This window comes from Pleurodeles waltl, chromosome 4_1, assembly GCF_031143425.1.
Source record: "Pleurodeles waltl isolate 20211129_DDA chromosome 4_1, aPleWal1.hap1.20221129, whole genome shotgun sequence".
In the NCBI taxonomy this organism is placed as follows: domain Eukaryota; kingdom Metazoa; phylum Chordata; class Amphibia; order Caudata; family Salamandridae; genus Pleurodeles; species Pleurodeles waltl.
In genome coordinates this window covers 166945911-167188578 of record NC_090442.1, presented here as the reverse complement: position 1 = coordinate 167188578, position 242668 = coordinate 166945911, and the positions used below count along the sequence as shown (strand labels likewise).

The following is a 242668-nucleotide window of genomic DNA, read 5'->3' as shown; positions in this document are numbered from 1 at the left end:
AAGATCTAGTGTTGATAGACCACCAAACACACATATCACTTCAGTGGTGGAATTCCACAAATCTAAACAAGCCCCTGTGCCTCAGACCATACTTACAACAGATGCATCAATGATTGGGTGGGGAGCACACCTCAACAATCACAACATTCAAGGACAATTGGACACCAAACACAAACAACTCCACATAAATCACCTAGAATTGCTAGCCGTATTCCTAGCACTCGGAGCCTTTCAGGCTCTTCTCATTCGCAAACACATTCTTATCAAAACAGACAACATGACTACAATGTACTACCTAAACAAACGAGGAGGGACCCACTCATCGCAACTGCCCCTTCTAGCACAAAAGATTTGACATTAGGCAATACACAACAACATTCACCTGGTAGCACAATACATTCCAGGGATACACAGCCAATTGGCAGATGTTCTCAGCCAAGATCATGAACAAACACACAAGTGGGAAATTCATCCCAAGTGCTTCAGACATACTTTCATCACTGGGGAACCCCAGACATAGACCTATTCTCCACCAGCGAAAACGCAAAATGCCGAAACTTTGCATCCAGGTTCCCACACCCTCTATCCAAGGGCACTGTTCTATAGATCAACTGGTCAGGGATATTTGCTTACGCTTTTCCCCCTCACCCACTCATTCCATTGCTAGTCAACAAAACTGCGTCAAAACAAACTCAAACTCATACTTATAGCAACAACGTGGGCACGTCAGCTGTGGTACACGACACTGTTAGATCGGTCAGTGGTACCACACATCAAACTCCCCAACAGACCAGATCTGTTAACGCAAAACAAGCAACTGATCAGGCCTCCAGATCCCAAAATACTCAATCTAGCGATTTGGCTCCTGAAGTCTTAGAGTTTGGATATCTACATCTTCCAACAGAATATATGGAAGTAATTAAAAAGCAAGAAAACCCACTACCAGGCAGTGTTATGCGAACAAATGGAAAAGGTTTGTGTTTTACTATCAATCTAAACAGATTGCCCCGCTTTCAGCGTCAATACAAGACATTGTAGGTTACTTGCTTCATCTGCAAAAAGCAAATTTAGCCTTCTCATCCATCAAAATACATCTCACTGCTATTTCAGCGTATTTGCAAAAAATACAACACACCTCTCTATTTAGGGTCCCTGTTATCAAAGCCTTCACGGAAGGACTAAAACGCATCATACCACCAAGAACACCCCCAGTGCCTTTGTGGATTCTAAATATTGTACTCACACAACTTATGGGTCCACCATTTGAACCTATGCATTCATGTCAGATTCAATACCTAACATGGAAAGTTGCATTCCTAGTTGCAATTACTTCATTAAGAAGAGTTAGTAAAATCCAAACTTTCACTATTCAAGAACCGTTCTTACAAGTACACAAACATAAAGTGGTACTTCAAACAAACCCAAAATTTCTACCAAAGGTGATATTCCAGTTTCATATCAATCAAACAGTGGAACTCTCAGTCTTCTTCCCACAGCCAGACTCTGTAGCAGAAAGAGCGCTTCATACATTGGACATTAAAAGATCTATAACGTATTACATTGATAGAACTAAATCATTTAGGAAAACCAAACAGTTATTCGTGGCATTCTAAAAACCACATACTGGTAACCCCATCTCAAAGCAAGGACTAGCTAGATAGATAGTAAAATGCATCCAAACATGTTACCTAAAAGCCAAAAGACAGCTATTAGTAACACCAAAAGCACGTTCCACCAGGAAAAAAGGGCCAACAAGGGCTTTTTTTTTTTTGTTGTTTTTTTTTTTTAAGGAAATATACCAATGACAGAAACCTGTAAAGCAGCCACTTGGTCAACACCCCATACATTTACCAAGCATTACTGTGTAGATTTGTTAGCAACACAACAGGCCACAGTAGGACAGTCTGTACTAAGAACACTATTTCAAACAACTTCAACTCCTACAGGCTGACCACCGCTTATGGGAGGCAAAACTGCTTTGTGATCTATGCATAGCATGTGTATCTGCAGCTACACATGCCATTGAACGGAAAATGTCATTTACCCAGTGTACATCTGTTTGTGGCATGTTCTGCTGCAGATTCACATGCGCCCTCCCACCTCCCTGGGAGCCTGTAGCCGTTTAAGTTAAAACATTCATTTGTACATATGTATATATATCTTTATTCCATTTGCATGGACATCTCTTTTCTTGATACTCTTATCACTCCTATCTTACCCTCTGCGGGAAAACAATCTAACATGGAGTCGATGCCCATGCGCAATGGAGCCAAAGAGGAGGAGTCACTCGATCCTGTGACTCGAAAACACTTCTTCAAAGAAAAACAACTTGTAACACTCCGAGCTCAACACTAGATGGCAGGACTATGCATAGCATGTGTATCTGCAGTGGAACATGCCACGAACAGATGAACACTGAGTAAGTAACATTTTCTCTCTCTCTCTATATATATATATATATATATATATATATATAAAATATCCATCCATCCATTCTACTAGTGGTCGCTAGTAAGTAGTTATAATTAGGACCTAGTTTCCAAAATAAAAGCATTTTTTGTATTGCTAATAAGTTTGGCGCCGTTTGAGTAATGAAAATTTCAAAATTAGTGTGCCAGTCACTTCAGATGCTATCTGGAAAGTTTCGGGGTGATTTGTCAAGTGGGGTGGTGAGAAAAAGGGGGTCCCAAAATGCGTTTTCTCCATGCAGATTTTCCATAGGGATTTTAGACAAAGACTACCTCCTGAACGACTGAATGGAATTATACCAAATTTTGGCAGAAAGCAAGATCTTGGTCCAGAAAGATCTCTTTTTGTAATCTTGTGTAATGTTTGGATTGCCTAATATCTTTTTTTTTTCCTTCAAAAAGAATTTCAAAACTCTCTTCACTTCTGAAGTGTGAAGGGCTATTTGTGATGGGGGTGACGGATTTGGGAATCAAGTTGGGAAAATAAATAGACTGACTTGGAAATCTGGAACCACCATAGGTAGAAAATTCAGAGGAGTTCTGATCACCACTCTGTTCTTATGTAACAGAATGCATGATCCCTGACTGCAGAAGGCCTGAATCTCACTAATTCTAGAAGCTGAAGTTATAGCTACGTCAAAAGTAGCCCTTCAAGTAAAATGCTGTGAAGATGCTTTATGTATAGGCTCAAATGGCAGACCCATGAGTTTAGAAAGGATGATGTTATACTCCAAAGATTGAAACGGAGACCTTATAGGGGAATCCTTCTTTTTTTTTCACCTTCTAAGAAATCTTTCACAACTAGTATGTTTGAAAAAAAAGGTTTCAGAAGGACATTTCCGATTGGTAGTAACTGCTGCAATGTGCATCTTAATCGAAGAACAGTGCAACTCATATCTTGCTAAATGCAGAAAATAGGGAAGTACATTTTATTCCTGACAACCATAACTAACTTTGTTCAGAAGCCACTTATGATTCTTTTGAAACGACCTGCTGAGTGAGTCTGCCTCTATTCTGAAAACCTGGAAGGTGAATATCAGTGAACTGTTCATCCCTTGCTATGAATTATTTCTAGGTCATGATATGCATCCCTCATTGCTTGTTCAGATAGAACATTATTGCTGTTGCATTGTACTTCTGTACAGGTAGAGACTTCATCTTGAAGGATGGAATGAAAGACTTTTGAACTAGATGGACTGGTTATTTTCTTTTCTGACCATGCTTCTTGAATTTAAATGTGATTATTGTGAGCACCCCACCCCAGAAGAGAGGTGCATGTGGAAATTGTCAGTATTTTCTGATGAAAAGGAACGCCTTAGAACATATTATGAGATTGGCACCTTCAAGGGAATGATTGAATTAGAGTGGTAGGGGGTGTCTGTCTTCTCAGCTGCCAGTGAGCTGTCATCATTGGTCCTTCAGGTATTGCTGAAGAGGCTTCATGTGGACCTTGGCACGAGAAATTAGAAAACTGCAAGGGGCTGCGAATCCTAGTAGAGATACCGGGTGTGCCATTGGATGAGGAGTTTGTAGCAGACTGTGATATCTCAAACAGATAGATGAGTTTTTCATCCGGAGGATAAACGCTTGCAGCCTGAGTGTACAGAATTGCACCTAATTAGTTGATTCATTAAACTGGAATGGCAGTTGACTTCTTGAGGTTTACATGCAACCCCAGTTGGCACAAAATCTAAGAAACTATATGGAAATGATTAAGGGCTTCGTCCAACATTACAGATTTTATTAACCAATCGTCTAAATAGGAATAGACTAAGATCTTCCATTTTCTGAGATATGCCAGCAACCTCCGTTCATTTGGATAATGTTCCTGTCTTCAGTTATTGAAACTAGAAATGAACGCTCCCCACTATAAACCTTAACAACTTACAATGTTTCTGTGCAATTGGGAGGTAGGCGTAGGCTCCATGAATATCTACAGCTCACACCTAGTCCCCTTGTTATAACTATGGGTACATTAGTGTAAGGCCAACAGTCTGAATGTTTCTTTCCTTATCAATTTGTTGTTTCTTCTGAGATCAAGAATGGGTCTGAACACCGGGTGTGCTACTTTTTTCAAACAGAAAATAACAATAATGAGGGCCCAATCCTTTTTTAGTGATGAGATACCACGTCCACTGTTTCTGCAGCATGGTGTGGACTTCCTTTCAGAGTTGCACTCAGTGGTAATGAAAGGATTCTCTTTTCTTTTCCAGCCTTAATGTCTCCACCTCAGTCTGTTTATCAGATCATTCACATGAGGCCAAATAGAGAAGTTCCTGAGAAAGTAAGGTTCAGAATGAGTTGTTAAGCCTCTGGTTTCAGTCCATTCAGGCAAAGGTAGGAACTATGCCTGGCATAGAATCCATGGCAATAGTTTGCTGCAAGTTCGGAGGAATCTGCACGTCTGCAATTCACCTGATTTGAGCTGCCTTTTTAGAGCACTTCCTGGAATTCTTGTCTGCCCTCTGCTGTAACTTCTCCAAGAAACATTTGAGAGAATTCGGAGACCTGCCATAGCGCCCTAATAAATTGATAGCGCTAGCCATTTTTATGTCTGTTGCCAATGTCCTGCTCATCTTTCTTCTTATGGAGTCCATATGCTTAGTCTCTTTATCGGGGGCAGTGGATGTTGGTGCTATGGCATGTGACTTTCTTGCTGCTGAGATAATCAATTGAATGTGGTTGAGGGTCGCTTCTATGTAATAAGTAGTCTTGATCAGGTGAGTTGTATTTCTTTTTTTTTAAGTCTAGATGCAGCAGACGTAGCCAGTGCAGGAGTGAGAAAAAGCTGTTCCAAAGGCCTGTAACCAAAAGTACAAGTGGACTGGAGGTTGACCAATGGTGATGGATCTTAAAATAACCATTGAGGTTGCAGGTGGTACAGGCATCATTATATTGAGCTTAACCTCATTAAAGGATGATATGTTGTCCACCGGTGAAATGGGAGGATGTAGCTGTCCTAGAAGAATGAGACTGCAGAAGAGATCAGTATCTTCTCCTACAATGTCTCAAGCGTCTAGATTGAGACAGTTTCTAATTACTTCTTGAATGTGACCTCTGTGTTCTACGAGGACTTCTATATCAGAAATCATAATCTGGAACAATCTGTGTTACTGGAGGCAATAATGAGGAGAATCTGGTGGTGCTGAGAAGAAGCAAGCTGAAACAGACCACCTTGGCGAGGGAATAGAAAATGGCCGGACCAAAGGGGTAACGTCACGTGAGCACCGGAGGTGTTCAGAAGCTTCCACTTCTTCAATAGTTGTGCTCGTTCAGCAGAAATCTACATTGATCTTCAACATTGATTACTTTTCTTGGTTTTTCAGTGTTGATCCTTAAGGGAAAAGGGAAAAGATTATTGATGTTTATGGTGGCCTTGCTGGTGAAATGCCAATGGACCTCTACGTCAAAGGGTGTTCCAATGTTGAAGGTGCTCTTACTGTCAAAATGATTACTTGTCCAAAGGAATTTTCCAGGGATGCTGCTTTTGGCTGAAAAATATAGTTGTGTTTGTTGACATATCTTTAAAAAAAACAACTAAACATAACACAATAAAAAAATACACAAACCAAACTACAACACAATTGAAACATAACCTGGTTTAACAGTAAAAACTGAAAACAACACAAACTGCAGTACAACAAAATAAAATCACATTACAATAATGAAGGACAAAAAGATAGCAGCACACATAATTGGCACAAGAAAATGTCACATAGTAAATGTGCATACACTTTCTTATCACACATTATCACCTCCAGAATCCTGTTTTCATAATAAAGTGGTAACATTTGTTTAAGGCAATCACAACCCTAATAGAACCCATCAAAAATGTTTTCGTGACCCGGACCTAAATCTTAAGTTAGCATTCCGAGTGCTTGCTTTGTGTGATATGACCTCGCAAGCCCAGAGATGTCTATCCTTTCAAATGTACAGTCTGGCTTGCAGGACACAAACCAGAAGTTTTGAGTGCCAGGAAGTACACTTTATTTTCTGAATCGTGGCACGTGTGAGCCTGAATGGCATCTAATATCATTATCAAATGCCTCAAAGTGCATCTAATTGGAATGTACATTTTCTAGTTCACTGAGACTGCAGAGCTAACCCTTAGGTTGTGCTCATTTTATAGCAGATGTGCTGAATGTTCTACATACAGCAGAGCTAGCTCTCAAGTCAGAAATGTTACACGTGTATTCGACACGAGCAGTGGCTAAGGTTGCAGCTGTGTTCATTGGCAGAGAAGCTACTGCCAGATTACAGATAGTGTTCCGAGGAGCTGTTACTGGCGTGGCACAAAAGACACAGGTAGGCACTTCTAGCAGCAAAAATGGCCACCGAATAGAGAGGTTACAGGTATGTACCAGGGACAGTATCCTTCAGGCCACAGCTTTGTTACAGGCGTCAGCATGGAGAGAACCTCCAGGTGGGTGTGCATCTTAAATAGCAGGGCTACACCCTGTTTAAACACAGTTTACATGTGTGCACCCCAAACGTCAGAGATTTCTGGCTGCAGATAGGTTACAGGCCTGAACCTCTGAAAAAAATAGTTTTTACACATTTTGTATGAACGATAAAGGCAGGCAGCTCAGACCTCATAACTAAAGTATCAAGATTCTTGGAATCCCAAAAGTCAATGCATCCTTCAGATCAATCTTGTCTATGGGCAGAACTCAGAATTTTTCGACCCTTCCAATTAAAAATTAGATGCTTTGAGATTTCAATCAAAGGCATTGCTGGTTGGTTCCAATGTGTAGATGGGGACAGTGGTAAAGCACAGTGGATGTTTAGGGCTGTAGGGAATTTCCAACCATTTGTCTATGACTATGTTCATTTAGTCTGTTTCACCCTCGGTCTGGTGCATACATAGAAGGGCTTTGGTTCAGCATTCTTCTTCCATTAGTCTCTTGAATGGTCAATCACATGTTGCTTCTACTGACCACAGCATACATTTGCAATTGGTCAGCCCACTCTACCCACTGGCTCCCTATACTTTGACTGCATAAAGCTTGTGCACATTGTTTACATCCGCTTCACCTAGTTAATTTATTTTCTGTGGTAAAATAATTCAAATTGTTTTGATTGATTTGTGTATATTATCTTTAAAAAAACAACTATTTGTGTTGATTGCACCTCTGGTGCCCAATAAGAGGGTGACATATTTGATGTCTCCTTTTTAGGGTCGAGCCTGCGTTGCATGCCCTCGCGCACGCGTATCGCAGCGAGACGCTTTAGTTATTAGAAAAGGGCTCGGAGCCCTGTCGACGTCACGTCAGTGTGTTTCATTCGTTTGTGGGCTTGCCTAGTAAAATCTGCTTGCTTTCATTAGTGGAAGGCATGCACACGTCATGCCTTTTCCGGTGGTTAGCCCTCCTCGAGCGCAGCGACCAAGTACAGAAAACATGCAAGGCTCGCTGTTTTCTGTCGGATCGTGTACTACTTTTTCTCTATTTTCCTAGCGCGATTTCGCTTGGCAGAAGTCGAGCGCTTTACACAGTTAATTTCACATTTTCGGGTTATGTACATAAAAGCACTTTTGCCGACAGATAAAGTTGGGTTGGGAGTTTACAACGCGATCAGCTCTAACATGAGCAAACGCGAGACCTGTTACATTGCAAATGCTTGTTAAAGTTGCTGTTATAAAACATGTAGGTGACATTGTGACTGCCTGCAGCTTGAGCTTTTTGTTGAATTTTAGTTTTTCTTTGTTTTTCTTCTTATTGTCATACTATTAAAAAAAGCAATGGTAAAATAGATGGCACAACTGAAACGTTTATTTAAAAAAGCTTCACTAGTAAAAGAGCCACAACAGTGAATATTTTTTTAATTTGAATTTAACATTTTTATAACAAGCAAATGGTTTCCTCTTTATGTGAACATCTATTTTCTTTTCTTATTATGACATATGCTTACATTAAGAAATGTTTAAAAAACAATTGCACCTGCATGCCAGGCCTGACCTATTTGCTTTGCAGATGCTTGTTTAAAGTTGAGGTCTGTGTAAATGGGAATATGAGAGTTACCATAGAAGGAAGTATGTAATGGCACAGCCAGTTGGTTTCGTCTGAACTAGATCTATTGGCTTTGCCAGTGTCTTTTTTTCGTGCCATATTGCACAGCAGCGTGGCAGCTGTACCACATGGCTGAAAGTAAAGGAAAAAAAGCACTATATTGCAGCCAACGCTGTCCTCATCATATCACTTTTATTTTCTTTACTTTCTGCCATGTTGCACAGTGGCCAAGCTGCTGTGCAACATGAATAAAAACATTACCAAAGCGGATAGTTCTCATATAGGTGAGACCTATTAACTTTGCCAATACTTGTTTCTAATGCTTGGAACCATGCAGCCAGTGGCCTGCTGTCACCTCCTTCACCTGCCCCTCCACCTCCTCGCCTCCTAGGAGGACTGGAAATGGCAGTATGACCAGAGCTACCAACTTGGGAACGAGGTTAGTGTCTCAGTGTATACTCAACATTTGTGATTCTGGGCAAATCACTTAATCTGCCCTTCCCTCAAAACATTAATGCAGTGATCTTCTGTAATGTGACTTGTGCTCTTGTAAAGCCCCCCAATACCTGTGTGTTGAGTTTGCACTATATAAAACTGCAAACAAAAAAAAAGTAAAATGTTAAATTGAAAATCAACACCTGCATGACAATCCGACTTGAAACCACCATAAATAGAAAGAAAAGTAATGTGTCCAATGCATAATAGAGCAAAAACAATTTACTCTCCCCATAATGAGCCAGCTTCCAAATTGAAAGTTTCTCCCAGTATAATTCACGGAGGACACCTTTCTCCTGTAGGCCGCCTCGACCAGATCATGGAAAATATGCGTAAAATTACACAGCCTGCTGCTTTTGTGCTTTTCGTGGGAGAGACAGCAAGAGCTAAATTGCATAAGTAAATCAGTAATTTCTGAGTATTTTCAAGTTATTAGTTAGGAATTTGAGCAAGCAACACGAAACAAAAAAAAGTACCTCAATCTGCAGGCGAACTTCTGTCTGGTTTGCCAAAGACATCTTGGATGTTCAGAAAGCTTCACAGGGAATACATTCCTCCTGTTTCTTACCATTGGCGTTGTGGTTTGTAGCTCAATCAATCAAGCAGGAATTTGTAAAGCGCACTACTCACCCGTGAGGGTCTCAAGGCGCTGAGGAGGGGGGTGGGATGGTGCTGCTACTGCTTGAACAGCCAGGTCTTGAGAAGTTTCCTGAAGCTCACATTTTCTGGCTTTCTGTTTGCTGGCTTTATTTGTTTTAGGCTGCCTAGTGTGAATTTGTCCCGACGTAGAAGTAAACCTTTTTCACATTACCTCTCCTTGTATTATTCCACAAGTGCTCCTTTCTGTAAACAGGACTGTAAATCTTGTTTTTATCTTATCATGTTTGCTGTGCATTCAGACACAGAGATCAAACGTCAGGCTCTATCTTTGGCGGAAGTGTGATGTTTATTTTTCTTTCTCTGACTTCAAAGTAAGAGTATTTATGTGACAATCTAGCTGGATGCTGGGGGTAGGAAAGGGTTTTTGTAGCACACAATATTTAAATGAACTGCACTCAGCACCACTGCGCCACAATCCGTTCTGCACCACTGCACTCTAGTCCACTCTGCACCACTGTACTCCATGCCACTTCACTCTATGCTTTACCCTGCACCAGTCTACTCTATACTAATGCATTCTATGCCCCTGCAGTCTTCTACACTGCACTCTACACCACTCCAGTCTACTCTGCACAGCTCCACTCATCACCACTATATTCTGCAACACTATGCCAATGCACTCTACACCAGTCCACTTAACTCCACACCACTCTGCACCACTGTACTCATTTCCACTGCACTCTACGCCACTCTAGTCAACACCACTCTACTCTGCACTACTGCATTCTATGCCAATGCACTCTATGCCACTCTACTCTTTAGCACTCAACTCTACACCACTGCACTCCACTATACTCTACACCACTCTCCTCTTCATCCCTCTGCTCTGCACTAGTGCAGTCTCTTCTCTACACTGCACTCTACTCCACTCTAATATGCAACACTCTAATCTACACCACTGCATTTTACGATGATGCATTGTATGCTGCTCAATTCTGTCGCTGCAACCAATGCCCTCTATACAAGTCCACCCTAAGCGACTTTACTGTATGCCACTCCAATACACAACACTTTATGCCACCGCGCTCTATGACACTCCACTCTTCGCCATTACACATCATTCCACTCTGACACTCCACGCTGCTCTCTTCTACACCACTAACTTATAGCCATGCTGAGCAGCAGCCACGCTGTTGTAGAACATGACTAAAGCACATTGGCTAAGACAATAGCTATATAGCTATTGCAAAGGCAAGACCTATTGACTTTGCCAAATGTCACAGCGACAGTGCATGCTCTGTCTCAGAGGAAGCTAAAAAGAGGATTCTAGATGGTAAATGGATGGAAGCACTTTCCAAGAGGGACAAAATCAGCTTGATGTATTTGCTAAATAAGCCTGGGACAGACAGCAGTGAGTATAAGAACTGGTATAATACTCAGTATTAAAGTGGGCAGAAATATAGGGGGTGACTGGACTGTCCTGGCATGCCTTGCCTGGCATTAAATATTTATGTACATAGGGAAATGGGTAGAAAGGCAGACAGGCCCCATGGCGACCATTTAATTCGATCTCTGACCCTTGAACCCATCACACTGTAAACCTCAAGCCAGGCAGCTGTAGCGCCGGGTATGTCTGGGTCCAAGTGGGGTCTCATTGTGTTCACATGTGGCGCCCCTCTACCCAGGCAGCAGGATGTGATTAACCTCGCTGCTGGCAGGGCAAGGACCCCATAGGAAGAGTGACGTAAGTAAATGCGACCCCGCAGTGGCGCCCCGGGGGGGGTTGGAAGCTAAGACATCTGCAAACAGATCCAAGGTGCAGGGCTCCCCGAGAGGAGGCGGGGGATGAATTGGGCATTGTCCTTCCCGGGTGGGAGCGCGGCGAGGAGGGGGCTGCCTACCTGCCCCCGCCGGCCCTCCGGTGTATAATCCCGCTCTGTGTGCGCTGGGCACGTGACCCGGCGGCGCGATCACGTTTTACATTCCTGTGGATTTTGGAGTCCGATGTTGAACACAAAGACTGCTGTTACCCCACTTCACTTCTCCCAGCTGGAAAGTCTTCCGCCCACCGTAAATACTGACTCCTGTCCAGGTGTGAAGCTAGCGCAGGCGGTGCGGGGGCTCGGGGGTCAGAGTATAGGCATAGAGGGAGAACGGCAAACCTCTCAAACTTTACCACAGAGCTGTGAGTCCTCCGGTTAGGTGTCCTTACGTCAGACGAGGAGTACGATCGGGTATGATTTGAGTTGCATTTATAAAGCGCTTACTACCAGTGACGGCTGGCAGAAAAATAATTTGGAAGGGCGCAAAAAATTACAACATACACACATAACATACACACAACGTACATAACATACACACATAACATGCACACCAATATAAATATTTTAAAAAATATACTTACCTTACTCGATGTACTGCGAAGCCCACAGCTAACTCCCTCATCCAATTAAGACACTGTTTTCATGCTGCTTAGCTGCATGAAAACAGTGTCTTGATTGGCTGGAGCGGACTGGCTCCACGCTCCAAAAAGCTCTGTATGCTTGTGCCTTCTCTCCAACCCAGCTGTCCAAGGCAGACATTTTGGAGAGGCTTGAAATGCAGATGTCAGTTTGGCCATAGCAAGGTAGCTGGATAAACCATCATGCGCGCTTCACACAAAGGGGCCACTCCTCACTGATGCCAATCAGTGCCAGCAGTGACCCACTGGCCCGCACTTGCATTTTGTTTGCTGGCAGAAAGTGCCAAAAATAAAAATGGTAATAAAATTATTTTATTACCATTTAATTTTTGACCCGTTCTGCACAGCAGTGCAGGGGTGCGACGCTCCCACGGAGGACCCACCCGTGCCCTCTACCCTTCATGAGGTGATGCATTGCCTTATGCCGGGCAGCATGGTGCTCTGGAACCCAAGATTAGTGGTTAATTCGGTGGTCATTGTTGGTTATTGGCATTAGTGTTATGCTTTCATTGATACTATTCCATGCATTTATTCCTGTGTATTTCTTCATGGATTAAATTAGTGGATTTTAGGTGTGATCATTAATGAGGTGGTGAGTATGTGAGCTCATGTCACAATAGGTGGGATTAGTAGACGATCTTGAGAAGATTAGGTATTGCTATGTTGCACTGTATAACTTTTCAAGAAGGACAGGCTGTGGTCTCTAAGAGGAGATGAGTTGTAGGCAACCTGCAGAAATGGAAAAAGCCCACATTATATGAACTTTATTCATTCAGCGATGCATGCCCCTCTCCCTTGCCTGCACAAACCTCTCAGCGCTGCATGACCAGGGCATGCGCAGGCATTCGCTCACAGGTTCAGAGCCAACCCAAAAGAGGAATGACGCATCCTTGGCTGTTAATATAGAACAGCCCCAAACAAAGAGTCCTCAGTCCTTGCGCTAGATAGTCACCCAAGGTGAGGCATGTGTGAGATTCCATGGATGCACGCATTGCATCTTAATTTTTAACACATTGATAACCTAGCACCAGGTAAACCCTGTAATCAAAATCAAACGATAACCAAGGGAGTGGCTATCAGTGATGCAGCAGATAGAACAATGAACCCTGACACTTGTATCCCAGCTGACCCTGAGTGCTCACTGAAACTGAGGGTCAGTCCATGGGTTGGTGCCTGGTCTGGAGACCCAGTGGTCACAGGCTAGAGTCCTGATGGGTCTACTCGGGCTTCCACCCTTTCGAGGTCAATAAAGTGTATACCATTGAAGTGGGTAACAGAATACATGTTATGGGCGCTCCCAGACATCTAATACGAGGAATGAGCCAGGAACTTTGGGGTACAGTAGGTGCATACCCTGCTAAGACAGAACAATAATCCCCAAGACACGTGGCAGAAATAACTGGAGAAAAAGGAGTCATTTATAGCTTGATGGGGCAGGAGCCCAACTCCCCACCAAAGTCACAGATCTGCTCTCTTCAGAGTCTGGGTAAGCCTTAGGTTTGCGCCAGAGAAGCCTGAAACCCCTGACCTCCGAGCCCATCTGCCATTGATCAGTCTGGTCACAGTGATGCTCACTCGCCCTGTTTAGAGCAGGAAAAATGCACATTTACCTCCGAGTTCAGGGGTAAACTTTCTTCAAGTCAGGCTGTGTTTTGTTTTGTATTTCTGAAAACAATCTTTTGCTTTGTCAATTTGTTTTCAGAAAACCAAAAACTGATGCTGAGTGCATCAAGCATTGCACCACACTCTGCAAGGGATCAGCGCCTCTGCTAACATGACTTGCCGCCTCCCAGGCTCTGCTTGAGCCAAGTCATTGGAACATGTTATATGATGCTAGAAAGACTACAGCTGGTGTATATTATTACAGAAACAACTGTTGTTGGAGAATAGTTTTTGGGACACTCTCCCCATTAGAGTACGCTTGATACATGCAGACCCATCTGTTGGTAACAAGCGGCAAATTTGGGATGGACTCGCACCACCTTCAAGCCTCCTCTCCCACTGCTAGCATTTGACTTCCATTAGGACTGGTGGGTGACCCCTGACCTTCTATCTTTAACAATTAAACTATGAACTCTAACCTCCGAGCACTCCCTGCCTACTGAGGTCTGTTGGTGTAGATCAGGCGACTGCACTGGAATAGCGATGGTCGGACATCTCACCTGTGACTGGGCACCCCACTCCCCAAAATTGCCAGACTTGCCAACTTCTACAAATATAATCTATGACACTACATACACATTTTTATATAGAATTATAGCTGAAGACACTACGTTTCAGATTTAGAGTGCCAAATAAGTTATGCAAAACAGGACACAAGGAACTGTGTGTAGTCAACAAGTTTAGGCATAGAGCAGCTCCTTTATATGGAGCACCCCACAACACTGGTGACACTCTGAATCTGCCCACCTCAAATGTCTGGTTTTTTAACAGTTTTTTTAAGCATAGGGTTAGCACAGTGCCATCCACGCCGAGCTAGAAAGGGGCAAAGGATTTTGTCAATTTTACACCAAGGTCTTTAAGCATAGAATTAGCACAGTACCAGCCACGCCAAACTGATCAAGCATTTGCAATGCAACGTGTCTCGCATTTGCTTGAGCCAGAGCTATTGGTGTTGTAAATTCATAACTGGACTTTTCTTGCCACATAAATTGGTCAACCCTGCCACATAATTTGTAATCACTAAATGCTCATGCAGCCAGTGGGAATAAAAGTTAAGTATGCTGTGGTAGGCTTTCTACAAAGCGCATGGAGAGATAGCGTTGAAGCTCATTCAGTTACTGCCATTTCGGCCCACGCTGTCCAAATGGACTGTCAATACTGAAGTGCACTGAGTGGCTGCTTCAGAGGTCACCGAGCAGCCACGAGACGGTGATGACATTCGAGCACAGACCATCGACCCACATTTGAACAGTCCCCAGGAAGGGAAAATGTTTCCAAAAATCACATGTCATTCTGTTGTCTGGCTTCTAATTTGACCAGACAAAAAATGCTTACTGAAGAATCAGTTAATAGTATACTCGAATTATTTTACCCGCGTGTAACATGCTTCCTATTAGATACATCAAATTAAATAATTGCAAACATATCTACTTCTAACAAAAAAACAAGCATTCATTTCGCCATCTTCCAGCCTAATCGATCCTTCCACGTGCTGTTATTTGTTGTATACATAACGGCACAGTCAAATGCTAAATGAATAGGCAGGAAACATAAAAATAAATTACAAAAAGCAGGTTCACCTGCATATCAAGGGTATATGGCAGTGGTTCCCAACCTTTTGACTTCTGTGGACCCCCACGTTATCATTAATGGAACCCGGGGACCCCCACTAAACCATTATTGGAATCCTGGGATCCCTCCACTGAGTCATTATTGAAATCTGGGGACCTAATCTGTTAATGTTATTTAATTTTCTAAGCAGTCGTGGACCCCCTGAGGAGGCTTCGCGGACCCCCAGGGGTCCCCGGACCACAGGTTGTGAACCACTGGTATATAGCATAAACTCTACCAATAGGTTAACCCATTCTGCCCTTTATGAAGTGTTGCCCACACCCTACATTTAAAGTTACAGGTCCATACAACGCTACACTGAGAAGGTGGCAGACAAAAGAGTCAGTTTCAGGGACTCAACCCGCAAAAAAAAACAGCAAGCACGATATTAATATCTCACAAGCAACGTTTTGCAGTGTAATGCTGTGTGCAACTGCCCTGTTGCCTCCGGGTTGATTCTTATCCAAAAAGAAATCACCTGACACCATGGAAAAAAAAGCATCCCAAAGGATGCAGCCTTAAAATCAAGTATGAAATTACACAGATTTCAGACATCGGTGAAGTAGAGGAGAAGAATATGCCTTTGTGCACTTCATAAAATAAATGGCAATGCCCCGGAATCAACACAAAGAAAGAATGATGCATTGAAGAGTTCTTACACTGATGCAGGGCCTTCTCTTGTCTGTATCAGGTTTCATTCCCTGACGCAAGAAAATGTAAACCATAGAAGTGGTGGTTGACAAAAATCCCATCTTTTCTTGTTAATAGGTTCGACTTTGGCACTGTGTGGCTGGTGTTCAGAAGAGTATTATGTTCTTGGTGAGACCTGCAAACACTGGAATGCAGTTACAGTAATTTATGCAGTTTAAAACACCTTGGATCACCTCCTGATTCTCTTTCTGAAAGATTTCTGCAGCAGAAAATATGTCATAAAAAGATTTTGTATCAAAATAGAACCATACTTCGAAGCGGGATGGCCGCCACATAGTGCGAAGGAGAGTGAGCATGCAAAGTGCTCCAATACCGCTGATCGAGTTTGCGCAGCTTGAAACTTCAAAGTGCTAAAACGGCCATGAACGCAAAGGCCAAAGACAAAAGAAAAAAAGAGTTCGCTCACAGTAAAGCATATCGACAATCATGTTATTATCCATGTAACAGGGTTAGTCCCCAAGGAACTTATAAATGTCAAAGGTCAGTGTATGTTTGGAATATGACCGCACTCACAGGTGTGTGCATGTATATACAGGCTGAGCACTTGTCATGACACTGATGAATTCTGTTATTTGTTTCACAATTTTAATCAGGTTCACAGACACATAAATGGTGAGACACTTACTATTTTATTATTCTGTGTAATATTTTTTTATGGGAGGTAATAATTTATAAACTTATGTTCTTTTTGATAAGGATGTGACTGTCACCTGTAAAACACCGCATGGTCACTGCAACTAGTAATTTGAGTTATTGGCAATACTAATTTGAATTTTGGTGTCATATGTTGTCACAGCCCTGATGAAGTCTAGTGGGAGATTTCCCTGACGAAACACGTGTTGGCTGATGTAACGTAGAGATTATAATTCAATGGACATTTAAGGACTGGTATTTGATTGCAAAACATATACTACAAGGTTCAAGGAGGCTGTTTTATGGATATATGTATGGACTATAGGAAACTACAAAAACAAAATTTACTTGAAAAGAGTTTTGATAGTTGGATAAACAAACGTGCAAGTAGTGATTTAATTATATACACTGTCAGATACAGTACAACAAAGCAAATGAATGTATAATGTAAGTTGTAAATAACAATACTCCTAGCTGGATGAGTGCCTGTAAGTTATTGTTTGTATTCTTTCAGTAACTTGTTTGCTGAGATAAAGGGCTTTTTGGAGGTATTCACCCTGTTCAGTGCACCATTCACTATAGAGAATAGTGAATTAAAGGCAGGAAGCTCCATACTACTCTATGAAAACTTCCCCCAGTTAGTTAACACATTAGTCCCCAAAGTGGTAACAAATCTGCCTCAAGCCGGGACGAACGTAAAGCATTTACCAGTGACATCAAGTGAGTTTTGAAATGCAAGCCCACAAACAAATGTAAGTGATGGGCGTGAGGTGGCTGTGGCTAAAAGCCCACAATACTAACATCAGGTGAAAGCGCTTGCATGCTAGACCTAAAAATGACTAAACTATGACAAGAGCCGCCCTTTACCACTCCACGCACAGTATTACAGCTTTAGATAGCATCCAAGCTAATCTGGAATGAATAAAGTTGAAAGCAGATTTTCCACTTTTAGCAAGCAATCATACTGCTTCGTATTGTAAAGGGCAATTGTTAAGCCCCTTTAAAGCCCCACCCTAAACCAAAGGGTCACCACTTCACACCAATTACATTGCTGTTCTATCTGGCCAAACCAAATGGGAAAACCAAACATTATGTGGAGCATGCATGGTTGTATGTCCGAATATTGAGGTCAGTTATTATAATTGTAGAAATAATAAAACATTACAAAAATATTGTGGCCCAAATTTTGAGAGCCAACCTCTCATGAAGGCAGGTATACAGAGGTAAGCATAGATTGATTCATTCCACATGACGGTATACATATAGAAATGGTACATATGCAGAAATAAGTAAGGTAAAACCAATACTTACCTGTGAATGCATAACTTAATGATATTTTGGAAGTCAATATTTTGGCCACAATGTTTTTGTTGAATGATATTTTGGTGACAGTATTCCAGTTGGATACTGTATTAAATACTCCTCAAACAAGATATTATCTCAGTAAAAGCACCAAATTGGTCATTCTCTCCTTTCTCGCTGATATTTAGCTCCTAACCTTCAGTGGCCTTTAACACCATCGGCCATGGCAACTCTGGGAGACATTGGACAAGGTATGACTGGGTTGGTAGGGCGAGAGGATGACTTAAAGCTTTTTCTCACTGTGCACACTCAACGGGTGATGTATCTACTCAATGGTTGGATTCCAGGAGTTGAAGATTGGTATCACTCATGGGTATATTCTTTGCTGCTTCTCTTTAAGTTGCATATGCAATCTTTTACTGCCTCGTTCTATATGTATGCAGATAAGAATTCACTTTAACCTGACTAACATCAATGTTCCGGACAACCAGTAGCATCGAGATGGGTCTACTGCTTTTACTTTCTGTCTGTCATTGAGCCAATAGTGGAAGTGCGTCTGTTTCCTATAATGAAACACCAACAAAATGGAGGTGGGCTGACTAACGCAGAATCCCCACTTATTGGGCTCTGTCTTATGACGTACATGTATTGCAGCAATACCTACACCAGCAAAAGCAATAAAAGATCTTGGTATCACCATTAGCCATCAGGTCTCTGCGCCTTACAGTTCTTCCAATTTATAATTCTGAGGCACACTTTACTTTTTTTTTTAGAGGCAGACAATTGCATATCTTGGTGGTGAAAATTCTTGTCCAAGCCCTGTTGGTTTACGCAACAAAATTTAGCTCATTTCGTCAGAGAATATTTGAAGCAAACTCCAGTTGTTCCATAGTGCAGTTGTGTGGCTGAAGAAACACAAGCATGGTTAGAGATCACTGCAGTGATTTTCATTGAGGAACTTGGCAAACTTAAGAGCAGTGCCTGTTGTTCAAAATGTTTCAGCTAGAACTGCTCCTGTTTCTCCAGTGTTTAATTTAAGCACCTGTTTCTCTACTGACATCTGGACAGGGTTGTGGTCCATTGTAGGAAAGTACCATCTTGCCTGGCATGTTACCCCCATTTTCACTGTATGTATGGTTGTTTTTGCCTATGTGTCACTGGGACCCTGCCAGGTAGGACCCCAGTGCTCATAGTGTATGCCCTGTATGTGTTCCCTGTGTGGTGCCTAACTGTATCACTGAGGCTCTGCTCACCAGAAGTTCAGTGGTTATGCTCTCTCTGCTTTCTAAATTTGTCACTGCAGGCTAGTGACTAATTTTACCAATTCTCATTGGCATACTGGTACACCCATATAATTCCCTTGTATATGGTACTTAGGTACCCAGGGTATTGGGGTTCCAGGAGATCCCTATGGGCTGCAGCATTTCTTTTGCCACCCATAGGTAGCTCAGACAAATCTTACACAGGCCTGCCACTGCAGACTGAGTGAAATAACATCCACGTTATTTCACAGCCATTTTTCACTGCACATAAGTAACTTATAAGTCACCTATATGTCTAACCTTCACTTTGTGAAGGTTTGGTGCCAAGTTACTTAGTGTGTGGGCACCCTGGCACTAGCCAAGGTGCCCCCACATCGTTCAGGGCAAATTCCCCGAACTTTGTGAGTGCGGGGACACCATTACACGCGTGCACTATACATAGGTCACTACCTATGTATAGCGTCAAAATGGTAACTCTGAACATGGCCATGTAACATGTCTAAGATCATGGAATTGTCACCCCAGTACCATTCTGGTATTGGGGTGACAATTCCTTGATCCCCTGGGTCTCTAGCACAGAACCTGGGTACTGCCAAACTGCCTTTCTGGGGTTTCCACTGCAGCTACTGCTGCCAACCCCTCAGACAGGATTCTGCCCTCCTGGGGTCTGGGCAGCCCCGGCCCAGGAAGGCAGAACAAAGGATTTCCTCTGAGAGAGGGTGTTACACCCTCTCCCTTTGGAAATAGGTGTGAAGGGCTGGGGAGGAGTAGCCTCCCCCAGCTTCTGGAAATGCTTTGATGGGCACTGATGGTGCCCATCTCTGCATAAGCCAGTCTACACCGGTTCAGGGATCGTCCAGCCCTGCTCTGGCGCGAAACTAGACAAAGGAAAGGGGAGTGACCACTCCCCTGACCAGTACCTCCCAGGGGAGGTGCCCAGAGCTCCTCCAGTGTGTCCCAGACCTCTGCCATCTTGGATTCAGAGGTGTTGGGGGCACACTGGACTGCTCTGAGTGGCCAGTGCCAGCAGGTGACATCAGAGACCCCCTCTGATAGGCTCTTACCTCTCTTGTTAGCCAATCCTCCTTTCTTGGTAGCCAAACCTCCTTTTCTGGCTATTTAGAGTCTCTCCTCTGGGGGTATTCTTCAGATAACGAATGCAAGAGCTCACCAGAGTTCCTCTGCACTTCCCTCTTCGACTTCTGCCAAGGATCGACCGCTGACTGTTCCAGGACGCCTGCAAAACCGCCACAAAGTATCAAGACGACTACCAGCAACATTGTAGCGCCTCATCCTGCCGGCTTTCTCGACTGTTTCCTGGTGGTGCATGCTCTGAGGGCTGTCTGCCTTTACCCTGCACTGGAAGCCAAGAAGAAATCTCCTGTGGGTCGACAGAATCTTCCCCCTGCTAACGCAGGCACCAAAAGACTGCATCACCGGTCCTCTGGGTCTCCTCTCATCCTGACGAGCGTGGTCCCTGGAACACAGGAGCTAGATCCAAGTGACCCCCACAGTCCAGTGATCCTTCAGTCCAAGTTTGGTGGAGGTAAGTCCTTGCCTTCCCACACCAGACAGCAAACCTGTGTACTTTGTGATTTGAAGCTGCTCCAGCTTCTGTGCACTTCTCCAAGGATTCCTTTGTGCACAGCCTAGCCTGGGTCCCCAGTGCTCCATCCTGCAGTGCTCAACCCTCTGAGTTGGACTCCGACGTCGTGGGACCCTCCCTTTGTGACTCTGGTTCACAAATCTTCTAAGTGCTTGCTCTGGTACTTCTGCGGGTGCTGCCTGCTTCTGCGGGGGCTCTCTGAGTTGCTGAGCGCCCCCTCTGTCTCCTCCTCCAAGGGGCGACATTCTGGTCCTTCCTGGTCCCCAGCAGCACCCACAAACCTCTACCACGAGCCTTGCAGCTAGCAAGGCTTGTTTGTGGTATTTCTGCATGGAAACACTTCTGCAATATCCAGCACGCCGTGGGACATCTTCCATCCAAAGGAAAGGTCCCTAGCCTTTTTCGTTGTTGCAGAATCTTTGGCTTCTTCCACCCGGAGGCAGCCCTTTTGCACCTTCATCCGGGGTTTCCTGGGGTCCTGCCCCCCCCTGGACACTATTGCGACTCTTGGACTTGGTCCCCTTACCTTGCAGGTCCTTGCATCCAGCGATCCATCTTCAGTGTTTTGCTGGTGCTTGTGGTTCTTGCAGAATCCCCCTATCGTGACTATTGTATCTTTCTGGGGTAGTAGGGTAACTTTACTACTAATTTTCAGGGTCTTGGGGTGGGGTATTTTGGACACCCTTACTGCTTTCTGACAGTCCCAGCGACCCTATGCAAGTTCCCATAGGTTTGGGGTCCATTCGTGATTCGCATTCCACTTTTGGAGTATATGGTTTGTGTTGCCCCTAGACCTATGTTCACCTATTGCATCCTATTGTGATTCTATATTGTTTGCACTACTTTTCTTACTGTTACTTACCTGTTTTTGGTTTGTGTACATATAACTTGTGTATATTACTTACTTCCTAAGTGAGGGTAATCTCTGAGATACATTTGGCATATTGTCATAAAAATAAAGTACCTTTATTTTTAGTAACTCTGTGTATTGTGATTTCTTATGATATTGTGCTATATGATATGAGTGGTATAGTAGGAGCTTTGCGTGTCTCCTAGTTCAGCCTAAGCTGCTTTGCCATAGCTACCTTTTATCAGCCTAAGCTGCTAGAAACACCTCTATTTTACTAATAAGGGATAACTGGGCCTGGCACAGGGTGTAAGTACCACAAGGTACCCACTATAAGCCAGGCAAGCCTCCTACATCCATTGGCCATGATGTTGACTTTGGATCCTGTAGAACCAAGCTCAGACTTTGACCTTGGGATCTAATTGTGTCATTATGGACAAATAATGTAATCTCTCTGTTCCTAAAAAGAAGTGTAAATATGTGATGTCTAATGTTCAGTGACACAAATTCACAACTAATGTAAATCATTTTGCATCGTCTCCCAACACGATCCATTACACACTGCGCTCAATTGCTCTCCAGCCAAGTTGGAGCTATATAAATACCATTAAATATATACACCAAACAACACTGGCTAATTGTATGTGAACCTGATTAATGAAAACCAGAGCCAAGGCCTTGTCAATGGCTTTGGTCAAAGTTTGGAATACACTGCTGTTAACTCAGTAACCTGTTTAGAACCCAACACCTTCATTTTAGGAAGAACCTGAAAACCTGTCTTTTCAATCACTAGCCTGCACCTGGAATCTTTGGCATATGTATGCGGTATAAGTTAAATATAATTTCCATTGGGGCCCCTATTTGAAATTAAAGGCTCCCAGGCTTAACTCAGAATTATTTGGTGGTGGACGCACCCTAGGTAATTTTTGGATTCGTCTCACATACCATTTGAAACAATTTCATTGCCATAGCCCCATCTCATGGATCCTGTCCTGTGAGAGCATAATGAACTCTGGGGACTTACCTAAAGTCATTGTCCCTGTGGAAGTACCATGGATACAAACAAAGGCTTACCCAACTCTCCCAAACTACATTCTAGACCCACATTAATTCAATCTGAACCATGAATACCTAGAGGAGACGAGAATGGGGAACAAGAGAAAACAGATAGCTGGTGGGGGGGAATTCTTCACATTAGACATATTTTCGGTAGGCACAACTTCTGTATTCTTGTCTGCCAAAGAAAATGTAATGTATTGGTTTTTCTTTTGACTGCTATCATAAGTTAGATTCTTATATTTAAAAAATGATGTTTTTTTTATTTCAAGAGTGTTTTAGTGGGATTTCATACAATAGGAAAATTAAATAACATAAATGAAAAGAAACAATACCTTGTAAGGTGCCATCAAATCACGTGGGAACAGTAGTTTAGGATATAGCATGAGGAGTTGGTCCACATTTACAAAAGTAGAGGGGAGAGATAAGTGTATTTGTTTGCAATGGTGAGGTGAGGTTAATCAGTGTACGTATTGTGACAGAGCGGTTTTTGATGTTGTGGTGAATGATTAAGGTACCTCAGTTGTAAATGAATGAGTCAGAGTAAAACAGTGGAGAAGAGAGAAGAAGAAGGTGATGGGATGAAAAGTAGGGAGTACATGGGGAAGGGAGTGGGTAGGAGGAGGCGGGTGGGAGAATGAGTGAGTGAATGCTATGTTTTAAAGAAAACTTATACTGGATTTACAAACACCTCTTTCTCAGCTACTCTCCTTACATTTCTTATAACATGTACGTGTATCTGTACACAACAAATACCACAGTGATTACTTGCTATGCTGACATCCCCCACAAAGACAATAATAAAAATGTGGGATAAAGAACTACTTCTAATACCCTCTAGAAAAAACAAATGAAATGTCACAGTATCTTAGGGGGTGAGTTAACACTACTTTCAACCCAGTAATGCAGAGGATTTAGCATTTGACTTCTTATAAAATGACTCCTAGTTCAGGAATGGTCATTCTACAGGCTGAATAGAGTTAAAAGGAAATCCTTGCAAGAGATCATTAGAGACCAATACAATACAAAGGCATTTGTAGAGCGCGTGACTGCTCCCAAGGGAGCATCCCGGCGCGAGCAGCAGACTGCCCTGAAGAACGGAAGGGAGCTAAGCATTAAGCAGGTGGGTCTTCCAGCCTTTCCTGAAGAACGTTTCTGAGGGTGCAAGGTGAAAACTGGATGGAAGCTTATTTCAAAGCTTCTATGGATCCTCTGGATACACAGGAGCCTCTGGGAGTTAGACTTGAGGGATCTGCTCTGAAGATATGGCTTTAGTCTGCATCTCAGATACAGAGATTCCTTAATCTCCAAGGCTTTTGTGACAAAAATTAGTGCCATGAATTTGATGCGACTGGTCACAGGGAGCCAGCTAGTGAACATGTGCAGCCACCGATTGCTGAATCGGGATCTTGAGGATAAGTCTTGTGGCAGCATTCTGCATAATCTGCAGCCGTTGCAGAAGGTACGTCGGCAGCCCCAGGTAAAGACTGATGCCATAGTCCAACCTAGTGGTGACGAGTGCATGGACCACTGTCTCACCAGAAGTCACGGGCACCATTCAAAAAAAGGAAAAGAAAAGATCAAGTACACCCTCCTACCATACGCCAAAGACCAGTAGTAATAGCAAGAGAAGCAGTAATCTAACACAACATAAAGAACAAGTAGGGGCTACAAGCACTCCAGGGTTTCCAAGACGCCAGTGGCAAGTTTGGGAAACTATTTAATTCACTTTGCTTTCTCCTTTTACAGTGAAAATACAAGATGACTGCTACCACGAACCATCGTAAGATGAGATTTTGCAAATATTGTACTATTTAGCTTTAGTTTCAGTTTCACTTTGTGGCATCCTTGCCCACGCCATCTTGGATGAGGCATCACTGCAAACTCCTGTAATGGAAGTGTGTGAAGGAATTTTGCAGTTAGATTCCAATTCCCCTTTTTACGGCCTGTGGGCCTAGCTCTGTATTCCTCTTGTGATCGTGGCAGACAGCCAGGCTGGTGCTGCCTGAGATGCAGCATCAAATGTGCACACAAACCGCTTTCCTTCCTCCCAGCGACACTCCAGGGGCTTGTTGGTGACCACCTTAAACTCCTAGACTGTCATAGACTGTCAGAGGAGATCCATTCTGCTGCATCAGCAGCACCAGGGAGCTTCTGGCTTAGCTTCCAGATACTGCCTCAAACCCCAAATGAGGCGTACTGTGAGGTTTTCCTTGCCAGCAATGCACGTCCGCCATTCTGGCCTGTCTTGGATAGAGGGATCCTGAAACCCACAGTCCTTAATCTGTGAAACAGTAAGTGCAAGGTTCTGCTCAGCAGCCCGCGGCCGACAGTATCGAAGTACGGCGTGCTGAACAGCAAGGCTGTGTGTTCCTGCTTCCATCTCATGTCTCTTTAATACACCACCAGATGCTACCTTTAGCTCGTGATTGCAGGTTTGTTCTTCATTGCTGCCTTTTCCCTTTGTAACCATTTTCCTTTTTTGTTGAAAGCAAGCACTGTGTGCGCCCCTCTCCCTCCCAGCACTGTTCATGTTGCACTAGGCTGCTAGCACCTTCCCTTGCACTGTTCTCACCGCATGAAGTCCATGGCACTTTAAAAATGCATTTTGGGTTCATTTTTTTAAAATCGCACATGGTTACAATCGACTTGAAGTCAATGGTAATAGTATTTCCTAAATGCCCATTTCGCATTTAGGATGTGCTTTGCTCACGTGCTTAGGAAATCCCCTTTTGTGATTTCCTGTTTAGGGAATCGCAAAATGTGATTTCTACTGGGTAGAAATCAGACCTTTGTACATGTGGAAGTTCAGTACCGCAGTACCGCATTTCTTAACGGACAGAAATTAAGATTTGGTCCTTTAAGAAATGCAATTTCCTTTCATACATCTGGCCTGATATAACCAGGATTATGTCCTCAAAGAGGGAATAAAAATGTCTGAGTAGATGAAAAAAACCTTGATAATGTGGACCGAGCAAACAAACACCAGTCTTCAGTGTCTGAATGGCTGCCGAAGTAGTAGCTCTTTGATGGATCAGGCTGCCGGTTAGTTTACATCATTGGAGTCAATGGTGTTGGAGGAGCAGAAGAAGTGAGTCTGTAGACATCTCCTGATCTTAAGTATTCTGAATTCTTGCTCGCAGTAAGACCAGGCATCACTGTTATGGCGATGTTGCTTTCTCTGAATTTCTTTGGGGTAGTGGAATTATCTGCAGCTAACAATAGTATATTGCTGTACAGCTTTCTGTTTATCCTGATGTTTCTTCAGCAGCAGGTGGTAGACATTGCTCACAAGAGTTATTGGGGCATTGTCACTAGAAAAGGAAAAGGTGACCTGGATGCCATGCGTTTCGGGATCACAGAAGCATGTCACCTATGTCAGAGCACTGGCAAAGTTGTTTGGCGTGAGAAGTAACTAATGTCTGAAATTCTTGGAGCTGTAGAGTCCACATTGGGAACAAATTTGTATGGACCCTGAACTTGGGCCACTGCCTCAGGGTGGTCATTGATGAGTTGCTTGTTTCCCACTAGCTCAACATTCTCACCAGCTGCAGCTGTGCTACCGTGAATTGATGACGTCTTCTCTGCATAGTGTTCCAGCAACGCTGAAGACTGACAATATATAGTTTGTGACAAAATTATCAGCTGTCTGGATGCAATTTGACAGCTCAGTTTGTAGCAGATAGAACACCTCGGGTTCATGGTAGATAGACTTTTATTGTTGCAGTTCACCTGAGCTTTGCTATTGTTCAAATGATATGTAGATATTGCACCAACTTTATGGGTCTCCCTTGCTGCAGTAGAGATGGCCATATCCACATTTCATGTGAATAGACCAATATCATCAGCATGAACTGATACTTTTATCAAAAATCCTCTAACAGGAGACATTTTAATAGATTTTCCCTCAGACAAGGTCTGAAATATACTCCAAATTACAAAGGTGAGCATATACCTGTGGTCATTATTTTTAATTCAGATTTAGCCATCATCAAGACAATCTGTGTTAACAAATTAATATCCAACATTTGCATGTAGGCCACACACTGTTGTCCAAAACCCATTTATCTCAAGCCTGCCCAGAGACAGTGGTGTGCGACCCTACCTAAAGTCTTCATTACAGCCAGTAAAAGCGTCCAGGCTCTTGCCCTTCTGCTCCTCCCATGTGATAGGTCAGGAGTTTGGTTAACATGAATGGTCGCATCCCTACCTTGGGCAGAACCACGCTGACACAAGGAGCCAATGATATAACACCACTAAGGCGGACTGCAATGATCTTGACATCAGAGTTTATTAGGTAAATCGGTCTGTAAGAGCTAAGGGCCTGATTTAGATTTCGGCAGACGGGTTACTGTGTCACGATGGTGACAGGAGTAATCCATTTGCCGAAATCTAATTCAGGCCCTAAATTCCGTTTCTGGTTCCATTTTTATTCAGGAACATGGCTATATTAGTTCTTTACAATGTATTCAGAATAGCCACATCCCAGGAAGATCAACTCACAAACAAATGTGTAGAATTCAACAGGAATACTGTTGTTTTCAGTCACTTTGCCACACAGCATGCTACGTATTGCTGCAACAACTTCTGCATTAAAGATTAGAGTGTCACAAACAAAAATTGCTAGAGTGGATTATCTATCTAGCAAAACCTAATCTACATATATGCTTCTTTGGAGCATTGGCTTATATCCATATGTACTTTTTGATAAAATTCCTGAAAGGCTGCTTCGATTATCTCAGCCCCAACAACCATTCACACCGCAGTATTCCTACCTGTTAATACATTATTCGTGGTTGTGGCGTTCCATATTGTCCGGGATATCTGCCTCACTTAATCCATAAGATCTTCTTTCTTTGCATTATAGGCATCAGTGACATTCTCAGATAAATCTCTAATACGTAAGCATGGACCATGACTAGTTGTTGGTATAAAATCATTTCTAATGGATTCCTAGTCTGTGCGGACTCATAGGGCAGCTTCTTCAGTCTACTGATGTGTTCTTTGGCAATACAAATGTGCTGTCTGTGTTTTGCATCCTTGACTGTGGAATGTCTAGGTGTGACGCCTCTTATACAAGCCTTGAGGGGATCCCAAATCACTGGCAGAAACTAGATTATAGCCTATACATTATTTCAGTCAAGTTGTCACAATATATTTATATTCCTGATTCTCAAATAGGGATCCACCTAATTCTAGTCCCTAGGAGGCTGCCAATTTTCAATTGCATTGACATAAGATGATGTCGTAATACCTTTCCAAAACAAATTAATGTTTGAGTATTGCTAGGGGGGATTGTAGTAGAATATGCACCCAACCTCGTCCTTCTTCAAGAATGGCCAATAGCTCATTAACTCTAACGCCTGTATCATCCACTCTATTGATCGCTGACTTTTTTCTCAATACTTTGATGAGCTTGTGATGTTGCTGCTTCTATTGAATGAACAACTGAAATCTCCACAAGCAATGACCCTTCTATCCCATGTAGCCACGTCAAGAAATAAGATTTCAGGATCATCACAGTTCAGCTCATACAATGAATAAAACACAAGACAGACTTCCCATATGAGATTTTAATGATTGCTCTAAGCACCAACCAACTCACCAATAACCTGGGCTGACTACGTTTGCAACCTCTAATCAACATTAGTTTAGAGGTGCAAGTTGCCACCTGTTATCTCAAAAGTCAAAATGAGCCACACGTTTTTTTATAAACAAATGTGAGTCTCTTGAAGACAAGCAAAACTTGTTCTAAATTTCTAAGCTCTTTGGTGCCCAACTGCTGTGCTCTAGCATTATTCAAGCCTCCTATATTTCTTTGTTGCTATATGAAGATATGCCGTTCCGTTCGGTAAACACACTTTGCCCTTTAGACTAAACAGGATCAAAAGGAAATGGTATATTCTTCAATAATATTTTCAAAACACAAATCCTTCACTTTCTCATTTTTTTTACAACATACCATTCTTACGTTCCCACTTGCCCTATCCCTCCCACAAGCACCCCTGTGCAACATTTGGCCCACCTCACCTAAGAAAAAGATAAATCCCAAGTTGATGTCATTCAGACAGCTAGTAGAGAGTTCCCAGACCTGAATCATCCACCCATATGGTCCTATCAGAGTAGGAGGTACCTGACTTCCCCTTCCAACCATGCCCCATCTGTACCAATGAAACACCATTAAACCAATAAATAGCAGGAAAGGTTAAGAGTACATATTCCATTCAAATGCCCATCATAGATATATATGTATATCTATAAAACATGTCACATCACTCTTCCTTCTTAAAAAAAAAAAGCCACAGCTAACTGTGTTGCTGAACAGGCAGCTATAAGTAAACCGTATTTATAAATTGAATTTAGATAGCGCTTCCTGCACCTGATGAGGTATTGAAGCACTTTACGGCAAGTAGCATGTTAAGCTGGAACCCAAGGTTAGAGGTAAATAGGTAGTAGATTAGTAGTATGTGCTTTCTTTTCCATGTAGGATTAGTTTTGCTAAATTTGTGCTCTTGAGATATCTTGCATTTACCTGAGTGTTTTGAATATATATATATATATATTCAAAACACTCAGGTAAATGCAAGATATATATATAAAATGGATTAATAAAAGGAAGATGTGAGATGGTATTTGGAGTGATGGACATTTGTATCTGTTAGTGGGATGAATTAGTTAGAAGAGTTTTGAAACCATGTGACGCCATAGTAGTCAGAAAATCTTTGGGATGAATCATAGAGTGGACAGAAAGGAAGAAGTGGAAGCCAATATATATGGATTTTGTGCAAACAAGCAGGCACATTCAGAAGATAGGTTATAACTTCAGTTGCCTCCTTTTTCAATCACGTTATTTCTTCACTACATTCAGTGTATGGTGAATGTTTCTTGCTGTTTCATATAGCGCAAACCTGGCCTGAAGGCATTAGAGTGCACGTTTCATGAGCATCAGAATGTTACATTTATTTGGGCACAAGAAGATAAATCGATTTGCTCAGAATCACAAGATGGCCAGGATTTAAACTCTCTGTGTCTCCAGCCACAAGGCTAAGAGGAAGTTTCCCATATATATCAAATAGCTGTTGGCTTAGTATTTACAGTTTGGCTATTCGCTACTTTTATGTTATTCTGGAATGGAAACTGGCCCAGATTAGGGATATTGAAACCTGATAGATCCGAAAATGCTTTTTAAAACGTTTAGCAATGACCAGCCTGAATCAGAATCCTCAGCCCCCTCTTTTATGCCAAGTCCCTTTAAATAGTTGCGGGGCTGCCAGGCTTCAAAATGTTCTTTCCTCCATTGAATGTCTGCCCGTGCTCGTTCAGTAGCTGCTCTGCCTGTGTAGTGTGATCTAAGTTTTATTATTATACCCCCACGTTTTTTCCACATAAGTGTTCGTGGCTTTTACATTTTTTACATTTTCGAAACGGAGGTCTGTGCTTTATGGCTATTTTGATCACTAGATAGTTGTGCAATGTTTTGGTTACTGATAGCTCACAACACCCACATGCATTTTATTGAGGATTACCTTGCCACTTGAGCCAAGATACCAAAGGCGAGCCAAGGTTACACCTGATTGAACCTTATTGCCTCTGGAAAGTGCTCTATTCGGCTGTAGTCTCTTTATCCCATAGTTTGCCAGTGCAAGTTTTTAGATAAGACAAAAAAGACCACAGATATGGATTTTGTCTAAACTATACGTGTTCAGTCTCTGGTGTGTGAATGATACCCTGGAGATAGTAAGGGTTGGGCTATAGCAAGGGGAATACTATGGATTACACCTAGTTTTTCATCCAGCAGCTTCATGATTACCTTTACAAGGCCTTGTTAAACTGTTGGGATGGAGACAGTTGTTTTAGCCTATGTTGTGAATTCAGGAGTTCCAGGCACACTAGACCTTAATAAATGGCTTTTTTCAGTGTGCGACTATGGGAAAGTACCCTTTTTGGATGGTCACCCCCCACTTTCTTGTTCTAAATGCTGTTGGTTACGGCTCTGAAAGTGCACTCGATCCTGCTAACCAGGCTCCAGGGCCAGTGCTCGCTCACTAAATTGGTAACTGTGAATTTGGATTCCCAAATGGCAAATACTTTAACCCCCTCATATATGGGACCAGTGGTACCCAGGGCATGGGTGTTAAAGGGTCACCAGGGCCTATAGTGCTGATTTGCCACCCTGTGTGACTCAAGCAAACTACTGACAGCTGGCCAGCCATTGCAGACTGCAGGAGCTGTGCAAACTGCTTAAACTTGACTATGCCCACACCATGTGTGGCACAGCCCCAGTACTGCCATTAATATATGTAAGTCACCCCTAAGGTAGGCCCCCAGAGCCCGCAAGGCAAGATGCATTATATTAAAGGTATGGACATATATGTGGCACATTATATTAAAGGTGTGGACATATGTGTGGTGCTTTATATCAAAAGTGTGGGCAAGTCTATATGTTCCTATAGTGGCATTTTTCATTAACCCCTTCACTGCCATGCCTTTTCCCCCTCACGTGCCAAGCCTTTTTGGGCTATTTGGGGTAGTTCGCGCCTAGGCCCTCATAACTTTTTGTCCACCTAAGCTATCCACGCCAAATTTGTGTCCTTTTTTTCCCAACATCCTAGGGATTCTAAATGTACCCAGCGTTTGTGGATTCCCCTGGAGGAGTCTAAGAAATTAGCAAAAATTTTTTTTTTTCAGAACAATGGGAAAAAGGGCTGCAAAAGAAAGCATGTGTTTTTTTCCCCTGAAAATGGCATCAACGTAGGGTTTGTGGTGCTAAAATCACTATCTTCCCAGCTTTCAGGAACAGGCAGACTTGAATCAGAAAACCACATTTTTCAACACAATTTTGGCATTTTACTGGGTCGTATCTGATTTTTACTATTTTTTGTGCTTTTAGCCTCCTTCCAGTTAGTGATGGAAATGGGTGTGAAACCAATGCTGGATCCTAGACAGCTCAACATTTCTGAAAAGTAGACAAACTTCTGAATTCAGCAAGGGGTAATTTGTGTAGATCCGTCAAGGTTTTCCTACAGGAAGTAACAGTTATAATTTTTAAAAAATTGAAATTGAGGTGAAAAAAGAGCCATTTCTGTCCACGTTTTCTCCTATGACTTTTTCTAGCTATGGTCGATTTTTTAAAGCAATATACCGTTATGTCTGCTGGACCCTTCTAGTTGCAGGTATATATAGGGCTTGTAAGGGCTTGTAAGGTCATAAAAATCCCTACGTACCCAGAGCCAATAAATGAGCTGCACCTTGCAGTAGGTTTTCATTGCATACCGGGTATACAGCCTATTCATTTGCTGAAATATAAAGAGTGAAAAATAGGTATCAAGGAAAACTTTGGATTTCCAAAAATTGGCACAAGATAAGGTGTTGAGGAGCAGTGGTTATTTGTACATCTCTGAATTCCGGGGTCCCCATACTAGCATGAATTACAGGGCATTTCTCAAATAGACTTATTTCTTACACACTGTCTAACATTTGAAAGGAAAGAAATGTAGAGAAAGACAAGGGGCAATAACACTTGTTCTTCTATTCTGTGTTCCCCCAAGTCTCCCGATAAAAGTGGTACCTCACTTGTGTGGGTAGGTTTAGTGCCTGCGACAGGAAACGCCCCAAAACATAACATGGGCAAATCACATTTTTACATTGAAGTCTGACGTGTTTTTTGGAAAGTGCTTAGCTGTTGATTTTGGCCACTAACTCAGCCGGCACCTAGGGAAACCTAGCAAACCTGTGCATTTTTAAAAAGTAGACACCTAGGTACATCCAGGATGGGGTGACTTGTGGGGCTCTCACTGAGTTCTGTTACCTAGAATCCTTTGCAAACCTCAAAATTTGGCAAAAAAACACACTTTTGCCTCACATTTCGGTGCTGCAAGCTTTTACAATCTGAGGGGAGCCACAAACTTCCTTCCACCCAGCGTTCTCCCACATCTCCCGAAAAAAATGGTACCTCACTTGTGTGGGTAGGCCCAGTGCCCGCGACAGGAAATGGCCCAAAACACAACGTGGACACATCACATTTTTACATTGATATCTGACATGTTTTTGGAAAGTGCCTAGCTGTGGATTTTGGCCTGTAGCTCAGCTGGCACCTAGGGAAACCTAGCAAACCTCTGCATTTTTAAAAAGTAGACACCTAGGTACATCCAGGATGGGGTGACTTGTGGGGCTCTCACCAGGTTTTGTTACCCAGAATCCTTTGCAAAGCTCAAAATTTGGCACAAAAAAACACTTTTCCTCACATTTCAGTGCGGCAAAGTTCTAGAATCTGAGGGGAACCACAAACTTCCTTCCACCCAGCATTCCCCAACATCTCCCGATAAAAATTGTACCTCGCTTGTGTGGGTAGGCCCGGTGCCCATGACAGGAAATGCACCACAACGTGGACACATGACATTTTCCCAAAGAAAATGGACATGTTTTTTGGAAAGTGCCTAGCTGTGGATTTCGGCTTTTAGCTCAGCCAGCACCTAAGGAAACCTAGCAAACCTGTGCGTTTGTGAAAAGTAGACTCCTAGGGAAATTCAGAATGGGGTGTCTTGTGGGGCTCTCACCAGGTTCTGTTACCCAGAATCATTTGCAAATCTCAAAATTTGGCAAAACAAAAACACTTTTCCTCACATTTCGGTGCTGCAAAGTTCTAGAATCTGAGGGGAACCACAAACTTCCTTCCACCCAGCATTCCCCAACATCTCCCCATAAAAATGGTACCTCACTTGTGTGGGTATGCCCGGTGCCCAGGACAGGAAATACCCCCAAAACACAATGTGGACACATCACATTTTCCCAAAGAAAACGGACATTTTTTTTTGCAAAGTGCCTAGCTGTGGATTTTGGCCTCTAGCTCATCCGGCACCTAAAGAAACCTAGCAAACATATACATTTTTGAAAACTAGACACCTAGGGGAGTTCAGAATGAGGTGACCTGTGGGGCTCTCATTGAGTTCTGTTACCCAGAATCCTTTGCAAACCTCAAAATGTGGCAAACTAAACACTTTTTCCTCACATTCCGGTGCTGCAGAGTTCTGAAATCTGAGGGAAGCCGCAAAGTTCCTTCTTCCCAGTATTTCCCCACATCTCCTGATAAAAATGGTACCTCATTTGTGTGGTTAGGCCCAGTGCCCACGACAGGAAATGCCCCAAAACACAACGTGTACACATCACATTTTTACATTGAAATCTGACGTGTTTTTTGGAAAGTGCCTAGCTGTGGATTTTGGCCCCTAGCTCAGCCGGCACCTAGGGAAACCTAGCAAACCTGTGCATTTTTAAAAAGTAGACACCTAGGTACATCCAGGATGGGGTGACTTGTGGGGCTCTCACTGAGTTCTGTTACCTAGAATCCTTTGCAAACCTCAAAATTTGGCAAAAAAACACACTTTTGCCTCACATTTCGGTGCTGCAAGGTTTTACAATCTGAGGGGAGCCACAAACTTCCTTCCACCCAGCGTTCTCCCACATCTCCCGAAAAAAATGGTACCTCACTTGTGTGGGTAGGCCCAGTGCCCGCGACAGGAAATGGCCCAAAACACAACGTGGACACATCACATTTTTACATTGATATCTGACATGTTTTTGGAAAGTGCCTAGCTGTGGATTTTGGCCTGTAGCTCAGCTGGCACCTAGGGAAACCTAGCAAACCTGTGCATTTTTAAAAAGTAGACACCTAGGTACATCTAGGATGGGGTGACTTGTGGGGCTCTCACCAGGTTTTGTTACCCAGAATCCTTTGCAAAGCTCAAAATTTGGCACAAAAAAACCACTTTTCCTCACATTTCAGTGCGGCAAAGTTCTAGAATCTGAGGGGAACCACAAACTTCCTTCCACCCAGCATTCCCCCACATCTCCCCATAAAAATGGTACCTCACTTGTGTGGGTAGGCCCAGTGCCCATGACAGGAAATGCGCCAAAACACAACGTGGACACATAACATTTTCACAAAGAAAAAGGACATGTTTTTTGGAAAGTGCGTAGCTGTGGATTTTGGCCTTTAGCTCAGCCGGCACCTAAGGAAACCTAGCAAACCTGTGCGTTTGTGAAAAGTAGACTCCTAGGGAAATTCAGAATGGGGTGTCTTGTGGGGCTCTCACCAGGTTCTGTTACCCATAATCATTTGCAAATCTCAAAATTTGGCAAAACAATAACACTTTTCCTCACATTTCGGTGCTGCAAAGTTCTAGAATCTGAGGGGAACCACAAACTTCCTTCCACCCAGCATTCCCCAACATCTCCCCATAAAAATGGTACCTCACTTGTGCAGCTAGGCCAAGGGCCCACGACAGGAAATGCGCCAAAACAAAACGTGGACATATCACATTTTCCCAAAGAAAACGGACATGTTGTTTTGAAAAGTTCCTAGCTGTAGATTGTGGCCTCTAGCTCAGCCGGCACCAAGGGAAACCTAGCAAACCTATACATTTTTTCTATTCTAGACACCTAGGGGAATTCAGAATGGGAGACTGTTGCCCAGAATCCCAGAAATTTGTACTGGCACGGTGATCCTACAAAGAAAAGTGAGGAAAATGTGTTTTTTTAAGCAAATGTTGACGTTTGCAGGGAGTCTGGGTCAGAAAATGTTGGGGGAGCTACACCTTCCTGGACTCCACCAGGTGTCTAGTTCTAAAAAATGTCTGGGTTTGGTAGGTTTCCGTAGATGACCGCTGCACCCGTAACCAAAAATACAGGTGTCCCCCTCCATGCAAAAACTGGTCGTTTTGAAATAGATCATTTTGATGTGTCCACGTCCTCCTGTGATGTTCCAAACATTCAAATTGTGAAAAAAATGCCCTTAAGTTATGCTAAAAAAAGACCCCTCACCCACTAACCTAGTTGGTGGCATGCTTCATCATCGGATTCCCACCGAAGACACCTAGCATGTCATGGGTGTACTTCGACGCCTGATTACAGCAAAGGGTTTTTTCATTTTTCATTTTACCACACATACTGGTTGAATTTGGCACGAGGGTGAATTATGGTTCAATTGATCAAAATTTATTAACAAGAGATTTCACAAAAATGAAATGCACTCTTAATAACTGAAAGGCCCAAAAACTGAACCAATGACTCACAGCTCGTGAGCTGTAAAGCCACGACATTGCACCAACCGCTTTACAGTCCATTCACACACCTTTCATACATGACATGCACAAGACCATTCACGCCGCCAGCCGTGGGCCCAGCACATTACAACACTTGCATCAACAGACTGCGCCATTCAAGGGCCCATCACTTCCATACGCCCATATGCCTGACACAGCACTCACACCCGCTGACGAAGTCTGTGGACCGGCATTTGGCTAGCAGTGTCACTAGTTACACCTCCAGCCAAGCGCCACTCCACACACACTACCATCACTTTTTTTTTTTTAACAAAAAAGAAAACACTAACTAATTATAAGTACAAAACTACAAACACAAAAGCTCTAACTAAATACATGGCAGTAATACCAACTGTGAAACTGAACACAAAATATAAAACAATATAGAACAGGCAGTTTACACTCACTGTATTTCCCAATAAATCTTTTGGGTGTGGTAACTTCTGAAACAGCCGGCCACATACAGCCCAGGCTTAGAAGGATAATCAGGGCAGTACATACAAGTCTCCCTCCAGATACCTCTTAGGGCACAGACTCTACATTTCTTAGCGGGAAAGTCTTTGTTGGGAAGGGGAGGAATCTGATCAGGAAAGTGTCTTTCAATCTAGCCACATCCTCCACCACTGCTACTCTAGGAACTCTTGCCTGTTCCACCACAACAAGGCTCTCCATTACTGACTCCTGAAATTTACCAAATTTCATCCTTGACTCAGGAAAACAATCCTTGAACATAATAAAAGCATTAAAAGTTGCTGAATGGAACAAATGTATAGGCAACATTTTATACCAAACATAAGCAGTGTAAGGTTCCAACCTCTGATCTACTCTATCAACACTACCTATGTGCTCATTGTAGTCCAAAATGCACGCAGGTTTGCGCACTTCGGCAACCTGACCCCAAACAGTCCTGTGCTCTGGCTGCCAGCTCACAGTTGCTGCCGCCAAGGCAGGCTTTGGACCCAAGGCAGAGGTTCAAACACTCCCAAGAGTCAGGACAATGTCCTTGATGGAAAGGAGCAAAAAGAACAGATGATGGACGGAATGCTGCACAATGCAAACGTTCACTCCCTGTCACAGATCTGGGTTTAATCTATAATTTGTTTGCTCACCAAGCCCACTGGCTACTTGCGCTCAGCCATATGCAACTTAGTCTTGACCCTGCTCCCAATGGGAATAGTCCATCCCAAACTGTCAGGCAAGGTCCACCCTGGACTGGAAACAAACATCCTAGGACTGGCTTCGGGGTATCAGGACTCATCATCCAGGCTAGCTTAAATCCAGTGGTACCATGAACACGGACCCTCGTTTGGGCAGACCCTTCCCACTTAGGGGGACAAAAGTAAAAACAACAGATGATGGATGGAATGCTGAACAATGCAAACATTAACCCAGAGGCACAGATCTGGGTTTAGTCCATCATTTAATTGCTCAGCACACCACCCCAGTTTGGCTCCAGCCATATGCAAATCAGTCTTGACCCTGTTCCCGTGGGAAAAGTCCAGCCCAAATGGCCAGGCAAGGTCCTCCCTGGATTGGAAACAAGCATCAAGGGACCGGTTTCAGGGTATCACCTTTCATCAACCAGGCTAGCTTGAATCCATTGGCACAGTGAGAATGGGAACCATATCTGGGCATACCCTTCCCAGTTATGGCGACAGAAGCAAAAAGAACAGATGATGGATGGAATGCTGAACAATGCAAACATTCACCTCATTCATAGATCTGGGTTTAGTCCACCGTTGTTTTGCTCACCACGCCACTCCAGTTTGGAACCAGCCATATATAAATGAGTCTTGACCCTGCCCCCCATGGGAACAGTCCAGCCTGAGCTGCCACTGGATTCAAGGTAGCCTGGCTAACAAGAGGTGATACCCGGAACCAGGTCCCAGGACGCTTGTTTCCAGTCCAGAGAGGACCTGGCTTGCCAGTTCGGGCTGGACTGTTCCCATGGGGAGCAGGGTCAAAACTGATTTGCATGTGGCTGGGTCCAAACTGGGTTGGCGGATTCAATTCAGATCTGTGACTGGAGGTGAATGTTTGCATTGTACAGCATTCCGTCCATCATTTGTTCTTTTTGCTGGATGGGAAGGAAGTCACAACACCCTCCCTCCCAGGAAGGCTAGTGAAGTGGTACATCAAGGTAGTGAGCTTCCAAGGGCACTCCAACTCTGATATGAAAGTAGACTGTCTCCCAGTGGAGGACAAAGCTGTCCCCCCACCCCCAGGCACATTTGCACCCAGGCAGGCATGAAAATTAGTTAGTCAGGAGGTTTATACCCCGAGAAGGCTAGCCACAGCTGAGGAAGACTTCTACAATCTTAGAAAGGGGCAGAATATAGGGTTCTGGGTAGAAAAGGTGCCATAAGATGTGGTCACCTAAGGGGCGGATTAGCTACTAGGGCTAGTAGCCCACTGGCTACTTGCACTGACACCCCTAACACCTCTAAATCTAGTATTTAAGGGGGGCCACATGACCCAGAACCTCACATCTGCAACAACTTGCGACAAGAGGACAAGAGAAGACCTGCGTCGACAATAGAGACCTGCACTAACAAAAGGCGTGATAGCTTGAATTTGTGGCAACTCCCTGGATCTGTTCGACTGCGGCCCATCCTGGACCAAAGACTGCTTCTCCCAGCAAGAGAGAACCCTTTGTGAGCCAAAGGTAAGGACAGACTCACGTGGACTAGTGGCTCCAGTCCCCTGCACTCTGAAAGTTTAAAGTACTCACTGGAACGAAAGAATCGCTGGCCAGCGAGTCCTCTGAGGGATTGCCCAAAGACAGGTGGTCCAGGTAGTCCAGTGCATTGTAGAAGTGTAGTCCAGCTCCCTGCCAAGTTACAGCAGGCTACCGTTTTCCACTGAACCTCCGGAAGGGGAGATAGCTTCTCCTCCAACTTATAATTGCCAAGGCTTGTTGGTGTGCACGCCAGTCATCGCCACCTTTACTTGACGTTGCTACTCAAGAGTACACCGCAACACCTTCAACTGACATCACTTGTGGCTCCGTTGAGATTTGGCATCTATTTCCTCACCGTCTCAGTGGTAAAACCAGCAACCGCTGCTCCTGTTTACCATGGATAGCCAAGCACACCTCTGCACCCGAGATGCCGATGCTAGGTGGAGTTGTTCTGCCTGGGGAATCCTGGTAAATCCTGGTCCCAAAGCCCACCCAAGCTTAACCTCCAGTAGGCTACCACGAACTCGACCTGCAAGTGACAGTGTCACAAGTAACATTTTTCAGCACCCTCGGCTCCCACGTTCAGCACCAAGAACAGCCAGGATACCTCTGAACCAGGGCCCCAGGAGCCAGGTAAAATTGGTCTGACTGTTGCAGCCTGGTCTTGGGGCACGCACAACCTTAACCACGAGTAGGTTCCTCTGAATTCACCCTGCAAGAGACCGAGGGGCATATTTATACTCTGTTTGTGCCGGATTTGCGTTGTTTTTTTTTTACGCAAATCCGATGCAAAACTAACTCCATATTTATACTTTGGCGTTAGACCCATCTAGCGCCAAAGATCTTGGAGTTTGCATCATTTTTTAGCGTGGACACCTTCCTTGCGTTAATGATATGCAAGGTAGGCGTTCCCGTCTAAAAAATTTACTCCGAGGCATGTGCGCCGTATTTACACTCCCGGGCAAAAATGACGCCCGGGAGTGGGCGGGTCAAAAAAAATGATATCCAGACGATTTAGCGTAATTTTTTAACGCCTGGTATGGGCAGGCGTTAAGGGACCTGTGGGCTCGGAAGGAGCCCAGAGGTGCCCTCCCATGCCCCCAGGGACACCCCCTGCCACCCTGGCCCACCCCAGGAGGACACCCAAGGATGGAGGGACCTATCCCAGGGAACTTAAGGTAAGTTCAGGTAAGTAATTTTTTATTTTTTTTTGGGTGGCATTGGGGGGCCTGATTTGTGCCCCCCTACATGCCACTATGCCCAATGACCATGCCCAGGGGACATAAGTCCCCTGGGTATGGCCATTGGGCAAGGGGGCATGACTCCTGTCTTTGCTAAGACAGGAGTCATTTAAATGGGGGTTGGGAGTTAAAAAAAAAAAATGTCGCAAATCGGGTTGAGGCGAATTTTTTGCCTCAGCCTGACTTGCCCCATTTTTTGACGCCCAAGCTCCATTTTCCCCTACGCCGGCGCTGCCTGGTGTAAGTAATTTTTTTTTACGCACACCAGGCAGCTCCGCCGGCTAACGTCATTCCATAAATAAGGCGCCCGCATGGCGCTTTGGAATGGCGTTAGCCGGCGTTAAATTTTTTGACGCACAACTGCGTTGGCGCAGTTGTGCGCCAAAAAGTATAAATACGGCCCTGAGACCCTCATTACGATTGTGGCGGTCTTAAGACCGCCACACTTGCGTTGGCTGTCGGACCACGTCAAAGTGGCAGTCCGACCTCCACGGTCGGACTGCCGGCACCACCACTTTTAGGCCAGCCGACGGCCTGGCGGTCTTAATCTGCTAGCAGCGCTGCCCTGGGGATTACGACCCCATGTCCACCAGCTTCTGCATGGCGGTTCCACCACTGATGCAAAGGCTGGTGGAGACAGGGTGCCGGTGGCCCCATTGGGGCCCCTGCACTACCCCCATTGGGGCCCCTGCACTACCCATGCATTTGGCATGGGCAGTGCTGGGGCCCCCATGGACAGCCCCATCATGCTTTCACTGCCTGAATTACAGGCAGTGAACAGCGCAACGGGTGCTATCACACCCGACGCACCTCAACATTCCTGCCGGCTCAATTACGAGCCGGCGTCAATGTTGTGGTGGGTTTCCCGCTGGCCCAGTGGGAAACTCGTAATAGGGCCAGCGGGCGGAAAACCGGAGTGGCGGTGTTCCAGCCCACAGAGTTTGGCCACCCGCTAAACTCATAATGAGGCCCTGAGTGTCACTAGTGATTTTTACCATTGACCGCATGGTGAGATTTAACAACTTGTAAATGCACTGATTTTATTTCAACTTTGAAATCCATAACTCAGGTTATACGTAACAGATTTGTTTTGTTTTGGTGTCTAAAATTATATAAAAATCTACTTTATTTTTATGGATTGCTGCTGGATTCCTTTTGAGTCGCCTCTTGTAAAGCAAGACTGCTGTTTGACACACTACCAGGACTGATCCAAGGATTTATTATTTTGAATCCAAGAGACCATCCTGGGGGTATTGTGAGAGTATTACATAGTGAGGCTTAACCAGCATCACTGCATAATGCTCCACTTTCCTACAGCGACTAGTGAAGATAATATCAGGAAGATATTGTATTGAATATTAATGTTTTCTGGAGGAGGCTTAGCTAGAACAGCTGTCAAAGCACAATGAACTGAAATACCCATTTCTGAAGTGAAATTAATTCTGGGTTTAATAGGAGGCTTAGCCCGTAGAATAGATAAGGTCTGTGGGCTCTCTGAAGAGTGACTGCATATGTTCTTGAGTTCAAGAACACATTCTCAACCTATGAACAATTGTTTCTCAACACTTACTGTATTACAGTAAAGAAGCTGAAAATGAGGAAGGAATCTCTCAGCAGGTGTGAAAGAAGGGTCCTTTTTTCTGCTGATGAGACCCAGATAAAGTCATAAAATGTTTTTGAGTCTTAAACTATCTTACACATTTTTCCTTTAAAAACTCATTATTGGAATACTCTAAAATGTAACTTATAAATATAAAAATGTGTGTTTTTTCTTGGAATATCACAGAGGTGCAGATGCGTCTAGCAAAACTGGTGTGTCAAGGTCACACAGGTCTCCTGGTTCTAGACAGGCTCTGGATTCAGTTCTCAGTGGAATATGGAGCACCAAAAAGATAGTTGAGTGCAGTTCTCTGGGTACAGACACAACAGCACACACACAGAAGCAGTCATCAGGGGTGCATGGTAATCAGACATTTGTGTGGGTCCACTTCTAAAATCACAGTGGCACAAGACACATTGTTGGGCAATCGTCAAAGATTCGAGACATCACACTGACAAGTGGGCAGAGACAAAAGTCGGGAAAGTGATGAGCATTAGAAAACGTTGTGGTATTCTTGGATATGTGAAACAAGTCCTGGGGGTGGGCATGTGATAACCTGTGTAGTTGCCACTTGGCTCCATGTCATCAGGACATCATGTGTCCATTCCTATGCTTTCTGTTACCAGTCATTGCTCTCAGGAATTCAGTATTCAACTGAACATCTAGGATAAGAAACATGGGGCCATGTGTCATTATTCCAAATTGCGATTACCTAATTGAGATTCTCTCGAATCCCAATTAGCTAAGCACTATTTGAATGTATGAAACTCCATGAGTTTCATTTAGCAATTCCTAATGGATCGGAAGTCGACTTACCTCATTAATATTAATGAGGCAGGTCACAATTTGCTGCCCATTAGGAAACACAAAAATCACAGGGATGGTGGCCTGCTGGACTCAGCAGACCAGTATGTCTGTTATTGCTTTTAATCCTTAAAGGAAAACAGGATGCATTTAAAAAAGAAAATTTTTAAGTTTTCTTTTAATTTTTAAAGAGTAGGCAGTGGTCCCTGGGACCACTGCCTGTTCTTTAAAGAACGTTTTCACTACCATTCACAATCAGGAAGGGGTCCCTTGGGGATCCCTTTCCATTTGCAAATGGGTTGCCAGCTACTTGAAGTAGGTGCTAAAATGTGAATGTTTTGCGACCACATTTCGGTCACAAAACATTCCTACATACTGCTGTGATTCGGTATTAGGGATGCCCTTGACACGTCCCTTCCTAATACCGAATTGGTATGTATTCGCAATTCCAAAATGCAATTCAGTTACGTGTTACCCAATCACAAATTGGAATTCAACATACCAAAATGCATTTTTGTGGTCTCTAACAGCCCGATTGGGCCATTTGCGACCCCAAAAATGCATGATACATATGGCACTTAGTATCCTGATGAGTTGAAGTGAAATTACAACCATAGTGGCCTACAAACTTTATTGTTGCTGTAGTATCCTCGCTCCTTGGATGGCTTCGTACTATACTCCAGAATGTAGTTTGTGAGCAACCACGTTCGATAGTCAACATTTAGCACCTGGCTTGAGTGGATGTAGTCATCCCAGGGGTTTGTGCCAATAAGCTTACCTGTTCTCCAAAGTTGCCCCTGGCTGTTTACTACAGGAGTTGGCAATGAGAATCTGGCACAACCCCGTGTTGCTGAGATCCGCTCTGTCCTCTCAGTTGATAAAAGTACCCTGCATAGCTTCCTCGATGAGAGCCTTATATTCAACAGTGAATCAGTACACTGAAGAGCCATGCACTTTCTCCATTCACCTATGTAGGAAGCATAATTTTCATTTAATTATAACTTCTAAAGGATTCTGCTTCCTGTGCGTGCAAGTGGCTACCCTGCCATCTTTCTCTACGTCAGTGCACTGCTGAATGAGTGCAATCTTGGACCTGGGATTCCTTTTATTTATCTCAATCTTATGCAACTGCGTCACATAGTAAATTACACAGGCGCTATCTTGGATTAACAGTTTGCTGGTACAAATTCAGTGGTACTAGACTAGAACCTTCCCAACCCCAATAAACAAAGAATTTAAGGCAAAGAAAATTTGTGATGCTAAACGTGAAAAAGGAAGGTTACTTGACCACATAGACTGGAAAGGCTATGGACCTGAAGATTAGTCTTGGCAACTTGCAGGCAATGTAAATGTCCCTAAATTAGCTCGTCGTTTTCATGTTAAACCGCCCTAACAAACCCAGACCTGTTATTGGGTCTTTGGGGAGCAGATGTCCTTTTGGGCAGAATATTTCAAATCCTGGCTGTCAAACATTTTTTTAATTTCTGAAGGGAAAGCTGGAAAGTTATCCAGAAGTGAACTGGCATCGGAAACTAAAAACTTGGGCCATGCCAAGACATTCCCAGTACTACTACTCACAATAAAGCCCACCTTGAATCCGTCACTGAGATAAATCGGGGGCCTAAATGTGAAATGGACCTAACAAGTATCATGGGAAATCTTTAGTTTTCTGGAATTTTCATTAAAATATAATTATGCAAAGCCAGCTAAAGGAGGATCTATGGACCTTGTTGTAATACGGCAAGAGATTGATTTTGTAAGGCAATTTTGTGGTCTGGCTTTGAACTTGGAGAGTCACATTATTGACTGCTATCAATAGTTCTAAGACCTGATCCATCTTTAGATTCTGTTGGCGTTACAATGTGTCAAGAGCAGGTCTTACTGGTGTTGGATTATATATTTTATTTGTGCATAGGAACAGCCTACTTGCTCTGGAAACAATGCCAGATTATAACTGGGAATCTAGTATTGCTCCAGAGAATAATATCTATCAGGTAGAGAAAATACTGGAGACCAGAATAACCTTCCTGCTGACCATGCCAAGCCGCAAGACGAAGAGCAAAAGAACAAGCAGGAAGTGGAGGATGCAGAGAATCCATAGAGTCCAGAGTCCAGTGAGCGAGCAGTTTAACAGAAATAACTGCAACGCAATTGTACTTAAATGGACCCCCTCTTTATAGTGTTAAACAGGATATGATGAAGTTTAGTAGAGTGGTTCAGCCATCTTGGATTGGGAAACATTTCAACATAAACTTGATAAGACCTTATTCAAAATATATGAGTACTCACTACATCAATGAACTATAGATCAAATGTGCAAAGAAAATATGAGTAGAGCTCCTTTGTTGGTAAAAGAATTACCTGAGTATAATTGGAATGACTTTGATGAAGCTGTGGTGATGCCTGGTTTGAATGCTATATTTATGGAGGAGTAGAATACTTTGTATGAGTCAGATGAACAACCCCAAGAAGTTAAATAACACATTGTATTTTAAAGGAAAAACTGGCTCGCTGAAGTGAACAGAAAGTATTGGGAAGTGAGAGGTGAGATGTCTTTGGATGATGTAGGTTTAATGCAGAGAGGTTTCAAAACTGTGCCTTCTTGTAAACTGAGGCGCTGCATCATCAATGTTAATCATGAGGATCATCTAGGGTTTGCAAAATCAAAAAGAAAACTAAAATTACAGTACCAGTGGCCTGGGACTGATTCAAATGTTGAGACGTTTTTTTCTCGAATGTGTGCATGTATGGCTGCTGATAAAGCCCAGGTCAGTTTTAGCACCCCTTTGTGCCTAGTTGAAGTTCCTAACTCACATTGGGGGACATTGGCAATCAGTGTTCTTGGTCCTATTTGTGGACCAGGTGAGAGCACGAAATATATTCTTATATTTCCTCATTTATTTTCCAAGTGGACTGAGATTAAAATTATATCGAGAGCTAATGCATCCAATATGGTTTAGTTCCTGGATGAGTTGTTGCAGAGGGAAGGTTTACCTACATCTCTGTTAAGTGACAAATGTCCTCAGTGTTTTTCGAAAGAGGTGGAGTCCTCCTTTCCAGGACGGAAGTAAACATAAATTTACTTCCGTGTATCACCCTGCTGGGATTGGAAGTGTGGAACATTTTAATAAAGTAATCTTAGGTAGTGTACAAATTGCTGCTAGAAAGAGCCTACTTTAGGGAGTTGAAATTCCCAGCTAATGTGGGCATATCACACTACTCTGACTGTGATAGGATTTAACCTTTAAAATTTAGTGTGACAGAGAACCATCTACAAAAGATAATTTATGCTGGATTATTATGGGAGGTGGAGAGATTAGTTTCCCACGAGAGTTAGGATGAACATTAAGAAGGCCCAGTTAGCTTATAAGGAGTATTATGATCATAATCATGGAACCAAGGGAGTCACATTGAAAGTTGGAGAATCATAGTTCATTAAACCTTTATTCGAATGTGCATAAATCCATAAAAGTACAGCATGAATCACAATATCACATTTCTTCAAATGCAAATGCCAACAATACCTAGTTATCAGGATTTCCAAATGGAATAAAGTGCATACATAATCTTCAAGTGCAAAAATATCATAAAACCTTAAATTAATCTGTGTAATTCCATCAACATGGCTTCCTTGTCTCGTCAACCAGACAAATAAAACCTGTCAGATAAAATTGGTTATAATTCCCAAATTTATCCTCCAGTCATTATTTTCATTATTTGATTCTAGACCTGGCCTCCTAACAGTATTAACAGGGGGAGGGCCCATTCATATCTTTTTCTTACAACCAGTGATTTCCTTACACAATTAAGAACTGTCCAGAGAATGCTGAGCAGTCAGAAATGCAAGAAGAACCAAGGGTGCCTCAGGGTTAGACCATGCCTTAACCCATACCAATAATGGGGCCAGCCTTAAGGAGTCTGCCATATACGGAAGGCCTAGTTCTTTGTGGCATATCATGTGAGCTGTGCCCTGGGAGACAATTCGTTTTTGACTCTTTGTAAGGAGTCTGTCTTTGCGTGCCCCCATAGGCCGGCTCCCTATGATCAGACTATAATACATTTCGTTTTATAAAGATGGATCATTTCTCCAACAGGTTTTTGGCCTAGCTTTTGGGCGAACCTAAAAATAGTTTCTATGGTGTGTTTAAAATAATGATCCCTGTCCTAAATAATTAAAATTACATACTTTCTCCAATACCGCGGTTCCCATCACAAATGTTTTAGATTTGGTTTTCGGGGCGCACATGCCATGACAAAAGATTTAGCATGATTCATTTTAAGTTCTAAATTGGTCATGTGATTTTAGAAACCGTTCAGTAGAATTTGCGCTCCGTTTGCCGTTGGGGCAATTAGCACTGCATTGTCCACATAAAGTAAAATAGGGATTTGTTGGCCTCCTACACATGGAATGGCCTTCCCTAATTCAGCCAAATGTTTGGAAAAACCATCATTGTAAAACAAAAATAAAAAGTCAGCAAGGATGCAACCCCCCTGTCAAACTCCCAGAGTGATTTTAAAGGAGGAGTCAATTCGCTCTGAAGGCCGAATCCGACTTTCACAGATAGGACCTGGTGTAAACACTTAAGTATCAATAGAAGACCACCCTCCACCCACATCCCTTCCATCAAGGCCCAGAGTTTTGCAATATTTACTAGATCGAAAGCAGTGGATAAGTCAATAAATACCGAGTGAAGGGAGCCTTTTCTGCATAGACATATTTACCGGCTATTAAATAAAGGTTGAGACACTGGTCAATTGTTACTACCCCCGGCCTAAAACAAAATTGCACATTTGACAATATTTTGTGTTCCGTGGCTCATGATTCCAGGCGCTCTAACAGCACTCTTCCAAGAATCTTCATACTGGAGCCTATTATGTGAATGGGTCTGTAGCATGACTTTACAGCTCACCTCTGTAGAAGGCTTCTTTTCCTTTAGCACCTACATACGAATAAAGGGAAAGTTCAGTGGTTGAATGAAAGGAAGTAAGTCAGTCCGTTTGGTCAAAATGCGAGATAGGCTCAAAACTTTTCGAAGTTGGCATTAAGAGGGAAGAAGGATTTGGCGAATGTGGGGAAAGTCCATCTGGTCTTTAAAAGAAGCCCAAGGGCAGGGCCTCTACCATACTTTAAAAGTGTCTGGGATGTTTTAACCCAATTACAGTTTGCTTTGCCAGTTCTTCACTTCTGAAATTTATGACAACACAAAAGCAGCATCCATTTTTGGTGTTGTGTCCACCCAATCATCTTTTTGCATGTGGATTACATGATTGTGCATTAGTCCCTGGCTACTTAGATTTGTATTTATCCAATACACCACCTTGTTCTCAAGTTGGTCAGGATCTTCATTTTAGCCTCTTCTTAAAGGGGGGGGGGGGCACCTTTAAAACCAATACATATGGAGTGGCTTGCAGAGGTAATTGAAGGGCTTTGCACTTCTCGTACGCCTGTTGGAAGGCCCTGCTTTTGATAGATCTTGCATTCATGCCCGGATTAGTCTGCTGTACTAGAGTATTATCCATACCATTTTGGGTGTTTGATCCTCTAGGGTTTCTGGCCAAGATGTGCTCTATAAACTCCCTTACCTGTTATTTTTTCAACATTTAGTGAGATGGCTGGATCATCTGACTGGCAAAAAGCCCAAGCATGTGCAGCTTCTGATACTGATAAGGCCTGTCCAATTATGGGAGAAGAAAACGGGGACCCCTTTTTGGTAGCATTATACAGGACGAAAAGATGCTCTTCAATTTTGTCCAAGTGGCTCATTATCGGTTTTAAAGCTTCTTTTAAGATACTGAAGAAGCCAGAACAAAGCTCCTCCTCCTTAGGTTCTCCATTTTGCCCACCTGGATTAGCTTGGGATATATAGGGTAGAGGTCTGCAGGTGCTTTGATGGGGCAAGATGCTGCATTTTAGCTTGTAGTCATCCCTCCATCCTTTTTCTCTTACCACCTTTTGATTTGGAGTGATTCTCGTAACCTGAAGCATACTCAGAGTGGTGGAAGGAGTTGAGAAGGATGCTTTTCTCTGCTAGGGGAGGGGAGCCATCCGGCTCCACCTTGATGCAATCCCCCTGTCTCCTCTGGCCCCCTGTCCCCCTGTCCTCCCTATGGGAACTTGTGCCTTCGCGACATGAGTAGTGGCGAGGGCTGGAGGAGAAGAAACTGAAAGCTGTCTCTCTGCCAGTTTGATTTCTTTATTTAAAACACCCACCGCCCACTGCAGGAACCTACCAAGAGTAGAGCTAGTGGAGCCTTTAGCAGGCGCAGTGGAATTTGCTTTCCTTTTCCCCATTTCTATAAAGCTCATGCTTTCAGTCCTGGCCCTCCTGCAACAATAGAATGCTGGGGGACTTAGTCCTACCTCAGCAGGGTTCTGCGTGGAATGTGTGGCAAATACAAGAATGGAAACTGCAGCTATGACTCCCTGCGCTGCGAGAAGCCGCCGGAACTATATAGAGCATGCATTCAGTCCTAGCCCCTCCTGCAAAACTAGAATGCTGAGGGACATAGACCCACCCCAGCAGGGTTTGTCGTGGGTCTGTTTTAGTTAGTTGCTTGGGCAAAGTGGTAGCTTAGCGTATGCTTGGGGGCTGGGCCCTTTTACCCAGTTATTATGCTCTGTTGTTTTTTTTTTCATTTTATTTTCTTAAACCTTTTAGTGATATTGTTTTAATTCCAATATCAGGTGCTATTTTGCAAAAGCGTCCTTATCAGTGCAATAGATGACATAATTTGCGTCTTGTTCATTCCTCGGAATTACAAGCACAGAATGCAAGGCGCACAGACTAATATTTTGTATTGACGGCCCTAAGCCTGCATAAATAGTCTAGCGCTTAGTTACATACCCTCGTCAGGCTTCTATGCATGAACATAAAAATGTCCCCTATAAAAGCATCTTGTAGGACAAAGAGCATTAGAGGGGGTTTCAGACAGAATTTCCATCTATGCTGCATGCTGGTTTTTGGTAGACCTCAGCATTTGTGTGTCTACGGATCCTGATCTGGAGACTGAAGGCTTGACCTTGTTCCAAGGTAACGGGGTTGGGGTGTGCTTCTCATGGACACTGTACAGACAGATTTGGCTTACATCACCATGCTCTCACTTAGGACGCAGAGATTAAGGGCCAGATGTAGCAAACAGTTTGCAATGCACAAAACCCCTTTTGCGATTCGGTAACCTGGTTACCGAATCACAAAACGGGTTTGCGAGTCGCAATTAGGAAGGGGAGTCCCCTTCCTAATTGCGAGTCGCAGTGCAATGTAGGATTGTTTTGTGACCATGAACGCGGGCGCAAACCAATCGCAGTTTGCACCCATTTCAAATGGGTGCTAACCCATTCGCAAAAAGGAAGGGGTCCCAATGGGACCCCTTCCCCTTTGTGAATGGCGTTAAAAACATTTTTCCAGAGCAGGCAGTGGTCCTATGGACCACTGCCTGCTCTGAAAAAATGAAACAAAAACGTTTCATTTTTTAGTTTTGTAATGCATTGCGTTTTCCTTTAAGGAAAACAGGCTGCATTACAAAAAAAAAAACCTGCTTTATTTAAAAGCAGTCACAGACATGGTGGTCTGCTGTCTCCAGCAGGCCACCATCCCTGTTGTGAGTGCTGTGAGTCTCAAGGGGGTTGCAAATTGCGACCCACCTCATGAATATTCATGAGGTGGGCATTTGCGACTCCATTGCGAGTGGCAAACAGTGTCAGGGACCCAACTTACCTGTATCTGGCCCTAGGCTTCTTAGTTAGGAATTGTATATTTTTGTCATAACAATATGTTGGGGTTGTTTATATTCACATCTCTAATTTTCACAATCCTGACTTTGTTATTACACATTATCTTAGCTATTGCAGCTTTTGCATTTTATCAGAGATTGCAATCTTTTCAATAAAGGTATTGAAACCTGTCCTGCATCTCTTTTCTTGCCTATGTGTGTGTAAGAGACTTGCATGTGGAGAGAAAAGGTAGGACTTGTTTCCACCACGATTTCCCTGAGAGGGGTTTTCAGAGTCCATGCAAGGCTTCCACAAATCACTTTTACCGTTTGGGTTTTGATGAGGTGCTGCTAGTGAGCTGGGAGGGTTTGGCTGACAGCTGCTATCTGGTGTAGGAGTGACCCAGTTGCCTACAACACAGAGGTGCTGCCGTCCCAAATCTAGCAGTCTCGGTGGAGTATGAGAGTTTTTATGACAGGTTTCACGTGAAAGATGTGGCAAATGTGAGCAGGGAAACTGCAGCTATGACTCCCCGCATTGTGGGAGACCACCGGCACTATAAAGTGTGTGCTTTCAGTCCTGGCCCCTACTGCAACAGTAGAAAGCTGAGGGACATAGTCCCACCCCAGCAGAGTTCTGAATGGAAGGTATGGCAGATGTGAGCAGGGAAACCGTAGCTATGACTCCCCGTGCTGCAGGAAGCTGCTGGCGCTATATAGCGCATGCTTTGAGGCCAAAGCCCTCCTGCAAAGTAGAATGCTGGGCGATGTAGTCCTACCCCAACAGGTTCCACGTGGAAGGTGTGGCAAATGCAAGCATGGAAACCGCAGCTATGACTGGAGAACAGACCACAAGTTAAAGTCTTGTCATGGTTTATGGAGGAGATTCAAAATTGTCTGATCCTGTGCAAGTAGTAGAAATGTGTACCACTTTTGCAAAGTTAAGTGATATTTTGGCACCTCAGTAGTTTGTCTTGTTATAGTAGCAATATTGTCAGTTCAGGCGATTTGGACAGAGTACAAAAAAACACCAGTAGAGTGATGTACCTATCCCATGGGTTTGTGCCAATAAACGTACTTGTTATCCGAAGCTGCCTCTGGCCCGTCATTACATAAACAGAGCCGAAACAGCACAAAGGCAGTGTGTTTTGCATGCTGTGCCTACACAGGTCACCTCGCTCTAATGGCCTTGATAGGCCTTGTTGAACAGTCCACATGTCCCTAAAGTGAGTACTCTAGGTCAAACAGCTGAGTTATTCTTAATTCAGAAGGGAATAGATGGAGCTCCCCTGCCTGCTCTGAGACCCAAGCCTGTGGGTCCATGGAACCCCTGTAACCTCATGCGATTACTTATGCAACCCTCAGAATAGACATCCAACAGCCCCATTGTGGTTAGAAGTTTCTTTCACTGATGCTGCGCTATATTGCATGAATGTATAAAATATCCCATTCGAACAATTAGGGATTTGTAAGTGGATGGCACAAACATTGTTGGGTGACTGGGCAGGGTCTCACGCAAAGGAAAGAGAGTGTTGGGAAGGTAACTGCTGTCTGTCACATGTGACTGTTTTAGCCAAATCAGATTTTTTGGGCCATGATCACTTTAGGTTGTGGTTCATATAGGTTTTCTTTCTCTATTTTTTAAGATTAACAATCCTTGCATACAAGGTTCTGTTAGGGGTATCAATCCTGGCCTCTCATGAGACTTTGTCGGGATTCCTCAAATGCGATTGCTCAAAATCTAAATTCAGCAGGTTGATCCTTGGCAGGAGGTCAGCTGTTCCAAAGGACTCATTGAACTATACGTCAACACCATATGATAATGTGAAGCACAGTAGACAAAGATTCCCAAATAAAGACAAACACTCTCAGAGGTTCACAGTATCCAGAGCAGGTTTTAATAAGCGTGTCACTGCTGCACATCATGTATCAGAACCCCCTTCAGTGGGCTATGGAGCATACAGGGGCTAGTAGGCTCAACGCGGTGGTTGAGGCTTTTTTACTCCTGATATTCCTTCCAGGGACTTACCTACAATGGGTCCTGAGCAACTAGGTTAAGTACCCATTCTTCACTTGAATCTTGGTGGTAGCGGTGGTTGAGCAGTCAAGGCGCCCTTAGTTGGAGGGTGTAGATACAGGTCATTGAACATTACTCATAACTCAAAGGGCAAACAGTGCAAGAATAAATCAGTGTCCAGTCCAATACCCACTTTTATAGGAAAAAAAGTATTTTATTTATAACTCTACACATGCAATGGTATATGGAATTGAAAAGCAATAACACAATCCCCCTTGAAGTTGTGGCTCTAGCAGTTGTCAGACCAATTCCTGTTCCACCCTCCTTCGTGTAACGTGTTCGGATGTTATTCCCCATTCACTGTTAGCCGCATACAGGGAATGTAAACTATTAGGCCGTACTTAAAAGTTCACCCTTTGAGTTTTTAGGAATTAATCACTGTTAGCAGCAAGTACCCTAGGTCCCCAAGGCCCAGTTCCAGTGTTACCCGCTCTGGTGGTATGGCAGAGTTCAGCAGTGCAGCAAGGGCACTACCCTGGTTGCTGATCTTGTACGACGAAGTCAGGCTGCTCGAGATGTACGTGGCAACACCCAACAGTGCAGTCTTTCGCTGTTGAGCAGTGCTGCCAGTTGTTCCAGTAATCAGAGCTGCTCCGGCTCGGAAGACACAAAGGTAAGTTGCTCTTCCCCCTAACGAGGGATGAGAGGGCTGGTCTGATCCTCTGTCTCCTGATTGAAGCTCGAACAAGTATATGACATCCTCTGCAGCATCTTGGTGATCCTTCAGGTGCAGATCACAGCATGCAGAATAGACCTGCAGGTCACAGCAGTATTCTTTTGGTCCAGGTGATGACCCGAACCATTGGTTGAAGTGGTACCGTCAGTACCTCATGGCATCTGGGGCTGCCGATTTCAGCAGTCACAGGTCCTACGCTCCTAGCCCAAAATCAATTTACTGTTGACCCCTCCAGCATATGGATTCACCACAGCACGGTGATGCGAGTTAGTGCATTCAGCACAGCACTTGCGATACGGCTAAGAACAAGGCGGCCCTTTCCTGGCATAGAGCCGCAGAGCCAGAACTGCACACGGGCATCGGCCCGATCAGTGCACACCCTCACACCTCGCTCACGGAAAGCTCATGCAGGGATCCCCACTGGACCTCTCTTCCTTCAACGCTTTCTTCTCCCTTACAGGGAACACTGTTCTTGGCAAACAGGTAGAAAATAGTGCTCCAGGCTACAGGGCAGGTGATCTTGGTGTCCTGGTTGATGCTCCCTCACTCAGTAGGGAGACTAGCAGGCCTTTGCCCCCAGTCCTGGTCACAGACAGAAGTCTTGCAGAGCTTCCCCTTCACACACAGCCCATCTGGCAGCTTGTCGGATGACAAATTTCTAGGGGCACCCCCCCCCCCCATCTTATAGTCCTTTTCCAGACACCAAATGTGATTTAGGTTCTGAGTCTTTGAAGTTTTATGTTGGGGTTGTGTTTCTTTTGAAGTGGACATTACTGCCTCATAACAGATGTCTGTCACAGCAGGCAAGACTCTGAAGATAATTATCCCACAACACAATTCATGGGAGTGACCAGAGTTCACACCTGAAACAGCTACAGTGATATGTGCATCCAAAGGTTAATCCTAGACCACCAGCCCTACTCTTTAGGATTCCCTTATCAGCCTCATCTGTCTTCCTAAGATGTGTCCAGGCCCCTTCCTTGTGCTCTCTCAATGAATCAAAGAGCAGTATTTTGGAGTGTAAATGAAGTCTCTTCCTTTTCCCTTCAGTGTGTGTTTCTCACACAGCTCACAGAAATGCAGCAATACACAGATCTGTCTTGGGTGGAGAGAGGGGAGATTCGTGTCCTCCTCATTTCTTCACCAGTCAGGCCTGGGCTTCCCAAAACAGAACTCAGGATCCTCCTATGGTTATCCATTTAATGTACTATTCATAGCACATTTACTGCAGAGCACTGGGACCACCATGCTTTGTACCATTACATGTACACATGCATTCAGTACAGACATTCAGTCAGCACGTACTGTTCAGCACTGAAGTGTTCTGTATTCAACCAGGGAGAGTTATTTACAAACACCCACACTGCCAGCACATACACTCAGCATGTGCACTGCACAACAATTCACTCGTCAATTCGCTTGCAAGCACATATACACCCAAAACATGCTTTTTTTGCACATGCCCTGCACAACATCACATCTCATGTTCAAGAGATATTGCTGTCCATTCTACAAGGGGTTTGTGTTCCAACCAACTCTGTGTTCTTGTTAGATTTATGGATTTGGATTGGGGAGGGTGAGTGTATTTACAAACTGACTGAGTTTTGACCAGGCTTAGCTGACAATTGACCTAGTGACATTTGCAGTAACTGGAAAACCAAGGATACATTTGGTGAGCTAGCGCTGGTTGTAGGCATATATTGTGAATTTGTTGTTGCAGCAGGTGACACTCGGAATAGGCATACAAAACTGCAGTGGAAATACAAAAAATTGTGTACTCATGCTGGTGTCTTTTTCTACCTCATCCACAAAGGGTGACGAGGTAATACCTCAGTGGTGACTTGGTCAATCTTCTTTTGATCTTTGGGAGGCCAGAGAAGCCCAGTACTCCCACTTTTCACACTCTGGTGCTTCCTACCATGTAATAATTAATAATCTTTGATTGGTACGTATTAATCTTTCCTGCAGGGTTGGAGCCATTCTTACTAAGTGGTTGTTCTCTACACCAATGGCACCCCATGGGTAGTATCTTTTTAGATTATTCAGAGGCTCTTCCAATTAAATACCCTATGAATTTGTATACACTTGCAGCAATTGGAGGATTTGCTTTATCAGTTACCTGCTTATAAGTGCGTTTTCAGAGTTACAAGGAAAAAAAAAACTTTAAAACTCCAGGAGGTTATGTTCAGATGGTGCTATCTATAAAGCTATCAGTCTGGCATTGTTATGCCATTGCAGAACCTTTTGAATATGAATTTGCCAAAATGGTTCTTACGTTTCATGATAGGCTATGATCTGATTGGGTTTGTAGAGCTGTGTGGTGATCGATTTAAAGACATTGTGGTTCTATGGTGTGAGTGTGTGAGAATGGAGGTTCATGTCAAAGAAACAGGCATAAAAATCCCTCCCGTCCCTCCCATCCCTCCTCCCTCTAACTCATCCCAAACATTTCTGACTACGAAGAACTCTCAAACTTCCTTCTCAAACTTACACCCCTCCTTTTAAGCCATGCAACCCAACTAACAAGGGGACATTACTACTACTTACAAAAACTATGATTACTTCCCTTGTGTAAATCCACTCCTATCATGCTATCCCTTCTCCCCTTTTCAATGTCATTCCTATCAGTCTGTCCTTACTCCACACTACAAAATACACAGGAAATCAAGAGCATATACCTAGCACAACTAATGCAAAAGAGAAAAAAATGTACTAACCTACTAACTACTAATCTTGGCTTCTGGAGTAGCGTGCTCCTCTCCGAAAAGGCGCTTCAATGACTCATCAGGAGTCGTAAGCGCTATATAAATACATTTGCAATTTGCAATAAATAGATACGAATTTGTATGAGAGGCGCCCGAGATTAGTGCTTGTTCCCTTTGACAGGTTCTGTAGACTCTGACTGATGCTGTAATTTGAGCTGTTGCTGTGCGTGAGGATTTCCTCAAATTCCCATAGTATTGTTGGATTCTAGTTTTGCATTAAGGTAAGAACGTATTTGCTGCTTTGAAATCAGTAAGTGAAGTACTGAACGTTTGGAAATCTAATGTAATGTAAATTCTGAGTCATTTGGTTGTGCAATCAAAATTTTAAAAAAGGTATTATAAACTGGTATATTTGGAAAAGTATAATGACTTATGGCTCTCCTATATTGAGTTACATGCTTGATTTGTTTGTAATGTTTTATTTTCCTTTCTTAAGTTTCCATTATTGTGTATTTTACATACAATATAGATTATTTATTAATGTTAGATTTTTTTAGATGATATATTGTAAACTTTTGTTAGATATTGTATCCACTTTGCAAGGAAATAACGTAAGCGAATGTACGTAAACTGATTAAAATTATAAGAGTTGCGCTAACGTCCTCCCTCGAAAATATTTGCAAAGTCACCAAAAAAAATAATTATGATTTCCCTTTCAGTGCCTTCGAGGAAAGAATTCAGAATTGCATAAGCCAAAAAGACACAGAAAGACTTTTGCTCCCAGCATGCCATGCAATATTTTTATTTGTCCTGTCAAAAATGACAGGCGGGCCTGGAGTGTTTTCTTCCTCCATCTGGACTTCTTGTCGCTTTTCTATTGGGCGCCGGGCGTCCCCTGAAAGCCGTTGGCTGTCGTGTACATCACTCAAAGTAAATACAGTTCTGTGCGTTTATTTTGGTGACCTTTCGCACTCATTGGTAGAGCCCGTGCGCCAATCACCCAAAGTTCCGCCTACATTCCTGAGGGCAAGCAGGATAATTCCCTTAGCGACGTTTACGATGACCCGGGGAGGTGGCCGCCCCTGCAGCTGGTTGGCTGTGGTCAGACTTAGGGGCGTGGCCAGGTGAGGTGGGGGCTCTACCACGGCCGGAGAGTGTTCAGTTGCGTGTTGAATGCCGAAGAGATCAGTAGTATCTGCGTTGCCTCAAAGAAGAAGCTACCAACCTGGTACCTGGAGTCGTTGCATTACAGCAGACCTCACTTAAAGTGCCATACACAGCCCCCGTTCCCGAGGGGCACTCTCGGACACCCTTTCTGCTGGAGCCAGAGAGAGAGAAATTCAGAATCGCCCTTTAAGATAGGACAGAGCAGGGTTTTTCATAGTCAAATCAGAAACTTCCCTCGCTTCAAGAAAAGCAGGAACAGTTTGAGAGAACAGGGACACCCCAATGATGGAGGTGTTGGAGAGCGGTGACCCGATGATGCATTGGGATAGAAAGCTGAGCGAGCTGTCTTCCGAACCAGACGCCTTGCTTTACCACACAGTGAGTTTTTTTTCCATGTAGTAACAATAATGCCAACTTGTTCCCTTATGTTGCAGTAAAACCGTGAGATAGACAAATGTTGAAAAACAGGCACTATAACAACGATTGTTTATTATTGCTTATAATGATGGTACTGGTCATGTTCTCAGAAGAATGATTTGGCTGAGTTTGGCATACCAGCCTTCATGCAAAAGTTTAATCAAGCACACCAACCCTCTGAGCTTTTTATTTACCTGTATGTTTTTATTTTTGACCCACAAAACGTCTGGGGTCGTGCCCTGCGTTGCAGGATCCTGTCTGTAATTAATCTGCAGTGCTCCAAAGGTGACTTTAATGTTCCTTAAATGTGGGTTACCCCATTTGTGGTCTTGGTGTGTTCTAGAAGCGATTTGGCATGCACCTGGAGCAGGCCACCCACGTTGTATGTTGTGTTGGAGGCAGATCTTGGGCTTTATAGTGTGAGTGTGGGATACAGTGTATCTGAAGTCAGGGTCATGGATAGTAGGGTTTCCCTGACAAGGGTAAACGTTTTTCCTAGGTATCTGCTCTCCCTGCTAGGTACTGCTTGCCTTATGTGGGCATGGATCCCTTAGTCTGAGGGGATTAAGTTTTCCTGGACTTAATTTATTTGCAGTTCCCTAGTGTTTATTATGTGTATGTTGTTGGGTTTCCATGGTGTGAGGAATTGGTGCTCCTGCCTCACGATATTTGGATCATTGAGCACCCAATGGCATGGGTCATTGGGCGCCTCTGAATGTAGGTCGTTGAGCTGTCTTGGGTTTGATTCTTTAGGCTTCTTTGGGTGTAAATGATTTGCCATCCCTGGCTTGGATCAGCTGCCTTTCTCGCTTCCAGGTCTTCGGGTGTATATGCATTCGAGTTGTTGAGTGTTCCAGATGAGGGATGCTGCTGAAAGGTTTGGTTGTCCTGATTAACAACTGTCCTCTGCTACTATTGTTCATACCAGGATGTACCACAGTGGTTTTGAGGGAGTCATTAATTTCTATAGTGGAGGTAGCTGAAGATATGTTTTTTGGGATTGTACCATATCACAAGCAAATGACACGGGTGTGTGTTGTTACCTTGAGTCACCATTTGCTATTTCTGTTGTAAAGTGCTGCACAATGGTGTAGCAGCCGAAGAGGTACTGGGGATGGCTTTCGTGTAAGGTCGTTTATTCCACTCCTCTTATCTGTAGTCTACAGGGAGAAGATATCTGTACCTGGAGCATTGGTGCCACAATGTCCAGCCATTAACTTCAGTCTCCAAATTATATCCTTATGTTGACTGAACACTTATGACATCACGTGCAGAAACTTCAGTACAACTACACACCCATCCACATATGAGGCCCGAATGTACACATATACCTTCTAAATATGTGGCAGTGGAGTGACAAAGGAGTACTGTTGCTATCACCGTGGAAGTTAGATCATAGTCACAGTTCATGTTGATCTTGCTATGGTTCAAGGCCATTTGTCTTCTGCAGGCCCAGGCTTCTACTATTATCACAGGTCCTTCTATGGCACTGTGGGATCTCAGTCATTGACCCTTGAGTGGCAGTGGGTTCTCTTCCGTACACTTTGGAGGTGGCTCTTGGCTTGTGCTTGGGCATCCCCTCGCATGTGGTGGCTGGTGGCCCGCGTTGTCATTACTTTTTCTGTGGGGACTGGCGAACATTGTCTGGATCCTGGTTTAGTATCATATAGGGCATGGGGGACCGGAAGTGCGTCCTTGCTATGGTTACTCGCACAGGCCCCGTATGTGGGCCCTCAGCTTTGTTGACATGCATGGACCATGGATGGTCTTGCTTGCGTGGGCCTTGGCATGGGCCGATCGCCCGGGCCCCTCTTGGTCTTATCAAACTGGCCCTGGCTTGGGTTCCTGGCTTTGTGTACTCGCACGGGCCCTGAGGGGGCGGGCTGTGGCTGTGCAACCCCCCACTTTCAGTGCACAACCCCCAGCTTCACTTGTCCTGCTTTGAAACGGACATCTGACCTGTTACTAAATATACGTGAGAGTTTCTCAAATGACCTCGGCACAACAAGATACGTTTAATATTCCTATGAGAACCGTGCGCATCGGGCATTACTCTAAAATAAAAGAAATGCCGTGTTTCCTATATTGATTTCATGCTTTTTGCTGTCATGGCTTGGGGAGTGTGTGTGTCTCTGTGTGTCTGTGTGTCTGTGTGTGTGTGTGTAGGGGGTGGGGGGACGGGGTCCCGCGAGCAGGCAGCGTTACTAAGATTCCAAACTAAAAGCATGTCACATCATGCCCCAGCCATCTGTGTGAAATCCAGATTTCCTTGGGAAGGATGGATCCAGGCGGGCCCGGGGGTCCTGCTCCCTGGTAATCTTCGCTTCTGCTGAGCTTGCTTTATTCGCTTTTATCTCCCTTGCTGTGACTCACCCTCCATGTCTGCTTTGCAGATTTTTTTATTGCATACATGGGTCAAAGTGTTTTTTCATGCATGCACTCATTTTTTACTGGATGTCTCCTTATACGAAACAGGCAGAAATGCATATCCTGGACTGGTTGTCACTAAGCCTCTGTCTCTGAAACTATCGGAGGTTTTCGTCAAGTAGTCCTGCAAAACTCCTCTCTTTGGACAATGATTCTGTGCAACCTTCTGTACAGAGGAAAATCTGATGGCTGCTCCATTCCACCAGTTACAGATGGTTCCAGTTAAGGCATATGAGTTTTAGGACCGCTTCCTTTGTGTCCAGTAAGAAGGATTTAAAATCGCGTTGTTCCGGGAGAAAGTAGTATCTTTATAGGGTACGATCACCCGATTACACCAAGTCACCATGGAAGCAATTCTCATGCTCTAGTTTTTCTTTCAACAGCCTAATGTTTTGCGGTATTCATGGCCATTGTTCTCTTTTGTTGACCCTGAGCAGCTAAAGCATTGATTTGTCGGAAAGAACCGTTGGTTGTTGCATTGTTTCTCTGCTTGCGTGATGCCATCTGGTATTCTTCAAGTGGAGAATGCTTTTTTTAGGTGAACAGAAGTATGGGGCACATTTTCACATCAAGGCAAAGTGCTACAGTTGCATTTGGCTTGTTCTGGTTTGGTGCCATTTACCTTGCCGCAGGCAGGGGAAGGTGCACAGCGTCGGCAGCGCTAGTAGTGGGTATAACCATCACTGCGATCCATGCCCATGGACTGGCCTTTGCAAAGTTGGCAGCTGTTGGAAGAAAAACTGAGTAAAAGTTTGCATTCTTTCTGGTTATGGTCCAATTACCATGTCGAACTCTACAAGAAACTACATTTTATCTTATGTGCCCACAAATGCACTTTGGTAGCATCTACCTGGATTATCCCAATAAGTGGGCGTATTATGGCTGGAACACTACTCTGGTCCGTTTTCATTCCACTAATGTGTTCATGGGCATAGTGAAAACTGGTAAAGCAGGTGCAGTAGGACAGGGGCCTCGAGATATGAGTGACCCACCCACCGCATCGCACTTAAGGTCCTCTTTTTGTATCCAGCCTGGAGGTGTGGGATCCATTTTCCTTGCTTGCAAGTGTAGGATCCATTTTCCTTGCATGGTATTTTAGGGCCCTTTTCGTGTGCTAAAGATAAGTTTTGTCCTGTTGTATGCTTTTTTTGTGCCTAGGGTGTGCTGACTCAAGATTGGGGTTCGTTGTCGATTGGCTTGTTCTTGTGTGCGCAGAAGGTGTCAGATCCTGTCCTGAATTTCTGTATGCGTATAAAGTGTTAAGTGTGAGTCACCTTGTTCTGATTAATTGTTTGCATAAGAACCGCAGTGTGTGACTTGATAGGTTTTATGTGAATGCAGTATGCAGGGCCCGTTTTTTAGGTCGAGCGCCCAAGCTCTCTGGCCTGTTGTAATCTATCTGGGCTTTTAACCACACCCACCGCACGACCATCACTATCACTCGTTCATTGGCTTGCCTTTCAAAAATCCTTAGTTATCATTGGTAAATGCTTTACGTTTGTCCCTCCTTGGGGATGTTTTCTTACCACCTTGGCCATCGACCCTGTTACATGGATAATTGAACTTTTACCGATAGGTTTGACTGCGAGCAAACTTCTTTTTCCTTTTGTGTCTCTCCTTCGCGCTTATGCTCATTGTGGCCGTGGCACTTTGAATCGGCTTGCTTAGCTCAACTGTTTTCATTTTATGTGGCAAGAAAAGTCCAGCTAGGAATTTACAATGCTAATAGCTCTTACCCAAGCAAAAGGGAGACCCATAGCATTGCAAATGCTTGTGTTTTGTGTTTTGTGTACATACATGTGAGGCCTTTACACTAGGTTAGAGCAGTCACTGTTTACTGGATTACATTCATGAGCACTCTCATTTGTCAGTGTCATCTTTGGGCCTAGGGTATTGGATAGATGAATTTTGCCTTTCCGTAGCATTAGGGCACTGGGAGGTAAGGTTTGATTTTTGGCAGGGGTAGTTTGTGGTCAATCAAGCAGCTTGAGTAACAATGCCCGATACTTTTCAGCACAATTCTTGGTCCATGTCGATTTCATTTTAACAGTCTAAAGAATTCTGTTTTCAGGAGTTTCTTTAACTTCAATTGGTTGGGGTCATCTCTGAGATTTGGATTGAGTGTTCCAGTCTTCAGTTTTCCCTTCTCTTTCTAGAGTTAATTGCCCATGGTTAGCGAGGGATGACAGTGAAGGCTTACTCTAGGACACAGTAGAGGCTTTGAAACACTGCATGATACACACAGTTAGTTCTAAATGCATTGTCAGTCATAGATGTGTCTTTGAAAATGAACATGTCTTTCAGGGACATGAATAAACATATAAAGCAGTTAACATTCAAAGGTATATACAAAAACAGAGAAAGTGATTCGACGTTATGGAGTCAGAATGCAGCTCCAAACATAATTGTGGGGTTTGGCACAAACCTTAAAAAATAGGGCACTGTGACCATTGTTTTTTTAGAGAAACATTTGTGTGTCCTCTGCAGTTTTCCTAAATTTGTGGGTTTCATCATTGGGCAGAGTTGCTAGATGGGATGGTATAGTCATAGGTGTGGGTCCTGAATATTGAGCAAGGAATATTATTTTCTAAATCTAGTAATAAAATCTAAGAAAAATATTAACAGGTATGTATTTATAGATGGCATATGCTTGAATAAGGAGTTAGGAATAGTAAATCTATACTTCCATGTATGCACTTAAATTTCAATATTTTTGTCTCAGATATTTTGGCTGCAATAATAGGGAACACAGATATTCCCTAATCAAAATTCCAGACTACAACCTAATCATGCTTGGTATTAAATGTCTACCCTCAGCTCTAACTTCTTAGAAGCAAGGTTAGTGAATATAGAGGTTTTGTCCCTAAGTGGCTGAGAACTGGAAAAGTAGTAAATCCCAACTGGCATAAATCTACCACCCAAAGAGAAATAGGACCACACTCAGATCCTCAATGATGATTTAGGTTGCCAAGAGTCAAGACCAAAATCTGACTGAGCATCTGGTAATCAGGTATCCTGGATACTAGACAGAGCTCATTGGAGACAAGCTGACATTCAGACTGTTCTCACAGTTCAGTAGATGAGGACTAACTGTTGTGGAATGGGGATTGCACAGGGGGGCAATGTATATCACTCATGGCCACCAAACCTCAAGATCCTGTATCTGGAAGCTACAGATCAGTCAATTTTTTCACTGGCAGGAACACGTAAGGGAGCTAGGGTCACCTTTTGAATTCAGTTTTGATCGGTTTACATGGTTAACTGAGATTATGTGTTAGGGGGTCTCATTCCCACATGGAATAATTATGTTTTCACTGCCATTAAAGCTTCAGAGATGGATCCTATGGTTTCGGAAGCAGTGTGACCAGCCTCAGCCTGCAGGATGCCAGCTGATGTATGGTCTATAGTGAAGAGTGAATATCTTTGTCTTTTTGGGACATAAATTGTGGCTGATAAAGGCTCCCACATGAAGAAACACATGACAGGCCACATGGACCGTCTTGGGGGTCCCACTTACAGAGAACAACATCAACATTCACCAACATGTCAGTGGCACAGAATGGTATATGATGGCCTTCTCTGCTCCTGACATCCAGTGCTTCAAACACTCTTTGTACTTCATTCAGCTCTGGATGTCTAGCACATAGCTGAAGCTTTAATTTCAACAGTTCACCAAGAACAACAAGCAACAACTAGTCCACCTGGCTCAACAACATAGACCTACATGGTTTCAAACCCCAGCCTTCATGTAATGCCAAGTGTCTCAGTTTTCTTGGTGATATGTTCCTTGAGGGTGAGATCAGTGCCAAGGATGAATCTGAGATGGCCTGGTAACAGCTGTCTCCACTGCAGAAAGTAAAACGTTTTTTTCCCAGAGAGACTTCAGAACTATCATTCAAGCCTGCATACTCTTGCATCTGGATGGTGTAAATGCTTTGCTCCACAGCCTCACATACTCCACACTGCCCCCCAACCCCTTTAAAGGCATCCTAAGCTCTAATCAAGCACTTAGATAAATCTGACCGCTTGAACACCACAGAGAGGGAATTCCACTTTCTGCACTTAACGTATTTTGTAAATTTTAAAACAGGCGGCATCATTTACAAAACCATCATGACTGGCACCTCTGCCTATCTGGTTGACAATCCTGCCATATCTGGTGGCTCTGTGCATTTCCTCAGCCAGGACACCAACAAATTGGAGAGGAGAATGTTCGAAAAGGAAAAAAAATGACAGGTCTTCCTCCTGTATACACCCATGAACTGGAGCAACATCCCCAGATCATCGGGACTGACCAAACCCTCCTCCAATTTAGATCAAGGCACACCTCTTTAAAGAACACTACGTCATGATGCAGCAGCAATCCACTTTCACTCTTAAAACAAGTTTCTCCAGAAGTTGCACACTGACTGCTGTCTTTGCCTTGGACTCTCTACAGCACTCCACTGCCTTTCGACTACATTTCCATTACATAAATATCACATACACAGACGCAAAGTGTCAAAGAAGGGCAGAGTGGTGCATCTTTTGTTGTCATGCGGGACCGACACCAAAGGGTGCGTGGCCTAATTCGCCGCCTGTGCAGTGGATCTGTGTGGTTTGCTTTGAATGCACTTAGTGGGTGAACCTATTTCAGCATTGTGTGCGTAGGTTCCCTGTGACCTCCTTTAGTGTTTTGTGAGGTAGGTTGGGGGCTTTATTGTGGATTTTCTTCTAATATAGGGAACCATTTTTGGTGTGTTTCTACACCAGGCCTGTGGGTGCTGTTTTGGGGGAATGGGGTGTACGTTGCACCCTGATTTATGAGTTGGTGTGGACTGCTGTGCTGGGGTTTTGTGTCTTTAAAGCAGTGTGGAGTTTTAATGGTGTTGGTTGTGTGTAGAGATGGTGAATGACTCGCCGTCCAGTGCTGTTCTTTTGTATATAAAGTGCACAGGGCTCAGTTGTGTATTTATTTATGTAGGGGGGCGGAGGAATGCGATAAACGTGTTTTCTTAGGTGGTGAGAGCCTGCACAGACTGGCATTATTTTTGTAGTTCGTGGTCTACACGCCAAAAGTATCAGCACGGAATGACTGTTTAATGTCAAATTAGGACACGAGGGCTACAGCCAGACTGCGAGGCTGGGACAAAGGGGATAGGGCGGAGGGCTGGGAGGAGGAGGGGGATGGAAATAGCCTTTATGAGGTTAGTAGAGAGCGCTAGGAAAGAGGTCGAGGCGCTTTGTGGATGAGTGGTGGCTGCTCCACGGGAAAAGGCGCGGGGAGTGCGCTGAGGGGGGTTGATGGAGAGTGTACTGCGGGCAAGTGCCCCCCCCCCCCCCTGGTAAGGGTGGGAGTACTGTTGAAAGTAGATCCGTCCTTTGCTTAGCGTCCTGGGCGAAACCACATTTTGCAGTCTCACTCTCTCGTCTTTAATTATATCTGTTAAAAACTTTGGAGAGGGTGTTTAGGGGCTCCACGAGAATTCAAACAAACCAGATGGGGTCACGGGAACGAGCAGCCTTCCTAGAATGTGTTTAAGCACACTTTTCTTTGGCGCTAGGAATAAGGGAGAAATATGGCAGGCGCCTCCTGCGGCCCTCTGAAGGCCAGCGCCCTGGGCATGGGCCCAGCTTGCCAATGCTAAAGGCTGGCTTGCTTCAAAGGAAGGGAAGGTTAATGTCCGGGGGTGGGGGGGTGTTAGAGGAAAGGGATGGACACTTGGTGAGTTAGTGCACAGGGAACGAATGGGCACACCAGGAGGGAGTACACAGGGAAGGAATGAACTCTAGGCGAGTGAGTGAATAGGAAGCTTTAGTGAGGGAAGGAAGGGGTAATCGCGGATTACCTGTACGAGAGAAGCCATGGGTGTTCTCTGAGTGAGGTAGGGAAGACGCAGGGCATTTTAGCGGGAGATAGTGAGCACCTTTCTGGAGAGAAGGTTTGGGCGCTCTGCAAGTAAGTACAAAGGATGATATTTTGGTGAGGGAAGAAGAGGGCGATCCATGAGGGAGAGAGTGGCCGGAGGGTGGTGGGTAAGGGAGCCGCATGGGGGTGAATTTGCCAGCTGAAGTAGACGCCTCTTGTCGAGGGAGGTGTAACTTAAGCCGTCGGAAAGCCTAATGACAGACATGGGATTCTCAAGCGCTGCCGGCTTGGTAAGCTTTAATTCTGCTTAGACCACAGTGCTTTGAAGTCTGCGGGTTGTGTCTGCTGTCTGCAGCGTCTAACCAGACGTCTGACAGGGGCGGGGCCAGGGAGGGCTAACCCCAAAAGCACAGTTTGAAAATGCTGCTTCAAGAACGGGGCCCTCTGCCGTCGCCGGTGCAGCTCCAGATGTGCGCTAGAGATGTACACAATTTATGTTGTGGTCACTCCGCTCCCAGATATGTACCCTAGTCATTTACCGCCAGATTTAAAAAAATCCATTATTCTTAATGGTTGTGACATAGAAGGGTGTGTGTTTCCAGTGGCACTGAGCTTGCCGTGGTCAGCAGTTGTGACCATGGCACAAGTGCTATGGGTAGGCAGCATTTATGTCTGGACGGCCTGTTGTGGGCAGTGTTTGTGGCACTGGACAGAACAGGATTTTTGCAACATTCTCAGATCCAGCCTTTCCCGAGCATCGCTCTTGGCGCTTGGGTAACTTGGCTTGGACAGGCAGCACTTGGAAGTTGGATGAGCCTAGAATGAGCAGCACATTGAGTTTGACGGATCAGGTGTTTGTGGGTTGATGGTCTGGTGTTGGCTACACTTGTGGCACTGGGGGAGCCTGGTAAGGGGAGTACTTGTGTCACAGGCAGAACCGGGTGCAGGCAGTACGTGTGTCACAGGCAGAACCTGTTACAGGCAGCACTGGTGTCACCTTGGTACAAGCAGAACTTGTGACCTAGGGAAGAAACTGGTACAAGCAGCACTTGTCACAGACACACATGGTGCACAAGCATTGCTTATGAAGACAGCCTGGAACGCGCAGATCTGGCTCTGTTGTGGGCACCAGTGTGTGCATGCAAGCAGTGTTGTAGGCCGCACTTATATATATATCACAATATTCACTAGTCACATCACTGTATTCGTACGCTTTTCTCGCCCTATCACTTTCCCCTTTTCCCTCAGCATTCTATGTTCCTGGTTCTCCCATTTCCCTCTCCTGCACATCACTGCCTCTTGTTTCTTCAGCCCACCTTCCGCCCTTATTGGCCATCCCACACGCACCCCTGCCCTCTCCTTGTCCCCTCCCGCGCACACAGCTGTAAAAGCCTGTTGTTTACTGAAAGGACTGTCCACCGGTGCCATGTGGGGTGTTGCTTGCCTGGCATCTGGCAGCGACCCAGTTTTACAGTGAAGACAAACAGGGAGGCCTGTCCGAGGGAGGGAAGACAACGCCGCAGCAGTGCTTTCTCCATCCGCGGCCTCGAGTACCCCCCACCCCGTGAGTACAGCTGCTTCTGTTTACACCCATTGGGGTCCTCAAACGTAACATACAAACAATTCCAGGAGGCTCCCTGACGTTAGCAGTTTGCAGCTGGCGGAAGCTGGACCTACAGGAAGTCAGTGGGGAGTCTGTAGGGGAGGCTTAGACCCATTGCATGATACTTCTCTCTCTCAGGATGCTCTCCCAGGGAGATCTCTTAAAATGGGAGGGGGTTTGGGAGTATTCTTTGCACCCTCAAGAACCCGCATTAGGGGTAAGCCTACACTGACTCAGTCCTCCCCCCCCCCCCCTTTTTGTTACAATGCAACCGAGAAGCCACTCTTGAAAGCGGTTCCGTGCTTAACAGTTTGTGTACAGCCGAAGCCTGCGGGCGTGCAGCGCCTCGTGGGATAGGAGTGTAATCTCTGCCAGATGGGCGCAGGAGGATTTACATATCCCCAGGCAGGCATCGGAGGTGCTGTGTATTTGACAGTGAGGGGTTATGTACTCCCATTCAAAGAACTAGGTGCTTTATAATCAGCAGCAAAGGGGCCACGGCCTCAGTTCACCAGCGGGGGGGCTGTGTGACCAGCAGCAACGGGTGGCTGGCCAGCCATCGCACAATAAATCACATTCCACTCCTTTATTTAATGTAGCAAAAAAAACACTTTATTATGACAGGTAATGTAGCATCAAATTCATCAATACAAGCATTGTAATTAATTCAACCTCGCTAATACATCAAATGTGTATCCATCCCCCCACCATTAAAGTCCCCAATTTGCTCAAACATTGCTTCAAGAAAGAACCCCCATTCTCTTCCACCTTTTCTCATTCTTCCTTCATTCACCGCCTTTTAGTTGCATTCACCAATCTCACAGTCTCCCCCATCAAGCATTCTCAAGTGATCTGCTACAGTGTTGTTCAAAGGCACATCGTTTAGTCTTCCCCTCCTGTGCCCCGCCCACCCCAGACTGTCCACCTCCCCCCCCCCCCCCCCAAAAAAAAAACCTGCCTGCTAAAAAGTGTGACGACAGAGCAAACAAGACTACAACCTGTCTTATTGTGGCATAAATTTGACTATCTCAAGCTTCAGGACAACTTATATACATTGGATCTTCCAAAATAACTACATAAGTTTAATAAAATACCTAGCATATGGGTGGGCCACACGAAAATCTGACCCCTTCTTGGCACCGCCTCACGAGCGTCTTCCTGCTATAATCACCTAACTATATTACCAAGCCCCGCCCCCCTCTACTGCTAACCTGCTCCACCGTGGCCTGTTTCAGTGTGCGAAGCCACCCCCGGGGAAACCGGCTGAGGCCTTGCTCCCTGGGTCCCTCACAGACACTCAGGTCTCTGTAACCAGGAGCGTCATGGGAGGTAGTTACATACTCCACCCAGCCCAGCGGGTGCTCTGCAATCCACCACCTACCCCTCTCATGGGGGGTTTCAGTCAACCCTGGAGCGTCATGCCCCCGCTCGGCCCCTGTGGTGCTCTGTACTGTGCAGTGAGTGTCACCCCCCACCCAAGTGCGCTGCAGGCTCCAGAGCGGAGGTCGCGTGCCCCTCCGGTGCTCGGTCATCGTCGGTCAGGGGTGCACAGTAACCCCCGGGACAGGGGGCCCCCGCGTGCCCCCTCCAGCCCCCGGGGTCTGCCGAGAGCTGTGACATGGGAGGAAGGGGTCACGGCCTCCACGGTCAGCCAATGAGACGCGGTGCACGTGACCGGAAGGAGCCTATCAGACGCTCCAGAGACCCCGCAGCGCTGCGTCCATCCCCCGCCCGCACGGACGGTGCACCTTGCACTGGCAGTGATTGAGGGGAAGGTGGTACTGCACCCCGGGACCGCAGCAGCGCGCGGGAGTGTGCACCCTCAGAGACCTGTAGCGTTCAGGGGAGAGTACCATCTCCCCCCGCTCTGAATGTGACCTGAGTACCCTCACACATGAGCAACCAGGGGAGGACAGCGTAAAACCCTATCCAGGCAATGCTGTGACGGGGCTGTGTACCTCCATGGCTTCCACGAGGATCCGGGGAGCGCTGAGCGCTCCCACGCGGCACCTTACCCTGCAGTGTTGGGGGTGAGGCCGTCCCCGCTCCCGCGAGGAGCTGGGCTGTCATTGTACCTCACGTGCCATGCAACACCTTACCCTGCAGTGATGCGGGATGTGCAGCCAGGGAGTGTTACCGTGCCCCACTCAACCCATCCAGCGATGTTTTTATTTATGCATACTTATATAGCGCGGATGTGACCCCAAGGTGCTATAGTTGCGCTGTACAGTAGAAATATTGCGTTAAAATAAAGTTACAGGTGGTTTAAGATAGATAACACAGCTATACATTATTACAAAGCTTGACATTATAAAAAGGGGTATCGTTGCACGAAACCTTAAACTGAGTAAATCTAATCAGCGCTGAAGGAGGTTGCCTAGCCTCACCGGGATCAGACGAGAGCGCTATGGTCTCCCATCTAGCCGATGCGGCCCCTCAGGGATACATGGCGAGGGGGTTCCATATTCCGAGAGAACTCTTGGTATTTTATTTTCTCGTTAACTGCCTATTGTTAGAGTTGTTTCACCCTCCCTCACCCCGTTCCCACATGTGAAACTCTTTCCTTGGCTCCCATTGCTGCATTCCTGAAGGATGAGGTGTCCCTGTCGAACAGTCTGCTTTACCAGCTGGGAGGAGTGACAGCACGTCGAGCGCTCTTCCTAGAATACCAGGATCTGTCGTGGGCCTCCTCCCCAGCGCTTCCACGCAGCACAGACATTAAAGATGGCGCCTGTGCTTTGTGGTGTGCGCCAGGCCTTGAATTGAGACACACCTGAAATATAAACAATCGAGCTTCTTGCACAGGCTGGCAGAGTGTGCCTTTTCAGTCAGTGCACGGCGTCTTGTTTTTAGAATACCGTGAGATCAGCTCCCCTGCACCTAACAGAGAAAATCTTTGCATAGTCCAAGGGGTTTTCTGTTCCATGCTGAATCATGTCTGCCTTTCAGACCAGACTAACGCTTCGGTGTGCTTCACTGCCAAGCACTGCATCATGTCTGCTGCCCATTTAAGTATGAAAGCGTTGCCTCGGTGCCAGGCTCAACATCGTGGTATCCTGGGCAAATCACTTAATCTCTCTGCCCGAATTGGTGTAAAATGTTTTTTTTTGTAATTCACACTTGATGTACTTGATGGTCTCGCAAATCTTCATGTAATGACGGCACTTCATTGCTTCACAGCAAGGTTCGCGCAACATAAACACGAATATATACAAACATACGCCAGCAAAGACTTTAAGGAGGATCACCCAGTCAAAGTCTGACTCCCTGCGTTTGCCACCCTCCCAGTTTGAGAGACTAAGACTACTCTTCCCAACACTTCATTTCTGACACAACTGTGATATCTGCTTCCCAAACTCCATCATAAAGTCGGTCGTCCATTCTAGGATCACTAGCTAGTAGTCTGTTCTGCCAAATGTGGTTCTGTCTGCTTTTCCTCCAGATTTGGGTGATGTTAGAATTAGCCTGGCCAACATTGCTCTCGTTTGTCATTCTGTCCTTTAGCACAACACAGTGCGCGGCCCATTAAATAGTGTTGGACTACCTCATCTTGTCTGCGCGAACAGGCACACCAGTGAGGCCATTCCATTATTTATTCACACCTGTGAAAGCAGACGAGGCAAACACTGGTACCCACACATGTTTCTAGAAACACATGAATATGGCAAACACTGTACACCAATCAGTGCTCTAATATGGCCAGGCCAGGCCCTGGCATAGTAAAAAATGGACATTGAAGCTGGATCCCTATAGATTCCCCTATTTCTTTCATTCTAGACTGAAGAAAAACAAAACCTCTACCTTCCTGCCTGTTACGTGCTAGTGCTGCAGCATTGTTACCAGAAGTTCCTTGTGTGACACAGGGACAAAGGCACAGGTGGCTGCTGTTGTTTACCGTTGGCGTTTCAGGCCCTAAAGCATTATTTAATTGAAACTTAGTAACTAAAGTATTGACACTTACCCTTAAATGTGCTTTGTCCAGTTTTTAATTGCTTTTGGCCGTGAATAAAGTTGCTTTATAAACTGTTAAATGAATCAACCTGCTGATTTTTATTATGCTCTGTCCAGTGAGGCCCCGTTAATGAATTTGTCATCCACAGGATGCTATTTCATATGTGTTGGTTACATAGATGGCGCCTCGTGTAAAGGCTTCTCAATCCACACCACTTCTAGAGTCCCACCATCCTTTTCATCCCACTGAAAGCACTGACCCCCGACTTTCCTGTGCATTTCAGCAACGCCGTTATCCCTGTGTGAGATTACACCTGCAGCAGGAGTACCTTTGCTTCTGTGATAAGGTTGGAAGTATCATACAGTCATAGCAGGAAACTATAGTCTGGATATTAAACATTGTAAATCCTGGTTAGAAGAAAACTGTTCCATACGTGTGTCAAACATACCTGAGATTTTTAAACCAGCCTCGGGCATCTGGAATCATGTGGCCCCATGCGCCTTGTAAAGAAGCATTTTTGACTGAGCCACGCCGAACTGCATGGCTTATCTTACACTGTTGGTAGCACAGACCACTGCCATTGAGGGTTAAATACTGAGGTTGCACGTTACTAGTTCGAAACAGCTTTTGATCTGTTCAGCTGCACTTAAAATGTATTCACTGGCAGTCTTTCTTTCTCTTTCCTTTCTGTAAAATATTTTTCAAGATCCCTCATCGTTCTCCCCCATTTCTTCAGTGTTCTGCTTCTGTCTTCTACTCATCCACTTTTTGTAACCCTGTCCTTGTAATTTTATGTCTCTCTTGGTTAATTTTGGGTGGACTTGGAAGGGTGATTGAAGAGCGCTGAATTGTGGGTAATGGTACTCGAAAAGTGGTGCTTTGCATAGCCTCTGAGTCAACGATTAGGGACTTCAAAGACTTCTTTTCCTTGGGCTTGATATCGGACCACCTCTCACAGCTGATTGGCTGATCATTGCCCAGTGACTAAGATCAAGGATTGTTCCTCGTGCCACTTCCATCGTATATCAGTAGCGGTGGTTTTGCCAGGTTTGCTTTCTCTTATCTTGCTTTCATGCATTTTGCTCGATGGACTGACGCCGTTCCAGAGATCAGGAAGCAGTGAGAGTGCAGGCGTGAGATTAAACTGAAGGCTCCAAAGTCCAGTTCGCTGTGGAAGAGGACCCTGGACCTTTGTATGTGTGCGTGCTCTGCTTGTGTGTGATGTGCCAGCGGCAGGGGTGGATGCAGTGGACTGCTGGGAGATTGAAGGTGGCCTGGATGTCACTTTCAGAAGGACTTGTTCTGCTGAAACACATGGACATACGTCTATGGTTGGAATCGTTTGGTATTAATACTGCTGTAGGGGTTTATATGTAACCCTCTTATAGCGATTTCGTGTTCTATTGGACTGATGGTGATTGGGCTGTGTTCTCTGTAATAATTCCTTGTGTAGGATGGTTGCCCTTGGAAATATTGGGAGTTTCCTTCTCCATTGGGTACCCATTTTGCGTGACTGCTCCACCAGCCATTGGGTATGAGCACTTTGCCGAAGCTCGATCTATTCACAAGGCGCTGACCTCATTCCCTGGTCTCCCCCCTTTCCTTTCCTTTTCCCAGCACTGTGAGGCGACCTCAAAGCTGCATTAAGCTGTTACAGTGTGTCATAACAAGTTCTTGAAATTGGGCATAGTCCGTTGCTGCATTCCTAGTTCCCTTTCTTTATTGTATGTGATGAGTTGATGAGGGCATCATGCCCTTTTGCGACTGCATATGCTTTTTGCTGTGTTTATTAGTCATATTGTTTGTTTCGGTGTTTTGTATAATGCCTCAGTAAACATTCGGTTACTTCGCAGTGTCAGCCCAATTGTAAGATAGCGTCAGCATGTCAGCGGTGGTGTACACCCCATTCTGTTGAGCCCAAGTAAAGTTTTTGAGGAAACAGTTCGATCTAGCAGAGGGCTTAAGCTGTCTTCCCAGTCCACTACCTGTATAAAGCAGGAGTGCTTGGAAGAAGGTTTAACTGCCAGTCTTGAGTGTTACAAACTGGACCTTTCAGTCTCTCAGAAAGCAGCCGTACCCAGTGTTGGACATCTCCTAGTTACTGTTCTTCCACAAGTTTTTCACAGTTTCCCATGAGCCTCGTGACAGTGACGTGACAGAGCTGCACTGGGCTTCTGCTCCTGCTCAACAGGGCACCTCTTCTTGGTGCCACCATCGGCCATCTGTGGTTATCATAGTGCTCAGCTTCATAGAATGACGCCTGCTTCTAATTGTGTGCAGGCCTCAGTGTTCCAAGCCTAGAAATAGGGTCTTGTCATTTGCAAATACTACTCTAGGGCCTATGAGGGTAGTAGTACTGTGGATACCCCGCATACCATTCTTGTGGACCCCTGTAGTCGACTCAAGCTCATCACTTGGGCATCAATACTTAGCCATCTTTCCTTCAGTAGACTGCAGATGCTGTCTTCAGCCAAAAGAAAGAAGTGGTGGAGCCTTTGCTGCAAAGTATATTATGGGTGAGGGAACGCGTGAGTGTTGTGTGTCTGTACTAGATGCTCTGCGTATACAAGATGACAGAGTAAAATGAGTGGGTGCTGTGTTAAGCTGGTCTAGAGGATCTGTGCATGTTACTGGACAGAGAAAGAATGAGTGTGTTCTTGCGTTGGAGTAGAGGTCTGTGTATACCGGAGGACAGAGAATGAATGAGTGAGTGCTGCGTGCTCCTGGTTTAGAGGATCTGTATATACTAGAGAACATAGATAGAATGAGTGAGTGCTATGTGCTGCGGGACTAGAAGATCTGTGTATACTAGAGGACAGACAAAGGATGAGTGAGTTCCATGTCTCTATGGTGGGCAAGATGATCTATTTATACCAGCGGACAGAGAAATAATGAGTGAGTGCTGTGTGCTTGTCATGGACTAGATGATCTGTGTATACTAGAAGACAGAAAGAATGAGTGAGTGCACTGTGTTTGTTCTGGGATAGATGATCTGTGTATACTAGTGGACAGAGATAGAATGAGTGAGTGCTTGTTCTCGGGTAGAGGATCTGTCTGTGCTGGCTAGATAATCTATGTATACTAGAGGACAGAGAAAGAATGAGCGAGTGCCTTGTGCTTGTTATGGGGTAGGGGATCTGTATATACTGGAGGACAGAGAGAGAATGAGTGAGTGCTGTGTACTTGTGGTGGGCTAGATGATCTCTGACAGAGATAGAAAGCATATGTGCGTTGTACTTTTTCTGGGGTAGAGGATCGGTGAATACTAGAGGACAGAGATAGAATAAGTGAGTGCTATGTGCTTATTATGGGGAGAGGATCTGTGTATACCTGAGGACAGGGATAGACTGCTAGGCGTAAACAAAATAATGAAAGAGTGAGTACAGGGTTCCTGAGCTGGGCATGGAGATGTGGAAATTCTAGGGATTAGTGAAAGTCTTGATATCCGCGCCATGTGTGCCTGCGGGGGCATTTGACAGAGGAACAGCACGGCATGTAGCAGGGAAGAGAAGACAGTAGGGCAAGTCAAAGGCCCACCATCACACTCCCCCGCTCATTGCTGTTGCTCGAGGTTCCGATGCAGTGGACCCTATGGTCTCATGGTCCATGGGTTGCCCTCAGCAATCTATTATTGCCCCTAGAGTCTTCCAGGTTGTGGTTGTGAGGGGGGTCCTCCACTTACTTCACAGGGGCCCCCCTTCATGTTTTGTTACTCCCTGTTTGGGTCTTTGCTTCAGAACATCTGGCCAGACATCTGCTGGTTCAGGCTGTTGATCCTAGAGAACATGTGAGCGCCTGGTTCTGGGATAGATGATCTGTGTATACTAGCGGACAGCGATAGAATGAGTGACTGGACACCACATTTCCAGACCTACAGCTGTCGCGTCCGATATTCCCAACCGTGTGAAATGTAGCTAGATGCCATACTTGTTACGGTTTTATTCAACAAACATTGCACATTCCTTCATATGGATGTTAGTGATTTTGTCACAGATCATCTTTAAGCCAGCTCGTTGCCTAAGACAGTGAAAAGTGGTGGGAACCTCACGGATCTCCTTCCTTCTACACAGTAACCCCTCAAATACGAGATGGGTGTTGCTTTGTGCGTGTTGGTGTTCAATTTCTTCATTGGCCAGGCCTCTTGCATATGTATATTGTGGATATCTCAAAAATGATACTGCGATCTCCTTCAGATCTCCTTCACGACGAGACAGCTGGGGAGCTTTGCCTCCTTGCAAGAGGACGCCTGGTACTTCGTCACAAAGGAGTTAGGCATTTTACGTAGCTGCGTGACGCAGCAGTCTCTGAGGTGGGCGGGATTACTCATTATAATAAAGCGCTGTAAGAATATTTTAGGCAGAAGCATCCTGTCCTCCCACCCGGACCTGCGCCGGAGCTTCAGTGGTTGTCTTCTGTCACTGGTTTTATTTTATAATATTTATAACACGTGCATTCATCTTCAAAGGGATATCAAAATTTGATCAAAGAGAGGAGCAAAACAAGAGGAAAACACAACACCCCGGAAACGAACAGTTATAGAGCAAACAACCAGATTTTGAGTAATTCCCGAAATGCTGCTAAATCAAGGGTTCGGCACTGTTAAAGTGGGCGAACATTCCAGTGGGTCGCGCCGAGTAGGACAAGGAGACACCCCCCATACGAACCCTAGTGGATGCTTGCCTGGGTTGATGATCAAATCTCTCTAGAGGGCTTATAGAAACATATTCTGTTTTTCAGAGCCATAATACCGGTAGAATAAGCAGCCTGATGCACACGACAGAGCCATTTAAAAACAGCTGTCTTGGGCACAAGGAGCCAATGAAGCGAATTCAGGCTGACTGATGCGGTGGACCTATCGGAAAGGTTGCAAATCAAACGTGCAGCCATGTGTGGAGTGCTTTGCAAGCAGGTGAAAAGATAATCAGGCATCTCTACACAAAGAGAAGGGTTTTCCAACTTAGTCAGTCATAACACATATTATTCATCAATAAAAAACATCCTGAGGTACTAATATAATTAATATTTTAATAGTGACCACATCAGACAAGGTTACGTTGGTGGCCACCCTAGGTAAAATTACCCACAGTGATTACTTCATGCAAAATTGACAGCAGTATTAAAAAAAAAAAATGTCAATTTGGAATGCCTTTGCACGGGTAATACACAACAGCCATAACTTAAATGCCCCTGGCACCAAAGTGATAATATTAGTAATAAACTTCCTCAACACCACATAATCCACCACTTAAATACCAGCTTTAAAATTATTTTAGAAATTCAATATCAGTTTATCACTTCTGAAAATACACACATTTTCATCTCCGGGAATTAATCAGGGCTTCCACCTTCGAAGGTCCCGTGTAGAAAGTGTAATTTTTCTATCAAATAAAAATTTCTTACCCTCAGGGCCCCCACCCTAAAATATATCAGGCCTGTGGCCCCCAAAAATCTTAAGAGGAAACCACTTTCTAATTCTGCCATCCATCCCCATATTATACCAAGTGAATGAGCCCACCCTCTTTCATGGGTGAGATGTGCAGGGTGAGAAGTGGTCAAAATTGTTCACTTCAATATTTTTTAACTGTACTATGTGAATTACTTTAAAGCAAGAACATTGAAATGCAATGCCCAATAAAGTTGTTGGTTTTGCAGGAATTTCTGAGAAAATGCTGTTGTGTGCAATAGTGAATCAAGTGTGTGCCGTGCTACGAGAGTATTGTTTGCTGCTCTTTCAGCTCATTGTCCATATCAGCACCCATACGCCCACTGTGGGTATGTCTTGTGCCCCTGGTGGCTACTGTAGCTCTGCTTATTGATCCCAGACCTGCACCTCTTCTCCTGTCACAGACCTGCGTTAGATCTCTGACAAAGTCAGACCCTGGCCTCCTCGGTTAGATCTCCTTTAGACATTGGCTAGATCTTCTCACAGAGTAGTTTGTCGTGAAACTCACTCAAACATGAAACTGGTCTCCTTGACAGGAGGCCCTTTTAAGACAGCGGGTGGCAGTGATGTCCCTCATATGAGCTTGGTTGGCTCTCACAGAGTTGGGTGGTGTTGATCTCTTCCAGCTAGCATGTTTATGTTCTCACACAGACCTCAGCTGCAACTCTTCCTCAGACAGGACCCTAATCTCATTAGTGGATGGTGTTGTAGGTATCTCATAGATAGGAGTTGGGCCACTTTGTAGATCTCTCCTAGTGGATTGTCTCTGTGTTTGGTCTTAGTAGAGGAAGCACTTGTGCTCGGTCTGCTAAGTAGGAGCTGTTGTAAATGCCCCACAGACTGGAGCTGGGTGACAAAGATGTCCCCAAACAGATCGTGTTTAGTCTCCTTGCTGGGGGCTATTTTCCATATCCCACAGACATTACCTGCTCTTCTCACACTGACACAAGTTTTAAACTCACTTACTGGCCTGGCTCGTCTGTGGCATGGAAAAGGAGCAGGGATCTGGGGTGCTTCAGAAGTGAGGAATGCGCTGTGTTCGTAGTCTGACACAGCCTCTTTGTTTCTGGCTTCTCAATGGGACTTCTATTCTCCAATCTTTTAATAACATAATGGTGCTATGTTCCTGCAGTGGCTGCTGGGCGCTGAAAGAGCCTTTCTGTGTGTGTGTTAGAAGAGAAGGTGGAGGGAGGTCAAGAGTACTTTAAGGTGTTGAGTGTTCCAGTGACTTTGAGGATTATGGGATGCTGAAGGAAAGGAGTATCTTTGGTAGAAAAAGGTTGGTATGAGGTGCCCGGGAAAGCTTGAGAATGTGAATGTGTATGCTGAAGAAAGTCTAAAGTGGAGATGTTGAGAGGGTAGCTAATGTTGTGTCACACCTGAAAAGACCACACATTTCTTACAAAGTAACCCTCATGTTTGCTGTGTTGCTCCACTGCATCCCTTTGTGCAACTATCCATGTTTCCTCCTTTCATGAAGCTTGCACCCACCTCCTGAAGGCCTGCGCAGACTGTCAGCGCTTCATTGGCAACAGGCCACCTGGCCCGTTGCATCCTGTAACCAGCTCCAAGCCATATGGAGTCAAAGTAAACCAGTTGTATGGCTGCCAGTAAGGTGCGGCATACTTTTTATAGTGCGCTCTAAGCAGAAGTGAAAGGCGAGGTGAAGCCACATTTCCAGTGGACTTTGCTTTTAGCGTAAGGCACAGTGTGGTATCCTGCAGAGTTGCTGAGAGATTTTAGACCTTTGCACAAGTCACAGGTAGTTCTACTACAACTGTTCTGTTAGGGCAATTCTGTTTGGCAACTGGGAGCCTACCACATGCCCCAATTTTCTGTGGTTGAAACAGTGACTATTCACATTACTTGAAGAATATGTTGTTTGAACCAATAACAATAATTCTGTGTGTTAGAACCAGTGGGATTGCATCTGGGGGCCAATTAGAATAGCTCTTGATAAAAGGCTCGTTGCTCAAAATATTGTCTTGCCTTCTTGAGATGGTCGGAAACCTCTATTCTGAAATCTCTCTTCCCAAAGGCTCTGGCTTCCCTCCTCAATGTTGCCATTATTGCATCCATGCCATATTTACCCATCTCTCTCCTTGTTACTAGAGTGCTCTTTACGGGGGCTACAAAAAGTGATGATCATGTTAGAAATCGAATTTTATTTATGGCCTGGTTCAGCTTTGTATTTGCTAAAAAGATTGAATTTATCAGGTGCCAGAACCCAGTCGTGGATTTTTCTTTCAAATGAACTCCTCACTGATACACGAGACCAGCTTTTTTACTGTAACTCTTTGTTACTCAGAGGAACAATGTGCCAGCTTTTGTTTTGTGATATCCATTTCAAATACTGGAGGCCGGAAGAGCTATTCTTCTCTCCCCACCGCTCGGAGGGTGTGGGTAGGTGTCGCCTGCCAGGGGAACAGTGCTCTGACTGGCCTCGAGAGTATACCACGGGTATCTCTACCCACTTTACCGTAGTCTAACAGTACACAAAAGCTTCCCTGAGAACCGATGTCTTTGCCCTAAATAAATCGTTTTGCATCTTCAACAGTAAGCTTGCTGATCCAAGAATAATAAACGCACCCTCCTTAGATCCTGTCTAGATCCTTGTATAAAGAACACATGCTTGCTGAGTGGCTTTGTTTGCATAAATCTGCCAAGATGCCTTACCCTCCTGTGCAAGTAAAGATTATTCTTTAGCCGCACTGTGTAAAGTACTCCATACCATGCGAGGTAGCGGAAAGGTAGCAGACCCTTTGCGTAGAGAATGATTGTACAGACCAGGGAGGAAGAGGCAGTGTAAAGCTAAGAACCACGCTTATGGTCCAGGGAGACCTACAGAAAAGTCAAGTGTAAAGTGCTTGCGGTAGGAGAGAAGCCCCTGGATCAGCTTTTCTTGAGTATGTGGATTTGAAAAAGAATTCGATGATGGAGAGAGGATCCCCAGTGAAAGAGAACTTTTAGTTTAAGAGGGACAACCCCGTCTCTGTTGCAGAAGAGCATCTAGAACAACCTTGCCTCAGTGCTAATGATGTGAATTTCTTCAGAACCGAAGTGATTAATTTACCTTTTCCGGTCCAGGGGATGAGTATACATGTAGCGCTTTGTCAGGGCTGCAAGGTGGCGGGAGTATGTATAGAACATCTCGCAGTCAGGGTTCCAGCAATGTGCTGTGCTGCCTGCGGTGAAGTTGCAGGCCTGCCTCCCCAGGATTAGTTTTTCAGAGAGACTTTCAGCAGAAAAGAACCAGATCACTTCTTGTGGCTTGGCCAACTAGTATTATGTTGTCATGGGCCACTGAAGTCTAGGTAAGGTGTTTTCAAGCAATAGATCCCTTCTGCCTTCCAAGAGCAGTCTCTGTTTACTCGTATAACGCCTTCCGGAAGGTGATAGCGCCACACCCCACCTAATGTAAGTTGTGTACATTTTCCTGCTTTTTGTGTGCACCGAAATGTTCCCCTGGTGGGATTTGCTCCACTCTTTTCAAAGGCAAGGGATGGCTTTTCCTGGCCTCCAGTGAAATGTCGTTTCCTATTGTGGGTTCTGCGCCTAGGAATGCTTTTCTTAGGTTTACTCTTTTGAATGCTGGGATTTCAACAGTTACGTTTTTGCGCAGAACTTGTTCGTTGGTGACTTAAGTGGGTAGTGAAGTAGTCTTAACACCTGAACACATGTGCAAACACAATTCCACCAGGCACAGCACCTTTATTCACCATAATGCATTGCCTTTATTTATGGTGATTGTAATTGCATTATATAGCATTTATTAATCTTGTTTTGTGATATATCGTGTGTTCAAAATTGAATGATCTCCGGCATCCTAACTTTCGCTCGACATCACCCAGTGTGCAAGAACCGCTTGTTGTCGGTATTCTTAGCAGTTTTAGAACAGCCCAGCAGATGTGGTTTCCCAGGCCGGCCTTGCGGTGACGCCCCTTTCCACTGCCAGCCTGCTGCAGCTGTGTCTGCGTATTACTGTGGCTCGTGTTTGCTTCTCACATATTTGGGGGCAGGGTGCCGCTTACTGTATGCCGGGCTTGTGGGGGGTGCAAACAGATCTCTGCATTCAGAGGAGGCAGCCTTGCTGGGGGAGGTTGGACGATTCCCAGCTGTGAGGGTAGGTAGCTGGGTGGAGGGTCGTACTTGGGAACCGTTCACTGTTCTAAGGTTTCCCCACTGGCGTTCTGTAAACCGCACCGAGCGCTTAACAGAGCAGGCCTGGCTGCCCTGCGCCACTCCCCAAAAGGGTAGTCCTTTCAAGGGCACCGCTTAACCCAACAGCCACGAATGCGACTTTTTGTGTGCTCCAGAAGATAAAATAGTCCCAATTTCTAGGTACACCTAGGAGTGCAAGCGCATTCAGCCAGACATCATCTAAAACAAGCATTTGCAATGCAGTGGGCCTCGCGTTTGCCCAAGTGAGAACTAATAGCGTTGGAAACTCCTAACCGGACTTTTCTTCTCACATAAACTGAAAATGAAAAGATAAACAGTTTCACATAAGCAGGCCACGAAGCAAACACAAAAGGAAACAGATGTTAGGTCGCAGTGCAGCGTATCGGCAAAAGTGCAATTATCCATGTTACCTGTAAAAGTGCAATTATCCATGTTACCTGCAAAAGTGCAATTATCCATGTTACCTGTAAAAGTGCAATTATCCATGTTACCTGTAAAAGTGCAATTATCCAAGTAACAGGATCGATGTCATGCAAAGTGTGTGACTACTGCCCAGCGAGATCGCGCTACCTACGAAACAAAGAGAAGAAGCAGTCCAGAAACCATACGGAAAATATGGAGCCTCGTATGTTTTCAGTAGTTGGCTGGTGCGCTCAAGGAGGGCTGAACACCAGAAAAGGCTTGACGTATGCATGCCTTTCACTAATCAAATCAGGCGAATTTTAAAAGGCAAGCCCACTAACCAACCAAAGTGATAGGCGTGGTTACAAGCCGGTAGAGAGAGAACAACAGAGACAGCGCATAGTGCGCTCAACCCTAAAAACGCAATCAGACTTGTGGATGTCCAATCACCAAATGAAATCACACACTCTTTTACCTTGAAAGACATTAGATGTGGAATAGTTGTTTGAATATGGCACATAAACAGCCTGTTTGCTGCTGCTGAAGGGCATGGAAATAACAAGAATTTATTTATGCAGTTAGTGCAGACATTATCCAAACGGTATTAGAGTGCTTTACAAAAGAAACCGATCATAACATGAGAATTATAAGTCACAAATATTGAGTTAGGTGTGTAAACAGGTATGACAATATGGCCAGAAGATAAGCTTTATCAACTGACTTGACTGACAAGATTTCAACAGCTAGGAGGCAAGTGAAATGTCATTTTAAATTGAGATAGCTAAAGTAACCCTCGCGGCAAGGCTAAGTGCAGACTAGAGTTCTGAGAGGGGATGGGTTAAAGAAGAACAGTGAATTGAACTGCCTTTCAAATAGAATGGCTCTCGGGTTGGATTTGAAGATTGCCAGTGAGGTAGTAGTGTGTAAGGCTGCATGTAAATTATTACAGACTCTGGTAGCACTTCCAGGAAAGGATTGAGCCACAAAGATTTCTTTTTTAAAGACCAGGGGCTCAAGGAGCACAGTTTCCTCATTCTGTGATGGTCTGCTCCCACCAGATTTTTTAAGATCACCATCTAGGTATTGTAGAGTGGAGGTAATAGAGAATACTTGATTTCTTTACTAAAACGCCAAAGAGTTAGATGTGTAAGTTGACAAGGGTAGGGGCTACGATTGAATCCCAGGGGGCCACTTGTGTCAAGGCAATCAGTTTTGAAAAGCTAGAGTCAGTTTCAAACTTGTGTGATCTGTCTTTTAGGTATGATGCAAAACATTTGAGAACCACTCCATTGATTCCTACCTGATTCTAGAGATTATTAAAAAGTGTATAGTGACCTACTATATCGAAAGTCGTTGATAGGTTGAGATGGATTAGAGAACAGGAGCTGCCAGAATCCCAGATTTAGAGCACATTATCGATGTCTTGGAGCAGAGCTATCTGTTTGCTGCAGCCTTAATTGAAGTCTAACTGGTAATATTTTATTAGTTTGTTGTCTTGGGTATGGTTGGTCATTTGCAATTCTACAGAGTTTCAGTGATTTTTAGCAAGAAAGGGGAGGTGATTACTAGGAAAAAGTTGTTAAGATTTTCCAGATCTGCAGTGGGTTTTTTGAGTAGATTGGCTTGGCCACATTTGAGGCAATCGGTAAGCACATGCTGGCTCAGAGGCTCACTAGGTTTGGCCAGCATGAAAGCAGATGTCAAGCAAACACTTCAGCAATATTTCCAGGTACTGGATCCATTGAATTGTTGGATGGTTTAGTCCTCATGACAGTTGTTAGTAACTCCTCCTGTCCTATTTCAGACCTTTGCCATGGGTTCATAGATTTGCAGGCGGTATTCCATATGAGGTGCAGATCTGGATGGATTTCCATCAACCGTTCAACTTATTTTACTTTGGTTTAGTAAAACTGTGCACATTCTTCCGATTTCGCTATTGGATCATAAGATTTTATAGAATTTGGGGGTATTTAGCTGCTCTGACCAGTTTGCAAAGTTTTTTTTTGGTGGGGGGCAGTTATTGCCTGAATTGATGAGAAGATCTAAACTGTGACGTGTTTGCTCTGAAGATTTTTTTCATGTACAGTGATCTTGCAGTTCTGAGGCAAGCAAGGTTAATGGTGGATAGTGATTGTCACTGCAGTAGGGTTGGAGTTGTCTCCATGTGTGAAATAAATGGAGAGAGACTTCTGAGGTGAGAGGAAAGCTGCATTCAGCTGGATAGGAAATGACGGGTGTCCCTGCGTTAGAAATACAGGGATTGATAGCCATCGAGAACAGTCCAGTGCTGGATAGCTGGGTGTATACGGTGTTTTGATGCAGTTCAAATAGAGTTAAGGGGTTGCCATGGGTAGTTGGTCAGTAAGTAAGTTGCTGAGTACTAAAAGGGTGTCTTGGTGGGAATGGGGCTCACAGGCACCGGGTGATGGTTTAGCAATGAGCAGGTAGAAGCAGCAAAAGTGGGGTCCAAAAGAGGGGTCAGTTCAGGAGTTATCATGAAGGGTTAGATCTGAATAGTGTGAGTACTGAGACATGGGTTCTCTGGGGCAAAGGTGTGAGTTTTTGAGTGTGAGAATGTAGTCACCAATGGAGTGAGTATGGGGGCAGACATGTGATCATGGATAGTGATTATTGTGCATTGGGGTCTCTAACTCTGATAGGTGTGTGTGCTCCTAATGCCTATCATTAGGAGGGGATGAAGAGATTAGTGCATAGTGAGCGTGTCCGGACAGTTGCAGGCGAGTCACAGGACTGTTTGTAGATAAGTGTGGTGATGAGGTTTTCAGTATGGTTGAGGGTGTGTTTAAGGAGTGCCTCTTCACTTGACTGGAGAGAGGGGGTGAATAGATAGATGATTGGATAATGTTACATATACATCAGATTGAATCCTAATTCTCACATTGCTGTATATGGCAATAGTGAGTGATCCATTAAAGGACGGAGAAGGAGCAATTTTTAGTTTGGGGCCGTCTGGGATGTTTGAGATGCAGGTGACATTAAGTTCCCTGTGGATAATGTCGAGCCATGATGAGGTGCCATGGGTGAGGAAGATATCCTGTTTTAAGTTTAAGCTTCCCTTAGTGGCTACTGTGTTATTGATCACCAATGAGTATATGTGGAAACTCTTCCATTATTCTGTGTTTGACATTTCTTTCAGATATTTGAACAGAATTGGTCCCCATTTTCTCAAGCTTATGTGACATAGCTAATTAGTAAGTACATATCCAGGGGACTATTGAGGAGAAGCAGGGTTTGGCTGCTGAAAGGGGGTTGGTGGAAAATCCGCTGAGATGACCAGTTGAGAGAAGGTAATTTCACTTTGTCATAAGCAAGAGGAGAGGAAAAGGTTACCCAGTGATAGACGGATTCAAGGTTCAAAGCGAGGAGGGCACGAGGGAATCTGGCATATGAGCATAACACAGTGCCTTTTTTCTGGGTTTAGATTGTTCTGCTGCAGTGATTTGAGTTGAGGTCTTTCGTCAGGTATTATCCGGTCCGACAGAGAAGGTTGTTGCTGTCTTATTACAGTTCACTCGTTTTCTGATCTCTGTTTTGCATGGTTAATGAAATCAGATTCCTTACTCCTGTTTTAGGATTGAGCTCCCCCTTGAGGTCATGCAGGCAGAAAGGGCCATGTTCTTATGTTTATGCCTCAGATGTCTTCGCCCTGTTTGTATGGATTCTACACACCAAAGGGCTTATGCAGTCAGGAAGAATAAATCGTATTTCTCTGTTTGTGTCCCAGAGAGAAAAAGTGTTCTCTCTGCTTATGCCACAGAAAGGCGAAGTCTTCTTTCTTTGTTTATGCCCCCAGATCTTCCTCCACTCGGAATGTAGAAGGGACTTTTCAGAGTTTGAATCATGGAGAGGACCCACTCCTCTGTTTATGTAAAAAATATTTTCTCCTAATCCTGTTTTGATTAACAGACCCATCAATCAATGAGATGGTTGAGTTCCGGAAAATGGCATTAAAGACATCCCATCCATCATATAACAGAGCTGGTTAGCCCACCCGGAACCCGAAACATCCAAGGTTCAGGACACATTTGATCTCACTGGGCCCCGAGCACCGCTAGTGTAAAGCAGTCTGTCAGGGAGGGTGGTGGCATGCCACATGCAGGCTGCCGGCTGAGGCGAGGAGCATGTGTTTGGGCTGGTGGGTCCTACTGCCCCTACAACACAGAGCCCTGAACCTAAGTAGGTGTGGTGGGTTCACGGTGCAGGGATGATTCCACCCACCCTAGTGGAAGCATTGGTCACATGGCCCACGATGTCGCAGTAGGATGCGGTCCCTGTGGTACGAAGGGAAGGTAGACATCTTCTCACTCCATCTCCTTTGGCACAGCCCCCAGAAAGATGGGTCTGAAGGAGGGACCTGCGACCGTGCTCTTTGCCTCATCAAGATATTTGGCGAATCTGGGGCCAGTTACGGACTCTGCAGCACAACAGTAGGTAGATGCAGTGAGTTGCACTGCAGAAATGGCCAAGACAGACATAAGTGGCCGAGGTTGATGCAGGATAAAACAGGATTCAGGACCACCGACCTCCAGAGCTCATTGCAGAGCTTCCGTCTTCATCACCACCATCTTGGAGATCTCGTAGTGCCTAGATTACCTTCTGTTCTGTTGCTTCATGATCTCTGAAGAGGACAGGTAGCAAAAGCAGTGCTGGGGTTAGTAACTGAGAAACCAGAGATAAGAGCAGTTGTCACTGGCTATTCCAAATTGCCTTCTGTGCATTGACCCCATCTTTCCATCGACTGTGCATTTAAGGATCATTTTTCATTTATTTCTCTAACTTCTTGGCTTTTGGCTGTTTGCAAGAGGTTACTTCTTGGTTAAACACATTTTCGACTTTGTCAGATGCTCCTGGATCACCTCTGCTGAGAAGGCTTTCAACTCCCAAGTCCGAGCATGCTGTAAGCCTTTCTTGATAACTTTACTGTACGTAAATTGAGCCAAAATGTCCACCTGATTCTGAATGATAACCTATTTCAGACAGCTTTAGACTCATGGTCCTCTACTAATGCCTAGTTCCATTCTGATCGTGTTTACTCTTTAACACCCCAGATATAAATGTGTAAATGGGCTCTCAAAAGATGTGCAATGTACTAAGAAGTTAACTGCCTTGGCACTCCATTAAATCTTCAAACCCTTTTGAATTCATTTTTAAATGTGAATCTTTAGCTTATATGTGCAAAGATCACATCAGAACTGCTACTGTGCAGCGCTAAGCTGTTGCAGTAGTTTTTTCCTACATAAATGCCCTTCGAACAATCGATAGGTCAGGGTTATCCAATGTTGGTACATGAGGAGCATGACTCGCCAGATTTTTTAGGATAACCACTACTTAGGTAAATGCGTATTTAGCTCCTTGTATGTAATTTATCGGTGTAAGCCTCCTATTTAATAAAGATACAGTTTTGAGTACCATAGCAGTTTATTTGACCCTAAAAACAGGTTTCTCTTTCTCTAATGAACCCTCCTGCAAACAATCTAAATAACTTTTTAGAGCGATGTTTCAGTGCACCACTCTCATTGGATCTCTCCTAGTGATGGGTAGTTCATCAAAGGGCTCCAGTTTAAAAGAAATAAAAATAAGACCTTTATCTCTGGGACTAATAAACAGGTGGCTTGTGAAATATGAATCTAAGCTCATCCTACGAACAACGGTGGCCATGTTGTAACACAATTTAATTTAGTATTTCTGTGGTACCCTTGAGTTCATTATGATTTCATCCCAGCTGGAACCTCACAGTAGGTGTCAGTGATTATCTACCACACTCCATTTTTTTTATTTTTTTATATATTGTTTTAATGAGACCCCACTCTATTCGAGTTTTGTGTTAGCATTTTAAGACATAATGGTTCCTTGCAGCGCTATACGGGGGGCGCTGCTATTAATGTAAACGGGTGGTAATTGAGAGCCTTAAAATTCAGATGCACAATGTGAAGTTTTCCTTCTCACTTCCTATCTCTTTACCCTGTAATATAATTGGTGATTTCTGCAACACTTTGCTTTGTAACTTTTTCTCTTCATTATTTTATTTCCTTTCTTCGTGCTGATCACTTCTTTCCCCTTCTCTTGTCTTCCTTTTCTTTCATGTTATCTGGTCCATCTCGTCGTTTTTCTGTTTAATTATCTCTTCCGGAGTAGCGTGCTACTCATCGAAAAGCGCTTCGACGCCTCGTCAGGGGTAGTAAGCGCTATATAAATACGATTACAATACAATACATTCTGTAATCTCCTCTTTTTATTCCATGCATTAACAGCTCTAGGAGATGCAAAAGCCCATCCACTGAAGGTTGATGAAGTTCCTGATTTGAATGTGTCGTTGTTTGATTTAATGTGGTTGCAAGGACATGTATTGATGCTTTCTTGCATAAGTGTAGATCTCATTCCACAACACTGCACTTCCACTCTCAGAAGACCTTTCTTGCCCTGCCTGACCACCTTATCTGTGCCTGGTCCTACAGCCACACCCGACCCATTCTGATCCCGCTCTGGTCAACTGCATCAGATTGAGGCTCGCTTCCCTAGTTCCCCTCCCTTTCACCACGCACACAACCATTCCTCAGAACACATCACCACGCAAAACGGTCTCCTCACCCTGTCCTGGCCCACATACCTGAACAGACACCTCAGCTTCCACACCCTGACCAGACACCTCCTCTCTGCCAACCTCTTGCTCGACCACATTCCCCACTTCCGAAGAGCTGGGGTGTCGTCTTTCCCTACCTGGCTTCTAAAATCTGGAACGACCTCTTATTACAAATTAGAGCCACAAGCTCTATTCTATAATTTCACAAAAAAACTGAAAACCTGGCTATTCCATTAGGACCCAGTCAAGGCAACTCATCCCCGTCTTATGCGCCAGAATACCCCTCCCCCTCCAAGTGTACGCCGTACAAATCATTATAATATTACATAACATTCAATTTTCAGTGCTGGGTCATTGCGTACATCAAACTTCTCTCACTGATCTAAAGTGGAGAGGGGGTGGTGTGATCTGCTTCCCTTCCGGAAGTAAAATACAAAGCCTGATCTGTTGATCTTTAGGCAACATCCAAAACACACACCTATTTCCGCTTATCATCATTAAGCTGGCTGGCTTTCTGCCAAAAAACGTGGCTCTCTATAAACTACCAGCACTTGTATTAAGGCTGTGCATCACTCATTCCCGGAGGACCTTTCTGACTCTCTAGTTTGAACAACTCTCACAACCTAAGATCGATCATCACAGTCTTCTAAACTCACCCAGACCTCCATGTGCTCCTTCTAGACTCCACTCGTACCACTTTCTCAGACCCAATCACGGAACTTCACTTCCTCTGGTCATCCAAAGGTGCATCTCACTCTAGGACTTCAAAACAGTCTTGAAGAGTCCTCTCGTGCTACTAGAAGGAAGAGACTGATCACTGCCTTATACTACCTTCACTCTTCATTAATAAGTAGATTTCTGCCTGTGTACCATAATAGATTTAGGCATGTCTTCCATTGTCTGTCTTTGCTGTTTGCTTACAAACAACCAGTGCTTAATGTGAGCCAGTGGTTTCCGGTACTCGGCCCGGCACTTAATTGTCAACGCAACTGCTCGTGACAGTCTGCCACAAGGTGGTGCTATCTGACTAAATTAGAGATAACCCCAACAGTTTATTACTTCTTCAGCATACAGTAAAATTTCCTATTAGTTGCTGCCCAAGCCATTCTTATAGCTTTGGGGGTCTGGAATAGTCCGAATTGTCACACTTTAGGAGAGTGATGGTTAGTAGTTGTATTGTTACTGTCATTGGCAGCATAGCAAGGGCAATGTGTGGTGCAAGCTGCAGTGGCCTCTTGGCGAGAGCCCTGGCACTTATTTTTTATTTTTACAAATTAAGCACTATAAACAGCATTTATGATCCCCTTTGATTCTGCTCACTTTTTGATGTATGTCAGTAAATCAAATCTGCCCCAGGAGTGCAGAATATGTGTGCATCAAGGAGGTTCATAATGGTTGATCAAGCAAAAAGAATGCTGAGGATGACAGAGGGCGTTAAAACAATAAGTATGTCTCTAATTCAGTATCATTCTCAGAAGGAAAACTGTTCTATGGCAGTATATTAGTGTAATGTCCACCAGCAACTGATCATTTTGCTGTCAGGAAAGCAGAGGTGGGTGTTCAGATTGCCTCCTAGCCCCTAGTTGCCAGGCCGCCATGTTTACAGCCGTAGACTTTTATTGACATCTGTGTCAGGTCACTTACATTAGCTGTTTTGTCCTGCTGCTTGGTACCTATGTCATCAGGAATCTATGAGATATCATAGGTGTTCTGTACAAGGTCCCAAGTTGGTTGGACTGCGAGCCGCCTGGTGTAGAGTTGGTGGTCCTATGTACTCCTGCATCTTTGTCACATTAAACGTTCTTATAACAGCCGTGCCTCGCCCAGTATTTAGCCGGGAGTGACTTCCACACTCTGAAGCAAGGATCTCCTAACTTATTGGTATGACCTACTCTGAGCTAAACAAGAGACTTTGCCCTGTCACTCCTTATGCTGTTGCTCAAACATCTGCACCCCCACACACTGAAGCACTCAACCAACATCAATAGGTGGTGCCAATCCCCTGCCCAAGAAGCCGTCTGTACAAGAGACTGACTGGATCCACTGAGCATCTTCTTCAGGGACAGATGGCAGACCGCTTGAAAGCATGCAGGTTGAATTTGACCAAATGAGTAAGTAAGAGGTAGGTAGAGGTGTAGGGAGTAAATCAGCCGTGATCACCGGTCCACTAGGGTGCAGCGTAACACCTGCAGGGCTCCTCAAACATAAAGGCTGGCTACATCACTGGTGGTAGGCCTGCTTTGTCCAAGGATTCCTCTTTGTGACAGTCAGTCTGACAAGAGCACATGTAGACCCAGGAATCTAGAAAACGTGCTGGTGTCCTGCAAGGTAAGAGAGAAGAATGGGGGTAGAGGTCTTATCTACACAGGTAATCCTCGGAGGAGCCCCATCTAGTGGGTAAGGCGCGCTGAGCGTCTCCCAGGTATTGCAAGCACAGATCTCAGGACCACGTGCCACCTTGATGGTGTCCTCCCTTGGTGCCTTGAGGGACTACGTGGCTGTTGGTGGCTGCCGGGTATGGGCTTGTAACGAGAGAAGCATGGCTGCCATGTGCCCCAGAGATGCATAAGTTACTCACTCGTTACTCGGTGACAGTTGTAAGCCCCTTAGCCGCCGTGGCATGTTGACACGCAGTACATTTTCAGGCTGAGAGTTTTGGTGCAGTTTAAAAACCCAGGACGCTGTGCGTCAACTGATGCAGCTGGAAAGAATGTACGACGCGGCCTGCACAGACAGCAATGAGGCCGACGGGCGCTGGAACGGGTTAGAAAATGTGTTTTTGGGTAGAGAGAATGATGCAACCGCAGGAAATCTTTCCGACTCTAAGCATCTGGAAAAATGACTCTCCCCCGCAGTGCATGCTGGGATGGCGCTAACGTCCCCCCACTTTGTGCTGCTCCTCTCCCCCTCTAGCATGCCGGTGACTTACCCACATATGTTTACAACGTTTATGACGTTAACAGCATTCACTGCACGATTATCCAGGTATCATATACAATGTATCTGGCCATTGAAAAGCAACTGCAGGATGAAAGCACATACTTGAACTGAAAGTGGAGGTTGCGTTTAGCACAGCTGGCAGAGCAGTGCACCTTCTCAGATCCCACCAGATGTGCAGGAACCAGGGTGAACTGCTGATCCAGAAGCGGAAGGGTGACTGCGTCATGAGCGTGGACCACTGGGAGCCGAGAGTAACTGGGGGGGGGGGGAAGCCAGGCGGTGAAAGCCACTTGTTGCCCTTCGCTCCGCACCAGCCCAGTCAGTTTCTCTGCCTTCAGGACATGTGGGATTAGCTGGGGAGTCCCCGGCGGCCCCGGGCATGGAGCACCCAGCAGAGCCGCAAACGCCCTTTCGGAGCCAAAGAGCAAATCTTTCACAGCTGCACTTGAGGTGGCTCGCGGGGGGAGGGGGGGGTTGCAGCCCGCACATCTTTGGTTCACAGTGAGGAACTGGCTACAGCGTCCTACGAAGCTGTGCATGGAAGATCACGTGACTTTCTTTAGGTACAAGAAGATATGAGCTCCTCCCCTCCAAGGATTCGTGTCCTGGACTGACCCCCCCCCCCCCCAACCCAAGGACAAGACGGAGCCTTCTTTGGGGTAGGGGTGCAAAACAAAATGGAGCAGAAGCAGCTCTGAGGGCGTGGGACCCCCCAGAAGATGTGAAAAGCAAAGACTGAAAAATGGGGAAGAAGGGAACACTGGTAAACATCTTGGCAAATATCAAAACTGGTGTAACCCCCTCTGTGATCATACTGGCCGCTTTTTCCCAGGTTGGTTGCTTTTCCAAATCTGGGAGGTGTGGGCTCACTCTGTGATCTGAAAAGGTCCAATGAAGAACAACGATCTGATTTTGATACTAAGCAATGTCACATCAAGTCTCCGGTGCAATAGTCACTAGAGTTATGGTGTGTGATCCAACTATTGGTTAACCATAGTCAAGATTCATGACTCTAGTATCCTTCGAGTCAGTCTTCTTGTGAGTTTAAATACGAACATAATCTTGCTAAGTTTTATATTTTTGCATAGTGCAGTGTTTGCCAGTTACTGAGCCTCTTGGTGCTGCCATAGTGTCAATTGAAATTGCCCTCTCTAGGCGGCGGCCTTATCTTAATAGAACCGGACTCATCGTGCATTATTCAACCAACTCGTTGGCAGTGCTTTGAGGCCCTATTTTGAATGGGCTCAGAGAATGGGGATGGATTTTTCTGGCGATACTGGGGGTAGGGATCCATGTAAATTTGTCAGTGAGGACCCGCACCAACCATAAATTGTATATTCAGTCATGAATATTTACAGCATGTGGACTTTATTCATCATGTTCCCCGTTACCTTATTTTTAAGTCACACTGGTTATAATGTCATTATTCTACACGCATTTATCAGGTTGAGTCACTTGTTCATGTACGATGGGCAACAGAATAAAAATCATGCATGTGTAACCATGAACAATACAAACATTATCCAACATATGTACACTGTGCTCAATATAAGCAAAGATTAAAATGCCGGTCTCTGACCAAAAGGATTGAAATCTAAATTCAGTATTTGCTGTTGCTGTGTAAAGTGCACCAGTTCAATATATGTGGACCCGAGTGAGGGTTATCACCAAAGTTCCTCAGGTGGGATACACGTGTCCATTAGTGCTTTTGTTTTGTAAACTTAAGAAAGCTCCACGTAATGGCACTTCAGTACTACTCAAGTATGCCTATGTGTTTCGCTCTCCAAGTGGGACAAATTCCATGAGATCTTCCTTGGGAACAGAAGTCAGGGAGACTAAGAAAAGAAAATGTACACAAATAAATACATCTGATTTAACATTCAGTCTCTGGTATGTCAGTAGATATACCATGCATGGGATGTGTCTTCTAGGTGGAGTGGAGAGAAAAGGGGGACAAGATCTGAACTTTTTGAATTTTGCCAACTAAAGATACTAATTGACACTTATGCTCCCATCTGTGGAACTTTAGTGAGACCTTCATTGGGGTCTTCATATATTGAACTGTTGCATCTACATCGAAACAGCAAATACTGGTATTAGATTTCAGTCCTATGAGTCAGACACTGGTATGTTCTTTTTCATCTTTATATGTTGTGCAATATGTGTATTATTCACCGACACATAGCAATGATTTTATGTTTTTTCTATTGTTTATGGTATATTAACAATTGTCTCAACCTGAAATTATGGGCATTGGTTAATGAAATAATAATAAATGTGACTTTAAAACAAAGGAAACATTTTGCATAAAATCTTCATGTCGTATATATTCATTATTGAATGTACAATTTATGGTTATTGTGGATCCTCGCATTTGGACTAGTTGGAATAAGCTCTCCACCAGAAAAACAAGGAAAAAAGATTTTCTGTTAAAAACCCTCACCCACCAGGGTCCCTTGGTGGCATGCTTCATCATTGAGTTCCTCCTGTTCCACTGCACAACGGGGTGTGCTATGACCCACGTGATATGAGGGAGCACGTTTTTGGAATATTTAGTCCATATCACTCCGGTAAAGGTAAGGATAGGATTTGGGGGCTGTGGGGTATTAAAGTGGTTACATAGGTATTTAGGAGGGCAGGCCCAGCTTTTCATCCTCCTCCTCCCTCTTTTTCTTTTTTAGTACTTGGAATGAGCTTCACATGCTGGCCCTTGTTTATTCCGCTGGCCCTTGTTTACTCAGCTGGACAGGATAGGTATCGTGCACATGGGGAAGCCATTTAGGTTTGGGGGTGCACGTGACTCGGATGGAATTCCAGACCCTTGGTGCGCAAGAGGAGAAGACCTGTCGGTGTCTCTTCCCCCTCATGGAATCTCCAGGTTTTTAATCATGCAGAAGCCTGCCTGCTTCCTGTCCCACATCGACAAATCCGGAAATACAAGAATTGCGTCCTGGTCACATGGAGTGAGGAACAGTGGGCACTGGCCTGCACCTAAAAACAAACATAGGAAATTAACTTAGCTCATTCTGTGCAGAGGAATATTTTCCGTGGTACCAAGGAGGTGCTAGACACTGCTGTAGCCTGACCGGGGAAGCTGGAAGGGCAGCAAGGTGTGATTTAAAGAGACACATGAAGAAAGCCACACTGTGGATCTAAGAGATCTGAAACTGCATCTGTCACTATTGGAATGTGTCTATCATTTTATGTACTTTTCTAATTGCAACTTCTTGCCTTGCCAGTGTAGTCCTTATGTTGTTAATGTGTTTAGCAACAATAATATAAATGTGGGGCAGTTGACGTAGCCGGAGAAATAACAGTTTAGGTTTATTCACTGTGCTGATCTGTGACTAGGATGGGCGAAGATAATCACGTGTCTACCTCAGTGCTCTAGGTAAGGGTACATAGAGGTATCAGTGTTCATATTTACAACTGCGTGGGTGTTTTACCTTCCTTCCTTTGCTTTCAGGTGGCAGCAGATGTCTTTCAATTCTCTGTACTCGTGCAGAGAGAGACTGGCAGATGCTCGGTGCTACAGAGATCCAGTATGAGAGACCTAGGAGGTAGAAAGCCTAGCATTGGAGGCAACTTGTATGGGTTAGGGTGTTGCCAGTAAGGTTATGATTAAAGGATTTTACATTCAAAGTCGGTGTGGGATGTTTTAGAGGTGATAATTACTTACTTAAATAGCAGTGTTAGTGGTTCTTATATTGCCCTGTTCAGTGGCAGCTGGTTAATTAAAAGAATAGTGGGACGAGCACACATTCACATGCTAACTTCCATCCATCCATAAGGGCACATGCTCACACCCATCCTTTCACAAGCACACGTGTACAAATACACCCATCCTTTTTTTCACAAGCACACATGCACATACACACATCCATTCACAAGAACCCGAGTGCACACACTTGCACCCATTCATTCAAATGCACACGTGTTGACACATACACCTACCAATTCACAAGCACATACACACACCCATTCACAAGTACACGTTCCCAAATACACGTATATTAATGCATATATACACACCCACAGACATTCAGTAACACACTTACATGGTGGACTGTGGTGGTGAAGGCAGGACCAGCGGATGGTGGAAGGGAGAAGCACAACAATCAAAGAAGGAGCTGGACTGAAGGCTTCAGGAAGGCAGGATTGAAGATCTTGCCACTTTCTCTCATTGGCTTGTCAAGGATCAACCAGTGAGAAGTTCACCATCCGTAATGCTTCACAGAGTTTGGTAGGGTCAGTGAGACTTGCTGATCTCACCACACTATCGAATTGGGAAAGGGTGGTGTGTGGCATCACTGATAGACAGCCCTGAGCACTTAAGGGCTTCAACCTAAACCAGTGGCTCCCAACCATTTGACTTCTGTGGACCCCCACTGTATCATTACTGGAAACAAGGGACCCACAGTGACTCTTTATTGGAATCTAGGGAACCCCACTGAGTCATTACTGAAACCTAATCAGTTAATATTTTTTAACTATCTAAGCAGTCGTGGACCCCCAGGTTCACCGGACCACAGGTTGGGAACCACTGACCTAAAGCAGACCCCCACTTTATCATTACTGGAACTTGGGGATCCCCACTACATCATTAGTGGGATCCGGGGACCCCCCCACTGAGTCATTACTGAAAGATGAGCCTAAACATTCTTGATGGTTTGTACTGCAAAACAATATATATAAAATACAGAAACAAGCATTCTGTCAAACATATACATACATGATAACATGTTCTTTAATTTGCAAACAAATAAAATTGTTAATTTTAATAGGAAATGGGGGGAGCTTTTTTAAATTCAATTGAAACAACACATCGTATATACTATATTCTGTTTGATGCCCCTGCACTGCTCCTACAAATCAATCTGGGGGTGCTAATTTATTTTTTTAGCCTCCAAGTTCAGATTTCTCAACATTTACAGTATGTTTTAAAAATGTCAGTTGTACATTTAGCCACTTTATTAATTTGTTAATATTAGTTCGTTTTCTAAGCCGCCACAGGCCCCCTGAGGAGGCTTTGCAGACCCCCATATGGTCCCCGGACCACAGGTTTGGAACCACTGACCTAAAGTACCATAACACTGACACTGTCTGTGATGCTCCCCTCCGTCATCAGAGGACCCTTTTCTTCTACAATCCTCAAAAGGCTTTCCTGGGTTGGTAATATTCTTGCCCTCAGGGCTGTAAGATTTTCAGCCCGAGAAACCTTGGCTCAGGCTGCTAGGCACCCGCGCATTAGTACACACAATGTGCCTGGCTGCCTGACCCTGACAAAAGTGTCTGTCAGGCTGACCTTTGCTCAGTTTGAGTGTCTTGCCTTTGAAAAGGGAGTACTGTGCCCTGATGGGTCACCAATGGCTCTATTCTTGACATTTATCCATTCATCTTACTGCTGGCATATCTGGATAAGCTGATTGGATAGCAATGGTTAGAGCACGTCTAGTGGTATAAGAGTGGCGGTGTACCAGTACATTATAGCAATAGTCTGCTGAATACTAATGAGTTGATGAGTATTTTGGCTGCGTTAAATAGTGTGAGTCAGCGAATCTTGTGAATACTGAGTGATTGAAAGCATTTTGCAGAGGCTGTGTTAGTAATAAAGGCTTCCATTTTCATAGTTGGAGTGAAGAGAGTTTAAAGCTTTCTGGCTGAAGTGGCGGATTCCAGAGATTCCGAAAGAGGGATGGTGTGCAGTCGAAGAGTGAATGTATGCAGTCTCAATGTTACATGCTTTTCGTAGAAGTTACTGTAGTGCCGCTCAGTATTGGATGGCTGTGTGGTAGTCCTAAATGCGTAGCTGGAGGTAGGTTCTAAAAGTTAAAAACAGGAAGCTAAATGAAGAGAGAACGCCATGGACAGGGATGGTGTAAAGCTGGGCCACTGGAATTGTGTGGCACAATCCGACACATTGTTTGGCAATATCACTTTATCAGGTTCTCATTTTTCAGTGTTCACTGTGGGTTTAACACCTAGAGGCAGAAATCAGAAACTGAAAGTTGACCTGACATTGTACGGCGAGAAGACTGTCACTGCGCTGCAACGCGTGCAGCAGTGGATTAGTAACTTTTGATCAATTTGAGCTAGAAACTATTATTTCTTAAAATCTACAAAATACTACAAACAATGATGAATTTTGGGGAGCGTGGCAGATGCATACTTATGCAGGTTGCAGAATCGCCTATTTTTAATGGCCCTTGTGTGGTGTGAGAAAAGACGAGGGCCAAACACAGGACTTGTCTAAGCTCACTGCATGAAGGGCAATACTGTGTTTGAGACACTGCCGGAGTAACAACAACCAGAGGCTGAGCCATTTGTGGGCTATCCTCGCCGAGAGGAGAGTGCAGTAGGATGATGAAAACTGTGTTGAATTTCAGGTGGTTTGTAGGGTTAAAATATGAGAGTGGAAGAGAGCTGTACGTGACGTGCATTGGTGCCTCGTTTGTGAGTGCTGTGTCTGTGGCAATTGTTTGTTACGTGATTTGCTGACGACGTTTGTGCGTGCTTGTAGGAGGCTGGACTGACTTGTAGTGAGTACCAAGGGGTACTTACACCTTGCACCAGGCCCAGGTATCCCTTATTAGTGTAGAGGGGTGTCTAGCAGCTTAGGCTGATAGAAAAGGTAGCTTAGCAGAGCAGCTTAGGCTGAACTAGGAGACGAGTGAAGCTCCTACAGTACCACTAGTGTCACTTGCACAATATCATAAGAAAACACAATACACAGATATACTAAAAATAAAGGTACTTTATTTTTATGACAATATGCCAAAGTATCTCAGTGAGTACCCTCAGTATGAGGATAGCAAATATACACAAGATATATGTACACAATACCAAAATATGCAGTAATAGCAATAGAAAACAGTGCAAACAATGTATAGTCACAATAGAATGCAATGGGGGCACATAGGGATAGGGGCAACACAAACCATATACTCTAGAAGTGGAATGCGAACCACGAATGGACCCCAAACCTATGTGACCTTGTAGAGGGTCGCTGGGACTGTAAGAAAACAGTGAGGGTTAGAAAAATAGCCCACCCCAAAACCCTGAAAAGTGGGTGCAAAGTGCACCTAAGTTCCCCAAAGAGCACAGAAGTCGTGATAGGGGAATTCTGCAAGAAAGACCAACACCAGCAATGCAACAACAATGGATTTCCAGACGAGAGTACCTGTGGAACAAGGGGACCAAGTCCAAAAGTCACGATCAAGTCGAAAGTGGGCAGATGCCCAGGAAATGCCAGCTGTGGGTGCAAAGAAGCTGCCACTGGATGGTAGAAGCTGAGGATTCTGCAAGAACGACAGGGGCTAGAAACTTCCCTTTTGGAGGATGGATGTCCCACGTCGTGAAGGGTCGTGCAGAAGTGTTTTCCCGCAGAAAGACCGCAAACAAGCCTTGCTAGCTGCAAAGCTCGCGGTTAGGGTTTTTGGATGCTGCTATGGCCCAGGAGGGACCAGGATGTTGCCAATTGCGTGAGGGGACAGAGGGGGCACCCAGCAAGACAAGGAGCCCTCTCAGAATCAAGCAGCACCTGCAGAAGTGCAGGAACAGGCACTACGAAGTGGAGTGAATCGGTGCTCACCCGAAGTTGTACAAGAGAGTCCCACGACGCCGGAGAACAACTCAGGAGGTTGTGCAATGCAGCTTAGAGTGCCGGGGACCCAGGCTTGGCTGTGCACAAAGGAAATCCTCGGTGAGTGCACAGGAGCCGGAGTAGCTGCAAAACACGCGGTTCCCAGCAATGCAGTCTGGCGTGGGGAGGCAAGGACTTACCTCCACTAAACTTGGACTGAAGAGTCACTGGACTGTGGGAGTCACTTGGACAGAGTTGCTGAGTTCAAGGGACCTCGCTCGTCGTGCTGAGAGGAGACCCAGAGGACCGGTGATGCAGTTCTTTGGTGCCTGCGGTTGCAGGGGGAAGATTCTGTCAACCCACGGGAGATTTCTTTGGAGCTTCTAGTGCAGAGAGGAGGCAGACTACCCCCACAGCATGCACCACCAGGAAAACAGTCGAGAAGGCGGCAGGATCAGCGTTACAATGTCGCAGTAGTCGTCTTTGCTACTTTGTTGCAGTTTTGCAGGCTTCCAGCGCGGTCAGCAGTCGATTCCTTGGCAGAAGGTGAAGAGAGAGATGCAGAGGAACTCTGATGAGCTCTTGCATTCGTTATCTAAGGAATTCCCCAAAGCAGAGACCCTAAATAGCCAGAAAAGGAGGTTTGGCTACCTAGGAGAGATGATAGGCTAGCACCACCTGGAGGAACCTATCAGAAGGAGTCTCTGACGTCACCTGCTGGCCCTGGCCACTCAGAGCAGTCCAGTGTGCCAGCAGCACCTCTGTTTCCAAGATGGCAGAGGTCTGGAGCACACTGGAGGAGCTCTGGGCACCTCGCAGGGGAGGTGCAGGTCAGGGGAGTGGTCACTCCCCTTTCCTTTGTCCAGTTTCGCGCCAGAGCAGGGCTGGGGGATTCCTGAACCGGTGTAGACTAGCTTATGCAGAAATGGGCACCATCTGTGCCCATGAAAGCATTTCCAGAGGCTGGGGGAGGCTACTCCTCCCCTGCCTTAACACCTTTTTCCAAAGGGAGAGGGTGTAACACCCTCTCTCTGAGGAAGTCCTTTGTTCTGCTTTCCTGGGCCAAGCCTGGCTGGACCCCAGGAGGGCAGAAACCTGTCCGGGGAATTTGCCCTGAAAAATGTGGGGGCACCTTGGCTAGTGCCAGGGTGCCCACACACTAAGTAACTTAGCACCCAACCTTTACCAAGTAAAGGTTAGACATATAGGTGACTTATAAGTTACTTAAGTGCAGTGGTAAATGGCTGGGAAATAACGTGGATGTTATTTCACTCAGGCTGCAGTGGCAGGCCTGTGTAAGAATTGTCAGAGCTCCCTATGGGTGGCAAAATAAATGCTGCAGCCCATAGGAATCTCCTGGAACCCCAATACCGTGGGTACCTCAGTACCATATACTAGGGAATTATATGGGCGTTCCAGTATGCCAATGTAAATTGGTAAAATTGGTCACTAGCCCGTTAGTGACAATTTGTACAGAGAGAGCATAACCACTGAGGTTCTGGTTAGCAGAGCCTCAGTGAGACAGTTAGGCATCACACAGGGAACACATACATATAGGCCACAAACTTATGAGCACTGGGGTCCTGGCTTAGCAGGGTCCCAGTGACACATAACAAACATACTGAAAACATAGGATTTTCACTATGAGCACTGGGCCCTGGCTAGCAGGATCCCAGTGAGACAGTGAAAACACCCTGACATACACTCACAAACAGGCCAAAAGTGGGTGTAACAAGGCTAGAAAGAGGCACTTTCTCACAGTGCTGTTATTGGAAGCTGTGTGTGGCGTGCACTGGTGACGACGTTTGAGAGTGCTGTGTCTGGGATTTGTATGTGACGTGCATTGCTGATGACGTTTGGAGTTGTACGTGCGAGGTGTATTGGTGCGACGTTCAAGAGTGCTGCGTCTGTGGGAGCTATACGTGACGTACATTGGTGACGTTTGTGCGTGCTGCTTCTGTGGAGTGGAGGGTAAGGAAGCCGGGCTAGAGGGGGCTGAGTGAGTGGGTTAAGAGAGACCGTAGAGCGGGTGAGGATACGGAGTTAAGGGGGTTCTTGCTGATAGCTGAGACGAGGGATCTGTGGGAATGGCTGCATCTATCACGTGCGGAACTCAGTCTGGAAGCGAGGGGACAGATGAACACGGCCCAGTGTGGACCTGCCCTTTCCATTCCCGGATTTGGAGCTGGTCCTGGGGTGCAGTCCCCGGCCTGCGCACTGGCAGCATGTGTAGACATGTGGGCTCACCCCTGCCAGGGTTCTCCGAAGAGAAACCTGGCACCTGGGGGTTGTGTTGGAACAAATGGGTTGCTGTCTGGCTCTGACAGACCAGCTCCCGACCCCGCTTCCACCCTCTCCCCTCCCTTCCCTCTCTGCCAGACAGGGCGGGGTTTGACTCTATCCCACCTGTGGACGGCCAGCCCTCTGCCCGCCCGCCCCTCCCTAGGAATGTCTGATGCCCGAGTCTGGAGCCGGCAGATGCATTCAGCCGTGTTTGGTTCAGATTCGGGCCCAGGGAAAGAGATTGAACTCGTACCCATAAAGTCTATTTTAATTTTACCAACTGCGGCCACGGCATCTTTATTGTAGCTCTCTCGGCCCTCCCCCTTGCACCCTTTGCTCTTCTAGTTGTAATCCTTCTTGTTTTGCACCCCTTCCACCTCTTGTTCACCTCTGCTCTTGTCCCACTGTTCCTCGACCGCTTCTCCCTTGTGTATTCATACCTCTGTTTGCCTCTCTCGCTCTCCGGGTATTTTCTACCTTCGTTCTTGATTTATTTTATTATTTACCTTTACATTCTCTAAAGTGCTGAGTCATCTTGAGAGGTAGTATGATTCTGTTCAGTAAAAAAAAAAAAGCAAAAGAACCGGAAAATTCAGCCATAAACAAAAGTTGAATGAAACTGCAGTTTAAAAAGTAATTAGCCACAAGATTAGAAGCAACAAACACATCAAAGGGACCACTTTCAAACACTTTAGTGGAACCCTTGATGAAAATTGTCGTATGTTTTTAAACATTTACAATAGCCGATGATATTTGAAACTGTCCGGGTGGGAAAGGCCAGCGAATTGCACAGCTTGGGTGTTGCAGTGAAAAACAATTATTCGCAGTATTTTAAGGCCTGTGAAATTCTGATCCAGTATACCATAAACTGTGAGTCATTGTACATCAGACGGTCCAGTGCCGGGTCTGGCGAGCCGGATCCAAGTCAGGATCTCAAGATACCCACTTAAGATACTTTTCTATATAATGAATGTATATGGCCAATGAGTATCATAACATCTTTGGTCTAGATACACACGAGAGTGAGTTTTGAGGCTAAGCGCCCCTCAGTAAGCTCCTTCCATGCAATACACGCAAAAGATAAACTGGAAACAAAGGTAAGAACAAAGCTGATGTGGAAAACTTAAAATGAGGGAGATGTGATGATAGTTCCGAGCATCAGCATGGACAGTGGAACTCAAAAGTGCGAGACCAGGAGTTGGAAGCCGCACAAAACTATTTTACCCTGGAGGACCCTTAGTCAGAGGCAGGAAAGTAAGTCTGTTTATTTCAGAATTAGGCGATCCAAACTTGGACCGGATGGAAGAAGACTATATCAGGAATTCCTTTGAGAAGGCTTGGATTGTTTGAGTGAGTAAGTATCTAAGCCTAACCACAATTGCTTTTTTATCTGTCTTCTCGCACTTTTCTCACTGTAATCTTGATCTCCACTGCCTCTTCTTTCCCTAGAGTTTCAGTGGTTGCTCCTTCCACAGAGGGCATATAGAAGCCAAGCCTGGCAGCTCCTTGTATATCAGTTTGTGATACACTGTGCATTAGTAGCACATGATACTACTTGTCTTTCTGTTGTGTGTCTGTTACCATTGCATTTGCACGCCATCCTCCAAGTTTTCTTTTAATTTCCACCACACATTTTCTGCTACACCCTCCGTTTTTCTCGCTCTGCCCACCCTTCAGTGTTCTGTTCTCCCCCCCCACTTACATTTCTTATCCCCCTTTTTATCTTCACTCAAATTTTTCGCCCATTTCGAGCCCTCATCACCTTTTAAATCTAGTTTTTTTTCAGTTTGTGTGTTCAGAGAAGCACCCTGTGTCTGCCTTGGATCCAGGAACAGATGCATGTGTTGTGCAACCTTCCGCCTGGCATCTGATGCGGAGCAGGTGCACATGTGGGAGGACTGAGGTCACCTCGACCTTGTCAACATGTGCTCTGCTGGGCATTGATAGTCAACAGATGCAGGGCTCGAAGAGATGCAGAGGCCACAGTGTGTGGATTGCCAGGCAACGATGATGGACGTCAGTGGCAAGTTACACAGGTGTGTGAGCAGTGAGTAGGGTTGAGTGCCCGATGAGACCATGAATGCGTGAGGTGGTACTAGAAGGCAAGTTGTACCGGTGTGTGAGCAGTGGTGGTGTGTGCCCGAGGAGACCACGAAGGAGGGAGGTGGTGCTAGAACACAAGTTGTACCGGTGTGTGAGCAGTGGTGGTGTGTGCCCGAGGAGACCATGAATGCGTGAGGTGGTACTAGAAAGCAAGTTGTACCGGTGTGTGAGCAGTGGTGGTGTGTGCCCGAGGAGACCATGAAGGAGTGAGGTGGTGCTAGAACACAAGTTATACCGGTGTGTGAGCAGTGGGGGCGAGCGCCTGATGAGACCATGAAGGCATGAGGTGGTGCTAGAAGGCAAGTTGTGCTGGTGCGTGAGCAGTGGTGGTGAGTGCGTGATGAGACCAATGAGTTGGTGCTACAAGGCAAGTTGTAACTATCTCAGAAGTGCCACCCTTCTCTCTAATATACATTTTGCTCATGAGGTTGGGATGGATGTGAATAGCGTGGTGCTTGTCCACTCCCCCCGTTAGCGAGAGATATCACAACACCGTGTATGAACATTAGCTTGCTCTTAAGAATAAAAACAGCCTCTTTTCTTTGGAAAAGCCGATACTCGTCATTTACATGATATTTCTCTCAGTTTTCGCAGAATGGTGTTAGATTTCTGTATCTATGAAGTTTGCAGCTCTCGCTGACAAAATGATTGTCAATGAATAGTTTGTTCCAGCCTTCGTGGTCCAACACTGTGCTGTTTTTAGCTTGGTGTGGCTTCCTAGCACCTCTGTTTTTGCTGGCTCGTATGAAGTCCGATAAACCAGGTTTTACTGTTGTTGTCGGGTGCAGGCCCTGCAGTGGGGCCTGCACCATGGGCAGGGAGGTGCTGGAGTCAGTAGTGTCGACCTTCGGAGATTCTTTCTGGCCAAGAAATGTCTCACGCTGGAGCCTCTTCTCTATCAGGGATCTCATGGCACATCGCTGCTTTTGCTTGTCTTTCTGCCCTTAGTGTCCCAGATTCGGGTGAGCGTTTGAACTGCAGCATCAAAGGGCTGGTAGAGTAGCGGCTGAACTAAAACCACAGCCCCAGAAATAGCGAATGGTACATGTTGTAAGAGAAGGAGGAAACTTGAGTTCAGATCCAGGCAAGCCCCCTTACAGTGGGCGAGCTTCGTCAAATGAGTTTTATCTCGTTATGCTCTTGTTCTTGTGTATGCTGAGATGATGGTTTACTCCAGTATTCACCATTAAAGTGAAGCAGACATTTAAATCATTGGTCAACACTCTTCATGGGTGATACCAACAGTTGTGATTTATTCGTGCAAGGAAGGCCTCACAGTCACAAAAGGCCTGGTAGCAGTGGAGCACAACCAGAGATCTGCAGATGTTTATGGATCCTGCACTACGAACTGGGATGTAGGCGCGAGGGGTACGTTTAGGGTTGAAGAGTTGGTGGTCTGCACTGGAGCCTGACGCCCTCCACATCTGTGCGAACCTCCTGCGGTGTCTGCATGTTTATCTGTGCATTTATAGCGCTTAACAGGAGGGCTATAGGAGGGCCGCCGTGTAGGATGATCCCCGCACCTGCGACGAGCTCACAGGGTGTGGGGAAAGAGACCCAGCCATGTATGCTCATTCGCTCCTTGGCACGCCTCTCTTCCCTTTCTCCCCCAAGACCGTACCATGTCGGCAAAGAAGTGGGCCTTTCGCATTGCCAGAGGTTGTTGAACGAAAACCCAGGGCTTTTGGAAAATAGTTGTGTACTATCGCAGTTTTGTCTAGCACTGACAGGGCCCCAGAGAATAGGAGACGCTCCGGGGAAAGCGCATTCGCCTTTTTGGGCTGGGCAGAGCTTTGACTGGTCCGGCGTCTCTTGTGTACTTTCAAACAAACCTGAGTTTGCGGATTAGGGGGCGGGGAGGAGTGATTGGGCTGCACGGGGAGCGCTGCCCTGATGGACTCCAGATGTGTTGGTTTTGGAAGAGCCAGTTATGAAGGAGGGAGAGGGAGAGAGCGAGAGTGGACTGGGCGGTGGAGCTGCCTACGGTTTGTTTTTGAACGACAGCCTCTGCCCGCGGCTGCTTTCAGTCCTCTTACTGCCGCTGCCTCCCGGACCGGCCTGTGCACCTCACACCGGGGCCAGCTGTCCCCCGCGCACCTGAAATGTGCTCGCCAGGCCGTGGCGCACTCACCTCCGGTGACGCACTCACCTCATCTCCGCGGGGGTGGGCGGCTGTTACCTAGGAACCAGCCAGAGCGCCCTCATTAGGAGAGCTGACGTCGTGGAATAGAAGGGGAGAGTTGTGTCTTGGAGTGCAGGGGTGGATGAGAAATCCTGACCGGCCCATCTCTCACTGTCAGTGTAGTGTGCCTAGCTGGCTATGCCCATCTCCGACTGCAATGTAGTGAGTGCCTAGCTAGACATGTACATCTCTGTCTGGCCCTGTAATGCCTAGCTGGCCATGCCCATCTCTGACTAGCAGTGTAGTGCCTAGCTGGCCATGCCCATCTCTGACTGGCAGTGTAGTGTCTAGCTGGGCAGGCCCGTCTCCGACTGCATTGTAGTGCCTAGCTAGACATCTCCGTCTGGCCCTATAGTGCCTAGCTAGACATGTCAATCTCTAACTGACCATACGGTGCTAAGATGACCTCCGACTTATCTTGAAATGGCAGGCTGAATAGGCCCGTATCTTAATAGTGAGTATAGTGTCGAGCAGGACAAGCTTATATCTGTCCTTCTAGTTCCAAGATGAACAGGTCCATCTCGGGTGGTCCACATTGTGCCAAACTAGACCTGCCCACCTCGACTTAGACACATCCAGCTCTGGTTACCATATGGTACCTAGTTGAACAGGCCCATCTCTGGCGGTCCCTTATAGTGCCGAAATGGACAGGCCCATCCTGACCTTGTTAGTGCCAAGCTGGGCGGACTCATCTCTGGCTGTCCTTGGGGTGCTGGACGGAGTAAGCGAAATTATGGTTTAGTGAACCTGCCTTCTCTGTTTACCTCACAGTCTCCAGATTAACCTCTGTTACCATACCCTGTGGTTGTATCTGACCTTCCTGAATACACTGTGCAACTGCCACCCTTGCTTGGAGGCTGTTCTGTGCCTTGCCCAGCCTTCCTGCGAAGAAATATTACAAATATTTTAAGTTACTCTTGAGGGCCTTCTCTTGCTTAGAGCCATATGTAAGAGTGCTCGACAGCTGAAAGATGTTTGCACTCTTTCATGGTGTGCCTTCTTTTGTACTCGCCTCTGATTCCATCCTGTGGACTAGTATCCACGTTTACATCCTTCAGCCTCATTCCAAGTGTTTTGAGTTTTGAACCACGTGACATTTTCTTTTTATGTGTGGAGCTTATTTAGTGGTGTACTTGAGGGCACATTCTGTGGCAATGCAGGGTTGATTGCGAGGCATATTGTGTACAGAGTGGATGACGCATTGTACGGCTATGTGTAGGCTAGAGTGACCAGAATGGGAGCCACGGTGCATAGTGGTGCACTGGTCCTGTGGGATGATTGGGTGCATGCTATAAAGAAGTGTGAAGAGCCCATGGAGGAGGGCAGGACCAGATCGTGACATTGTGCGAGGCCTGTTGAGAAGATTGGCCTACGCATAGGAAGGGCTTGTGGGGCTGAGGGAGCGGAAGGGGGTGGAGATGTTTTGAGTAAACCTGCAGAATCCATGTAGTGGACGGTGGATTGACATGTAAGGTGAAGTATTGCCTAGTGGGAAGGATTGCAGATGTGTGCTGTATGGAAGTGTGCGGGCCCATGCAGAGTACTAATGTTGGTGTGCATAGCTAATGGCGATGACCATGGGTGGACATTCAAGGGTAGTATGGAGAGACCAGGGAGAACATCGGGGCACTGCGTAATGTACTGTTGAGGGTTAATAAATAAGATTGTTGTTGAAGTATGTTGTAAGATAAGAGTGAAGGACCAGTGGAGAAAGATGCTATATATGTTAATGTGAGTGGCCCATGCAGAAGAATGAGGTGTTAGTGTGGAGTACTTATTGCCCCCCTTTGCAGTATTGTGGGGTCCAGTGAATACAATTAGCAGTACCTTTTATTAGAGGGTGTAGCCGAGCTGTGTTATCCAAACTGGGACCGCATCGCAATGCGAGACAAGCACACATGCTGTCTTTAGAGATGCGCACAATAAAAGTGACCACAGATTTAAATTGTTGCTGGAGCCCTGCTGCCCTGGTCATATTCCGCTGGAAAACTCATCTACACTTTTCCCATTCAGCCCCTCTCCTGAGTATTTTGTAAATCTCGAATGGCTTGCAGTCCTGTGCACACCTGATGGACAGGCCTGAGTCACGTCTGGACAAGTCTGAGTCACACCTGAACGGGGTCTCTTCAGCACATCATGGGTCTAATGTTCAATGGAATGCGTTTTACATGGCTCCTCACCAGCCCCCAACCCCCCAAGCTCAGAGTCTCATAGAAACCAACACTTTAACATTTAGTTTTTTAGCAGTTAAAAGTGGATTTTGATAATATTCTCTCTGCCGTGGGATATTCTTTGTCGTTCTTAAACAATATGTTTTTTTTCTTATGTGCTGGGACCACAGAACTCTTTTACATTTTAAATGCCCCTTTAAAACATACTTTACGGAGAAAACCTGCTTATTTACATAAAGGCATATATATATATATATATATATATACACATACAGATGAAATCACATTCTGATGCGAAATCACATTTTAGTTGCTTTTAAAAGCAGAAAAAAATAATCAAAAAATGGTACTGTCATAGGAAAGAAGTTTGACACTGCTGCTTGAATGTCCCAAAGAGCGCCACTGCTCCTGAGCACCGAGCAGTGGCAGTTAAGATAGTTTATTGTTTTCACTCTGTACAGTGAAACCCTGAACACTAATCTCCTTGCTGTGGCAGAGAGTAAAGTTTTGTGGATCATTTTAACTTAATTAAAATGTTTTTCTGTCACAAAGAACACCCCACGATAGAGGACATAATATCAAAATCCGCAAACAGATGCGAAAATAATGACTTTTTAAGACTATTTGCCATATGAGACTCAGTAGTTCCTGTGGTGGTGGGTGTGTGGGGGGGGGGGGGGGCATGCACAGGCCATTTCATTGCTTTGATTAACTAACGCCCATGTGCAGAAGAGACTTGAAAGTAAATTTTTTGACAAAGCGCTCAGCAGCACACGGTAAATCTGGCCACAAGGTGATGCAAAAGACCATAATTGAACATCGGCCTCAGAGAGCCTCCAAAGAAAAACACTTCAAGCTCAGAGGGTCTCCCTCCATTTCATAGACTTAGAGTTTCCTACATAGTGGTTTCAGCATTCACTCTTTAAGGCCTCAGGCTAAATGTGCATATGATCAGGGTTCAAGGCCCAGATGGATCCTCATCCGTTTCAGATCTGCTCCTCAGGACTCTGGGAGTAAGTTTTTCAAGAGGTGAGATCTATAAATATATGGCTAGTGCAGGTATGTTCCCCTGTTGTGATCTTTGTAGTTTGAATAGTGTTTGTCGCTACTTCTCCAGGGGATGCCACCCTGACCCCTCATTCAGCACTTTTTTCCTTCCTCACCATGCTCCTACAATATGCAGTGTTATGGGTAATGTCAATAGAATTTCCAGATGTTTTTTCCTACAGACCTTGTCGGTCACATTTTTGTCTTTCTTATTGTCGGCACGTAACTCTACTTAAGAATGGAACATTTACATTTTTTCACTTGTTTATTTTTTTCTTACCAGAGAGATTGAGTCATGCTTTCTCTTTTATCTCAGAGTTTCAACCTTCAGAATCCGCCCTATCGAATTAACTAGCCTGAAAGGTGAGGTCCGTACAACTGGTTCTTCTGCATTTTTGTTATACTTTTGGATGCCTAACTAACTAATAGAGGCAGTAGTGATACTTCCGGGTCAACAGGACACTTTCATAATCAGTGGTTTGTGACGTAGACCAGCCTTCATTTAAACGGGAAGGTTGCCGGGTCTCAAATCGTTTCACCCATCATGCATCCTGGTTCAATCAGCGAACGCAACATTGATGAACTTTCTTGAACAGATAGGGGCACGAAATCCAGACTCAATTTGAGCCACCAAGTTTGGCAGGGGCTTCTGGCACCAGACCTGTATTCAGAACCAGACATGCATATAATATCATTGCTTTTGAAAGACTGAAAAAACCCAAAAGCCTACAAACCAAGTGACCTTTACATGAAAACGCTGCAGTGGGTTCTCAGCTACTGTGTTCTGAAGATCTGTCAGCCAGTGGGGCTTTCCACAACTTTTGTTGAATTTCTTCCTTCACACAACCATTTGAAATGTTCACAGAAATGAGGCTCTTTGTTAATGTCTTCTCTCCTGGATGTATCTTGGCTAGCGCAGAGATCTCTCTGCACACTAGATGGAAAGAGAGCCTTTAGATTTTATCATGATAACAAATATAAAATAAATTACTTGTTGGCTTTGGGACTACTTTGGTTTACATCGTTTTTATTGAGCGAGAACACACCTTACTTACAGTTGTGTAAACATTCCACAAAATGCAAAAACACTCCACACTGAAAGAATTTCCAAACTTAGGCCACAACCCTTTCCATATAGGCTACTACAGCCCAAGACTCCTCATTCAACCCCTTAACAAGCCAGATGGAGAGAGCATTAGGAAGAGGGAGGATGGAGGAGTAAGGGTAACAGGTTAGGGAGGGAGGAAAGCAAAGAGAATGGAGTATGTTGCAACATCAGACAATACAAGACCAAAACTACAGGAATATAACTCTTACTGTATCACCATCACCCATTTCAAAATGAGAAAATCAAACAGTGTAAAATTCTATTTACTCCATGCCCAATCCACACGTCTCATGAAGTCCAGATCAAATATTTGGGCTAAGGCCATCAATAAACAGATGCACAACATCTGTGCTGGAAAAAGATATTCCTTTCTGGAAGAATTTCAGTCTCTATGAGCTCCTCATGGCGCCCTCACATCCAAGCCCAACAACTCCTTCCAGAGGGCCTTCATCTGACTTCTCTTTATGTTACCATCTTTCTAAAATCTGGGGAGAGAAGTATTCTTCTGTCACCCCCCTGTAGGGCCTTCTTCAGTGAGGTTGCTCATTAGGATTAGCTTCAGAGGTCTGAATCACAAAGTACTGCTAGGACAATGTCTCTGCCGGAGGAGCACCTGAGCATGATGCCTTAGCAGGCTGCCTGTATAGATTCCACACTAGATCACTTTTCGTACTCTGGACAGAGGCCTACTGCTTCAGTCACGGAGGTGTCAGGGGCCACCAGGGGCTGACACTGGCGGCACTACACACGTCTTCAAGCATTTCAATCTTAGCAGAATCAGAGCATCCTCCGTGGTTCTAAACTAGCCTTGTTCCTGTGTCAGAGAGTTAAGCGCTTCTGCTTGACTGTCTAGTTGAAGCACTTTTTTGTCCATACGCTGGACGTCTGTCCCTACACCAGGCACCTTGGGTGCAAATTTTTTGAGCCACACCTCCATTGTAGAAAATGATCTTTCCAACTTATCTAGTTCCCCAGGGTGCCACTCCTTTTTCCACCTGCTATCTTGTTCGTCCGGAAAAGGGGGATATAGAGGTGGATGGGAGGGTTAGGCAGGTCCCCTCTTCGATAATACTTTTAACACCTGTGGCTGCACCCAAAAAAATACAAAACCTTCTCAGCAAGTCCCGCTCCTCACCCGTGCTTCTCTTCCAAAGTGCCAGGTACTTTTGTATTGCAACATTTATATAGCTCCTACTTTGTATTGCAACATTTATATAGCTCCTACTACCCCTATGCGGGGTGCTGAAGCACTTGTCTACACGGGTAGACCGATACATCGTGTAGTATGTTTGTTTGGAAGTGTGGTGTCTTTGTTTTATTCCTGTGTTGGAAGTGTTTCCATGCCAAGCATGATGATCACCAGGATGCGGTTATTGTGTTATGGGACGCAGCGCTTAGCAGGGTGATGGATTAAGTAGTGTGAGAAGCAGACGGCTGAGAGGCGGAGCAGGCAATGGTAGATTTCTACCCTGTGAGCAGTGTGTGCATTACTGAGCCATGCCAACTCTTCTCTTGATTATACTGCTTGTGGGGTGGACCCAGCAGCTGCCGGCTGTCAGGATTACACTTCTCATTTGTGCTGAGGTCTAAACCCATAGGCCTAGTTGCTGTACAGTGAGGTCATCTGTGGAAACTGAGGAGGCGTGAACATTGAAGAGTGCTTTTGAGTTCTTGTATTGTGACATCTAAAGGGTGATGTGGGTTGTGAGTGGAATTTTATGTACTTGTTATCTTCAGCTCTCCAAATGGAAGGAATCCCGCAGCCTTTGCATATGGCTATTTTGGGAGACCCAGTACTAAATGGCTTTGTTTGTTTTAAATGAATTTTCCCATCAAGATGTAGGCCTACACTGGTTCTGCAGTCTTGATGGACGCCCCTTTGAGAGTAGCAAGTGTGATCTATTTTAGAGTTGTGACGTCAGAGCTCGCTCAGTATATATGCTGTCTTGTATTGTGATGGTAGAGCCAATCCAATATGCTGTATTTGGAAAATTTCTGGTCTGACTGTATATTTGGTCCCCGCGAATGATATGTTACAGATATATTTTTCTTTGGCTAATAGAGGGGGGCTCAGGGATCTGGCCTCTTAATTGCTTTTACTAAGGTACTGTGACTTGCCCAGAATAATACTGATTACGATAAGAGGGCTATGACATCAACTCTCAGCAGTCCCAAGTCTTTTTCCAGTGCACAACTCAAAGTTATCCTAGTGTTAGGGGGGTGGGGGCTTCAGGGCACTGTGCAGTCGAGCTTTGTTGGGATGGGAATGTCTCCTGCATGGTAAACTGCTCTGAGTGCCCAGATGCATGTGAAACTGGTATCCTGATTTTTTTGTTTGGTCCTGCCATCATGCTAATCTACTGTGTGTACCCAGGCTTAGGCCTGTCGTTTGTAATACGGTGTCCAGCACCGGTTCTGTGGCCTGGAGGGGCACCCAAAATGTCCACGTATAGCAGGTATAGGACTCCTTCCATGCCTTGGATTTATCTACAGACCCCGAGCATGTAAAGATCTGCTTCAATGCGAAGTGTGTGTGTTTGTGTCTGTGTGTGTGTGTCTGTGGCTCTCACAGGATGGAGGATGGATACAGCTTCCCCTGAGAGTGGAAACCTATTGCCTGGCAGGCGAATGCACTGGAGTGAGGTATGGATGAATGTCATTAGAAACTGAGCAAGGACCTGGTTAGCAAATGGCTGTTGATTAGATTTTTCTGACTACTCCATTCGGTAGATGTTAGGAGTGAGGTGTGGACCTGCAATTTCCATTGTTTGGATTTGGAAGTTTCTAGGCATACCCACTTCTTTTGTCTACCCTTGATTCCTTTTGTCTGTCCATGAGTAATGTTTCAGAAAGGATGCAGAAATCTTCCACTTCATTGTGCCCTTGTTTTGAACATTCCTGCTTGGAGTCTGCATCATAACTACCTACTGTGCTAGCTATCACCCTGAAGAGACTGTGTTTGAGTAGCAGCCAGAAAATGACACTTTATAGGGAATCCACCCAAACCCGCCTGAAACCTTGGACAGTGGATCCTCATCCCCAGTCTGGAAATCAGTGTAAAGACGGGATCCAAACCACCCCACTTTTTTTTTGTTCCAGGTTTTTGACCAAATAAGTGGGTGCTTTGCAGAGTACTTAAAGGACCGCTGTGTGACCAGGACTGGTGTCTGCATGATAACCAGGCTCCCAGGGATGAGATGGCATCACCTGGCAGAGAAACTGAATGCCTACCTTCAGTGGAGGCACATGTCTGCCTACTCAGAGAGGGAAGAAGAAAGTCTGGCCCGGCTGGAGGAGGAGCCCAATGTGCTTCCAGTTTGGCAAACACTTGAGGGAGTAAAGCTGCTGTTGGTCCCATTTGTGAAGGGCCTCCCCGTGCAGCTCCAGTTGTGAGCTGTATGAAGAAGGTATGCACTTGACTGAGATCATTGTCTTCGGGCCAGGTCATCTGTTTGGGACTCTAATTGGTGGCCTGAGTTGTGTGGGACACTCCTGGTCCCCTCAGCCACAGTGAAAAACTTTGGAGTTCTTTGTGCCTCTGCCTTAACTTTTGGTTAATAAAATCACAAATTCCTAGATCTGGATCATTAAGATGCTCAAGAAAAGTCTCCCTTTCATACCTCAGGATTTGAGAGTAACAGTAGTACTAGCCCTGATTAGATCGAGACTGGACTACTGTAATGCTCTTTATCTGATCATTAATCAAGCCTCGCTAAATAAGCTACAATTGATCCAGAATCATAGTACGCGTCTGGTTCTGGGTCTAGACAAGTATGCATCGGCCAAAGACAGCCTGCATGAACTCCATTGGCTAGGAAGCGGATCATTTTTAAAGCATTGTGCCTGGTTCACAAGTCCCTTTACTTACAGGCTCCTCCCTCGCCTCTTCCTTTCATTAAGTGGTACATACCTGGGAGGATTCTCCGCTCAGCTGATCGGAAGCTAGCTTATGCCTCCAGGACCAAGAAAGTGAAATGGGGGGATAGAGCTTTTTTCTACAGCGGCGGTTAAATTATGGAATACTTTACCTTTGAAAATTAGAAATATCCCTTCTCTTCAGCTATTTCGTAAACAATTGAAAACCTGGTAATTTCAAGCCTAATTTTAGAAGGATCGTAATATGATGGTCTCATTTCCCCTCATAGCCCTTTAATACCTCTGGTCGAAATGCGCTTTATTAAATACCAGATAAATAAATAAATACCTAAATAAATGTAATCGTGCTGCCTTGCACTTCAGGCGCTGGCCTCCTAACGAATGGTGCTGTTGCTGCCACCGGAGGGGTTTACCTGTGAGGACCTACTACTACGAGTTCAAAATTGCAAAGACGAATGACCGACTCCATTGTTCCAGAAACCACAGCAGCCAAAGATGAGCACCCATATCCATATCTGTGCCTGAGCACCTCTAGGTGTTTGACGCTTCCAGAGAGAGAAAGGACGAGAGACCACCATAGAGGGTAGATCTTGTAGATGAGGTAGCAACCTTGTGACAACCACCTCTGGTCGAGTGTAATATTTTGTTTTCCTGTAAGAGTAAAGTACTTTCTTTTTATCAAACTAGTGTGTACTGAAAATGAGTCAGAGACAAGGGTCAGTATCATAGTGTGACTAGGGCTGAAGGGTCTGCCAGGCATGATATTCGTTCACAGGACTAGTTTTAAACCCTCCGAGTCCTCCATCGAAGCCAGGGTGGGCTGCACATCGGAATATTGACTGGTACTGGGTCTCTGTAGGAAACTGGTCTTAGGGAGAGGTGACAGGGGATCGAGGCCTCTACAGGAAGGCTCCTTGTTTTATACCCTTCTCCCGCCCAACATGCGCAGTTTGGATTGTAACACTAAAGTCTATATTAATTTCAATATTCTTGGCGCTGGTGCAACTCTACTGCGCAGCCGCCGTGATGTGCGCACTTTAAGGTATGAAGACTACCCAGCATGACCACAGTTGTAGCGGTGCATGGCTGCTGATGCAGTGCTTCACTGCACGGTTGTGCTGGCCCGTGCACGGAAGACGTCTCCTGTTTCTTAAGCACATGCAGTCACTTTGAGGTAGATGATATGAAGCCCGCAGTGCGATCACAGAATGTGTCACGTGTGGTTCAGGGTGTTTACAAGGAACGCTATTTTTGTAACCGCCATGCCTGCACCTCGTGACTGTAACCCAAACCCCTGACTGTGGCCCAGAGCGCCGGGGCCTCCTCTTCGGTTATCCTCCAGGATAACATTGTTCAGTCTGTCACTGACCGTGTCGAAAGACTGCTTCTGGGCCTGATGACTGAACTGGGAGATTACCTGTTTTAGTTCCACACATTTGTTTGCCTTCCTTTAAGCAAACGAGCATTGAGTGCTAATAAGTCTATTTTGCATTTTGAGGACCGACAAAAATATTACAAAAGACGGCTGCAGTAGGAAAAATCTATTTAATTACAACGCATCTATGTGATAAAGCATGTAGGGTACTGATTCAGTGTACTGTTGAAGTCACTCCATAGGAGGAGGAGTGATACAACATTCAGAATAGCGTGAGATGAGAAAAAAATGATCTGATCTGAGCCAAAGCTATATATACATACATATATCACACCAAATTAGTAACAGTAGGTCAGGTAGGCTTCTGCGCTGCCGAACCAGACCTAAAAATAACACCATATAATTGATCGATGCAATCACCAGGTGGTCAGAAGGGACTATGACAATAAATCCATATATTAAAGCTGCAGACGCATCTGAAAAGGCGGGGGGGGGGGGGGGGGGGGTTAATAAAGTCCCATACCAGTGTGGCAATGAAGTACTGTATCTAGAGATGGCGCAAACACTGTGCCTGGAAGTACAGCTCACGGCTCCCCCTCTCGTCCTTCACAAATGTGGCAGCAGAGATAGAACTGGCATGCACACTTGGAGAGATGTCAGCCGCACAGGAACCGGACCTGAGGTCGGCGGCTGGTAGCACGGGTGTCTACGAAAGAACGATGCATTAACCCACCGGGCTACCTCACCTACACGCAAGCCTTCCCAGCAGAGTGAAACCGGAAAATCGTGAACCTTGCGTTGAGTGAAATGATCCCTGGTCGCTAATACCTGAGGCTTTACTGTGGCTAACAGGTGTGTTACTGCGTCACCCGGTGGTTCCTGTTCTGTCAGCCTTTGACCTTTGCACGTGCTGCAGGAGTGGTTTTGTTGGCTGCGATCCTTCCCATAGGTAACATCACAGGTCTTTGGAGGGGGCGTATTGTGATTTGCCGGATGCAACAGTGCTCTGTGCTTCGGTGGACCCCTGCTGGAGCTGGGCAGTGGGGCCATCTTCCCGTTCTTCGGGTGATGGGGACATATAGGCCTGTCAGAGATGCCGGGCAGAGGAGCAGAGGAAGCCGCAGCTATATTTTAATTTGGGGCCAGGCCCTTGAAGTCACAGACGGGGGTCAGGAGAGAGAGACGCCCAGGGCACTCTGACAACCGCCAGGCCCCCGGGTGACTCCCACTTGGTGCAGCCCTCGGACTGAGGCGTGTGATGCCCTCTCCTGCGGCCCCGGCCAGTGTTGTAACCACAACACGGGGCTGTGTGTTGGGATTGCGTGTGCATCCCGACCTGCGGCAGTGCTGCTGTGGGGTTTACGGTGATACGAATATTAGCATCACCCTTGTTCTGCAGGACAGTACCTCACTGTATTGCGTTATTACGCGCAGCACTACCAGGGCGCGCGTTCAGGTGCGTGTTGTTACCTCCCGCCAGGGGACAGGCGTACTTTGCTCTGTACACAGCCCTGTTAGAAATCCAGCTGTGGAGCATGGCTGTTTAATGTCCCCCCCAGAGATGAGCAGGCGGTTGACTCACGGCTCAGGCCCGCCACCCACACCCAGTAATGCAGGGGCATTGTTCCTTGTTAGGCCTGGTTAAGCTCTTGAATGAAGGATGTGTGCACTGTAGCCCCCGTCACCCTCCTCTTTCCTCCTCCAGTCCCGGCCCCTCCCCTCGTCCTCCTCTTCCTCTCTCCTCCAGGCAGCCCATGTTTGCAGGACTAGAGGGGGCTTTGTCTGGGACGCGCACCGCGCATGGCTGCGGCCTGTGCCTGCGGGTCCTTTTGGGCCACAGCCAGAAGCTGCTTCCCCCGGTCTGTGTGCGCGCTGTGCCCCCTCTCCTAAGCGCTTCGCTTCCCAGAATGGTTGGTCTCTTTTATTTTTGAAACAGTCTGTGCAGCGGCGGGTTTGGAACATAGGACTTGCTGAAACACAGGTTTTCATGGGCGTGCTTGTGCCAGGAGCAGCGGAAATGACATCACACACCCTTTGACTTTAATTACATCACAAGAAGTGACATCATATGACACTTGAACTTTATTTTTTTTCCCAGAAAGATGCCACATGACTCTAATATCACAACAGTTGACGTCGCTGAAGTTCTATAATAACTGCAAGATTAGTATAACAACTTACCAGACAATTTTCTGTTATTGATATCTCCTATATAACGGTGCTGACTTGTTCGTTGAAGGGTCTGGGGCATAACACCAGCGATGAATTGTAGTGACCGAGCAATGCAAGTAAGTCATACCTCTTCTAGGGGGCTTCTCTCCTGAGAAGAATTTTAAAAGAAAGGAGTGAAATAGTGCATTTTAACCCAAGGATTTCACATATTTTGCTAAAATGCCATAGGTGCGAAATGGACACTCATTAGCCCTAGGATTCCTCTAGAGTGTGCTTGTGGGCAGTTGTAAGAGAAGGGGCAGTCATGGGAGTGTGATAGTGTGTCATTGCAGCGCATTAGTATGCATCTGTGGGCAGTGGTGCAGTAGGGGTCAGTCATTGCAGCAGGATAGTGTGTGTATGGGCAGTGGTGCAGTAGGAGTCAGTCACTGCAGCAGGATAGTGTTTGTGTATGGGCAATGGTGCAGTAGGAGTCAGTCATTGCAGCAGGATAGTGTGTGTATGGGCAGTGGTGCAGTAGGAGTCAGTCATTGCAGCAGGATAGTGTGTGTATGGGCAGTGGTGCAGTAGGAGTCAGTCATTGCAGCAGGATAGTGTGTGTATGGTCAGTGGTGTAGTAGGGGTCAGTCATTGCAGCGGGATAGTGTGTGTATGGGCAGTGTGCAGTAGGGGGGTCAGTCATTGCAGCAGGATAGTGTGTGTGTGGTCGGTGGTGCAGTAGGAGTCAGTCATTGCAGCAGGATAGTGTGTGTATGGGCAATGGTGCAGTAGGAGTCAGTCATTGCAGCAGGATAGTGTGTGTATGGGCAGTGGTGCAGTAGGAGTCAGTCATTGCAGCAGGATAGTGTGTGTATGGGCAGTGGTGCAGTAGGAGTCAGTCATTGCAGCAGGATAGTGTGTGTATGGTCAGTGGTGTAGTAGGGGTCAGTCATTGCAGCGGGATAGTGTGTGTATGGGCAGTGTGCAGTAGGGGGGTCAGTCATTGCAGCAGGATAGTGTGTGTATGGTCAGTGGTGCAGTAGGAGTCAGTCATTGCAGCAGGATAGTGTGTGTGTGGTCAGTGGTGCAGTAGGAGTCAGTCATTGCAGCAGGATAGTGTGTGTGTGTGTGTGGGCAGTGGTGCAGTAGGAGTCAGTCATTGCAGCAGGATAGTGTGTGTGTGGTCAGTGGTGCAGTAGGAGTCAGTCATTGCAGCAGGATAGTGTGTGTGTGGTCAGTGGTGCAGTAGCAGTCAGTCATTGCAGCAGGATAGTGTGTGTATGGGCAGTGGTGCAGTAGGGGTCAGTCATTGCGGCAGGATACTTTGCGTCTGTGGGTAGTTGCCCGATGGGGTGGGTTATTACAGCGGGATAGTGTGCGTCTGTGGGCAGTGGCGCGGTAGGGGATTAGTCATTGCAGTATCATAGTGGGCATCTTTGGGCAGTGGCGCGGTATGGGGGAGTCAGTCATTGCAGCACGATAGTGTGCATCTGTGGTGCGGGAGTGCAGGTCTGAGGGGGCAGTCAGCGCAACGTAGTCATGTCCGTCTGTGGGCAGTGGCGCACTAGAGGGGTCAGTCATTGCAACGCAGTAGTGTGCGTCTGTGGGCAGTAGTGCGGTAGTACTCAGTCATTGCAGTGCGATAGTGTGTGTCTGTGGGCAGTGGCGTGGTAGGGGAGGTCAGTCATTGCAGTGGGATCGAGTGTGTCTGTGGACAGTGCCCCGGTAAGGGGTCAGTCATTACAGTGCAATAGTGTGCGCCTGTGGGCAGTAGAGCAGTAGTGGTCAGTCATTGCAGCTCGATAGTGTGTGTCTGTGGGGAGTAGTCCGTTGGGGGTCAGTTATTACAGCGCAATTATGTGTGTCTGAGAGCAGTGGGGGTCAGTCATTGCAGTGGGATAGTTTGCGCCTGTGCGCAGTGGCATGGTAGGGGTCAGTCACTGCATTGCAGTAGTGTGTATCTGTGGGGGTCAGTGATTGCAACACGATAATGTGTGTCTGTGGCGTGGTAGTGGGTCAGTCATTGCAGTGCGATAGTGGGCATCTGAGGACAGTGGTGGGAAGGGTCAGGGAATTGTAATTAGCGTTTATTCTCTTCTTTGACTCATCCCTAACGTCACTTTACTTGCATGATCTCCTAATCCTTTTCTACAGGCTCTTCCTTCCTCCATCTCTCTTTTTACTCATCCCAAGCCTCTCTTGCTACTATGATCTCCCAATTAACACTTCCTAGATTCTTCCCTCTTCTGTCCCTCCATTATTCAATCCAACTAACAGACTGGCATGTCCACCGCTCACATGAACTCTTATTTCCCTATACTAATCTCTGTCGGGTATGGGGTCATCTGTTAGCCTTCCTGTGGGCCAGGCAGGGCGTCTGTGAGAGGGCCGCACCTCTCCTAGGGCCGCGTCCCTGACTGCTCCGGCGGCCTGGTGATGGTTTCTAAGAGACTGCGCTCCCGTTATGGGGCCGACTGTGCTCATTTCTTTCCCTTTGTTTGGAAAAAATCTTTCTCTGAGTCATGGAAACTGTGGTGGCCGCAGCGTGTGTCGGGCAGCGCCTGCCACTGTGGGCTGTCAGTCTGTGCGTGAGGGATGGAGGCCTCTCTTTGTGCGTCTCTCTCCTCCCGCAGCAGTCTCTCTTCGGCCCTCCCTCCGTGAATCTGCCGTGTTCGGTGTTTGTCCCTCTCTTTCCACACCGTGCGCATCCCTGTGTGGACAGACTCGCCGCCCCCTCGCCTTCGCCTGTCTCTTGTTTGTGCCACACGGTGCCCGCATGCGCCCTCCGTGAGCCGCATGTGCCCTCAGGGCTGTTCGTGTCACCCTCCTTCATAGAAATGCGCGCCGGCTCAAAATAAAGAAAGAGTGCAGGGCTTCGTGTCTTCGCCCCTCCCAGGTGTGAGTCTCTAGGCTGTGCCTGTCTCACAGCGCTGCTCCTAGGCACGGCTGATAACCACGTAATCAGGCAAAGTGCTCTTGGCAACAGTCAAAGTAATGCTGTTACTTACAGCGTGTAATCCCTTGTCTACCAGACTGAGCGTCAGTTGGCGTAAAATCAAATACTAGGCTCTGAGTGACATCCCGGCACCGAGTATAGCCGAGCACCTGGTGCCGCGAGTGACATCCCGGCACCGAGCTATAGCCGAGCACCTGGCGCTCTGAGTAACAGCCCTGCACCGAGCTAGAGGCTTGTGCCTGGCGCTCTGAGTAACATCCTGGCACTGAGCTATAGCTGAGCACCTGGCGCTCTGAGTAACAAACCCTGCACCGAGCTAGAGGCTTGTGCCTGGCGCTCTGAGTAACATCCTGGCACTGAGCTATAGCCGTGCACCTGGGGCTCTGAGTAACATCCTGGCACTGAGCTGTAGCCGTGCACCTGGCGCTCTGAGTAACAACCCTGCACCAAGCTAGAGCCTTGTGCCTGGTGCTCTTCAAAACATCCCAGCCCAGACCTATAGCCGTGCATCTGGCGCTCTGAGTAACATACCAGCACTGAAATATAGATGTGAAGCTGGTTCTCTGAGTAACATCTCGGCATTGACTATAGCCTTGCAACTGGTGCTCTGAGTAACATGCTGGCACCGAGCTATAGCCATGCACCTAGAGCACCGAGTAACATCCCAGCACTGAGTTGTAGCCGTGCACCAGGTGCTCTGAGTAACATCCCAGCACAGAGCGGTAGCCTTGCACCTTGTGCTCTGAGTAACATCCTAGCACTGAGTTGTAGCCGTGCACCAGGTGCTCTGAGTAACATCCCTGCACTGACCTGCGGTAACATCTCGGCACTGAGGTATTGCAGTGCACCTGGTGCTCTGAGTAACACCCTGGCACCGAGCTATAGCAGTGCACCAGGTGCTCTGGGTAACATCTCGGCATCGAAATGAAAATGAAAACAGTTGATCTAAGCAAGCCGATTCAAAGTGCCGCGGTTGCCATGAGCATGTGCGCGAAGGAGAGACACAAAAGGAAAAAGAAGTTCATTCGCAGTCAAACGTATTGGGAATTGTGCAATTATCCATGTAACAGGGTTGATATCAAAGGCGGTAACCAAATCGCCCCAAGGAGGGACAAACGTAAAGCATTTACCACGATAAAGGATTTTTGAAAGGCAAATCACTAACGAGAGCTAGTGATGGGCGTTCGGTGGCCGTGGTTAGAAGTCCAGATGGATTTTAACAGGTCCGAGCGCTTGTGTGCTCGACCTGAAAAGAAACTTCCTAACAGGCCTTCTGATGCTTTTCCCCAAGATTTTGAACTCCATTCCTGGCCACTTCAGATGCAACCCGTAGCTATTAGCTTTCTGAAAAGACCAATATTATGCTCTTGTTTCCCCTGTTGTCACTGTTTTCTCTTTCCATCCCTGGTCACCACCTTTCTCTTTCTCCCCCATTACCTGTTGGTGAGTTCCATGGAATGCTGATGCTGAACTGCTCCTTGTGGCAGGTTTGCCAATTGCTCCTGCAGTTGGTAATGACCTGGATTAAAGGGTCTACTCTAGAAGAATTGCTTATTTTTTTATAACGACATAAAACCTCACCACTTCAATTTATACTTCAAGGACTAAGAGTACCATCTTCTTTTCTAAACTAGCCCTATAGTTGCTCTTACATGATGTCATTTTCCTAATATTGCTCTATGTAAAATGCTAATATCTGTATAACGGCCCAGGTTATTTTATGTAATGTGCTCCACCACTCTGTCCTTTTTCAACCCTAAAACAGTGAGTACCTATCTATAGCCATGCATCTACTGCCCACGGAACCAATCTAAAGGCAGACACCTAGTGCTGTGAGTAACAGCCTGGAATCACCCACCCATAGCCATCGGTACTAATATATGGCCGACCTTTAATCATTGACTCCCTGCCTTCAGCACCAGTCCAGAGACAGACACCTACGCCATATGTACGAAAGCTTTTTCCCATAGACACAGAATGGGTAAAATCCTTTGGTACAGCTAGCCCTTGGTGCTCAGTGCAGCAGATGTTCACCCACCCGCACCCCTCACTAATGACCTGAACCCAGGCCCATCGTGCTGTGAGTAGCAGCTTGTTATTGCTCACACACATTTCTCAGTAAAGACCTACACCCATGTGTCTAGTTCTATAAGAAAGGACTTGTAATCTGGCACCTAATGCGCTTAGTAAATTTATCTAACATCCACAACCCCCAGTCTTGTCCTTAAATCCTGACAATCCAAATAACTGCTTGTAAAAGCCCATCCAACAGAACTGGTGTCCACTGAACTGTGCCACCAGTGAGTGAACAATTTCACCATTGTACATAAATTAAACCACTCGGATCAATCACTCAGAACATGTTTTTGGTTAAGAAACAACTGTGCCTAGACTACCACATTCTGCATCCTGGCTCTGGGGTTCGCCAGATCATTTCTCTGGGCTCTGTACTCCTCTTTAACCCAGAACTGCATACAGCTCTAATGTAAAAGTGTCGCTTAGCCATTCCTATATCTTGTGGCTGAATGCTTCTTGTTTCTGCGATCTCTAGAGAATCCTCTTGTGTTTTGAGATGATGCAGGGTCACTACTGATGTCCCTGTGTACACCCGGAAAACGTGAAGGGTGAGCACTTCATTTTGCTAGATGCAGATATCGCAGTGATCAGGAGTAAACCTTTAGTTTAGAAGGACACAGCACCTCTCGATTCGCTGAATCTTCTAACAGGAGAGCATGTGGCAGAGAGTTATGGTCACAGAAAAGACAAGTTCTGCTGTGAGCTGACAAAAATGTATGTCAATCTCAAGTGATGCTCATCTTTCCCATGGTTGCCTGGTGTTAGAAATGTGAAGCAAAATTATTTTATTGCCTCCTTTACCTCCGGTATGCTCATCCAGAACTTTGTCTGTAGATCTTCTGCAAGTTTTATCGCCAGTTTATGTCTAGCAGGTCCTCATGCTTGTGTTTGCCTATAAGGTCTTTGGTTGTTTTTTTATGGTAGGTTTTGTCATTTAGATCCTAAGTTTCTTTGCTTGTTGACTTGTAATCAAATGATTACTTGTGGCTTTCTATAACTTGTGTTTACTTTGCTTACCATTAATGACATTTCAGTCTGGGCCTTGGTGTGCAGGTATTTGTGCTATATTTTGGCTGATATGTTTTCGGTGTTCTGCAGGGTCATTATATGCCTGATAGGCCCTGAATGTGTTCCACATTGGCTGTGGACTTTTAGATCTTGAATGGGTTACCATGCCATTTTTAGGTCAAGCGCGCAAGCGCTCTGATGTGTTGTAATCTATCTGTGGGCTTTTAACCACACCTATTACTCGTTCACAGGCTTGCCTTTCAAAAATCCTTTGTTATCATTGATAAATGCTTTACATTTGTCCCTCCTTGGGGCAGTTTTGTTACCGCCTTGGCCATCGACCCATTTTACATGGATAATTGTACATTTGCTGATACGTTTGGCTGCCATTAAACTTCTTTTTCCTTTTGTGTCTCTCCTTCGTGCTCATGTTGGTCGTGGCACTTTGCATTGGCTTGCTTATGTCAACTGTTTTACTTTTCATTTTAAATTTATATGGCAAGAAAAGTCCAGTTAGGAATTTACAACGCTGATAGCAGTAACTCGAGCAAACGCGAGACCCATTGCATTGCAAATGCTTGTCTTACCTGTAGATATGGAGACCGTGTCTGTGTGGATTTTTGGCTTGTAGGATTCTTTGTCAGCAGTCTGACTGTAGATCTTAAAAGTGTTTGTGTACTTGAGTTTTCGATCTGTATGTCTTGAATGGTTTCCAGTAATCAGTCCTGCCTTGTATACTGCCATTTTCATGCCTGTTGACCTAGTCTGTGTGCACAAACTCTTGGTTGATTACCCGACAGCCTAAGACTCAGGTTCTTAAGTTATTTTTTCCTTTAGGATTTTGGGTGAGGTACTCTGCCTTTTTGTTGCCTGTAGCCATTGAGTTGGTGTCTGTACAGATTATTGGCCTGTAGGTTTCCATGTCAGCCCTATGACTGGAGATCTTTAAAGGGTGTCTCTGCTTGGTTGTGTGTGATGTTTGTGGCCTTTTTATGCAAAATGATAAAGCGTTAAAAAAGTGTTTCTGCTACATTTTCGTGGGCTGTAACAGGTCTTGGGTGGGTTTCCGTGCTTAGCTGTTGTTTGGTACTTTGCAAGTCAGTGTCCAAGCCACCTAATGATGTGTAGATTTCAAGTTAGCCTCCATGCTGACTCTGGGCGCAAGAGGTTGATTGGATTTCCATGCCATCTTCTGACCATGTGTAGCACTACTTCGGTCTTGCCCTATACATAATCAATGGCTGGTTGCCTAAAAAGTCTCTGTGTGTTTTCCCTGTAGCTCTTTCATTAGTTTTCGTTCATTCACCTAAAACTCATGACTAGACTTTCCGGCTTTTTCTAGACCATTATTTGGTCTGTACTGCTGGTTTCTTTAACAGTTTTTTCAGCTTTACTCTTGCACAAAACTGTTCCTTGGAACCTCATGCAGTTGGTTTACACAATAGTGTACTCTCGTTTTTCAGGCTCAACTGCTAAGACCCGTCTTGTCATGGAATTACTACTGGTATTGGCCCCTCGCACATCTAAGGGTACCTATTAGGTGAAATGATATTCTGAACAGGCCTGATGACATTAAATAGCAAACACAAACAGAACATATGTGCACATAGCCGAGTTTCTGTATCAGCCTAGATCGCGTAGACTACTTCCCTGAAAGTGACCAGCCTTGCAGATCAGAAGCAGCGGGAATAGATCAGTACATGAAGGCAGTCACCGAAGACCTGCTTCCAGAGCTAAGAGATTTACTGAGGGAGTTACCACAGTACATATGCAAGGAAGAATACAAACCCTGCTGTCATTTGTTGGAAGCTTAGTGGGATCCCCAGACACCCGACAGTAGGATCTGGCATTGACTGTCCTGCTAGGGTCTACATTAGAGCTGCTCTGGTATGAAGAGCCGTGTATTCAGTCATGCATCAGGAAATGATGGTTTAGCCTCTAGTTCAGTGAATTACTTTTCCGCTCACCAGTGGGTGTATCTAACTGGCTAAATACACTTTACTTGAATTGCATTTACATTTTCCGAATACGTTTTTAAAATTCATTAAAAAAAAATGTTTTTGCCCTTTTCCCCAAAAAACATACACTGTGGACTCCGTTCACCAAATTCAGTAGCAGGTGTGACTTAATGGTGCTGCGACTGTGGTACTGGGAATGTGCCTCTGTCTCACCTCAGGGGTCTACTCACCCTCCCTTGCAATAGGTCAAGGATGAGCCTCACTGGGGGGGTGAAGGGAGTGAGAAGAGTCGGAGAGAAACACTGCTGCAGGTTGGTATGCAGAAACTGTGCACTAGATAAGGGGCAGAGTGTCTCAAGTCCCAAACAGTAGTTGGTCAGGCGTCCACCTTTAGGTGAGAGAATATAAATGAATAATTTGTGATAATGAAGAAAAGGTGCAACCTCTACCTAGCCCCAGGCGTACTGAGAGTCCCTCTCAGGAACCAACATAAGATGAAATGTCACTGTAGCCTTGGGAAAGGGAGACAGACTGGCAAGATGCTGATATAGCAGGAGGCTACAATGAGGGAAGGTAAATCCAGGGAACCAAAAAGAGAAAAGCTAACAGTGGTGAAGGAACAGAGGAAGCTATAGCGCACAGTGACAAATCACAGCAGCCCATGTATCCATGTAAACAAGTCGGGCCTTAAAAACCTCGTCTACCCTTATTGAGCCAGAAGTCTGCCTGAAAAGGTCAGTGGGACAATGGCTGGGGCTGTGCGTCCGACATGAAACATTCTTGTACCTTCTACTGGTAGAAGTCTGTATCTTCCACTGTCCTGTCTACCTTGTGCCCCGCCTGTCTCCTTGTTCCCAGCTTTCTAGGTGTCTTGTGTCCTACCATGTCCTGTGAGGTGGCACCGCTCAACTCGGATCCTTTATTACAGATCAGTGTATTTTATTTAAACAATATTCATCACAGAATTTTACAAACAATAATTGATAAACAAAATAGTTTGCTACTAAAACTAGGAGAAGGTAAACATCTGCTCACTTTTAATAGATCTATGGCCCAGCTATGCAAATGTCCGGGTTGCAAGCAGGGCGAGTAGACCTGTAGGTCGCTCTGAATTCTGCATTGGATCAAACCTCATTAATTGAACATCACGAGTAGATAAAACATTTAAATCAAAGGCCAGCAACTATAGCTCTGGAGCCTCCGAAGAGGGCTACACCTCTTGGTTAAAGGCCCTGAACCCATAACGAGGGAGAGGGACTTTAACAACCGGTATAGCCTGATGCAGAAGGACCATACGGCTATTAGAGCATCCCACCTTCACGAGGGCAGGGTTTTCTAATTTAAAAAAGGGAAAAAGAGAGACAGGCGTCGGAGTGCTGAGCAGAAGTCACGTACCTGCCATATTAACCCTGAGCCTCTGCATTGACGTCAGTGGAGCTCACAACACTCCATTGTTCTAATTTGTAATAATGCACAGATTCAATGCAAAGCCTTACTCTCCCTCTGGGGAAAATTAATCTTGTCTTCCTTTTCAAAAAGGGTTTCACAATCTACAAACCTAAAATAACAACTAGTTACATAAGACAGTGATTAACCACACACAAAGCAAGAACATTAATCATTCAAATTCTCCATCTCAGATATAATAACTTTCTTCTTAAAATCGTGTGTGCCATGAGCTCTGAACTCGACTGACCATAAATATCTTAAGCCGTGCTAATGCGCGAGAGGGCGGGGCAGAAATAACACGTTGGTATATCATGTGTTTTTTCAAAATGTAATTGAATTACATTTTTTTACAATGTATGGTAGATAATTAAAAAATTGCCACTGAACAGCTCTCGCGAGTTATCAAGTGCGCCTGTAGTATTTATTTATTGGCATCATTGAATAAATACACACGCCAACACATCTTTCTACTTTTCTACAATCAACTAAAATAATAGTTACGATTATATTCAACATTTGTTAAAACTATGTAACGTAAGGAGGCTTTTTTTCTTCTTTTAGCCCTTCATGAGTTCATGTCTTCTTTCCCTGCTCTCACCTTTGTCAACTTGTTCTGCTTACCATCACCTTCCCCGCTGATTCTCACCCGATCTCTGCTTGTCCAATGCTCTCCACTACTGCTCGCCATTTTGAGGTGCAGTTGTCTGGTTTGCTAAAGACATCTTGGGGATTTTCCAAAAGTTGACCTAGGAGTGCAATCTGCCAGGTGATTACCATTGGCTTTATGGTGGGTAACTCACATTTTCTGGCAATTTGCTATCTTTTATTTGCTTTATGCTTTTCAGGTTTATTTCATCCCCCTTCACCCCTGTAGTCTAAGCCGTGTCCACTGGATCCTTCCATGAACTCCCTTTCTGTAAATAGGACTTTAAAATCTCTTCTTATCTTGTCACATTTGCAGTGCATTTAAAGGCTGAGTTCAAATGCCAGGCGCTGTCTTCTGAGGTAGCTTGTTTACTTTTCTTTCTCTGACTTCAGAGTGAGAGGATTTATGTGACAATCTTGCTGTACACTGGGGGTAGGAAAAAGTTTTTTTTCTAGCACACAACAACATTTAAATGAACTGTGCAAGTATTTCAGAATATATCAGAATTAGTAACACAAATGAAGCACCCTTTTTGTTATTTTTGAAGTGTGTTGGAAACAAATACTTTAATATGATAAAAACAAATAATTAGACTAGTTGATGCAAATTCTGTATATTTTGGTTTGTGCAAAGTATAGTTTAATTAGTAAAACTGTATCTGTGCAAATGTAATTGTCATTTCAATTGAAAATGTGTTGCCTGTAATGGCAGTGTGCTAACCATTCCGTGCATACTCCACTCTACTCTGCCCCACTCCACTGTACACCACTCTGCCCCACTCCACTGTACGCCACTGCACTCTGCCACTTCACGCCACTCCTTCCTACTCTACCGTGTACCACTCAACTCTATTCCAATGAACTCTTCTCCACTCTACACCACTGCACTTTACACCACTCCATGCTAAGCCACCCTAATCTATTCTGCACAACTCTACTCTATGCCACTCTGCAACACTGCACTCTACTCCACTGCAGTCTATGCCAATACACTCTACGCCAATGCACTTCACTCTGTAACACTCAACTCTGTGCCCTTGCACTCTACGCCAATCCACTGTATACCACTCTAATCTACTCTGTACCATTGCACTCTATGCCACTCTACACAGCTGCTTTCTACCCTGCACCACTCCACGCCGCTTAACTCTACTCTATGCCACTCCACTCCATGCCACTGCACTTTACGCCACTCTACTCTTTACCACTGCACTGTACGCCAATGCATTCTTCACAATTGCACTGTCACTGCACTGTACTCTGCATCACTGTACTCTACGCCACTGCACTGTGCGCCACTCTGCTCCACTGTGACACTCTACTCTGCAACACTGCATTCTCTGCCACTGCACTTTATGCCACTTCACTTCATGGCACTATACTCTACACCACTCTACCCCACTCAACTCTACTCTCCTGTGCACTCTATGCCACTCGACTCTACTGTGCGCCGCTGCCATCTGCATCACTCAACTCTACTCCACACCACTCTACGCCACTTCACTCTACTATGCTCCACTCTAATCTACGCCACTGCATTCTACGACGCATTGTATGCCACTGAATTCACTGCCACTGCACTGTCACCACTATTGTCTGCCACACTCTACGCAACTCTACACAAGTCCACTCTACCCTATGCCACTATGGGAGTCCACTTCATGCAACTCCAATACACAACACTCTCTGCCTTTCCACTCTACAACACTCTACTCCACTCATCACCATTCTACTCTTCGACACTCCACACAGCTCTCCTCTGCACCACTTACTGTTAACCATGCTGAACAGAAACCATACTGGTGTACAACATGGCTAAAACACATTGGCAAACCCAATAGCTCTTGCATAGGGGAGGCCTAATGGCTTTGCCAATGCCTGTGTTTAATTAAGTTAAATTTCTTGTGACCTCCTGCACTCTCTCTGTCTCTCTGCATCCTTATCCCCGATCGTTTGTTGCTCCTCCAGAAGGGCAGAGGAGCATCCCCCCCCCCCCTCACCAGCAGGGGCAGCTGCAAACCTTTTCCCAAAAAACGATAATAAACTGTGTTATTATCGTTTTTTTGGAAAAGAGGCGGGGTCACGGTCAGCCGGGCAGTGAAGTGTTTGGCTGGCCTTCTTGGGCTGGTCAAACACATAAGCGCACAAGGCTGTATCCAGCCCAGCAACACAGTTGCTGGGCTGGAGAGAGCCTGCACAGGCTCCCAGTCTGCCTTGGAGCGCCCTTTCTGGGCGCTCCCAGCCAATCCTGATGCTGTTCTAAGCAGCTTTAGGATTGGCCGCAGGGCAGGCTGTGGGAGCCTGTACCTGCCTGCAGCGAGGAGACGGAGGAGCGTCGAGCAGCGCGCAGCGGTAAGGTAAGTGTTTTTTTTTTAAAAAACCACATTATTTTCAATTTAATTTCAGCTCTCACCGCTCGTTTCCTCGTCCCTTCTGCTTCACACGAGCTACAACTGAAAACAAGGTTTATTTAAACACTACATTTCCCACGAAACCCCTTTAGTCACATGTCCAAACATTGAGTTGCCACCCTATATATCTCACTGACTGACAAAACACCTCCTCTTTCTTTGCTGCTTTGTAGCCAGTTAAGTACATCTCCATTATTAGCATGTGACTTGACTTCATACTGTGTTATATTCTTTTCAGAGGTGTTATTGGGGCTTTTATTACTACAGGCAGAACGCACTCATATGCATGATTCTGGGTTGATGTGCGCCTCTTTAAAGGTATCCCCAGATTGCCTCCTAACACGCCAGAGTCATATTGCATTGCATTGTAGGCTCAAGGGGTGGTTTTTCCGTCCCAGCAGGGCGCTGCCCTGCCCAGGTTGATAGTGTGTGGAGCGGGAGAAAGGGAGCGGGGATGACGTAGCTTCTCTGCCGCGCCATCCTCTTTCAATTGCCTTCAAAGGAACAGAGCGTGCATGCGCAACCCAACGTTTTGTTTATTGCAGGTCTTTCGAACACCAAGAGAGACACATTCTTTTTCTCTCCTGCAACAGTTCCTTCGGCAGTCAGCTCCAGTCAATGCCCTGTTGCGACTCAGTTCCACAGGGTTGTAAAATTTGCAGAGGCTCTGCCCAGAGTGTTTTTAAGACCCTCCCTCCACTTTTTACTACAATTAGGGCCATATGTATGAACACTTTTTCCCATAGACACAGAATAGGGAAAAACCTTTGCTACATCTGGCCCTTACTTCGTTCAGGTTGGACTGGCTTGTGGTATAAAATATATTGTGTACACCATTGCTCCCACTGATTCCTCACCTGGGGCATATATTATTTGCCCGAGAACTAGTTCCGGCTGGAACATATATTTATCGTCCTGATCTCAGAGAAAACGGCTTGAAAACCAAATTGTGTGAAGAATACCAAGAAGGTGATGAGGATTATTATCATGAGGACCATACTGGGTCCTTGTCGCAAAACCTAGTCCACGCCTTAGACGCAGGAGTTCATCAAACAGTTAATGACACCCTAGTGAGAGGGCCAGTCTACCCCTAAAACGCCATCTATGTGGGTTCGCCCAGCAACAGGGCTGATTGTCATCGTCTGCAGGTCTACTTGAAGAGGGCGAAGGGAGATCAACGACCTCTTCAAATCCTAAACATAATGAAGGGCCCCACATAGATGCTTTTAATAAACTAGCGGTCTCCTTAGCGAATGAGCACACCTATAGCACCCCCTCTGGCCCCCATGGAGACACTGGAATGGACGATTCTGATTCCTCCTCATCTCACAGCTCTGCGCAGGAAGACACCCTTGGCCAGAGCAAACGAAAGAGTAAGACTCATCACACAGCACCATGTAAGCAACCCAGAGTCCTTACTGTTGAACCAGGAGACTTTATCCACCCAGATCTACAACAAGGGTCCCACCACAAGAAGTGGCTGATTATGTGAAGACCCACATTTGTCAAGATTTTGACAAAGAGGTACAAGCTCGTCTGCAGTGACCTACCTAAAGAAGTACTCCAAAGACCCAAAAAAGGGTCTAGACCGAGCATGGAGATCCTGCCAGGATAAACTCTTGCACATGGCAGGTCCGCTAACCAAAATCCTAGAGATGGGTTACCATTTTAAGGAGTCAAATACCCTCATTGATGCAGAGGTTCTAGTGGGTTGGGCCCAACGGGCCACATGTCAGTTTGGTAACGCTAACTGCTATTTCCAGCGAACACTGCAGATCTTGCCTTATGAAATCGGATCCCAAATTGACTGACTTAGCCTCACTGGAGTCTGGTCCGACTGCTCCAGGCCTTCTTTTTTGGAACCCCCTTTTTGAAGAACCTATCTAAATTTTTAGCAACCTATACCAACTTGGACAAGGCCCAGGGATCTCTTAAAAAGGTCTTCCAGCCACTTTTTTGGCAGGGCCGGATGCTTTTGGGGACAAGCGTTCGGCCAGGGATACCACCAAGGCCCACAAAAAGAATACTACCAAAACGGTACAGGTGGGTACCAGAATCAAGCCTCCACCCTCTACCCATCTAGAACACTAAACTTCAGAGGGCTTCCAAGGCTGCTTTCAAGAGTCTAGTGTCGCAAGATCCATGGGTTCTTGAAACTATACAAAGTTATAAACTAGAGTTTAATGAAACCCCAGTACAAATATGTTCCTCACACACAATGCATTTTCTCATTTAGATCAAACCTTCATCGCTTCAAAAATTCAAATGCTGTTGCAGAAAGATGTGATAGAGGCGAACACCTTGCACCCAAATGGTTTCCTTAGCTGCATTTTCCTTGTTGAAAAGAAAGGAGGCGGCTCAAGACTGGTTCTAAATCTTCGAGAATTCAATCGGTGGATACTTTACTGTCATTTCAAAATAGAAGGGATTCACCTTTTAAGGCATCCTTCAGGAAGTAGACTAGATGGTCCACTTGGATCTAAAAGATGCCTATCTGACCTTCCTTGTTTTTCCTCCACGCCGACATTTCCTTCAATTTCTTTGGGACAATGTCTATTAAGAGTTCAAGGTCCTCCCTTTCAGCATTTTCTCCACACTTTGGTGCTTCATGAAGATCATGAAGCCGGTGGAAACATTTCTGAGGTCTCGGGAATTTGCCTTATCATTTAGCTGGACAACATTATCATTATGTCCCAGTGCCCTCAAAGGGCCATAACCCATCTAGAGTGGATGATTGTTCTCCTCCAAGACCTCAGATTCATTATAAATGTTCAGAAGTCGATTCTGAATCCGTCACAACGCCTGGAATTCCTGGGTTTCCAAGTAGACCCTGGATCAACACAACTGGTTTGCCCACCTCAGAAGGTGAAGAATATCAAGAAGGAGTTTAAATCAGTGTTGTTCAGGAAGACTACATCTTTGAGGTCCATAGCACGCCTAGTAGGTTTGCTGGCATCATTAATACAAGCGATATTTCCGGACCCCCTTCATTATTGTGCTCCTCAATGCCTAAAAATCCAACATTTGAACAAAGGCCTTACATACTCGGAACAGGTCTTGCTATCAGAGGAAGTCAAGACAGACATTTCTTGGTGGTTGGACCACATGGAGGCTTGGAATGGCAGAACCATATTTGGCTCAACGCCAGAGATGTTCATAGAATCAGACGCCAGCTGATGAGACTGGGGAGCCCATTGCGGACAGATCTCCACGGGCAGTCATTGGTCCATGCATATTGAATGGTCCTGCATATCAAGTGCCTAGAACTTCTGGAAGGTTCTTTTCAATCCAGAGTTTTTTGTGTGGAAAAGCGAAATGCTGTTTTCTCTTCCACATGGACAACATATCAGCAGTCCGATATGTGAACAAGTTGGGAGGAACCAAGTCCAAACTTCTGATGGAGATAACCAAAGTCTTTTGGCATTTTTGCCTTCAGAATCACATCTCCATGACAGCGAAATATCTTCTGGGCCAGTGAGTGAGGTAGCAGACTGGCACTCTCGCCATCGACGAGACTTCAGTGACTGGAGACTTCAACCTAAAGTTTTCCATGCGCTTGTCTGACATTGGGGTCCCTGCAAAATAGTTGTATCTCTCCTCTGAACCGTCAACTTCTGACATACTTCACCTGCCGTCCTAACCAAGGAGCTCGCGCAACAGATGCGTTTCTCCAGGACTGGCAACCATTCCGTATGTATGCGTTGCCGACATTCATGATGATTCCCAGAGTGTTGGCTCAGCTAAGATGGCAGGAAGTGGAGTTGATCTTAGTGACTCCGCTATAGAGATCACAAGCATGGTTTCCAAATCTGCTGGAATTGGTGTGTGTCCTTCCGGTTCTTCTACCATGGCATTGGAATCCCCTGGTAGACCCGGGAAGTCTCCCTCACTCCTTGATACAAATGAGACAACTGTTGTTGTGGCCAGGAAGGTTTCAGGGAAAGATGGAGTCTCCCTGGCCTTTCCCAGGTCCATGGTCATCAGGTACTCACAAAAGATATGCATCAGTGTGGAGACAGTGTAGATGGTGCAGTGCATGGAGTGCAGATTGCTCTGGAACAGATTACAGCATGATCATAAATTTACTGTCCTCATTGGCGGCTGCAGGGATGGCTTATCGATCAGTGAACAATTTTAGATCAGCTATTTCAGCTGTTCATTCTCTTATAGAAGGGAGACCAGTAGGAGAACATCCCATTGTGTGCAAATTGTTAAGAGGTATTCAGATATTAAACCCTCCTCAACCAAAATATTAAAACTTATGGAATGTGACTTTAGTCTTAAGATTCTTGGCCGGACAATAAATACCTATCTAGGAAATGGTTATCAGACAAGTTGACCATGCTGTTATGCCTCATTCCCTGTAAAAGGGTGTCCGATGTGAGAGCTTTGGATCTTTCAGGACGTCATTTCTCTCCAGAAGATGTTTCATTCTAGAAGGACAAAGTGTAATTCCAGGTCAGTATCCTACCCAGCTTTTCCAGATAATCCTAAACTTTATGTGGTACGGTGCCTCAAGGCATATGAGGTAAGTTCTGCTGAATTCCGTGTGGATATTAAAGGTCAGTTATTAATATCTCAGCAGAAGCCATTTTGTCCTGTGACGTCCACTACCTTAGCAAGACGGATGAGATGGCTCCTGGCAGAAGCAGGTATTGACATCACTAAATTTGGTGCTCACTCAGCTTGGGGAGCAATGGCATCGAAATCTTTTGATTTGGGGTCTCCTTTAGAAGGCATTTTAAAAGTGGCTGACTGGATCTCAGAATCTACTTTGAAAACGTTTTATTACAAACCTATTGTAGACGTTCGTTCTGTGGAGATGGGACAGCTTTAAACAAGAATAATTGAATCCTCCGGTCCTGACATAAAATATAACATTTTCTAGCACTTGCAACAAGAATTTTCAATTCTATCGAGGACATGGAGGCGAGGATTATCCCACCCAGTTATTGAGCAGTTGCTATGCAAAAGTATATGTCAAACGAAAAATGTATAATGGTAATATGTACATGTTTAACCCTCCCTGAAATGTTGCTTGTGAGAGTTAAATTGTTGGAACAATGTTTATGGCTTATTATGTCTCTTTTTATAGGAAACAAAGACAAATAAAGTCTCTCATCTGCATTATCGTTCTTGGATCCACTTTCTGGGGTATCATGGTCAAAACTTGTCTATGTTCAGAGACAAGTTCTTCGATGAGTCTCCCGTCGGAGCTTTTGTTTTTCTCATTTCTCACAATTTAAGGACATATCGCTAAAGGTTTTGAATTATTGACTATGTTAAGGAGCAAAAAAAGAGGTGGTGTTTTGTCAGTCAGTGAAATATACTCAGGGTGACAGCTCTATGGTTGGACATGTGACTAAAGGGGTTTCATGTGAAATGTAGTGTTTAAATAAACCTTGTTTTATTGGCTGCTCAGAAATAGAGTGAAGAAAGAGAAGCATAATCCTGGTGTGAATGCTAGAAAATATTATACTTCTGCCTTTTTAAGGATGCTTAATTGTTCCTTTTCTACCCAAGCGTACGTGGCAGCTGCAAAGTGCCTCCACGCCTTTTGCTTCTCTTTTTTGCGCTACTACACAATTTTTAGATTTTTTTCAGAAAGGCTGTAAGCCATTTTAGAACTGTACAGTGCACAAGTCAAGATATCTGCTGGTGCATCACGTGCATTTGCCATAATGCAGTGGCCATCTTGGAATGGTATTTCTTAAAGAAAAACAAAAAAAAACCAAGACATATACTTTCTGAGGGCATGCATCGTGACGCACTAACCAGCATTTTGTGTTTTTCACTTTTCTCTTTTAGCAGGTCCAACAAACATTTTAGAGCACAAAAGGAAATATGATGCACAGAAGGAACAGTAACAACAAGCATTGGCAAAGACAATAGTTTGGCACTTGCCTTTTAAAGGCAAGACCTATTGGCTTTGCAAGTGCTTGCGTGCCGATTTTTGTTGGGAAAGCAAAAGTATGGAAATAGTTTAGTGGTATGTATTGAAGACTTATACAACAGTGTGTTTTCGATTCCCAAAGAGAAGGAGAGAACCGCAGGTGTAAGAATCATAAAGACGTGTCCTCTGTCTCTGTGGAACAGTGGTGTGCGCTTGGTCCAGGAAGGTGTGTGCATGCATGATTGTGCAGAGGCCTAGTGATGAGTGTCTGTTGTGTTTGTGACAGTGTGGTGTGTTGCTTTCTGTGAATTATGCAAGTGCTCAACGATGCAAATACCATATGAATGTTTACATGTTGTGTCTGATATTGAGGCAGCTAATGCTATTCTGAAGAGGTGTGCAGTCACATCTCAATGTCACACTAATGTTTATGTTGTGTTTTTGGAACTATAATTCGAGTGCTTGGTGTGCTTGGTCTAGTGTTTGAATGGAAAGTGTGGTATTCGGTGAGCGCGTGCCGATGACTATTACCCAACATCCTGCTGATTTGGATCTCATTAAGTTTGCGCATGCTCCAGCAAGGGCAAACACATTTTATGGATATACAGAAGTTATATCTGGGAAGGGTCACAGTGTTCGTCACTGTGGAACGTCCAGCGTGTCAGTTCTGTTGAGTGCACGTCTTAACGTCATACAGATGTTAACTGTGTCCAGATGGCATACAGATTTTGTACTTGGGCGGGATGAGCGTGCACGTCTTGCTGAATGTCCATCCCTCTGAGGGATAGTGTGTTGCATCCGTAGGCATATGCGTAGTTTTTTTAATGGCCATATTCAGACGTTTACAATTATGTGGATATTCACATTGCAGTCGGTTCCTCTGACGCTAGAAATGCTTGTCTTGCGCTCACCAAGCTTCGCATTTCCCATTGCTTGACATATAATAGCTTATACAAAACAAGCATTTGCAATGCAATGGGTCTTGCATTTGCGCGAGTTCGAGCTATTGGCGTTGTAAATGCCTAATTGGACTTTTCTTGCCACATAAATTGGCCAACTGTCCTTCATAATTGGGTCCTTTCCTGCCATGTCATGCCAGTGGCCCTGCATATGACTAGTATGCTCTCTAGATTTAGGTCCTATGTCCATTTGTCAGTTCGGAACTGTGCAAAAATCCTTTTCTTTTCACCTCTGAAGTCAGCAGCATTCCCCTTAATAAGAACCAACAATTACATTTATATTTGCCGTCTGCCTCCAAGTCGGGTGTTAGCAGGGCCTGCTGTGCGTCTGGCGGTTCAGTTTCTGAGGACAACTAACAGAGAAAGATAGTTTCAACGAAAGGGAGCACACTACCTACACTCCAACAACAAAGTGTGACTCCAAAGCATCATGGGAAATGCAGTTGAATTCGTAGTCCATTCAAAAAGTAATAGTCTTTCACCTCTGTAGGTAGAGCAAGTTACAGCAAGTGCTGTATATCCCTGTACACGGGTTTCTGGGTTTACCCCGTCACCAGCAGGGAGCAGCATGGTATAGGGGCTTGCTTGAAATGCCGCCAAATATCTTCTCGGGTTTAAGTACCACTCATGGCACACAGAGAAAGATGCCTAGTCACCTGGATGGGGATACGGTAAACCGTTCCAAGGAGAGGAGCCCCGAGTGCACCTGCGAGGCCGCATGGCAGTCCCAGTCACTCCAATTACAGGAGGAAGTCAGGGCAGATACCCAAATTTCAAATGCTCATGAATACGCTGCACCACCCACTTCTAATTAATTCTGAAGCGCTTACTGTTCTATTTACACAACTATGCAAGCATTAGGTCCACCAGAATAGCATGAAACCTCTGCCCTAGTCCATCTGCTTGTGCAGCTCTGGCTATCTATGGTTCATCTTAGATAGTGGAACATCTGATGGTCTGCCATGCATCCAGCGGGCTTGTGTGTTCTCGTGCAGAATCTTTGGGGAGACCTGAAACACCCGGATACCATGAACCCGCATCATGTACTGTAAGCACGTGCAGGCTGTCGGGTGACGAGGAGAGACTACTTGGCTGGGACGGCCAAGTAAAAGTATGGAATACAGATCTTGATCCTGGCATTTAGAATGAACCCTAGCAGCACCACTGCTCATCAATATAACACAATTTATGGCAAAAATGAATGATACGGATTATAAAATAAAAGCACAGTTTAGCAGCAGGGATGTGGAATTCCTATCGCCCCACGCCCGGGACATCTTGTTTGAGGTCAAGGGCAAGAAGTTTTTATGTTCACTTTGTCCTTGGGACAAGTAGGCCCAACCCTCTGCAGCACAAACCCTGTGGCTGCCTGTTTACAGAGAGTGGAACTCTCTGCAGTTGAGGTAATGTGTTTCCAAAAGACAATGCTGTTCGAACTTGTATTTATGGTTCATTATTTGAAAACCTTCATTATTAGGGTGAGTGCTGTAAATAAATGTTTTAAGGTCACACTTCACTACTGACGTTGGTTCCAGTACAAAAAAAAAAAACGTGTATACACATGTTTGAAAAGTTTAGGCTATGAGGCTAAGTATAATGCTCCCAGAATGCTCTCTGATTAGATGCAAATGAAGTGTCATTTAGTAAAATGTTTTGATGCATGCTAGTATTTCCCAAAAATATTTCGAATGGAAAATCAGTGTAACCATTTTCAACACTATTATGGGAAGCATGAAAATAAACAAACACTGACAAAGCCAACTGATCTGACATATTTTTATAAGTCTTTTAGTTTCATCAATGCGTGTCTTGTTTTGACATGGCTTTTGCAACACTTTATTGTTGTGGGAGCTACCAGGCCCTCAACATTGTAACAAACACTGGCAAAAAAAAAAAAAAAACGTTTTTGAACTCCAAAAGCACACGTTGCCACCAGTGGCATAACAAATACCCCGCAGCCGCCCTCCAGGGGGCCCCTTTAGCACAGCACCTGCCCTGAGTGAGTCTGGAGAGGGGGCTCCTCCATGTTCTTTGCAAAGGGGCACCCTCCAGTTTTGTTACGTCACTGATTGTCACTGTTGTTCCTGACACTGAACAAAACTACTTTGTGTGCCAATATGCTCCTTGTGGAAGAGAAGAATGCGATCACTCACAGTAAAGCCAGCCAAAAGAGAGAGAAATAGAAGTTTAATAAAAACAAAATGTCTTTGTTAACACCAGACCTAATTAGGGACCAAGACCCACATGTAGGTAGCTTTTTGCATGTCGCAAACAGCGACTTTCGCTGTTTGCGACGTGCAAAAAGCACATTGCGATGCACAAACCCAGTTTTGCGATTCGGTAACCTGGTTACCGAATCGCAAAACGGGATTGCGACTCGCAATTAGGAAGGGGTGTTCCCTTCCTAATTGCGACTCGCAGTGCAAGGTAGGATTGCTTTGCGAACGCGGGCGCAAGCCAATCGCAGTTTGCACCCATTTCAAATGGGTGCTAACACTTTCACAAAAGGGAAGGGGTTTTGTGAATGTCACTGTAAACATTTTTTCAGAGCAGGCAGTGGTCCTGCGGACCACTGCCTGCTCTGAAAAAATGAAACTAAAACGTTTCATTTTTCGTTTTTGTAATGCATCTCGTTTTCCTTTAAGGAAAACGGGCTGCATTACAAAAAAAAAAAAAAACTGCTTTATTGAAAAGCAGTCACAGACATGGTGGTCTGCTGTCTCCAGCAGGCCACCATCCCTGTGAGGCCGCCATTCGCAAAGGGGTCGCAAATTGCGACCCACCTCATGATTTTTCATGAGGTGTGCATTCGCGAAGCCCTTGCGAATCACAGATGGTGTCAGGGACACCATCCTACATTCGGATTTGCGACTCGCAATTTACGGGTCGCAAATCTGAACCTACCTACATGTGGCCCCAAATTCTTAAAGAAAGTCACAAAAGTGCACCCATGGTATATGTCGTACCCCTATAAAATATTTGTGAACTGTATTTTAGCATGGGTAAATACGCATGTGTAGATTTTCTCATGTGAAAATCTATTGAGCATTTGCAAGTTCATTTTACCTCCAGCCACTTTCTTCCCAACCCTGGAAGAAGTTCTAATTCTGCCATTGTCAGGAGTAAATGTCCAACCTTTCTTATTATGGGAAAATATTAGAGAGAAGCTGGTGAAAATCTTTAAAACATGCAGGTTAGTAGGTTTGCAGACTCAAAGGCATTCCAGCCCTGGAACTATTGCTTACTGCTTCCTCCAGCCCCAGTATGCAGATCTGCAGAAAGGTGGAAAAATAAGGAAATTGCTACAGTAGGGATTGAAACTGCAAGTATTCAAGCCCTACTATGGTAGTAGCCCTGGCATAATCAGAGAGGCTATTATCAGAGCTCTTACATAATGAGATTGCTGCCATAATTTGGCGCCACACTACATGGCACCAAAGGGACAAGTAGATCTTTTTACAGGACAAGTAGATTTGAGAAGCAGCCTGTCCCGTGGACAAGTAGATATTTTAATAAATTCCACACCCCTGAGCAGCCTTGGCTTGGATCGCTATTGCACACACTTAAACTAAGCAAGAGGAAAGTTCAGGTCTACATACCTATACAAAACCAGCAAGGGCGAAGGTAAAGAGACGGCCTCATCATGACATTAATGACATCTTCGCACATGACGTGTGGCTGCCACCTTAAATCGGGGCAATATAAATTGTAACATATCGATTTTCTCTATGCATCGGCAGTGCATAAGCAAATCAATGTAAACATAGTTGTGGTCCTGGTTGTCTTTGGATGGTGGCAGCAGGGGTCGCAAACAGGTGCCCTCAGAAAACCGCCTCTACCATTCGACCTCGGTCTTTGAATGCACAGCACATGTAATGGGAGAATAACATGGTTTACAGCCCTGTTTACAGAAACAGACTGGAGCCCCTGGAAACACCCAGCGCTCTAGTTAAATGCTCTTAGCCTAAGAAAAAAGTTGCACCTAAGCAGATGCTACAGTAGCAGAAGTGGAAGGGTACAATTAATGGGGCCATACTCCAGGGGAGTGTACAACTGAGGAAAAGGAGGGACAAAGAGGAAGAATTGACCACTAGCGAGCAAGGATTTTTAAGAACACTTAAATAAATAAAGGAAAAAGCAGAGAGAGCCCACAAAGAAGTACATACTAAAGTATATACAAGAGGTCTCAAATGCTTGACCTACTGAGGTGAGCTTTGGTTAAAAATACTACATTATTTATATATATATATATATATATATATATATATATATATATATATATATATATATATATGTATATATATATAAAAATTTGCAGTCTGCTCAAAAGAGTATTATGTGTTGCTTAATTTTGGTATTTATATAGCACCAGCATGGCATGCCACCTTTTGGTCACTTTGGAGCCCCATGCATACAGACTGTGGAGAAGAGGTGATTAACAAGATGTAGATTCCACTCTGTTAAATGTTAGGTGTGTGTAGTCTGGTTACATAGTCTGCCGTACCCAACGCTCTACAGACCATTGACTGTATGTTGAGCCAGTGGTTTGCATGGAGTGTCATACTTACTTTTTGGGGGTAGAAAGCTACTTTTGGGCATTGTGTACACCCGCTTTGTGTTAAGCGCCCACAGCAGGCGTCCACCACCTAACCTATACTAATTACATTTTGTGGGCTTTCCCACCTCAAACCATGTGATTGATTCAACATTTGTTTTTTTAACAGTTTCCTAATGATGCAATAGTTGGGGTGCATGGGCTTAAAGCAGGCCCCTGGAACTCGGCGGTGCACAGGGACACCCTCTATCCCCCAGGCATAAGAATATATGAAAAATGGGAGTCCCTAGGAGCACCTCACCACTCTCTAAAGGACAACCCCCATAATTTTCTGTTATGCTTTGGGGCTCTACTCTTATGGCTGATGGTATCTTTGAATGCTGTGCTCCAAGACATCTGCCCCGTGTTTCTTCCTCATAAACTTTGATAGTCAAGATGTTGACTAAATGGAAGTCCCTGGTTGGGAGGTAATGTATCACAACAGTCAATCAATCAATCAAACACGAATTTGTAAAGCGCACTACTCATCTGTGAGGGTCTCAAGGCGCTCAGGAGGGGGGAGGGGGGAAGGGGAGAAGGTGCTGCTACTGTTCGAGCAGCCAGGTCTTGAGAAGTTTCCTGAAGGTAAGGAGGTTTTTGGTCTGGCGCAGGTGGGTGGGAAGAGTGTTCCACGTTTTGGCGGCGAGGTGCAAGAATGATCTACCACAGGTTGTAGTTCTGCCGAGGTGTGGGACGGTTGCGAGGGCGAGGTCAGCAGAGCGGAGATGCTGGGTCGGGGTGTAGAAGGAGAGTCATCTGTTGAGGTATTCTGGTCCGGTGTTGTGCAGTGCTCTGTGAGCGTGGGTGAGGAGTTTGAAGGTGATTCTCTTGTTGACTGGGAGCCAGTGCAGGTCTCTCAGGTGGTCTGTGATGTGGCAGTGGCGGGGGACACTTGCTCTAGAGTGCTTTGTGCGGGTGCACTGAGTTTTTAATTGGACCCTTGCGTCCACCAGGAGCCATTGCAGTGATTGTAGAATATGTGTGATGTTGTGGCCTTTCGGTTTGCTTCTTGAACACACTGCATCATCACTGGTAGTCTGGTAATTTCCATTTATTGTCCTGTTTGAAGAAGTGGTAGGTAATGTGATGAATGGCAGGGTTGAGTTCATTTCAGGCGTTTTGGGTAGAAATTGGAACTGAATCCAGTGCTAGAAGTCATGTAATTGGGGGATTTTTACTCTTTGTTCTGCTTCGTAGTGAGATGCCCGTATCGAGTTCCACTTTGTGCATGTATATTCATATATTGCAGAGTTAGTGGTGATAGAAGATGTAGTTATAATTGAGATGGTTAGACCATAGGAAAAACATGTTTTGTCTTTTTAATAACTTTGGCCCACTTTAACAAAACTAAAGAATGAAGAAAACGTTTTAAAAATCTGATATTCACATGCGCATTCTTTTTACTTTTTTTGCATACTGGTTGCTCCTCTACCAGGCCTATTGCTTCAGGAATTTCACCACAGAAACTAAGCACATAGTCTTAAAGGCGTTTAGGATATGCAGGTCTTTCTTTGAGGCCTTTTTTAGATCTCACACTGCATATGTGCTGTCAGCGAAAGCTAGTGTTAAAAAAAAAAAAAGGCTTAACAGGGGCTCGGAGTCCGCACATTACTTATATTTACTTTCCATTGGTTGGCTCACTCTTGTTTCCTTGCTTCCTTGATTCCTATTGGTCACTGCCCCCGGTTTCCTCCTGGGCTTCAGTCTTCGGCCCTGCTGTGGAGCATGGGCAAAATACTGCTTCCAGTGGATTGTGTCCTTCCTCTGGCCACAGGCTCCTTCCGGTGCTCTTTTTTTATGTACTTTTGGGCACCTCTTTACCTCCCCACCACATAGTTCTCTTTAATCCACTCACCCCCACTGCCTTTGTTTCCCACCCTCCTTCCTCTCTATGTATATTTTTTTGCAGGTTTGTATAGCGCAATCTTGACCATAAGGTATTGAAGCACTTTACATAAGCGCCAGGTATATTACAAAAGGACACATTCATTTTTGTTAGCATGGCGAGATTAAGTGCTTTATCTGGAAACACAGACAACGCCAAGACTCAACCCAGGTTCCCCAGACTTTTTGTGGACAACATTAACACTTACAGGGGGATTTGGGTCGACCCTTTGCTTACCATTGTTTGTTTTTCTTGTTGATTGCTTCTCATTCAATGGATGCATGTATACATCATCACTATGGGCCGCCATAGCATGATGATGGATAAGTACGCATGCGCATACACATCACACTTTTTTGGCTGATGCAGAGCAGTGTCTGCAAAGATCATTGTCAAAAGCAGTAGGTCTACATTAGGAAAACCAAAAGACAAGACCTATTTGCTTTTCTGATGCTTGTCCGAATAACGTGGTGTGTGTGTGTATGTGACATATACTGATTTCTCCCCCCGCAATACCTCAAGGCTGTTTCTCCAATCAGGGAACGAACAGCCTGCAGCAGATATCCCTTATAATCAAAGCATCACCCAAGAACTGCAGCGGAAGTGACCAGCTTCCTGCCCTGGGAGCCAAGCATGGCTGGCCCCCACTGCGGCCTGGTTGCTCCGGGGCTCCCGGGAGCCAGTTGGCGTCTCTTGCTGGTGCTGAGCAACAAAAAGCCGCTCTGACTGGTGCCTCGTGCAGTAATTGGCTCCTCCTCGCGCTGTGCATCTGAATGCAAACAGCTGATTTCTAAGTGTTTCCAGGGCACCATTTTCTAACCTTCCCCTATCTACTTTTAAGTGACAATGAATTTTACAGGCTGTGACCTCGGCTTTCCTGCCCGAGCTTCTGAAGCAATGGAAAAAAGATGCCGCTATCACACCCTCTTGCACAACTCCAGGCCTTTCCAATCTGTGCTTAAAGGGTGTCAAATTGCCTTCGAGGGCCTTAAGGGCCCCGTTCAGTACATTGAATGTTGTATTCCAAAATAGCGCATTAAGGGCCCCACCTACCACAGGGAATGTTGTCTCTAGGTATCACGTTAAGGGCCCCATCTGTACAAGGAATATTACCTCACCAAAGAGTGCCTCAAAGTCCCCTCTGTCACACGGAACCTTGAGGGCCCCAACCAAGAGCGCCTTCAGGGCCCCCTCCATCACACCGAATGATGTGGACTTGCGCCAGCACTGTCGCCTCTGACAGCAAGGCCCCGCGTGTGCTGTGTCTCGTTGTGTGACATGTAACACCGTGTTCAAAGGGAGATTCCATCTCCAGCTGGTTACCAGCTTCTAAGCTCTGTGAACGCCACAGCTCTTATTTTAAAATATGTAGTATATGTGACCCCACCCGGAATGGCAACAAAGTGTGGTGCAATCACTCCGTGTAACGCATGTGTAATAGTGTAAAAGATGCGATCAGTTCATGTAACGCGAGTGGCGTCTGGGATTGTTAATGAGCACCACTTAGTTGATCGTGATCTCTTGTTGGTATAATAATAATGACGTATATAGACACAGCTACATAACTCACTTCTTGTTTTCAGCGCTCTAAATAACTTGTGAAACTGTTACCCAGTGGATGGTTGCGCTCAGCCTTTGAGTGAAGTAAGCCTGGGTCTGCCTTGCTGGCATTCAAGCTTTGACCTGGAGGTCACTGCTTTGTTTAAACTGCACACGTTCAAGTCAGTGAGGAGTCCCCTCGGCTCAGTGCCAGAACTGTCATGTAACTTGTTGACTTATATGGCTTGTGAGCGATTAGTCATGAAACCGTTGTATTGCCGTAATACATATGGCTTGCTTATGAAAGGCTGTTGTTGTTGCAGACTGGTTCTCCATGCTTAAAGCCTTGTCTAATCTCTCGTGGTGTAAATGGTGTCTGCTGGTGGAAGTTATCTGTAGGTGTAAATGATGGCTACTCATGGTAGTGGTTGGTGGAAGTTGTCTGTAGGTGTAAATGATGGCTGCTCATGCTTGTGGTTGATGGAAGTTGCCTGTAGATGTAAATGATGGTTCTTATTCTTGTAGTTGGTCGAAGTTGCCTGTAGATGTAAATGATGGCTACTCATGGTAGTGGTTGGTGGAAGTTGTCTGTAGGTGTACAGGGAGTGCAGAATTATTAGGCAAATGAGTATTTTGACCACATCATCCTCTTTATGCATGTTGTCTTACTCCAAGCTGTATAGGCTCGAAAGCCTACTACCAATTAAGCATATTAGGTGATGTGCATCTCTGTAATGAGAAGGGGTGTGGTCTAATGACATCAACACCCTATATCAGGTGTGCATAATTATTAGGCAACTTCCTTTCCTTTGGCAAAATGGGTCAAAAGAAGGACTTGACAGGCTCAGAAAAGTCAAAAATAGTGAGATATCTTGCAGAGGGATGCAGCACTCTTAAAATTGCAAAGCTTCTGAAGCGTGATCATCGAACAATCAAGCGTTTCATTCAAAATAGTCAACAGGGTCGCAAGAAGCGTGTGGAAAAACCAAGGCGCAAAATAACTGCCCATGAACTGAGAAAAGTCAAGCGTGCAGCTGCCACGATGCCACTTGCCACCAGTTTGGCCATATTTCAGAGCTGCAATATCACTGGAGTGCCCAAAAGCACAAGGTGTGCAATACTCAGAGACATGGCCAAGGTAAGAAAGGCTGAAAGACGACCACCACTGAACAAGACACACAAGCTGAAACGTCAAGACTGGGCCAAGAAATATCTCAAGACTGATTTTTCTAAGGTTTTATGGACTGATGAAATGAGAGTGAGTCTTGATGGGCCAGATGGATGGGCCCGTGGCTGGATTGGTAAAGGGCAGAGAGCTCCAGTCCGACTCAGACGCCAGCAAGGTGGAGGTGGAGTACTGGTTTGGGCTGGTATCATCAAAGATGAGCTTGTGGGGCCTTTTCGGGTTGAGGATGGAGTCAAGCTCAACTCCCAGTCCTACTGCCAGTTCCTGGAAGACACCTTCTTCAAGCAGTGGTACAAGAAGAAGTCTGCATCCTTCAAGAAAAACATGATTTTCATGCAGGACAATGCTCCATCACACGCGTCCAAGTACTCCACCGCGTGGCTGGCAAGAAAGGGTATAAAAGAAGGAAATCTAATGACATGGCCTCCTTGTTCACCTGATCTGAACCCCATTGAGAACCTGTGGTCCATCATCAAATGTGAGATTTACAAGGAGGGAAAACAGTACACCTCTCTGAACAGTGTCTGGGAGGCTGTGGTTGCTGCTGCACGCAATGTTGATGGTGAACAGATCAAAACACTGACAGAATCCATGGATGGCAGGCTTTTGAGTGTCCTTGCAAAGAAAGCTGGCTATATTGGTCACTGATTTGTTTTTGTTTTGTTTTTGAATGTCAGAAATGTATATTTGTGAATGTTGAGATGTTATATTGGTTTCACTGGTAATAATAAATAATTGAAATGGGTATATATTTTTTTTTGTTAAGTTGCCTAATAATTATGCACAGTGATAGTCACCTGCACACACAGATATCCCCCTAACATAGCTAAAACTAAAAACAAACTAAAAACTACTTCCAAAAATATTCAGCTTTGATATTAATGAGTTTTTTGGGTTCATTGAGAACATGGTTGTTGTTCAATAATAAAATTAATCCTCAAAAATACAACTTGCCTAATAATTCTGCACTCCCTGTAAATGATGGCTACTCATGGTAGTGGTTGGTGGAAGTTGTCTGTAGGTGTAAATGATGGCTGCTCATGCTAGTGGTTGGTGGAAGTTGTCTGTAGGTGTAAATGATGGCTGCTCATGCTAGTGGTTGGTGGAAGTTGTCTGTAGATTTAAATGATGGTTCTTATTCTTGTAGTTGGTCGAAGTTGCCTGTAGATGTAAATGATGGCTACTCATGGTAGTGGTTGGTGGAAGTTGTCTGTAGGTGTAAATGATGGCTACTCATGGTAGTGGTTGGTGGAAGTTGTCTGTAGGTGTAAATGATGGCTGCTCATGCTAGTGGTTGGTGGAAGTTGTCTGTAGGTGTAAATGATGGCTACTCATGGTAGTGGTTGGTGGAAGTTGTCTGTAGGTGTAAATGATGGCTGCTCATGCTTGTGGTTGATGGAAGTTGCCTGTAGGAGTAAATGATGGCTGCTCATGCTAGTGGTTGGTGGAAGTTGTCTGTAGATTTAAATGATGGTTCTTATTCTTGTAGTTGGTCGAAGTTGTCTGTAGATGTAAATGATGGCTGCTCACACTAGCAGCTGTTAGAAGTTGTCTGTAGGTGTAAATTATGGCTGTTCATGCTAGTGGTTGGTGGAAGTTTCCTGTAAATGATGGCTGCTCGTGCTAGTGGTTGGTGGAAGTTTGTCTGTAGATGTAAATGATGGCTGCTCGTGCTAGTGGTTGGTGGAAGTTTGTAGCTGTAAATGATGGCTGTTCATGCTAGTGGTTGGTGGAGGTTGCCTGTAAATGTAAATGATGGCTGCTTGTGCTAGTGGTTTGTGGAAGTTTTTCTGTAGGTGAAAATGATGGCTGCTCATGCTAGAGGTTGGTGGAAGTTGCCTGTAGATGTAAATGATGGCTGCTAGTGGTTGGTGGAAGTTGTCTGTTGGTATAAATGATCGCTGCTCATATTAGTGGTTGGTGAGAGTTGTCTGTAGTTGGGTGGTAGAATGTGCATGTGTCAGTGATTAGTTCTTGTGCTGGTTTTCATTGATAGATCTCTGGATGTCCTTTCATGCTTATTTTTGTCTGGTTTTTGTTGGCATTGTAATGTAGCTGGACATTTCCCCATGATACTTTGAAGTTTTACTTGTTGGGCTGTGGTGGAAGATGCCATCACATGCAGGAGCCTGGCCTCTTACATTCTTAGAGGTTCTCTCTGCTGGCTGTGTCTTGGTTTGGAACCTTCTGGCCTTTTAAAGTGTTCAGGGGACATTTCGCTGTCTTAGCTGCACGGCCCTGGCAGAGATGGCAAAGTGTGCTGGGAGGATGGCTCCGTGACTTGAATGTGCACCCCTGGAAATGCAGTGTGCTAGAGATCATGTACTCATTTAGCATACTGATTATGAGTTTGAATCCTGGTGAGGCAAACTCAGTCTTCCATCCTTTCGAGGTGGGTAAGTTGAGTAACATAAATTGAATTATAGTAACATTTGATAATTACAGCACTAAGGCGCTGCAGGATGGCAGCATTTAGCTCTAAATAAAAATAGGTTATTGCTGTTGTAGCTTCCTGCAGTATCCCGCGTCACACTACTTGGCAGGGTTTAAACATTTTCCTTCTCCTGTGCCCAAAATAGTAAAGAGCTGTGGCATCACTGCTTTGATTTGCCACTTAAATTGCTGCCTAGTCTAGTTGGACAAACCTTTCTACATTGTTATGGTTTTATATGGGTTCATATGTGGTGGCTCCAAGGTGTTCGATGTGAGTAGGCAAAGGAATCCATCAGGAGAGATGAATCCACTGACTACAGAAATTGGGCAGATCTCATGGCCTTTTTGAAATATCTGTTCATCTTCAACTTTTAAAGGCTCTGGAGGTGGGACTTGTCTTAGCGTAAATATACCTTCCAAAGTACCACTTCTAAGACGCCACACAAAGAGTGTTTGTCGCTTGAGATTGGAACTCTCTGATTGAAACATGATTCTACAAGGCGACATGGAACAGAATGAGGGCCTGGTATTCATTCTTTTCTTGACATGGCAATCAGTGCAGTCCTTCAAGTGCCACCCTCATTAAATTGTGTCATTGGTTTCAGTCTAATTTTTAGCTTGCACTATGTTGTTCAGTCATTGGAGGAACTTCCCAACACATTTTTGTGGAGTGGTAGACACATGCGTGCACTCAAATCATACAATGGTCATTCTGTGTTTCGAGGTGCCACCCACCGCGTCTTTCTGGCTCTAACCTCCCTCTCTTGATCTTGCCTCGGATTGCATATTACTCTTTGGACCACGTTGCTTGTCTACTTAAATGTGACATTATTTTCTGCTACTTGAGTAATTTGTTTAAAATGAACGTAAAAGTTCCTTTATTTGTTGTGTCCAGATGCAGAGGTTCTTTGGTTGTTGCTCACAGTTGGCTGACCTCTTCCTTCTCTCCTTGCAGCATTTCAATGAGTTCCTGGATGACTTCTCACAAGATGTCCTGGGCCAGCTCCTGAGTGACCCCTTCCTCTCGGACCGAAGAGACATGATGGACGTGGACCTGTCCCCCTGCTCTCCCGCCCCTCTCATCCAGGCAGAGCACAGCTACTCCCTTTGTGGGGACTCTCGTCCTCAGTCCCCACTCACCCAGGGGGCGTCAGAGGACTTCAGTGACGGTAATCTACTAATCTCGTTTTCATCTCCTTTATATATAGTACGAGCATCCTATCCAGGTTGTGTCGGTGCCCTTTACTGTGCTGTTGCAGATCATGCAGGCCTTAGGGCACAGTGTCTATAGAGAGCTGCTGATCATGCAACTTTACAATGCCTATGGGAAGAGTCTGTGGTAGAAGGCTATGAAAAGTGCTTTTTGAGTTGTGTTTGAAATTTTCAATTGTCTGTATTGTTAAATATTAAACACAACACATTGAGAGACTTAAAAGTTTAACAGGCATGTAACGCAAAAATAGCGAAAGGCGTGTCACAAATAGGGCGACGATTGTCATTTCACCCAACCAGAGCTCTCAATTGAAAAGCCAGCTGGAGCATGTGATGCTAAAGTGCGTGCAAATTTGAAGGATTCTTATACGCTTTTCTCTCAGTACAAAACTATGGAACTTAAACGTGTGACGTGTTACGTGCGAGAAGACGTTAGGTTGAAGCTAAATATACATAACCATACTCCTGATTTCATTATTTTCCTCAAATCAAGTTTTGGTTTGCCAACATTGAACGTGAGGCTACATTTTACTAGAAGATGCAGGAAATGTGCAAATGTACTACCTCAAATAAAATGGCTTCTAGGCCTACAATAATCATGAAACTTACCATGCGTGGTAAGGCTGATGAACTCTTTAGGTTAAAATAAAAGCAATATCAAATTTCGATTATGTAATATTACAGTTCATTTTGTGATACACATGTGCAAGGAAGCATTAATGTTTAAGACTGCAGGAACACCTGCTTATATGTACATAATGCCCCCCCACCTACTCCCAAAAAACCCCACCCTCACCCCACCAGTTCTTGCAGAGGCTGCAAGTGAAATGTTGATGCTCTGCAAAACTTGTAGATAAATAGTTGAATAGTACTGGTTGAGGCCATTCTATTGTATCAGACCTGCTGCAGTGGTAAAGATCTGAGTCTCTTAACGAGCTCATGATATCGAATCTATACGGTTTGTCAGTTGGGATCTGACTGAGTGTCTTTGAGAGTTTGCCTGCAGGTCATTGGGTTTCCTTGAAGTGATTGACTTCGCCAAGTTGTTCTCTAGGAGTCCTCTCCCATGCACTCCTAGTCAAGCGGGCCCTGTGCCTTGTATTGGTTCCTTTGAACAGTGAACGGAGCCAGTGCAAGAGGCAAAGGAAAGTGCCTCCTGGTCATAGCATCTGGCGGTGAGCTTCTGGCTTAGATGAATGAAGACACTGCGCCTCAAGGCGGAAGGTTCATCTCTACACATCAGAGCGCCCTGCGTCCCAGATTGTAGATCTCCCCAGCAGAGGGTACTGCTCCCCAGTTCAGAGGGCACTGGGCAGTCCTCCCTTGGTGAGAGGCACAGCTCCACAGGTCAAGAGGTACCATTACAGGGGTTGGAGGGTATTTGTGCACGGGTTAGAGGGTACTGCTCTCCAGCAATGGTTGTACTTCTTCCCAGGTCAGAGGTTACGCACAGTATGATGGTTCATAGGGCTCTGTACCCCCTGGTCATGGGGCACCGCACTGGTCGGGTGGTGTTTTGAAAAGAGGTTGCTACATAGATCTGTGCGGTGGGAGAGGGCTACAGGTGAGTGGGGGAGCACAGGCTGCGTGGGACATAGGAAACCAGTAACACAGAGTACATGAGATGATCTGAGGTGAGGGGGATCTGCCAGGCAAGTGGATAAGTGTGATGAAAACACAGGCAGGTAGGGCACTTGAAGGAAATAGGAAGATAGGGCGCTCGATAGCTGTTAGAGGTAGAAGTCAGGGCCCCGGTGCTTCCAGCTGTGGAGCAAACAAGGTTTCCCACAGCTGCACGCAGCGCGGCCAGTGCCAGGCAGTGTGGGGAGCAAACTGAGGTTCAGCATCTGAGAGCATTACAGGCGCTGCTGCTCTGTACAGGGGACACACTACTCACAGTTGAAGGGTGAGATTTAGTAGTGAGCGCCTCGAAGATGATGTGGGTGAATATTAGGACTAGGAGCAGTGAGTATTGCTGGCTGGTTTGTGGGTTTGGCGGCCATGCCACTTTACGTGGGGGATTGTGGGCACTACCAGTTTAAGGCACGGATTTGGGGCCTTGGGTGAGCGTTCCCGTTGCCAGTCGTGTGCGGGGGCAGAGGTCTGACATTAATTGTGGGTATTGCTGGTTTATGGGTTGGAATTATTTGTTGGGACGCAGAGGATTGTGGGCACTGCCAGCTTTCAGGGGAGATTCAGGACACGGAGGAGTGTGGACAGTGCCACCTATCATTGGGGAGGAAAGACAGAGTGTGGCTGTGGTGGGAGTTAAAGCTGGTGCCACCTGCTGTGGGGCATTCGGGACTGAGTGCAGTGGGGGCACTGCCAGCTGCTCTGGGCTCTCCCTGTCTCTGGAATGCCATCTACCTCCAAGCACTTTCTATCGTGGAATTCCTAACTTTGAAGCTTTGCATGCCGGGACTGGCTCAGAAAGTGCACAGGCCCTGATAACCCCACGGGTCAGAGGTCATCTCTGTGTCAGGCCGGGTCATGAACTGCAGAACAGTTCTTTGGGGGGGGAGGGGGCGAGGGTCATGGTTTTATCAGATGAAGTGAGGGCGGGAAAGTCTACCTGTTACTAGTGTTACTAAAGCATCCCTGGAAGCTCCCCAATATCACCCTTTCCGGACTCTGAAAGATAGTCCTGGAAAAGGGCCGTCTCTATCTCAGTCTGTATGTCCATAACTGCCGACATTCTGTGATGAAACGGTACGGGGCTTTTTTTAAGTTTTAAAACCACTAGCATAATGATGACCACCGGAACGACCTTTTGGCTCCGTGATGGCGTCACGTGGTGACATGCTGTGGACTCTAGATTAGAGCAAAGTACCGTGTGCCTTCTGACCCAGATGACCCCATTCTCTGTAATATGAATAGCCTCTGTGCACAGTGAGCAGTGTCACTTCCTTTATCATTAAACCAGCCCTCGTGGGCTAGTGAGGCCAGTCTGTTTACCAGCTCCCGCTGGAGAAAGCAGGCATTTCAGATCACTCGCCGCTCTTAGGGGCTTGGTGGTAATATCCTTGCTGCTGCGCCGCTCTTAGGGGCTTGGTGGTAATATCCTTGCTGCTGCGCCGCTCTTAGGGGCTTGGAGGTAATATCCTTGTTGCTGCGCCGCTCTTAGGGGCTTGGTGGTAATATCCTTGCTGCTGAGGGAACTCGGTGTCACTTCTAACTTGGCCAGTCTGCTCCTCTTCCCTCAGCAGTGGGATGACTCTGGGCAATCTGTTAGTTGCCTGTTTGAGAGAGAAAGCCGTACCAAGCGTCTATACGTTTGCAGTCAATTCAGACTGGCCTCTTCTTTCAGCAGGTCACCTGGGGCTCGGCTGCTGAGGGCAGTTTCGATGCTCTGCTGGTGGTTTTAATGAGTGATCTGGGGCTCACTCGCGTATACACACACGGATGGTGCATCGTAGCACTTAGTGAAGATGTGGTGGGTCTGGGACTCACCGGGTGTATTGTGTGGTCGAGGTCTCACTTAATATGGGGAGTTTTCTTGCACTCCCTTGAGTGTATTTCATTTTAGTTTAATTATAAAATGCAGCGATGCCAGAAAAACCAACTTCTAGGAACAGAACAAAACAAGGCAAAATACAATATGAACAGAGCAAAGCAGAATATCATAAACATAACGAAAATCACATTAGATTATTATTTTACTAAGTCTGCTAAATATCCTCGCACATGGTCAACAGACAAGTAAAGTACGTAATGGTCTCTACTGACAGGTTACAGCAGGACCCATGTAGTCGAGAGAGCTGGACTCTAAACCTCAAGGCCGAATACACTAGATGTTGCTTTGATATTTTCTTTTTTTGTATTTACCCCTGTACTGCCCATTCTCAGTCCTGTTAGCAGTGTGGCCCGCTCTTTAGTTGCACCCACTTTCAACATTTTCCTGCTGAATCTGTTTAAGTGCCATCTTGGCACTGATATTTTTTTCTTTTAGTTGGAGCGCTGAAGCTGATCGGCTGGTGGTATGAAAAAGATGAGCGAAATATATTTATTTCCATGATTTACTGCTTTCCAGACTAATTGAAATATGAACATAAGTGATACAGTATACGCTTCAGTGCTTTGATCTGGCCTACATTTTGCCCCTTTTATGCAACGTTGTGACCGTGAATTCTGGTGATAAAGGAGAAAACTCAAATGCAGTGCGCTGATCAGTCGCTTGAGCAAAAAATGCACCTTATTGAATCTGTTGTCCAGCTGTTAGCCATACATGTTCCCTAGTCATTTTTATTTAGGCCGATACACACCGCTCTGAGTTTACCCTTTGCAGTTTGTAGATTTTTTTTTTTTTTTTATGTCTACCCAGGTAGGATGTCCTGCAGTGCAGGCGTGGCTCTTCCACTAGGGCGGAGGTGCGTCACCCCCATCCACACCCCCCCACCCCCACCCGCCAGCAGGCGCGGCTGCAAAACCTTTTACTAAAAACGATAATAAGCTGTTTATTCTCGTTTTTAGTAAAAGGGGCGGGGCCATAGGCTGTTACGAGCACTGAGGGGGAGTGCACAGCACTCCCCCTCACTGTGCATGTATGTTTGGCTGGCCGTCTCAGGCTGGCAAATCGTACATGTGCTGTAGGCTCTGTCCAGTCTAGCAACACAGTTGCCGGGCTGGAGAGAGCCTGCACAGGCTCCCAGTATGCCTGGAAGCACCCTGGCTGGGCGCTCCCAGCAAATCCTAATGCTGCTTTGAGAATTGTGGATTAATGGGTGTTTGGGATTTTTAACTCTTTTTGATGCACTACACTTTTGGAGATTCAAGTTGCACAAGGCTTTACAGGGAATGCTGCGAATGGAGAGCATCTGTGGGCCTTGTGAGCAGCTGCAGCGTCCACTGCACGTGGCGGGGCGTAGCAGCACTATTGGCAATAGTGTGGCGGCTTCATGAGACTATCAGCCAAGGGCCAGTTGTCTGAAGAGAGAAATCTTTTTCCAGAAGACCATTTTCGACATTCTCTGCAGCAGATGCGCACCACGAAGGAGGAAACACTAAGTGGATGTTCTATTGCTTTTATACTGAAATTAACTACATAAGAGAAGATATCTTTTTACCAATGTATGCATATTTTGTGCTTTTCGCGTCTGTCTGAATCATTCTTATTTTGATGGATATCCTTGGGGGACGATAAGCTTACTGCTTACCTCTCGAGCTTATTAAATTCCTAAAGAACCACTATATGTTGTCTATGCTGCTGCCGGGCCATCGCGGTTTTTCCTTTTGGTCGGTGGGGTAAAGCATCTGCAAACAGCATTGGCAGAGCCAGTGGGTCCAAAAGGCAAGACCTACGGGCTTTTTCAATGCCATTTTTAAGTCTTCATTATATTTTTACATGGCCTTTGTTGCAATATTTACATGTCAAATATGTTGATGTTTAGCTTGTGTTGTGGCTCTTAAAGCACAGCCAGAGCCTTGACTCTGCTCTGTCTCAGTTGCTCGCCCACCTCTAGTTGGGAGTGCGCGCACATCTATCTGTTGTGTTGCTCTTGGAGCACGGGGGTGTCTGTGGTGTAAACTGGAGCCGGGATTTCTGGGGTTCCGAGGCCGTTGCTCATGCGCGGACCGGGGGAAGGGCTAATCTGATAGCTCAGCTCGCCAGTGTGTTGCCCCCGGAGGCAGTAATTAGCCAGGGCAGTGTCGGGAGTGTTTTTTTCTTTTGCACGAGGGCGGGCCTCTGGTTCCAGGCAGCGCCTGCCTGCCGACTCCATTCCGTATCCCAGGAATGCGCTGACCTGTGCGGGGACTCCCTCGGGCTAGCTACGGATTGTAGGCCGGGGCCGGGCCAGGAATTCCGCGCTTTGGCTCCTGCCTGCGCCGACTTGTTGGGTCCCCAGAGGGAAGGCCTCTGTATATTACCGCCTGGAAGAAGGCCGTAAACTCCTCGCGAGCTTCCCCCAGCGGATGTGCCTCCCCTGGGAGGGACTGGAGGTGCACAACCACGGGTCCCAGTGGGAGGAGGTGAGCACGGAGCGTACTTGTGCACTACGAGGTGGATAACCACGGACATATACTTGTTCACTACGGGGTGGAATAAGGGGAATAACCATAAGAGGCTTCGCCCCCTCCGGGAGTGTACGGCCCCCGGGGTAGAATAAAGCGGGATAACCACTTGAGTATCGGCTAGGGTGACCAGAGTTTGAAAATGAAATAAAGTTACAGGTTAGACATAAAAGTAGGACTAAAGCCTTTAGTCTCACTGTCATATCTGACCTGTCCTGTAATGCGCGTGTGTGTGTGTGTGTGTGTGTGTGTGTGTCCACACGCGCGCGCAGCCTGAGTATTTAAGACTCTAGAGGTGCATGTGGAAGGAGAGCACACCTTTCACTTCTGATTGACCTGACCCTTGCCCCACAAACCGGGACATTTATGTAAAATGAGCAAAAGCGTCAGGACACGGGGGCTGAAATCCGGGACGTCTGGTCACCGTAGTATAGCCCCCCAGGATGGAGAAGCGGCGAATACCCACGGGGGAGTGCGGCCCCTTGGGAGATGGAGTAGCCATGAAAAACCACCGGAGGTAAACGAAGCGCAGGCGTCGATGTACTTCTTGGGGGAGTTCATGAGCAGGGAAGCAAGGGGGGTGAGGGGAACCCCCACGGAAAGGGTGGGACGTGGGCAGGGAGAGGCAGTGTAAACACCGGACTGCTAGGAGTGAGACAAAGTGAGAAGCAGCGACTGCACCTGCAGCCCCGAGCGGAGCAAGGGAGACGCTCGGGGACCCCGTCTGTTAGCTGAAGGTCACAGTTGCAGAAACTGCAGATACCAATTCGGACTCTCATCCTTCCAGGCTCGGTAAAACAAGTGCCGCGGAGCTGTGTAATAACCACGTTTACAGTACCCCTAGGTTGCCGCGGCAGTTATGTGGTGACCCCTTATTATCCGGCGTTGGTTTTGACTTTTGAGGAAACGGCGGTAAACGTGCAGTTGGGCGCTTCCTGAAGGGCGCTATCGCCTGAGGCAGCGCAGCTGATGGTAATCGGCGGGGGGCGCCCAGAGCTGAGGTACAGTGAGGCCGCGCTCTTGCGCACACGGCTGCAAACTTCCGTGCGCTATATCTGGCCAACTGCCGTGAAATGCAGAGAGATAACCGTGCGCACCGAAGCCGCCGTCGAGGCACGTCACGCGGCAAGGCTCTCGTTTCAAGGCCTTGAGGGGCGCCTGAGCCGCTGATGGGCGGGAGAGCCACGTGGTGTCCGCTCCTCTCCGAAGAAAGATGGGGTCACGGGTGATCTCCTCAACTACTAGTGTCTTGGATTTTCCAAAAGAATCGTCAGACTAGTGCAATGAAGAAAACCTCTAATTGCCTGAGCACATTAACAAAGAAGAAAACACAACCCAGCTAACAAATAACACCTATTACTATTGCCCAAGGTAATGATACTCGATTTACCGACATGAGAAGAATGAAAGGCTCAACTAGCCTTGCCTTGATTGGAATTCATGAGCTGTAGGTCATCACGGATGTCAGTGGCAAATGTTTCTCACTGAGGCATCCAACTGACACTACTTGCACCAAGGCGCTGGCGCTTTGCCAGATATTACTGAAAATCCGGGAAATATCTTTTTACCTTCTGGGCCGTAGCAGATGATGATGATATTATTATTATTGTTTTATTTAGCATTCCACACCGGATTAATGCTTTTTTTAAGAGCAAATTTAACATTGGAGGTGTGTGAGCGAACAAACTAACAAGGAGACCCGAGCCGGAGCTGAGGGTCCAGCCCTTGTGCACAAGCCGAGCTCTGAAAATGTTTGTCAAGTCATCTGCAACAAACACCATATAGAAATATAATAAAGACTCTTTAAAATCCCATAAATGGATTACTTTAACAAGCAGATGTGTGTCAACTTAGTACATCGCATTACATCACTGCAATAAGAGGCATTTATTAAAAGTGTCACTTTTTAAACTTGAACTTAAAAATACTCATGACACTGAAATCAAGTATTGCTCTCAAATGCAATAAAGAGAAAGGAAGCACGGTGAAATTCGATATTTGCTCTGGATTACACAGTTTGGTGAAAAAGGGAAGCCAGGAACATTCTTAATTTTTTTACAAATTGTGTCATTCAGCCAGTAGATGGGTGTCTATTTCCCTCTCCTGTTTCACATCAAAGGTTAATGTTTTTTTATTTAATTATTGCTGCATTAGGCTAGAGCGTGGTGGCAGGCAAAAGCCACATTGAAGCTCGGCTTGATTTTGGATTGATGGTCCAAGAGGACCTCACGCTGAGCCAAAGCCTGGTCCAAGCTTTCAGCATATCGACCACCCCTAGGTAACAGATGTTATGGGCAGATCGTTTAATCCTTTACCTCTGTGTCAATTCCCTCGCCTCAAGCATTGTAAATGCGTAGGAATAGATTTAACACAAAGTGTTTAAAAAACAAGACACATTACAAGATTCTAAACCCCCAAACAAAAGTAACAAATCTCCTATAAATCAACTGATTTTACCCACTATCAAGTAGCCTCTTTCTAGCATGGTTACCCCCATTTTGGCCTGTTTGTCAGTGTGTTTTTACTGTGTCACTGGGATCCTGCTAGTCAGGACCCCAGTGCTCATAGGTTGTGGCCTACTTGTCAGTCTGTTTCACTGTTTTTGTCAGTATGCTCAACTTTGTCACTGGAGTCCTGCTAACCAGAACTCCAGTGTTCATGCTCTCTCTGATTCCAAATTTGTACTTATATACTGGTAACCCAGTATTCCGCTCCAAATTGGAATACTGGACCCCTCTTATAAGTCCCTAGTATATGGTACCTAGGTACCCAGGGCATTGGGGTTCTGGGAGATACTTATGGGCTGCAGAATTTATTTTGCCACTCACGAGGAGCTCATACAAACACTTCTTTAGGATTGCCATTGAAGCCTGAGTGAAATAGTATAAGCACTAGTTCACAGCCATTTTCACTGCACCAGGTCACTTCTAAGTCACAGTATGTCTAACCTTCATACCCTAAAGGCTAGGTGCATAGTACCTGTGTGTGAGGGCCCATTTTCCTGGACTTCGTGAGTGCGGCGTGAGTGCGGAGACGCCATAAGTGTGTACTACATATAGGTCAATACATATATGTAGCTTTACAATGGTAACTCCGAATATGGCCATGTAAGGTGTCTTATAACTGGGAATTGTACCCCAATACATATTCCAGTATTGGTTGCACAATTCCATGCACCCTGGGGGCTCCATCATGGACCCCCAGTACTGCCATACCACTCTTCTGAGGTTTTCAATGATGCCCCTGCTGCTGCCACCTCACGGACAGGCTTCTGCCCTCCTAGGGCTTGAGAAGCTCAATCCCAGGAAGGCAGAACAAAGTATTTCCTTTAGGAGAGGGGTGTTACACCCTCTTCCTTTGGAAATGGGTGTTACAGGCATGGGAGGGGTATCCTCCCAGAGCCTCTGGAAATGCTTTGAAAGGCACAGATGGTGCTCTCCATGCATAATCCAGTCTACACCGGTTCAGGGACCCGCAGTCCCTGTTCTGGCACGAAACTTAACGAAGGAAATGGGAGTGATCACTCCCCTGTCCATCACCACCTCAGGGGTGGTGCCCAGAGCTCTTCCAGAGTGTCCCTGTGTTCTGCCATCTTGTTTTCAGGATGGTCAGGGGACTCTGGGAGCATCTCATTGGCCAGTGCCAGCAGGTGACGTCAGTGACCCATCCTGATAGGTGCTTAACTAGTTAGGTGACCAATCCCCCCTCTCTGGGCTATTTAGGGTCTCTCCTCTGGGTGTTTTTTCAGATTCGGATTGACAGACCCTGGTAGGAATACTCTGCATCTTTTACTTCATCTGCTACCAACGGACCAACCTCTGGCTGCTCCGGGAACTCTGCAAAACTGCAACAAAGAAGCTAAGACGACTTCTGCAACATTGTATCCTCAGCTCCTGCCAGCAACTGCAACAGTTTCCAGGTCGTGCATCCTCCGAGGGCTGCCTGTCTTCAGCATGCACCAGAAGAACAGAAGGAATCACCAGTGGAGTGACAGAGTCACTTCCCTGCTTCAGCAGGCACTTCTCTGCAGCGACGACCGGTGGCTTGGACCCCCTCGCCAGACATCAGGTGTGGATCCAGCAACACAGGTGGTGGACTAAAGTGACTCCGGCAAGACAGTACCCCCGTGCACCGAGTGACTTGCAGTTGCCATGGCTTGTGTGCGACCTTCCAAGAAGTCCTTTGTGCACAGCACAGCTTAGCACCCCAGCACTCCATCCTGCAACACACAGCTTCCTAACTGGTTCACCGGCGGCGTGGGAATCCTTTGTGTTGTGCTGCGTGGACCTCCATTTGCACCTCCTTTGTCCCCATGCTGTGGCATTCCTGTGCGTGCTGCCTGGCCTTCTGAGGGCTCTCTGAGTTGCGGAGAGCCCCCTCTGCCTCCCCTTCCTGGGTAGAGGCCACCAGGTCTCTCCTGGTCTGGGGCAGCGCCATTTTCTGCTAACCACAAGTTTTGCGTGTGCCAAGTCTTGTTGGCAGAATCCAGCGACGCAAACCAGACTGCATTCATCCAACCAGTGTGGAACATCTTCTGCACCAACCAGGAACCTGCATCTGTCTTCTTTGGTGCAATACTGACTTTGTCTTCTCTCAGGTGTTTTTTCTTCTGCACCTTCGTCCGGGTTATCAGGGGCTCCTGTTCTCCCTGGACTCTTCACTGCTTCTTGGACTTGGTCCCCTTCTTCCACAGGTCTTCAGGTCCAGGAATCCATTGTTGGTGTATTGCAGTCTCTTCTGGTTCTTTCATTATCTTCTGTCATGACTTCTAGTGTGTTTTAGGAAACTTGCTGTGTTTTACTCCCGCTTCCCTGGGCTCTGGGGTGGGGGTACATTACTTACCTTTGATGTTGTCTTACACTCCCAGCGCCCCTCTACACACTACACGTGCCTAGGTGGGAAACCGACTTTCGCGTTCCACTATTTTAGTATGTGGTTTGTGTTCCCCCGAGACCCATTGCAACCTATGGTGTTTCTCACTATTTGCACTGTTTTCCTACTGTGTACTTACCTGTTTCTGGTTACTAGTGTATATATTGTGTGTTTTACTTACCTGCTATGGGAGTATAGCCTACAAAGTATTTTTGGCATTGTGTGACTAAAATAAAGTACCTTTATTTTTGTAACACTGAGTATTATCTTTCATGTGTGTGAGTACTGTGTGACTACAGTGGTATTGCAAGAGCTTTGCATGTCTCCTAGTTCAGCCTTGGCTGCTCAACCTACAGCTACCTCTAGACAGCCTAGCTTCTAGACACTGACTACCTTTCACTAATACCAGGTCCAGTTAGCCTTTATAAGGTGTAAGTACCTTTGGTACCCACTACAAACCGGGCCAGCCTCCTACACACAGTGCTAGAAACCAAGGCATTTCTTGGGAACTTGGAAAGGACAAATCAACCTGATGGTTTTTGCGATGGAAAGCCCTGATCAGCCTCTCTGCACGGTTCACGTAACAGCCATATTTGAGGAGCTTTGGTGGGCACAGGGTGGGAAACGCTGGCTGCAATTGGTCCCCTGATCCAGGAAGGAGGTGTAATCCATATATTAAAAGTGAAAATTCAGAACATAGGGCCAGATGTAGGAAATCCCTGAATTGCGACTCGCAAATTGCGAGTCAGTGAGACTCGCAATTCAGGATGCAGAGCGGTGTCTCAGACACCGTCTGCGACTTGCTATGGGGTCGCAAAGACCCACTTCATCAATATTCATGAGGTGGGTCGCTTTTTGCGACCCCATAGTGAGTCCCTGCACTCACAGGGATATGGTGGCCTGCTGAAGTCAGCAGACCTCCATGTCTGTGACTGCTTTTTAAATAAAGCAGTTTTTTTTTTTTTCATTTTGCAGCCCGTTTTTCTTAAAGGAAAACGAGTTGCAAAATGAAAAAAATACCGAAACCATTTGGTTTCGTTTTTTTCAGAGTAGGCAGTGGTGCATAGGACCACTGCCTGCTCTGAAAAACTATTTTTGTCGACATTCACAAAGGGGAAGGGGTCCCGTGGGGACCCCTTCCCTTTTGCGAATGAGTTACCACCAGTGTGACACTGGTGGTAACTGCGAGTTGCTTTGCGACCGCATTCGCGGTCACAAAGCAAGTCTGAATTGCGATGGGAGTCGCCGTTTGCATGGCGCAAACTGCGATTTTCGCAGTTTGCGTCATGCAAACAGCTTGCTACATCTGGCCCATAGAATCATTCTTGGCAGCAAATAAACAGAAATAAAAAAAAATCTCTACACACAGTGGTTAGAAGCTCAGCAGTAATCCTGGTAAAACTGGAGACCAAGAGAAGAGGTTCAGGGGTTGCACCAAGTGATGATATGCACACTGGAGAGGCCTCTCACTGTATGTAAATATCAGTCATGTGGAGCTCACTGGTTTGCCCTGCAGCAGACCCATGGAGAACCGCCCAGGGTACCCCACTTCATGTTCTGTTACAAGGCTTTCAGTGAGGCGCAGTATTTGTCATTTGGACAGGGTCTTGGCACCTTTCAGTCACGATTGTGTGGCCATGTGGGGCGGTCAGGTCATGACCACTTTCTACCAAAGTCACTGCGTGCACCTTGCCCTCCGTGCTTGGAAACGTTTCACGGTTTTGTCTGTTCGTTACCCAATATGTTCCTTCGTGTCTCTCGGGTTGAAAGTCTTTCCCTGTGATTCACCTCCCAGGGCCTGTTGTCCGCAGCTATATGGATTTTCCCAGCAGAAGTAGTTGGACCTTGTCCTCTTCCCAACACTTTGTGTGGCTATGTTGTGAGTCATGAGATTTTAGCTGTGCAGCCACTTCAGGTAATGGGGAAAGTGGGCCAGTCTGTGTGTCATTGTTAACAAGACCCCGAGAGAGAGGCAAGCACCCTTCAGAGAATTTCTAAACGTTGTAACATTTGGGGGAATGAGACACAGTTTTCAGGTTGGTGCGCAAGTCTGCCCAAGACACCGTTGCTGGAGTATGCACCATACTTTGTTGAATGGCCATCATGCCAATCACCCCTTTCTTTGCAGTTTGAGCGTAGCACAGCTGCAGCCTGGGCCCTCCACTGCTGCAGTTTACTTACCCCCCACCACCCACTGCCGGAGTCTGACCATCCTTTTGGAGTCTGGTTGTACCAGTGTTGGACTCTAGGTGCTCTGCGGTACAGTTCCCAGAGTTCTTCCTGGTAAACAGACCTTCCACTGTCCTCGCAATGGGGAAGCCTTCTTGAGTACCCCCCCGAATGTGCTCCCATTAGAAGTAGAAGAGTTTGAAACCTAAGGAGGTTCATTCTTCTGTCTCCGGTATAACACAGGTCACCATCTGATCTGCAGGCGAGCCGGGAGCCTGTGTTCTCAAGTTCTCAGTGAACAACACACCTAAGATCACCATAGGCTTTCGCTCTGTGTATTGCACATTTGGAGGTGGGCCAGACCCCAGGAAGCTTGCGGGAGAGCTTGTCCTAAAGCAAGGTTTTCAGCAGCTCTAAGAATTCAAGACAATATCTGTTGCAGGCTCTCGCTATGCACAGCACTATTAATGGTTCATTCTTGGCAGTGGGAAGATTGCACCATCACCATGTTTGTTTACTTTGTGCCTACATACAGCAGCCACAGGGTTGGCCTGGCACCTAAAGTGAATCACAAACCAACCAGCAACTCCTTCACCTTGATCTGCTTCAATTATGTCATTATTATAGATTGCGGTACCTGCCCAGCTCATCATGCCAATTAAAGGAGATTTCGAGTAAGCGAGGGGCAGGGTAAGGCAGCTAAGAGAGGGAGAGAGAGAAAGGCAGACAGTGCGGGGCAGGAACATGGAGAAACAACAGTGTAGAGTGTAGTAGAATGGGAAAGAGGGCTTAAGAATGAGGAATAACTAAAACCTAGAACGAACGAGCGGGGTAAATAATACAAAAAAGAAAAAAGTGAGACAAAGAGAAGCAAAGGGCAGTGAAAAGAGTAATAGTCAAAATGGAAAGAGAATTAGTTAAAGGAAGATGTAGGAAATGAGATTGAATATAGAAAGAAACCTCAATAAATTGGCAGCCCAAATGGGAAAGAGAGTGAGAGGGAAAAATGGAACACTGAAATAGAACATACTTGGACATAACACAGAAAATTTGAGGACATTTATTGTAGTGCACGAATGAGAACACTAATCAGTAAGATGAAAAGGAACAGAGTGAGGAAGAAAAAGACACACGGGCTGATTACGAGTTTGGTAGGTGGAAAACCTGGGCAGCCAAACTCCTGATGATCAGACCGCCACGCCACAGTGCTGGCGGTCTCCCCACTGGCCCCTTTACAAGTTTTCCACTGGGCTGACCGGCAGGAACCAAGGTTTCCGCCGGTCAGCCCAGTGGAAAACGTGCGGCAGAGTCCAGTGGCGTCGCACAGGGGCGCCCTTAGCACCCTTGGAATGCGCTCTGTCTGCTAAGCAGACAGTGCGCATTCCGACGGTGCTGGGGAGCGGGCCCCGCACTGCCCACAACTATGTCCTGGGCAGTGCAGGGGGCCTCCTGTGGCCCCAGCGCTTGTTCTCCACCAGCCTTTTCACTGCCATGGAAAGGCTGACGGTGGTCATGGTTGTAATCAGCACAGCGTCAATGACTTCAGCGCTGCCCTGGCTGATAACAACCACGACCGCCGTCATCCCATCAGGATCAAAGATGCTGGCTGAGACGGCAGTCTTTTGGCGGTCTGACCGCCAGAGTCGTAATGTGGTGGTCGGACTGGCACAGCCACGGCGTTCCGACCGCCACTGCGATTCTGGCGGTCTTCAGACCACCAGACTCCTCGTGATGGGGCCCAAAATCAAGGATTCAAGGGATTAAGAGGGGAATTTGAAATAGAAACAGCAAGATGAAGAAAGGAATACCACTGATCAAGACGGACCAACAGATTACACTACGCAGAAGAGGTGACTGAGTGAGGAAGGCACAAGATTTGATGGGCAAAATGGGAAAAAGTGTGAGAGAGACTGAAAAATAAAGCTGAACTGAGCGAGAAACAAGAAGACCAAATAGATCAGACTGATAACAAGGGAGCAATATGCAGAAGCAGAGGAAAAAATTACTTGAAATACAGGAAGAGCATGGAGTGAGAGGCAAAGACGCATGAATCAAAAAAGAGTTGGGACAGAGAAAGTAAAGCAACCGGGGCTTCGAGGAGCTAAGGAATATGAAAAGGAAAAGACCGAGCGAGAAACAGAGGACGAGCGAACAGTGTAAAATAGTGTGTGCTTTACAGAGAAATGGCTAAGAAATAACAGGCTAATGACCGGCATATCCCGTCAGACATCCAGGAACAGGTACACGGTGCTCCAGGAAAGGGGAGCGACTCGTGTGCCAGGCCAGGCTTCTGGAGGCTGCCAGGGAATGTCTCTGGTTGTCATGGAGAGCACCAGCCTCCAGTTGCCACTGCCCTCCACGAGAAAGGGTTGTGCTCCTGGAGGAGCTTTAATTAGGATTAATCTGTCCGTGGAAGCAGTTATTAACGAGAAGGACTGAAATGGAGGTTAGTTAAATTAACCTCACCTAGACAGACCAGTATAGGTTTCAGGAAAAAAGTAGTTAATTACCGTTCTTCTGTGTAATGCACAACCTTTGGTGCTAAGGTTGTGCGCCAGCCCTATCACTCCGTTTTGATGGCTGACAATAGCTGCAACCTCAAAATAAATGTGCAGAAAGTGCTTCACTTACATATTTCGATACACAAAAAGGACAATAAACAGTGCAGTATTTTCTTATACTTGCATAACAACACTTTTTGACGTAGATACTTCACTTGAGGCGTAGGAGATGAATTGATCCTATGTATCTATGGCTGCAACATCAGAAAGGGTATGTGCACAGCCTTCTTCGATGCAGTCTGGGAGTGTTCAAGGATGGTTAACCATTGAGTTGATGCGCAAGAAAAAAGTGAAAAAGAGCAACGAACTGGTGTTCAGACAATGGGTAGTATCACTTCTATCTCTTTACGCTGTTTTCAGTGATGTGAGCATCTTCTTTAGCTGTTCTGATTGGGAACGAGCTAGTGGTCCTGTTTGCTGAGATCAGAGTAGACCCTGGTCCCTGATGATGTTCTGCTGCCCTCTCTAATATGCCGAACAAAGAGTTCCTTGAAAGTATCCGGCTGTACCAGCCATGCACTGAGCTGACGGCGTGGTTGATGGATTGCTAGAGAAGCCGCCGAGCATTCGGATTTCGATGGAACTCTTTCCATGGGCTTGTGGTTATTCCCATGTGGGTGCTGCAGGTGAGATTTGAGCCCGCCTCTGTCCAACTGTTGCCTGCCCTTGTCCACAGTATCAGAGTAGATCTTTCCTCCTTTGCCTGATCGTTGGTCCTTCCAACAGACAATTGAAAAAAATATGCATTTCGGATCCTGGCAATAGTTACGCGGTGCCCCGTTGAAGAACTGAGCAGTATGGATTTTTTAAAAGGGGCAAACATGGAAAATTCAAGTACAATGGCCAAAAGTAGGCCTTAGGATCTGAACACCGGCGAAGAGCAGTTGCGGTAAGCCCTCCTGCTTCCGCACTCTGTATCCTACTTGGAGAGCTGAGGGACGCCGCGCCCTTCCGTGCACCCAGTAATGTGTGTTTGGAACGCGGCCAAGAGTACTCCAGGGCGGGATGGGTGAGAGGCGTAGGCGTCGGCCGCGAGATTGAAAGTCCCGGATTTTTTTTTCCGGCTCACCCGCCACAAAACATCCTCCTAGTAGCGGCTGCCGGCTCCACCCACACGCAGAGGCGCTGCGGGTCCAGTGGACCTTGTGTCCTGGACGGCGAGATTCTCCTGAAAATAGCCCAGGAGTACTGCTGCGCCAGGGCGAAGCAGGCTGGGCCACTCAAAGGAGGTCTCCAGGCAGACCCCGTGGCCAGGGGTCCTGGAGAGAGATCCTCGCCCGAGAATAGCCCAGGAGCACTGCTGCATCAGTGCGAAGCAGGCAGGACCACTGAGGATGAAGCTTGACTCATATGAGGGGTCTCCAGGGGTCCTGGACAGAGATCCTCGCCCGAGAATAGCCCAGGAGCACTGCTGCGTCAGTGCGAAGCAGGCAGGGCCACTCAAAGGAGGTCTCCAGGCAGACCCCGTGGCCAGGGGTCCTGGAGAGAGATCCTCGCCCGAGAATAGCCCAGGAGTACTGCTGCGTCAGTGCGAAGCAGGCAGGGCCACTCAAAGGAGGTCTCCAGGCAGACCCCGTGGCCAGGGGTCCTGGAGAGAGATCCTCGCCCGAGAATAGCCCAGGAGCACTGCTGCGTCAGTGCGAAGCAGGCAGGGCCACTCAAAGGAGGTCTCCAGGCAGACCCCGTGGCCAGGGGTCCTGGAGAGAGATCCTCGCCCGAGAATAGCCCAGGAGTACTGCTGCGTCAGTGGGAAGCAGGCAGGGTCACGGAGGGTGAAGCTTGACTCCTATGAGGGGACTCCAGGGGTCCTGGAGAGAGATCCTCGCCCGAGAATAGCCCAGGAGCACTGCTGCGTCAGTGCGAAGCAGGCAGGGCCACTCAAAGGAGGTCTCCAGGCAGACCCCGTGGCCAGGGGTCCTGGAGAGAGATCCTCGCCCGAGAATAGCCCAGGAGAACTGCTGCGTCAGTGCGAAGCAGGCAGGGCCACTCAAAGGAGGTCTCCAGGCAGACCCCGTGGCCAGGGGTCCTGGAGAGAGATCCTCGCCCGAGAATAGCCCAGGAGCACTGCTGCGTCAGGGCGAAGCAGGCTGGGCCACTCAAAGGAGGTCTCCAGGCAGACCCCGTGGCCAGGGGTCCTGGAGAGAGATCCTCGCCCGAGAATAGCCCAGGAGCACTGCTGCGTCAGGGCGAAGCAGGCTGGGCCACTCAAAGGAGGTCTCCAGGCAGACCCCGTGGCCAGGGGTCCTGGAGAGAGATCCTCGCCCGAGAATAGCCCAGGAGCACTGCTGCGTCAGGGCGAAGCAGGCTGGGCCACTCAAAGGAGGTCTCCAGGCAGACCCCGTGGCCAGGGGTCCTGGAGAGAGATCCTCGCCCGAGAATAGCCCAGGAGCACTGCTGCGTCAGGGCGAAGCAGGCTGGGCCACTCAAAGGAGGTCTCCAGGCAGACCCCGTGGCCAGGGGTCCTGGAGAGAGATCCTCGCCCGAGAATAGCCCAGGAGCACTGCTGCGTCAGGGCGAAGCAGGCTGGGCCACTCAAAGGAGGTCTCCAGGCAGACCCCGTGGCCAGGGGTCCTGGAGAGAGATCCTCGCCCGAGAATAGCCCAGGAGTACTGCTGCGTCAGGGCGAAGCAGGCAGGACCACTGAGGATGAAGCTTGACTCATATGAGGGGTCTCCAGGGGTCCTGGACAGAGAGCTTCGCCCGAGAATAGCCCAGGAGTACTGCTGCGTCAGTGCGAAGCAGGCAGGGTCACGGAGGGTGAAGCTTGACTCCTATGAGGGGACTCCAGGGGTCCTGGACAGAGATCTTCGCCCGAGAATAGCCCAGGAGTACTGCTGCATCAGTGCGAAGCAGGCAGGACCACTGAGGATGAAGCTTGACTCATATGAGGGGTCTCCAGGGGTCCTGGACAGAGAGCTTCTCCCGAGAATAGCCCAGGAGCACTGCTGCGTCAGTGCGAAGCAGGCAGGGCCACTGAGGGTTAAGCTTGACTCCTATGGGGGGTCTCCAGGCAGACCCCGTGGCCAGGGGTCCTGGACAGAGATCTTCGCCCGAGAATAGCCCAGGAGCACTGCTGCGTCAGTGCGAAGCAGGCAGGGCTACTGAGAGCGAAGCTTGACTCCTATTTGGGGTCTCCAGGGGTCCAGACAGAGAGCTTCTCCCGAGAATAGCCCAGGAGTGCTGCTGCGTTAGTGCGAAGCAGGCAGGACCACTCAGGGTGAAGCCTGACTCACAGGAGGTCTCCACGGGTCCTGGACAGAGAGCTTCCCCCGAGAATATCCCAGGAGCACTGCTGCGTCAGTGCGAAGCAGGCAGGGCCACTGAGGGTGAAGCTTGACTCCTATGGGGGGTCTCCAGGGGTCCTGGACAGAGATCTTCCCCCGAGAATATCCCAGGAGCACTGCTGCGTCAGTGCGAAGCAGGCAGGGCCACTGAGGGTGAAGCTTGACTCCTATGGGGGGTACCCTGGGGTCCTGGACGCAGATCTTGGCCCGAGAATAGCCCAGGAGCACTGCTGCATCAGTGCGAAGCAGGCAGCGCCACTGAGGGTGAAGCTTGACTCCTATGGGGGGGTACCCTGGGGTCCTGGACAGAGATCTTCGCCCGAGAATAGCCCAGGAGTACTGCTGCGTCAGTGCGAAGCAAGCAGGGCCACTGAGGGTGAAGCTTGATTCCTATGGGGGACTTCAGTCAGACTCCATGGGTCAGGGGGTTTATCATGAAGAGCTGCGCAGCCTCACTACAGAGCCGAGCACCCTTTTGTCTGTTTACAGAGGGAGGTCATCTCGGCTCCCTGTTTCCGACTTGTGTGTGCTGCCTGCATTTCATGCATTAAACTGGGAGAATTTCTGCATATATGTGTAACTGTAGACCACTCCCCATCACAGACTCATGAAGAAAGAGGTGCGCAGTTCTGTGCCCCCATGGTGTTCATGATGCTGCACAGCTTAAGTGCTTGTTGTTTCCGGTGCGGAGCACCAGCACTTATTTTTGAGGGCCGGCTCTTATTTTTATGCCTCAAGCATTTACTGCGAAAAAAAAGACACATGGGGAAGGGAAAAACAAGAAAGTGTCACAAAGGGAGAAAGCAGAAAGCTGGGAGAGTGAGCTGAAGGGGCGGGGAGTGGCTTTAAACAGGTTAAAGGGGCCTGAGATGGCGGTATGCTTATGCTACCCCAGTATTCTGTGCTCGCACATTTAATTGCAGCAGTCCTGAGTTTAAAAGGCGAGCGTTGGGCACCAGTACGTTTTTATTTGCAAATTAAGCACTGGATGCGACCCGTGGGTGGCCTGCATCCAATGCGTTGGATTACCTGGGGGGCATGTCCAAGTATACAGGGATGGGAACACCCATAGTATTTGAAATGCTTCTTGACTGCTGTCAGGGCCGACCTTTAGCATGGGCGAGCTGGGCCCAGGCCGCCAGTATTCTAAGGGGCGCATGGAGCTGTGTGCATTAAGGTTACGCCAGCAGCATCCTTCTCGTGTTACTCCAGCCTTGACTTAGTCCCTGTCTGCTTGTTTCTGCCTGATTTGCCAGTTTAAAATGTTTTTAAGTCCTTCATTGTCATACCGCCGGTGATGTTTTTACTACCCCCTTAGCCCCACTCCCTTGCCCCCTCTTCACCCTCTCAGCGCTGCTGACACATCAACCAAACCATCATCCGTGCAAGGCAGCCAAGCTGTCCGTGGCTTGGGAGCGCTGGGGGAGGTCCGGGGATGTCTGTGTTCAGGGGCAGTCGCCGCTCACCCAGGAACTGACCGGTGACAACAGAGGGGGCCTCCCGCTGCCTCCTTTGACTCACTGCCACCAGGAAGGCCCCCAAATTACTCCCCGCCCAGGGCCGAAGGCCGGCTCTGACTGCTGCACAGTCTCTTTCTGAATCCAGCATTTATTTTTGGATTTCCGGGTGTCTAAATGACACAGAGCTCGCAAGTAGCCAAAACCATATCCGGTCTTATATTAAATGGAACACGTAAACATGTAAGGCCTGATTTGTTCCAGTGAGGGGGGGTTATACTCGTAGGTTTACACATGCTTTGTACACACTTTTCTGTTTTCTAGGAACTCTCAGAGAGTTCCAGAAGTACTCCTAGGAGTATTCGCATCCTTAAATGTGTCCGCATACGGACCTATGGGAAGAGTTCAGTTCCCCATGCGTAAATGTTACGCTTTGTGCGTTTGGTCTAATGAATCCTTGGACACATCTCTTCCACAAGTTATGTATGTGCCAGGTAACAGGGGTCCACTTCCCTTTCACGCCATAAAAGTGGATCCATTCTTGGCATAATTCGGAGTGAGATTGCTTTTCGGGGCGGAAAACTATTTGAACAAATTTTCTGACACGGAAAACTCTGCCATCCTAGTGGATTTTTAAATGAGTCATTGCGTTTAGAAGGGTAAGAGTTAAACATTCTAAAATCACTGAACAGAATTTTCCATTGAAAATGCTGCGGTTTGCTCACTCAAGTGACATTTAGATGCACTACCAGCTTTGTGAATTTAGCACATCCGAGATCTGGCCAGGTGGTAAGAGCTGCCAAACCAGGTTCAAGTCCCGGGCTCGGCTCTACACCCTGTGATTATGGGCAGGTCACTTAATCTCCATGTGCCTAAAAAGGAAACACAATGTCAGTGAGCTGTGGTTCTTTTGTAAAGTGCCCTGATGCCATTGTGGCAGGTTCGCACTATAAAAAAAAACTGAAAATAAATCCACCTAATCAGATCTCTAGGGTCTCCCTTCAAAGCATGAGCTGCAGTTGGCTTTACAACTTATATACTGGGGGTGGCACTTTCAGGAAGGCGCATTTTACAGCCAGTAGTTGGAGTGCTCAGAAATTGAGTTTTCTTGGAATAATTCGTCCTTTGGCCGACGATAATAGGCTTTGCTTCAAGAAATTCGAAACAACAACATTCCACACATCTACCATAAGAAGGGGTGCAGGTGCGGGTGGGTCACTGTAACGAAGGAGGGGGGGTCACAGCTTTGTTATTGCCCACAGTGGCACAGCTCATGTTGTCTTTCCCTGTAATATCATGGGCTGCCTTTTATCCGCCATGGCCCGGATATGCCATGTAGACCCCTAGCATGCTACCCAGCACTGCACGCCACTAAGAAAAAGAAAAAAAAAGCACACATGCATGTTTACCTGAATATGTCTCAGCAATTGACAAAGTCCACTTGGACTTAAACCGTGACATCCACAGCTCAAGGAGTAAGACGTAGCCACCTAATTGGGAATATAACCAGAACACGGTACCCATTATACAGCATCACAAGTTGAAGGGTTTGGCCATGCTACCCCTGAGCTGCATGGAAAGTCTCCAAACTGCAGAGAGCTCTGCAAGAATGGGTGCTTCATAAATGAGGATAGCTAAGCTTCTATCCAGAGGAAAACTGTGAGGTAAAAGGGGAAGGGCAGAATAGAGGTGGGTGTGGAGTAGGGTCTGTGACAGCAGGGGATGCAGAGCTGGGCCTGGGCCTACCTGGCTGCAGGAGGAGGCCTTGAGCCCACGTGGATTTACTGCAGGGAGAAGTCTTGGGATTAAAAGCTCTCGTTCTCTGCAGTGAGGCATACATGACAGTAAATCTGCTCTGCCCTCTTTATGGTGGGCAGTATGTGGTCTCGCTCCAACCTTTAGAGGGAATGGTTTAGTCTTCAGCACACAGGGCCATAATTTGTGGACTTTGACAGCCTATGCCAGTCCAGGGCTTGCACCCTGCACCTTGTCGGGTGATAGGGCAGACTGAGAAGACTCGAGCGACTCAAGATGATGTCCATCAAGTACCCTGAGCTGGATGTCCCTTGAGCGGCCATGTTTGGATGTCCTTCCAGTGGCATGAGCTGGATGCCTCTTTAGTGGCCATGGCTGGATGTCCTTTAAGTGATCTGAGCCAAATGCCCCTTGAGCGACCAGGGCTGGATGTTCAAGTGACCTGAGCCAAATGTCCCTTGAGCAGCCAGGGCTGGATGTTCAAGTGACCTGAGCCAAATGCCCCTTGAGCAGCCAGAGCTCGATGTCCATCGAGTGATCTGAGCCGGAGAGCCATTGAGCCACCAGGGCTGGTTGACCTTCCAGTGATCTGAGATAGATGTCACTTGAGATGCCATGGCTGGACGTCCTTCAAGTAACCTGCTGTGGATGACCCTTGGGTGGCCATGGCTGAATGTTTTTAAGTGGCATGAGATGCATGCTCCTTGAGCGGCCAGGGAAGGAGGTCCTTTGCATGATCTGTGCTGAATGCCCCTTGAGCGGCCAGGGCTTGATGTCCTTCAAATGGCAGCAACTGGATGTCCCTTGGGCGGCCATGGCTAGATGTCCTTCGAGTGACCTGAACCAAATGCCCTTTGAGCGACCAGGGCTGGATGTCCTTCAGATTATGTCACTTGGGTGGCTATGGCTGAATGTCTTTAAGTGGCATGAGCTGGATGCCCTTTGAGTGGCCAGGGCTGAATGTTCTTCAAGCAACCTGAGGTGGATGTCACTTGGGTGGCTATGGCTGAATGTCTTTAAGTGGCATGAGCTGGATGCCGCTTGAGTGGCCAGGGCTGGATGTCCTTAAAGTGACCTGAGCTCAATGCCCCTTGAGTGGCCAGGGCATAATGTCCTTCAAGCGGTCATGGACACGTGAACACGAGCTGTGCACAGGTGCCTGTGAGTGGTCAGCATTTAATTACAAGGTAGGTGGTATAGTGAACCGGGATATAAAGTTGTTAGAAACGCATTTATCTTTAGGGATGCTAATAAGAAATGTGAACTCCTGCAGGGAAGCCCCCCCCCCCTTCAAATCAGCAGATGACTGTTCCCCAAGCTTTGAATGGAGCTCCGCCTGTCCGCGGATTACCAGATTGAGTTAATACCACCACATTTTTCTGTGCCATGTTCTTGCAGTTTTCTTACTCTCGGTATCAGATTGCTGTGAGCATGTGAATTTGTGCAAAACTCATCATTTCAGTGTCCTCTTTCATAAGCTTTCTTTACGTCATATCTGTAATTCTAAATGGTCGTGACACCTACTGAGTTGTGGCAAAGAGTCACAACATAACGAATAAAAGAAAACATTTTTGTAGCCCTTTCTCCATCTTCAACCTTAATGGGTATCTGACGCTTGTGTTTTGCTGCAGATCTAAAGAATGGCGAGTGGTGTCTGAACGCAGAGGGGACCTCCATGAAAATAAAGGAGGAGGAGCCGGCGCTGGGCGACACCCCCGGCTTGGCACCTTCCGTCACTCTGAGCATTGGGATGGTGCCCGCCCCTCTCCAGAGCGTGGAGCCCCAGCTCCCAATGGATACCATGGTAAGATGCCCCAACTGGGATTGTGTGCCACGCTGGAGTACTGTGGCATGGCTCTTTTGTTGGTAGACTGGCAGCTTAGGGCCCACGTTAGGGAAGGGCTTAAAGCTAGTATTGTGACAGGCAACAGGTTTAGGGATAGTGTAAGGGGTAGAGAAAGGGAAATGGAACGAAATGGAGGTATAGTGAGGGATATTGTGAGGTTTAAGCACAGTGTTAGGTGTAGGGTTATGTGAAGGAGAAGTTTGGGGGATTAGAGATTGAACGTGGGGAGATGAAATTAAAAGTGCAAAATAGGAGACCCAAGATGCATCACTAAAGAAGTAATCTTGCAACATTATTCCTAAAGTGAGTATCCCAAAAAATCATATGGAACCTTAATGCCGTGTCAGAAACCTGTCCAGCGTTTCACTCCTGAGACTGGCACCTGCACACCTCACGGGGAGCGGTCACAGGCTGATGTATCAATCTGAAGGCGCGGCAACAAGACTGAGTCAAGTCTGAGAGCACATTGCCAAGATTTGTACAGACACTTATTTATGACAGGTTTCCTAGCCAAGCCTGATCCAGGCATTTATCCTAGGTTTCTTCTTAGGCATCTCTTTCAGGGCGGGTGCAGAAGTGGTAAGAGTGTGGTCTTGGAGGCCACTGGATCAAAGGACTTAAAGACAATGTCTTGAATTCTTTCATACACTGATTTCTTTCCCCAGTACTAAATGCCCTGTTTTGGCAAAAGCCTGCGCAGCATAAGCAACTATTACCCTGTAGTGGATGATCATGCCTGGTCCAGGGGAGTAAAAAGTGGTGGTAGCCACAGGAGCAGTCCGATTCTAGTGGGAGGACGTACGATTGTGTCCAACTTCGCTCCTCCAAATCTCATTACTTCATGTTTTTTTCTTCTTTGCAGATAAAGGTTCTGAGTCCAAACACACTTCCTCAGATTAAGCTGGAACCTCATGAAGTGGATCAGTTCTTGAACCTGTGCCCCAAGGAAGGTCTGTATTAGATCGTCTTTGACTTGCAAACCCTTCACCTCCTCAGATGCCTCCTTACCATGGGACAGGCTGGCATACATGTTCTGCACTTGAGTTTGACATCTAAGGTCCTTTGAAGCACTCCCTTCTACTCTGTTCATGGGCTGTGTCACCACCTTGAGTTGCACACGCAGTCGCTTTCTGAAGATAGCTCACCTCCTTCATTTAGAAGCTGATGCCTTTTGCCTGTCTTATTTGAGGTGCCCGCTTCTTGAAGGAGGAAGCAAGCCACCTCAACGGCCTCTCCTTTCTGCGTCAATGGACTTCCCCATAATGGTACATTGCTATAATTGTCTGTTCTGGGGAGCCGTTCTTCTGCATTGAAGGCTAGATGTTTAGGGCACATCTATTTTGGGTTCCTGTCTGCCTTCTTGGATGAGTAGATGTGTTTGCGTCTACGGCTTCCATTGTTATATGTGGCTACATCTAAATCCTCTCTATTTTGGGTAGCTGACATGTAGCTGACATTTTCTTTCATTGAGGGTTTGCCACCCAGGGCATGAGATGACTGGTACCTTTCTTTCAGGGTTTGCTGTTAAGGAGCTATTCACATTTGGCTTGAAAACCTCTCTCCTTCGGGGCTCACTATCTAGGGCCATTCGCTATCGAAGGAGGCAGGCTTCCACCCTACAAGCTTATCCATGGCCTCCCCTACTCAGAAGAAAGGATAGAAAGAGCCCCATCCAGCTCGCATCCTAGCTGCAGCCTGTTCATGTCCTTGCCACCCTTCTCCTTGTCACTGCTGCTTCCCCGGCCGCTCTCCTTCTCCTTGCTGCTGTCTCATTGTATGCTGCTGTGCTTGCCCAGCCCCCCTTGCCCCCTCTCCTTGCAGTCCCTCTCCTTGAGCCCCCTCTCCTTGCAGTCCCTCTCCTTGAGCCCCTTCTCCTTGCAGCCCCTCTCCTTGCAGCCCCTCTCCTTGCAGCCCCTCTCCTTGCAGCCCCTCTCCTTGAGCTCCCGCTCCTTGCAGTCCCTCTCCTTGAGCCCCCTCTCCTTGCAGTCCCTCTCCTTGAGCCCCCTCTCCTTGAGCCCCCTCTCCTTGCAGCCCCTCTCCTTGCAGTCCCTCTCCTTGCAGTCCCTCTCCTTGAGCCCCCGCTCCTTTCAGTCCCTCTCCTTGAGCCTCCTCTCCTTGCAGGCCCTCTCCTTGCAGTCCATCTCCTTGCAGTCACTCTCCTTGAGCCCCCCTCTCCTTGCAGTCCCTCTCCTTGAGCCCCCTCTCCTTGCAGTCCCTCTCCTTGAGCCCCCACTCCTTGCAGTCCCTCTCCTTGAGCCCCCACTCCTTGCAGTCCCTCTCCTTGCATTCCTCTCCTTGCATTCCTCTCCTTGCAGTCCCTCTCCTTGAGCCCCCACTCCTCGCAGTCCCTCTCTTCGAGCCCCCTCTCCTTGCAGTCCCTCTCCTTGAGCCCCCACTCCTTGCAGTCCCTCTGTTCGAGACCCCGCTCCTTGCAGTCCCTCTCTTCGAGCCCCCGCTCCTTGCAGTCCCTCTCCTTGAGCCCCCTCTCCTTGCAGTCCCTCTCCTTGAGCCCCCACTCCTTGCAGTCCCTCTCTTCGAGCCCCCTCTCCTTGCAGTCCCTCTCCTTGAGCCCCCGCTCCTTGCAGTCCCTCTCCTTGAGCCCCCGCTCCTTGCAGTCCCTCTCCTTGAGCCCCCTCTCCTTGAGCCCCCACTCCTTGCAGTCCCTCTCTTCAAGCCCCCTCTCCTTGCAGTCCCTCTCCTTGAGCCCCCGCTTCTTGCAGTCCCTCTCCTTGAGCCCTCGCTTCTTGCAGCCCCTCTCCTTGAGCCCCTGCTCCTTGCAGTCCCTCTCCTTGAGCCCCCGCTCCTTGCAGTCCCTCTCCTTGAGCTCCCGCTCCTTGCAGTCCCGCTCCTTGCAGTCCCTCTCCTTGAGCCCCCTCTCCTTGCAGTCCATCTCCTTGCAGTCCATCTCCTTGCAGTCACTCTCCTTGAGCCCCCCTCCCTCTCCGTGAGCCCCCGCTCCTTGCAGTCCCTCTCCTTGAGCCCCCACTCCTTGCAGTCCCTCTCCTTGAGTCCCTCTCCTTGCACTCCCTCGCCTTGCAGGCCCTCTCCTTGAGCCCCCTCTCCTCGCAGTCCCTCTCCTTGAGCCCCCACTCCTTGCAGTCCCTCTCCTTGAGCCCCCTCTCCTTGAGCCCCACTCCTAGCAGTCCCTCTCTTCGAGACCCCGCTCCTTGCAGTCCCTCTCTTTGAGACCCCGCTCCTTGCAGTCCCTCTCTTCGAGACCCCGCTCCTTGCAGTCCCTCTCCTTGAGCCTCCGCTCCTTGCAGTCCCTCTCCTTGAGCCCCCTCTCCTTGAGACCCCACTCCTTGCAGTCCCTCTCTTCGAGCCCCCTCTCCTTGCAGTCCCTCTCCTTGAGCCCCCTCTCCTTGAGCCCCCGCTTCTTGCAGTCCCTCTCCTTGAGCCCCTGCTTCTTGCAGTCCCTCTCCTTGAGCCCCTGCTCCTTGCAGTCCCTCTCCTTGAGCCCCCTCTCCTTGCAGTCCCTCTCCTTGCAGTCCCTCTCCTTGCAGTCCCTCTCCTTGCAGTCCCGCTCCTTGCAGTCCCTTTCCTTGAGCCCCCGCTCCTTGCAGTCCCGCTCCTTGAGCCCCCTCTCCTTGCAGTCCATCTCCTTGCAGTCCATCTCCTTTCACTCTCCTTGAGCCCCCCTCCTTGCAGTCCCTCTCCTTGAGCCCCCTCTTCTTGCAGTCTCTCTCCTCGAGCCCCCTCTCCTTGCAGTCCCTCTCCCTGCAGTCCCTCTCCTTGCAGTCCCTCTCCTTGAGCCACCTCTTCTTGCAGTCCCTCTCCTTGCAGTCCATCTCCTTGCAGTCACTCTCCTTGAGCCACCCTCCTTGCAGTCCCTCTCCTTGAGCCCCCTCTTCTTGCAGTCCCTCTCCTCGAGCCCACTCTCCTTGCAGTCCCTCTCCTCGAGCCCCCTCTCCCTGCAGTCCCTCTCCTTGCAGTCCCTCTCCTTGCAGTCCCTCTCCTTGAGCCCCCTCTCCTTGAGCCCCCTCTCCTTGAGCCCCCTCTCCTTGCAGTCCCTCTCCTTGCAGTCCCTCTCCTTGAGCCCCCTCTCCCTGCAGTCCCTCTCTTTGAGCCGCTCTCCTTGCAGTCCCACCCCTTGAGCCCCCTCTCCTTGCAGTCCCTCTCCTCGAGCCTCCTCCCCTTGCAGTCCTTCTCCTCGAGCCCCCACTCCTTGCAGTCCCTCTCCTTGAGCCGCTCTCCTTGCAGTCCCACCACTTGAGCCCCCTCTCCTTGCAGTCCCTCTCCTCGAGCCTCCTCTCCTTGCAGTCCCTCTCCTTGCAGTCCTTCTCCTTGAGCCCCCGCTCCTTGCAGTCCCTCTCTTCGAGACCCCGCTCCTTGCAGTCCCTCTCTTCGAGACACCGCTCCTTGCAGTCCCTCTCTTCGAGACCCCGCTCCTTGCAGTCCCTCTCCTTGAGCCCCCCTCTCCTTGAGCCCCCCTCTCCTTGCAGTCCCTCTCCTTGCAGTCCCTCTCCTTGCAGTCCCTCTCCTTGCAGTCCCTCTCCTTGAGCCCCCACTCCTTGCAGTCCCTCTCCTTGAGCCCCGCTCCTTGCAGTCCCTCTCCTCGAGCCTGCTCTCCTTGAGCCCCCTCTTCTTGCAGTCCCTCTCCTCGAGCCCCCTCTCCTTGCAGTCCTTCTCCTTGAGCCCCCTCTCCCTGCAGTCCCTCTCCTTGAGCCGCTCTCCTTGCAGTCCCACCCCTTGAGCCCCCTCTCCTTGCAGTCCCTCTCCTCAAGCCTCCTCTCCTTGCAGTCCCTCTCCTTGCAGTCCCTCTCCTTGAGCCCCCTCTCCCTGCAGTCCCTCTCCTTGAGCCGCTCTCCTTGCAGTCCCACCCCTTGAGCCCCCTCTCCTTGCAGTCCCTCTCCTCGAGCATCCTCTCCTTGCAGTCCCTCTCCTTGAGCCCCCTCTCCTTGAGCCCCCTCTCCTTGCAGTCCCTCTCCTTGCAGTCCCTCTCCTTGCAGTCCCTCTCCTTGCAGTCCCTCTCCTTGCAGTCCCTTTCCTTGAGCCCCCGCTCCTTGCAGTCCCGCTCCTTGCAGTCCCTTTCCTTGAGCCCCCTCTCCTTGCAGTCCATCTCCTTGCAGTCCATCTCCTTTCACTCTCCTTGAGCCCCCCTCCTTGCAGTCCCTCTCCTTGAGCCCCCTCTTCTTGCAGTCTCTCTCCTCGAGCCCCCTCTCCTTGCAGTCCCTCTCCCTGCAGTCCCTCTCCTTGCAGTCCCTCTCCTCAAGCCTCCTCTCCTTGCAGTCCCTCTCCTTGCAGTCCCTCTCCTTGAGCCCCCTCTCCCTGCAGTCCCTCTCCTTGAGCCGCTCTCCTTGCAGTCCCACCCCTTGAGCCCCCTCTCCTTGCAGTCCCTCTCCTCGAGCATCCTCTCCTTGCAGTCCCTCTCCTTGAGCCCCCTCTCCTTGAGCCCCCTCTCCTTGCAGTCCCTCTCCTTGCAGTCCCTCTCCTTGCAGTCCCTCTCCTTGCAGTCCCTTTCCTTGAGCCCCCGCTCCTTGCAGTCCCTTTCCTTGAGCCCCCTCTCCTTGCAGTCCATCTCCTTGCAGTCCATCTCCTTTCACTCTCCTTGAGCCCCCCTCCTTGCAGTCCCTCTCCTTGAGCCCCCTCTTCTTGCAGTCTCTCTCCTCGAGCCCCCTCTCCTTGCAGTCCCTCTCCCTGCAGTCCCTCTCCTTGCAGTCCCTCTCCTTGAGCCACCTCTTCTTGCAGTCCCTCTCCTTGCAGTCCATCTCCTTGCAGTCACTCTCCTTGAGCCCCCCTCCTTGCAGTCCCTCTCCTTGAGCCCCCTCTTCTTGCAGTCCCTCTCCTCGAGCCCACTCTCCTTGCAGTCCCTCTCCTTGAGCCCCCTCTCCCTGCAGTCCCTCTCCTTGCAGTCCCTCTCCTTGAGCCCCCTCTTCTTGCAGTCCCTCTCCTTGAGCCCCCACTCTTTGCAGTCCCTCTCTTCGAGACCCCGCTCCTTGCAGTCCCTCTCTTCGAGACACCGCTCCTTGCAGTCCCTCTCTTCAAGACCCCGCTCCTTGCAGTCCCTCTCTTCGAGACCCCGCTCCTTGCAGTCCCTCTCCTTGAGCCCCCCTCTCCTTGCAGTCCCTCTCCTTGCAGTCCCTCTCCTTGCAGTCCCTCTCCTTGAGCCCCCTCTCCCTGCAGTCCCTCTCCTTGAGCCGCTCTCCTTGCAGTCCCACCCCTTGAGCCCCCTCTCCTTGCAGTCCCTCTCCTCGAGCCTCCTCCCCTTGCAGTCCTTCTCCTTGAGCCCCCACTCCTTGCAGTCCCTCTCCTTGAGCCGCTCTCCTTGCAGTCCCACCAATTGAGCCCCCTCTCCTTGCAGTCCCTCTCCTCGAGCCTCCTCTCCTTGCAGTCCTTCTCCTTGAGCCCCCACTCTTTGCAGTCCCTCTCTTCGAGACCCCGCTCCTTGCAGTCCCTCTCTTCGAGACACCGCTCCTTGCAGTCCCTCTCTTCGAGACCCCGCTCCTTGCAGTCCCTCTCCTTGAGCCCCCCTCTCCTTGCAGTCCCTCTCCTTGCAGTCCCTTTCCTTGCAGTCCCTTTCCTTGCAGTCCCTCTCCTTGCAGTCCCTCTCCTTGAGCCCCCTCTCCTTGCAGTCCCTCTCCTTGCAGTCCCTCTCCTTGAGCCCCCACTCCTTGCAGTCCCTCTCCTTGAGCCCCCGCTCCTTGCAGTCCCTCTCCTCGAGCCTGCTCTCCTTGAGCCCCCTCTTCTTGCAGTCCCTCTCCTCGAGCCCCCTCTCCTTGCAGTCCTTCTCCTTGAGCCCCCTCTCCCTGCAGTCCCTCTCCTTGAGCCGCTCTCCTTGCAGTCCCACCCCTTGAGCCCCCTCTCCTTGCAGTCCCTCTCCTCGAGCCTCCTCTCCTTGCAGTCCCTCTCCTTGCAGTCCCTCTCCTTGAGCCCCCTCTCCCTGCAGTCCCTCTCCTTGAGCCGCTCTCCTTGCAGTCCCACCCCTTGAGCCCCCTCTCCTTGCAGTCCCTCTCCTCGAGCATCCTCCCCTTGCAGTCCTTCTCCTTGAGCCCCCACTCCTTGCAGTCCCTCTCCTTGAGCCGCTCTCCTTGCAGTCCCACCACTTGAGCCCCCTCTCCTTGCAGTCCCTCTCCTCGAGCCTCCTCTCCTTGCAGTCCCTCTCCTTGCAGTCCTTCTCCTTGAGCCCCCACTCCTTGCAGTCCCTCTCTTCGAGACCCCGCTCCTTGCAGTCCCTCTCTTCGAGACACCGCTCCTTGCAGTCCCTCTCTTCGAGACACCGCTCCTTGCAGTCCCTCTCTTCGAGACCCCGCTCCTTGCAGTCCCTCTCTTCGAGACCCCGCTCCTTGCAGTCCCTCTCCTTGAGCCCCCCTCTCCTTGCAGTCCCTCTCCTTGCAGTCCATCTCCTTGCAGTCCATCTCCTTGCAGTCCATCTCCTTGCAGTCCCTCTCCTTGCAGTCCCTCTCCTTGCAGTCCCTCTCCTTGAGCCCCCTCTCCTTGCAGTCCCTCTCCTTGCAGTCCCTCTCCTTGAGCCCCCACTCCTTGCAGTCCCTCTCCTTGAGCCCCCGCTCCTTGCAGTCCCTCTCCTCGAGCCTGCTCTCCTTGAGCCCCCTCTTCTTGCAGTCCCTCTCCTTGAGCCCCCTCTCCTTGCATTCCGCTCCTTGCAGTCCCTCTCCTCGAGCCTGCTCTCCTTGAGCCCCCTCTTCTTGCAGTCCCTCTCCTCGAGCCCCCTCTCCTTGCATTCCTCTCCTTGCAGTCCCTCTCTTCGAGCCCCCGCTCCTTGCAGTCCCTCTCTTCGAGCCCCCGCTCCTTGCAGTCCCTCTCCTTGAGCCCCCTCTCCTTGCAGTCCCTCTCCTTGAGCCCCCACTCCTTGCAGTCCCTCTCTTCGAGCCCCCTCTCCTTGCAGTCCCTCTCCTTGAGCCCCCGCTCCTTGCAGTCCCTCTCCTTGAGCCCCCTCTCCTTTCAGTCCCTCTCCTCGAGCCTCCTCTCCTTGCAGTCCCTCTCCTTGGAGTCCCCTCTCCTTGGAGTCCCCTCTCCTTGCAGTCCCGCTCCTCGAGCCTCCTCTCCTTGCAGTCCCTCTCCTCGAGCCTCCTCTCCTTGAGCCCCCTATTCTTGCAGTCCCTCTCCTCGAGCCCCCTCTCCTTGCAGTCCCTCTCCTTGAGCCCCCTCTCCCTGCAGTCCCTCTCCTTGAGCCGCTTTCCTTGCAGTCCCACCCCTTGAGCCCCCTCTCCTTGCAGTCCCTCTCCTCGAGCATCCTCTCCTTGCAGTCCCTCTCCTTGAGCCCCCGCTCCTTGCAATCCCTCTCCTTGGGCCCCCGCTCCTTGCAGTCCCTCTCCTTGAGCCCCCGCTCCTTGCAGAACCTCTCCTTGAGCCCCCGCTCCTTGCAGTTCCTCTCCTTGAGCCCCCGCTCCTTGCAGTCCCTCTCCTTGAGCCCCCTCTCCTTGCAGTCCCTCTCTTCGAGCCCCTGCTCCTTGCAGTCCCTCTTCTTGAGCCCCCGCTCCTTGCAGTCCCTCTTCTAGAGCCCCCGCTCCTTGCAGTCCCTCTCCTTGAGCCCCCTCTCCTCGCAGTCCCTCTCCTTGAGCCCCCTCTCCTCGCAGTCCCTCTCCTTGAGCCCCCTCTCCTCGCAGTCCCTCTCCTTGAGCCCCCTCTCCTAGCAGTCCCTCTCCTTGAGCCCCCTCTCCTCGCAGTCCCTCTCCTTGAGCCCCCTCTCCTCGCAGTCCCTCTCCTTGAGCCCCCGCTCCTTGCAGTACCTCTCCTTGAGTCCCTCTCCTTGCACTCCCTCGCCTTGCAGGCCCTCTCCTTGAGCCCCCGCTCATTGCAGGCCCTCTCCTTGAGCCCCCACTCCTTGCAGTCCCTCTCCTTGAGCCCCCACTCCTTGCATTCCTCTCCTTGCATCCCTCTCCTTGCAGTCCCTCTCCTTGCAGTCCCTCTCCTTGAGCCCCCACTCCTTGCAGTCCCTCTCTTCGAGACCCCGCTCCTTGCAGTCCCTCTCTTCGAGACCCCGCTCCTTGCAGTCCCTCTCCTTGAGCCCCCTCTCCTTGCAGTCCCTCTCCTTGAGCCCCCACTCCTTGCAGTCCCTCTCTTCGAGCCCCCTCTCCTTGCAGTCCCTCTCCTTGAGCCCCCGCTTCTTGCAGTCCCTCTCCTTGAGCCCTCGCTTCTTGCAGTCCCTCTCCTTGAGCCCCTGCTCCTTGCAGTCCCTCTCCTTGAGCCCCCGCTCCTTGCAGTCCCTCTCCTTGAGCTCCCGCTCCTTGCAGTCCCGCTCCTTGCAGTCCCTCTCCTTGAGCCCCCTCTCCTTGCAGTCCATCTCCTTGCAGTCCATCTCCTTGCAGTCACTCTCCTTGAGCCCCCCTCCCTCTCCGTGAGCCCCCGCTCCTTGCAGTCCCTCTCCTTGAGCCCCCACTCCTTGCAGTCCCTCTCCTTGTGTCCCTCTCCTTGCACTCCCTCGCCTTGCAGGCCCTCTCCTTGAGCCCCCTCTCCTCGCAGTCCCTCTCCTTGAGCCCCCACTCCTTGCAGTCCCTCTCCTTGAGCCCCCTCTTCTTGCAGTCCCTCTCCTTGAGCCCCCACTCCTAGCAGTCCCTCTCTTCGAGACCCCGCTCCTTGCAGTCCCTCTCTTTGAGACCCCGCTCCTTGCAGTCCCTCTCTTCGAGACCCCGCTCCTTGCAGTCCCTCTCTTCGAGACCCCGCTCCTTGCAGTCCCTCTCCTTGAGCCTCCGCTCCTTGCAGTCCCTCTCCTTGAGCCCCTTCTCCTTGAGCCCCCACTCCTTGCAGTCCCTCTCTTCGAGCCCCCTCTCCTTGCAGTCCCTCTCCTTGAGCCCCCGCTTCTTGCAGTCCCTCTCCTTGAGCCCCCGCTTCTTGCAGTCCCTCTCCTTGAGCCCCTGCTCCTTGCAGTCCCTCTCCTTGAGCCCCCTCTCCTTGCAGTCCCTCTCCTTGCAGTCCCTCTCCTTGCAGTCCCGCTCCTTGCAGTCCCTCTCCTTGCAGTCCCGCTCCTTGCAGTCCCTTTCCTTGAGCCCCCGCTCCTTGCAGTCCCGCTCCTTGCAGTCCCGCTCCTTGAGCCCCCTCTCCTTGCAGTCCATCTCCTTGCAGTCCATCTCCTTTCACTCTCCTTGAGCCCCCCTCCTTGCAGTCCCTCTCCTTGAGCCCCCTCTTCTTGCAGTCTCTCTCCTCGAGCCCCCTCTCCTTGCAGTCCCTCTCCCTGCAGTCCCTCTCCTTGAGCCACCTCTCCTTGCAGTCCATCTCCTTGCAGTCACTCTCCTTGAGCCCCCCTCCTTGCAGTCCCTCTCCTTGAGCCCCCTCTTCTTGCAGTCCCTCTCCTCGAGCCCACTCTCCTTGCAGTCCCTCTCCTTGAGCCCCCTCTCCCTGCAGTCCCTCTCCTTGCAGTCCCTCTCCTTGAGCCCCCTCTCCTTGCAGTCCCTCTCCTTGAGCCCCCTCTCCTTGCAGTCCCTCTCCTTGCAGTCCCTCTCCTTGAGCCCCCTCTCCCTGCAGTCCCTCTCCTTGAGCCGCTCTCCTTGCAGTCCCACCCCTTGAGCCCCCTCTCCTTGCAGTCCCTCTCCTCGAGCCTCCTCCCCTTGCAGTCCTTCTCCTTGAGCCCCCACTCCTTGCAGTCCCTCTCCTTGAGCCGCTCTCCTTGCAGTCCCACCACTTGAGCCCCCTCTCCTTGCAGTCCTTCTCCTTGAGCCCCCATTCTTTGCAGTCCCTCTCTTCGAGACCCCGCTCCTTGCAGTCCCTCTCTTCGAGACACCGCTCCTTGCAGTTCCTCTCTTCGAGACCCCGCTCCTTGCAGTCCCTCTCCTTGAGCCCCCCTCTCCTTGCAGTCCCTCTCCTTGCAGTCCATCACCTTGCAGTCCCTCTCCTTGCAGTCCCTCTCCTTGAGCCCCCTCTCCTTGCAGTCCCTCTCCTTGCAGTCCCTCTCCTTGCAGTCCCTCTCCTTGAGCCCCCACTCCTTGCAGTCCCTCTCCTTGAGCCCCCGCTCCTTGCAGTCCCTCTCCTCGAGCCTGCTCTCCTTGAGCCCCCTCTTCTTGCAGTCCCTCTCCTCGAGCCCCCTCTCCTTGCAGTCCTTCTCCTTGAGCCCCCTCTCCCTGCAGTCCCTCTCCTTGAGCCGCTCTCCTTGCAGTCCCACCCCTTGAGCCCCCTCTCCTTGCAGTCCCTCTCCTCGAGCCTCCTCTCCTTGCAGTCCCTCTCCTTGCAGTCCCTCTCCTTGAGCCCCCTCTCCCTGCAGTCCCTCTCCTTGAGCCGCTCTCCTTGCAGTCCCACCCCTTGAGCCCCCTCTCCTTGCAGTCCCTCTCCTCGAGCCTCCTCCCCTTGCAGTCCTTCTCCTTGAGCCCCCACTCCTTGCAGTCCCTCTCCTTGAGCCGCTCTCCTTGCAGTCCCACCACTTGAGCCCCCTCTCCTTGCAGTCCCTCTCCTCGAGCCTCCTCTCCTTGCAGTCCCTCTCCTTGCAGTCCTTCTCCTTGAGCCCCCACTCCTTGCAGTCCCTGTCTTTGAGACCCCGCTCCTTGCAGTCCCTCTCTTCGAGACACCGCTCCTTGCAGTCCCTCTCTTCGAGACACCGCTCCTTGCAGTCCCTCTCTTCGAGACCCCGCTCCTTGCAGTCCCTCTCCTTGAGCCCCCCTCTCCTTGAGCCCCCCTCTCCTTGCAGTCCCTCTCCTTGCAGTCCATCTCCTTGCAGTCCCTCTCCTTGCAGTCCCTCTCCTTGAGCCCCCTCTCCTTGCAGTCCCTCTCCTTGAGCCCCCACTCCTTGCAGTCCCTCTCCTTGAGCCGCTCTCCTTGCAGTCCCACCACTTGAGCCCCCTCTCCTTGCAGTCCCTCTCCTCGAGCCTCCTCTCCTTGCAGTCCCTCTCCTTGCAGTCCTTCTCCTTGAGCCCCCACTCCTTGCAGTCCCTGTCTTTGAGACCCCGCTCCTTGCAGTCCCTCTCTTCGAGACACCGCTCCTTGCAGTCCCTCTCTTCGAGACACCGCTCCTTGCAGTCCCTCTCTTCGAGACCCCGCTCCTTGCAGTCCCTCTCCTTGAGCCCCCCTCTCCTTGAGCCCCCCTCTCCTTGCAGTCCCTCTCCTTGCAGTCCATCTCCTTGCAGTCCCTCTCCTTGCAGTCCCTCTCCTTGAGCCCCCTCTCCTTGCAGTCCCTCTCCTTGAGCCCCCACTCCTTGCAGTCCCTCTCCTTGAGCCCCCGCTCCTTGCAGTCCCTCTCCTCGAGCCTGCTCTCCTTGAGCCCCCTCTTCTTGCAGTCCCTCTCCTCGAGCCCCCTCTCCTTGCAGTCCTTCTCCTTGAGCCCCCTCTCCTTGCAGTCCCTCTCCTTGAGCCGCTCTCCTTGCAGTCCCACCCCTTGAGCCCCCTCTCCTTGCAGTCCCTCTCCTCGAGCCCCCGCTCCTTGCAGTCCCTCTCCTTGAGCCCCCGCTCCTTGCAGTCCCTCTCCTTGAGCCCCCGCTCCTTGCAGTCCCTCTCCTTGAGCCCCCTCTCCTTGCAGTCCCTCTTCTTGAGCCCCCACTCCTTGCAGTCCCTCTTCTTGAGCCCCCGCTTCTTGCAGTCCCTCTTCTTGAGCCCCCGCTCCTTGCAGTCCCTCTTCTTGAGCCCCCTCTCCCTGCAGTCCCTCTCCTTGAGCCGCTCTCCTTGCAGTCCCACCCCTTGAGCCCCCTCTCCTTGCAGTCCCTCTCCTTGAGCCCCCTCTCCTTGCAGTCCCTCTTCTTGAGCCCCCTCTCCTTGCAGTCCCTCTTCTTGAGCCCCCACTCCTTGCAGTCCCTCTTCTTGAGCCCCCGCTTCTTGCAGTCCCTCTTCTTGAGCCCCCGCTCCTTGCAGTCCCTCTTCTTGAGCCCCCTCTCCTCGCAGTCCCTCTCCTTGAGCCCCCGCTCCTTGCAGTCCCTCTCCTTGAGTCCCTCTCCTTGCACTCCCTCGCCTTGTATGCCCTCTCCTTGAGCCCCCGCTCCTTGCAGTCCCTCTCCTTGAGACCCCTCTCCTTGCAGTCCATCTCCTTGCAGTCACTCTCCTTGAGCCCCCCTCTCCTTGCAGTCCCTCTCCTTGCAGTCCATCTCCTTGCAGTCCCTCTCCTTGCAGTCCCTCTCCTTGCAGTCCCTCTCCTTGAGCCCCCACTCCTTGCAGTCCCTCTCTTCGAGCCCCCGCTCCTTGCAGTCCCTCTCTTCGAGCCCCCGCTCCTTGCAGTCCCTCTCTTCGAGCCCCCGCTCCTTGCAGTCCCTCTCTTCGAGCCCCCGCTCCTTGCAGTCCCTCTCTTCGAGCCCCCGCTCCTTGCAGTCCCTCTCTTCGAGCCCCCGCTCCTTGCAGTCCCTCTCTTTGAGTCCCTCTCCTTGCACTCCCTCGCCTTGCAGGCCCTCTCCTTGAGCCCCCGCTCCTTGCAGTCCCTCTCCTTGAGCCCCCTCTCCATGCATTCCTCTCCTTGCAGTCCCTCTCCTTGAGCCCCCGCTCCTTGCAGTCCCTCTCCTTGCAGTCCCTCTCCTTGAGCCCCCGCTCCTTGCAGTCCCTCTCCTTGAGTCCATCTCCTTGAGTCCCTCTCCTTCCAGTCCCTCTCCTTGAGCACCCTCTCCTTGCAGTCCCTCTCCTTGAGCCCCCGCTCCTTGCAGTCCCTCTCCTTGAGTCCCTCTCCTTGCACTCCCTCGCCTTGCAGGCCCTCTCCTTGAGCCCCCGCTCCTTGCAGTCCCTCTCTTCGAGCCCCCGCTCCTTGCAGTCCCTCTCTTCGAGCCCCCGCTCCTTGCAGTCCCTCTCTTCGAGCCCCCGCTCCTTGCAGTCCCTCTCTTTGAGCCCCCGCTCCTTGCAGTCCCTCTCTTCGAGCCCCCGCTCCTTGCAGTCCCTCTCCTTGAGCCCCCGCTCCTTGCAGTCCCTCTCCTTGCAGTCCCTCTCCTTGAGCCCCCACTCCTTGCAGTCCCTCTCTTCGAGCCCCCCTCTCCTTGCAGTCCCTCTCCTTGCAGTCCCTCTCCTTGCAGTCCCTCTCCTTGAGCCCCCACTCCTTGCAGTCCCTCTCCTTGCATTCCCTCTCCTTGAGCCCCCACTCCTTGCAGTCCCTCTTCGAGACCCCGCTCCTTGCAGTCCCTCTCCTTGAGCCCCCGCTCCTTGCAGTCCCTCTCCTTGCAGTCCCTCTCCTTGCAGTCCCTCTCCTTGAGCCCCCGCTCCTTGCAGTCCCTCTCCTTGAGTCCCTCTCCTTGAGTCCCTCTCCTTGAGTCCCACTCCTTGCAGTCCCTCTCCTTGCAGTCCCTCTCCTCGAGCCTCCTCTCCTTGCAGTCCCTCTCCTCGAGCCTCCTCTCCTTGAGCCCCCTCTTCTTGCAGTCCCTCTCCTCGAGCCCCCTCTCCTTGCAGTCCCTCTCCTTGAGCCCCCTCTCCCTGCAGTCCCTCTCCTTGAGCCCCCGCTCCTTGCAGTCCCTCTCCTTGAGCCCCCTCTCCTTGTAGTCCCTCTCCTTGAGCCCCCACTCCTTGCAGTCCTTCTCTTCGAGCCCCCTCTCCTTGCAGGCCCTCTCCTTGCAGTCCATCTCCTTGCAGTCCCTCTCCTTGAGCCCCCCTCTCCTTTAGTCCCTCTCCTTGAGCCCCCTCTGCTTGCAGTCCCTCTCCTTGAGCCCCCTCTCCTTGAGCCCCCACTCCTTGTAGTCCCTCTCCTTGCAGTCCCTCTCCTTGAGCCCCCACTCCTTGCAGTCCCTCTTCGAGACCCCGCTCCTTGCAGTCCCTCTCTTCGAGCCCCCGCTCCTTGCAGTCCCTCTCCTTGAGCCCCCGCTCCTTGCAGTCCCTCACCTTGCAGTCCCTCTCCTTGCAGTCCCTCTCCTTGAGCCCCCACTCCTTGCAGTCCCTCTCTTCGAGCCCCCGCTCCTTGCAGTCCCTCTCCTTGAGCCCCCGCTCCTTGCAGTCCCTCTCCTTGAGCCCCCTCTCCTTGAGCCCCCTCTCCTTGCAGTCCCTCTCCTTGCAGTCCCTCTCCTTGCAGTCCCTCTCCTTGCAGTCCCTCTCCTTGCAGTCCCTCTCCTTGAGCCCCCGCTCCTTGCAGTCCCTCTCCTTGCAGTCCGTCTCCTCGAGCCTCCTCTCCTTGCAGTCCCTCTCCTTGCAGTCCCTCTCCTTGAGCCCCCACTCCTTGCAGTCCCTCTTCGAGACCCCGCTCCTTGCAGTCCCTCTTCGAGACCTCGCTCCTTGCAGTCCCTCTCCTTGAGCCCCCGCTCCTTGCAGTCCCTCTCCTTGAGCCCCCACTCCTTGCAGTCCCTCTCTTCGAGCCCCCTCTCCTTTCAGTCCCTCTCCTTGAGCCCCCGCTCCTTTCAGTCCCTCTTCTTGAGCCCCCGCTCCTTCCAGTCCCTCTCCTTGAGCCCCTCTCCTTGCAGTCCCTTTCCTTGAGCCCCCTCTCCTTGCAGTCCCTCTCCTTCCAGTCCCTCTCCTTGAGCCCTGCTCCTTGCAGTCCCTCTCCTTGCACTCCCTCGCCTTGCAGGCCCTCTCCTTGAGCCCCCGCTCCTTGAGCCCCCGCTCCTTGAGCCCCCGCTCCTTGCAGGCCCTCTCCTTGCAGGCCCTCTCCTTGCAGTCCATCTCCTTGCAGTCACTCTCCTTGAGCCCCCCTCTCCTTTAGTCCCTCTCCTTGAGCCCCCTCTCCTTGCAGTCTTTCTCCTTGAGCCCCCTCTCCTTGCATTCCTCTCCTTGCAGACCCTCTCCTTGAGCCCCCACTCCTTGCAGTCCCTCTCCTTGAGCCCCCACTCCTTGCAGTCCCTCTCTTCGAGCCCCCGCTCCTTGCAGTCCCTCTCCTTGAGCCCCCGCTCCTTGCAGTCCCTCTCCTTGAGCCCCCACTCCTTGCAGTCCCTCTCTTCGAGCCCCCTCTCCTTGAGCCCCCGCTCCTTGCAGTCCCTCTCCTTGAGCCCCCGCTCCTTGCAGTCCCTCTCCTTGAGCCCCCTCTCCTTGCAGTCCCTCTCCTTGCAGTCCCTCTCCTTGCAGTCCCTCTCCTTGAGCCCCTGCTCCTTGCAGTCCCTCTCCTTGAGTCCCTCTCCTTGAGTCCCACTCCTTGCAGGCCCTCTCCTTGAGCCCCCTTTCCTTGCAGTCCATCTCCTTGCAGTCCATCTCCTTGCAGTCCATCTCCTTGAGCCCCCTCTCCTTGCAGCCCCTCTCCTTGCAGTCCCTCTCCTTGAGCCCCCTCTCCTTGCAGGCCCTCTCCTTGCAGTCACTCTCCTTGAGCCCCCCTCTCCTTGCAGGCCCTCTCCTTGCAGTCCCTCTCCTTGAGCCCCCACTCCTTGCAGTCCCTCTCCTTGAGCCCCCTCTCCTTGCAGTCCCTCTCCTTGAGCCCCCACTCCTTGCAGTCCCTCTCTTCGAGACCCCGCTCCTTGCAGTCCCTCTCCTTGAGCCCCCGCTCCTTGCAGTCCCTCTCCTCCTTGCAGTCCCTCTCTTCGAGCCCCCACTCCTTGCAGTCCCTCTCTTCGAGCCCCCTCTCCTTGAGCCCCCTCTCCTTGCAGTCCCTCTCCTTGAGCCCCGCTCCTTGCAGTCCCTCTCCTTGAGCCCCCTCTCCTTGCAGTCCCTCTCCTTGAGCCCCCGCTCCTTGCAGTCCCTCTCCTTGAGTCCCACTCCTTGCACTCCCTCGCCTTGCAGGCCCTCTCCTTGAGCCCCCGCTCCTTGCAGTCCATCTCCTTGCAGTCATTCTCCTTGAGCCCCCCCTCCTTCAGTTCCCTCTTCTTGCAGTCCCTCTCCTCGAGCCCCCTCTCCTTGAGCACCCTCTCCCTGCAGTCGCTCTCCTTGCAGTCCCTCTCCTCGAGCCCCCTCTCCTTGCAGTCCCTCTCCTCGAGCCTCCTCTCCTTGCAATCCCTCTCCTTGGAGTCCCCTCTCTTTGCAGCCCCTCTCCTCGAGCCTCCTCTCCTTGCAGTCCCTCTCCTCGAGCCCCCTCTCCATGCAGTCCCTCTCCTTGCAGTCCCTCTCCTTGCAGTCCCTCTCCTTGAGCCGCTCTCCTTGCAGTCCCACCCCTTGAGCCCCCTCTCCTTGCAGTCCCACCCCTTGAGCCCCCTCTCCTTGCTGTCCCACCCCTCGAGCCTCCTCTCCTTGCAGTCCCTCTCCTCGAGCCTCCTCTCCTTGCAGTCCCTCTCCTTGAGCCCCATCTCCTTGCAGTCCCTCTCCTCGAGTCTCCTCTCCTTGCGCCTCCTCTCCTTGCAGTCCCTCTCCTCGAGCCTCCTCTCCTTGCAGTCCCTGTCCTTGGAGTCCCCTCTCCTTGCAGTCCCTCTCCTCGAGCCTCCTCTCCTTGCAGTCCCTCTCCTTGAGCCCCCTCTCCTTGAGCCCCCTCTCCCTGCAGGTCCCTGTCCTTGCAGTGCCTCTCCTTGAGCCCCCTCTCCCTGTAGTCCCTCTCCTTGCAGACCCTGTCCTTGAGCCCCCTCTCCCTGCAGTCCCTCTCCTTGCAGTCCCTCTCCTTGGAGTCCCCTCTCTTTGCAGCTCCTCTCCTCGAGCCTCCTCTCCTTGCAGTCCCTCTCCTTGAGCCCCCACTCCTTGCAGTCCCTCTCCTCGAGCCCCCACTCCTTGCAGTCCCTCTCCTCGAGCCCCCGCTCCCTGCAGTCCCTCTCATTGAGCCCCCTCTCCCTGCAGTCCCTCTCATTGAGCCCCCTCTCCCTGCAGTCCCTCTCCTTGAGCCGCTCTCCTTGCAGTCCCGCCCCTTGAGCCCCCTCTTCTTGCAGTCCCTCTCCTTGAGCCCCCTCTCCTTGCACTCCCTCTCCTTGCAGTCCCTCTCCTTGTAGTCCCTCTCCTCGAGCCCCCTCTCCCTGCAGTCCCTCTCATTGAGCCCCCTCTTCCTGCAGTCTCTCTCCTTGAGCCGCTATCCTTGAGCCGCTCTCCTTGCAGTCCCTCTCCTCGAGCCCCATCTCCTTGCAGTCCCTCTCCTTGTAGTCCCTCTCCTCGAGCCCCCTCTCCTTGCAGTCCCTCTCCTTGTAGTCCCTCTCCTCGAGCCCCTCTCCCTGCAGTCCCTCTCATTGAGCCCCCTCTCCCTGCAGTCCCTCTCCTTGAGCCGCTCTCCTTGAGCCGCTCTCCTTGCAGTCCCTCTCCTTGAGCCCCCTCTCCTTGCAGTCCCTCTCCTTGCAGTCCCTCTCCTTGCAGTCCCTCTCCTTGAGCCCCCTCTCCCTGCAGTCCCTCTCCTTGAGCCGCTCTCCTTGCAGTCCCTCTCCTTGAGCCCCCTCTCCTTGCAGTCCCTCTCCTTGCAGTCCCTCTCCTTGCAGTCCCTCTCCTTGAGCTCCCTCTCCCTGCCTTCTCTTTTGAGTCCCTGGACAAATGCAGAAAGGCCTCCTTGTGTAGTCCATTCTCAGGTAGGCGAGGATCTGCGGGACGACGGATGCTGGCGGTGTTTGTTTTAGTCTTGATATTAACTCCATCTTCTCTTTCTCCCCTGAACAGCGATGGACTCTCTGCATTTGCCGCCCACTCCTCCCAGCAGCCACGGCAGTGACTCGGACGGGAGTCAGAGCCCCAGCAGGTCGCTCCCTCCATCGAGTCCCTCCCAGTCCCAGGCTCCTGGCAAGGCTGCTTCCCGCACCCCCTCGGCCCTCTCCAGCTCACCGCTGCTGACCGCGCCGCATGTAAGTGCCTGGGGAGCTAGAGTGGGCGGGGGCTGCCCATCGGCGCCGGCCTGGGCAAGCCTGCGAGTAGCCCTAGGAGGGCATCTCTGTACTGTCCTCAGTCCACACGGGCAGAGTCCGGTCAGAAGGCTTCCTCTCATTATTTAAGTATAATAATAAACGATTCCTTGTGTTTCTCTCCCTTCTGTACGTCCATTCCTTCCCACCTCTTTACATGTGCGCCTGATCTTCATTTACCCACTCTACCCACCTCTGTGCCCTTCCCGGCCGCTGCCTCTGCGCCGCCCCCCCTGTGCCGTCCCCGCGCCACAGAAGCTGCAGGGCACCGGGCCCCTGCTCCTGACGGAGGAGGAGAAGAGGACGCTGGTCGCCGAGGGGTACCCCATCCCCAACAAGCTGCCCCTCACCAAAGCGGAGGAGAAGGCCTTGAAGAAGATCCGCAGGAAGATCAAAAACAAGGTAACGCCGCTTCCCCGCGGGATCTGTCTGTCTGTCTGTCTGTCTGTCTGTCTGCCTGTCTGCCTGCCTGTCTGTCTGTCTGTCTGTCTGTCTGTCTATCTATATATATATATATATATATATAGATAGATATCTATCTGACTATCTGTATATCTATCTGTCTGCCTGTCTGTCTATCTATCTGTATATCTATCTATATATATATATATATATATATATCTGTATATCTACCTATCTACCTATCTGTCTATCTATCTGTATATCTATCTGTCTATCTGTGTATCTATCTATCTATCGGTCTATATATCTATCTATCTGTATATCTATCTGTCTGTATATCTGTCTGTCTGTCTATCTGTATATCTATCTATCTATCGGTCTATCTGTATATCTATCAATCTGTATATCTACCTATCTATCTATCTGTATATCTGTATATGTGTCTGTCTATCTATCTGTCTATCTATCTATCTATCTATCTATCTATCTATCTATCTATCTATGTATCTGTATACCTGTCTATCTGTATATCTGTCTATCTGTATATCTAGCTATCTATCTATTAATCTATGTCTTTCTCTTTATTTCTCGCTATCTCTCTTATTTCTGTTTATCTCGCTCTATCTCTTATCTCTGTCTCTCTTATGTCTCTCTCTCTATCCATCTATCTCTGACTCTATTCGTCTATATCTCTACGACTTTTTATCTGTCTCTGTCTATCTTTGACTTTCTGTTCATTTCTGTCTATTCCGCTTCCCTTTCTGTCCCTCATATAACTAATCAGAGCTTCTTTCCCTTCTCAGATCTCTGCCCAGGAGAGTCGGAGGAAGAAGAAGGAATACATGGACACTCTTGAGAAAAAGTAATTGCGTCACCATGCTGACATTTCAGTCTTCCTGTCTGCTGCATTTATCTCCTCGCCTCTGTCGACTCCACTCTCCCTCCCTCTCTTTCTCTGTTGCTCTCTGTTCTCCTCCCTCACTCTCTCTCTCATCCTCTTCTTCCCTGCCTGTCTCCCTCCTCTGATTGTGCGCCCCATAACCTTTCTCAGCACCTTTTCAACTCCAACTCTGTTTCCACTTTCTAGCTCCAGCCCACCCTCTCGCCTTCTGTGTCCCCTCCTGTTCTCTTTCTTGCGCGCTCTGCTCTTGCTCTGATTTCACTCCGCTCTTGCTCTGATTTCACTCCGATCTTGCTCTGATTTCACTCCTCTCTTGCTCTGATTTTACTCCTCTCTTGCTCTGATTTCACTCTGCTCTTGCTCTGATTTCACTCCTCTCTTGATATGATTTCACTCCTCTCTTGATCTGATTTCACTCCTCTCTTGATCTGATTTCACTCCTCTCTTGATCTGATTTCACTCCTCTCTTGATCTGATTTCACTCCTCTCGCTCTGATTTCACTCCTCTCTCGCTCTGATTTCACTCCTCTCTCGCTCTGATTTCACTCCTCTCTCGCTCTGATTTCACTCCGCTCTTGCTCTGATTTCACTCCGCTCTTGCTCTGATTTCACTCCGCTCTTGCTCTGATTTCACTCCGCTCTTGCTCTGATTTCACTCCTCTCTTGCTCTGATTTCACTCCTCTCGCTCTGATTTCACTCCTCTCTTGCTCTGATTTCACTCCTCTCTTGCTCTGACTTTACTCCTTTCTTGCTCTGATTTCACTCCTCTCTCGCTCTTTCACTCCTCTCTCGCTCTTTCACTCCTCTCTCGCTCTTTCACTCCTCTCTTGCTCTGATTTCACTCCGCTCTCGCTCTGATTTCACTCCGCTCTCGCTCTGATTTCACTCCGCTCTCACTGATTTCACTCCTCTCTTGCTGATTTCACTCCTCTCTTGCTCTGATTTTACTCCTCTCTTGCTCTGATTTTACTCCTCTCTTGCTCTGATATTACTCCTCTCTTGCTCTGATTTCACTCCTCTCTTGCTCTGATTTCACTCCTCTTTCGCTGCTCCCCTCCTTTCCACTTTCTGTCTCCTGGTTTTGCTGTCCCTGCCTGGCCCACCTCCTTCTTAACTCTCGCTCTCTCTCCCTCCCAACTGTAGCCACCGGTCCCTTCTCCTCTCACATACACCCCCCCCCCTTTCAGCTTCACTCACTCCCCTCTCTCCTGGCACTGAACTTCCTCTTCGTACCTCCTCACGCTAGTCTCCGTGCTGCCCCCCGTCCTCAGACGTCTCGCCCTGCTCCCTCCATACTCCTGGTCACTTTTCTGACCACATACATGTTGTCCACTCTGCATTTTCTGTTGTGAAACCACATGTGTCTCCCCCACAGGGTGGAGAACTGTTCGACTGAAAACTGTGAACTGCGCAAGAAGGTGGAGGTCCTGGAGAGCACTAACCGGTGAGAGATTCTTATGTAGGCCCAGGCCTGTTCCCCTGGCTCCCCCGCTGCCTCGCTTCCCATTAAAGTTGCGAATAGTCTGTTTGTGGCTCCTTGTTAAGCATGCATCCTCTTCAAGTTGTCTGCGGCTCCTTGTTAGGCATGCATCCTCTTCAAGTAGTCTGTTTGTGACTCCTTGTTAGGCATGCATCCTCTTCAAATAGTCTGTTTGTGGCTCCTTGTTAAGCATGCATCCTCTTTAAGTAGTCTGTTTGTGGCTCCTTGTTAGGCATGCATCCTCTTCTAATAGTCTGTTTGTGGCTCCTTGTTAGGCATGCATCCTCTTCTAATAGCCTGTTTGTGGCTCCTTGTTAGGCATGCATCCTCTTCAGTGCGACTTTCTGTGGGTGTTCGATTGGGCTTCCGTCATGCTCCCTAGATACAAATGTCCCTGATAGCAAAGCCAAGTGGATTCAGCACATGCATGCCATATCACCTCCAGGATTAACTAAAGATAATAGCAGCCTTTAATGACAGCCTCGCCTAAGATTCGGCACCCCCTCTTCAGTCACCGCCCCATAATTTATTTTTCCGAACATTGTCTGGTGCTTACTAATTTCCTCTTTGTACTCAAGGCCTGAGATTATATTCCAGTTCTCCAGGGGACACATTTCTGTGCCGGAGGAAATCCGAGCTCACTGAGGCATTTTGCAGAGATAACCCCAGTCTGCCCACTGCTGAAAACTGCCCTGAAATGTTTGTATTCATTTAAAAAGATAGACTGCATTCTGAATATAGAAACCTGTGGCTGCAAAGGGAGCTATAAACCCTCATGGTTGAGGTTTGTGGTGAATGCATTGGATGGGAAGAGTAAATTATAATGCACACAGTCTACTCCGCTTGTGCTTCGTGCCTTTGAAACTGTCCGCCACAGCTAAGTGGTGTATATTTTCAAACAGATGTGTCTGGAATTGATGTCATGACAAAGGGGCATTTGTTGGTAGAATGTCTTACAGGAAATCAATGTGTTTTTCCAATGTGGGAAGCAGTGATCCACCGAATGTGGTTTAATCTGAATAAATGACGTGTTATTAAGTCATAAATGTTACAGTGGGCAGTACAGAGGAGATAGGCTGAAAATGGTATCTGTATTTTTAAGCAGATGCAGCTATTTTTAAAAATTCAGTTTAGAAGACACTGCTCTGAAATACAGTACAAATCTCTGAGTATTAGTAAGGACTTGATGGTGCGTAAACCCCTCAGCAGGCATCTCCCGCTGTACGTCCAGCTCCAGGGCACGTGTTCTGGGCAGTAGAAGCTTGAACGTCTGAGATGTTCTTCTATCTCCTCCTCTAGGACACTCCTTCAGCAGCTGCAGCGGCTCCAGGCCATGGTGTCCGACAAAGTCTCCCGGTCCTGCAAGGTGGCCAGCACACAGACTGGCACCTGTTTGATGGTGAGTGACATCGCCGTCTTGTCTCTGCTCTCCCTGCTCCGTTGATTTTGTAGGGCTCTTGCCCTGTTACATGCCGGTATCCTGCAATCTCTCAGCAGTCTGTTCATTTTGTAATCCTCCATTTTGTTTTCTGAGCTCAGGCTATTCACGCCCCATCCCCTTGGTTCAATCACATGAAGCCTGGGCACTGTGAAGGGTATTTTATCTAGCGTGCAGCCTGTATCCGAGCCGGCTGAGCTGTACAGCGTATGCAAGCATCTGATGCATGTGCAGACTGAAGGGGGGCAGCTCCTGTGCAGCTCCATCACGTGGTTCACCTGTAGTGGGCTCGTGGTTGGGCCTGCAGCTCACGGCCACTGTCAGGGGTTTGTCTGGACTGTGCACACAGGGCAGGGGGGCAGCTCCTGTGCAGCTCCATCACGTGGTTCACCTGTAGTGGGCTCGTGGTTGGGCCTGCAGCTCACGGCCACTGTCAGGAGTTTGTCTGGACTGTGCGCACAGGGCAGGGGGACAGCTCCTGTGCAGCTCCATCACGTGGTTCACCTGTAGTGGGCTCGTGGTTGGGCCTGCAGCTCACGGCCACTGGTCAGGGGTTTGTCTGGACTGTGCGCACAGGGCAGGGGGGCAGCTCCTGTGCAGCTCCATCACGTGGTTCACCTGTAGTGGTTGGGCCTGCAGCTCACGGCCACTGGTCAGGGGTTTGTATGGACTGAAATGCAAGGCTTAGTGTTGAAATCTGACCTGCACTGTGTGTACCGGAGAAAAGAGCTGGTTCTGCAGCATGGAAGCAAGAGCGCAGGGCATGGAATCAGAACCTGCAGCTCAGGTCCATACATCAGGCGTGGGCTCTGTTGTTTTTTCACAGATCCGGGTTGTAGACATGCACAGGTCAGGCCTTGGGATCTGCAGCACATGCAGTCGCATGAAGCGGCACGACATTTGAATTTGTGGCTCATAGAAAAGGGGCTTCGTTCTGCTTAATATGCAGATAAGGAATTTAGTCCAGCAACATCTGCCCCACCTCACAGGTCTGGGGAGCCTCTGCAGGTTATATAAAAGTGAAAGTTGGCCTTGGAGACCTTGCCTTATGCAGTAACCTATCTAGAAATACTAGGCCCTACAGGTTGCAACGATCTAAATAACCGTGACCTTTCTGTGCAATCCTTACAGGATATTTTGGGTAGCAGGATTAAGAGAAGATCCTCTTCATCCCTGTAGCCAACACATTGTTGGAATATGTGGGGGGGCTGGAGCCTTGTAACGGAGTGGCGTCTATTCTTATCGTTTGCTGTGGCCACAAGGGATAGTGCAGTGCCTAATGCTTGGATAGTTTTTGCTTCCCTCTGACACAGGCTGGTAATAGTTCAATTTGCAGAAGGTAAAGATTAAAACACGATTTGGGAAATTAATTCTTAACAAGTGCATGGCTTGCCGCTGGGATCACAGTGAACTGTGCTCTCACGCCTACCTACCCCGGGGTACCGGCACCATCACCAGCCTGAAGAAGAGCTTCCCTTTATCCCGTTCTTGTACACTGGCAAGTAGCAAGGGTGAGATATGCTTTCCGGCAGTGATAGTGCTCTTGTAGGAGGTCTGTCACTGGGTAGGGATGGCCAGAAAAACAATTCTTGGGGACCCTTTGACTCTGGCCCTGCTCAGTGCCTCTCTGAGAGGTCACTTTCCCAAGGCCAGTATTGCTTAAGCGGACATCTGAACAATAATTGTGATATTTCGATAATTATGCCCATAACTGTTTCTGAGTTTGTTTTTAAATTGGCAATTTCTCTTCCAGAGTTCTCTGTAAAACAGTCTTACACATGCTCCATGCAAGAAAAAAACCTTTATAATGTAATTTTACCAAGTTATCTTGTAGAATGTCTGTTGTGTGTTAAACAGAGGTTGCATCAGACCAGGATATTAGCAGATGAGTCCTTGATTGTCTAGGACATTATTAGAGAGCCAGCGGGTTCCTTAAGTTTTCTCATGAATCCAAGAGGTAAGGCAGCAGCTGCAACTGCTGCATTCCTCAGCAGTCTTCCTTTTGCTGCTATTTGCAAGGCAGCATCATGGAACACTTGCATGTACCTCATCTAAGTAAGTGATGCAGCCGCCCTCAGCTTCACTTTCAAGCAAAGGCCAAGCACAATCCTCAGGTATTTCTGTGAATACTTGGGCCCATATTTATACTTTTTGACGCTAAACTGCGCTAACGCAGTTTAGCGTCAAAAAATTTAGCGCCGTCTAACGCCATTCTGAAGCGCCATGCGGGCGCCGTATTTATGGAATGGCGTTAGCCGGCGCTAGCAGACCGGCGCTGCCTGGTGTGCGTGGAAAAAAACCACGTAGACCAGGCAGCGCCGGCGTAGGGGGAAAATGGCGTTAGGGCGTCTTAAAATGGGGCAAGTCAGGTTGAGGCAAAAAAATCGCCTCAACCCGATTTGCGCCATTATTTTCGACGCCCAGACGCCATTTAAATGACTCCTGTCTTAGTAAAGACAGGAGTCATGCCCCCTTGCCCAATGGCCATGCCCAGGGGACTTATGTCCCCTGGGCATGGTCATTGGGCATAGTGGCATGTAGGGGGGCACAAATAAGGCCCCCCTATGCCACCCCAAAAAAATTAAAAAATATAAAAAATTATACTTACCTGAACTTACCTGAATGTCCCTGGGGTGGGTCCCTCCATCCTTGGGTGTCCTCCTGGGGTGGGCAGGGGTGGCAGGGGGGGTCCCTGGGGGCAGGGGAGGGCACCTGTGGGCTCATTTTGAGCCCACAGGCCCCTTAACGCCTACCCTGACCCAGGCGTTAAATAGTGGCGCAAATGCGGGGTTTTTTGACCCGCCACCTCCCGGGCGTGATTTTTGCCCGGGAGTATAAATACGACGCATTTGCGTTGCCGTCATTTTTTTAGACGGGAACGCCTTCCTTGCATCTCATTAACGCAAGGAAGGCGTTCACGCAAAAAAATGACGCTATTTGCCCATACTTTGGCGCTAGACGCGTCTAACGCCAAAGTATAAATATGGCGTTAGTTTTGCGCCGAATTTGCGTCGAAAAAAACGACGCTAATTCGGCGCAAACGGAGTATAAATACGGGCCTTGATCTCTTATACTCTATGCACTGTAAGGAGATCACGTGTTGGAGAAGATACATTGACCTCCCTGTAGCAGTGGTGCTCCAATGTCACTGTTGGAGGTTCACACCCGACCTTCCCAAATCCGGTAATCTCACGGTCCAAGTTATCCTATCCTGCGTCCCCAAAACAAATTGACCATTTGGTGTTTAAGATCGAAAAACATTAACTGTGAAGTGTTTCAGTGGATACAATAATTGAATATGCCTAATGTTATATGTAAAACTAATTAAAAATAATTTACAAAAAAACTTAAATGCTTCAGTATCTGGTCTTCTGCGGAAGGGGATGATTCGGAGCATTTGAATCCGTGCAAGATAGCTGTGCGTTTCATTACTCTTAGAATAAATAACTGCATGTTTTCGCTTTGCTCCCTCCTTATCTGCTTGAGATTCGTTTCTCAAACTGCTCTTTGTTTGTTTCCTAGGTGGTGGTGCTTTGCTTTGCAGTTGCCTTTGGAAGTTTCTCACAGAATTATGGGCCTTACCCTTCTGCCACAAAGACAGCGCTGGCAAGCCAGCATTCCGCGTCGGAATCGTACGCAGCCTCTATAGGTAAAAGCGGCAGGGGTTGCGTGTGGGGTAGGAAATGTCACCAAGACGTGATGCATAAGAGAGTCAAACAGGAAGGCAGTTTTTTCATCCTCAAAATAGAAAGTAAGAGGAGACGTGAAAGTGTTTTCTTACTTTTTAAGATTCTTTCTCTTTGTCTTTGCCTATCTACTCCTTAGTTCGGTCCCGCAACCTGTTAATCTATGAGGAGGCGCGACAGCGGGATGAGCAGCACATCCCAAAAGGACCGGCTGACGTCTGGGACGGATATGTAGACCAGCCACTAAATGCACCACTTCTCCAGGAATCCAGGTCAGGAGCCCATGACATGGACGCCTCTTTTCTGATATCCACCGAAACTCAGCTGGAGAAGTCCATTCTCTTGGAGCTCCAGCATCACAGGTAAGAACCGGCACTGATGGGCTGGGACAAAATGCCAAGCTGGATGACTTGTGTGTGGAAGGGATGCTATTTTGTATGAAATTCTCTCAATATATCTACACCGTGTACGCAATGACGTAGATAGGACATTGGCCTTGCCTCCTTTATAAGTTGAAGGCTATCTCATCTCTTCTCTAAGAAGTTCCTTTTCTCCGTCTTATGAAAGTTAAGCTATTTCAGTGGTACTGGGAGTGCCTGGTCTTTGTAAGTTACGCAGGTTGGTTATCATTAAGAGGGTGGCATGCTTCAATTTCTGTTCGAGTAGTGTATGGCTGTCTTCAAAAATCACGTGACAAGCAAAGTGCTTATCGCTCTTGGTGCCTTTCCTTGTGAGGCTCCACAGTTCTTGAGTTTTATAAACATCAGAAATAATTTGATAGGTTACCCACTCTAGTAATGCTGAAGGTCAGTTATACTGGCAGGTTATTTATTGGTGACACTAAATGGCCTTAAGAGTGATCTAAATAGCTGACTGATGGCTTAGCTACACCATTAATGGAGACAGCTGCTCATATTGATGCTCACAGTGATATTTAGGGGTGTGTTCTCTCAGGAGCACTGAATTAGGCAGTGACATTACAAAAATCTAGATTAACAGTCTCACTCCGCCCACATATATCATCGTTAGCCCCTAAATTGCCCCCGTATTCAATCTCTCACCTTTAGGACTTCCACCACTATGTTAATCCTCTCCATTTCCTGATTTCCCTGCTTTCCTGCCGTGCCTGATCTCCAAAGCACCCTTGCCCACATGTTAAAGTCCTCTTCCTTTGTTGGCAATCTCCCTCATCCTCCTTTTGACCCACCACCCATCCATCGTGCCCCCTTCCCTGCGCTGCTGCCACGCAGCTGTGGTCATTCCTTCCTTTCTACTTCCATCCAAGCTGTCAGCCATGTGGCACAATAAACAGAGGCTTTTCTTTTGCACCTCAGAAATGGATTGGGGTGATTTGGGGAAATTAACAAGGGTACCTGTGCATGTCAGGCACACCGCATCACTGAAGCAGTTCAGGAAGGACATCAAGATTTGGCTCTTTGACTGAGCAGCACACCCGCAAACAGTGCCTTGAGAAACTACGGGTGATTAGCCGCGCTTTAGAAATCACTGATTGTTGTTGATGTGTCTGCCTTCCACAATGGCTGGATGTGTTGTTTTCATTTTGTCCAGGGTTTCCATAATGCTTCCTATGATAAGCCACGTCCTGTTTGCATAGCGACAGCTGTTACGTGATGGAAACATCAGCTCATATACTTTACTATCAGGCACGGCACATACAGAAACACGTGGGAAAGGAAGATTAAAGCTCCAAGTTTAAATACATGTAATTAAAAATGTGTAATAATGTTAAAGAGGAGAGATCTGAAACCACATTTCATTATTAGTGAGGGCGACCACGGTCCTGGCACCAATAGCTTAGGATGCACGTAAGATGCAATGGGGGTATGGAGGCACAATCCTAAAAGCAGTAAATTCAATTGGAGAAATCTCAGAAAGAATCACAACAAACCACAAAGAGTGCATTTACTCTTTCGACCAGTTGTAACAGTGGGCTAGCAGCAGTAAGCGGAAACATCGTAACTCGCACTTACACTCCCAGTGCCTCTACTACTGCTGCAAGAGGCACTTGTCTAGCGCAGTAATACCTGGAGAGATCCGCCTGCGCTGAAAACAAAGTACTTCTTTCGAACAAGTACTTGAGTAGGCTTTGATAGGAGTAACAACTCGCACAGGCCCCAAAATGATCAGGGAGCATATTCCAACAAGGAAGATTGAATGGCGCGGCAGTGCTTGAGTTTTGATGTGAAATGAAACTTGGGAGTGCGGATGGGATTGGTTCTGGCCCTCCGCCGAGACTGAGATGGTGTAGGACTCATCTAAGACCAAGCCCCTGAAGCATCGAAATGAGAAGTTACCAACCTTGAGCATGATCCACGTCTGGGTACTAGACCAAGGGCTTTCTAGAATCAGGGAAGTGATCTCTTCTGTGTCGGATAAAGGTAGCAAGGAGGGAGAATCAATATCTCACCTTCTACTACCACCTGGAACTGAGTGGAATGGAATGCGATTGTGTCCTTTCTGTGTGGTACTTTGACCCCTTTGTGGCGGTAATTGCCCACTCTTGGCGAAGGGGATCGTGTACTGGTTCAGTTGGCAATGAACACTCATGGCAGTGTGTAGAATAGGCTAAAAATTAGTTTTATTGTCAGAATATAGGAAAATGGTAACTTTTCTTTGTAGTACATACTCTCGGCAAGTGCAAGGAGGACATTTGAAAAAGACACTAACTGGTCCCTCAAACAGCAGGGGCCTGATTTATACTTGTTTTGCGCCGCATTTGCGCCATTTTTTGACGCAAAAGCGGTGCAAACTTTTAAAATATAATTTAATTTTGTACGTTTGCGCCACTTTTGCCTCAAATAATGACGCAAATGCGGCGCTAAAAAAGTATAATTCAGGACCTAGGTTTTTTGTTACTAGGCACAGATGACGCTCTTTCCTCATCCCCAGGTTCCACTAAAGAAGAAAACCAGAACTAAAATCCCACATTTTCAAATACCCTTGAATTTCTTAGTATCTAAAAACCAGAATGTCCTGCTATGGCTGAAAGGCAACCTCCCAGTGTGACACATAGTATATTCAATGACTGAACTCCTCAAGTGCTTTAGTATTATTTATTTATATATATATATATATATATATATATATATATATATATATATATATATATATATATATATATATATATATTTTTTTTTTTTTTAATTTATTTTACAGGGCCAGATGTACAATTGCAGGGATGGATCATGCAATGTAACCTACCCATTTAATATGTATAGATATATATTTTTTTTAATTTTTTTTTATTTATTTATATTACAGCGCCAATTGCAGGGATGGATCATGCAATGTAACCTACCCATTTTTTTGATGTGCTGGATATAATTTAGCTCTAGCTGCTCCGATTCTGCCCTAGAACATTTTTCCTATCGGAGTTATATGAATGATACGGTGTGAAAAGTGTATTGGTCCTTGGTACTAGTGCAAGGCCTGTGGAACTAGTCCAGTTAGATCATCTGATTCTTTCTCAGTGAAATGCATCTTCTTAGTCTTGTGTTTCAGAGCAAGCTTTTCATTCCATCCCTTAGAGGCTTGTAGGACCCGGTGGGCGGATCTGAAGATTACTCCATCTTGGCAGAGAGGTGTAGAGCTTCTGCTGCACCACGCCTTCCTTGCTTGGCTGGCATTAGTGTCTTGAGATTCTTTTTCTATCCATCTGACTGCAAGATTTGTCCTTACAGTTCTTTTACCTGAACTCCGATTCATTGGGGTAGCGCTTGGCACAGTGCTGGGAATTACTTTGATCAATGGGAGCGCGGTACACAAACTCGCAAAATCAACCAAAGACGCATTAGTTTCTCAAAGGGGATTGGTTTTTGGTGTATGTGTTTTCCTGGGTATGTGGGTGATGCAGAGGGCACAGTGTTGAGGGTTTGGGGTGGTAATGGTGAGTTTTTGGACTGAGAACACAAGTTATTGAGCACCTTCACATCTAGCCCTAAACAAGAAATGTCTTTGTTACAGCTGCAGGTGCAGTTGTGTAATGAAACGAACTGCCTTCTTCTATATTAACCAGTCTCTGTTCTCTCTTTCAGGTTGGGCCCCGACCTTGGCCTAAACGAAACTTTAAAAATAATTGGAATTGACAGAAGTGTGAATGCCACATCTTAGAAAAAGTGCTGTTTTCCCCACCGTCCCTTGCCTCCACCCCAGTCCCCTGGACTTGTGTTCTCTCGGAAGGATGTTAAACCATGCTGTTAATTATAGGGGAAAGGTGATATTGGCTTAACTCTGACACCCCTATGGTCATCACCCCAGATGATTTCCCCTTGTGTTCCCTCTTCTCAATGTCCAGGCTCTTGGCCTCCAGGGATGTGTGCTTTTTGAGGCTGTGCCCCCACTGCTCACACCAGAAAGAAATGGTGGGGTTCATGACGGTGTTTGCTTGCAAATGAGACCACCTTCAACTCCTTGGCGGCCTTCTGAGACCTGGACTCTTCAAAAAGATTTTTGTATAGCCAAGCTGAGACATACAGCCACTCTCCGTTGAGGTTCACTGGAAGGTTGTATGTCTACCCACCACAAAACAAACCAAGCCCCGAATGGAGCCGCTGTGATTGTTGGAAGGAGGCCATTAGTGGACTGGTGATCCATCATCGGCTGTCATACGATTGCAACATGACCCACCAGCAAGCGGCAAACTGCATTTTGGAAGTTGCATGCCTCTAACTAGGTAGAGGTCAGGGCTTTGAGTAACATGAAAGCTAGCCCTTAACAATTTGATTTAAGACTTATGCAGAGAAGACTCGTTGATATGGGAGAGGAGAGTGTCATTCAGAGGGTTCATGAATAGACTGAGGGTTGGAGTGTGAATCTATGTTGCACTCTGTTTACGACATGTGTTAGTATTGGTACACCTTCTTGGTCCTCTAATTTCCCCATACCACCACCTCCTCCGGCGGAATCTCAAGTGTGTGATCTTCACAAGGTCTCCAAATTTCCTTGGAGGTGTGCCTTTTTGCGAAAAAAAAAGTAATATTATTTTGATGCCATTGTAAATATTATTTATTAGCTATCAGCAAGATTCAGTTTTCCTGACACAGCAGCTTCAAAACAGCAAACGTTCCAGCACTGCCGATTTCAGTAGTAAATGTGTTTTCAGGCCTGCCAATGGAATTACCCACCACACTGACACTATTTTCTCTGATTTTTCTTATAAAAATATCCTAGAATCTGAGAGGTGTTTGCAGTAAGTCTGCTGCGCAGTCAGGCCATCCCCCAGACAGGGTATGTCTAACCTCCCAGCTAGAAGCTATCGACCATGTACACATATATTAGTGTATATGGTCGAAAGCTTCTAGTTGGGAGGTCAGACATACCCTGTTTAGGGGATGGCCTGACTGCACAGCAGACTTACTGCAAACACCGCCCAGATCACCATGGAAGACCAAGGGCCTGATTTAAATACAATGGGATTCATATTTTGGTGGACGGGATATCCATCATTGTTGTCGAGATCTAGATCTGGCGCCAAATCTATAATCTCAGCCGCATGATTCTGCACCTATGGATAGTACCGTAGAGGCAGGTTAGGCGGGCTTGCAAATGTCATGCATACATGTAGCATTCTAACTCGTGACTGTCAAGTACCTGACTTTCATAATGAAATCATTTAAAAAAAATAATGCAAAAAATGTAAAAGCAGTATCTTCTTTTTTCCCTTTTGTAAAAAAACAAACAAAAAAAATGTAAATGAAGAAATATTTTAGCTGTTCTTCTGAGGCCTAGGGCCTACTTTATTTTATCCCCTTGGTTTTGTCTGTTAATCCGATTCGCACTGTTTAGTACTTTTAGTGCCCCCATCAGCTCTGTCCTGGGATCCAGTCCCTTCACCAACATTTCCTTCACATTTTCTAATGATCTCTTATGCAAGATGTTAATGGACCGATATAAACTTTAGGAGCTGCCTGTGGTAAAATGTTAGTGGAATAGAACACGTGTACCCCAAAAGGTGCCAGATCAAACATGTCTGTACATCCCAGTGACCACACGCTCGGCTTGATCTTTGCGCTTCTGCCTTTGCAGTGTTACCACTAGCTTTCTGCCAGAAGCAGCCTTAAAAAAGAGTAAATATGACTGTAATGCTCAATGTTGGGTTTTGGAACATTTCTATTTCGAGCTAGTAGTAAGATGGTCCTGAAAATGCATATTACTTTATTTAGAAGGGAGTAGAGTATTGAAATCTCAGATCCACGTTGCAGCCAATCAGAGGAAACTGCAGGCGTAACTGCTGAGTATAGATTAAGTGGTCCATAAAAGTACTGATTAGGTCTATTCATCTCCATCTGCTAATTGTCTTAAAGGTTACCAGTGACAATGACCAGGGTGTGAAAGGCTTGGTCAGTGTAGGGCTTACCTCATGTCTTTCGGAAGGGGCCGTGGCTACTGCACATGTATTTCTGAAAGTGGTAGTCTTGCACTGATGCAGCACATGAAATATTCTTTTTGTTGGATTTCTTGGAAGTAAAAGAATGAGAGGGATAATTGTTAGAGTGCACACTGCTGAACAAACAACGTCTTGGCACTGACCATTGCCACACGAGCTATAAGCTGACAGCTTACTAACAGATGGAAAGCCACAGACTACGGGTAGTGTACAGAGTACTGGTTGGCGCTTCGGGCACCTTCCATAATGTGTCCTTGTAGTGCAGTCCAGTGGTGCGCGTTTCAGCTGGTGGCCCTACCACCTGGACGTGCGCGTAGTGCTGCTTTGATGTAGATGACACTGGTTTTGTTTCTTTGGTTCCTGTCTTTACACAGGCCTGGTTTGCCTTCTGTTTGCAGTGGAGTGTAGACCATAGAGCAGCTAGTGTTTTCACTTTACTCAGTCCTAGGTTTTCAAAATTTCTCCAGCTCTAGGTGAAAGCGTGACATGATTTGCCTTTGTGTCTGGTACCTTGACCTTCTTGTCTGAGGTTATAGTTAAAACTCCCAAATTAAGTCACCATTTACATCTGCAGCTCTGCGTTTTCCTGGAAAAATCATTGAGTCGATGGTGTTGCTTGTGAACAGATGCATCTTTGACTGTGTTTCTATGAGTAGCCTCCTTGCTTGCCTTTAAACACCTATCCACGCAATAGATCTGTCCTTTGGACATTAGTTGAAAGGTGAGACTGGTTGCAAATGCTTTCTCCTCGCTGGAGCCAGTTCCTCATATCTGGGAGATCATATGACATCCCTACTGAATTTCCTCCTGTCTTCTTGGTGAACTGTATGTGTCTTTATGCACAATGGACAGGTGGAACTAGATCCCTCTGCACATGTACCCATGTGTTAGGTGTCACTGTATCTTTTGAACAGGGTCCTTTTGTTTAGATCTGTGTCTGTCCGGACATGCTGTTGTCTATTTGCCGTCACTTTGTATATGTGAACGTGCCCATGCCAAGTTTGGTTGGTGTCACTGTAAGTTATGGGAGTGCACAATGTTGTTCTTGCATACTGTCTTTCAGTGAGTGTTCCCCGTTTGGAAGATCTTGATTATAGCTCGTTGGACAAGCCCCTGCTCGGTAGATGCCTGCTGTGTATGTGTGGACAGCCTTTAAATCTTTATATACATTCCTTTATGTCATGTGTGGCTGAGTCGCTATGGCCACGCTGGTATTGTTGATGTCACTGTTTCTCTCTGGACCTGTTTGTGCTTGGAGTGCATAGGTCCCTTGGACATGCTCCTGTTTGGGTGGTGCATATAAAGACACTGCTTGGTAGATTGTTTCTATGTGTCCAGACACGAGCCTGTCAGATTGATGCCATGGTATCTGTATTGGCAGGTTCCTATCTGGTTAGAGTCATAAAGTCTATCCGAACATTGTCCCAATGCCTTACGAACGCCCATCTCTTGCTAGTGGCAGAGTTTTTCTACGATCATGCACCATTCTGGTTCCTATCGCAGTATCTGTGTGGACATCCCTGCCTTTTTGATGGGATCCCACCCGGATGATTGCCTGTAATGTCTACACGGACATGGCTGTATTTGATTGTTATCAATGTGTCTCTGCAGATGTTTCTACTGGGTCGGTTGACTGTCTTTCCAGCGCGATTATTTTTTTTTTTAATGTTTGCAATAGGTTCATTGCAAAATGTTTTCCAAAATTGGAAAAAATGGTACTGCAAATGTTTTGTACGTTGTTCTTTGTAGTGTGGTAAAACATAAATGTTATTTTTCATGTAATGTAAATAAATATTTTTCCTTAAAAAAAAAATCCAAATGTCCCTATTATTTTTAATGATGTTTCTGCAACATTTTTGGTGCCACATTGATTCCATACTTCAGCCAGTTTGGGATATTTGGGGGGAGGGCGCCCTCACCGCATGGCTGGATCTTTGGGGGTGAGTTAGTTTTGTAGGGGCGTGGAGACTGTTGAAAGGTACTGAAGGCTCCCCTCACACCCTACTTTGAGCTTAACATGTTTGTTAAGAACTGATCCGTTTTGAACAAGAGACATACTCAGTGAATGGAAAGAATACAAGCCTGCTAATGTTCTGCTGTAATGCTTCCTGTCATCTGATCTGAAAAGCGCCAAGCTGACCACAGTTCCCCTCAAGACACCCAGCCAAATGATCCAACTGTGAATTATTACTGTAATGAAGTATCACAAAGTAAGAGATGCGCCCTTCTACTGAGGCCTTATGAGCCTACTTGGAAAAGGAAGGACTCAGACTATTGGTCGGCCTGTGGCGTGATTTGAAGACCGCTTTACACGGGGCCTAGAGTTATCTCTTTGTAACATTTTCAAAGTAATTGCAAGTTGCACACGCTATGCAAAGGGATTCTCTCTTCAGCAAAACGGGGATTTTTCAGTGCTTGCAATAAAGTCAATGTTTGAAGAAATGCGCACAAAATTGTGCACTTTACCATATTCCACAAGTACCTACATTACCACGCTTACCGCAGTGTCCAGGTTTCAATAATGAGCAAGAAGCGTTTGGTGTTCTAGGTCACAGTTGGATTTTGAATAATGCAACCTATTTTCCCACAGTGTTTTGTTTTGGTTTGCAGGAAAATGCAAAGACTTCTTCACTTTTTTCCTTTTTTGAAGTTTTAGCCCTAGGGCTTTTACCAAAGAACCAGATTACATTACACATATTTTTTTGCGCACAAAGAGGTCGTGATTAGCCCAGTATCACAGGATGTTGAGCCGCAGGAGGGATTTGACCTTCGTCCTCCAGTTCCAAGGTCGGCATCTCAGGCTACTCGGCCACGGTCCTTGAAACCCACAACGCATCAGGACACAAACTACACTTTTCGATTTTATTTTTCTGAAATGGAACCCGCAATCCATTAGGGCACAGACTCCTAGAGAAAGAACTTGAAAGATCAGCTTCGGCTCATATGCAGACCAGGGGAAGAGCCACAGTGTAAAGTAATTTTGTTAGACCACTGCCAAGGTTCCAGGTCATACGAGAATGAATTCCTTGGGGATGGGACTGAGAAAACTTTGCTTTTTGACTTCTGGATCCTGTGATACTAAAGTTGCCACTTCCGACTGACATAAGGTCTGTGATGTATGTCAGCTGAAGGATCACATGTTTGACGTGCGAGGTATTTCAGTGCAGAGTCATTTTGGCAGAGTAGGGAGAAACATTAGGCATATTACGCCAAAGTGGTGCAAGGGACTCTTAGAGACATTAAGGAAAGCAGAGACGGGGGAACATGAATAAGATCCATCCACGGATATTGACGAGGATGAGGAGAATCCACGCTGATTGGTGTTCGTCAGAGGCATCCCGTTTGGGAGCAAATGTTACCCCAAAGTCTCCTTCAAAACTTACCAGAGAAGGGACAGACCCTGTACCTGAAAACGTTATCACTACATACAAGTGAAGATCAACCTTATAAAGGGGGTTTTGTACTTAACTGAGTGACGTTGACAAATTCTTTCAACAACAGATCATGATCAGTGTTGAGAAGAGCACAGTTGCCAAGTTTTCAAATTACGTATGTGAGACGTTTCCACAGTTTCAGTGTGCCTACGAGTGACATTTCCTAACCAAATGTGACTCTGACTCACACTAAAGTGACTGAGAGAGGCAGTGACTGTATGTAAAAAGTGTACTCCTAACACACAGGAAGATGTGTTGTCATGTGACACAGAGTTGTGTATGCATCAAGTAGCATATGGAACTTATGTTTCCATAAAACACAGAGAAACATCCTCGTGCAACAGAAAAACGTGTTATCAAGACAAGTGTCATGGAACTGATAGTCCCATTCCAAAGGGGTTTGTAACATTGCATGGCACAGGGAAATGTTACTGCACGAAACAGAAATATAGCATCATACCTGTCAACTCACCCACATTTGGTGGGAATCACCCTCTTTGTACTTCTGTTGACCTGCCTGACAAATAAAAATGCCTCTATAGGCTTCGCTCTCTTTCACCTTAAGAGGATCACCATTTTAAATGGCTAAATTCATCCTAAATTTTGTGTGAAGGGGTGACAGGTGTGTGGCATGGAATATTACCACATTCAACAGGTACATCATGCACTCTTCAAACATTGGGAAACACATCAGGACATTTCAAAACAAAGAACTGGGTCCGGTATCTGACAAAGAAGCACTTAGTAGGACTGTCATTTAGCAGCACCTATGTACAGGGACCAAATGACAGCATGTTCCAGCACAGGACTATAATAATATGAATCCGCAGCAGTGAGTTAGCCACCAACCAAAACACAATTATTAGATTAGCATTCTGATGGATACATGTACCTGTGGAGTCCTCACATTTTGCATATCCTAATGCACCAGCATTCCACGGGAATCTTCTCTTCATAGCTCTCCACATCGACAAGGATGTCATAATGCCATGGCTCTGCAAGCATCCGTTTGACATCATCAGAGCCATAAGTAGCCCTCGATGGCGTGCTGATGTCAGCTCCCTGTTTTCCGCGCATTCGACGCATAATGGTTTTCTCTTCTTTAGGTTTGCTGTGGCAATAGTGTTTCAGGTTGGAAAACAGTAGAGGCTGTTTTTTTTTTGCAACAATGTCTCCTCCAAGAAAGTTCGGATTCAAGCCCTGCCGGGAGTGTGAGGGTCAGATGTCGATCACTGACCCTCATGATGATTGTCTCTGGTGTCTCAGCTCAGATCATGTTGTCAACGCCTATTCTTTGTGTCAGAAGATGAACCCAAGGGCCTGGAAAGAAAGAGATGAAGCTCTTCATGGCCAAGGCAAGGAAGGAGAAAATAAGTCATCGGCAGTCTCGACCTCGTTCGGCATCACCATCTCCTCACTCTTTGAAGACATCCAAGAGGAAGCACAAAAAAAAGAGGCGTCACAGTTCCCAATGTCGATCTTCGAGAGATGTTTCTCTGACGTCGGTGGCTCCACATCCGAGGTTGACTAAAGGCTCTCCAGATCCATCTCCTGTAGCCTGTCTGGCATCACCTTTGAGTCCTGTGAGACCTCTGACTTTGCTTCCTAATCCAGAGCCAGAGGTGGTTTCTCCGCCTCCGGTTCTTCCTCCACCTCCTTGACAGGAGCAAGAGTATCCAGCTTTCCATGCTCCTAAAACAGATCCTTCTAGCTTCCTAAATGCAATACATGGCATTTTTAGCATTGCCATGGCTCCATCTGGTGCGCCTGCGGGCCCCATTGATCCGAAGTCGTATTCGCTGGCAGACTTCCCAGCACAGTATCAGCAGGCGCTGTTCCTGCCATTCAAGGCGATTGCCCAAGTACCCTGGCTTTCTCTGGTGCTGAGGAATATGACTCATTCACTAGTTGAAATTCAACAGGAGTCAACAGTGCCAAATGCACTCTCACGACATTGGAATGCTCCATCCTGGTGTTGCATCTTTTTACTCCAGTTCCTTTAGGTTTGGCTGCTCAGGTGTTGAAGTCTCTGGTGCTGCTACCGATGTCGCCTGCACCAATTCAGTCTTCTCCGGTGCTACGGCTGAAGTTGAGGTATAGATCCCCTAGGGAAACTCAGCGCCTTTTGCATGAGGAACAATATCTGTGTACCCAGCAACATCATGATCTGGAAAGAAGGTGAGATACTTTCACATGATCCAGATTTTGAGGGACTGCATGTTGCAAGTGGATTGGACACTTCCCCAGATTGTAGTTATTGTCACCAAAAGGATTGCCTCCTCCTCAAGTCATGTCATATCATGCATTAATAAGGAAGACTGCATACATGTTGGAGTTGCCCCTTCTTACAGCTGAACCTAAGCCTAATCTATGGGTGGACCGGAAGTGCTGCATCCTGCTTCCTCTGTGTTGGAACCACCATTGCCTTTTAATGAGGCTTTAACTGAGCCTGTGTAGGACATTCGGCAGAAACCTTTGTCAACCCTGGCAGTGTCTCGACCCATTGCCAGAAGGTACAAGACTGCTCCAGGGGATCCTGTGTTTTTGAGTAGTCATCCATCTCCTGAAAGACTGGTGGTACAGGCTTCCTATTCCTCTAAGTTGACTCCAGGGTCCTTTACAACTTCTTCAGTAGACAGCAGATAGGGTGTCTAAGAAAATGGAGCAATCTGTAAAAGAAGGTGTTTTCTTCAGGAAGTGTGACTCTTCAGTTGGCCAGCACTACTTGTCTTTTAGGCCACTATATTTATGCCTTGATGGATTCTACCGGGACAGTGGTTCCAAAGCTGCTGGATGAGGTTCAGGGGAACTTTATAGAACTGTAAAATGACACTTAGGTGGCAGCGAGACAAGTTATTCCGTTGGGCCTGGACATGGCTGATTCAGTGGCTAGAGCAATGGGGACCTGAATTGCTACACAGAGACACACCTGGCAGAGGGGGTCTGGATTCTCACCTGACGTCCAGTCCACTCTGATGGATTTGTCCTTTGATGGTGTGAAACTGTTTGGCGACAAAGCTGATTCTGCCTTGGAGTGATTCAAAGACAGTAAAGCGACAGCTAGATCTTTAGGCCTTCAGTCTCAGCCCAGAGACTATAGGCTGTTTCACAAGTCCTGGGATTTGGCCAGAGCTACTTCTTTTGTCGCAGACAGCAGTTCCAGCAGCAGCAGCCTTCTAGTCCGCTTTACAAGTCTTACAGCGAGCGTGGCAAAGTTAGACAGCAAGCAGCCACCCCTCAGCCTACCCCCGTCTCTTCCTCTTCTCCCCCGGCCAATGTCACAGGAAAGCAGCCACAGCACCACCTTCATGGAGCATGCTTAACCAGTGGGAAGAAGGTTCTACCACAGTGGAGGTCCATAAAATCATAACATCGGACATGTTGGTTCTAAGTGTAATAAAAAACGGGGACGCCCTATCCTTCCAGGAATTTCCCCCACCTTTCTTAAAAGGGGCTTAGAACCATGTGTAATTAGCCAAAGGATTTTCCATTGCTCCATAATGCAATCAATGAGTTTGTCTGCAACGTGGCTTTCAAAAGGTTTGTGATATTGTGCATCTATGGTAGTGTTTTAGATCTCTTTAAATGCTCCCCTAACTCGTTTCACCTTCTAGGACGGTAAGAGACTGGCTCTGTTATGCCACACCGCCACTTTGACATGCCCTTCTTTATTGTCATTTTCATTAAAACAGGTTACTCGTTTCACCTTTTAAGAGATTAACTGCGAAGAGAACGTTGAAATAGAAAACGGGCATTCCCCGACCTTCATCAACATCAGAGTCAGGGGTGGGCCTTTGTGTGTGTGTCGTGGGAGAAAACAAGGGTTACACGGATAGTGTCATTCTCCATGTCCCTCTAAGGCACTCCCTGAACTAATGATTTGAGTTTTTTCTGCTCACGTTATGTAGCTATAATTTCCACTGACTTCTGGTGTTTTCCTTTACTATACAACCTGTCTGCAGAGTCTTCCTTTTCGTACTTTTTGGCAGATTATGGCCCATATTTATACTTTTTTAGTGCTGCATTTGCGTCATTTTTTGACACAAACTTACAAAATACAATTATATTTTGTAAGTTTGCTCTGCTTTTGTGTAAAAAAAGTGACGAAATGCGGCTCTAAAAAGGTATAAATATGGGCCTATATATTCGGCTGTTACCTCTTCTCTCCCAGGAGCCATGCAGCAGCGAGGGTATGTCTTATTTTTTCTGTATTATCCCAAGACGGGGGAAACGTCCTTAACAGCGCAGACGTTTCCCACGCAAGTGTACCCGTCTTGCTGGAACAATGCACGGCTTTTTCTGTGCCTTAACCATGCAAGTGCTATACTACACATATGCGTAGTTAAGGCACAGAAAAAGCCATGCGTTGTTCGGGAGAGGACGCAGTGAGGTAAGTGGGTCTGGGGCTGAGGTTGTGGGTGGTTTAAGGGATGGGGGGGGACGGGTGGTGGGTAGATTACGTTTTTTTTGGTTTTTTTTAGGGCTCACGGTGAGCGGGGAGGGGTCAGAGTAATTACATTTTTTAGGGGCCGAGGTGGTGGTTCGAGAATAGGTTTTTTAGGACTTTTGGGGTAGTTCACTTATTAGGGGGGAAAGATTTTAGAGCTGAGGGTGGGTGGGGGGGATGTCAGAGTAGTTTAATTTTTAGGGGCAGGGGTGGGTGGTAGGGCAGTTTTTTTTTTTTTGGGGCGCAGGGCAGTTGAGGGGTCAGGGTAGTTCAGTTTTTAGGGGTAGGGGTGGGGGGGTTGAAATAGTTTTTTATTTTTTGGGATCTCGGTGGGAGTGGGTGTCCGGGTAGCTTAATTTTATGCGGCAGGAGTGAGGGGGGGGCGCATCGGGGTTGTTTTCTTTGTTTTAGGGTCGGTTGGTGGGTGGGAGTACTATAGTTTAAGGTGCAGGGGTGGGTGTTGACATAGTTTTTTTGTTGTTTTTTTTAGAGCTCGCTTTGAGGTAGTTGGTGCGGGTAGTTTTGGGCCTCAGAGCGGGTTGCATGACAGAACCACATAACCTGTATCGCATGCCGTTTCCACACATGCCTTTTTTAGGCATGCTTTTACAATTAAATTAGTTGTAAAGTTGTGTGTGGAAACAATATGGTTGTGGTTTAGTCCGCATTGTTAAGGCACGCGTTGTTCTGGCATGAGTGGTTCCATCATACAACCCAAGATGGGTACTGTTGGGACTGACACATTTTTATTGCATTGCTCAGGTTTACCTACTGCCACTGACTGACAGATTCTAAATGGAAGTATGCTCTCTGCATGGCACACTGTGAGCAACGGATGCAGTGTTCACCGAGACAGAGATGTAGAGGGCACTTATGTCTTGCTGCACCCATGCTGTGCAGTCAGGGCGGCCAGATTTGAGGTTGCCAGTGCTGCCTCTCGGCTCTGAGAGAAGCTCACCTCTAGGTTCTACGTGAACCTTTTTTTTTTTCTTACTCCCCAAAAGGGGGGGGAGCATTTTTTCTAAGGCCATTTCTGCTCCCCCCCGGGGGCAGATCAGCCTATATCAATTAGGCGGCTGTGTCCCCAGGGGGTGCAGAAGCCATTATACACCAGGGATATATATATATATTTTTGTTATGTTTATAAGGGTCGCTCCCCAGGGGTCAATTTAATTATTAGGCCTTTTCTGCACCCCCTCCCCCCCCAGCGGGCAGATAGTTTTATATTAATTACGCCGATCTGCCCTCAGGAGGGGGGGGCGGGGCAAAAACCTCTAGACACCAGGGATTTTATTTTTTTGTTTACATTGATAAGGGGAGCGACCCCTTAGGCAAGGGTTCCTCTTCAGGAGGCAATTTTTTTATTAGGCCTTTTCTGCCCCTCCTGGGGGAAGATCAGCCTATTTATTAAGGCAGGCACCAGGGATTTTTGTTTTGTTTTGTTTTTTACGGATGGGGAGCGACCCCTTAGGCAAGGGTCGCTCCCCTGGGGGTCAAAATTTTTTTTAAGCCATTTCTACACCCTTGGGGGCAGATCGGCCTTTTTTTGTAAGGCCCATCTGCCCCCAAGGAGGGCAGAAAGCCCACCAGAGACCAGGTAAGATTTTTTTTCAAAAAGAAAGGGTGGAGGTATGACCATATCCTCACACCAAATAAATGGGGACAAAGTTGTTCTGCCCACCAGTGGGCAGATGGGGCAATTACCCCCGATCCACTCCCCGGGGGGCACAAACACTACTAGATGCCAGGGAATTAAAAAAATATATATATAGTTGGGTGGTGGCTACCAACCAGTATGGGCAGGGTAATGCAGCCACCCCAACTGAAGGGGGTAACAGTGTTTCAGCTCTTCCCCTGCACACTAAAACATCTTATCCCACAGCAAGCAAGAGGACATTTGACTATTTTGTGTTTTGGTTTTACATTTGGGCCATGAGAGCTTGTCTAACTCTCAAAATCGTCCCACTTGGAATGGTGAGGGCTGCACTTTTTGGACTCTGGGTCGCTGCTATGCAGAAAAATCTACGAGACCTAGACACATCTGAAAACTATACATCTGGGTGAGTCCAGGGTGGTGTGCTTCACATGCACCCTGCACCATGTTCTTACCCACAATACCCTGCATACTCCAACGTTGCATGGAAACCACACATTTTTCCCACATTTTTGTAATGGAACCTTACGGAATCTGCAGGAATCCAAAAAAATCCTACCACCCAGCATTGTCGCATTTATACCAATAAAAATTGTGCCCCACCTGTCAGCCTAAAAATGTTTTTTTTTCGAGCTGTCGTTTTGGACCCGCTTTGGTTCCCCCTCATTTTCGACATGTATTTGGCTCTTTCCTGTCACAGGCACTTGGCCCACCTACACAAGTGAGGTATCATTTTTACCGGGTGACTGAGGGGAACATTGGGTGGTAGGAAATTTGTGCCGGTGCGTTGATCACACACAGAAATGTGGAAAAAATGAGATTTTGTTTAGCCACATCTGAGGTTTACTGAGGATTCTGGGTAAGAAAACACTGGGGGACCCATGCAAGTCACACCTCCCTGGACTCCCTTGGGTGTCTAGGTTTCAGAAATGTTTGGGTTTGGTAGGTTTCCCTATATGGTTGCTGAGCCCAGGACCAAAAACGCAGGTGCCCCCGCAAAAACAGGTAGTTTTGTTTTTGATAATTTTGAAGTGTCCACATAGTGTTTTCGGGCATTTCCTTTCGTGGGCAGTAGGCCTAACCACACAAGTGAGGTACCATTTTTATCAGGAGACCTGGGGTAACGCTGGGTAGATGAAAGTTTGTGGCTCCCCTCAGGTTACGGAACTTTGCACCCCCAAAATGTGAGGGAAAAGTGTTTTTTGCCACATTTTGAAGTTTGCTAAGGATTCTGGGTAACAGAACCTGGTGAGAGCACCACAAGTTACCCCATCCTGGGTTCCCGTAGGTGTCTAGTTTTCAGAAATGTCCAGGTTTGGTAGGTTTTCCTAGGTGCCGGCTGAGCTAGAGGCCAAAATGCACAGCTAGGCATTTTGCAAAAAACAGGTCAGTTTTCTTTGGTATAATGTGATGTGTCCATGTTGTGTTTTGGGGCATTTCCTGTCGCGGGCACTAAGTCTACCCACACAAAAAAGTGTTTTTTTTTTTTGCCAAATGTTGAGGTTTGCTAAGGATTCTGGGTAACAGAACCTGGTGAGAGCCCAACACGTCACCCCATCCTGGATTCCCCTAGGTGTCTAGTTTTAAAAAATGCACAGGTTTCGTAGGTTTTCCTAGGTGCTGATTGAGCTAGAGGCCAAAATCCACAGCTAAGCACTTTCCAAAAAACACGTCAGATTTCTATGTAAAAATGTGATGTGTCCATGTTGCGTTTCCTGTCGCGGGCATTAGGCCTACCCACACAAGTGAGATACCATTTTATTGGGATTTGGGGGAACACAGAATAGCAGACCAAGTGTTATTGCCCCTTGTTTTCTCTACATTTTTTCCTTCCAAATGTAAAACAGTGTGTAAAAATAATGTCTATTTGAGAAATGCACTGTAATTCCCATGCTAGTACTGGGACCCCGGATTTCAGAGATCTGCAAATAACCAGTGCTTCGCAACACCTTATCTTGTGCCCATTTTAGAAATACAAAGGTTTCCTTGATACCTATTTTTCACTCTATATTTCACCTGAATTGCTGTATACCCAGTACACAATGAAAACCCATTGCAAAGTGCAGCTCCTTTATTGGTGCTGGGTACCTAGGGTTCTTGATGAACCTACAAGCCCTACATATCCCGCAACCAGAAGAGTCTAGAAGACATAATGGTATATTGCTTTAGAAAATCTGACATCGCAGGAAAAAGTTACAGAGTAAAATATGGAGAAAAATCGCTGTTTTTTTTTAGCCCAGTTTTAATTTTTTATTTTTATTTCAGGTGTTATTTTCTGTAGGAAAACGTTGTAGGATCTACACAAATTACCCCTTGCTGAATTTAGAATTTTGTCTACTTTTCAGAAATGTTAAGCTGTTCGGGATCCACCATTGGTTTCACACCCATTTCTGTCACTAACTGGAAGGAGGCTAAAAACACAAAAGAAAGTAAAAATGGGGTATGTCCCAGTAAAATGCCAAAATTGTGTTGAAAAATGTGGTTTTCTGATGCAAGTCTGCCTGTTCCTTAAAGCTGGGAAGATATGGATTTTAGCACCGCAAACCCCTTGTGGATGCATTTTCAGGGAAAAAAACACACAGGCCTTCCTCTGCAGCCCTTTTTCCCATTTGTTATTTTGGCTAATTTCTTGGTCTTCTCCAGGGGAACCCACAAAGTCTGGATACCTCTAGAATCCCTAGGATGTTGGGGAAAAAAAGGATGCAAATTTGGGGTGGGTAGCTTATGTGGACAAAAAGTTATGAGGGCCTAAGCGCGAACTGCCCCAGATAGCTAAAAATAAGGCTTTGCGCCTGAAGGGGAAAAGGCCTGGCAGAGAAGGGGTTAATACACAACCAAAAATATATATGACAACAAAATAATCTGATTCACAAGCAGATACCTCTGACTTCATGGGACAATTGATGCGAAAGATGCAAATGTTATTCCAAAAGGCTTTCTTTCACCTAAAATAATGGCATGCTAGAATGTGAAAAAAGTACACAAACTAGGAATTTAGCTAACACTGCATCACTGGCATGCACATCATGCTCACCATACCCTTTCCAGAAAACTGATTCTGAGAATGAGGGGTGCAGGGAACATGAAGAAAATTCGTAAAGGAAGAGCATACGGGTTACTCTGATGAAGAACTTTGTGGTCAAGGCGCCGCCTACATGGGAGATTACCTCTCAGCCATACAAAGGGCAGTTTTCCATCTTCTGGTATCCATGCAGATGGTGGAGGATGGAGAAGCTATCTTCACTGAATGAAACACTGCCCGCAACTGAAAAACTAACCAGAACCTTCAAAAATACGAATGAACATATCATAAAAACAGTTAAAACCAGATCACATTTGCCGAGAAAGTCTGAAGTAGCTTCACAGGATTGACGTGACATTCAGTGGCATGTACTTCCTGATAATGCAGTTGTATACATTCAGGAAGAGGTCGTTCTTGCCGGCTACCCTAGGTTGTCTACCACTGGACAAAGAAAAAAATAACTAGATGATGCTGTGATAGAGCTGCAGCGGAGGCAGCCGTGATTTGGTGGATTGCAAACTCAGAAGTTTTGCTAAGTTCATAGGATTGGCTACAATGGGACAAAACGAAAGATATACCACAGTATGTACCAGAACTGCATAAAAAGACTGCACAAGAAATTATCAAGAAGATAAAAGTTGTCTCGAATATAAGAATCTGGCGCCTCCTAGAGGCCGCCGACATAGCATGTTAGGCAAATTAATATAAGTTAATTTGCTGAGAAGACATGCAGGCATACCAATGCACATCAGGTTTTAGGCCAGTGGTCTTCAAACTTTTTAATGCCGTTCCTCCTCCACCCCTTGTAGGAAAAAAATATATATAAGGGCCCCCATCTGAATTTGTCACAATAATTCTATTGAAGTGTCAGTGTTTAAGAATGTCTGGACAAGCACTGCTGTTAACTTCTGTTACTGTTTTAAAACTGCAAATCAAATACATGATGCCAAACATGCTATTCTGGTCAGGCCAGCCTTACTACTTATGCACAGTGTGATTAGTAGAGTTGGGGGTAGGTGTTTTTGTAGAGTATTTGGAGCCCCTTCCCTTTTGACACATAATTCCAGCTTGGATTTAAATGACAAAACATATTAATGATGGCCCATTACAGAGGTTTGGTGCTGATCATTTTTTTCAACTTAAAAAAGCCCTGTAAGCAGCATTATGTTTCTCTTGGCCACAGCCTGGTGCCCCCACCCAGGGATCATTTGAGGCCCCCTAGGGGGGTCCACCCCCCAGTTTGAAGGCCCCTGTCTTAGGCTGAGGTGCTGCAACATCTGTTAAATATGCTGTTTGACGCTGACCATGCCCTTGGGTTGGAACCATGGCTTTAAGTGGGCCGGGTCCTGCCAGTGCTCAGCACCAGCTAATAAGCTGGTGCTGAGACGGGTCCCTATCGGGCTCTCCTTTTTTGCCCTCATCCTCGGGCTGAAAACAAAATCTTAACTCGGCAGCAGTGTCATCCTGCGCTGCCTTTGATGTAACACTAAAGAGACTCGTTATAGTTCTTTCACAGTCTCATCATTTCAGAAATGAAGCATTTGCAATATTTTATACAAAAAAGCCACTGCTCTTACTTATTTATTTTATGCAACTAACAACCGTTGGCAAAGCCAATAGTCCTGGCTTGTTGTATGTGTAATGTTAGTTGTTGTATTATATACCCGGAAGCAATGACAGAAAGAAGCAGCAAAATACCTCTTGGCCGACGCTCTATGCTAAGCACAGATGTTTAGGTTACAAGTTTTTAAGCCACGCCCTTAATGACATCGACCACGCCCCTTTGAGACCCTGCAGTTTTTTCATTCCACTTAAAGTCCTGGTTACGAGTGATCACAAGTGAAAAAGATATAAAAAGAAACAAACAGCAAATTCCACACAGACCATATTACAGACATACATAGGGAGGACGTTGCAGATCAATGACAGCCCCATTAGTTGCATCAGACAATAAATAAAACGGACAACTGCACCACCAATTGCAACAGTCTTTTTCACAACCATAACAAGGGATAATTTTGTGACAAGATCAGATTAAGGGAACCAGGATCTCAGGATGAAGTTCCTCTGCCTCAAAACAGTGACACTCTTCACCTTTCCCCAGATTACATCACACCGTGGGTCGCAGAGGAATGTCCACTCCTTTGGAGGGAGTTCCCACAGACGAATGCGCACTGTCCACAAAAGAGGAAGGCTATTGTATAGAAATTAAATGGTTATCTTTACACCATCTACCAAAGAATTATGCAGAAGAAAGGTATAGGAATATTCTCTCTCACTCTCTCTATATATATGTATATATATATATATATATAGCAAATGTGAACCTCTTCTCCTCCTAAAGCAAGATGTAGACTTGAAGGTGACAACACTACAGAAATAAATGACCTCTTTAAATCTGAAAGATGCACATCTTCATATACCACTGCTTCAAGTACATTTATATTTCTTGAGCTTTGTTGTAAGGGACCAATTTAAAGTCCTACCATCCTGTATAAAGATAGCACCATAGGTGTTTATGACATGTCTCGGTTATCTCTGCACAGCTGCATTGCGAGACTGTTCATGTTTCCACTTACGTAGGGGACTGGTTGGTAAACTGGAACACAGTCCAGAAATGCAGGACGCACAACGCAATAGCGTCGTTTGACTTTGTGTCAAAAATTCTTACTTGACACCCTAGCAGATACAAGATGATCTGGGAATCAAGCCTCAGTTTAGTGACGCACCACAGATAAGGTTTGTTGCTTCAGAAATGGATTCCTCTGTACCAGACGTCACAGCTTGTGAAGGTGATGAAATTGGCGGGAAGAAAGCAGTTTGCATTCCATTTGTTTCAGATGCATGATAAAAAATAGGTCCTCTACTTAAATGTGTGACTAATCAAATGTCTCAAACGTCTGGGATTACCGATTGTTAGAGGTTAGGCGTTATTTGTAAACAGTTTTATTTTATCAAAGCTAATAGAAGCAAAGCTGACCTTCATCAGATTGAAGTCATTCACCATCATTGGGAGTCTGTAATCCCAGCAGTTTTTAATAACAAGTTCACTGACAGAGCTAACAAGGTACAAAACGAAAAACTAAAGACTATAGTGATACTGATAGCAGCCTACTAGATTTCTTTTATTCACACCCTCATCCAAACAGCCCCATAAGAAACTAAATTGGTTAAAATAAAGAAATACCCTTGCATCCATTGGTACCCAGAGGACCTTAGAGAAGAAAATACATCTTTAAAAAAGCTTGAAAGTATATGGTGGAAAGCCTAGTACTATAAAGAGAAATTGACCCGTCTCAGGGAGATACATAAATAACTATATTGTCATGAAAGCTAAGGAAAATGTCTATTCCCAAAAAATTATTCAAGCCAAAAATCGTTCCTAGGATTTAGTCAAAGTTGATTTGCTGTTCAATCCCTCAATTGGTAATGGGGAAATCAGCCCTGGGACTCTGACGCACTATTTCTATGAGAAAAAAGGCAAACCTAAACACTGATTCTTCTTCCGGAACCAACAATGTGATCAAATCATTAGGGACTTGAGACAAACAGATTGCACTTCTCAATTCCTCCCATATCTCTAAGGAGGAATGCCTAACAGTCTTTACCACTAACAAACCACAAGGCTGTCCCCTTGAACTTTTCCCTGCCTCATGTCTAAAACGTTCTGCTTTTCTATGGCTCCCCTGGTGTGCCAAAGTATCAGCATCTCTCTTGCAGAAGGGAGACCCTCAAAGAGGCCATTAAAGACCCATTCTAAATAAACGCAAATATGAATCCAGAATATTATGCACCAATTTCCCTTTGCCTGTACATTGCTAAACTCCTACAAAGAGTTGTCACAAAACAACTATAATCTTGTTTTCAACAAAATTACATGCTTTTTACAGAAAAGGTTAGGTTTCATCCTGGATTTGGGACCAAATCTGTCATAACTTCCGCTATCAGTGACATAAGGAGGATTACAGATAACAGACATTTAGGAGTACTGAGACTGCTGGGCTCATACACTGCTTTTTATAATCAGTTGATGCAATTGATCATCAGATCCTCTTCCAACAATTCAAATAGTTCCACATAAAAAGTGAAAGTCTTTCATGGTTAGAATCATTCATTGCAAACACAACTCAACAAGTTCAATTGGTTCCTGTGCTATGACCCCTTCTCGACACCACACCCTATCCCCACCAATCTCCATTATGGAGGGCCCAGGGGTCAACACTTTCTTCTTTGCTGTTCAGTATATATGTCCAACACTATGTGCTACACTACTCAATCAGTTTAACATGACAGCTTTTACACTGGCTACACCCACATTATCATATGCCTAAATGGTGACCTCACTAATTCTGCCTTAGATTTAACAACAACTTTAAAGGCTAAATATTCCTGCATGTGACAAAACTATCTCCAACGTAACCCTACTAAATCTGAGATCTTGCCTGTCTTTAGTGGAATAGATCTCTGCGTCGATTCCCTGTGGCTCACAGAATTCGGAGATTGCTCATGGCCAGTGCCCTTTGTGTGATACTCGGGAGTCATGCTGGATTCAAACCTGAATCTGGAGGAACACATCTCTAGCATCTTCAAAACCTGTTTTCATCAGATCCGTCTTCACGTCTTCTCTCCTTTTCCCACAACATCGTTGCAGCTAATACAAGTCATGTTTAGGCTATGGCAACTCTGCCTATTTAGGTTTTGCCAAGAAACACATTAATTACCTTTAAAAGCTTCAAAATGTGTTACCCAGATCCACATTTAACCTTAAAAATTTGACTCCGTCTCCAGCCATATCCAACAACTACACTTGCTACCAATGAAAAAATAAATCTTCAAAGAATCATGCATGATGTATAGAATGTTTCATTGTAGAGCTCCCAAGTTGCTCATGGACACATTTAAGACACACGTCCATGTGAGAAATCTTAGATCCTGCAATAAGGGCAAATTTCCCTAGTTGCACCTTCATCAAATGAGGTGGCAGAGTATTCAGAATACAATGAGCCACGCTATGGAATTCCGTCCTGCCAGATATCCATTCCCATCTCTAGGTTTCTAAAGCACAGGAAAGCCTCAAAAACAATCTTTTCTCCAACTAACATCAGCTTTTCAGGTTTCTCCTTTTTTAAACTAACTTCGCAGCAAAGTCTAAACGTGAACAAAAGAAAGCGAAGCAAGATTCAACCCTATCCTGCCATTCTTCAGCTAAGGATAAGGCACCAGGCATCACCTATGAGTTGGTCTCCCTCCAAAGCTCTTATTGTGGATCCGATTCCATAGTTGGCCTGTTGTGCCCCAAATTCCCTGGGCCATTGGCAATGCTGCAGCAGATCTAAGCCTTTGTGTAGGCCTTCTTGCATATACTATGCCCCCTTCCAGCTCCCGTAGAGATCCACCGGTGTTCTCCATCGGGTTACAGCTGGTGAATTCATTCTCTGTGCAATATGACCCCTTTGGACTTGTCACAGGGCTCTGTCATGACTACGGTACAGTGTTCCACCCAGACTCCTCGACCCTCAGCTTTCTCCTCCCCCCCAGTACCTTCTTAATGGCGGCTGCAGTGCAGATGTGTCACTGGCATGCCACATAATGCCTGTGTGGCCCCTTCTGCTGTTTAACCATGCCCATTGTCAGGAACACTGGTTCTCTCCCCACTCATGGCTACACTGTAGTGCTCCTCTGTGCTCTCAACCATAGCCACTGCTTGTTGCACTTCTGCCACACAGCACTACACAACATGGAAGGAGCATCCACATGCACCTCATGCACTCTACCACACCCTACAGCCACCACTCTTGCACCAACAGCACCCAGCAACCAATTTCACCACACTCACAGAAACCAGCCACCCACTCACACAGACCAAACACCACCCACACAACATGCCACACTCATGTGCATGCTCCTCAACCCTTACTCTCTCACAAAACACGCAATAGAATTATGGGACCTACTGCACAGCCACGCTCTGGACCTGCTCTTCCTCACATAAACATGGCTCAACAATACCTCTGCACTGGACACCACTACAGCGGTCCCCACTGGCTACAAGATCACCAGGCAAGATCATCAGCACAAGATTGGAGGTATAGTCGTCATCATATTCAAAGAGGCCATGAGTTGCACTACCTACATGGACACCGCCACCAGCTACATGGAACACCTCACATTTAAGATGTGCATCATAATAGCTAATTCTCCATGGGTAGAACCCTCGTAAACAGACCACCAGGAATGCACACCAATTTCACCAGTGACATCATAGACTTCGTCACACTCCTCATCATCAACTCTAGCACCTTCATCCTCCTTGGAGACCTTAACTTTCACCTAGAAGATCACACTGACCCAAACTCTAGGACCCTTCTACAAAGCTTTGCAGCCCTTAGCCTCACTCAGCATGTTGCCTAATCCACCCACACTGCAGGACACCTACTGGACCCAACTTTCTCTTCAATCAGCACCATCACAGTCGACAAGGCAGCAACTATGCCCTCGCCAGTTTCAGCAAACCCATCCCATACCACCACAGACCTACCACCACTGGAACCAACAACAGCAGCTAGAAAAGCATCACAGAAGAGGAGTGGGCTTCCACCTTCTTCACTCACCAGCCTGTGCACACCAGCAACTTGGAATGGCACACGGGACTCCACTACACCCCTGCCTCTCCTGCCCTGAGTTCTTATAAAGGTCAGGAAAGACCAGGCCCATGTCATGCTCATAGCTCATCGCTCCAGATTGGGCCAGAAGTTTGTTGTCCCCAGAAATTCTAGGCATGAGCAACTGCCCTCTGGTCAGGCGAGCACTTTGGGAAGATCTTCTGTTGCAGCAGCAGAGCAGGGTCCTTCACTTGAACCTGCTCAATCTATATCTCCAGGCACAGAGACTGAGTAGCGGCAGATGACTGCATATGACTTGCCAGCCTGGCTGCCAGGCACCCTTCCATGAAGTCCATTTACACTGGGACAGGTTTGCAGCCTGCCAAGGAGTCTACAAGACAGAGCCTTTACAAGTAAGACTGATGGGAGTTTTATTGTGAATTTTGTGTTTGTGCTAGAAAGGCCTTGCAGTAGCCACTACTAAAGGTTATTTGTTGGCCCTTTTTGGAGTTTACCAGACCAACTGTCATTGTTTAAATCACCTCTTGTGATGCAGTTTATTAAAGGTGTAACACACATTTTCTCTCCCAGTCTGTGATGCTGCAGTGACACCTTAATTTGGTCTTGATATTTCTCATGTGTACTCCCTTTGACCCAATGCGCAGCTGCTCATCGAGTCTTCTCATCGTAAAGACTGTCTTCCTCATTGTGATCACTTCATCGCATTGCATGAGTGAACTTCACACTTTTGGTGCAACTGCCCTAAACCTGCAAAACTGTTGTGTAGGACTTGGGCAGCCTTCTTACCAAAAGTTGTGACTCCTTTCCATGTTGGTAAATCCCTCACCATCCGAGCATTCTTTGTCCCTCCTCACCCCTTGAAAGAGGTGGAGAGACTATCGGTTGGACTCCAGAAGGACTTTATGTCCCAAGGACCGGCAAGTGGATGATCAGTTTTTTTGTGAACTTCTCCAGGCTGAAGGAAAGGATATGCAGAAGGGAACTACTTCAAGATGGATAGTCCTCTGCAATAAGATCTGCCACGAATTAGACAAAGAGTCTCTGGAACGACTGAGAGCCCATTCCACCAGTGCAAAGGCTGTTTGCTGTTTGGTCCTGTAAGGCGTTTTTTTATATAAGTCCACTCCACAGACCCTCTACCTTTAGGCGGTACTGCTTTGGTATCTTTTCTCAAGGGGAGGAATATGCAGTATCAATCAAAAGAACAAGTTACTGTGAGAAGGTAGCCTCTTTCTAGCCTTGTTACCCCCACTTTTGGCCTGTTTGTGAGTGTATGTCAGGGTGTTTGTCACTGTTTTCACTGTCTCACTGGGATCCTGATAGCCAGGCCTCAGTGCTCATAGTGAAAACACCATGTTTTCAGTATGGTTGTTATGTGTCACTGGGATCCTGCTGGTCAGGACCCCAGTGCTCATAGGTTTGTGGCCTATATGTATGTGTCACTGGGACCCTGTCACACAGGGCCCCAGTGCTCATAGGTGTGCATGTATATGTTCCCTGTGTGGTGCCTAACTGTCTCACTGAGGCTCTGCTAACCAGAACCTCAGTGGTTATGCTCTCTCATTACTTTCAAATTGTCACTGACAGGCTAGTGACCATTTTTACCAATTTACATTGGCTTACTGGAACACCCTTATAATTCCCTAGTATATGGTACTGAGGTACCCAGGGTATTGGGGTTCCAGGAGATCCCTATGGGCTGCAGCATTTCTTTTGCCACCCATAGGGAGCTCTGACAATTCTTACACAGGCCTGCCACTGCAGCCTGAGTGAAATAACGTCCACGTTATTTCACAGCCATTTTGCACTGCACTTAAGTAACTTATAAGTCACCTATATGTCTAACCTTTACCTGGTAAAGGTTAGGTGCAAAGTTACTTAGTGTGAGGGCACCCTGGCACTAGCCAAGGTGCCCCCACATTGTTCAGAGCCAATTCACTGAACTTTGTGAGTGCGGGGACACCATTACACGCGTGCACTACATATAGGTCACTACCTATATGTAGCTTCACCATGGTAACTCCGAATATGGCCATGTAACATGTCTATGATCATGGAATTGCCCCCTCTATGCCATCCTGGCATTGTTGGTACAATTCCATGATCCCAGTGGTCTGTAGCACAGACCCTGGTACTGCCAGACTGCCCTTCCTGGGGTTTCTCTGCAGCTGCTGCTGCTGCCAACCCCTCAGACAGGCAGCTGCCCTCCTGGGGTCCAGCCAGGCCTGGCCCAGGATGGCAGAACAAAGAACTTCCTCTGAGAGAGGGTGTGACACCCTCTCCCTTTGGAAAATGGTGTGAAGGCAGGGGAGGAGTAGCCTCCCCCAGCCTCTGGAAATGCTTTGTTGGGCACAGATGTGCCCAATTCTGCATAAGCCAGTCTACACCGGTTCAGGGACCCCTTAGCCCCTGCTCTGGCGCGAAACTGGACAAAGGAAAGGGGAGTGACCACTCCCCTGACCTGCACCTCCCCTGGGAGGTGTCCAGAGCTCCTCCAGTGTGCTCCAGACCTCTGCCATCTTGGAAACAGAGGTGCTGCTGGCACACTGGACTGCTCTGAGTGGCCAGTGCCACCAGGTGACGTCAGAGACTCCTTGTGATAGGCTCCTTCAGGTGTTAGTAGCCTTTCCTCTCTCCTAGGTAGCCAAACCCTCTTTTCTGGCTATTTAGGGTCTCTGTCTCTGGGGAAACTTTAGATAACGAATGCATGAGCTCAGCCGAGTTCCTCTGCATCTCCCTCTTCACCTTCTGATAAGGAATCGACCGCTGACCGCGCTGGAAGCCTGCAAACCTGCAACATAGTAGCAAAGACGACTACTGCAACTCTGTAACGCTGATCCTGCCGCCTTCTCGACTGTTTTCCTGCTTGTGCATGCTGTGGGGGTAGTCTGCCTCCTCTCTGCACCAGAAGCTCCGAAGAAATCTCCCGTGGGTTGACGGAATCTTCCCCCTGCAACCGCAGGCACCAAAAAGCTGCATTTCCGGTCCCTTGGGTCTCCTCTCAGCACGACGAGCGAGGTCCCTCGAATCCAGCGACACCGTCCAAGTGACCCCCACAGTCCAGTGACTCTTCAGCCCAAGTTTGGTGGAGGTAAGTCCTTGCCTCACCTCGCTGGGCTGCATTGCTGGGAACCGCGACTTTGCAAGCTACTCCGGCCCCTGTGCACTTCCGGCGGAAATCCTTCGTGCACAGCCAAGCCTGGGTCCACGGCACTCTAACCTGCATTGCACGACTTTCTAAGTTGGTCTCCGGCGACGTGGGACTCCTTTGTGCAACTTCGGCGAGCACCGTTTCACGCATCCTCGTAGTGCCTGTTTCTGGCACTTCTCCGGGTGCTACCTGCTTCAGTGAGGGCTCTTTGTCTTGCTCGACGTCCCCTCTCTCTGCAGGTCCAATTTGCGACCTCCTGGTCCCTCCTGGGCCCCAGCAGCGTCCAAAAACGCCAAACGCCCGATTTGCGTGTAGCAAGGCTTGTTGGCGTCCATCCGGCGGGAAAACACTTCTGCACGACTCTCCAAGGCGTGGGGGATCCATCCTCCAAAGGGGAAGTCTCTAGCCCTTGTCGTTCCTGCAGTATTCACAGTTCTTCAGCCTAGTAAGAGCTTCTTTGCACCAACCGCTGGCATTTCTTGGGCATCTGCCCATCTCCGAGTGGCTTGTGACTTTTGGACTTGGTCCCCTTGTTCCACAGGTACCCTCAGTCAGGAATCCATCGTTGTTGCATTGCTGATTTGTGTTTTCCTTGCATTTTCCCTCTAACACGACTATTTTGTCCTTAGGGGAACTTTGGTGCACTTTGCACTCACTTTTCAGGGTCTTGGGGAGGGTTATTTTTCTAACTCTCACTATTTTCTAATAGTCCCAGCGACCCTCTACAAGGTCACATAGGTTTGGGGTCCATTCGTGGTTCGCATTCCACTTTTGGAGTATATGGTTTGTGTTGCCCCTATCCCTATGTTTCCCCATTGCATCCTATTGTAACTATACATTGTTTGCACTGTTTTCTAAGACTATACTGCATATTTTTGCTATTGTGTATATATATCTTGTGTATATTTCCTATCCTCTCACTGAGGGTACACTCTAAGATACTTTGGCATATTGTCATAAAAATAAAGTACCTTTATTTTTAGTATAACTGTGTATTGTGTTTTCTTATGATATTGTGCATATGACACTAAGTGGTACTGTAGTAGCTTCACACGTCTCCTAGTTCAGCCTGAGCTGCTCTGCTAAGCTACCATTATCTATCAGCCTAAGCTGCTAGACACCCTATACACTAATAAGGGATAACTGGGCCTGGTGCAAGGTGCAAGTACCCCTTGGTACTCACTACAAGCCAGTCCAGCCTCCTACATTGGTTGTGCAGTGGTGGGATAAGTGCTTGAGACTACTTACCACTCTTGTCATTGTACTTTTCATAAGAGACAAATATACAAAACAAGGTCAGTGTATATACACATAGCCAAAAAGTTTTGCATTTCCTCTTTTCACTCTTTTCTTAGTGCTGAAAAGTACTTCTAAACTTTCAAAAAGTTCTTAAAAGTTTAAAAAGTTTTTTCTGTCTTTCCAAAAAGTTCTGAAAACTTTTTTCTCTTTTTCTATCACTTTAACTCTCTCTAAAAAATGTCTGGCACAGGAAAAAATGTTGAACTGTCCAAACTTGCATATGATCACCTTAGCTGGAAAGGAGCAAGGAGTCTCTGCATAGAGAGAGGTTTGAGTGTAGGGAAGAATCCTTCCTTAGAACTGTTAATTAATATGCTTAGAGTACAGGATAAGGCCATAAGTGCCCAATCTGTAGAAAAAGTAGCTAATGGTTCTCAATCTGATCCAGGGACTCCCCCAGGAAAAGGTTCAGGAAAGAAACTTCTCAGCCTGCCCATTACTAGACAGTCTAGCATAGTTGGTACAGAGGTTGAATCACATCATACTGATGATGTGCTCTCACATTATGCTGGTAGCCAAGCTGTTAGGGTGCCCTCTGTAAGGGACAGGTCTCCTTCTGTTCATTCCCATCATACCTCTGTATCTAGAAATGTCCCTCCCACCCACCCTGATGACAGATTGTTAGAAAGGGAGCTCAATAGATTGAGAGTGGAACAAACCAGACTGAAGCTCAAGAAGCAACAGCTGGATTTGGATAGACAGTCTTTAGAAATAGAGAGGGAAAGACAGAAGTTGGGTTTAGATACCCATGGTGGCAGCAGCAGTATTCCCCATAGTCATCCTGCAAAAGAGCATGATTCCAGGAATCTGCACAAGATAGTTCCCCCTTATAAGGAGGGGGATGACATTAACAAGTGGTTTGCTGCACTTGAGAGGGCCTGTGCTGTACAGGATGTCCCTCAAAAGCAGTGGGCTGCTATCCTATGGCTATCATTTAGTGGAAAAGGTAGGGATAGGCTCCTTACTGTAAAAGAAAATGATGCTAACAATTTCCAAGTTCTTAAGAATGCACTCCTGGATGGTTATGGCTTAACCACTGAACAGTACAGGATAAAGTTCAGAGATACCAAAAAGGAGTCTTCACAAGACTGGGTTGATTTCATTGACCAGGCAGTGAAGGCCTTGGAGGGGTGGTTACATGGCAGTAAAGTGACTGATTATGACAGCCTGTATAACTTGATCCTGAGAGAGCATATTCTTAATAATTGTGTGTCTGATTTGTTGCACCAGTACCTGGTAGACTCTGATCTGACCTCTCCCCAAGAATTGGGAAAGAAGGCAGACAAATGGGTCAGAACAAGGGTGAACAGAAAAGTTCATACAGAGGGTGACAAAGATGGCAATAAGAAGAAAGATGGTGAAAAATCTCAAGATAAGCATGGGGATAAGGGTAAAACCAAAGTTCCCACTTCAAATCTTAAACACTCTTCAGAGGGTGGGGATAAAACAAATTCTTCCTCTTCTTCCCAACCTGCACACATTAAAAAGCCTTGGTGCTTTGTGTGTAAAAATAGAGGCCATAGGCCAGGGGATAAGTCCTGTCCAGGTAAACCCCCTGAGCCTACCACCACTAATACATCAAGCTCTAGTGCCCCTAGCAGTAGTGGTACTAGTGGTGGGACTGCTGGCAACAGTCAAGCAAAGGGTGTAGTTGGGTTCACTTATGGGTCCATAGTGGAAACTGATGTAATCAGTCCCAAGACAGTTTCTGTCACACCTAGTGGCACTGGCCTTGCCACACTGGCTGCTTGTCCCCTTACAATGGATAAGTACAGGCAGACAGTTTCAATAAATGGTGTTGAGGCCTTGGCCTACAGGGACACAGGTGCCAGTTTCACTTTGGTGACTGAAAACCTAGTGCCTCCTGAACAACACATCATTGGACAACAGTATAAGATTATTGATGTCCATAACTCCACTAAGTTTCTTCCCTTAGCTATAATTCAGTTTAGTTGGGGTGGAGTTACTGGCCCTAAGCAGGTGGTGGTATCACCTAGCTTACCTGTAGACTGTCTCTTAGGTAATGACCTAGAGGCCTCAGGTTGGGCTGATGTAGAGTTTTATGCCCAGGCAGCCATGCTGGGCATCCCTGAGGAATTGTTCCCTCTCATTTCAAGTGAAATGAAAAAGCAAAGGAGAGAAGGCCTGAAAACTCAGGATCCCTCTCCATCAACAGGTAAAAAGGGTATCACAGTATCCCCTAACCACCCTACCATTCAGGATACTATTCCTGTGGTGGGAGAAACCTCTCCTGGGGTGGCACCTGTTCCAAGGGAATCATCAGCTAGCAAAGCTGGACTCCCTGAGGTGGAAGTACCTCTCTGTGGGATAACTAACATTGGTGAGAAAAAGAGCACCATTTTAGTTAACATGGAGCATCCCTCCAACCCTCCCAGAGAAACTTTAGTGCAGAAACTCTGCACTGCCTCACAACACTTAGGACAGCATCCCTGCCCTAGTGTGGAGCTGATAGGACAGCATCCCTGCCCTGCTCCAACTCAAGAGAAACAGCATCCCTGTTCTCTCTTCCAGCCAGATGGACAAAGTTTTTGCCCAGCTATGGCTTTTCTGAGACAGCATCCCTGTCTGGCATTTCCATCACTACAAATAGGTTCAGTGGACAATTCCCACTGCTCTAAACTAAAACTTACTGATAGAAACTCTGAAAATACATCTTCACATTGTTGCCTAGCTAAAAAACTTCAAACAGGGTGGTTTACATCCCACAGGGAAGTAACCATATAGTGGATGATAAAGGGAGTAACCAGTCTATTGCAGAGCTACTCTCTACTTATCACCACTTAGACAATAAAGTCTCAACTGGCCAAGGTTAGCCTTATTGTCCTTCGTTTGGGGGGGGGTTGTGTGAGAAGGTAGCCTCTTTCTAGCCTTGTTACCCCCACTTTTGGCCTGTTTGTGAGTGTATGTCAGGGTGTTTGTCACTGTTTTCACTGTCTCACTGGGATCCTGATAGCCAGGCCTCAGTGCTCATAGTGAAAACACCATGTTTTCAGTATGGTTGTTATGTGTCACTGGGATCCTGCTGGTCAGGACCCCAGTGCTCATAGGTTTGTGGCCTATATGTATGTGTCACTGGGACCCTGTCACACAGGGCCCCAGTGCTCATAGGTGTGCATGTATATGTTCCCTGTGTGGTGCCTAACTGTCTCACTGAGGCTCTGCTAACCAGAACCTCAGTGGTTATGCTCTCTCATTACTTTCAAATTGTCACTGACAGGCTAGTGACCATTTTTACCAATTTACATTGGCTTACTGGAACACCCTTATAATTCCCTAGTATATGGTACTGAGGTACCCAGGGTATTGGGGTTCCAGGAGATCCCTATGGGCTGCAGCATTTCTTTTGCCACCCATAGGGAGCTCTGACAATTCTTACACAGGCCTGCCACTGCAGCCTGAGTGAAATAACGTCCACGTTATTTCACAGCCATTTTGCACTGCACTTAAGTAACTTATAAGTCACCTATATGTCTAACCTTTACCTGGTAAAGGTTAGGTGCAAAGTTACTTAGTGTGAGGGCACCCTGGCACTAGCCAAGGTGCCCCCACATTGTTCAGAGCCAATTCACTGAACTTTGTGAGTGCGGGGACACCATTACACGCGTGCACTACATATAGGTCACTACCTATATGTAGCTTCACCATGGTAACTCCGAATATGGCCATGTAACATGTCTATGATCATGGAATTGCCCCCTCTATGCCATCCTGGCATTGTTGGTACAATTCCATGATCCCAGTGGTCTGTAGCACAGACCCTGGTACTGCCAGACTGCCCTTCCTGGGGTTTCTCTGCAGCTGCTGCTGCTGCTGCCAACCCCTCAGACAGGCAGCTGCCCTCCTGGGGTCCAGCCAGGCCTGGCCCAGGATGGCAGAACAAAGAACTTCCTCTGAGAGAGGGTGTGACACCCTCTCCCTTTGGAAAATGGTGTGAAGGCAGGGGAGGAGTAGCCTCCCCCAGCCTCTGGAAATGCTTTGTTGGGCACAGATGTGCCCAATTCTGCATAAGCCAGTCTACACCGGTTCAGGGACCCCTTAGCCCCTGCTCTGGCGCGAAACTGGACAAAGGAAAGGGGAGTGACCACTCCCCTGACCTGCACCTCCCCTGGGAGGTGTCCAGAGCTCCTCCAGTGTGCTCCAGACCTCTGCCATCTTGGAAACAGAGGTGCTGCTGGCACACTGGACTGCTCTGAGTGGCCAGTGCCACCAGGTGACGTCAGAGACTCCTTGTGATAGGCTCCTTCAGGTGTTAGTAGCCTTTCCTCTCTCCTAGGTAGCCAAACCCTCTTTTCTGGCTATTTAGGGTCTCTGTCTCTGGGGAAACTTTAGATAACGAATGCATGAGCTCAGCCGAGTTCCTCTGCATCTCCCTCTTCACCTTCTGATAAGGAATCGACCGCTGACCGCGCTGGAAGCCTGCAAACCTGCAACATAGTAGCAAAGACGACTACTGCAACTCTGTAACGCTGATCCTGCCGCCTTCTCGACTGTTTTCCTGCTTGTGCATGCTGTGGGGGTAGTCTGCCTCCTCTCTGCACCAGAAGCTCCGAAGAAATCTCCCGTGGGTTGACGGAATCTTCCCCCTGCAACCGCAGGCACCAAAAAGCTGCATTTCCGGTCCCTTGGGTCTCCTCTCAGCACGACGAGCGAGGTCCCTCGAATCCAGCGACACCGTCCAAGTGACCCCCACAGTCCAGTGACTCTTCAGCCCAAGTTTGGTGGAGGTAAGTCCTTGCCTCACCTCGCTGGGCTGCATTGCTGGGAACCGCGACTTTGCAAGCTACTCCGGCCCCTGTGCACTTCCGGCGGAAATCCTTCGTGCACAGCCAAGCCTGGGTCCACGGCACTCTAACCTGCATTGCACGACTTTCTAAGTTGGTCTCCGGCGACGTGGGACTCCTTTGTGCAACTTCGGCGAGCACCGTTTCACGCATCCTCGTAGTGCCTGTTTCTGGCACTTCTCCGGGTGCTACCTGCTTCAGTGAGGGCTCTTTGTCTTGCTCGACGTCCCCTCTCTCTGCAGGTCCAATTTGCGACCTCCTGGTCCCTCCTGGGCCCCAGCAGCGTCCAAAAACGCCAAACGCCCGATTTGCGTGTAGCAAGGCTTGTTGGCGTCCATCCGGCGGGAAAACACTTCTGCACGACTCTCCAAGGCGTGGGGGATCCATCCTCCAAAGGGGAAGTCTCTAGCCCTTGTCGTTCCTGCAGTATTCACAGTTCTTCAGCCTAGTAAGAGCTTCTTTGCACCAACCGCTGGCATTTCTTGGGCATCTGCCCATCTCCGAGTGGCTTGTGACTTTTGGACTTGGTCCCCTTGTTCCACAGGTACCCTCAGTCAGGAATCCATCGTTGTTGCATTGCTGATTTGTGTTTTCCTTGCATTTTCCCTCTAACACGACTATTTTGTCCTTAGGGGAACTTTGGTGCACTTTGCACTCACTTTTCAGGGTCTTGGGGAGGGTTATTTTTCTAACTCTCACTATTTTCTAATAGTCCCAGCGACCCTCTACAAGGTCACATAGGTTTGGGGTCCATTCGTGGTTCGCATTCCACTTTTGGAGTATATGGTTTGTGTTGCCCCTATCCCTATGTTTCCCCATTGCATCCTATTGTAACTATACATTGTTTGCACTGTTTTCTAAGACTATACTGCATATTTTTGCTATTGTGTATATATATCTTGTGTATATTTCCTATCCTCTCACTGAGGGTACACTCTAAGATACTTTGGCATATTGTCATAAAAATAAAGTACCTTTATTTTTAGTATAACTGTGTATTGTGTTTTCTTATGATATTGTGCATATGACACTAAGTGGTACTGTAGTAGCTTCACACGTCTCCTAGTTCAGCCTGAGCTGCTCTGCTAAGCTACCATTATCTATCAGCCTAAGCTGCTAGACACCCTATACACTAATAAGGGATAACTGGGCCTGGTGCAAGGTACAAGTACCCCTTGGTACTCACTACAAGCCAGTCCAGCCTCCTACAGTTACTTATTTCATTAATGTTCTTTCTGGTGGATACTCTACCTAACTGGAAATTTATCACTGCTGCCCACCTCCCCATTCTGTAGTGTGGCCTCTTTTTAACATCTAAAACAGTCCCAAGTTAGAGAACTACACATTGATGCCAACAGTTGGTTAATGCTCCACGTTTGAAGGTGCGGAAAGAGTCAAGCAAAAAACTGATGTCAGAGTACAGTGGTGGTGCTTATGTGTAGCTCTGCGCCATCATTTCCACTGTGGTGCGGAGCCACGTCAGAGCTGCACTGCACCACGTAGTGGCAAGTTGAATATTACAGAAAAAATTACAACATCCAGTCTGGCATCTGGGGAATATTCTAAAAGAGAGGAATCTGTGGTTAGATAGAGTACCCACCAAAAAGACCATTACCAAAGGTAAGTAACTTGTTGCTCTATTCCTCCATGTACCAAAGATCACTTGAGAGTGGGAAGCCAAGCTGTTCCTAGCCAGTGGGCATAAGAATACTCACACTCCTAAGCGGTCTTGGTTCCCTCCTTCAGCTATGTGTCAGATAGTAAACGATTCCCCCAAGGGTCCATCTGCGGAAATACAAAAAGCTTCATGAAAAGTCCTATTCTGGGACTGCTAGAAGACTTTGTGATGCCATTCCTCAATGCTGGTCTCTTTGTTTTCTTCGGAGCTGGTCTCAGTTCTTACGAGGCTTAACCCAATGTTCTTGGCTCCATCTGCTGGTGATGCTTCATGCTGGGAGATTGTGGTGATTCTGACCTTGCTGCCACTCGGCTGCTCACTAACAGGCTCAAGCCTTGACGCCAATCTCGAGGAAGGCACTACTTATGACAACAACAGCTTGATTATCCTTCTCGCTGATTCAAACGTTATTACTGTAGATGGAGTAGTTTTCAGTATCGCCTTAGCTCTAAAAGTTCTACGAAATTATTTGTGTGGGTGGAGAAAAGGTTCCTTTGATTACCATCTTCTTGCTGAGCCTCTCTCCGGAGATTTTCTTGAATTGAAGTACTTTCCTGCTTGGATAAAGATGCACTGGATATGCCCAACCTGGATTTCAGGCACACGAAGGCTTATAATCAACTCCCTCCTTATCACACAGGTGCTATACTATATTTTAATTAATTTATAGATGCCAAACCAAAAAAGATTCACCAGAGGGTTCTAGAGAAGCAGACACTAGAAGAAACAGTAGATCACAACTTTTCATGTAACCGTGAACAAGCATTGGCAATTTCAACAAATCTGACTCAAACTTTTTCAAGAAAACTTTTGTCAAATTTGAATGTGGTCACTTCCAGTTACTTAGTGACGAACTCCAGCAGGGAGCAAGTTAAGGGGGACTATGAAAGTTCTACAGAACAGTCACCTACAGGAAAAAAACGGTCTCCAGTCCAGTTATAGTGTTAATGGCAACTTGTCATTGACCTCTATGGAGTGTGTCCTGATGCAAGGGATACAGGATGCCAAAGATGCTATGTGGTTGATGAGAGACTTTCTAAGGCTACTCCTCGATCCTGGTGCAGTGACTTTAGCCACAGAAGTCAACTTCCCTCAAAGTCTTCTTTGGTCCAGAACAAGTCCTGTTACCACTAGAGTATTAGACTCTGAACTCTAAATGCAACACAACCAGCAGTTCCCCTTCTCTGACAATAATTATCCTTGTAGGCGACTAAACTGTACTTCAATGATTCTCACAGATCCAGCAGACTTGGGTTTGTAAATCTTGAACCTGTGGTTCTTGAAATAAACTAAGAAAATATATTTTTCTATATAAAAACCTATTGGCCTGGAATTGTCTTTGAGTGTGTGTTCCCCATTTATTGCCTGTGTGTGTACAACAAATGCTTAACACTACCCTCTAATAAGCCTACGATATGAAAGGTATTTCACTTAGGAACTTTAGGAACTTTGAATTAGCAAAATAGCATATACAGTTTTCACACAAATGGCAATAAGCTATTTTAAAACTAGACCCAGTGCAATTTTCAACAGTTCCTGGGGGAGGAAAGTGTTTGTTGATTTGCAGGTAAGTAAACCACCTACAGGGTTAAAAGTTGGGTCCAAGGTAGCCCACCGTTCGGGGTTCAGAGCAACCCCCAAGGTACCACACCAGCAGCTCAGGGCTGGTCAGGTGCAGAGGTCAAAGTGGTGCCCAAAACACATAGGCTTCAATGGAGAAGGGGGTGCCCCGGTTCCAGTCTGCCAGCAGGTAAGTACCCGCGTCTTCGGAGGGCAGACCAGGGGGGTTTTGTAGGGCACCGGGGGGGACACAAGTTAGCACAAAAAGTACACCCTCAGCAGCACGGGGCGGCCGGGTGCAGTGTGCAAACAGGCGTCGGGTTCGCAATAGGGTTCAATGGAGACCAAGGGGTCTCTTCAGCGATGCAGGCAGCCAAGGGGAGGGCTCCTCGGGGTAGCCACCACCTGGGCAAGGGAGAGGGCCACCTGGGGGTCGCTCCTGCACTGGAGGTCGGATCCTTCAGGTCCTGGGGGCTGCGGGTGAAGTGTCCTTACCAGGCGTTGGGTCTTTGAAGCAGGCAGTCGCGGTCAGGGGGAGCCTCGGGATTCCCTCTGCAGGCGTCGCTGTGGGTGGTCAGGGGGGGTCAACTCTAGCTACTCGCGGGCTCACAGTCGCCGGGGAGTCCTCCCTGTAGTGTTGGTTCTCCACAAGTCGAACCAGGGGCGTCGGGTGCAGAGTGCCAAGTCTCACGCTTCCGGCGGGAAACGTGTGTTCTTTCAAAGTTGCTTCTTTGTTGCAAAGTTGCAGTCTTTGTGGAGCAGAGCCGCTGTCCTCAGGAGTTCTTGGTCCTTCTAGATGCAGGGTAGTCCTCTGAGGCTTCAGAGGTTGTTGGACCCTGTGGAACGCGTCGCTGGAGCAGTTCTTTTGAAGTGGGGAGACAGGCCGGTAGAGCTGGGGCCAAACCAGTTGGTGTCTCCGTCTTCTCTGCAGGTGTTTCAGCTCAGCAGTCCTTCTTCATCTTAGGTTGCAGGAATCTATCTTGCTAGGTTCTGGGAGCCCCTAAATACTCAATTTAGGGGTGTGTTTAGGTCTGGGGGGTTAGTAGCCAATGGCTACTAGGACTGAGGGTGGCTACACCCTCTTTGTGCCTCCTCCCTGAGGGGAGGGGGGCACATCCCTAATCCTATTGGGGGAATCCTCCATCTGCAAGATGGAGGATTTCTAAAAGTCAGAGTCACCTCAGCTCAGGACACCTTAGGGGCTGTCCTGACTTGCCAGTGACTCCTCCTTTGTTTTTCTCATTATCTCCTCCGGCCTTGCCGCCAAAAGTGGGGCCGTGGCCGGAGGGGGCGGGCAACCACTAGCTGGAGTGCCCTGGGGTGCTGTAACAAAGGGGGTGAGCCTTTGAGGCTCACCGCCAGGTGTTACAGTTCCTGCAGGGGGAGGTGAGAAGCACCTCCACCCAGTACAGGCTTTGTTACTAGCCACAGAGTGACAAAGGCACTCTCCCCATGTGGCCAGCAACATGTCTGGTGTGTGTCAGGCTGCTAAAACTAGTCAGCCCACACTGGTAGTTGGTATGGTTTCAGGGGGCATCTCTAAGATGCCCTCTGGGGTGTATTTCACAATAAAAATGTACACTGGCATCAGTGTGCATTTATTGTGCTGAGAAGTTTGATACCAAACTTCCCAGTTTTCAGTGTAGCCATTATGGTGCCGTGGAGTTCGTGTTTGACAGACTCCCAGACCATATACTCTTATGGCTACCCTGCACTTACAATGTCTAAGGTTTTGCTTAGACACTGTAGGGGCATAGTGCTCATGCACCTATGCCCTCACCTATGGTATAGTGCACCCTGCCTTAGGGCTGTAAGGCCTGCTAGAGGGGTGACTTATCTATGCCATAGGCAGTGTGAGGTTGGCATGGCACCCTGAGGGGAGTGCCATGTCGACTTAGTCATTTTCTCCCCACCAGCACACACAAGCTGGCAAGCAGTGTGTCTGTGCTGAGTGAGGGGTCCCCAGGGTGGCATAAGACATGCTGCAGCCCTTAGAGACCTTCCCTGGCATCAGGGCCCTTGGTACTAGGGGTACCAGTTACAAGGGACTTACCTGGATGCCAGGGTGTGCCAATTGTGGAAACAAAGGTACAGTTTTAGGGAAAGAACACTGGTGCTGGGGCCTGGTTAGCAGGCCTCAGCACTTTCAAATCATAACTTGGCATCAGCAAAGGCAAAAAGTCAGGGGGTAACCATGCCAAGGAGGCATTTCCTTACAAAGACCACAAAAATACACCGCACAGTGTTTAGAAAAATATATAATATTTATCTGGATAAATGCGGGTCAAAACGATTGAAGATGAAATAAGCAAATGTAAGGATATCACTGAAAGTGATATCAAGTGTCTTTAAAGTTAAAGTTTTACTGTAAAAGCAATAAAAAGTGTCTTAAGTTCTCCTAGAAACAACAAGTGTCTCTTGCAGGGCAAAGTACCTGTTTTGCGTTGAAAAAGCCTCGCAAGGGACTACAGAGGAGGAGATGTGTGGAAAACGGTAAGTGTGCTTTGGTTTCGCCCCTTCGCACACAGACTTGCATTGTTATTTTCCATGGAGGAAGACGTTGCGTCAATTTCCGGCGCGCGGACTTGGATCCTCTTCGGGCTGTGGGGTTTTCAGACGCCCCTGGAACGATGAGTGGAATCCTGGGCTTGTGGAGTGAAGTCACAGGCGCTGCGTTGATTCTGGTCGGCGATGTGTGGAATTTTATTTGGCACAGCAGCCACTGCGTTGATTCCTCTCAGGAAGTCAGGCGTCGTCATTCTGAGTTGGCTTGCGTCAATCCAGTAGGGCCGTGCGTTGAAGTTCCGGTTGCGTCGCTGCGTCGATCTTCTGTCGCAAAGTCAGGCTGCGTCATTCCGGACTCGCCGTGCAGTGACTTTTTTCACCTTGAGCAGGCTGTGCGTCGTTCTTGGCAGGTGGTGCGTCGAATTTTCGCCACACGGGAATTTCAGCTGCAGGAGAGAAGTCTTTTTGTCTTCAGGGAACAGGGGCAAGCTCTATCCAAGCCCTTGGAGAGCACTTCTGCAGCAAAGCAAGAGAGCAGCAAGACAGCAGGGCAACAGCAAGGCAGCAGTCCTCTTCAGAAAGCAGTCAGGTGAGTCCTTTAGGCAGCCAGGGTGCAGGTTCTGGTTCAGGTTTCTTCTCCAGGAAGTGTCTGAGTTGGTAGGGCAGAGGCCCTGTTTTTATACCCAAATGTGCCTTTGAAGTGGGGGAGACTTCAAAGAGTGGCTTAGAAGTGCACCAGGTCCCCTTTCAGTTCAATCTTGTCTGTCAGGGTCCCAGTAAGGGGTGTGGCAGTCCTTTGGGTAAGAGCAGGCCCTCCACCCTCCCAGCCCAGGAAGACCCATTCAAAATGCAGATGTATGCAAGTGAGGCTGAGTATCCTGTGTTTGGGGTGTGTCTGAGTGAATGCACAAGGAGCTGTCAACTAAACCCAGCCAGACGTGGATTGTAAGGCACAGAAAGATTTAAGTGCAGAGAAATGCTCACTTTCTAAAAGTGGCATTTCTAAAATAGTAATATTAAATCCAACTTCACCAGTCAGCAGGATTTTGTATTACCATTCTGGCCATACTAAATATGACCTTCCTACTCCTTTCAGATCAGCAGCTACCACTCAAACAATGTATGAGGGCAGCCCCAATGTTAGCATTTGAAGGGAGCATGCCTCACAGTAGTGTAAAAACGAATTTAGGAGTTTTACACTACCAGGACATGTAAAATACACAGGTACATGTCCTGCTTTTTACCTACACAGCACCCTGCCCTAGGGGTTACCTAGGGCACACATTAGGGGTGACGTGTATGTAGAAAAAGGGGTGTTTTAGGCTCGGCAAGTACTTTTAAATGCCAATTCGAATTGGCAGTGAAACTGCACACACGGGCCTTGCAATGGCAGGCCTGAGACAAGGTTAAGGGGCTACTGAAGTGGGTGGCACAATCAGTGCTGCAGGCCCACTAGTAGCTTTTAATCTACAGGCTCTGGGCACATATAGAGCACTCTACTAGGGACTTATAATTAAATTGAATAGCCCAATTGGGTGTGATCCAATGTTACCATGTTTAAAGGGAGAGAGCATATGCATTTTAGCACTGATTAAAGGTGGTAAAGTGCGCAGAGTCTAAAACCCATCAAAAATAGTATCTCAAAAGTGGAGGGAGGAAGGCAAAAAGTTAGGGGTGTCCACCCTAAGGCTGTCAGGTCTAACATGTGTCCCCCCCCCCAGCTGAAAGTGGGAAGAGCTACCCAACCTCCTGGGAGCTCTCATCGTTAAGGTGGAAGTATCTGGAGAGACCATCAGCATTGGCGTGGTCAATCCTCGGGCGAGTTTAGGATTCTCACCCCTCATCTACATGAGCCATCTGAGGGGCCTGTGGTCTGTCTGAACCCGGAATTGAGTCCCAAACAGGTATGGTCTCAGCTTCTTCAGTGCCCAGACCACAGCAAATGCTTCTCTTTCAATAGCACTCCACCTCTGTTCCCGTGGTAATAGTCTTCTGCTAATGAAAACTACTGGTTGGTCTAGACCCTCCTCATTCAGCTGTGCTAGGACTGCCCCTAGGCCATGCTCTGAAACGTCTGTCTGCACGATAAATTCCTTGGAGTAGTCAGGAGCCTTGAGCATGGGGGCCGTGCACATGGCTTCCTTCAGGGAGTTAAAGGCTTTCTGACCAGCCTCTGTCCAATTCACCAACCTAGGTTGCTTTTTGGATGTGAGTTCTGTCAAGGGTGTCCCCATGGTTCCATAGCCCTTGACAAATCTGCGGTAATACCCAGTGAGGCCTAAGAAGGCTCTCACCTATGTTTGGGTTGTAGGTGGTTGCCAGGCCTTGATAGTTTCAATCTTGGCCTGGAGGGGCTGCACCTTGCCACCACCTATTAGGTGTCCCAAGTACACCAAGGAACCCTGCCCGATCTGGCACTTACTGGCCTTGATGGTCAGGCCTGCCTGTTGCAGAGCCTGAAGCACCTCCTTGAGGTGGAGCAGGTGTTCCACCCAGCTGTCACTGTAGACTGCAATGTCGTCTAGGTAGGCTGCGCAGATGGCATCCTTGCCAGCTAGGACCCCGTTAACAAACCGTTGGAAGGTAGCGGGGGCATCACCCGGAATTGGTAATGGCCCTCAGGTGTGGAATATGCCGATCTCTCTTTAGCCCCCTCAGTCAAGGCGATCTGCCAGTACCCTTATGTGAGATCAAAAGTACTGAGGAATTTGGCAGCGCCTAGTCTGTCTACGAGCTCATCAGCTAGGGGAATGGGGAGAGCGTCAGTCCGTGTGACTGAATTGAGACCCCGGTAGTCCACGCAGAACCAAAGTTCTGGCTTGGCACCAGGTGCAGCAACCTTGGGTACCAGCACCACAGGACTGGCCCAGGGACTACTAGACTTCTCAATAACCCCTAGAGCCAACATCTTGGAGACTTCATATTTGATGCTGGCCTTCACCTTGTCTGACAACCTGTAAATGTTGTTCTTTACAGGGGGACTGTCTCCGGTGTCAATATCATGGACACACAAGTGTGTGAGTCCAGGGGTTGAGAGAAAACAGGGAGGAGTACTGTTCCAGTAACTGGTAGCAGCCCCCTCTGTGGTCTAGGGCCAGGGAGTCAGAGAGAATTACCCCCTCCACTGACCCATCACCTTCCTTGGCAGCGAGGAGGTCGGGGAGAGGTTCACTCTCCTCTTCCATACCCTCATCTGTCACCAGAAGCATGTTGACTCCGAAGTCTCAAAGTGAGGCTTCAGTCGGTTGACATGGAGCACCCTTAGGGGGGTCCTAGGTGATTGGAGGTCCACTAGGTAAGTGGCCTCCCCTTTCCGCTCCTTCACTTCAAATGGGCCAGACCAGCGGTCCTGGAGAGCT

General features: G+C 47.2%; 1 protein-coding gene across 2 annotated transcripts; it reads left to right on the top strand.

The window, feature by feature from the left end:
• Nucleotides 1-56475: 56475 nt before the first annotated feature.
• Nucleotides 56476-203528, top strand: CREB3L2 (cAMP responsive element binding protein 3 like 2). Of its 2 annotated transcripts, none has more exons than XM_069227968.1 (12): nucleotides 56476-56860; nucleotides 148123-148336; nucleotides 172118-172290; nucleotides 173195-173282; nucleotides 190582-190763; nucleotides 191076-191222; nucleotides 192026-192084; nucleotides 193500-193568; nucleotides 194904-195003; nucleotides 198565-198691; nucleotides 198868-199090; nucleotides 202784-203528. In XM_069227968.1, exons 1-12 carry the CDS (start codon nucleotides 56765-56767, stop codon nucleotides 202857-202859), a joined length of 1554 nt encoding a protein of 517 aa, XP_069084069.1. In that variant the 5' UTR covers nucleotides 56476-56764; the 3' UTR covers nucleotides 202860-203528. The 2 variants fall into 2 exon arrangements, with proteins under 2 accessions (XP_069084069.1, XP_069084070.1); XM_069227969.1 differs by lacking the exon at nucleotides 56476-56860 and adding an exon at nucleotides 104232-104250.
• The last annotated feature ends 39140 nt before the right edge of the window (nucleotides 203529-242668 follow it).

Coding starts and splice junctions, on each gene's coding strand:
- CREB3L2 (XM_069227968.1), top strand. CDS start 56,765: ATGATGGAGGTGTTGGAGAGCGGTGACCCGATGATGCATTGGGATAGA. Junction 56,861..148,122: donor ACGCCTTGCTTTACCACACA/GTGAGTTTTTTT, acceptor CTCTCCTTGCAG/CATTTCAATGAGTTCCTGGA. Junction 148,337..172,117: donor GTCAGAGGACTTCAGTGACG/GTAATCTACTAA, acceptor GTTTTGCTGCAG/ATCTAAAGAATGGCGAGTGG.